Source organism: Rousettus aegyptiacus, unplaced genomic scaffold (genome assembly GCF_014176215.1).
Source record: "Rousettus aegyptiacus isolate mRouAeg1 unplaced genomic scaffold, mRouAeg1.p scaffold_m13_p_1, whole genome shotgun sequence".
NCBI lineage: Eukaryota > Metazoa > Chordata > Mammalia > Chiroptera > Pteropodidae > Rousettus > Rousettus aegyptiacus.
Genome location: NW_023416284.1, coordinates 143,541,916 through 143,773,411, shown reverse-complemented (window position 1 = coordinate 143,773,411; position 231,496 = coordinate 143,541,916). Strand labels below are relative to the sequence as shown.

The window sequence follows — 231,496 nt, the reverse complement described above, 5'->3', positions numbered from 1 at the left end:
TAACTAGCCTATAATCACACAGTTATCAATGACAGAGCTGCTGAACTCAAATTGCTGGCCATTTTATGCTGTCTGTGTTCAAGTAAAAACCTTCTCAGTAGCATCTCCACTCCTTCCTGTCCCGAAATCCCTCCTGATCACAAATAGAAGAAAATAAATCCAGAAATAAGGCAACATAACGAACGAAAGTTCAGGACAGGATGCCAGGAAAAACTAAGATGAAGGAAGATGGACTGCAGGAAAGAGAAGAGGGGAAGGGAGGGAGGAGGGGGGGGTGGTGGAGGGAGGGAGGAGGGAGGGGAGAGGGATGAGGGTAGGAGCGGGGGGGTGAGTGCTGTGTGATTGAGTTGGGTGGTTGCGTTTGGAGGGGAGGGGATGTGTTTGAGGTTGGCGTCGTGGAGGAGGGCGTGGTGTTTAGTCTTCGTGTCCTGCTCTTGGTTTTTTCTTCCTTTGCCTTCCTTCTCCTTCATTCCTCCCTCCCTTCCTTTCTCCCTCCCTCCCTCCCTTTTTTCCTTCCTTCCTACCTTTTTTTGCATTCCAAGATCCTAAAAGAAAACAGTCTCCTGGAAAAAGCCTCTGTAAAAGAAAAGTACCAAGTTCTAATTGGGCTAATTCTAGTGTGAAATTAACCAGCAGCATTACTAGTTAATTTCACATCGATGCCTGATAGGGAGAGAAATTAGGAAAAAAGGAGATTAGGTCTTGGTTCATTTCCTCCTTAACAACAGTTGTTTTAAGGTCAAGGTCAAACACTGAGAACCTTAGAAGGAGATGGCAAGAAAGGACTATTGTGCACATGGGGAGTGAGAATATGAGAAGGGCCAACCTAAAAATTAAACCAAAAAGAAAATTACAATGAAGAATTATAATCACACATACTTTCCCACATCATCTTTGAGGGCTAATCTGCAAAATGGAAAGAACATTTTTCAATCTTTCTAGTGATGAGGAAATTGTAGATCTATACTATAATGAAATTCCATTTTATATACATTTACTAGAAATTTTAAGAAGTCTGATAATATAAAGTGTTCACAGAGTCTGATCAACAGAATCTCTTGTAAATGACTGTTGGAAGTGTAAATTGGTAAAGCCACTTTGGAAAGCTATTTGACATTATTTATTAAAGTTGAATATTCATATTCCCTACAACACAGTAATTCCAGTGCTAGATATAAACTCTTGAAATGTGAATTTGGAGACCTTTGTAAATCTTTGCATGGCAACGTTGTTGTAATAGAAAAAATCTGGAAGCAATGTAAATGTCCATTGACAGGAGAATGAATAAAGTGTGGTATATTCACCCAATGGATATTATACAGCAGTCAAAGCAAATGAACTGCCAGTATACACATCGATATGTGTGATCTCAGTAAAATAATGTTGAGTAAATGGAAAAGGTTACAGAAAATTACATCTAGCATGGAGCCTCCTTTTTCTTTTTAAGTTAAAAAAATTTATAATATACCTTATAGGAATACATATATATGTATTATAATATAATACATATATTATTATAAGAATACATATATGTATTAAATACATATGTTTTTGAAAAATCACGGGAATGATATATACAAGATTTAGGATAAAGACAACCTTGAGTTGAGGAAGTAAGGAGAATGGGATGAAGGAAAGCTGTACAGACAGAAGTAAGCTATTGCCAATATTCTAGTACTTGTGTTGGTAGTGGGTTCATTGTATATATTATACAAAGATTAATAGATAATTGTATTAGTTATTTATTGCAGCATAACAAATTATACCATAACTTAGAAACTTAAAACAATAAATATTGTTATTTCACATAGTTTCTAGGGTCAGGAATCTGGGTGCACCTTAGCTGGGTGTTTTTAGCTCAGGGTCTCTCGTGAGGTTACAGTCAAGCTGAGTCAGGGCTGCAACCTCTAAAGGAGCTAGAGTATCTGCTTTCAAGATGGCTCATTCACATGGCTGTTGGCATGAGGCTTAGTTCTTTGCCACATGAGCCTCTCCATAGGACTACTCATGACATGGCTATTCTCAGTGCAAGTAATGAGAGAGAGAGCTTGAGAGGGAGGGAGGGAGGGAGGGAGGGAGAGAGAGAGAGAGAGAGAGAGAGAGAGAGAGAGAGAGAGAGAGAGAGCGCGCGAGAGCGAGCTTGAGGGTTGGGTGGCAATGGAAGCTGCAATGTCTTTTATAAAACTAATATTGTAAGTACCACACCATCACTTCTGATGGATGCTATTGACCACACAGAAGAACCCTGAGACAATGTGGGAGGGTACCACTCAGTATTTGACCATCAGAAAATGAGGGTCATTGGGCATCATCTTGGAGGTTGCCTAGTACCATAATAAAACAAAAAGAGCAATGTATGGACCAATGATGAAATGTGTCAGAAGCAACTATGTGTACCAGAGGTTTGAAAAATAAATTAGTACATTCAGTTCTGAAGCCAAGGTACAGGAGGACTGAGATGAGTTTTCTCTTTAATTCTAGCCCCATCACTTTCCAGCTTTATGACTTGGGCAAGTAATTTGACTTTCTTCCATTTATAATAAAAGAAATGAGGATATTTACTTTTTAAAAAAATTTTATTATGAAAAAAATCCAATGAAAAGATGGACAGAGGACCTGAACGAACACTTCTCCCAAGAAGACATACAAGTGGCGAACAGACATATGAAAAGATGCTCAACCTCATTAGCTATTAGGGAAATGCAAATCAAAACTGCAATGAGATACCACCTCACACCTGTAAGAATGGTTATCATTGACAAGACAAGTAATAACAAGTGTTAGAGAGGTTGTGGCAAAAAAGAAGCCCTCATACACTGCTGATTGGAATGCAAATTGATACAGCCACTATACAAAACAGTATGGAGGTTCCTTAAAAAACTAAGAATTGAATTACCATATGATCCAGCAATCTGTCTCCTAGATATTTACCCCAAAAACCTGAAAACATTTTTCCGCAAAGATATATGCACCCTGATGTTCACAGCAGCATCATTCACAGTGGCCAGGACATGGGAACAACTAGTGTCCTATGATAGATGATTGGAAAAGGTGTGGTGTGTATATATATATATATATATATATATATATATATATATATATATGTGTGTGTGTGTGTGTGTGTATATGTATATATATATATATTACATATATACACATATATTATATATTACATATATTATATATATGTAATATATATTACATATATTATATATATACATATACACACACACACAATGGAATATTACTTAGCTATGAGAAGGAATGAAATACTGCCATTTGGAACAACATGGAAGGATCTTGAGATAATCATGCTAAGTGAAATAAGCCAGAGAGAAAAAGCTGAAAACCATACGAACAAACATGACAAACAGAGACTCATGGTCAGTGGATTCATGGTTACCAGAGGGAAGTGGGGAGGGGAGATAGGTAGGGGTAAAAGGAGTCAAATAATTGGTGACAGAAGGAAATCTAACTTTGAATGGAGAACACACAATGCAATATATATACAATGTACTGTTGAATTGTACACTTGAAACTTATTTGATTTTATTAATCAATGTTACCCCAATAATTTTTAATAAAAAAAGAAACTGACATGAAGGCTATAACCCTTAAAAAGAATAACAAAGAAATAAGGTACAAGCCAGTTTTAAAAATTGTTTTATTATGAAAATATTCAAACATACAAAAAATAATATCATACACTCATTACCCAGATTCAACAACTTTCTGGATTTTAGAATACTTGCTTTATCTATTTTTTCCCTCTTGCGGTGTCTTAAAGCAAATCTCTGACATTGTATTTTATTCCTATGTACCTTAATATATATTGCTTAAAAATATGGCTATTTTCTTATATACTCACACATAAAATTAAGAATAATTCCTTTGTAATATCTAATACATCAAAACTATAATTCAAATTTCTTTAATTGTCTCAGAATTTGATTTTTACAGTTAGTTTGTTAGAATCAGTATTCAAACAAGATCTTCACATTACATTTGGGGTGTTATACCTCTCAGAAATTCTTGATCTTGAGGAGTCCTTCAACTTTTCCACCTTCCCCCCTTTCTTGTTGGAGAAATCCAGTCATCTGGTCTGTAGAATCTGACATGCTGGATTGCTCTGTTTGCTTCATGAAGCTATTTCACTTGCTCTGCTGCCTCCTTCTAGAAAATTAGAAGTTAGTCCTAAAGGCCTGATCAGATTTAGATTCAGTTATTTTGGCAAAAATATTTCATAAGTCGTGCTGTGTACTTCATAATGTACACCAGGAGGCACATTTGTGTAGATTCCCCACTCCTAGTGATGCTGAGATTCATTAGTGGTTATCAATGATGTCAACCCCAGGCCTCCATTGCAAAGTTCCTCATCAGCCTCTCATCTATTGATCATTGTTGCTTCAACCAACTATTTCATAAGGAATTACAATATGGTGATTTCCTTATTCTGTCTTTTTTCCCTCTTTTATTAGATGCAATTATTTTATAAATAAGAACTTTCCCTCATCAGCCTGGGTTGTTTGGTTACCCCATTAGAAGAGACTTGTTCCCTGTTTCACCTCCTCTCAGCTGCCTCTTACTACAACCATTGCTGAAGCAGCCTGCTTCCTGCAGGTGTAACCAAACAGCATCTCTCCTCATATTCATTACATACATCTCACATCTTGCCCCTGAGTTCCTCTGACTCCGTGAGGCTAGGATATCTGCCTAGCACTCACATGATGGCTTAGAAGTATCAGGGGGCTAAGGCCCCAAGGGGGAAATTTGGACCAAAGGGAGATTGGAGCTGGTAAATAACCGCTCCTTTTTTGCATCAAGTTAACGATTATGAAGTATATTCTACATGGCAAGTCAAAGAGTCTAGTAGGCTCAAGGCCTCACTCCCACAGCGATGACTAACTCAAGTACAACCTCGTATCTGTTTCAGTCTCCCTAGTCATTCATTGCTGTTTCCTGAGATCGCTGTCCAAAATAAACTACCTAAAAGTAAGCCCTTGTCTCAGGTTCAGCTTTCAAGGGTATAAGCCAGGCTAAAACACCACTACATGGAATTCACACAGGAAAGGCAGGATGAATGCTTAGTTCTTCATAATATTGAAAATATTCAGAGTATTGCCCTAATTATGTCTAATAATGAAATCATTATATGTCATCAATGAATTTCAATCAATTATAGTTCTTACACTTTTTGCTGCTCAGGTTGTCGCTTTTTCTGCCAGTGGGAGCTTCTTTGTGCTCATCCCTTTGTCCCTTTGAGGTGTCCCATAGACTTAAGACTTCAACAGCTTCCTTGATTTCTGGGACTACAGGGTGTTTCAGGTTCATCTTGAACATTCCTTGCCCCAGACCTGAGTGCCGCCATTCCTCCAGAGAGCCTTTTTCCTTTAAAGAAGAAATGATGTACTGAAAGTACAATATGAATGCTGAAGATTACTCCAAGATTATTATTACTCTTAGGCCTTTTTCAAGGGATACAGCAAGTATATGTTTCTCTTTTCTTTCAATAAATGGAGAAATTCTAATTTGGACATAAGAAACATTTTTTGAAAGGAAAAATCACAAGTTCATATTATTTCCAGTTAACCTTTACATGTGTTCTATTTACTTGAAAAATCATCGTTCTAATATTTTTTACCTATAATATACAAGAATGATTTGAAAGTAATAATGTCTATATTTTTACTAGCAATAAGACTACTGAATGATGTTTAAGGTTTCTTTGTCAATTCACTTATCCTGAGAGCATATACCACTGTGTATCTATTGTGAAAACACTATTTTCTAAAGTCCTTTAATTGCTTACTTAGTTTGGTTATGCCACCAACTTAAAATACAGTTAGGTCATTTGCTTGAGTTTTTTTAAATTTTAGGAGTTATATTTTTCTTTTGATTTTAAAATTATTTCGAACATGTACAATATGTACATGATTCTAAAGTCAAAATTATATAGTCAAAGTATATTCGGAATAGTCTGATTCCATGCCAGTCGCCTCTACCTATTTCCTCCCATCCCAAATACATGCACATATATTTTTGTAGTTTGCCTAGCTTATTTTAAAAAAGCATTCTGTACTGCTCTGCACCTTGGTTTTGTTTTGTTTTGAACATGTATTCTATTTTGTAGATCATTCCACATCAGTGTAGAGAGACAGCCCTCATTCTTTTTCACAGTTGCACTATATGTTTCATTGTATGGATCTACCCTTTTCAACTAATCCCCTACTTATGGTTATTTGGTTTGTTTCCAGTCTTTTGTTATTACAAATAACACTGCAATGAATAATCTTGTGCATAAGTTATTTTGTATTTTGGGGACAATACCTGGAACTAAGATTTCTGGGTCAAGGAGTAAATGTATATATGTTTTTGTTAGAGATTATTAAATCCCCTTTAATAGGTTCTGTGTATCATTTTACATTCTCACTGGCAATATGTGCACTTCCTGCTCCCCACAGCCTGCCAACCCAGTAGGTGGTCAAACTTTTGGATTTTTGCTAATCTGATTACTTGCCTCCTTTTATCATTCCGCCCCAAGATATACCATGATGCTTTCATCTGCTTTTGGGAGAACTCTCTTAGCATAAACAATAGGTGACTGTGTTGAGGTTGATAGGGGGGTGGCTGCAGTGTCCCTGTTTCCACTTGCTTAATCATGGAAATGCCAAAACCCCAAACATAAACCATCCTTGTTAAGACCTTGTGTTTCCAAAGGCTGGTTCGGGTTTCCAGCAAAAAAAAAAAAAAAAAGACATCGAATTTGACCTCCCTTCTTTCTAAGGTCAGCAGAAAGCAGAGAGGACAGTAAGTGAAGTCCACTGATACTTTACCAGTTTCAGGATCCTAAGAAAGGTAAAGGAGGAACTCTGACCATCTTTTGTCAGCTTGCTGTCTCCAGAACAACCCTAATGCCATGCAGAAGATGCCCCTGTGTATGGCTGGATGTTTCCAGATTGTGGAGTGACCACTCTTTAACTTGCTGGGCTGCCTAGATCCAGGACCCTTTCTTTTGTTGTTTTGTAGGAGTAAATGTCATGAATAGAAACAATTTTTTTCTTTTAACTTATCCCATTTCCCTGTGCCCTCATGGGTGATTCTGCCCCACCCCCCACCCACCCAGAGGACATTTGACAATATCCTGAGATAAACCTGGTTGCCACAACTTGGAAAGAGGTACTGCTGGCATCCAGTGAGTAGAGGCCAGGGGTGCTGCTAAACATCCTACCATGCACAAGACAGCTTCCCCCCACCACCCCTCAACAAGGAATTATCTGGTCCAAAATGTCACTAATGCCAAGGCTGAGAAATCTGCTGTATTCTTTCTTTATGCACACATTCACAGACATTCTCAAAATGACTATCGTCAGTGGCAGAGGAAGGGCAGAATAGCAGATATTTCTTCTCTCTGCTCCTTCAAAAGTCACCAGCAATTCAGAAATCTCTTTAGCCAGACTCTGAGGAGTTATATATTTATTTGGAAGATAGAAGAACAAATACCATTTTAACCTTCTAAAAACTGATTATCATTAGGTATAATGCAAGCTTTTAACTGTAAGTATAAAGGAAAGTGCTGATTATTTAAAATAAATGGGACCAAAAGTCCCATGAATAATCAGAAACTTGGTTAATAGAGTATGACCAGAGAATAATACACTTGGCTTCTGTGGAGAAATTAAAGTACATGCTGTGAATTGGTATTAAGGAAATTGCATGAAAAGTTAGTCTTAAGGTACCATGATTCTGGAGAAACAGCCTCAGGTGCACAATATATCATATTCAGTCTTTATCTCTCTGTTTTTTTTTTTCATGACTTCTTTCACCTTGGATAACCCAGAAGCTTAGGCCTTGGAACTTTTTGGAATGGTAAGGTATCTCACTCTCCATATTTATTTTCATCTAGAAAAGACCTGAATTTTATTGCCAGGAGTTTATCTCTTTCAAAGGAATTATTTTTGAACTTTAGCTTGCCTTATTTTGTGGGCATGGACCGTGTTTAATACTTATTTGCATAATTCACTTTATCTAAAGTGTACCCCTGAAAAGTTACGCGTAAATTGTATTTTTGGCAATAAATTCAGATTTTTAAATCACAAGGGAAATTTACCATTTAAAAGGAGTCTAAGACTAAATCTTTTGTAGAGAAACACAACTCCTTTTTTTATGCAAAGTGAATAATTACTCTTTACCTTTATTAAGTCTGATTTTTTTGTAGCTCGAGTCTAGTCCAGTAAATGCATAATGATAATTTTAAAAATATCAGTCATGAATTAGAAAGGATTTAGATAGTTGAAGAGTTTCACATGCTCTTTTTGAGAGTCTAAAACTGTATAATACATCCTTTATTATTAAACAAGGGTTTTAACTGTTCTTTTGGGTGATGAGGATACTAGACATACTTGAAAAATTATGGAAATGATAACCACACTGACAGCAATAAGAAGAGAATGACTGGTAACCTGTTACTCAGAAAGACAGTGTAATGTTGTGGTTAAAAGCATGGATTCAGAAACCAGATTGCTTGGATTTGCATCTCTGCCTAGTGCGGCCTTAGGCAATTTACACGACTTGGCTATGCCTCAGTTTCCTCATATGAAACATGGAGAATGCTATTACATACCAATGGGGTTGTTTTAAAGATTAAATGAACTAATACATGAGCTGTAAGTGGAAAGTACTAGGGTCAGTTATACAGTTTTGAATTCCGGTGAGCAGCTTCCTTCAAAATAGGAAGCCTTTTAAAGAGGAACCTCTCCACACTCTTGTGGGAGGTATGTAGGCTGTACACAGGAGGAAACCGAGGCTCAACAAGGCCAGTGTCCAGGACAAGGATCGAGGGCATACCTTGGGAAAAAGAACCCATTCCGCCTGGCCATGCCATCTTCTGTCCGGTTGTGAGGTGTGGGCACAAAAGCTCAGCCCCACGCATGTACTTTGTCCCCCGACCACAAATGAGCGGTGGCCCCACAGCTCCCGAAGCCCCACAGCCGGAGAGGCCGCCATCACGCCGGTACCACTGACAGGGGCTGGTGGCGGATGGCTACAAGCAGCTTTCCAGAGCTGGACCAGCGGACGGGCTGGGGGGCGCAAAAACAGACTTGGAGACACCGACCCTAGTTCATGACAGAAATAGTTATGCGTGCCCACTCTCCGCTGGGCGCTGAGAATGTTCTATTGAATCAGACTCGGCACCGACATCCCTACTAGCCTGGATCACCACAGGACTGGACCGCCGGGTGGGAAGAGCTGAAGATTTCACCCACCCTGGCCTACCCGTCTTCTTCCTCAGAGCCCCGCCCCCTCGGGGGCTTTTCACGGCTGTTCCGTAAAGTAGGGAAGTCTTTGCTCCAGAACAGCCCGCCTCCATTTTTACGGCAGGCCGCATTCCACATCTCAAATATGGCGTCCCCCACTTAGGCACTGTGGTTTCCATCCTAGGTGGCCGGGGGCAGTGCTGAGCTAGGGCAGTTGTCTATTTCTATTGGGCTTCAGAAAACAGTTAAAGTTCGTTTCTGGTCCCAGCTCCAGGAATCCATCCTCCTCTGAGGGTCAAGAGTCGCCTCTTCCTTCTGGTCCCTGCAAATTCCTCCTCTGTCCCTGGTTTGTTCCCCGCGCTACCTCCGGACATCCTGAAGCCCCTGACACTCCCAGACTCAAAACTATGGGCCTTTGGCAGCTGCTGATGCGCTTGCCCCGCTATCTCGGGGCCTCGGGTCCCCCGCGTCGCCCGTGGTGGTCCCCATCCTTCGGCAACATCTCTTCAGTGGGCTCCTGGCGTGGTCAACCTTCCAAGTCCCCGGCCCATTGGAACCAAGTGGTGTCAGAGGCGGAGAAGATCGTGGGCTATCCCACGTCCTTCATGAGCCTCCGCTGCCTGCTGAGCGACGAGCTCAGCAACATCGCTATGCAGGTGCGGAAGCTGGTGGGGACTCAGCACCCTCTGCTTACCACAGCCAGGTGAGCTACTCCCTCTCCGCCTGACACAGTCTCATCCACTTGAGTCCTTTTTTTCTGGCCGACGCATCCTTTCTGCTTCACTCAAACTGGCTCCCTGCTTCTCTTTCTACCCCTTCCTTTGCTCAGCCCTCCTAGACATTCGATGTTGTCTTTTCTCTAGTCCACTCACCTTAACATCCTTCCTCTATTTGCTCAGCTGAGCGGATAAGTGGTTTTCTTTTGAGAAACACATGTACGCTTTTCGCGTTTTTTCTTAATTATTGAGGGTAAAAATGCCTCAGTGATTTATGGAGAAATTGAGTAGGGATGAGGGTTTGAGTCACTTTGTAGAAATGGCCTTTTAAAAGTGGGATGGATTCACTTTCGGTACTGTTCAAGAGGTCACCTCTAGAAAGAAGCGGGGGCGGGATAGACTGAAGGTAGACAGTTCTTTTCAACCAATGTTCCAGGCTCGAGGTTGCAATTTATCCAGCCTGTAGTCATTATTGTTTTGAGATTTTTATTACTTATACTGGGACTGCTGTGAAACTTGACATGAGAATCTGAAGGACCACAACTTCTGCTTCCACTAAAAAAAAAACCCCACCTTTTTGTTCATAAATATTTTCAAGCATACTGAAAAGTTGCAAAAATAAAAATAGTACAATGAACAGAATTGTATACACATATTATTCACATGTATATGCAAAATAGATATATATATTTTTTTCTGAATTATCTGAGGGTAGATTGCTTACATCGTGATCCTTTACTCCTAAATACTTCATTGTGTATTTCTCAAGCATAGGAATATTGACACAATTGTATTATAGTAATCAACTTAGGCACATTTAATATTGGTACATACTTTTCTTTAACCTATCATGATATTCCAAATCTGCTAATTGACCCAATAATGTCCTGTATAGCATTCTTTTCTCTTTGTTTACAGGATCCAGCCTAGAATCAGGTTTTGCAGTTAGTTATCGTGTCTCTTTAGTCTCCCTCAATTGAGAACATTTCCACAGTGCTTCTTCGCTTTTATAACTAGAGCAGTGGTTCTCAGTTGGGACAGTTTTGCTATCTAGGGAACATTCGGCAGTGTATGGAGATGTCACAACTGAGACATGCTACTGGTATTGGGTGGGTAAACACTGTTAAACACCCTACAGTGCCCAGGACAGCTCCCACCAATGAAGAATTATGTGCCCCAAAATGTCACTAGTACCAAGGTAGGGAAACCCTGGACAAAAATGATCTTTTTTATGTTTCTTTTTTTTAATTAAACTTTTATTTTGAGATAATTGTAGATTCACATGCAGTTGGAAGAAATAATATAGAGTGATCCAGTGTACCCTTTAGCCATTTTCTTTCAGTGGTAACATCTTGCACAACTATAGTACAACATCACAATCAGAATATTGACATTTATGCAGTCAAGATCCATCACTACAAGGATCCCTCACATTGCCCTTTTTTAGCTACCCTCACTGCTCTTGGCCACCCCTTGTTTTAATTTTTTGAGACACCTGTAATTTCTTTGTTGCTACAGAATTTACCAAATAGCAATACTATTGTGATTTTATTTCTTGACTTCCATCCCAATTATCAGGAATGTCATGAGTGGTTAAACTTGTTCTATAGCTGCAATGTTAATTCTCCCGAGATTCTAGATGATACACACTCAGCACACAGACATATCAATTTTAAAGCTTAAAAATGGAACTAGTGAGTTTACCACCCAAATGAAGAACTATAACTTTACCAATCCTGTTGAAGCTATCTGTACTCCTCAGTCCATCTCCCTGACCCCAGCTATACTGAATTTTGCATTTGTTTTTTCTTTTTAAAATTGTATGTGCATTTCCCTAAATAATAACATGTTTAACTTTGCTTATTTTTTTGAAATTTATTAATATGATAGTTTATTTCACATAGTCTGCTATAATTTACTTTTTTAATTCATCGTTGTTTCTGAGATTCATCCATTTTGTGTTTAACTGTATTTCATTAGTTTTTCACTGGTATATACAATCCTATGGTGTGAATATGCCACAGTCTTCTTTCAATCAGCATTTGGGTTGTTTGCATTTTTGGTGTTATGAAAAATACAATTGTGCATATGCTTGTACATGTCTCCTGGTATACTTGTCTTAAGAGAATAGTTATAGGAGTATATGCACATTTTCAGCTTTAGTAGATAATACCAAATTGTTTTCCACAGTGGTTATACCAATTTACATTCTCATGAACACTGTCTGAATTGAAGTTACTCCATGTTCTCCTATCACTAAACCATGAGGTTTCTTAAGTTTTGCTAATCAAATAGTGGGTTTCTGTGTGTGTGATGGGAATGGTAGTGTTAGCTTGGGAGGATGGTAGTAGTATATTGCATTGTATATATTGTAGTCTCTGTAATAAAGCATTGAATCGAACAGAGCAGAACTAGAAAGAACCTTATTAATGTAAATTTTCTGAGAATTGCAATTCATCTACTTGGTTGCCAGCTGATCAGATGGGATCTTGGAGAAGATCCCTTCTTAGGCCACCAGAGAAATGCTAGATGAAAACCTAATGGCTTTGAAACTCCTGATTGTAGCCTACCCTACCTACCTAGTCCCAAACTACAGCAGAAGAATTGGAGAGGAACAAAATAAATAAGTTTCAGCACAATTGTTGTAATAACATCTATGAGTTGCTTTATTTTGTAAGAAGAGCTAATCTGCATGTAGTTTTATTACATTATTTTGATAGTGTATTGTAAATAACTTAAATAATTTAAACTCACAGGTAACTAATGAACAAAAAACTTGGGGCCATATATATATCTGTATACACTATATATTGTGTATATATCTGTTTTAGCAAAGGAGCAAGCATGATCTATAAGATAGGCAGATTGTGATTATTGTATATTATAACTAAAAAACATGGATTAAGCAGCTGTGTTATTTCACATGCTGTGCACCTTACTTTGTCGAAATCTTGTCAGCAAAGAATTGATCATTAAGAGGAAGATGTTATCAGAATATAAGCCAAAGGATACAAAGACGCCTTGTAGTTGATATAGTTAGAACCATAGGAAACCAGATTTGGTAAATTTTTTTACAGCTCCATTTTATATTTTGAGTTTCTATTATATACTTAAATCAATATTCTTACCCCTTGGGTCATTTTACTTTTTGGATAAATCTATGTGGTATGTTAGGGATGAATCATGTCTAATTGCCTTAAAATTTAAATGAATGGTGACATTTTTGTCAAACAGCAGGAGAAAAAAGGAAAAGCATTATAACTCATTATTCACTTCCTTCTCTTTCTTTACCTAAGCCATCTCATCAAGAAAAGGGAAGAGAGCCTAGAAGTATACTCTTTAACAGTTTAGAAGTGAGATTAAATTTAAAATCTTGAAATTTGGTGAGATAATGATCTTATTACTGGACCAATGTAGCAATTAGCTAATTTTATACCCTTATTTTTCTAGATTTTCTAAAATCGCTCTGTCATAAGCTCCAAGTAGACAAATAATCCTTAATTAATTAAATCAGAGTTTATAGAAGACTATAAAGAAGTATAAAACATGTACTATGTCCTTTGATGAATAGACATTTTATTGGATGTGAATATATTTACACATACCTAAAAGAAGTAAATAAATGACTTGTGACTAATGAGTAGTAGAAGTCTATTAGCTCTTACGTCTAGAGATACTAAAATAGCCTGGAATAGTGGAGAACCTTTCATGAAGAAATTGGGATGTCATTAGGATGGATAAATAGAAATTACATGGGTAGTATTTTAGGGTAGTCATAGTATATTACATATTTTTTCCTTTGTTATTTTTTTTCTCCTTTCTTCCCCAGGCTGTCATACCTCTACTAGGTATACAAGGACCTTAAAAGCAAGGATAAGCAGTGCAGTAAAGTCAAATGAGCAGAATGAACGGAGCTAGAATAGCTAAAACAATGTTAATGAAGAAGAAGAAACTGGAAGGAATCATTCTACCTAATTTAAGTCTTATATATAACTTCATTGAACAAGACAGTGTTGTATTAACAGAGGAATAGACAAGACAAATCGATGAAACAGAAATGAGAACCAGAAATAGATCAACCAAATTGATTTTTGACAAAGGTGCAAAAGCAGTTCAATGGAGAAAGAATAACCTTTTCAACAAATGGTGCTAGAACAATTGGACATTATATGCAAAAAAACAAACAAACCCCTTGACCTCAACCTCATACCATATTAAAAAAAAAAGTGAAGCAAAATGGATCATCGTGAAATCAGTGTAAAATAGATATAAATGTGAAATGTAAAACAATAAAATTTATAGAAGAAAACAACATTTTGGGGAACTAGAGCTAGGTAAACAGTTTTTAGACATGACACCAAAAACCTAATTCATAAGAGAAAAAAAATAATTAGACTTCATCGAAAGTGAAAAACTTCGAAAAAGACTTCATTAATGGATTGAAAAGATTAGTCACAGACTGGGAGGAAATGTTTACACATAATATCTGAAGAAGGACTTATATCTTGAATATGTAAATAACTAAACTCATCAGTAAGAAAACAATAAAATTAGAAAATGGTCAAAAAGAGTCTATGAAGATGGTAAATCTATAAAGATAAGCTGATGAAAAAAATGTTCAGCATTACTAGCCATTAAAAAATGCAAATTAAAAACAATGAGATACTGCTACATACCTATTAGAATGGCTAAAATAAAAAATATTGATATTATGAAGTCCTGGTGAAGATGCAGAGAAACTAGATTTTTCATACTTTACTGATGGGAGTGTAAATATTGTACAGCCACTCTGGAAGATAGGTTGGCAATTTCTTATAAAATTAAACATACATTTACCATACAACCCAACTGATTACTCCTGAGCATTTATCCTGGAGAAATAAAAACTGGTGTCAAAACCTATACATGAATGTTTATAGCAACCTTATTTGTAGTAGCCCCAAACTGGAGCCAACCCAAATGTCATTAGTGGTGAATGGTTGAAAAAACTGTGGTATATTTATACAAATAAATGCTACTCAACAATGAAAAGAAATGAACTATTTATTCACACAGCAACTTGGATGAATCTCAAAAGAATTATGCTAAATGGAAAAAAATTCTCATTCCTCAAAAAAATTCAAAAAAGAATTACCATATGATCCAACAGTTTCACTTCTGGATATATATCCAAAAGAATCAAAAGCAAAGTCTTGACATGATATTTGTTCACCCATATTCAAAACAGCATTATTCATAATAGCCAAAAGGTGGAAGCAACCCAGATGACCGTCAGTAGATCAATGGATAAACAAAATGTGGTATATACGTATAATGGAATGGTATTCAGCCATAAAAAAAGGAAAGTCTGGCATATATTATAACATGGGTGAATCTTGAAGACATTATGCTAAGTGAAATAACCCTGTCACAAAAAGACACATACTGTATGATTACATTTATATATGGTATTTAGAGTAGTCAAATTCAGAGAACAAAGTAAAATGGTGGTTGCCAGGAGCCAAAAGGAGGGGGAAATGGAGAGTTGTTGTTTAATAGGTATAGAGTTTCAGTTTTACAAGGTGGAAAAGTTCTGGAGAGTGGTTGTACATTATGAATATACTTAAAGCTGTACACTTAAAATTGGTTAAGATGGTAAATTTTATATGTATTTTACCACAATTAAAAATTTAATCTCAAAAGTTTGTATACTGTATGATTCCATTAATATAGCAGTCTGAAAATGACAAAACTGTAGAGATGGAGAACAGATGAGTGGTTGCTGGAGTCAGGGACAGTGTGGAACAGAGAGGAGTGTAAATACAAAGAAGTATTTTATTGTGGCGAAACAGTTTGGTAGTGTAATTGTGATAGTGGTTATATGAATTAGTACATTGGATAAAGTTGCATAGAACTGTAAACACCTGCACACACAAAGAATCCAGTTTAAAAAATGCTGAAAATGGAATAAGGTCTGTAGTTTTGTTAACACTAATGTACTTACATTAATTTTTTGATTTTGGTATTGTACTATAGCTATGTATTAGTGGAAGCTAGATGAAGGATACATAAGCCTCTTTTTATACTATTTTTGCAACTTTCTGTAACTCTGTAATTATTTCATTATTTCGAAAAGCTAAAAAAAATCACTTCTAATCAAGAGAGAAAATGAATGAATGAATGAATGAATGAACGAACGAACGAAGGAACAGTAAGCCTTGGAGACAGGAGACCTGTATGTTCTAGTTTGATCTTTTTCAATAGGTAACAGTGTGACCCTAGGCAAGTTATTCCATGTCTTTGGGCTTTAGTTTCCTAAGCAGTAAAATAAGGAGTTTGACTAAACAATTTCCAATTCTAAACTAGTGTAGAAATTACTGTTATAACAATATGTCAGGTAAGGAAGCCATCATCGCTTCTCAAGCAGGGAGTGAGCAGATTGAATGCAATATGGTGATACAAGTGTACAGTCCTTTTCCTACTATTTAAAAATCCTAAAAGCTCAGAAAACAATATTTTTTCAGACTCATAAGCCTGACCTGAACTAATGAGATTATTTATATAGTTTTTCTTTATCCCACTTAATATGAATATTCTTGCACTTTGCTTCAGAAATATTAATGCATTTGATTATAGGCTGTTGCCTCATAACTTGCTGGAGTGCTAGGGAAAAGGCACCTTCCTAAAATCAGAAAATTTTTTGATTTGGGGAAGACATTTGGTTTCAAGGACTTTGAATAAGGCATCGTGGGCCCGTCCAAACTGGACAGTGGTATGTAGGATGGAGTAGAAGACCAGGTATGTGATGTAAATTGGTAGTGTGGGAGAGGCCGAACGTAGTGACAATACATCAATCTCCCCTTCTTCCCAGTATAATTTGCACTAATGGTTCATTAGTATCTTGCTAAGTAAATGTAATTATTTACTTGTATAAAAATTATGTATTTCTAATCGCTTAAATTTGTATAAATTGGTATTTTAAAGTACTTTTAGCTTTTATAATTTATATACTGTCTACTGTCAAGAACTTAAATGTTTTTAATAATCATATGGAGAATATTTAATTGTTTTAAAGGTGATGACTAATACTTTTTTCAAATAGAAGTGATTAAATTTTTGTTGTTTCAACATAGCTGATTTTATTGAACAATGTGGCTTTATTTTAATTAATTACTCTTGATAGAGTTGACTTTTAGGATTAAATTTTTGTTTAAATATTCTCTTTTTACTTTTGCCTTCAAAATACTGGTCTCTATTTTAGATTTAGATAGGCGGGATTAATTTAGTATGCTTTTACTGGAGATAACTTATGACATTTGATGTCTCTCTTAGAGGGTATTGATTCCTTGGTAGAGACTTGTTGTTCCTGACTGAGTTCACTACAGTTACTTGGCTACCTAAAGAAACCTTATTAGTCTTTTCTGCATGGTAAAATTCTTTAGAGCTCTTTGAATTTATTATTAGAAATTTAATTTTAGTCCCTTGCATGTTTATGAAAGACCTTTTCTAGATTCAGTTCTGTAGTTACTGACGGAAAACATGTTACTTATGAAGGACTTTTTCTTGGATGACTGGGATAAAATTATAAATTTTAATTCATTCCACAAATATTTGAGGTGCTCCAGGCATGGGGTGTACAAACAAGAATAAGACATAGTTGCTGCCCTTCAGGAATTTATGAGAGACAGTATAGTAAGCATGAACTCTGGAATCAGACTGTTTAGATTTACATTCTGGCTGTACCACTACTAAGCTCTGGGATCAGGAAATATACTTAACCTCTCTGTGCCTTAGTTTCTTCATTTTTAAAATGAGGATAATAATAGTACCTATATCTTAGGGTTTTTTGAAGGTTAAATGGGAAAATATAAGTAAAGTGCTTAGCTTAGTACCTGGCACATAGAAAGTATCCAAATGTTAGCAATTATTAGAAATTCATTTTAGTGGGGAGATATACAAATAGACTACCTTGAGGTAAATGGTATCATATGTATGAACAGTATGCTCTAGAGACAGGGATATAACAAAATGGTTTTTTTGAAGACTTTCAAAGGTGAGGTGATGTAAGAGTTGGGCCATATTGGATGAGAAGAAAATGACCAACGTGGGGAAAGAAATTAAGACTCAAGGAATTCTTAAAGTATAGATAAGTCATTTTTTTGGTGTAGGCTGAACAAGGGATGGAATGAGGCAAAAAGGATAAGTTGGAAATGTCTACTTCGGCCAAGATAGAGTAACTAGTGCTAGAGTTGCCCTTCCACTGTAAACAAATAGAATACCGAATAAAACATATGAAACAACTATATGCTTCTTGAAGTACAGGCAGCACAGGATTGTGATCCCTATAGGTGGAGAAACAAATGAGCTGAGAACTATGATCACTCTGATGGTCTGCTGAGAGGTACTTTCTAAATAATAGCTCAGAAAGTGGGGACCCAGGCAGAGGATGGTGCTACTGCTGAGTTGAGACAGATCAGATTTTGGGGAGGCTGAGGCAGCTGGAAATTGTGGAGCAGAATACAGAAGAGGAGGGAGTATTCACAGAAAGGCTCCAAAAATGTAAGGTACCCATTTGAGTCTGTTACTGAAAACTAAATAGCATATGCATAGGTTGAAAGTCTGTAAGGCTGGGGAACTATAAGCTGTACAATTCTCAGAGTTCTTCCGGAACTGGGAGGCATTCAAGCTCTGACTGAACAGTGTAAAAAGAATAGCCGGGCACTCTAGAGACCCCAGAAAAGTTATGCCTTAGTAATGGGGATTAACCAGATTTAGAATACAGTGTATTCTGGAGCCTCCCTAACAAACTAAACAGCAAGTCTCAAAAAGATTAAGCTGACCCGAAAGTAATTGAACTGCCAACCATAGTGTACCAAAACTCTTTAAAGGAAGACTATAAAATCCAGACACTCCGCAACAAAATATCACAATATCTAACATCCAATAAAAAATTACAACACATTTCATGAAGCAGGAAAATATGACCCATATCCAGGAGGAAAATCAGTCAGTAGAAACAGATCCATAAGAGACAGAGATGATGGAATTTGCAGACAAGAGTTTATTATAATTATTCTCAAATATTCAAAGAAAACATGAATAATGCAAAAAGTGATGGAAAAATATGTATCAAATGTAACTTCCATAACTAAAACTTTATAATAGAAAAAAGAAAATTATCTGGACTGGCTCAACAGCAGATAAGACACTGCAAAAGAAAAGATAAGTGAACCAAAAACATAGCAATAGCCTGGTGGAGGGGATCCATGAAAAATTATTATTATTATTTTTTTACATGAGGCAATCCATAGTTGACCTCACAGATGGCAAGGACCTTCCTTGTCATCTTACAATCCCTTATTTTTTATTTATTTTATTTTTATTTTATTTTTTATTTTCTTACACCTATAGCACCTGGTCTTCCTAGGTGGTCTCCCATCCAAGTACTAACCAGGCTCAACCCTGCTTAGCTTCCAAGATCAGACAGGATTGGGCTTGTTTAGGGTAACATGGCTGTAGACCATGAAAAATTATAGCTGATATTATTGTTAATGGTGAAAGACTGGGTGCTTTCCCTCTAGGATAGGAATCAAGAGAAGGATGTTCTCCTTTACCCCTTCTGTTCAAAAATTTACCAGAAGTTCTAGCCAGTCAAGAAAAAGAAATTAAAGGTATATTGGATTAGAAAAGAAAAGCAAGTTTTTTTTTTTACCAAATAACATTATCATGTGCTAGAAAATCCTTAGGAATTTATTAAAAAGCTACTAGAATAAGTTAGTGAATAGAGCAAGGTTGAGGGATGTCAAAATAGTCACATTAATTGTATATCTATATATTATCAATGAAGAGTTGGAAAATGGATTTACAGACAATACCATTTACGGCAGTATCAAAAACATGAAATGCTGAGGGATAAATTTAACAAAGTATTCAAAATCTGTATATTATGAATTATAAAACTTTGAAGAAATAAAAAAATGACAAATATACCATGTTCATGGATTGGAAAATTTAATATGTGAAAATGTCAATTCTTCCCTAACTTATCTATAGATTTAGTATAATTTAAATCAAAATTCCTGTAATTTTTTGTTAACATTGACAAGCTAATTCTAAAATTCATCTGTGATTGCAAAGATCTGGAATAGCCAAAACACTTTTGAAAAATAACATTGTTGTAGGACTTAATGTTACATGATTTCAAGACTTCCTACAAAGCTACAATAAGCAAGACTGTATGAGATCGGTGTAAAGATAAACATACATTAATATAACCAAACAGTTTAGATATGGACCCACTTGTATATGGTCAATCAATTTGTGATAGCAAGGTAATACAATGGGCAGAGGATAGTATTTTTAACAAATGGTGCTGGGGTAGGGGGGCGGGGGGACTTTAATTCTTACCTCATACCATAAAGAACAATTACCTTAAAATGGATCTTGTACTTATATATGAAAACTAAAATACAAAAGTTCTAAAAAATAGTAAAAAATTTTGTGACTTTGTAGTAAGCAAAGATTTCTTAGGGTATAGTAATCATGAACCATAAACAAAAAAAGTTGATAGAGTTAATCGAAATTGAACTACTTACTCTTTTAAAGATGCTGTTAAGAAAATAAGGCAAGTCACAGGCCTGCAGAAAATATACATGTTGATTGACAAAGGACTTTTATCCAGAACATATAAAGAAGTCTTACAACTCAAGACAACCAATTAAAATCAGAACGGATTTGAATATTCTACAAAAGAAGTTATTTGGCCAGTAAGCACATGAAAACATGCTCAACACCATTAGTCATCTGGAAATGAAAGTAAAAGCACAGTGAGATACTACTACGTACAAAGAAGAACGGCGAAATTTAGAAAGTCAGACTGTAACAAATGTTGATAGAATGTGGAACAGCTGGAACTGTCATACATTGCTCATGAGAATGTAAAATGGTATAGCCACTTTGGAGAATTGTTTGGCCATATTTTAGAAAGTTAAGCATATCCTTATACCATATGACCCAGCAGTCCCGCTACTGGGTGTTGAAATGATAGAGAATGAAAGCCTTTGTTCATTCAGAGATTTTAACTTGATTGTTCAGAGCAGCTTTATTCAGTAGTCATACACTAGAAACAATCAAAATGTCTCTCTAAGGTGAATAGAATACCCTTCAGAAATAAAAATGAATGGATCAACGATGCATTTGATAACATGGGTGTATCTCAGAAGTATTACACTGAGTGAAAGAAGCTGGATACAGTAGAGTGCATAATGGATGATCTCGTTTACATGAAAAATCTAGAATAGGTAAAGTTAGTGACAACAAGTGTCCACTTTGGTTGATTGGGGCCATAAGAGGAACAAGAGAACTTTTAGAGTCCTGGAAATGTATTATATCTTTATCGTGGTGGTGGTCACACAGATGTATGCATTTGGCAAAACATTTAACTATGTACTTCCAATGCATACATAAATGTTTTTGAGTGTTTCATTAATCTATTCATTTTTATTGCTGAAAGATAATCCATTGCATGGTTATATGGCAATCTGTTGATCTAGTTACCTTAAACAAACATTTTGATTGTTTCTAGGGTTGGCTACTGTGAATAAAGCTGCTTTGGACTAAATAAAGTTCATTTAAAAAATGAAGGAAATGAGTGGCCAGAGTTTGAGGAGCTTCGTATGTCATGTTAAGAAGATCTAATTTTGTCCTGAGATCTGTAGAGAAGGTAAAAGTTAGGTAGTAGAGAGACCTGAATAGATATGCTTTTATTAAGGCTGACTTTTGCAGCGGTGAAGGTAATGGATTGCAGAGAAATAAAACTGGAGGCAGTAAGACTTGGCAAAAGATTGCTGTGGTCTATTCATTTCTCTCCCTTCTCTCCAAGCTTTATTGAAGTACAAGTATCAAATAAAATTATATGTATTTAAAAGTATACAGTGTGATTACCTGATACATGTACACGTTGTGAAATGATTACCTCAATCAGGCTGATTAACACATCCATTACCTCACATAGTAGGAATGCTTATGATCTGTCCTCTTAATAAATGTCAAGTATACAGTACCGTATTATGAACTGTCATCACCATGCTATACATTAGATCTCCAGGACTTACTCAACTGAAAACTGAAAGTGTGCACCCTTTGGCCAACATCTCCACGTTTCCCATATTCCCTAGCTCCTGGTAACCACCGTTTCATTCTTTGTTTCTGTGAGTTGAGTTTGACGTTTCTTTCTTTCTTTCTTTTTTTTAGTTTCTACATATATAAATAAGATCATACAGTATTTGTCTTTCTCTGTTTTGTTTATTTCACTTAGTGTAATGTCCTCTGGGTTCACCTATGCTTTTTGCAAATGGTAGGATTTCCTTTTTTCTCATGTTTGGATAATATTTTGTTGTGTGCGTTTATCACATATTCTTTGTTCATCATTAGACAGACACTTGGGTTGTTTCCATATCTTGGCTGTTGTGAATAAAGCTGAATGAACATGGGAGTGTAGCTATCACTTCAAGAGAGTGATTTTGTTTCCTTCAGATGTATACCCTGAAGTGAGGTTTCTGCATCATATGATAGTTCTATCTTTCATTGAGGAATCTCCATACTGTTTTCCATAGTGGCTGTACTAATTTATGTTTCCACCAACAGTGTACAAGTGTTCCCTTTTCTCTACATCCTCATTAATACTTACCTCTTGTCTTTTAAATAAAAGCCTATATAGAATTGTTGCCTTTCACTATATATCGTTATAGAAGCACTCTAGAGCATTTCTTGCATGCCATCCATACTCATTCTGAATTGCTCTGTATATCAGTATCCAATGCTCTCTTGGTAGCTGGTATAATCATTCTATTTAAGCCATCTTTTTGTCCTTTCTGGCATGATGATCCAGGTAGCAATCTTAGCTTTCAGTTCAGAAGCATCATTATTGTGTCTCTTGGTGGAAGCATTATTTCCTTGGGCACTAAAACTTTTAGCAGCTCCCAGGCTTAAAGACAGGAAACAAAATTTTGAGAGGTCATTAGTCGTGAAAGTCACAACCAGTATCCAGTTGGAAGACGGTTTGTTCAGTTGACAAGCTGCATTTTGTACAATAGGCTAGCCTCCTAACACGGTTAACTCCTAGCTGGACCCTTGCCTGTGTTGTCATAGGCTCTTTCACTATTGTGTGGGCCTGGCTGCTTCTGGAAGATGGGAAGGGAACAGGTTAAGATTAGGGAAGCCATTGGTCACCAGCCAATTGACTGACTTTTGCTGGGAAGTGATTTTATTCATCAGAGGCACTATCAAGTAGGCTACCATGATAGCACATAGGTAAGTTCACAGATGGTAGTGTTGGGAGCAGCATGACAGGGAAATCACATCCAGACACAGAATAAATGTATCTTTTGAAGAGGAAAAATTGCTCACCTCTCCAGGGTGAAAAGGTTGCTGGGTCAATTCCTTATGAGGTAAATGGTTTGTCTGAAGGGGTGTATCATGTAGGGACACTTAGCAGTGACAGCCATCGGATTATCCTTGGTGGGAGGGAATCCTCGTTGAGAACAGGCATTGCTGCCATTACCTGCCACTACTATTGTCTTGTCAAGTGCTGACTTGACTAGACAAGGAGAATGACTCATTTTGTCAATGAGAGTCACCCTGTGCATCTACTTGTTAAGAGCCTCTTCTCAATCATGGTAGTTTTGTTGAGAAGTCATATGGAACACAGGTATTTTCAGATACTGGTCCCATTACCAGAGATTTATCCATATAATCCTTCCCCAATCTAATCATCAAGAGGATTGGGTATTTTCCTTTCCCCAGCTTGTGATTACCTGGGTAAATGGCCAGAGGTCTATTTGGGAAAAAAAATCTTCCACAACGGATTTGGCCTCTTCATTCAAGGACTGTGGGTCTCAGATTTGGGCGAGAGGCCATGACCCTTTACTGTAGCACCTCAGATAGGTCTCTGATTACTAGACCTAGAGTTGTTTGTTTTGATTATTTAAATCAAAACAGATCTTAGTGTCATGCCCGTTGATTTGAATTCTGGTGTCTGATTCAATATAGAGGGATTTCTGCCTAGCACAACAAACCCTGAGATTACCTAATATTCCTATATTCACCTTGCTGCCTGTTAGAATCACTGTGTCCACTTTGCTTCTGGCAGTTACCTCCTACTACCTGGACCTAGCTTCCCCTGAGCTCCTCAAGTTCTTTCTGATTTCAGAAAGTCCATTTCAGTTGTAGTCTTTCCCACCGGAATCCTTAGGCCTGGAAATGAGCCACTAATGTGATTAGTCATGATTGTGGTATGCCCCTCATCGACTTATTTCTTCTGTCAAGAGCAGAGGGAGAATCTTCTGGGCCCATTGAAGGAACATGCTAAGAACAGTATGTTACATGAATAAAAATGTTATAAAGTTTGAGTAGAGAAAAGTGGTGAGAGAATGTTGAGAGAATGGCATCTTCATCATAGGCTTCCTTTAGTCCAAAGAACTACCCAGACTGCCAAAACCATTTTCATAATGGAGCCACAATTTAGTTTCAGTCCAGTACCATCATCTGTCATAGTAAATTAAAGACAATTCTAATAAGTTTTGTATTCAGTTTGTAATTTTATTTATATATAAGAACTATAACGATAAAGTGGTTATCATTCTTATAATTTTGATATACATATTTAAATAATACTTTAATAAAAATTATTTAAAACAACTGGATGACTGAATTTTTACCCTTTAAACATGTTTTACTCAAGGTTAAGAAATACCAAGTAATCTTAATTCTGAGCCCAGTTAATAAGAATAAATTGATCATATTTTTTTAAGTGCTACAATATTTAATTCTTTGTGCTTAGATCCTAGCAAATTAGGATTCAGATACATCTCTCTTATATTGTTCATTACTACTGTACTGCTAATTGTTTTTCATCAATACGATATTCTACAGTTTTCCCATCTATAGGATTTAGAATTGTGTGTGTGTGTGTGTGTGTGTGTGTGTGTGTGTGTGTTAAACACCTTATTGGCCCCTTTAGTTAATGAAAAATACTCATCTGAACTTGTGACTTGAAGAGTTTAATGAATGTTTTTCCAAAAATAGCTCCCCTAAAGTAGGTGTTCGAAATGGGTAATAGATGTTCACCATTCAGGTAGCTGTTTCTCATTTAATATTTATTTGAAGTTCTAGATACAAATCTTAGTTTATGGAGTGCAGCTGAATTTGCTTTTCTTCCTATTATTCACCGAAGGCTTTTCAAAACCTTTCATTTTTTTCTATTTTCATGTACCAAAACTTCATTTTAACAAATATTCTTAAATAGCCTTAAAAATTACCATTTTCTTGGAATCTCCTTGGAAGTTTATTTTATTTGCTTCAAAGGTTTTTTAGCAGACTGAGTTGTTTTTTTCAGAATTGTGAGGCTAGAGATAGGTCTAGCAGTACTATCCTGATTTTTTTAAACAATAATTTACATGAATATATTCTTTATTGTGTTTCATAATTATAAGGGCTTTTCAATAGGTGCTTTCTCTATCCCAAATGGTTAACATTCATCAAATAAATGGAATTTATTTTATTCTCGGAATAAAAATATCTTCATGAATCTTCTGTTTTATCAACATTTCTAAGTTTAGGCTGTTACTTTTATGTTGTTCTGTAAAGGAATACAATATTGATGAAAAACGCTGTCATATATACTATATACTATATAGTATATACAAAACATTTATTAGAAGCATCTTTATGTAGTTTGTTATTCATTTTCTCAGTTTTTATTATGTAGTACCCATGATTAAAAACAAGTATGAACATATGACAATGGAGTGTGCATGGTACAATTTTATGAGTACATTCCAAAAATGAACACCTAGAAGTTGGTCATCCTGGCCCCAGCATTTTAATCTAACTTTAAAAATACTTATGAATATACCTGGTCAACTTAGGAAGAAACTGAGGTGGAGCTTCTCCATCCTGGATGATTTTTACCGTTTAATAGGATGAGCTAAAAAAAATAATGTTTTTGATTTTGAATGTATGTTATAATAGTAGGTTCACTGGTTAAATGGTCAGGGTAATAATATCTCTTGCTCTGTAGAGGGCAATACTGTGAGCTTGATTGTTTAATTCCCCTCCCCCCCCCCCAAATTATATTGAGTTTCTGATTACGTGTCATACAGTGAAAAATCCCTTTTAAATTCCTGGTAGATGTTATCCTGCTACCTGTTTGATGCTTCTACCACTTTCATTTAGTACTGAGTTGGGGAATGCAGACTGATTTTAATTTGGAATTCCAAATTAAATTGAAATTAAGTTAAATTTCTTTTAACTTAATTACAGTGAAAGCACAATATTCTATAAACAGTACTGCAATATCGGGAGGCAGTAGTGGATAAGGTTGTAGATAAGAGCATAGACTTGTGAACTTACCAATACCTGGATTCCAACACTGCCATTTCCTAGCTTGTGAACTACAGGATTCCTTGAGCCTTGTACCTCATCTGTAAGAGAGATGAAATTATTATTATTCCCGTATCACAAGATACTAATGAGGTTTACATGAGACAACACACTGTAGAATGTTTAACTTAGGTACTCAATAAACATAGCTGCTGTTATTAGCTATTATTTGTGCTGATAATTATTTCTCTGTGACCTCAGGTCAGTCTTTTATTTATTTATGTTTTTCATTTACCTAAGTTTATTCAGAGGACAGTTTTAGGAACCCACAGAAATATTATAGCTGAAAATGATTTGAAATATATACTGTTCTGTACAAATATAAGGTAGAAGTGTAGTATTGTGACTTATTGTTAGAAATAGTAGCAGTTGAAGTTCTGTGGTATAGTGGAAAGAACATAGTTTTGGAAGCAGACTGACTCGTTCAGACCTGGTTTATGTCTTGACTAGCTGCTGTTTGGGCAAGTTAACTATTTAGAGCTTCAGGTTTTTCTTTTTCTTTTTAAATTATTAAATTTATTGAGGTGACATTGGTTGATAAAATTATATAGGTTTCAAGTGTACAATTCAATAATACACTATCTGTATATTGCATTGTATGTTCACCACCCAAAGTCAGATCTCTGTCACCATATCAGTTTTTTCATCAGTGAAAATGGGAACACTAATACCTGTCTTGTGGAATAATACCAATTTTATTGTGAAGCTTGGATGTAAGGCCTCGGTATCAACATGGTTTTCTTTCCCCCTTCCTAACCGGAGAATAGGAAATGTTTTTGGCAAGAGCAAGCATCCTTTCTGAAGCAAAATATAAATTAATTTTGGATTAGAGGTGATTATATTTTCATAAATGAATTACAAATAAAATATGATTGACTAATGGTTTTTGACATCTAATATATAGTATGAAAATATATTAGCTTTAAGACATTGTAGATTTAGACAGAATTCGAGAACAAATTCTAATCAGCAGGTGTCCAACTTCTGCAAAAAATTGTGGAATTTGTCATTCTATAATTTACTCTATCAAAAACAGCTGTCTCCAACTAATGCTTCATACTGTTGGCAAATTAAGTACAAATTCAGGAAGCAATCTGTGTTTCATATGATTGTGATTTGTAAAAATAATTTAGATGTAAGCTAGCCACAAACCATTTTTTTTAAGTAAAAATTCTTTCTAAATCCTCATATGTTGACATTACGCATGAGTGTCATAGTTTAAATTCTGAAACCTGCAAGCAGAAATATAAGAAAGGGTTCATTTAGGATGGAATGGAACACATTTCTAATTGGGAGGGTCTTCATTTTGATTTTTTGCCCTCCTGCTCTACCCCTTAACCGAAAACCAAAGCAAAACATCTGGAGTTATTTAGGCAGTATAAATATTCTTAGAAGAATGAACCCCTAATCATAAAACTTTTCTGGAACTGAAAAATACTTTTGAATAGACAGAATTCACATGATTGGTAAAAATATCTTTGAATTCATAAAGGCTTTCACAAGTCATGAGTGCAAAGTTTGGGAGTTTTGGGGACTGAAGCTGATGGAGTTGTTCATATGCCTTAGAAGAAAAGCAGTCCAGTAGTGCACAAGGGTTATTCCCTCAGCTTTTCCTTTAGAATATTTTCCAATAAGGGTAGCTTGTTTATTGTTAAATGGTGGTTATTTTACTTTGAAAGACGTCCCAAAGGTAACAGTTTTATTTTCTTTTCATGTGTTTAAACAAATTTTGCTATTTGGAGACCATGAGAAAACAGTGCTCTTCAATGCTTTGTACTTCTGTCCCTGAAAGTAAGACGATGGGTAGGGAGAAGGAATACTAGCTAAGCTTTGAATTTGGAGGGGAATCGAATGGTATAGCTTACGTTGCAATTAGTCAGGCAATATTTAGTGACCGTCTACTGTGAATTAGAGCACAAAGAGAATTGTGTTGAGGTAAAAAGTTTTCAGAGAACTAAGGGTATTCTTGAGGAAACGAGATGTAAACAAAGTTTAAATAATGATACAAGATAAATGTAATTTGATCATAATTTTAGTAATTGCCAAATGAATTTAGTTACATGTTACAGAAGATCAAGGGAGGAGTAGACTGCTCTGTGGGCTGGCTAACCCGGAAGACTTCATGGAAGAAGAAGAATTTTGAGCAGCTGCTTGAAGAATGAGTAGAATTGGATGGAAAATTATAAGTTATTTCTGCCCTTCCCTTTAACTGGAATGCCAAGTGTAGAAGTCAGGAAGAACAGAGTTAGTATGTTAATTTTGAATTAAATCAGCATTGAACCATGTGGGAGAATTTTAACTTTAATGAGCTGGAGAAAACCTCTTGATGATTTTAGCATATTATAAGTCCCGTTAACTCAGGCCTATAATACAAAAACAAAAATAAAAAAAATTTAAGTGCTGGAAAGACATAGAGAAAGTGATACCATTCCAGATATTCATTATGAAAACAGCAATATTATATTATTAAACCTGTATATTTCAAGCAGTTTAAGTGAGGGAAAGAACACACAGAGAAATCATGTGTCTCTAATAGAGAAACCTTCACTTTCAACTGTACAATAAGCCTTGGTAACTCTAGAGCATTGAATAAGCTTTCATGGATTCTGGTCCTGATACAAATTACCATTCTAAAGAGGAAAGCGTTTCTAGTATGCCTGCCTTCTTCCTTATCCTTAGAACTAAAGTAATTCTATTTTTCTCAAGATCATTTCAAAGAAATCAATTTTGTTATTATATTCTCTTACTCCTTTCTCCTGTCCATCTTTCCTTTACTATATTTATTGTAGAGTATATTTGTCAGTATGTTTTAATTATCTATTTTAAAATATACTCATTGACATTTATAATTTATATATAAATAGAGATATACAGATGATCAACTTCGTGGCGAGTGGACATACACAGTGCTTGGGTTGCATATTGTTTTTTTAAAGCAAATCTGGTCAAGTTTTGTTTGCTCTTAGACTAGAAATGAATAACACCTTTTCAGGGACCCAGAAGAATCATAAAGAAAAAGCAAATGCTGCTGTATCAGGCAGGATTATTTTATTTTTTTCTGTGAAACTAAAATATCGAGTAGGGTTTTTAGCCTTATTATTTATAAAAATCTCTAGTTGAAAAGAGCCACCTTCAGTATTATGTTATTTGATTTTTAAAAAATTCCATTTCTGTATAAAACATGTACCTGTTAGAGAATACAGAAATTTGTTTTAAAAGTACCTGTAATCTTAACCATTAATACAGAGGTAGCTAGTATTACTCTTTTAATATGTATGCTGGAAGACTATAAATGAGTTTGGCTCATGCGTATATATTTGTTTCTTGCCTTTTTCTCCTAGCAGTGTATAGCAAATTGATTTTAATATTACACATAATTTTTAACAACTACATGTCATGATAAATACATTCCAATATTTGGATATACCATAATATAATTCATTGTCTTCTTTCGTTGGACATTTTTCCCCTAAATTCTTCACTGTTGTACATAGTACTGTGATGAAGAAATTTTCATGTATATCATTACACACTTATTTATTTCCTGAGGATAAATTCACAGATGTTGAGTTTCTGAGAAAATGAGTATGCATGTTTTCTTTTGAAAATATTTTCACATTTTAATTTATATCGATAGTATATGGGAATGCCTGTTTTTCCTCAGTCTTGCTAGGCTTGGAAATTGATGTTTGCCAATTTCATAGGTGCTAGAAATATCTTTTTTATATGTTGAATGTTTTTCAATACTAGTTGGATTAAGTCTTTTTTCTTGTATTTATTGGCCAATTTTATTTCTTTTGTGAGTTGTCTATTTATAGCTTTTGCTCATTATTAATTGTATTTTTATCTCCTTATTGACATACATATGAGTACTCTCTGTGTATTAAGGGTTTTACTTTTTCTCAAATGTATTTTTTTTTCTCAGTATTAAGTTTTGTTATGACTTTTTGCTGAACAGAAGTTCTTTGGTTTTTCTTTTATCTTTTTATTTTGAAATAATTATCGATGCACAAGAGGTTACAAAAATAGTATAGCGATGTCCCTTGTCTCCATTATCCAGCTTTCTACAGTGGTAACATCTTGCATAGCTGTAGAACATCATTAAAACCAGAAAATTTACATTGGTATAATACCTTTAAGTAAACTATAGATGTTACTTGGATTTTGCTAGTTTTTACATGCATTCATTTGTGCATGTGTGTGTTCTATAAACTTATATGGCATGTATAGATTTGTGTAACTACCACAATCAAGATACAGAACTGTTCATCACCATGAAGACACTCCCTAGTGCTACCCCTTTATAGTCTCATCCTCACCTCTTTCCTAACCCTGGGAATCCATTGATCTGCTCTCTACGGTTATTATTTTGAAATGGAGTCATATAGTGTATAATCTTTTGAGATTGGATATTTTCACTCAGCATAATGTCTTTGTGATACAACTAAATCATTGTTTGTTAATACTTTATTCCCTTTTATTGCTAATTAACATTTCATTGTCTGAATGTACCATAGTTTATTAATCTATTTACCATAAAGCCCAAGTTTTGGCTATTACAAATAAAGTTGCCATAAATATTCGTATTTTTATATGAATGTAAGTTTTCCTATCTCTAAGACAAATGCTCAGGGGCGTGATTGTTAGATTGTATGGATAAATGTATGTTTTATTTTATAAGAAACTGCCAAATTGTTTTCCAGAATAGCTGTACTAGTTTATACCAGCAATGTATGAGAAATCTAGTTTTTACACATCTTTGACAGTATTTGGTATTGTCAGCATTTTTAATTTTTTAGCCATTCTAATAGGTGTGTAGTAATATCTCATCTTGGTTTTAATTTTTGTTTCCTTAAACACTAATGATGTTGAACATTTTTTTCATGTGCTAATTTGCCATCCTTACATTTTAACTCTTTGGTGATGTATCTGTTCAGGTCTTTTTTGCTCATTTTCAAATGTATTATTTTCTTACCGTTGAGCTTAGAGAGTTCTTTACACGTTCTAGATACATGTCTTTCAGACATGTGATTTGCAACTATTTTCTCCCAGTCTGTTAACAGAGTCTTGTTAACAGAGTCTTCACAAAGTAAAAGTTTTTAATTATGATAAAGTTCAATTACTGATTTTCTTTTCTATGGATCGAGTTTTTGATGTGGTGTCTAAGAACTTTTCCCTAGCCCTGGGTTTCAAAGATGTTCTCCTATGTTTTCTTATAAAAGTTTCATATTTTGCATTTAAACCCATGGTTCATTTTGCACTGGCTTTCATATATACAATGAGTTTTAAGTCAAGGTTCTTCATTTTTTTTTTTTTTTTTTTTTTTGCCTGTGGATATCCAGTTGTTTCAGCACAATCCCCTTCCTCCATTGGACTAATTCAGAACTCAGTTGGTGTATTTGTATTGATCCATTTCTGGATTCTCTGTGCCGTTGATCTATGTTTGTTCTTCTGCCAGTACCACACTGTCTTGGTAACAATGGCTACATAATAAGACTTGAAGTCAGATAAAGTGATTCCTTCTACCTTATTCTACTTTGCAAAACTGTTTTTGAAGAAGCTTGTCTGTATCTGTGATACTTCTTTTGGTGGCAGCAAAGCATAGCACTTCTCCAGCTTGCCTGCACATGGTACTGGATCTGGCTAAGGCCAGGAGAAGGTGACAGTATTCTGCTGGAGTGAGCTTCTGAATGTCCAACTGAGCACAGCGTGGGAGGGAGAACTTTTTTAGGTAATAAGAAGTCATTCTTAATATTAAACAGAGGCAAGACATCATTTAAAATTACTTTTGTTGAAAATTTTCCTTTAGTGGTATTAATATAAGACTATTATACAGTATTTAGAATGGCATTGTCCTGCTTGAAAGCAAAGGCGTGGATGGCCCTTCTGTTTTCATTTTATCCACTGTTGTCAGGGACTTGGGTTTAGGTTTCTACAGCAACCATGGTCTGGACTACATAATACCAACACTTTATGTGCATGTGGTGTTAACTCTGATACCTTATACATTACATGTGGCAGAGTTACAGTTGCTATGGAGATCAATCTTTGGACACATTGGTTGATAACAATGTCTCTCATGTGGATTTTGCTGCTGAAAGACTATGAACTGATGTTATGAGTTGACCAAGAGGTACAGAAGACTTTAATATGCATATTTTTATTTGAATGTGATCATCTTGAATATATAATTTTCTATTTTCTACTTAGTTTTCATAGCCATCATTTTAAATAGCTACATAATATTCCATCCATGATTATACATATTTTACATTGTTGGATATTATATCGTTTCAGAATGATAGATCAAGCTGTGATAAATATTTTTGTTTATTAGATAGATCCCATGATGTGGAAGTAGTTAGCCGAACGTAAACATTTATAGTATTTAATTCAAATTGCCAAATTGTATTTTTAAAGCATTCTAATCAGTTTATTATAAGACACAATCAGCAATGTATGAGAGTACTAATGTCACTTTCCCAATATTTGTCATTATCATTCTTAAAAAGACTTTTTTACTAATTAGGTGGAAAAATGATTTAAATTTAATTTACTTGAAAAAATTTTTAAAATTTCTATTTATTAGTTTCTCTTTTTGTGTTTTGTTTATTTTTCATGGTTTGAGTGGTTTCTTAATAATCTTTATGAGATCTTGATATAGTGAAATTATTATATTATATACTACAGATTTTTATTAACATGGGTTTTTAAATTTTAAATGTTTTTATGTTTTTTCCTTTGTGAGTCTTTTATTTTCTCTGTGCTTAAGTTTTTTCACCTAACAACAGTTTGCAGTAAATATTCAGTTCTGATTTCTTTTACTTCTTTCATGGTTTAGTCACTCCCCTTAGCAAATTGGTTTACGAGCTGAGAAGTTTGGGTACTTATGAGTCCAAACTTACTGTATGACTTATGTACCAAAGTAAGTACCAAATTAACTTGTTTTCATTTACGTAGTTTATCAAAAATTGGAAACAAATTTTTTAAAGGACTAGAGAAGAGACCTAGCAATTTTAGTGCATTTCTAAGGTATTTATTGTCCTTTGCTAGAAGGTTTATTCACCGTACCATCATGCTGTATGTTCATGCAGATAATTGAGAATTATAGTAAGCTGTATTAGTCTGTGATACACAGACAGAATGCACTTTAATTGCATTCTAATTTATTATCTGATGAAAGTACCTTGCTAACAAATCAACCCGGATATGACTTATTGGATAGCCTTTGCACTTAGAGGAATAATCAGTCTGTAATCATAAACAACATGAACTGTGCATCTTCTAGATTGCTATCATATTTATTACTCTAAATTCCTGCGCCGGGTTTCTTTCTTGTTTGTTTCACACTTCATGGCTCATGTGTTCCCACCTGCCTGCTGTAAGTTGGTGGAATCCTATACTTACAAATTATTTTTCTTGAAATAGGGGTTAAGCATATGCCTAAAAACAGAGTTCTGTCACTTTGCTATAGAAATAAAATGCATTTCCCCTCAATAGTAAATAGAATAAACTGTCAACGTAATATACTGATACATGATTTGTTCTCTGCTACCCTGGTAAGAACTAACACAGTTTTAATTCTATAAAGAAATAAAAACTTTTCCCCCTAATGTCCTCTATTACTTCCTGCTGGTTCCAAAAAGAAGGTATGCAAGTTAAAATGCAATAACGTCCAGCCCCTATTTTCTTTTGAGACAATTTTGCACAGAGAGTTGGTATCAGGGGGTAAATTTAGCCAAGTTATGCCATTCTCTGATGCAGTACCTTCATAGAATTCTATCACTTAAGGCTGATGGCAAAATGAGCAACCTATAGCACTAGTTCCACAGAATGATTTAAAAGTTTCTAACATTACGTTTCCTCAGTTGATCCAAATCTTTTTGAATACCACTATGTTAGGAGGGCATTGGAGTGGGACTAAAGTGTGAGGAGTACAACATCATGTAGAAAAACCCAAAGACATTCATAGTCGGCCTCTTCAATGTAGCTACAATAAAGTTAATTGCTTTCCCTATTTCGGAAACCATTCTTTCTGTCTCCTCTATCTCTACCTAATAATTTTAGCTGAATCTCCCTATCCTGCTTAGTATCTGTAGCAACCAAAGAGAATAATAATCCTTATTTGAGAGTATTCTCTTTTTATGAACACTGATCTTACATCTAGAAGAGATCTCACTCGTGCTTTTGGTATGATGCTGTCAGAATGAATGTACCTAGAATTGTGCTATGATTTTTTGTTTCCATTCCTGGCCCATATTTGTGTTAAAATGGAAGGTAAAAAGGTACGGGTCTATTTCACTTACCCATTTACATTGGAAGTTGGTTTTGGCATGCAAATCACTTTAGGTGAGCTTGGAAGTTCTGTTCTGAAGGATTTGGGCCCAGTTTGGATATATTCAAGGCATTGTTGACTTCTCTGTTTCCTGACCCCTTAGAGCTAGATCCTGTGTGCTATCCTGTCTGAATATTAGGAAAAAATTAGGGATAATTCTTACCTAACTTTCCTACTAATGCCCTTACTTTCCTATTTGGGAAGTCTATATGCTTCTGTTGGCACTAATCCAAAAGAGAAACAACATTTAGTATTTTAGGATCAGGTTGAGGGAGTGGTATCTTGACAAGATGCAGAAGGAAGTATTTCTGAGCAGCTGGGCTTGCTTTGTGCATCCTGTTTAGGCAGCCCACCTATTTTATCAGGATCTCTGCCTGTGCTTGAGAATGTTCGCAGAGGCTAACTCCAAGCCAAATCCTACTGTGAAGCTATAGCTTAGTTTGCTTTGGAGAAAATTTATTTCATGTTTGCCATCCCCTTTGCTCTATAGCTATTTCTTCCTACTCTGGTTCCTGATATTTCCTTCTATTGGCAGTATTTTCTGGATCCATGCACTCTTTGCATGAATTATTCAAGAACTCCCTTCTAAGGCTATGTTTGAACTCCATTTCAGGAATAATAACTATACAGTTATATTCTGAATTTAGTGGCATTTTTGACCTTCAGGAAGACCCTTTTAGGATCGAATTAGAGAAAAATAGGTATAGCTGGCCATAGTAGAATACAAGTCACACTTTGGCTTCCAGCCTTATAATTATCCTCAGAATAGGTCTAGGAGCACTCAAGACTTCTATATTACTAAATCTAAAGGATTTATTTTAGTCTTTGTCCTAATTGTATTGTTGACAGTTTCCTTCTTCTTGAAAAATGCTGTTTATTTGGTTTTCTTCTGACTTTCTAACCATTCTTTCCCTGCCTCTGTGGCAGGCTTATCCAGGTGATTAAATGTTATTATGCTCTTTTATGACTCTCTTCTCTCTCCAATTTACCCTTCAATATCCTTCAATTACCAGAAACAATCTGCTTTAGTCTAACCTTACCCACCTGGCCTCCTTCTAGCCTACTCCCCATATTCTTGAAGAACAGAAAAGTACATATGAACATATTAAAAAACATACCATGTTCTTGAATAGGAATTCTCAGCATTATAAAGTACCAATTCTCCCATACTTAATTTACAAATTAAAGTGATCCCAGTGAACATACTCGACAAACTAATTATAAAGTGCATATCAAACCCTGAATAATCTTGAAAAAGAAGAGTAATGAGGGGGGACTAGCCCTTCCAGGTATTAAAACATACCGTAAAGCTTCAATTAAACCAATGTAGTACTGGTGGATGCATTGACAGGCTATTAGAGTAGAAATGAACATTCAGTATAGACTAGAAAATATAGCACTTTTGGATATGGTAAAAGCATTGTCTCATCAGTGGAAGTAAGGACAGACTAATACATGGTATTGATATTACTGTGTTGCCATCTGGAAAGAGAATATTAGGCCCATACTTGACATTGTGTACTTGAATGAACTCCAGATTGGTTAGATACTTAAACATAAAACGTGAAACCACAGGAGAATTTAATTATAACCTTAGAGTTATATAGACTTTTTAAAATTGTGACTCAAAATCCTGAGCTCAAAAGATTGGTTAATTTACCATTTAAAAATCTGTGTGACCAAAACTCACCATAAGCAAAGTCAGAAGAGAAATGCAAGATTCATTACAATCTCTATCAAAATTCCAGTGATAATTTTCACAGGAATACAACAAAAATTCTAAAATTTGTATGGAACCACAAAAGACCTCAAAGAGCCTGGTAAGCTCGAGAAAGAGGAACAAAGCTGGAAGCATCACACTTCTTAATTTCAACCTATGTTACAAAGCTATGATAATCAAGATAATATGGTATTGACATAAAAAAAAACACACACACACACATCGATCATTGATACAAAATAGAAAGCCCAGAAATAAACCTATCCGTATGTGGTCAATTAATTTACAACAAAGGAGCCAAGAATATACAATGGTCAAAAGATAGTCTCTTCAATAAATGGTATTGAGAAAAATAGACAGCCACCTGTAAATGAAACTGGACTATTATCCTATACTGTGCACAAAAATCAACTTTAATTAGATTAAAGGCTAGAACATAAATTTGAAACCATAAAACTTCTAGAAGAAAACATAGGGGCTAAGCTCCTTGACATTGATCTTGGCAATGATTTTTTTTTTTTTTGTATCTGACACCAAAGTGAAGACAACAAAAGCAAAAATAAACAAATGTGTCTACACCAACTAAAAAGTTTCTGTACGACAAGAAAGGCAACTAACTGAATGAGAGAAAATATTTGCAGATCGTATATCTGATAAGAGGTTAATATATAAAATATACAAAGAATTCATACAACTCAGTAGGATACAAAAAAAATTCAAAAATTGAGCAGAAGATCTGAATAGACATTTTTCCAAAGAAGAGGTACAGATGACCGACGGGTACATGAAAAAGTGCTCAACATTTGTAACTATGTATGGTGATGGGTGTTAATTTACTGTGGTATTAAACAAACAAACAAACACATATATGTAGTAATACGATATATACATATATCAAATTATTTTGTTGTACCTCTAAAAGTAATATGTTATATGTCAATTATATCCCAATTAAAGTTTTTTTTAATTTATAAAAAATATAAGTTGAAAAAATTTTGCCACTAATATTGCAGACAAGTATATATATTAAGAGCTATAGAAACACAATAGAAAAAATAGGCAAAGGATATGAACAGATAGTTGCAGAAAAGGAAGTATAGATGGCTCTTAAACATGTGAAAGAATGCTCAACCTTACCTAAAAAAAGAGAAATGCAAATTAAAACTTTAATAAGATATGTTTCTCACCTATCATATTGGTAAAAATCCAAAACTTTAGTAACTCAATTAGTTGTCCAGGCACTTTGATACATTGCTGGTAGGTGCGCACAATTTAGCAATATCTGTCAATATTACAAATGCCTTTGCCTTTGACCCATTAATTCTACTTATAAGATTATTTGTAGTAGCAAAATCCAGTAGCAGTTGTTGGGCTTTTACTTCTCATCCACTGGGGACAAATAATGGAATGCTATGGATTCCCACCACCCCCCTCCTGGAAAAAAAAGAATATGTTAAGTAAAAAAAGTAAGGTACAGAACAGTATGTATAGCACTCTTTCGTGTAAGAAAGGAGCGACGTGTGTATGTGTATATGTGTGTGTGTGTGTGTGTACTCATATCAGGATATATGCACTATAGTACGTAAGAAAGACTAAGACTGATTACCTATAGGGATGGGGGAAATTAGGTAAATAGTGACAGGCTGGAGTGTGACAGTATACTTTTTTTATTTTATATTCTTTTGATTTGAAAAGCGCATAAAAATACCTACAATTCTAATCATCCTCTCTACCCCTTCTAACTTTAGTGGTTTTTGAGGTTGGAGACTTCTAATGTGAACAGCAGGGCCCGGGAAAGCCTATTTCTTCAGCCTTACATCACAGAATACTTCCCCTTGTCCTTTCTGCTTTGGCCATATTGGCCTTTTTTCTCTGCATCAAACTCATTGTGTTTCTTTCTGTCACAGGGCCTTTTGTCATGCTGTTCCCCCTGAGTGGAGACTTTGCCTAGTTAAAACGTGCTTATCTTTTGATGTCAGTAGTATGTTACCACAACAGAGAAGACTCCTCAGATAAGATCAGATTTGCCTTCTGCATGCATTGGTAGCACCTTGTTCATCTCCTTTTTAACTCTGGTAATAAATGGCAGTTATACATTCTTTGTTGGGATAGTTTAGTCTGTCTTCCCTATTAGAAAGTAAGCCACATGAGGGCAGAGACAATGTTTACTGTGTTCAGGGATAAAAGTATCTGTTTCATAGGGTAGTGAAGATTAAATGAGATGGTAAATGTCATGTGCTTAGCATGGTGTCTAGCACATAAGCACATCATGCTAGTTGGATTCTGCTATATCTTGTTCTATTTTTACTAAAAAGAAATGATACTGTTGTGAATAAGGTTTAAGGAAGAATTCTGACTCTCCTTGGTCAGAGGAAGGAGTACCTTTGGAGAGGAATAGCTAATCCTTTGTGAAAAGAGAAAGAAAATAGCTTTTGCTCTACTATTCTTGGCTCCTATGTCGAAGTCAAGCTGCAAGAAAGCTTTTTTAACAAAATATATTACCTTTTCCAGATGCATTTCTTTTTTCTTTTTTTAGTCAAATAGCAAGCAGTTTTTAAAATTACACAAAATAGAATTTTTCAACAGAATCTGGGAATTAATACATACAGTTGCAGATCTATATTTGTCATAGTAACCAAAGTTGCAAAAATTAGATAGAATTCAAGACAATGGGATCCAAAATAATACAACAGACATTTCGTATTGTGGCACAGAGAACAGGTTTGTTATGAATCACTGGAATCATGTTCCGCATAGTGTTATTCGTAGAGTGGCTCTGAAGAATTTTAAAAGTTATATTCCAGCTGCTTAATAGTTTCTTCCAGTGTTCTCCAGTTACCATGGCCTCATCTCAGTTCCTGACATTTTGAAAGCTGGTGGATTATTTTAAGTGCCAGGTTTTAACTTTTCACGTATTAAGTAGGTATTAAGAAATTTGCCCTTTTGGTTTACTCCTTTGGGTTCTTTGTTTTACATTTCTTGAATGTGGCCAGCTGCCCTGCTTTCAGGAAATTGGAGTCCTTAGATCCAAACTAAGATATGCATAAATAGGAAGTATTGTTTCCTGTCATTTTCCTTCATAGCTTGGAGAAAACTATGCATGAAGCAGAAAGCACAAACTGGTGGCCTGTAGGCTACTTGGAGTTCTCAGATCTCTTTTGCTCAGCCTGTAGAGTAAGTTGAAAAATCTGGATTTCCAGTTTCTTTTGAAAATTCAAAAGGCATGGCATTACCATGTGGCAGCAGTTGGCAGTGCTCTGTAGGTGTAGCAGAAGCAAGCCAGACTGCCATAGCTTTCTCTTTCTTGCCCCTTTCCCCCTAGGTTCATCCCTCTTACTTTATTAATTTACATTCCTTGCCTGGCTTCTGGCTTTACTTTAGGCATTTGAGATTGTGACCGTTGGCATAGCCAGGTAAGATACCATTAGGTTAAGAGCAAGGGAGGCTAAAATCAGTGGTCTGCTGAGCTGCTTCAGTTATACAATCTCAGAGGTCTTCCGTGGCATCTTGATCAAGGGCATCCTTGGTCTTTCTCCTGGTTAATGAGATTTTAAAAATGGCAATGGATGTCTTGTACAAATGAGTTTAGGATAATTAAATAACCATTTAATAAGAACTATAGTACTCTCCAGTCAGAGCTGGTTTGACTGCCAGGACTGTTTTCTTGAGCTTCCTCTTATTCCTCTAAGTTTGTAGAATATTTTACCTGTTGATGAAAATGTTCGAATATATTATTTCTTTTCCAGAGGAGTTTTTAAGAGGAAATAACCCATAAACTAGCAAGTTGGCAAATTAAGTGGCACAGAAAACCAAAAATACCTCACTCCTCCAAAACTTGAACTTTTTGCTGTTTTTTTATTGTGATAAAATATACATAAAATAAAATTCATGATTTTAACCATTTTTTATGTATACAACTTACTGATTCACTGACATTAAGTATATTCTCATTACTGTGCAACCGTCACCACTATTCATTTCTGGAACTTTTTTACCATCTGGTGAAACAGAGACTCTGTACACATTAAACAGTAACTCCTCATTTTGCCCTCTATTCTGTTTTCTGTCCTTATGAATTTACCTATTCTAGGTACCTCATATAAGTGAATTTACACAATGTCTGTCGTTTTTTGTCTGGCTTACCTCACTTAGCATAATGTTTTCAAGCTTCATCCATGTTGTAGCATGTATCAGAATTTCATTCTTTATCATGGCTGAATAACATTCCATAGTATCAATATACTATATTTTGTTTACTTTTTTATCTGTTGATGAATCAAACCTCTAATCCTTTAACTTCACAGCACCTTCCTTTAGTGGCTGAATAGGCAGGTAGTTTCCTTTTGGTTCTCTGTCCTTGCTGGCTTCTTGGTGTTCCTCCTCCTGTATCTCCCCCGGAGCCTTGCACATCAGCGTGACACTCAGTGATTACAGCTCAAAGCCATGGCCTCCTTTGGCCATTAGTGAAGCTGTTATATGTATGGTCCCACCTTATCCTACTCCACTTTCCAGTTTAACTCTAGGAGCATAGTGATATCTGACTTGATTCTATGTGACTTTTGGTTCTTCTCCTATGAATTAGGCCTTCTGCCTCTAACTCTCTAGATATCTGGAACATTTAGCTCTCTGGTCACAGCTGAGTCATTCACTAGCTAGTTGTGTGACTTTAAGTTACTTAATAATGACATGAAGGATTTAGTGTAGATGATATTTCCAGTTTCCTCTAACTTTTATATTTGGTTGTTCAAAACATTCTACTTGTTATCAGCATGGTGGTAAAAGTAAAAATTGATGGAAATCCATTTTGGAGTTTGTGAATAAAATAAGATTATATATCAGAAAATGCTTTGTAAAGATGGTTTTACCATGATTAAGACTATAAAAAGATTTCTGTACAAAGCTGTTGGAAACAGAGTAGCTTAATTTCTTGCTGCATAGATAAGGGGCTGTACAGTGACTGAGAAGAGAATGAGTTTACGAACAGTTAAACTGAGTTTAAAAGCAGTAAGAAAGTAGTATGTTTTTTTGAGTATTTTGAAAAAAGCCAACTGATAACACTTGGAAAGAATTTCAATATTTGTTATAACTCTTTGAAACAGACACAAAAGTTACTAATTTTTATTATTTTCATTTGGGCCTGTTTGGGCAGCATACCTGACTTGATATACCTGACTGTATTAGAGAGGAGGTGAGAGAGTCCAAGGCAGACCCTAACAAATTGATAAAGCTGTTGTAAACCTGTAGTTGGCAGATTTTTAAATTTCCTGGTTCAGTAAATTTTCAAAAAAAAGAAAACCAAATAACTTTGGGAATTATTATAGTGTTGTCAACTTTTTATCACCAAGAAAAATTATTTTTAAAAAACTTTTATCTATTATTACTGTTAAAGGTGGAAAATTTTCCAGTAAGCCAGCATTACGGATTTACTCTGATTCTGTTAACCAGGGTGTGGTAATCTGCTCAAAGATATGCTAAGGGCCAACTTTTGATTCTGTAATCTGCTTGCTTGTTAATCTTGTTTGATGTTAACCAGGGAGTGGTTGTAGGCTTTATAAACTGTCCCTTTTGGGAGCTTGGGGCTGATCTCCTCTAACCCTGTGTGGTAGGGAGTCAGTCGCTGGCAGACTAATAAAGCCTCACGGTTCATCTCAATTGGCTCCGTGGGCCTTAGATTTGATTGAAGCACAACAATCACTATTTTATAAAAGGAAAAACAGTAATGTGTAAGAATTAGCTCAGAATTAAGGACAGCTTTTAAAATTGAATAGCACATAATATTACCATTTTTCTGTGCACCATTGTACACTTGGTTGTGAATCACGTTTGGGGAATACTGGTATAGATGGAAATGTCTGTGAAATTTAGAGGAAGGGAAAATCATAACTACCTGGACTGAGCAAAGTTAGAAAAGATGGAGGAAAGACTGGCACCAGTGAAAGGGCAATGTTTAGGACAGGAAGTTTTCAGGGAGTGTAGAGGATGCATTGGTTTTAGATATGATGAGTATCCAGGTTGAAGTTCAGCAGCCAGTTAAGCAGATTAGATCTGGAGATGAAGGTTTGGACATCTTCACTCTTGTGGTGACTGTAGTAACCAAAACAATGGGCTAAGTTTCCTGAGGGGAAATGTTTGGTAGATAAGGCAAAAGATAGCTTGTTAGAGGTTTAAAGGCTTGGATTCTGAAACCAAACTGACTGGATTTGAATGCTGGCTTCACCAGTTAGTTACAAGCTATGTGACTTTGGTGATGGCACTTTATTATGTTGTCTTTGTTGTGGTGCGATCAAATTTAAGACCCACGGAGCCAATTGAGATGAATTGTGAGCCTTATTACCCCCACTAGAGAATTAGCCCCGAGCTCCCAAAAGATGCAGTTTATAAAGCCTAGAACAAGTAAGCAGATTACAGAAGCAGAAGATGACCGTTAGCAGATCTGGTTAACATCAATCAGGCAAGCAGATTACAGAAGTAGAAGTTGGCTGTTAGCATATCTTTGAGCAGATTACCACACCCTGGTTTACAGAAGCAGATTATAGAAGCAGAAGAAGTTGGCTGTTACTGTCTGGTGCAAAAATGTTGTTTCTGGGAGACTAGTGCCTGAGGATATCACTACTCCCTGTCTTGTCATAGTGACTAATTTACCGGTAAATTCTCCACCCTTAACAGTCTTGAGAATGAAATGAATTCTCAGTATTATATAAAATGCTTAGAATTTTGCTTGGCAAATAGTAAATGATATATGTGTTAGCTATTGTTATTTGGTAATGCATTAAAAGATCTCTAGGTAGTATGTAGTAAGTAATGGCAGGCCACAGCTCCTATGTGGAAAGGAAATGTATAAATTCCAAAAATCTTATTTTGAAACTTAAGAAAGCTATGGAAGCAAGAGGAGGAGATAAACTCAAATTCTAGAGAACTCAAGTTCTCATGTGAACTTAATGGCTAGTTGTTTTTTTCCTGAGAGCAGTTGCCAAGTATGGGCATGTTCCTAGGATTAGTGAGGGGTTCCTAGGGTTGGCGAGGGTCCAGGCAGAGGCAGTCCGCAGGGGAGAAGAGAAATCAGAAGAGCTTTTAACAGTTGTTTAGGCTGGTTTGACAGATGGAAATCTAGATGAGCTCAAAATACACAGCCTTTCTCTCTCTCTCTCTCTCTCTCTCTCTCTCTCTCTCTCTCTCTCTCTCTCTCTCTCTCTCTCTCTCTCTCTCTATTAGACACTTGCTAAGTGCTGGGGCAGTATGGGAAGCCGGGACCTTAGCCCGGAAAAGCCAAGTAAAATCTCTTGCACAGCTTAGGACTTGCTGTGTTTGCAACTTCTTCATATCAGAACCCCTTTTCAATCTTAAAAATTATCAAAGACACCAAAGAGATTTTGTTGCTTTGAGTTATATCTGTTGGGTTATAACAGAAATTCAGAAATTAAAATTTTAAATATTTATTAATTTTAAAATAATAGTAATAAGCTCATTACATGTTAACATTAATAAACATATTTTTGAAAAGCAATTATATTTTCCCAAACAAAAATATATTATTGCAAAGAGTGAATTGTTTTATATTTTTGCAAATCTCTGGCATACTAGCAGACAGCTGAATTTTCCTATCTGTTTCTGTCTTCAATTTGTTGCAAAGTGTTGTTTTGGCTGACTTAAATGAAGAAAATCCGGCCTTACACAGATAAGTAGTTGAAAAAAGCAGTAGTAATTTAATTGCTTTTTCAGATAATTGTGAATAATCTTTGATCTTATGCCAGAACTTGACAGGTGGTAGTTTCTTAAAGGTTAGCTGCAGTGTAGAATCTGAAACCATATCTGATGGTATTTATTACATTAAAATCCATTGTTATATCTTGTATTTTGAATGGATCTTTTACCCACTCATAATTTTATGTCATGCATTGGTCATTTGGAAATACTGATTCTCTGAGGTATATAAGTCTTCTAAATATTGACATTTCATTTTAAAATATATATAAAAATTGCATAGTTGTTAATATCACCACTAGTCTCATCAGGAAAGTTATTAGGTATTGGCAAGCTGTCAAGGTTTTGGTGGCTGATACAAGTTTTTTACAATTCTAATTTTTGCCTGAAAGTTCAAATTTTATTGTTGGAAACAAATCCTGTTATTTTTATCTCTTGAACTAAGGCTCACTTCATCATTTTGAGAAAACATCTGCTAAATATCCAAGTTAAAAGACCATAATTTGTCTATTGGTTGTTCTTTCAAGTAAAAATGGTATTTCATGAAAAAAAAAAAACAGCTAATTTGGCTGGTGACTCAAAGAATCACACAAGTGCTTTTTCTTTAGACAGCTACCATACTTTGGTATAAAGCAGAATGCTTTTTACATCCTCTTTATTTTTTAACTTGTACTATAGAAAGATGTATACTCAGGGATCAAGATTTAATAGAATTAACTATTTTTACTGTTTCATCAAAGGTATTCTTAAGTAATGTAATTATACAGTTGGTGTCACTGCCTTGATTTGTGCTAAGGATCCAGCAGTTTTAACCACTATTGCTTTTGCACTGTCAATATCAATGTCAACACAATGAGCAATGCAAATTCTATATAAATATTGTATTTTAGTTTTTATTTTATGGCCCCTCTTCCAAAAGAAAAAATCTCAGGGTTCCCTGGAGGTTCATAGACTATACTTTGAGAACCACTAATCTAAAGGAAGGGACCTGCAATGAACACCTGATAATTTTACCCTTGAGACATTTGAAAATAGGGGTGAATGGAGTCTAACTAAAACTATATTCCAGTCCCAAACCAGCTCAGTCCTTTCTGCCTAACAGAGGAAAGGCCAGTCCTCTGGGGGAAATAATATCAACTATAGTGTCTACAATTATTTTATATGTAGTGTTTGACATACAATAAAATATTATGAGAAAGGACTTTTGCTTCTCTACATAAGAGAATTGCCTTCCCTTTATAAACAACTAGAAACTGGACAAGATATTTGAAACAACTGACAACAGACAGCACACCACTGTGATTCCTAAAAGAAGGACAACGATAGAGGTGAATTCCAAGATTGCTTTGGCTTTCTTCCCAAAGGCAATTTCTATACCATGTTGCAGGGAGGGTAAACTTAAATAGAATCTTATGGTATTGCTGAGTAGCACCAGACACAGATCAGAGTTTAGAGAAGCCATGGTGGCTAGAATTTATCAGAGAGGAAGGAGTTATGCAGAGAAAGAGCTCTAGAAGTCAGTTTAGGAATCCCCTTGGGTCTTGCTTATAGGTATAGTGAAACTCCATAAGGCTAGGTACAGAACCACTTCTAGGAAAAAAGTTATTGAGGAGCTAGCTGTAAGCTGAACAATTCTCACAGCTCACATGGGACCAGAAATTGTTTGAGTTCACATCACCAAATTAAAAAGCCTTCATTGAATGTATGAGTCTGTCAGGGGATACTTTAGAAGGGTCGTACCTTTGTAGTTGGGCTAAATTAGCTCCAGAATACAGGCTATTATAGACCCACTGTAAACATAAGCCATGTAGATCAAATGGGTTCAAATGTAATTTAACTCCCCACTAGAACAAAGCCCAGTCCTTTTAAAAGGAATACAACAAAATCTAACAGTTGGGAACATAAAATAAGCAATATTTGGCATACGATAAAAAGTTGCTGGACATGTCAAGAAGAGGAAAAACATAACTCATAACCAAAACAGAAACAGACCCAGAAATGGTAAAAATGATGGAATTAGCAGATATGACTATTGAAGCAGCTATCATAGATATGCTCAATATATTCAGGTAATTAAAGGAAAACATAAATGAACATGGTAAGTAGAGAGATGAAGATATAAAGAACCAAATGGAACTTCTAGAGATGAAATATAAAGTATATTAAATGAATTTCACTTAATGGGATTACATATAGACAAGTTAGCTCCTGCAGAAGAAAAGATCAGTGATCTTGAAAAAAATAACTATCCAGAATGAACATAGAAAGATGATTGAAAAAATTCACAGAGCCTCATTAATATTTAGACCAATATCAAATGGTTTAAAATGAGTAATTAGAGCCCCAGAGGGTGGGGAGAGGAAAACTATTTAAATAAATAATTCTCAAAATTTTCAAGTGTGATAGAAAGTATAACTTCCACATCCAAGAAGTTCAATAAAGCCCAAACAAGATAATCATAAAGGAAATCACACTGGAATACCTCATAATCAAATTGATGGGGGAAAAAAGTGATAGAAAAATTAGTAAATTCAAGTTTTAAAAGGCACATTAAGTACAGAGGACAAAAGATAATAATTATCATAGGCTTCTGTCTGAAACTATAAAAGAAACAGGAGAAATAGGGGAATAAACCTGTCAAACTAGATCTGTACCCACTGAGAATATCTTTCATTAAGAAGGCGAAATATTTTTCCAGACAAATTAAAACTGAGAGAATTCATTATAAGTAGACTTGCTACAAGAAATGTTAAACAAGATTCTTCAGACTGAAAGAAAATAATACCTGATGGAAACTATGAGCTACACAAAAAAATGAAGAGCTCTAGAAATGCTAAATATGTGGGTAAATATGAGTTCTTTTTTCCTCATTTAAAAATATAAAAATGACTAAAACAAAAATAATAGCAATATATTGTGGGGTTCATAACATATGAGGAAGCAAAATGTCTGAAAAGAATAGAACAAAAGATGGAAGGGGGATAATGGAAGTATACTGTTGAAAAGTTATCATACCTAAGAGCATATAGTATTATTGAAAAGTAGACTATGATAAGTAAGAGATGCATACGGAAAATCCTAGAGCAACCACTTTAAAAAAGAGAGAGTGAACTAATAAGCTAAAGAGTGGAGATAAAATGGAATACTAGAAAAAAGAAAAAAGAAAAAAAAAAACTCCAGCTCAATTCAGAAAATGGCAGGAAATGAGTGGGAAAATGGAACAAAGAACAAATGGGACAAATAGAAAACATACAGCAAGAAGGTAGATTAAAACCCAATCTCATCAATTATTATATTAACTGTAAATGATCTAAATACTCCAGTTAAAAGGCAAAGATTTTCAGACTAAATATAAAAAGAAGAAACTCTGTTTTCTATAAGAAACTTATTTTAGAAAGAAAGACCAAAGAGTAGAAAAAGATATCCCAAACACTATTCATAAGAAAACAAGAATGGCTGTATTAATCTCAAAGTAGACTTCAGAACAAAGTCTATTTATTATAAGGGATAAAGAGGGACATTTAAAAATGATAAAGGGGTCAGTTCATCAAAAAAGATACAACTTTGTTTAATGCATATGCATGTAATAACAGAGCTTCAAAGTACATGGAGCAAAATCTGACAACTGAAATAGATAAACCCACAATTATAGTTGGCTATGGCTATTCCAACATTCCTTTCTCAGTAACTAATAGAACAAGTGTACATAAAATTCACAGAGAATGAAAGACTTAACACTATCAACTAACTAACTTGACCTAATTGACATTTATAGACCATGCCTTCCAACACTACAAAATAAACATTCAAATGCTCATGGAACATTTACCTAGATAGAGTACATGGTAGGTGATCTTTCAAAAAGTTTAAATAAATTTAAAAGTTTCTAAGTCACACAGCATGTACCTTGACCAAAACTAGAATTAAATTAGAGTTTTCTAACAGAAAGAGAACTGAAGAATTATCAAATATTTAGAAATTAAATAACAGTCTTCTAAATAACTCATGGGTAAAAGTAAGAAAACAATGTCAATTTGTGGGGTGCAGCTAAAGTAAAGCTTAGCTGAGAACTTGTTACTTTAAAACAATGGTCTACTCTTCTACCTGAATAAGCTAGAAAAGAATGAGCAATGTAAACCCAAAGGAAGTAGAAGGAATATAATAACAAGGATAAGAGCAGAAATCAGTGAAATAGAGTGGACAAAAGAAAGAAAAAGAGAAAGGACAAACAGTAGAGGAAAATTAATAAACTGAAATGCTGATTTTTTAAAAGATTGGTAGTCCCACCAATATCAGAAATGATATTGAAAAAAGTAGGTAGATATATGGGTAGTCTCCAGTTGGGCGTAAAGACAGTTTATCAGGTATGGGGCAGTAAGAGAGGAGGCAAAACATAGGCTAAGCTTCAAAAAGGGGAGTGCAAAGTTTGAGGTCTTGTTGGGTGTGCCTGCATTACTGACACTAGAGGAAGGTAGAGATTAAGAGAGGGAGGCCAGGATGGGAGTCTGAGGAACCAACAAGTCACCTATTGCTATTGATGTATCTGGGAATGAAATGAAGAGGGAGAAAATAGCCTACTACTTAAAAGAAAGTAATGTTTGTTTTTCTCTTTTGAAAAATTCTTTGACTCTCTCCACAGTAAAAATTTAGATGCACTCCTTAGATGTGGTCATTTTTTACTTTCAGGTTTAAGCTAATTAATCATGTTCAAATTGCTTTAATATTGTATTTGCTAAGAAAATGTCTGAAACTGTTTTCTTTGAGAATTGTTACGATGAATATGGAACTAAAAATCAAGAGAAATATGCTACTGCTTGTGTAGCGCCCACCCCCTTACTGCTTAAGGTGATTTTCAACAGCAAGTATTTTACTGGGGGTTTTTTTTTTTTTTTTTTTTTTTTTTTTACTGTTATTTTTTTACTGCTGCAAGTAGTAGCTGACATTTTTGGAATGGACTAAGTAGAAATAGTCAGAGAAAAGTTCAATTAGGTATATTTCAGGTGAAGGAAAATCATTGGGCTGAATTATAAGATTATTTTTAATAAGAGTCAAGGACTAATGTTGGTATAAAATTCAAACTTCATGGCTGGTTATTTTTTATTTTTTGAGAATTTTTTTTTATATGAAAAGTGGCCAAAGTGCTTTTTATAAAATACTTATTAACATACCTGGCAAAGAGAAATGTCTAGATTTTTTTCACCAAATGTTAAAATTTGGATAGTAGGTAGTAGGGTAATACCCCTCCCCCCATCATTTTTGTATTTGTTTGAATTGCTTGATTTTTAAAATAATGGACATGCATCTTTTTTTTTTTTGCAATACCTGTAGTGCAAAAGTGCCTAATATAAGAAACATAAAGTAAATATTTATTGAATAAATGAATGAATAAAATAGATTTTGTAGGAAAATTAAGGTTAATATTTATTGCATTACTGTTATGTTAGGTTTAGTTATAATAGTACTTTCATATATTGAACATACTGAAAAGTCATTGTGGCAGTAATTATAGTTTGTTACCCGCCTCCCAAATGAAATATGTGGGTTCATGCCATTTAGTCTACTAGAAATACCTGTAACTTCCTAAAACACTCTATCCTTCTCATATAGCTATTGTAGAAAGGAAATATTTGCTTCCAAATGATTTCTGTACCCGCTCTGTAATTATTTTCCTTCCTGCTCAGAATAGAAACTATTTCTGGCAGCAGGAGCTCTCTGCAAAGTTAGTCCTTACCACAGCAGACAGTGTTATACAAAGAATTAATTAAAAATATAATCTATTTGCAACCAGCCAGGGTCAAAGGTGTTTAGTCAGTTTTCAGCATCTTCCTGTACTCCCTCTTATCCTTCTTTATAAGTGGTCTTTTTTTCTTTTAAGTCTACTGATTTTTCTTATCTCTCTTCAGTTCTAGGTATAGTGTTTGGGCCTCCTAATTCACAAGTAACCTTATGAATGATGGGATTTCTTTTCTAATGGCCATATTATTATTATCTCTTCTAAAAGAATAAAATACTTAAGCTGTAAATATAAAACCCGAACTCTCTGGAAGTTCTGAGTAAAAAGTCTTTTCATCACAAATTGTCTTTTCTTCTGCATTTTCCCTCCTCATCAATTCAAAGAACCTTATTTGAAGAATTGTTTTTGTATTTCGTGCAGCTGCAAATTACAAAAGAAAGTTTTAAAAAATTTTAGCAGTGATGGAATCCAATTAGATTTTTCATTGATCACTGAGTAGCACAAACTCAATTGTTATTCTCTAGATTGTCAACAAAGTATGTTATGAAGGAAGGTAGGCTTGGATCATATATCAGATGAGCATAATGTCCTCGTTTTTCCAGCACAGTTCTGGTTTATATCTATTTTCTTGGCATAATTTTTAAATACACTTTTTATTTTAAATAATTTTAAGATTTACAGAAAAGTTGCAAAGGTATTACAGAGAGTTTCTGTATACCCTTCACCCAGTTTCTCCTGTTGTTCCCATCTTACATAATCATGGGACATTGTTAAAACTAAGAAATCAACAGTAGTATATTACTATTAACTAAACTCCACACTTTAAAGATTTACCAGCTTTTCCATGAATGTCCTTTTTCTGTTCTATGATCCAATCCAGGATACCACATTGCATTTAGATGGCATATGTCTTTACTCTGTACTGTGATAGTTTTTCAGTCTTTAATTATCTTTCATGACTTTAACAGTTTTAGGAGTATGAGTCAACTATTTTGTGGAATGCCCCTCAGTTTGGATTTGCCTGATGTTTTTCTCAGATAGACTAATCTGATGGTAGTTTTAGGAATGATACCACAGAAATGAATTGCCCTACTCACCCCATAAGATTACAGGTACAGTCTAGCAGTATGACTTATCATTGTTGATGTTAACCTTGATCTGGCCAAGGTAGTGTTTTCCAGGTTTCTCCACTGTAAAGTTATTTCTACCCCTCATACTCTGTTCTTTGCAAGTCGCTAAGTCCAGCCCACACTCAAAAGTAGGAGGTAGGCTAAGCTCTTATAGGGCATAAACATAAATTATTTTAATTTCTTCCCTAAAGAAGACCTGTCTTTTCTCCCCCACTTATTTATTTCTTCAATCACTTGTTTCTATCAGTATGAACTCATGTATATTTATTTTATACTTTGAGTTATAATCCATTACTACATTATTTTGTTGCTCAAATGGTTCCAACTTTGGTTTGGGAGCTCTTTCAAGTTGGTTCCTATGTCCTTTTGACATATCCCTATTCTTTCTTTATTTTTTTTCAACACTTCCTTACTCTCTAGTACTACGAAATGCTCTGGGCTCATCTTATATTTTTACTACCCTAGTCCTAGAATTAGCCATTTCTCTAAGGAGTCTTGGTTCCTTTTATTGAGTAATGGCATTTAGAAACCGATATCTGAACAATGAGTGTACTCATTGCTGCTTGAGTGTTACTGTTTCTAGGCCCTCTCAACAGATAGAGCAAGGAAATATATGTATGTATACATATGTACTCATGGATACACACATAATTATTTTTGTATCTTTCCATCTGTATCTATATTAAGCTAAATATGAGTTCATACTGATGATGGTGATGCAAATTCTGTACCACAGGATTCTTTCTAGCCTTCCCCCTTTTCTGTAGCTTTCCTCTCCAACTCTGAGTAACCTGACTTCCACCATCCATCAGCCATTTACTTATTTATTCAACTGTAGTATACATGTAAAGCAGTTTTCAAAAATGTTAACTCCGACTGCTGTGAGAAACAACTTACCAACTAGACAACAGTGTTTATGTACAGCTCCTTTTGCCTTTAGCCTTACTATTTTCAGTCAAAACATGGTTTTCCAAAGTTAATTTAGGTCAGCTCTTTTTTTTCCTGCACCCTCGTCAGTGAGATTATGTCGTACATTTATAATGCACTTAAATTCTTGTGACGTGGTCCGTATTCTACCCCAGGATCCCCAACCTCTTGATTGAATTTTTAGCGTACATATGTTAAAGTTCACTTTTTGTGTCGTAATGTACTTTGGGTTTTGCCAAGTGCTCGATGTCATGTATCCGCCATCCCAGTACCATATGGAATAGTTTCATGACCCATTCCTATGTATTTTCTTTGTAGTAAATCACTCTCCCCCAACCTCTGGCGATAGCTTAGCAGTTTTCTTTTGTTTTGCCTTTTTCAGAATGTCGTATGAAGGGAATCATATAATATGTAACCTTTCATATCTGACTTTTTTCATTTAGCAAATGAACTTAAGATTTATCTTGTCGTGTGAATCAGTAGCTTGTTCCTTTTTATCACTGAATAGTATTACATTGTATGGACGTCTCTTAGTTTGTTTATCCATTCTCCTGTTGAAAGACATCTTGGTTGCTTCCAGTTTTTAGTGATTATGAATAAACCTATAAAAAATTCACATACAGGTTTTTGCACAAACATAAGTTTTCAGGTCACTTGGGTATTTACCTAGGAGCATGATTGCTAGGTTGTATGGTGAGTTTATGTCTAACTTTGTAAGAAACTGCCAAACTATCTTCTGAAGTGGCCGTGAACATTTTGCAGTGAATTTCATCAGCGATGAATTTCATCAGCAATGAATGAGAGTTCCTATGCTCTGCATCCTCACCAATGTAATTTTTAATATTGCCCCCTTTCACTTTCAAGAGTGTTGCCACTGAACTCAAGGGGTTCACCACTTGAGGTGTTCTATTCAAGAATGAAACATGGCTGTCATTAGATAGATGACAGCTACGTCTATTTCTTGAATAGAACACCTCAGAAAGCAAATTCCTTGAGTTGGGTAATGATAGTATCCTGGTTTGAATGATAATCTATGCTGTATTAAGTAAACATTGACATATTCTATCTTCTTTTCTTATGCTTTGTGACTTAATTGGTGAGGAAATCGAGTCCAGGATTTTTCGAGATGTAGGATTTTCCTCATTAACATGACTTTATATCATCTAATTTTTATTTTATTTTTTTCATCTAATTTTTAATGGTGGACTAAGGAATAAATAGGTAAAAGAAATCAAATAAAGTAATTCAATCGATTGAATCATATTGACATGTAATTAGTGCCAGTCTCTGTGGGCTTACTCATTTTTATATCATTCTTGTAGTTGTCTGTTCACTTTCTTCAGTGGCACCACAAGTAATTTTGTACATTTTTTACATTTAGTCTAGCACTCAACTGTAATTTGGATGTTTCTTAATACCTCAAAAGATAGAGAAAATGAAATCATTGCAGCTTCTAATGCAGTTCTCTGTCAGACTCACAGATGGTCAGTAGGGACAGAAAGCCATCTTTGTGAAACTCCTACAAAATCACTGTGGGTACCTGTTACCTTTCACATATTTATGCGTTGGTGTTATTTTAATTTTCATATTTATTCTTTGGATTCCAGAATTAGTTATTTCAGTTTATCTTTGGCATGCTGCATATTAGCCTTGGGCAACTGCCTTTTTGCCTTATCTTGAAGCCAGACAGAGCAGATAATGCTTTTCTTTCTTTAGAAGTTTTCTTCCCTCCTATATCTGTAATGACTCTTAGTTATTCATAAAAAATAATGATGTCAGCAAAAATGAGAGTTAAAGGTTTGCTGAGAAAATTTTTGAGCAGCTCATTCATGTTATCTACCCAGGGTCTCTAGAGACAGTTTGTTTAAATGAAAACTGCTAACATTTCTAGAAATCCAGGCTGCTGCTTCACTTAGTCATGCAAGTGAGAACTCTCTTCACAGGTCAGAGGCCACAGGTGCATCTGCAGACCTGTCATCTCATCTTCAGGAACAGCCAACTAACCTTTCTGGTTTTTTTCACAGGTGGTAGGGAGAATGCAGTCTCCAGATGTCAGGGTCTAAGTAGGTCAAGTCAGACTCTTCTTGGGAATGTCTAGTCCACAATGGTCAGAATACTGAAACAGAGTGCAGTGGTTGGCAGAAAATTGACAAACCTATCATATTTATTTTAGGAGGTAGTAGCTTGTGGATTAAGTTGTTCCACTAGTGATTTTCCTTTCCTTAGATCGAATTCAGATGTAAGATTCTTGTGCATCAACTACAATGGAAGAAAGATAGCAGGGAGAACCCTAACTTGGACTTTCCTGGTTTATTTTTAAAATTTTTATTGCTTTAGATCTTAGATCTTGAAGGTTTTCTTTATTACCAAAAGTAATTGCTGGTTGATCTTCATGTCCTCTTTCGAACTCAGAAAACTCACTTTATGATAAAAGAACAAAGTTGATTAAGCCTTTTAAAGATATCTCTTCCTGGTTAAATGTGATTTGATTAGCTTTAATGTTAAAATATTATAACTAGCACTATGCTGTGCCCTAATTTTGAGATCACCAGACATTTTGGGCAAGTCAGTTAACTTCCATTGACCCTGGTTGGTTCTTATGTAAAATGAGGAAATATTGGACTAGTGAGCTCTGGGATACCTTCCAGCTCTACAGTCTGTGGTTTTGTGATATGAATTCCCATTTTGGATTTTACCTTAAAATGAATAATTACCAAATAATGTCCATGATGTAAATGTAAGCCTAGTCTACTCCTGCTGTGAGCCTTAGTAGAACACAGAACAGTGCTCACCATGTTGAAATGACATTTTAATATTGGAATAAACTTGTCAGTTTTTGTTTTGATTTTTTTTGAAATCTATATCTCCAATATAACCATAACCTTTCTGTTTATATCTAATATGCATGAAGTTACTTTTTAATATCAGTAAGTCTGAATTTTAAGTCTATCATTCCTCATTGTACAAATATCCTTTGTGAATTGTTTTGATTCCTGTGTATGGAGACCCAGAAAAGTGGATTACTGTGTTTAGTGCCAAAACCTTTTCCCTATGAATACACATAACAATTAAATAATTAATATGATCTTAATTTTTAAAAATGTATTTGAGTTGATCTTTGAGGAAAAAAAATTATAGTTGTCTTTTCAAAGATACTTTTTTAGAGGACAGGCGAGAGAATGAAGAGGAAGGAGAGAGAGGTTAACTGTAACTTCTTTATTTAATATGAAGTTCTAAGGTAGATGTTCTATTTACTTAACAGTTAATTTGTAAGTAATCTTTAAATCTTACATATGATTTTCTATAGCTTGTTACTGTACATTTCAGGAAATAATATCCCTTGTTCCACTAAGCAATCCCGTTATGTATTTTGGGCTGTGTACTTTTGCCAATGTATAGTAGTGCTTTTTAAAGGTTGAGTTGGCAGCACCTGGAAACTTACAAATTTAATGAAAGTTCCAGGTCACATAAAATTGCTACTAGGTAACTACACCTAAAGGAGCATTATACCTCTGCCTCCCTCTGCGCTTGGCCTAGTGTGGTTCGTTTCCTGGAATGGACACAGAGAAAGCCATTGAATGGCACAGTGAGATAAATGGACTTCTTTCTTTTTGGATTTTTACCATCTTTAGTTTCCTTATTTGTCTTTTTTTACATCCCACCAGGAATCAAATGTTTTCATATCTGAAGGGTTGTATGAAAATTCCTTTTTTGACCTCTCTGTTCTGTAAAGATTTCCAAATGCCAGCATTCCTTTTAGTTAAGCTTTCATTCAGCTTTTTCTTTTTTCCTTTCATGATTTAGTGGTGAATTCCTTATCATTTTCTTTCTTTTTGTTTTTTAAAAACATTTCAGTTTGCAGGCTTGAGCTAACAGTTTTCTTGGTTTCACTATCCATTAGAAAGTCCTTGTTGGTTATTTCTATATCTTTCTATAGAAATATTATTCGAATCATTTGCCCATTTTTAAATTGTTACTTGTATTTTTATTGTTAAGCTATAAGAGTTTGTTAATAATCTAGATACAAATCTCTTATCAGCTATATGATTTTCAAATATTATCTCTCATTCTGTAGATTGTTTGTTTCATTTTCTTATGTTATCCTTTGAAGCACAAAAGTTTTTAATTTTGATGACATCTAATCTTTCTTTCTTTCTTTCTTTCTTTCTTTCTTTCTTTCTTTCTTTCTTTCTTTCTTTCTTTCTTTCTTTCCTTCCTTCCTTCCTTCCTTCCTTCCTTCCTTCCTTCCTTCCTTCCTTCCTTCTTTCTCTCTCTCTCTCTCTCTCTCTCTCTCTCTCTCTCTCTCTCTCTCTCTCTCTTTTTCTTTTTGCTCATGTCATATTTAAGAAACCATTGCTTAATCCAAGGTATGAAGATATACTCCTATGTTTTCTTCTAAGAGTTTATGGTTTTAGTTTTTAAATTTTGGTCTATTATCTATTTTGAATTAATTTTTGTATATAGTTTGAGTATAGGGTCCTGCTTCATTCTTTTGTATGCGGCTACCCAGTTATTCCTGGACCATTGATGTATATTCCTCACTAAATTAACTTGGCATTCTTGTCATAAATCAATTGACCATATATGTAAGGCTTTATTTCTGGACTCTTCAAATTTATTTCATTGATCTATGTGTCTGTCTTTATGTCACCACCACACTATCTTTATTACTGTAGCTTTTTTGGTAAGTTTTGAAATCCCACAGGTGATTTTTTGCTTCTTACTATTTCGTATTACCCACATCTTTTTGGTCACCAAATTTCAATTCTCACTTTTTAATATTCTTCAAACTGGTCTATCTGTGCCCTTATTAACAATTTATTGGTTTAGGATCTTAATCGTTTGTTGTTTATGTTGTTGCCCAGTTTCTCCACCAGCCCCTCACCCACCACCAAAAGCTTCTAAACTAGTTCTTGACATTAATTCATTCAGCCATTTTTGTTTGTTTATCTGCTGCACCTGACATTATATAGGTATTAGGGGTATAATAACGAATAAGTCAGATATGATCTGTAGTCTTGTGGACTTTACATTCTAATTGCAGAAACAATTAATAAGAAGATCAGTTTGGAAAAAAATAGATATTTTAATAATTTTGAGTCTTCTAATTCAAGAACACAGTATCTCTATTTACTTAAGTCTTCACTGGTTTCTTTCATCAGTACTTTTGTATATTTAAGCTTACTAATTTTGAACATACTTTGTTAGATTTATTAATAAGTATTTCATGGGTTTTGGTGCTATTTTAAATGTTCTGTAATAATCTAGATACAGATCTAGAGTTGTATTTAAAATTTTAGATTCTAATTGTCCATTGCTGGCATATAGAAATACAATTGATTTTTGTGTTTTGCTTTGTATCATGTCAACTTGCTAAGCTTATTTGTTAGTTGTAGATTAGTGGTGATTTCTACATGGATAACCATGTCTTTTGCAAATAGAGACATCTTACAGTTTTTCATTTTCAGTCTGTATTGCTTATTTATTTTTCTTGCCTTATTGTACTAGAATATCCTGTATGATGCTGAGTAGTGGCGTTGAGAGTGGACATTTGTACTTTGTTCCAAATTTTAGGGGACATTTTAATTTTTTCACTATTAAATATGATGTTAATTGTAAGGTTTTTGTACATACCCTTTATTTGGTAGAGGTTAGGTCCTTTCTTCTTTTTTATATATTTTTGGATTTGATTTGTTAATATTTTTTGAGGATTTTTGCTTCTAAAATCATGAAGGATATTGTTTTATAATTTTCTTGTATGTCTTTGGTTTTAATATCAGAGTTCTCTTTGTCAGGTTTTAGTATTGGGGTAATGCTGGCCTCATAAAATAGGTTGGGAAGTGTTCCCTCCTCTTCTGTTTTTTGAGTTCATATGAGTTCTTCCTTAAATGTTTGGTAGAATTTACCAGTGAAAATATTTGGGTCTGGACTATTCCAGATTTTTATTTCTTGTGTATGAATTTTCATAATTTGTGCTTTTAAAAGAATTTATACATTTAATCTAATTCGTTGAATTTATGGGTATCACATTCTTTGTAATAATCCCTTCTCTTTCTGGAGTATGTGAAGTCTGTAGTGAGGTCTTCTCTTTCATTGCTGATATTTGTAATTTGTGAATTCTCTATTTCTTAGTCATTTTAGCTAGAAGTTTATCAGTTTTATTTATCTTTTTGCCTAATTTGTTTCTATTTCATTGATTTTCTCTATTGTTTTTCGGTTATATATTTAATTAATTATGCTTTTATCATTATTATTTCCTTCCTTTTGCTTGTTGTTTGGCTTTATTTTGCTCTTCATCTTCTAATTTCTTAAGATGAAAGATGAGAGCTTGATTTGAGCCTTTCTTTTCTAATAAGTATTTAGTACTATAAATTCCTCACTGCATTCTTGAATTTTTGATGTTATATTTTTATGTTCATTCAGTTCAAATATTTTCTAATTTCCTTTGTGATAGCTTCTATGTCCCATAAATTATGTGGAAATTTACCTTCATTATTCAAATATTCAGGGATATTCCAGTTATCTTTTTATTACTAACCTCTAGTTTAATTCTCTTATAGTCCTCTTATAGTCAGAAAACATTCTTTATATGGTTTCATTTCTTTTACATTAACAGAGGTTTGTCTTACGGCCCAGAATGTGGCCTGTCTTGGTGAATGTGTCATGTGCTCTTGAAAATAACGTGTGGTCTGTTGTCAGGTAGAGTGTCTTTGGATGTCTCTTAGATTGAGTTGGCTGATGGTTTCATTCAGGTCTTACTGATTTTCTGTCTGCTTCTTCTGTTGAAATTCTTAACTATAATTTTGGATTCGATATTTTTTCTTTCTAGTCCATCATTCTTGCTTCATATATATATTTGAAGCAAATTGAGATTTAAAGTACATTTAGGATTATTATATCTTCTTGATTGACTCTTTTATTATTTAAAACAGGGGTCCTCAAACCCCAGGCCATAGACTGGTTACAGTTTCACAGCCTGTTAGGAACTGGGCTGCACAGTAGGAGGTGAGCCGCGGTCCAGCAGGCAAAGCTCATCTGTATTTGCAGCCGCCCCCTAGCACTAGCGTCACCGCCTCAGCTCCACTTCAGATCATCAGGCATTAGATTTTCATAGGAGCACCAGTCCCTCATGCCAAAAAGGTTGGGGACTGCTGATTTAAAGGACATTTTAAAACACCCCTTTTTACTGGTATTAATCCATATTTGAAGTCTACTTTGTCTAATATTCATATAGACACTCTACCTTTCTTTTGATTAGTCTTTATATATGTTCCATTCTTTAATTTTAACCTATCTATCTATTTATAGATGGTTTCTTATAGACAGTAATTAGTTGGGTCCTACTTTTATATTCGCTCTGACAACCTCGATTTTTTTAGTTGGTGTTGTTAGGTCATTTTCACTTAATATAATTATCAATATAGTTAATTCACAAGTGTTATCTTACTAGTAGTTTTCTATTTAATTAATCATAGTCTACCTTTAAATAAGTTTATACTGCTTTGCATATAGTCTAAGAGCCATATAACCGTATATTCCCAATCCTTTGGTCCATCATTTGTAACATTGCTATACATTTTACTTTATGTATGTTACAAATATACAACATATTGTTGCTAACTTTTTAATTTTATACTTGTTTATCTCTTGGAACAATTATAAATTTAAAAAATGAATTTTATATTTACCTTTATGTTTATTATATACAGCAGTTAGAATTGGAGGTAGCCATAGAAACTCATTTTTAGCTAGATAGATACATATAGATATATAAATAAATGTAAGTACCATATATAGGTTTGTTTGTATATACACACATATACCAATCTATTTCCTACCTCTTTTTGCAGAGACGACTTAGAAATAGTGATATCCCAGTAGTAATGAGTACACTTCATGCCGTATTTTGGTTTCTAAATACCTTCTCTACTACAAAGGACCAGGGCACCCTGCAAAAGACCAAATGACCCTGGAACACATTTTTGTGACCAAAAGTAGGAAGTACTTAAATGATGAGGACATGCTCAAAGGACACAGGAGCCAGGTCGAATGAACTCACATTGACCAAATCTCAAACAATGTGAGCATCAAAGGAGTGAAAATAATGAATTATAATTCACTGAACCAAATAAGAATGCATGAGTTCACATAAATAAAAGCAGATAGACAAGAGAGAAGGGAAATTTATTTGAGAAAATGTAATGCCGACTATAAAAGAAGAAGGAATAATAGAGATTTTAAAAAATCTCTCTTTGCCATCTATCATAGCAATAATTGTTTTAGGCAAAAATCATTAATGGGCAAGTTTGAATGTAATAGAATATTTTGATAGTTTTAATGTATCTACCCATACATTCTTCTTAACTACAAAGGGAAAAATAACTGGAGAAAACTAACAGACACCACTTTAATAAAGTTGCAAACCCAACATCACCAGTATTGAGACAAGCGAAGTCATGAGCCTCCTGGTGTGATGTTCTGAGAGGAATGCAAAATCATCGCTATTGTGCTATTCCTGCCAAAGCATAACCTGAAATCTGATCATAAGGAAAATTAAGGAAAGCTCGAATGGGGAAAGGGCTTTCTAAAAAATAACCTGCCAATACTCTTTAATATTTTTACTGGCAAAAGAAAACACTGAAGTACAGTTCCACGTTAAAGGAGACTAAAAAGGCAAGACAACTGGCTGCACTGTGTAATCTGGGATCTTCTTTTGCTGTGAGAGACATTATTGGGACAATTGGCAAAGCTAAATGAGGTCTGCTGATTAGATAATAATATTGCATTACTGTTAATTTCCTGATGTTTATATTAGTACTGTAGTTATGTAAGAGACTGTCCTTGTTTTTAGGAAATACACAGAGAAGTATTTAGGGGTAAGAGGGCATCATGTCAGCAAAAATGAGTATGTTATATAGAGAAAATAACAGAGAAAATTGGTAAGCCGTTAACATTTGGGGAATCTGGATGAAGAGTATATGGAGATTCTTTGTAGTAGTCCTATAACTTTCCTGTAAGCTTTAAATTATGTCAAAATAAAAAAGTTTAAATTATTCAACAAAAGAGGAATTTTACTGTAAGGCACTAGAAAAATTATTGATATTTATCCTTCCTGGGGGATTTATAAATCTCTCTTCCCCTTCTTAGTCTTGTTGGCGAAGAATAAAAAGCTGCTCCCTGGGCCACCATCTGACAGAGCACAACGCTGTTAAAATGGCCTATTCTGTGTCTGACCTAGGCCACTTTTTTCTCCTTGGGCATTTGGTGCTCCTTTTGTTCTCACGGATGTTGTAGCTTTAATATCTTCCTCAGTGCATGTGTTAGAATGATATAACTTTAGTAAAGGTGTTTTTCTAACTGGAAGTTGAGTGTCTCAGAAGACAGAGACATATGGTTGCCATGGCTGTAGCTTGGATACCTGAATCCCGAGGCTTAACTTCAGTCTCTTGGGTTGCTGAGATGAGTTTATATACCAGCCACCACACTTGGCTTCCTGATGCTTTTAATGTCCATTGGATAGTTTTGGGCATGCAAATTCCTTGAACAGAAATGGAACCCAACGTGGAATAGGATCCTTCCATTTCCTATAGTTCCCCTTTGGCAAGGATGCCTAACTGCCCACTGGTCATCTTTATATCTAAAATTGAATTCCTGATATTGAACCTGTTTCTCCTGAGTTCTCATTGGTCTCATTATCCATTTGGTTGCTCAAACTACAAATGTTGGAGGTAGCCCGGATTCTTCTTTCTGATTCTCTAATTCGTATCCATTGAAATTCCTTACATTTCTGATCTCTACCTGCCTTTCAGTCACTACTATTACTATTACTGCCATAATTCAGATCTTCATCTTTGGCCTGTGTTTGTTTTTTTTCCTCTCAGAAAATACCTGTCTGATCTTTCTATTGTCAGGCCTCCTCACTCCCACCCCAACCTGAATTCATTATCTACACAATCTTTTGAAATGATCTATTAAAATATGTCTTAACACTGTTGAGTGGTTCCTCATTTCCTACAGGAAAGATTCAAGCTCCTGAGCTTGTTTTACAAAGTGCTTATAATCTAGCAACTGCTTGCCTTTCCATCTCATCTTACTCCTCATCACCTTGTATCACCTTTGCCCTGCAACAACAACAGATTTCTTAGAGTTCTGGGATGTACCAAGTTGTCGCTCAGCTCTGAGACTTTACAGATGCTATTTTCTCTATCTGGAATGTGCTCACTCACACACGTGCACGTGCACGTGCACGTGCTCTCTCTCGCTCGCTCTCTCTCTCTCTCTCTCTCTCTCTCTCTCTCTCTCCCCTTCTCCCTCTCCTTGGTTAGCTGAGGAACTTACTAATCTATGGAATCCCTCTTGCTACAAATATCCAAGGGTACCAGATGATGTATAATGAACAACAACACAGGTTAAATACATAGTTTAGCTCACAAGAAAAATAGAGAAATCTCAAGATGCCAGAAAGGAAAATGTACCTCAAAGTCACAGCAATAAGCATATTATAAATTAGTATTATGGCCTTTGGGGAAGAGGGTATGATTATTTTGGATCCTCTTGCATAGAGATGCTTGAGTTTTAATGTGCATTTAGGAACAGAAAATGAACCCTTGGACTTTTAGGATGTGGAAAGTTGCATACTCCTGCATAAAACCAAAATCTTTGAAGTGCTATGCATACAGAGAAAAGGGATCTAGGGAAACTTCCTGCTGACTCAGGAAGACTGTAAGAAATGGTATATTCTTGAAGAAAATAAGGTCACAGATTTAGAATTTAAAAAGTAAAACTTTCTATTATAAGGACTGTTTGTTACAAGAAGAAAGACAGAGCTTTGCCAGCCAGAAGCTGAGGATCACCATACTTTGGTTCCTTCATACATCAAAATAATAGGCTATTTGTTATACACAAATACAACTGAAGACACCCCTATACCCTAAGAATTTCCTCGTGGTCAGCAGGGGAGGGATGAACCTGTGATGCTCAGGGAAAGGACTTGAGACTTCGCCACATACATGTGGAAAGGGGTAACTGAAGTTTATTCTAAGTTAGCAATTTCAAAAAGGTAATTTAGCAAAGGGGCTGATAACATACATTTGAAAGAGATTATATTGTTTGTCCAGTAAAACTTTCCATTATGTATTGGCGTGCAGCACTGTTTTATTACAGTGAGATATTTCTTTAACAGTGTTTGCTTGGGACTCAGGGTGAAAAAAAATTCTCCTATGAAAAAGTGAGATTCTATTCTATTTAACAAACATATGTTATATTATCATAACGAACCACTCTAAAACTTTGTGACTTACAACAGTCATTTATTTTACTCACAAAATTTCAAATTTGACAGGGCTCAACAGAGGCTGCTCCTCTCCATGTGGCAGGAGGATTCACTTTTAAGATGCTTCACTCACATGGCTGGCATGTTGCTGCTGACTGTCAGCCGGGAGCTTGACCAGGACCTCACCTCCTCTCCACACTGGCCTCTCTATGGGCTGATTAGACATCCCGACAGCATTTGGCTTAGTTTCAAGAATGAGCATCCTAAAGGAACAAGGATGGGTATAGCATTTTTGTAACTTAGCCTTTCGAGCCACAGTGTCAATTCTACGGTATTTGTTTGTCGAGGCAGTCACAAAGGCCCATCCAATATCAAGAGGGAGAGCACATAGATCTTATCGCTTCGTGGGAGAAGTGTCAGGGTCTGGTGCAAAGAACATTTGAAATGGCAGGTGTTGTTACGGTCAAATTTGGAAAATACCGTCTTCCACCATCCCCAAACAGTGCTCGGACTACAGTGTTCACAAACACAAAACTGCTTTGGAGTAACATTTCCAGAATCCGTATAAGATTGCCGTATAAGATTACCACAAAAAAGAATAATACCTAGTGGTGAACTCGCAAACAGAAGTTATAAATTTGTGCACATTACCCACCATAAGTAAAAGAAAGCAAGAGAATTAGCATCTCAGGAAACTGAGATATAAGAAAATATGACAGGGGCTATAAAATAAGTGTTTAAAATTATTAAATTATTATTAAGATTAAATGATTAAAGAGAAAATAAGGAAGATAAATAAAAAAATAAAGAAAAACTATGAGAAAGGCTCAAGATCAGCATCATCTCTGGGAAGCGTTTCCTGTACTCTGTGATAACCTGTGAGAACCGCTGTGGTAGCACTTAACACACTTTGTTAACATTTTATGCCTAGGGCCCCTTCCCCCTCAAACCCTAAGCAGTCTAGGTCCTTGGTTTGTATTTTGAACTTGTCCCACTGTAAGCAAGTTATTAAAGTCTTCTAGACATCAGGCTTCTTATCTCTAAGTCAAAAAAATGTCTCTCTGTCAGGGTTGTTATGGAAATTGCATGAGATAATGTATATTCCTAGCATGTGCCTGCATCAGAATAGGAACTCAACGGATATTAGGTCCCTTCCCTTCCTTTTAGACACTTTGACAAATTGTTTAATTTGTAAATAGTTCCTTACGGAACTGGATCTAAAGTATCATAAACCCTGAGATGCTTTAAGACCCAGCTGAGGTTTTTGGTCCTGGAGTCATCTGTTTTTCTTCATTCTTACTAATTCTTACTAATGGATAGTTACCATTCTTATTTTCCACAGGAGGATTTTCACTCTAAAATAACCTAAATCAACATGCCAGGGAGCAGTTAACATTTACTTTGAGAAAAGAACTAGAATAATTATTTAGGAGATTATAAAGGAAACTGTCAGTTAAAATAAATAAAGATATAGGAACATGTAACCTGTAAATAATATCTTTGCCACTTCAGACAGTCTTTGAATCTTGCTATATTTAGTTTAATCTTAGAATTTTTCTTCACCTTAATGTGGGATTTAGAAAGAAAATCTAGAATATTCTATTTCCTTTTCCATTATACCTGAATTTTGGGTACCTTAATCCTTTGGTAAAAGTAAGTTGGTCCATTTATTCCAAGTTGAATAATAGTGGTTACTTATAAATAGACCTTTCTTAAGATGTTTTACAAAGAAATCTCATATTCAGAAATCTCATATGCTTTTCTTTGGCTTCTGGTAGTTGACATTTTCTTAAAGAACTTATTACATCTATATTTAAAGAGGTAAAAAGGAGGATTGCTGTGATTGTAAACTTGAAACCGGAGGCTCAGAGGTGTCCAGATTTTTTTAGCATTATAAAGAACTATCTTGTCTTCTGCCTCTTGAGAGGATGTGATAAAATACATTATTTTAGAGTTGTTATCTGTAGGACTAGAACTGATGTTTGCTAAATGAGAAAGAACAGAATTGATACTTGAATACCAGGCATTGTAACTGGAGCAGGAGAAATTAAAATTTCATTCTTTGATGTGCACTTCGTTATCTTTGAAATACACTCTAGTTATGCTAGGTGGTAGGCCTAAAATTCAACACTGTAAACCACACACTATCTGTCCTTGGAGATTCTTTAATTTTGCAGATGCTATTAAATACAAAGTTCCCAATGGAAACAACAGATCAACACTTTTGTTTTGCTGATGAAATTCAAAGTGGTAGTGTATTGAGATCTTTGTATGCTCTTGTTTTCTTGAAGTTGAGATCACTTTTGAAGGTGATCTTTTGTAAAAGAGCCAATGAAAAGGAGTTGCTCATGCTTTTACTTAAACACATCCCACTAATTACTGGTGGATATTCTCTTACTTATTCCAGACCTTGTCAGTGATTTGTACTAAAAATATCCGGAGCTCAGGACAATGATTCTGTAAAGTTTTAGCGAACCTGCCACAGCTCCAGCATAATTCAGAGTGAACTGTAACTACAGCACGTGAGGTGATGACCTTAAAGGTCTCTCTTGCTCCTTCATTACTCCACCTCCTCAGTGGCTCCACAACCTGGAAGTTCAAAGTTGTGCTTTATTTTTCACAGTTGAGAAAACTACTTCTCATTGTTAAAGGTCTTGTGAGATTCTCTCTGTACTTTAAAATTGCTTATTAGTAACACTAAGTTCTTTAAATCACTTAAGAGGAATAAATTTTAAGTAATATGTTTTCTAAAATTATGCATGCTTTTTTCTAATGGTTCCTTTTTCTTAGCCTAAAAATATCTACAAAAGCAATTGTCAGCTTTACCATGGCTCAAACAAAGAAACACATAATATGTATTTATTTCAGAACTAAATAAAATAAATTTTCCTGTAATTCCATCATGAAAATATGAGACATTTTTTTCTGAGCAGCCTTCCAATATTTTTCTTTTTCCAAATTTATTCATATTCGTACATGTTTCATATAGGTATGGCCACAGTATATATGTAGCTCTGTCCTACTTTTCATTTAGGCTAAATGTATACATTTTTCATATCACCGTAGTCTTCATATTTATTTTTTTAACGACTGTCTAACATTCTGTCTAGTTCAATCTAACCATTTCCTTTTTATTCGGCCTTTTATTTCTAGATTTTCAATTATAAATAATCTTATAGATGTTAGTCCTGTTGCCGTGCAGTTGTGTTGTGTGTGTGTATATACTCTAAATTTATCTGATGTGAAAACAAGAAATAAAGAAATACTCTCCACCAACACATTGTGGTATAGTAATAAAATACAGTACCATAAAACTTGGCTTGATTTTCTTAAAGAGAAAGTTGAACCTGAATGTCTGAATTGAATGCCTGAAGAACACGTAAAAGCTAGATCTGAAAGATATTTGATTAATTATTTTAATGTCATAAGAAGTATATATTCTTTTTATCTCAAAGAATACCATTCCCTTGGTGGAATATGTTTATTCCTGTGTATAAGAAGTCTCTGAATGGACTGGCAATGATTTACTCTGTGGCACTCTCCATTTAATGAAGTGGAAAGAACACCAATGGAGCCTGAGTTCTTGGTTAAGTTCGTTTAACTCTCTGGTTCTCAGATTCAGTGAAGACTTAGGGGAGGTTATTTCCAGACTATTTCCTAAAATCATCACAAAACCCTGTGAGTAGACTTTATCCTGATTTTACTAATAAAGATATTGAAGCCTGTAGAAGTTAGGTGATTTGTGCTGAATCATCCATGTAGTAAGTGGTTAAGCTGATGTCAAACCCAGATTGCGTGCTTAAAATCCAGTGTCCTATTTGTATTCCACCACTGCCTTTGGTATCTGAGACATAAAATGGATTAGATATATTCTAAGCTGAAGTACTTTCCTGTTTCAACATTCTGTTGTGTTTCTGGAGGAGCCATGTCATATAAATAAAGATAAGCACTAGACACTGAAAAGGAAATTTTGTTCAAGCAACAGGTAAATTGTTAAGAACAAATGTATAAAGATCTTGGTATAAGGAAACCATACAAAAGATACAGTGAAAGTTTCTAAACTTTATTAAAGACAATGTATAGGTGTATAGGTGTAAAGAGGAATAAAACATAATTTTTCCCCTTGGTTTGGTTTATAATCTAATGGAACTGACAGACTTACCCAGATGACACAAATAGGCTGTCAGATGTTGAATTGAGAGAGGAAAATTGCTAGATTGAAATGAGTTTAGAACTACTGAGCTGCCAGGTTATGACTTAACACCAGAGTGTTGAGAGTGCGGGCCATTTCTGATTGATAATTTATTTAGATCTTTTTAAATTTCTCTCACTTCTTCTGTTTATTCCTGCATATTCTTTTTGATGCTATTATGAGTGTAATTGTTTTGTAAATTTTATCTTTTTTTTATCTTATTTGTTAGCACATAGAAATACAATTGATTTTGTGTGTTAATTCTATGTCCTTAAAACCTTGCTAAACTCATATTCTAGTATTTTTATTACAGACTCCTGAGGATTTTCTATGTACATTATCATCCTCAAGTAAAAACAATTTTCTTCTTCCCTTCCAATTTTGAATACCTTTAATTTTTATTGCACCAGCTGGAAACTTCAGTACAATGTTGAATAGAAGTAGCAAGAACTGCCATTCTTACCCTTTTTTCCCAGTCTTAGGAAGAATTCGATTTTTAATCATTTTGTAACGTTAGCTGTAGGCTTTTCATAGATGTCTTTTATTATGTTGAGGATATTCTCTTTTGTTTCTTATTGGTGAGAGCTTTTATCATGAATGGGTGTTGGAATTTTTATCATAAATGCTTTTTCTGTATCTATTGAAATGATCATGTGTTGTTTGTCCTTTATTCTACTAATGTGGCATATTACATTACTCAGTTTTTGAATCTTAAACTAACTGCGTTCCTGGGATGACTCACACTTGGTAATCATCTATGAGCCTTTTTATATATTGTTGGATTTATTTATTAATATTTTGTTGAGGATTTTGTGTTTGTATTCATGAAAGATACTGATCTGTAGTTTTCTTGTGTTGTCTTTGTCTGGCTTTGTCATCAGGGTGGTAGTGGCCCCATAGAATGAGTTAGGAAGTTTCTCTTCTCTATTTTCTGAGAGACTTTGTGTAGGATTGGTATTTCTTTTTTAAATATTTTATAGATTTTGCCAACAAATCCATCTGGGCCTGAGATTTTCTTTGTGGGAAAGTTTTTAATTAATATTTCAATTTATTTACTTGTTATGGGTCTATTCAAATTTTCTATTTCTTCTTGAGTCAATTGTGGAAATTTGTTTCTAAGAACTTGTCCATTAATTCTAAGTTGTCTAATTTATTGGTATAAAGTTATTTATAATATTGTCTTTTAGCCTTTTTAATTCTTATAGGGTCAGTGGTGAGGTCTCTTCTTTTATTCCTGAATTAGGTAATTTGTTTCTTCTCTCCTGTTCTCTTGATTAGTCTAGCTAAGGGTGTGTCAGTTTTATTGATCTTTTCAAATAGCCACTTTGTGGTTTCATTGATTCTTTTCTCTATTGTTTTCCTGTTTTCTATTTCATTAATATTTAGTTTAAACTTTATTATTTACTCCTTTTCTGCCTACTTGGTGTTTAGTTTGCTCTTCCTGTCTAGTTTCTCAAGGTAGAAGCTTAGATTACTGATTTGAGACTTTTTCTGATTACAAGTTATAATTTCTCTCTAAGCTCTTCTTTAATTGTAGCCTATAAATTTTGATACACTGTGTTTTCATTTTCATTCAGTTCAAAATATGTTTTTAAATTTCTTTATGATTTTCTCTTTGACTCCTAGGTTAATTTCTAAATATATGAGTTTTTCCAGATATCTTTAGACTTAAAATCTTTAACTTAATTCTGTTGTTGTCAGAGAACGTACTTTTAATGATTTAGTCTGCTTAAGCTTTTTGAGATTTGTGTTGTGGTCTAACATATGGAGAATGTTCCACGTGTACTTAAAATGAATGTGTATACTGCATTCATTGTGTGGAGTACTCTGTAAATGTCAATTACATCATGTTAGTTGTTAAACTCTATATCCTTATTGATTTTCTATGTGGTTGCTCTATCAGTTATTGAAAGTGGAATATTGAAATCTCCAACTATTATTACTGAATTGCCTATTTCTCCTTTCTGTTTTTCTTTCATTTGAGGTCTCTATTTTTAACATGTATATATTTATAATTGCTGTATTTTTCATGATTATTCTCTTAATAATCTCTTAATAATCACTGTTTCCAGTAACATTTCTTGTCTTAAAGTCTCTTTTGTCTGATATTAACATAGCCATTCCAGCTCTCTTCTGGTTACTATTTGCATGGCATATCATTTTCTCTCATTACTTTTAACCTGTTTATGTCTTTGTGTCTAAGGTGTATCTTTTGGATACAGTGCATATTTGGGTCTTACTTTTTAATCTAATTTGGCTATCCCTGCCTTTTGAGTAGGTTATTTAGTCCACTCATATCTGATTTAATTATTATGTCAATAAGAATGGATTTAAATATGGCATTTCACTGTGTTTATCTCCTGTGGTTTTGGTCCCTCTGTTTCTCCTGTACTCCTTTCTTTTATATTAAATAAATATATCTTGGTATACCATTTTAATTTGTCTGTTGTGTTTAAGTTATTTTGTGTTATCTTCTTAGTGGTTGTTCTCAGGATTATAATATGCATCTTAATTTATGACATTTTGCTTCAGAACAATACTAACTTTGATTCTAGCAAAATATAGAAACTTGCTCCAATTTATCTCCATTTCCCCTTTGTTTGAGTTATTGTTGTTATATATAGTATATCTGTATGTATTATAAACCCCTCAGCATAGTTTATAATTTTTGTTTTATGTAATCTTATATCATTTATAAATTTAAAAGAAGAAATGAAGAAAAATATATACAGGATATTTTACATTTACCCACATATTTACCATTTCTATGCTCTTTGTTTCTTCACTTGTATTCAGATTACTGTCTGATGTCACTTCCATTCAGTCTGGAGGACTTACCTTAGTATTTTTTGTAAGGCAAGTCTGACAACAACAAATTTTCTTCATCTTTTGTTTATCTCAGAAAGTCTTTATTTCACTGTTTTTTTTAAGCAATAGTTTTATAAGATATAGAATTGTTAGTTGCCAAGCCTTTTCCCACCAGAACTTTAAAATATATATGATTCTACCGACTTCTGGCCTCCATCATTTCAGGTGTGAAATCAGCCTTTAATTGTATTGTAGTCCTCTTTTATATGATGAGTCATTTTTCTCTTACTATTTTCAATATTTTCTCTTTGTCCTTCAACATTTCAACTATGATGTGTCTAGGTATTTTGTGTTTGTCCTATCTGTGGTTTCATTAAGTAGCTTGGGCTCTATAAATGAATGTTTTTCATCAAAAATAGAAAGTTTTTGGCCAATATTTCTTCAAATATTTTTTTCTGCTCTTCCTTTTCCTTGCTTTCTGAAACTCTTACTACACATGTATTAGCACACTTGATATTGTCTTATAAGTCTCTGAGGCTCATACTGTTCCTCCATGAACTTTAATAGTTTTCATACAGTATATGCCTTTGAATTCCAGAGTGTTAAAATCTTGCTTTTGACCTTTTTTTTCCAGTTTTATAGTTACTTTTTGAAAGAGGATTTGTCAAACATCTCACTCAATTCTGATGTAGTCAAAAGTCTTTATATATCTTAAAGCCCTAGTAATTTGATTGTGTATGTGTGCCTACATTTTATGTTGATATTATTTATAAATAATATTTTATTACTTAGGGTTTTGGGAGGAGGGATTAACCTCTGTTGTGTAGAAATGTAGATGATTCGTTACTCAAGTGAAAAATAGAGCAAAGACATTTGTAGGGTCAAGTAGAAAATGTCAACCCTAAAATTTCCGTGAAGCACAAATTTGTAAATGAAATGGGTCAAAGAGCATTATTTCAGAGCTCTTTTCTCTTTAGTTTGTGGCAGCAAGTTGCCTATTATAACTAAAGATTCCTTGGGTAAATTAATTCTGTACCTGTATGAAATGTCCACAATATGTGCTTAAAATGCAGGATGCTCATTTATTTTTTTATAAATTTAGAAATTCATTAATATATATGATGTTTACCTTTGACATTTAGAATTACTCAAGAAATAGCAGAGGAATCGGAAGTTATTTGTAATAGGTTTAATATCATTTGTCAAACTCGTGTGTTTATTTTTTTAAAAAAAGTATTAAAATGTGAAGCACCATTTTGTTAAAATTCTAATTTTTTCACAGTGAGAGTTTTACAAATAGGATTTGGGTATTTATCATGTGTCATGAATATTGTAATATATGTAAATTATAGCATTAAATGCAAAATAGTTTGGCATTGCTGTTTTTTGCAACTAAAAATAAATTCTTTTATCTAAATCAGATTTTTCTGTATCTAACATTTGAAATTAAATTTTCATTTACCATAAAATGCTATTCTTTGTTAAAGGAAATACTGCCCAGTTATGTAAATTCAGATTTAGCAGATCTTGTCCAAATTTCTAATGTTAGAGACATCATTATACATAGAGTCAAACAAAACAATGTTAACAGAACTTTTCAGCCTGTAGGCAACCCTTTGCAAAAATACAGACCTCTTTCTTCTTTCACAATATTGAAGAAACAGAAGTTTGTTAAGCATGAAAAAGAGAGGCCACTTGGTAACTTTTCAAGTGAAGGCAAAACAAAATAAGCGTCTATGGTCATGCCACCCTGAACAAGCCCAATCCCATCGGATCTTGGAAGCTAAGCAGGGTCGAGCCTGGTTAGTTCTTGGATGGGAGACCACTTAGGAAGACCAGGTGTTGTAGACATAAAAAAAATAAAAAAGGAATTGTAAGCTGACAAGGACCTTGTAATCTATGAGGGCAACCAAGGGTTACCTTACCTAAAAATAATAATAATAATAAGCAACACTTTCCTCTTGATGATTATGATTTCAAATTCATTAATTGTTCAGACTTTTCTTTTAATGCACAGACTGTGGCTTCCTAGAAGCAGAGGGGGCACTAAATGGCAGGACTTTCTCATGGACTATGCCTCCAGTGGGCCTAATTATTTTAAAGTTTGATCCTGAGCCAACTCATGTTTGGTTAGTGATTCTCAAACATTCTTTTCCATCTTTCTCTCTTAGTGGTTTTCATATGCCCTGTGCCCCAGATTTTTAATGAGGTGCCACCATTACCAAACAGTTGTTCAGTTTCATACTTCTGCAGGTGAGAAGGCTAGAGAAGAGAGCAACAGAGGAAAATGCACTTGACAGAGGAAGTTAATTCTTTCTCTTCATAATTATATAGACCTAACATTTGCTTACCACCTCAATTATTTGATTCCTGGCCTAACATTTTAGAAATCTCCAGTATAATAAACCTTCAGTATTTTTGAGATCTTTGGAAGATGTGAAACTTGAGAATAGTTTTATCACAATTTTTCCCCATGAAATTAATATACAGGGAATAAAACCACATTGTTTTAGTGCTCCTAGGCCATTGGATAATGCTCCTAGGCCATTGGATAGGTTATGCAATTCTCTACTTGATTGAAATTTGTGCATTAGGAAAATGACAGGTTTTATATTTTTTAGAGTAGGAAAGAAAGTGCTAAGGGTTTCTTGGAGTGAGGAGTGGAACCATTTCTAATTTGAGAAACCTTAATGTAATGAAAGTTAGCCTATCTCTCATTAGGAATCTGGACCTATTCAGATTTCTTTGGACTTTTTGGCAGTTAGTAGCAGAAAACCATAGAATCGAACCCTAAGCCACACCTTGATATTGAATTTGTGATTTTATTCCTTTACTTAATACCTTCATGCTTGATGCCTTAAACTGAAGCTTTCTTTGAAAGAATACTAAAAGCTTTGCTCTGCTTCTAGGTGGTGTTCAGTATGTATCATTAGCTTAAAAAGCAATGTACGGTACATTAGTCTGTCTTATCTAGTGTTTCTCAACCAGGGATGACTCTGCTCCACCCAGGAGACATTTGACAATGTCTGGAGACATTTTTGATTATTACAACTGAGGGATGCTACTGGCATCTAGTGGGTAGAGGTTAGGGATCCACCAAGTAGCCTGCAATACTCAACCTCTTATAACAAGAATTATCCAGTTCAAAATGCCAACAGTGCTGAAGTTGAGAGATCCTGATCTTATCAAATTATTTTATTTTTATTTTTAATTATTTTAATTAGTTTCAAGTATAGAGTACATTGGTTCGACATCTATATAGTTGGTAAAACGGTCACCCCATTGCTCCCTCCCTCCCCTGACCCTCCACCTAGCCAACATATTCATTCTAACTGCATTCCCTATGCCGTGCTCCCCATCCCCATGTCCATCTATCACCTACTAATTTGTACTTCTTTAACCCTTCACCCCATTCTCCCAACTCCTCAAACTCCCCTCCCCTCTGTCCATCACCAAGTTGTCCACTGTATTTGTGAGTGTATTTTTGATTACATTCTTTATTCCTGTTTTTGATACATGTTTTTTTTTCTTAAAGAATTCCCTCCAACATTTCCTGTAATACTGGCTTGGTGGTGATAAATTCCTTTAGCTTATTTTTGTCTGGGAAGCTCTTTATCTGTCCTTTAACTCTGAACAATAGCTTTGCTGGATAAATTATTCTTGGTTGTAGATCCTGGGTCTTCATCCTGTCGAGTATTTTTTGTCAAGCCCTTCTGCATAGTTTCTTTTGAGAAATCAGCTGCCAGTCTTATGGTTATTCTCTTATAAATAATTAATTATTTTTCTCTTGCTGCTTTTAATATTCTTTCTTTGTATTTAACTTTTGGCATTTTAATTATGATGTGTCTTGGTGTGGGCCTCTTTGGATGCCTGATTTTTGGAATTCTCTGAGCTTCCCGCGGTTTTATGTCCATTTCCTTCACTGGGTTAGGGAAGTTTTCCATCATTATTTCTTCAAACAGCTCTTCAACATCTTGATTTTCTTCAGTTACACTGATCAGATGAATATTTGGACCCTTAATAGTGTCCGATATGCTCCTTGAATTACTTTTATAGTCTTGGCATCTTATCTCTTGCCGTTCTGATTGCATGTCCTTGGCTTTCCCATCCTCTAGATAGGGCATTTGTTCCTTTTCTTTATTCACTTTGTTTATTCCTTTGAATATACTTCTCATCTCAGACAATGTGTTCTTCACTTCAGACTGGTTTCCTTTTATAATTTCCATTTCCATTTTTACATTTTTTATCTCTTTGTTGACGTTCTCACTGAATTTAACGAAAAGTTCATTGAGCACTTTATAACCAGTGTTTTGAACTCTGCATCTGTTAGTTTACTTGACTTCAGTATATCTGAATCTCTGTTCTCTCATATGGTTTCTGTTTCTTTGTCTTTCCATTTTGGCCCCCTTTCTCTGTCTGTTTTTATGTACTAAGCAAAGCTTCTGAGTCTCCTGATCTTATTAGTGTGGATTTGTGAAGTAGGCATTTAGTGGCATAGTCCTGAGAGGGGCTCAGCTACAGGCCAAATTTAGATCAAGGCTCTGCCCCTCTGGGGCCACCTGTTAAGATTCAGCAAGCAATCCACAGATGCTGTGCTTATAGTTGCCTCAAAAGGCCACACCAGAAACCAAAGCCAGCTGCCTCCAGTGTGAGTCTAGACGCTACTCAGCAAGGAGCAACTGACTTGCCGAGGATATACCTAGATGTGGCTTGGGTGGGGCCATGAGTTGGGAAGGTGGAGTGGCAGGGAATCTTCTGGGCAGAGGGACCTCTGTTACCCAGTCTGATGATCTCACAGAAATGGCGTGCTGTGTCCGCGCACTGGAAGAGGGGAAGGCTCAACTGAGAACAATGCATACTGCCAACACTTCTATAGAGAGTGGGTCTCAATTTGGCCCTCACTCTGACAATGTCTCCTTGTAAGTCCCTGGTGCCCCCTGTGCGCACCCTAATTGACACTGGTGCTCAGAGCAAGCAGGTTGGTCACCGAGACACGGACACAGCCCCTTTAAGAGGCGTCTGCCACTGCCACAGCCTCTGTCTCACTCAGCTACTTGAGACCAGGTGGCCACGTGACCTTGCCTGGTACTACCTTCTGCCATTGCAGGGTGCTTTCTTGGATTTCTCCCTAGTTGTATGGCTTGTTCATCTAGATTCCAGGCGATTTTTCCTTGTTGCTGCTCTTTGTTTTCATCACAACTTTGATATAGTCGCCAGAGGGATGAACAGAGCCTCTAGCATCTACACTATTTTAGTTCTTTATGTCTCAGATTATTTTTATTAAAATATCACTGTATTTTCAAGAATCATGATTCTGGCTTTGGCTTCCTCATCAATCTCATTTTTCACTACTTCATTTCTGCAGTGGCTTTTACTAGGTATTTATGGATGTATATCATACTACACCATCTCTGTAGAGTGGTACAAAAAGCAATAATCACTTGATAGTTCTAGAATAAATGGAAATAGTATCAATATCAGAACATATATAAGTGAATAAACAAAATGATTTTTTTTGGAAAACTCGATGCAGATAAATATAACGGTTTGAAATAATAACAATATATTGAATTTTCACATCTTTGGATGATAGGTACTATTACGCTATAAAATCAGTACAATAGTATTTTGACAATTTATGTGGTCAAATATTGCTATTATGTTTACTAGGCAAATTACTTAGCTTCATTGTACCTTATTTTCTCATTTTGTAGAAAGCTATTGAAATAGATTATCTGTGCTGTGGTTCCAGTTCTAACATTCTAAATATTTTTAGTAAGATGTAGAGTCTTGATAAATGCGCAAATATTTAATTTACTAATCAATTTTTATAGATGAGACAGTAAATATTATCAGAAGATAACTATTGCCGCTCATGTTTTTCAAAATAAGTAGTATAAAGTGTAGTGAAATGCACTGAATTTAGAGTAGGTTGGTGTGTGTGATTCTCTCCTCCACTTTTAAAAATTTGTGTGTGCGTGTTTGTTTTATTATGTGTTTAAGTTTGAGTAAAAATGTAGTGTTTAGTAAATAAAGCTTGTTTGGTCTTGTTAGGTCAAGACAAAAGGCCATTCATCATTTTTTTATATTCGAATGAGGTTTAATATGAAGGTCTTTGTTTTGGGACTTAGGAAATATTATATATGAACTTTAGTATCCTCTGTGGTCAGGACCATAGAAAAATATTTTTGTATTAAATTAGATTCTGGAAAGCTCAGCGTTCCTTTCACATGCTAATAGAAGGAATTTAAATTTGTATTTATTTTTAATCAGTACTAAAATAAATTTGGAAAGCAGCGCTTATAATAGTTAATAGCCTGTATAAGTGGGTCCCAAGACACCTGTTCCTTTATTGTTAACGAAGCCCTATTTGGTGTGCAGGGAGACTGGAGATCCTGTTGATTCTCTGTCCTAGGACATCTTCCTGTCTCCTGTGTGCACATTTAAATAGCATTAAGAAATGTTGTTTCCTCTTGTTTTCTGTCATTTCTAGAATTCTGCCAGACACACTTATTCTCTTTAATAGGTTGTTTCTTCCCAAATGCATTAGGGTGATGTTTTTTTCCTGTTTTGTGTGTTTTGAATTCTTTTTAGGATTAAACCTCAATTATGTTATGAGGATTTGATATAAAATTATGATGAGTTAATAGCACCAGACAAACAAATAGCCAAATAAAGTTTCTCGGGGAAAGAATAAATGACTTGTGGGAATTTTAGTAGCCTGTGGAAATATAAGAAAGCAAACAAAACTGTACAAGTGAATTCCAAGGCCCACGAACCATCAAGGCTCATCTTCTGAGATTCCTCAACTGTACATTCTTCTCCCTATTCTCTTTTGCTGACGATTTGGAGAGTTCGTAATAATTTCATTTCTATTTGCTATTTTATATCAAGCAAAAAAGCATTGGTCTTCTTGCAAACGATTTGAAAGAAGAAAACCACATACATAAAAATTGTTATCACAATCTATTAGACGTTTGCATTTTTCTACATGGTAGAATTTTGCGATGAACGTGTTGCTTAAAATAACATTTGTGATCTATGGCATCCATTTCTACTCTCTTTAGAGGACAACATATTAGCAGATTTTTAAAAATTATTTTTATATGTGTGCTACAGAAGGTAAACAATGCCTTTACCTCTGCGGCTCTTCCTTCTTCAAACACCTGAATTTTCACTACTGTTGGTGATAGTATAAAGGTTGTTCATGGAAAAGAGAATATATCTGGGAAGTAATAAGTGAGAATTACCCTGCTAATCATTTAAGACAGTTCTTCAGAATATCTAGTAAGTGCATTGAGAACCCAGGAAGTATTTATTTTGGTAACCAGCTCAAACATTGAGTATCTCCCAAATAGAGTGAAAACAAATTTACTATTCACACATCTTCCTGATAATGATAATCTTTGTAAGAGATAAAATTACTATCTGGAATAGTCAACAGGGAAAGTTTTTCACACCGCAGTCTTGTATTGTGTTGATTGAACTTTTTTACAATAAAATTTACTACCAAATAATTCAGTTCACCAATGCCTTTTCATCAGTCTTATGCCTCCCTGTAATGAAAAGGAAATCTAACACTGAATTTTGTATCCTGAAAAGATGGTGATTTGAGATCTCTTTCTCATCAGGGGCAAAGATAAACATGAATCATGGACTCTCTGGTGTTTTTTTAACACTGGCTGATTATTAGAATCTCACTCCAGAAGTATTTTTTAAATACTCATGCCTGGACCCCACCCCTGGTAATCTTGCCTCGATTGGCATATCCTGGAATGTGGGTACTGCTATATTAAAGCTTTTCATGTTGTGATTCTGTTTGTCTTCAGGATTGAGAACCACTCAGAACTTAAGCTAAACTAGGGACCATCGGTTGCTAGTTTCCCACACTGCAAGTGATATAGAAGAAGACAAACTGAAAACCCTTTGAAAATGGCTTCTGGTCATGTGATCACTTGGTAGTAATCACCTGCTAGAAGTAGACATATTTTGGGGGTGGATGAGCTTGGTGCCTTATTGCAGACTCTCCAGCCTCATGTGAGAAAGGAGGTGCTTTCCTAGGTTTTCCAGATTTAAATAATTCCCCAAAATTATTTTATGGCAGCATTTTTCAGTAGACTGTGGAGTTAACTGTAGCTCATCCAAAATATATAATTTTTAAAAATCTTCCTAGTTTTTAGTCAAATGTAAATTTAGGACAGACTACCAGTCTTAAACTGTTTTAACTGAATTTTTTGTTGTTGTTTTTCAATTAAACCATGACATACTTTACATCATCCAAATTCACTCCTTTCATAAATATGCATGCCCTTTTTCTGTATTCCCATCATGGATTGTCTGTACAATGAAAAATATCACTTCCAGTGAACTTACTTTGATGTGAGCAGAATATAAAGAATTTATAAAAGATTAAAATAAGCAAAGTTAGGGATAGTTGCATGAGAGGGAGAATGTAGGAACAGGTGCCATTTACTGAATGTTGTTTTATAAGTGTAGTCAAAATGGTCATTTATATAATTAAAAATAGTAAATACTGTCCCAAGTTCTTTTTAAGGTAAGCATTCCTCACCTGGCTTGGAAAATATGTCAAAGCCTCCAAGTAGGCCTATTTGTAAGGGTTGCCAATCCCTCTGCGGAGCCACGGCCTCATAGACAGCTCCTTCTGACTGCCTTCTGAAAGCTGGGGCGCTGCCTCAAGTGTGTTGATAATACATGCAGGAACTGGCTGTTCAAACTTTTACTGCCAAACTAATTACATTTATAATTTCTTGGCTTAATTTACTTTTCTAGCAAATAGTACCTAGCAAGTCACCACAGTTATACCAGTGGAATTTAGAGCACCTGCACTTCTGAAAGCCACTACTGTGTACATGGAATGGAATCTGATTTTTAAACAACAGTTTTGCCATTTGCTTTACAACCTACTGTTTATTGTAAAGAAACTCTTTATGCTTCTTAATTGATCATTCATTCTTTAAGGAAAAATAGCCAAGGAATATATTTGCAGACATGGTTCCACTTTTATTATTTTATTCTATTATTTTCTCCTGATCAGATTCATATTTGTGGTGATATGCCCTGCATGGCAAGTGCTGAGAAAACATTTGTACAAAGTCTTGCCAAGGAAGACTGTTGACTCTATGAAGTATAGTGATTTCACTGTTCAAGATCTTCATGTGTTTATTAAAAAGAAAAAAAAAACAGAGACTACTTAATTATATATTTTAAATTACTAGATTTTGTGGTTAGCATATATAAATTTATTAAATAGTTCAAGTGTATTCCGTACAGTGTTACAGCAGTTTTATTGATATACTGGCAAAGAAACAAACATGACCACTCTTTACCATCTGTTTATAATGCTATATAAAGAAGACCATGTTGGTTGCCATGGAAACTACATTTCCAAAACCACTGAGTGTTTGCTTAAATTCTCCAACCTTTTAAAATCATAAGCTTTTTTCCTGAGAAAAAGAATAGAAAGATGCATTTAAAATTTTCCAGTGATTTTTCTAAAAGCCATTTCTCTGTAAAATTCATTTATTATTTCTAGTCTGATATTTTGCCTCAGGATTTCATGAATTAAAAAGAGGGCCTCTTAATTTGAGAATCTTTGGCATTTTCAAGAAGTTCAGAGAAAATGTTAATGGTATCCTATTGAGGGGTGCCACCTATCTTTTCATAAGTAAAGGCTTTGCCTTTTCAGGAAAACTTTTTAGTAGTGTAACAATAAAAAGTAGTATGAAGAGATAACAAATATAACAACATGGTATCTAGGGAGGAAAGGCAGTTAAAATGTAGTTTCACGTTTAATTATTGCTGTCATATTAGCTAATATGAGAAGAATTACAGCAGGGAAGTACTTGACTGTAAACAAAATGATTCTGACTAAAGAAAGTATGGCTACTAAAAAATACTTTATTGTGATAAGAGTAAAAATCAATTGATATTCCTGGGAATTCTGCCTAGGGAAGAAAGAAGTAAAATATACGTTTTACTGTTGTTTTTACTGTACATGAAAATCTAGAACTAATTTTTCCCAATCCTAAGTGGTAATATATATATATCCACATGTTTTTACATACCTGGTGTCTACATAGACACTCAAGAAGCTTTTGCTATATTCTTCAAAAACAGTCTTTCAATGTCTTAAAAGTTAATATTTACACTGGAACAGGTAAAATAGGATTACATCTGTTCCAGCTTTCACTAAAGCCAAAATCATGGACTATGCATAACAGTAGTAATACTAATAATAGTAATAACTAATGCATATTGAACACATGGTATGTGCCGGGAAGTATATTTAGCACGTTGCATGCAAAACGTTTATATTTAGGCCTCATAGTAATCCTGTAAGGTATTGTATTCAGTACATTCTCTAACTTAGGGTTTCTCAACCTTGGCACGGCTGACATGTTAGGCTGGTAGTTCTTGGTTGTGGGAGACTATTAGGTGTGTTGTAGGATGTTCAGCAGCAACCCTGGTCCCTACTCTCCACATGCCAATAGTACTGCCCCAAATTCTAACGACCGAAATTACCTCTAGGCATTAGCAGTCTGCTGGGGCCTAAAATCACCCCCAGTTGTGAACCACTGCTCTAGAGGAACCAGCAGTTTTATTTTTTTTTTCTGGTAGAAATAGTTTGTAAACCACCTCCTACTTTTCACCTGCCGTCTCCCTCTTTCCACTATCATTTTTCATACCAGGTATTCTCCAGTTTTGTCAGTTATTGGTCTGATAACATAAGCAGAACCTTCTTTATTATGTATTATGATAGTGCTCTTTATCCAGGATTTTAAAAACTGTTTTACAGCATAATGAAACAAAGGGAGATAATTAATGTAAGTTGCACTAAATTACATATTCATAAGAAAATTTTTAATAACAATTTTAGAATCGTCTACTGAGTTTCTTTATTATTACAATGTAGTCAACTATAAATGCCAAACTAAGGTTATCGTTTGTTTATTTTCCCTATTATTGACTTGTATAGGAATATTTAATGTAGTTAAGTCAGTGTGAATCTTTTCTGTGAAATAGAAAACATAGAAGATGATCAATTCTTATAAAAATGAAAGAATCTTTTAAAGATAAACTTATAATAACAATACTAACTTAATAGTTATGGTCAGCTTTCTGATTTTTTTAAAAAACATGACTGTTTTGCTATATTTTCTTATGAAAGTTTGCTTTAATACAAAATACGTTTCTTGGCAATCTTTTAAAATTGTGATATTGTGAAATGGGACTCAGCAGACCTCAGAATTGATAAAGTTAATCAGGTTTTTTTGATTCATGAGTTTCTTTACCAAAGTTTCTTTACCGCAACGTCTTAGCTTATTAGCCCATTCCCCTAAAATCTCACAAATATATGAAAATGTTTTTCTATCATCTGAAAGATTATTTCAGAAATGTATATCAATACACAGCTCTGTTAATGCTATTTGGTAGGAAATTACTGGATCTCACTATAGTTAACTAAACAACATTTTGGAAGAATGTAGATGTAGAGAATAATAGCTTTTTTGGAAAGAGTGAAAATATTCGACCTTTTAGATATACTTAAATAATTGTGCATTTTAACTATAATTTTTAATAACTGTTTTATGTAGGCAATAGCCTGCACACTAGTTATATTACATTTTGAGACTAGATTGAATGGGGACCAGAATATATTGTAAAGATCACCAGTGCTGATATATGTAATGGAGCACTTTTTAATAATATGCTCTTGAGTCCCCGTGCCTGGGTGAGATTCATGGCCCTACCATTTATTATGGCTCTCTCTCTTATTACTTAACTTCTTTGTTACTCAGTTTTCCTTCTGTAAAATTAGGATAAAAAATGGTATCTTACAACCTCGTGCGAGGTTTAAGTGAGTAAATAACATATAAAGTGTTAAGAGTAGTGCATGCAATAGATATTAGTTGTCATTGAGTTTATTACTTTTACTTTTCTGGAATAACGTGGCCCAGATTGAGTCTGTAGTGTCTTAATAAGCAATGTTTAGAACCTTGGACTATTTATTCTTTGTTTGTTGTGATATAGTAACCTTTGTACTGATGGAAACATTTCATTTTAGAAATAGAAAGTAAACATTGTGCTACAGGTCAACACATTGAAATAAATGTTAGACATTAATTTTTTTATTTGGGTTGTTGTAGAGTTTAAACACTACTAACAGTAGCTTTTATTTTGGCTTGATAATCCAGTGATTGTTTAAAGGCTCTTTAGCCTGGTACCAACAAGAAACAAAACCTAGTTTGTTTGTTTTGCTTTTAAGTTCCATCTGCCTTTTCACATTGGAGTTATATCCTTGCCTCCACATTATTGGTACCTGGGAACCAAAGAACTTCAAGAATAGCAACAACAACAACACATTCTTTATGGTAGCAGCTTTGGAATAAAACAGTCCTGGTTCTGAATTCTGACTTACCTACTTACTTTTGGACAAGAAAGTAAGTTATCTGTTAGCTTCAACTTTCTCATCTGTGAAATGGAGATAACTATAGTACCTACTTCATAGAGTTATTTAGCACATATAAAATGCATAGCCCACAGTATGTACTATAAAAATAGTAGCTTGCTCCCTACCCTCCCACTCTCATTGACCATCCTCTTTCCCCAAAAAGAGTCAGTCAAAAGGGTAGGTAAATAAATATCCATAAATTGCCTTATTTGGGGAGAGAGGAGAATCTATGTCTCTCATTATTACTTTTCTTATTTTTAATGAAATGAAAGCTATAATTTTCAGCCCATGCCGCAAAACTTTTCAAGAAGGAAAACTGTGAGGGAGAAATGGCATTCTCATGAAGCAATGCCTAATGGCTGCAGCATCTTCAGCACTTCCCAGCACTTTATAGCTATAGTACTATCCTTTACTCTCTTTTACCTTTAAGAAGTGAATTATTTTGGTATGAATTAGGACAAAATACAGCTATTAGGATGGAAACAAAGAGTTTCCAAACATAAATTTCTTGCCTCATTTTAATGTGTTCCAAGAAATAAATACATAGGATATAAATAAATTATTTTTCAATTCAGTAGACCTTCAATCAGCTATTTCCATGGAAAAATTCACATTCTGCCCAATTTCAGGGAAAGGACACGAAGTTTTCAGTAAAGAATGATGAAAAATGTGATCTCCTCCTTCCCTAAAAGTGAACTTCCCTATATATTTTGTAAATTATCTTAGAGGCTCCACCGTCACAGACCACCAGAAGGGCACAGGGCCGTACTCCACAAGCTTGGCCTATAAAGATCCTCATTGCAGTGTAAGACTCCTTGGCTGTCAGGTAGATCCTGGCTACTCCTGCAGTCTGAAGGTTTTTGTTGTTGTTTTTCAGTTGTGGTTTTTGACCTGGACCGCACTTTCACTGCAATGCAGATTTTTCTCAGCCCCTGTGTGAATAGGCTATTCAAGACTTCCCATGGCCCTGTGTTTAATGGACCACAAATCCTCTGGTTCTGTGCTGCCAGGGAGTCTTGCTGGAATTGCCTGTAAGGGGATGGCTGCAGCCAACTGCTTGTGCAGCTCGCAGTATACCAGAAGTCCCCGAGGTGCTTGGGAGAAGTGAACTTTAAAATTTTGTTTACACCTCTTACCTACAAGGTACTTTCTAAGCCCTGATTCTATGCAATCATTCCTTTTTATTCTTTGTGTTGTAATGCTACTGTGATCATTATCTAGGTTGGATGAATTATCTAGGTGGGCTTTGGAGGCAAACGCTGAATTGAACTCCATTTATTGGCTATATAATTTGGGGCAGGTTACCTTTTTATTTCATTTAGCAAGTGTTTTTTGAATATTTGTGTGTGCCAGACACTATTCTAAGTACTGGAGATACAACTGTGGACAAGTGAATATGCTGTAACATGCTCACATTCCAGTCCAGGAAGATAAATAATAACCAAAATAAACGAATGCAAATATGTAGTATATAAGTGATAATCATTGATATGGAGAAAATAAACTGTCCCTGCGATCCTCAGTATACTCATTAATAAAATAAGGAAAACTACCACCCCACAGTATGATTGTCAGGTTAGATGAGCTGGCACCCATGAAGGCTTGGGGATATACCAGGGTGGACGATTGGACGAGACAGTCAGCCTCCAGGTAGCTTGCTGGCAATTGGTAAATGAGAAATTTTTTCCCAGTCCCTTTTGACTTGCTAGAGTAGAACAAGTACTATTGTTCTCTGAAGATTAAATTGCCTAGCATAGCCTGTGTGTAATTTATTCCAAGTGTCTCTCTCTTCATTCAGTTGGTGCCATCCTATTAATACCATGGAAATGAAACTTTTAAAAAATCGAATCATGTTTTTCCATTGACACACATAATTTGAGAGAAGTCACTATCATAGTAATCTTTTCCCTTTACTACCTCTGTTAATGGCTATTTAAAATACCAATAAGGTCTTTATGTTATTTGGGTAGCGTTATTTGTGAATATGAGAGCTGGCAGATTTGAACTTAGAATCATGGGATCTTTTCTCTGGTTGAAGTTCTTTCTGTGGAAGAGTAACACAAGCAGTTTGTATTCCGCTACCTGTCACTTCTAATTCCCCTCTGCGTTAGTCTTGTGTACCCTGATCTCAGTGTTGATTTTGGAAAAATAAATGAGATTTTTCTTAAAAATTTTGATTTCTGAACCATCATTTTGCAATAACGTAGTTTTAGGTTTTGATCATTTTTCTTTTTTTTTAAACTCATTTCTCCTGCTAAAATCCATGCTGTATTTCACTTTGCTGTTCCCCCATTCCAGTTTGCCCTTGAAGTAATATCTGTTTGTCTACAAAGTATTTCATTATATTTTCCTAACTTTCCTAAATATATTTCATTATATTTTCCATCTGCATTGTGTCTTTTACATTTGGTTTTAGCCTCTTAATAATATGTTATGTAAAAGCTAATTGAACCATCTTCTACCTTTTTGTCTTTTCCAACTTGTTCTGATCCAAATACTTTAAATTTTTGCACAATTGAACCACCTTCATTAGCTAATAGGACTGATACGTGAAATAATAAATATTTATTACTACATGGAGACATTGTTTTTGATAAAAATGTGCTCAAGCACTAGCCAAGTAAAACCATAGAATTATAGAAGATTAATCTGAGAGCAGTTCTCTTGAATTTAGTGGTTGTCTATTCGAATTGTAACTGCAAGTTGTGAAAAGCACTGAGCAGTAAGGGAGCACTCATTCAAGTCTGGTTGATTTGTCTCTGCACAGAAGGACTGTGGTAGTGGGAGGTGTAATTCACAGCACTTTAGTTCTCAGCCAGTGTCCCTGCTTGAGTGGTGGTGTGAGTCTCGTGTGTCTGTGTCATGTAATGACGCCTGTATTCCAGCACTCAAATTTTCTACCCCTTTGCTTCAACACTAAATTGATTTTTTATTAATGTGAACAAAAGGGGTCTGTATGTAAAAATTATTCTGTGAGAGCGTTTTAACAGTTTTCAGTATGACCAAAATATTACTTTTTAAAATGGCTCTATTTTACTACTTTAGTATTTTAAAATAAAACTTCAGTTACCATTCAAGTGGGTAAATCTTTGTGGTTTTGTTTTGTTTTCTGGTGGTATGTTCAATTCTAAGGTGGCCAGCCGACATCCTGCTGCAGACTCAATCAATTATGACATTATTTTATACTTCTTTTTAAATTTTAAGCATATTTCATTAAACTGCTGTGTCTAGTAAACCATTGCTGAAAAGCTCCTGCTTGATTTCCTCTTGTTTAACAACCCCTATGCCCTACCCCCATTCTACTTTCTCTACTCTTCCTTCTTTTTTTTCCATCGCCTGCCTTCTGCTACATGCCCATCAAACCTAATTGCAGCTTTGGGAGGGCTTGGGGCAGGCATTTCCTCGGCCTGCTGTCCCTCAGGGATTTAATTCAGGTGGGATGTGCATGTGGCCCTCGAGCCATGTCAATGGCAGCCACAGCTCGGAGATTCTAAAGGCTGGTCACCTCAGGCCCTAAAGTTGTTTCAAGTCTAGGGTAGTTTAGTCTCAGGATAGATGTGTCAGGAATAATTCAATTTAGGTCATTTTGTCAATGGATATTAACCTCCAGTTCTTCTGCTAATTTTATATAAAAATCTGTGACATGCAGACTATTTTTAGTCTCCCTCAAATTAGAGTGCTTTAAAACAATTTCCATGAGTGTTAATTTTTGTCTTTTACAACTGAATAATATCACTGTCATTGAATTGCTAATTATATATATATATTCTTAACATCACTTTTTTGATACCATTTAAACTTTGGCCTTGTATCTAAATCTTATAGAATTAAAGGTGTAACATGAGAACCCAAAAGGCACCCAACATAAAACTCGGGTTCATTAAGTGTGGGTTAAATTTTTTCTTTAAGTGAGAAACATAACTATAATATAGTAAGTCGTCTGCCTTCTTAAAATTCTATTATTTTTATAATACAGTATTTTTTTCTGCAGACTTATGAAGAGATCTGTGTTCTTATACAGTTTAGAAAATAAATTACCTTAACCTAAAATTCTGTTGATTAACACTTGTTACCATTTGGGAGTATTTTCTTCCTATCTTGCTTCTTTTCATTTTTTAAACAAAGTATTTTAAACACACAGAAAAATACAAGAACACTTTGTATATTTAGCATCTATGTAATGAAACCCAGATTTAAAATGTTAGTGTTTTGTTGTATTTATTTCTAATTTTCGTCTTTGGCCTTGTTTATATACACGTATACATACACATGTATTGAAATATAATTGAGATAATATGGTATTAAATATAGTTTTATATTCTTCTGTCCTCTCATTTAACATTTTAAATATTTTCCCATGTTATTAAACCAATTTAATGCTTCATTGTAATATTTAAATTTGTGTATGGACAGATTTTCTATTTTTAAATAGTGATAATTCTATTCCTATATAATTAATTTTACATTATACTTCCAGTTCTTTTGACTTAATTTATCACATACTTAATGTATCACATGACTTAAAACATTGTTTTTCAAAAACTGCAGGTTGCAATTCATTAGTGGGTCACAGTTTAGCAGATTGCAGTCAACGTTAAAAAAAAGAAAAGGTCAGAATATTCCTATGGTTCTTTGAGAAAAACTGAGCACATTGTAGCCAAATATTTTGTTTCAGTTATCTGTATCTAAATTTTTAAAAATTTTAATTTGGGATTACAGTAACAGGCATTATTAGGAATCTTAAATTATCAACCCCACCTCATGTATGTTTGATTTGACATTCATCTTTTATGTTTACATTTTCTGGATCGATTTATTGGAATTGGATATATTAAAAGTGGGGCAATGAAAGAGTGAAACACCATTCTTTTAGGGGTGTTGTTATTGGAGGGGGTTCTTCCCCTCGAGAGAGTCTGGACAGTGCTTATTCATTCTCATTCAGTTTAATTTGAGGTGTTTTAACTGATTAGAGGAGAGTGTGGATCCCCTGAAAGTGGTAAATTGCTTCCTTAATATTTGATTATAAATTTACCAAAATATTGTGGTTTAGGTCACTGGCATAAGTTAGAATTCTGAACTCTTGAGCATAAATCTCAAAAGTTTCTTCTCATGCCCCACTTCTGCCATCTTACCTCAACTCTCCATCTGGAACTGCCCCTGCTTTCTGCTCAAAGTGAGGGCAGCCTTCTCTCATGAGCACTGATACAGCAGTGGATTAATCAGAAATGAAGAAATGAAACACATAAACACTCCAATTATTGAGTTTTCTCTATTTGAAACTTATGGAGTAGGTCCTTTAATCTATACAATAACTTTTCGACATAGCATTAAAATAAATCTCAGCATACTTTTTAGAACCCGTTGGAGCTTTTCTCCTGCATGGCTGTCACTTTTAAAGAATTCACTGTAATTTAGAAAAAGGGACTCAAGACTTCAGAGCTGGATGCTCAAATGTAGCAAATGGACAACAGGAGAGATAAGGAAAGTTGGGAATGGTGTGTAATAGGTTTGTTTGGGCGAGATGTATAAGATGAAGAGTGCTGCTGTGCATCTCGAAGCTATTTATTCTCTTGCCTATTATTTTTTTGGTAGATCTATTCTATATCCGTTACTCTGTTGGGTACCGGGCATCCAAAGATGATTCAGCTTCAGTGCCCTTAAGGTTCTCACAGACTTATGAGTGAATACCTGTGAACAAATAAATAGAAAAGCTGAAAGCATAGTTAGCGTGGGCTTTGGAGTTCAAATTATATCTAAATCTTGGCACTTCCATTACTACTTGACTAGTATGACTAGTAACTAACTTTTCTAAGCCTTCTCACTAATTTTCTTTATCTATAAAGAAATTTACCAATTCCCTTGCATGGGTTTTGTGAGAAATAAAGCACAGGCCTGGCACTGTAGTATGTTGTAGTTGTTGTCTGTATTGTTGTTACATTTCTTCTTATTCACTGTTTTAGGTGCCAGACTCGAGGTTTATAATAAGGACCACAAAAGCTTATGGAAGGGGCAACTACTGGCGCTAGTTTCTGTACACTGCACTGTTAAAGTTCTCTGCCTCCATTGTGCATGTATGGTCATACTTCTTTCTGGGTGTCTGTGGAGACCCCTTTTATTTGCTGCGATCATACTGTATTCCTTCATAGTTACTCATTCTTCCTCAGTCCCCTAAGTACAGGAATTCTCCAAGATTTCTTTTCTCTTTCCTTTCCTTCTTTTCTCTTTTATCTTTCCTCAAAAACTCATCCATCAATTCCTACTGTTTCAGCCATCACCTCTAATGAAGATGCTTCCCAAATCTATTCCCACAGCCATTTCCAGGTACCTGCTGGGCATCTCCATCTGGAAGTCCTTCTTGCATTCAAAGCTAACATGTCCAAAACTGAACTCATTAATTTCCCATTAACTCTCCTTCTTCTTTCCAATCCTTGCTAATGCTAGCATCATCACCTCCAGGAAACATGTTTGAATCTTAAATTCAGCCTTTACCTTTCCTTTGCTTCCTGATGCCTTCTTGGTGTCTATCTCATGCAGTCAATTGGCCAGACTGTCCTGTTCTGCCTCTGTGCTATTGCCATCATTCAGCTTTTCTTTTCCATCCCTGCTGCCACTACCCTAATTTAGGCTCTCATTATCTGCCACCTGGACTATTGAAAGAAATTCTTCCTAATGCATCTTCCTTCTCTTTTTCACAGTACCCAACACATCACTGTCAGAGTAACAGTATTGGGCCCAGAGTAACTTTTAGTCTTTAGCTCTAATCACATGACTCCCTTGCTGACAAACCATCCGTGCCTTCAGATTGCCTGCAGAATAAAGTCCTAATTATAAACTTGACTTTTAAGGCCCTTCACTCTCTGGGTTTGTTTTTCTGGGCTCATTCACCTTTACACATTGTCCAAATAGATAACCCCACAGCTCCTGAACCTGCTCCCTGTTCTTCTACTTTCTTATCACTGCACAGCCTGTCTTTCTCCTAAGATACCGTTCTTTCCATTCCAATAACCCCACCTCGCTCCTACCTCCATTCCTTGTTCAGGGAAATTCGACCATCTTGTAAGACTCAGTCTGAATGCCACCTCTACTGTGAGGGGCACCTTTAACAAGAAGCAATTGACTTTTGTCCTGTGTGTACTGATAGCCTTTTGTTATTCTACTATCTTTCCCTGTTTTCATCAATTTAACCATTTTTCGAACCTATTATTATAGCTCTTTCATTAGAGCTCTTATTTCTTTGTATACCTCTTATGCTTAATACATACGTTTAAGAACTAGAATGTGAGAGGATATATGGAAATATACTACAGCTGTGATTTGATGATTTGAAATATTTTTGGATTAAGTTAAGGAAAATAAATTAACTAATAGTTCTGGGAAGATATGATGATATAGTGAGAACTGCAGTTAGCCATAGAAACTGTAATGTGAGAAGAGTATAAAAAACTGGATCGCACAAAGTTTCACCTATTCATTCAATCCTTATTTCCATGAAATTGTATAGCTGTTAGAATATTTATGTTTACTGTTCATCTATTGTAGATCTAGAGGAGAATTTAGAGGAGCCAAGTGTTTTCTCTCTAAAATGCAATTTACAGATTTTTCAGGATGATATTATTTAAAATTAGTGATTGAGCTAGTTTTTCAGGACCACATAGTATCCAACAACTATTCAAATTGAATTGAAATATTATTTTAGATTAGTTCATCTCTACTTTGTCTGCTGAGCTACCCCATATTTCTCACTGATTACTGCAACAGCCTCCTAACTGGTCTCCTCATACCCACTTGTTTTCCTCCTCCCCCTTCCACCCAAGTTGTTTTTCCACTGACAATAGAGGATATTTTTTCTTTTTTGGTTTATTTTTTTTAAATATCTGATTATGTCACTAGCTGCTTATTAAAATATTGCAGTGATTTCTCATTGTTCTTTGGATAAAGAGTTAACCTCTTATCATGGCCCGTTTGACCTTTGCGATCCTATCTCTGTCTGCTTCTAGCCTCATTTTGTACAGTGCTCTCAGCCTTGCATATGCTCGTTCTTGTGCTGCGGATACCCTCTCCTTACCTGTTCCCTCCCCACATCCCTCTTTTATGTCTATCACTTCCTAAGGAAACCTCTGACTTTTCTGGCTAGGTTAGTTTCCTAATTATAAACTCTCACAGCATCTCTCTTTTTCTTTGTGACATTTATTGCCACTATAATTTTATTTTTATTTGTGATTCTTTCATTATTACCGGTCTCTTCCCCTAGATTGTAAGCTCCACAAGCTTTGTGCCTAGTTTTGCTCACCATTGCATTTGTACCTACCACAGTGCCTGATGTATAGGCGTGCGGTCTTTATTAGTTGAATGAATGAATGAATGAATGAGTGATAAATTTTTGTTTATATTTTTGTTAAAAAACAGTTCCGTAGAACTTTGGTGATAAATATTACAAGATACTAAATATTGCTTTACTTATGACATTTGGGTGACAATAAAGGATCATTCCAATTTTTATACCTATTATATATAATAGAATATTAGATAATTAAATGTAGTCAAGTGAGATCATAACAAATGATAGAGTCATAAAAAAAAACTCTGATATCAAATAGTCTAGGCTCTCTCTAATGTGTTGTCAGAGGCTCTGAAGCTTCTTGAACATCTCTATTAACAAGGGACTCAGCATCAACAGAGGCTACTCTGTTTTTTAGTTTCTTCATGTTGAGCCAAAATTAGCCTGCTATTTTCTCTATCCATGAGTGTCGGTCTCTAAAGTGATACCCACTGGGTCTGTCAGCTATCCATATGGACCTTTTCAAATTAATAGACAACCATTGCGGACTCCTTTAGCTTTACTTCTTCCACCTCTTCCATTCACATACTGTGTTCCTGTTGTATTAATTCTGGAAATAGCTGTGTCCTCCTCCTTCTCCTGCAAACCTTTACAAAGGCTGTGTCTTCTTTGGAACACTTTTTTGTTTTATGTCCCCTACCAGCTTCAGCTCCCCTGGCTATTTCTTCTTCATCCTTTAGAGGTCTCAGGGAGGTCTCTTTCACAGCTCCTTACTTCCAGGTATGTTAGTTACCCCTTCTCTGTGCTCTCACAGCCCTTGTTCATCTCCTAAAGTAGCTCATGCCACATTTTATTATGATTTTTAATCCAGAGTGTATTTTTCACATAAAAGGAGACCGCAGCTCACCAGGGCTCATCATCATGTCATCCTCTGTTTGGCACTGTGCCTGACACATAGTAAGCATTCACTATATTTTTGACTGAGTAAATTTGAGATCACCAACTTCACTGTTCTCCAAGCTCACATCCATTGTTCGTTTTTTTTCAGACAAGCATGTGGCAATATATGATTTCATCATTTTTTGGATATGCTCTAGCTTGTCAGTGCCTCCTTAAGAGACACTGAGAATAAGTCATAGTATTCCAGGTGAAGTGTGACCTGGAGTATATAAAACATAGTATCTCTAAATTTAGAACCCTGGGGTTTTTTATGCTCAAAGCAAAATTTCTTGTTCTCTTTTGGTTGTGAGTTAATTTTTGAACTGTGGATGTTATCAGGTTATCTTAGTACTTTTTTTAAAGGATGTTAATGGAATGAATTTAAAGAAGTAGTGTTTTGGAAATGGTTATATAATTTACTCAAGCTGTTAATCTATTCTCCATGTTGTGAACTACTGTCTTATGTGAAAATTAATGGTTAGAGGGTGTGCTTTTCTGACTGCTCTCTTGATTTCTGTTAACTAGTCCAATATAGTTTCTTTTCCTGGCATTTTCACTAATGCGTTCTGAAAGTGGCATGTTTTTTTAATGATATATGATGTTAAGGAGGGGGAGAGGAGATGAAGAATTCCTTAACTTTTGTTATTTTTGGAGGTAGACAAGTGAACAATATTTATAGGAAATTACATATGCTGGTACAGTAGGGAAGACTTTGAGACATCTAAGGAGAAACAAAGTAGATGAAAGAGAAAATAGGAGTTTAGAAATAAATAGATGACAAAAAAATAATAAGGAAAGAGAATGTAAGTTTCTGATCACTTGATCAACTACCTTTGTTCTTCCACAGTGTTATATACTTTACCTATGTTGTCTCTTTCATACGATGACTATGGAAAGTGGACATTATTAATCTCATTTTATAGAAAAGGTGACAATCTGAGGCATACAATTAGAGAGTGTTAGGATTTTCAAATCTGGTTCTAAAGCAGCATTGTTCTAGCTTGACTTCGCGAAAGTTTTGTACATGAGATAAAGCAGATGGAGAGTCAGTAGAGAATACTAGTTAACAGTGTATGTAGACTTTAGAGCCAGTTGGCTGGGTTTCAAATCCTGGCTCTATTAAGGCTCTAATGCCTACTAGCTCTGATGCCTTGCCTTGAGCAAGTTGCTTGATCTCAGTGTGCCTCATTCTCTTCATCTGTAAAACCAGGATAATTTTGATACCTTCCTCTTAGAGTTGTTTGGAATTAATTTAGTTAATATGTAGTAAAATGCTTAGAACAGTTCCTGGCATATATAAAGTACTATATAAGTGTTTCTTGCTGCTGCCACTGCTGCTGTTGTTGTTGTTGTTATTAGTATATATGTGTGTCCCTTTTGAAAGATCTCATCTCTGAGAAGTTTGAAGAAAGTGTTGTCAGAAACGTTGCCAGGGCTGTTTCATTAGCTGAACTTGGTCAGGCTTGTCTCAAGGTTATCCTCTTAGATTTCTTACTGTGTCATCATATCCTTCATCCCTAACCAAACTCAACCCCCAACACACACACACACACACACACACACACACACACACACACACACACACAGCCTCACCTTCCTCTTTTCTCTTTCTAGAATTAAGAACCTATTCGGATTTTCTCTTTAAAATTATGTTACAAGAATGAAAAAAACAAAGATTCATCTTAGGTAATAAGGTAATACATAAATAAAGATCTAACAGCCTATGTTAAAATTTGTAGTTTAAAGCAAAAAATTTAGAAAGAGCTCCCATTTTACATTTTCTTCTTTTAAAATAAAATGCTTCCCAGCCTCCCTGCAGTTCACAGGTCTATAGGATTTAAGTAGGTTGTTACATAATAATAAAAAACTTTGGACATTTCTGATGATTATTTGTTTCTACTGCAAAATAGCATTAATTACCTAATTTAACTGACTTTCCTAGGAAGTTAGAACTTCTTTTTAAAAATCATTAACCCTTATAACTTGCTGAAGATCACTTACTAGACTGAGAAGAAAATATAATTAGAGAAAGAGCTATAACTTTTACTTTGTAGAGAGCTTAAAGATCTCTCTTATTTTGAAACTAATGAAGGGGTAAGAAGGGACCCTTTTAAAAATTTCTGTTAGAGGCATGAGAAGTGAAGATTTTTTTTTTTAACTAATGGACTAACTCATTAATTTTGGATTAGTTAACTTAATTAACTTATATTGATTCTTTGTTCAAAACTCACCAAAGAAGTCTTATTAATTCAATGAAGTATTATAATACAACATTTTAATGTTTTTCACCACATTCAAGAATTATATTTGTATATTATTTATGTGTTCTGTAATATAATCTATTTGATTAGTGCTCATGAACATTGTTCTAAATATTTATTACAATATATTACCCACAATTTTCTTTCTTTTTTAAATGATGCCATTTAGTTTTTATATGACAAATATTTGCAATCTTTAAAAAAAAAAATCAATGTGTTCCTGGAAAGTATTCCTGGCCTTAGTTATTGTAAAAATTATAAAATTTCAATCCTCATAAGCAAAAAATATGACATTCTAAGTTTAAGCCTTATTGTTGTCCAGAAAGATAATGCTTTGCATAAATAATAGGAAAAGGCAAGATATTTGCTCACTATATTCATTTCCATTTTACTTCTCAAATACATTTTTAAGTCATTTGAATTAAGTTTAAACCTTTTATTCTCTCAGCTTCTTCTCTGCTTGTGAAGACAGAATTCATTTTGTATCACTCCCGCTTAACACCATCACCAAATAATCTCTTCATCGAAGCCATATGGTTTGTTTTTCAGCTGCTATCAGCTGCCAAAAGCAATTTAAAACAATGGATTCCTCTTGTTATCAGAGCAAATGGTTAATACTGCAAGGTGTAGGGTATAGACAGTGGGAAGAAAGAGAAGGAAGCTAGATCATCAAGCCTCATAATTTGAGACTGTCACTTTTAAAACTAACTTTGGTTCCTCTAGTTGTTTTCTGAATTCATTGCTTCCTCCTATTAACTCTTTCTTCCCTGAATCCTGTTTCTTTTCAACAAGTTTCTTTGTCCAATTTTGGAAAGATGGGCATATTTGCAGCAATTTGCTAACTTGATCTGACCTTATGATGGTGTATTAATCTTCTTCTTTCCTTATTTGTTGGCAGGGGGTTTGTTCAAGACACCCGGAATAACCTCCAGTTGAGGGGCTTGGTGGTGCTACTTATTTCTAAAGCAGCTGGGCCCAGCAGCGTGAATGATTCGTGTCAGAACTATGACATGGTCAGTGGGATCTATTCATGGTAAGAAGAAATTACTCTTTTGACATTGCTCTCTAAATTGTGTTTTCTTTTACCGAGCAGTGGCAGTAGAAATCACCGTTTGGTTCTTTGTCATTCTCTGATTCAAAGATGGATTAAAATATTTCGTAAGGTTTAAAAATGTGGATTTTTATTGTTCTTAACAAATCTGAGAGTCAGCTGCTCTATGCATCACTCTGGTAAATTTATCCATACATTTGTGTTAACACTTGCATGTTTAAAAATTTCTATTCATCGCTACCATTCCTCCCGCATCGCGGTATCATGGCATCTCTGTAGAGGTCTATGTCACTTAGTCCAGGATTTTTGATTTTTAGACCTACTCAAAATGATAGCTAGTTGTAAAATAACAATGCAATTACCATTTTAGCAGAAGTAATCTACTTCAGTGCCATCTTTTATTTTGCTTACTTTTATGGCGAATAGGGTTTTACTAAAGTTACTAGAGTAAGAAATTTTTACGCCTCATACATGTAGATTAAAAAATAAATTTATAAGTACGTATTAGTCATTTTTGTTGCATATGAAACAATCTTCAATTTTTCATTTTTGTTTTAAAAAATCACTGCAGATTTTTTAGTTACAACATATCAGCAATAACTTTATTTAATCTTAGTAGTACACTTGGCACTGTGTTAAGTCCTCCATAGAAATAACAATCTGCAGGTGGACTTTGGCACATAAAATTAAAACTACCCTAAAAACATGGGCAACTAGGAAATTTTCCTCACAAAAAGAGGCATTTCTAGACACTTTGATTTATAGTTAATATATATAATTGATTTATTTTAAAAATCAATCCACATTTTAGATTTTTTTTTTATTCTTAATGGCCTTATCTATAAATGTTTTTTCTTCTATAATACTTAGTGATGACTATTACTTACCAATTACGAAGTCTAGTTATCCTTCTTCATTAATAAGCAAGCAAAATTATTACTTTATGGCTACAAATGACCAGCCAGGATAATTTTTGCAGACCTTTTACCATTTATCCATACAAATATCTTCACTAGAAGATTTATCTTAAGGTCATTTTCAGTTTCCACTCACTCTGAAATAATTTATATTTGTTTCGTACTTTGTAGGTTACTGGTAATTTTTATGACAATTATTTCATTTGAGCCTTACAATAATTCTGAAGATATGATTTGTTATGAAACTCATTCTACTCTTGAGAAAATAGAGATTCAGAAATCTTGAAACTTTTTCAAAGTAGCATGACTGGCAAATGAGGAAAGTTGAGGCTCTAACTATAGTTCTCTTCCTTCCAAATTTCATGGTTTTTTTGGTTTCCATTCTGATTTTCTAGTCTGATTCAAAGAATTTATTCCACTTGTAGATTAGACTAGCCATCAAACTAATATACAAAAAAGGGCTCCTTGTAAGGATGTCTTTGAAAAACTTCTGAATTGAAAGCAACTTGGCAAATCTTTAATGCATCTACATCCTTCCCCCAACCTGTTTGAATTTGAGCTCAAAACTTTACCTTATAAATTTTGTAGAAAGTGCTTGATTGAGTTTAACTGAAATAGCTAAAGAAAACATGTAAAGATCCATAATGAAAATACCAATAACCTGTTAAGCGCTGGAAAGCAAATGGACCTCACATCACATTGTATCCCATGTAACACTTTCCTGTTAGGAACTCTCTTGGTTTTCAGTCTGCTGCTTTTGACCCTATTTTATTGGGTCATCTACTCTTGCAATTGGGTAACCATACGTACCTGTAATGAACACCAGCTATGTTTTATTATCTCTAATCTTAGAATAACCCATGCAAAGCACTCTTTGACACATAATAGATATTTAGTAAATATTTGTTGGCATAACTGAATCATCTCCATTTTACAGAAATACGAACTGATACTGAGATTAAGTCTTGTCTAAAATCCTCTAGGTAGGAAGTGATAGAGTTGGGATTAAAACCCTGGTTTTACTCTAAAGTGTGTACCCTTTCTGCTGTGCAGGTGTTCTTATCTAAAGGCACACAGTGCACTGTGATGTGCCTGGTGTTTCGAATTTCTTATCTAGCCTCTAAGACACAGCTGCATCACTTTCTGATTCTTCAAGGAACATAACACATTTGGTAGATGGTTGTCGTAAGCCAGTTGTAAAAGAACTTTGCAAAAGAGTACATTATGAATATAAAAATTTTCCAAATAATATAAATAGCCAAGTATATAGAATCCATAATTACATTTAGGAAATGAATAATCCTGGTTCCAAGCTATTTTCTATAATCAAACTTGATGCAATACGTCACTGGTGATGCTTGGGTGTTATACACGCTTGTTAATGTGAAAACGTAATTTGGCATAGTCCTATGAGAAACCATTAATTTGTTTCTCTATCCCTGAAGTCATTTGTTTGGCTCCTGCTTCCTTAATTGTTCAAGTGTAACTTTTGCTGGAGGCTTGTATCTATAATGTCACAGTGAATTATTTAACATTTGAGGAAAGTACTGACTTGGGAGCTTTTTTAATTCACCTCCAAACTACTGGGATTTACATTGTTGCTGTTTTTCTCTCATAAATTTGACTTTGATGTCAGATAATGGAACCTGAGTAAACTACCTAAGGGACCAAAAGTGTGTTAGGTGACCTCTTTTGTTTGGCCTAAGGCTATAACTGATGGGTAGAACTTGTGGATATGTCTAGTTAACTTCCATGGCCAAGAGAGGCAAAATTTAGGCTAAGATGTAATAACTACATTTTGAAAAATGGGTAAGAGAGCCACATTTATAAAAATGCACTATAAACATCTACCATAGCCTTTTGCCAAGAAGACTGTGGGGCATTAGGTTTATGCCACCAATCCTGACTTTAAAATAATTGGTTACAGAGATAATCAGTCAAAAAAATTACTAAATTTAATTTAAAAGTATCTCTAACCACTCCTGAGAAAATAGGTTTATAATTTCCTATTCTGTTAATACTATGATACTTTGATTTTGTGTACAAAAAAATAGATCATTACAATCTATAAAACATAAAATTTCAAAGTATAGACTTCTCTAATGTAACATGAGTAACATAACATTACGTTTAAAGAAATTTAGGTGAAATTTTTGACTAATAGTTCATCTTTCTGTTGTTTTAGCAAGAATTGACACAGTTCTCATCTAACTAGCAGTTATAAAACAGACCACGTATTTTCACTGCCTTCATTGCCTGAAATTTCTCAGCACCTCTTGTTAATTTTGGTAGAAGAGATTGAAACAAGTTTGCCAAACACATTTTCTTTTCTTCCTGAATATCCAGTTAGACCACTATTTCCCAGCTTTATACATCGTTATATCTCACCAGCGTCTTGGACATAGTATCCATTTAAATCTTTAGATGACTGAAACTTCTGTTAACATAAGTGTTCTAGACCAAAATAAATATTTGGATCACACGTTTTTTACAGTATGTGCCTGTTAGAATAGTTTAACATGGACTATGTCTGACAGTGACTGACCGTATCATATTATGTCTTTTGCAACCTCTAATTCAGGATATGAGCTATAATCTGATTCTACAGCACTCTTCATGGAACAGTCATAATTTTTTCACTAGTTATTATGTAAAGCAATATATAATGTGTCATTTAAAGAAGGAAAAAAGTTTTAGTGGAATATCACAATGAAACAAAAAAATAACAGCACAAATAACATTGCAGAATATCTAGTAATATTTTTTTTAAAAAACCTTACCTTTTTTTAATATTTTAACTTATTTCTTCTTTTACTACATTTTATGTACTCACCTCTGTTATCTACAGCTTCCATTCTGGTATCTATATGGCTTGAATTTTACTAATAGGTTTTAGACTCTTCTGAGTTTGAGTTGCCCTCGACTCCATTTGCAGAGGGAGGAAAGTTAGCTGCCACTGGAGGACCAGAACAGTGACAGTGTTCCTTCTGAGTGGCTGGTGAGATGATGAATAAGAATAAAATTATGAGCATTTTTCTATTTTTTTTTGTATTTATTTGTAATGCTCATAAGAGAAGACTGTGTGCTCTCTGTGCTATATTTAAACATAGTTTAGATCATCTATTTTCCCCATATTACCCTAGCATTCAGCAGGTTCCTAGCACACAGATGGCAGCCATTGACTACTTGATCATGGCATAATAATAATTAATAATAATAAATATAATTATTATTATTAAATCTTGAAGCAGGGAAGACCTTCCTAAAAGTTTCCAAAATGCTGAACCTATAAACAAGAAGATTAACATATTAGACTACATAAAAGATACTTCTTTAATGGAATAAAATTCCCATAAAGTCAAAGATAATTGCTAAAATTACAAAAATATTTGCAGCATACATGACAAAGGGCATAGTTTTAGTAAATCAATCAATTGAGGATCTTAAAAGAATATCAAGAAGAAATCAGGAAGAAGGTAATGCAAAACAAACGTGAGTGGAAGATATAAACAAGCTGTTCAATGAAGAAGACTCCTAGGCGATTAGTAAACAAAAAGGAGAAAGGCTGGATTTCATCATAAGGGGCAAATTAAAACAAAATCAGTTTTCCCCTATCAGATTAGCAAGGATTAAAAAGTTTGATACCCAGTGTTTGTGAGTGTGCAAGGAAGTAGACATTTGAATGCTTTGTTAGTAGGGATGTTAATTGGTATAGTTGCTTAGAGAGTAATTTGGTAATAGCTATAAATTTTATTTTAATCCAGCTACCCTTTGATTTAGCAATAGTGCATGCTGATGTATTAACATAAATGCTGAAAGATGTATGTATAATAATGCTCTTTGTAGCATAGTTTGACAGAACAACACCACCAAAAAAAAAAAAATTAAGAAATAATCAGAGTCCTTGACTGATCAGTGCATGTTGTTAATGATGTAAGGGAATACCAAATGTCATATAAAAGAATTAGGGAGATTTATATATGCTGATCTGGAATGATCTCAAAGAATCATTTGAAAAAAAGCAAGATACAGAAACAGTATAGTTTGATCCCATTGGGTTTGAATGGATGGGCAGTAGATTTTTATATGCATGGAAAAATGCTCCTAAGGAGACACAAAGAGCTGTTTATAGTCGTCACCTTCGGGGAGGGGCAGCTGGTGGGGGTAAATGGGATGAAAGACTTTAACTATTCATTTTATGTCCTCTTCAGTGGTCTGAATTATTTTTAACTGTATACATGTTTTACTAACTTAGACTTCTTAAAACTGGTAAAAACTTGCTGAATGTGAAGGTAGTTAGCCTAGTCCTGTTATTAGAATGAGAGCTTTAGAGTCTCTGAGCTGACCTGAACTTCTATCTTTTGCTCTCTTTGACAAGATCAAATATTTTATGAACATGTATAAACTATAGATTTTTTTTTTAAATAAAGAAAGCAGAAGTGGAGCAAAATGATATCTCTAGCTTTCTTAGGTTTACCATCCATGTTAAAATAGATACAATCAATTTCTTGGTAACTGTGCTAATTCTTTTTCAACTCAGTGTATTAATTCAATTGATTAAAGTTTAATTAGTGATATACATGCTAAGGCAATTGTTGAGCTTCAAGAACTATCACAGAAAAAGCATTATAAACATAGTTATAAGTTAAATCTAGAAAATATCTTAATAAAATTACTGATCAGAGTCAGACTTTGTATGCTATTATAGAAAAGTGGTGGTAGGATTTTTTGAAACATATACGAAATCTTAATTTAAAAAGAGAGGTGGAGAATATTAAAAGCTGTGAAAGAAGCAAGTTTGGAAGTGTTTTTTTAATCCGTAAATCTAGGGAATTGGTCTTGGTCTCAGTACAGATATTTTAGTTCATAATTTATCATTTTAATGTACTAATTAACTTCTGATGATTTCTAATTGTAGTAACAATAGGCTGTGACTATCAATTCTCACCTTCATGCTACACATTAGAATTTGTCTAGTACTTAAAAATGCCAAACAAAATTAACTGCATTTCTCTTGGGAATTGACCAACTCAAAAAGACCCTTAAGAAATGTGTCTTAAATAGAAACATGTTGATTATATTACTTACTTGGGGGTCAATTATAGTAATGTGAAACAATATTGAAATATATAGCATTAAAAGAAACTTACTTTTTTTTTTTAAATGATGACATGTAAACAAATGCTTTAGAAAAGAGTGAATGAAACTTTACCTACCTGATAATAACAGTGATTGCGGGAAGTAAGGATGGGGAATGTTTGTGAGATACAGGGGAATAGTCAGAGGGGATTTTATTTGTAATATTTCAATATTTTTAATAAAGAGAATCTACTCATATTACTTTATATAATTAAAATCAACTTGAAAATTAAAAGAAAGTTATATTTTATATTTATAAAGAAATGGAAACCTATTTAAGAAATGTATCTTATTGTACTACAAGAACCTGGAAAACGAGGAGTGCTTATAGACAGTAATTTAAAATGATTATGCTGAATAATTGAATTTAGGGTAGGCTTTTGAGGGTAAAGATATCTCAGGTCTTTTTCAGAGAGATCTCAAGAGATGGAAGTGTGTACAGTTTGATTATGTATTCTTATTGACCACATTCTACTTACAACAATAAAAATAAACTCTAGATACAAATCTAATAATATTACTAATTCATTACAATGAGTACTTATTTTCTTCATTAACTTTTTATTGTTATTTTCAACTTACACAGCATGAACAATTGCGGCAATTATATGTTGAACTAGAAAGGGGAAGACTCTTTATGTTTAACGTACTGTACATTAGAAGTCATTACTAGAGCTGTTGGAAAAACACAAAATAAGAACAACCCCTCACAAAAACAAGTATAATTAACCACAAAAAGTAGGTGGGCTCGGCTACTAATTACTCAGCTAAGAGTTAGTTCATTGTATATAAATATCTTGCTATAGATTAGCTCGCCTGACTACATCATAGCAAAAATAATAATAATCTAAGCTATATAAATTGTTTTGTTAGTGGTGAAGAAGTTTAAATCTTTTTCTTAAAGAAGGACTATATGTTGACTAGTAAGAAGCCACAGTCAAAGGTAATGTCCACTCTCTAATTCTGCATTTTAAAAGAGTGCTTAATTCTTGACAGTCATAGTAAAATATTAGTTCTATGCAGCAATAGACTTGCAGTCACTTAAAATGTTTAATGGCAAAGTTTGCTTAATAGCTTCATGACTTAGTGCTGATCCTTTGAACCCAAACTCAAGGCCCGCCCAGTGGTGAAGAATGTGGCTGGCATAATAGAGACATGGGTTAAGGGCCAGAGATCTGGGCTCTTGTCTCAAATCTGTAACTGACTGGTTATGTGACCTTAAGCAAGAGGCTTAATCACTCTGTGTAATTACTCATGTTTAAGATGGGGATAATAATGGGCTTCAAGTCAGGGAGCCTAACTAACAGGGCACATATCCAGCTAGGTTCGAGTAGTGTGTGGTCCAATATATCACATCCTAACCACCTCCCCTCTGCAAGGCACAGGGCTAAGAATTGAGGGAAATACAAATATTAATAAGAAATATTCTTCAACCTCAAGTGACAAGGTAAAGAAACAATTTATGTATCTAGTAGCCTTCTAACACTACTGATGCAATTTCATTTCTAGAACTCTGTTTTTGGAACTTAACTTCTAAGAACTAGAACCATATTCATTGTTGGGTCAATAGTCCACTCATGTCTACTGACAGCCCTTTGTTTCACTAAAGACAAATAGTCTTAAATACCTCTCACATCAGATGACAGTAGAGAACTGGCAATTAAGGGGGCTTAGTGCCTGAAGAATGCCTTCCTCACTAGTCTCATGGACTTTTCTTCTCACTCCTGGACTGTGTAGCTCAGTGGTGGTGGTAACAAAGACAAAGAGAGTATATTCTCAGGTTGGTTATTTCTAACCTTTGCATCCTTCCTCTCTGTTGTTACTGGCATCTTGAGTCATCATTTTCTATTATTAAGGTTCTCTCATTCCCTCCTCTTCTGCTCAAGTTTTAAAGTTTTTAAGTGGAGTAAAATATCCTTAATTCTTCAGTGGTGTTGTGTTCCCTACAGGATTAAATACAAATCCCTGAACACAGCAACAGACAGTTCCTAGCAGCCCTAGAGAAAGAAGGCAAGAAGATAAAAGTATGATCATGATTTTTCTTTGCTCACTAGAAAAGGCTATGTGCAAAGGAATGGTTGACTTAATATAATTGTTTAGGCTCAATTGGGAAGGAAGTGAGGCTGAGGGAGTCCAAAATTAAGGAGAAAATAGTGATTAAGGACGGGAGGTCATGATGATTCTTATTATTGGCATAGATATAGTAATGCTGTGAGAGAGCTGAGAGGTTAGGAGGTTGTAGATAGAAAGTAGGATATTCGAATTGAACATTTCAGAGGTAGAACAGTTTTGAATGCTAAGTTCCAGTTGTTCTGGAGTGTGGGGTTGAAATAGTTTAGTAGAGGTTGAATTGAGTAGATTGAGAACCTACAGGGTAGACAGCTCATGTGATTGAAGTCAGCCAGGAGAAAACAGAACTGAGCAAAATGACAAAGACTTCAGTGAGTACAGAGAGACAGAGAAGAGGAGTGATGGCAGAAGTAGAGCTGCTTCTAAGAAACAGTGGTTTTCTCAAGATGGCAAGGAAACAGTGAGAACGCTGGTTCTCACCTCTCCGATCCTGTTTGTGGTTTGTAGTTGATGAAATATATCCACTGACAAAGATGCAGGGTTTCGTACCCCAGGAAAAGCCAGGGCTCAATTAGAGCCAGAACTTAGAGGAAATATTCTGTGAATTTCTAGAACATTGAATAATTTTTTGTAATGACTGATTTATGTATATGTTTTTTCACTAGACGATACATTGTAGAGGTCAGAGCCTTTCTTTAGTCATCTTCCAACCCAGTACCTCTCCCGCCACTTAGCCTTTTATTACATTTTGTGCCTTTGAGGCACTTCTTGTCTATCTCATAGTGATTTGTATAACTCTTATCCTTCTATTTGATTTTTTCATCACTTATTAACTGATTCACTCATTCAATGAACATTTGTTGAGCACTTGCTATGTGCAAAGCTGACTGAGAAATACGGAAAAATAATCACTATAGCTAACACTTAGCAAGTTTTCTATATATCTGGAACTGTTCCATGTGCTTTATATATATCAACTCATTTAATTCTTATAACATTGGTTAACAAAAATCGCCTTTTTTGAGAAGTGGGAGTAGCAAGCATAGAGAGATTTAACAACTTAATTAAGCATGTAGTGTAGGTAAATGGCAGAGTTGAGATTTGACCATACTGTAGATTAGGGTACTCTGGATGAGGGTACCCTAAATATACTTTCTTACTCACCTTGACTTACTCAGCACTGAGCACAATCTTTATGTTTCATGGTATTGAATTGTAGAGTGAAGAGAAATCATGTTTTAGACTTTTTCTTTGACCTCCCAAACCCTAGCACTGTGGTAGGTCTGAGTGCTCCATGAATTATTGTTAATTTATTGAGACAAAATTTCCCTTAGTTTTTAGGTTAAATATGGATCATGATAGTGCTCTATATAATTAAAAACAGAAAGAAAGAAACTTTTACATTTTCAGGCTATATCTTTTCCTGCACATTTCCTTTCACAAATTTATTCTTTATCCATTGGAGAATACAGATAGCTCTATATTTCTTTGATTCAGGAACCATTTCTTTTAAATAGACTTGTACCCCAAATGTTCTGTCTAATGGGGCTTCCCCTATAAATAAAGAATAAAGTGTATTTTGTTTGTCATTAGTCCTGAAATGCTCAGTGCTACAAATTTTGGTGTTGAAAACCATTACGTTCATACTCATTGGAGACACTGTTTCAAGGAAATACTTGGATAATTATGTTCCTACAAGATTCGCTGCTGTCCATGGGTAATTCGCATCCTACGGTAGTAATATGGAGCTTCTATTACCCTACCATAATTATTTAACATATTCATTGCAAATAATAATGTAATGGATTTTTAGAGGCTGTGCAAAGGAGAACCAACAAACTGAGAAGCAAAACAAGTTTCCACCCCTTATTTCCAAAGCTGTAGTTAATCACTTGAACACTATCCAATATAGTAAAAACCTGGCAGACTTTTCTTTGCAGCAGGCTATGTAAAAATGCTTATAATTTACAGCTTATTATGCCATGCAAACGACTGTGTTCTCAGTGAAGGAGAGTGAGAAAATACGGCTGTGAAATTACTTAACTCCCCTTTGTTAGTTGTTTTCTGGCAACAGTGGAAGGATACTTTGCACTTAAAATGCATTTCTGAATTTAATTTTATATCATTCAATGCAAACTTTAAAAAATAGGAATTTACTTTTATCTCTCTTTGTAGGTAAGCCAGATCAATTTTAGTTAAACAAAAACAGATGAAAAATTCTAATTGTCAGAGAATTTAAAAGAGATAGTGCTAAATTATTAAGATTTAATTCAATTTTTGGCTTCAATTTTGCAAAACCTGTTTTTCTTTCTGATACACCTGCAGTGCTTATTAGGCAACACATTATTTTCAAAGGTAGCTTTCACAAATTTTGTTGTAGCATTTTGGGTGGAAGTTAATCTTCCTCCAGAACAATTAGAGGTGTAGGCAGTGTAACCGCAATCTGTTGCATGTATCCACCCATATTAGGTCTTTCCTTAGCATTTTAATTTTATTGGTTCCCCTTTTAGATTCATAAAGCCCCTAAAGTCAGGAACTACATAATATTTTGTAGTTTACATTCTTTCTGTGTCTGATACACTACTGCAAGGTTATACTCGATAAATATGCCCCAGACCATGACCTTTATTTTGCTGAGAAAGTAGCTCCTCTGTGAACGCTAGCTAAGGCTCTCTTTTAGGCGCTGTACCGTATAGGTGGTCCTTTAGTGAAGGAAGTTCCTAAGAGAGACAAATAAAAACACAGGAGGGCTTCTATTGAGTTTATACTTCCCTGTAAGTATTTAAAACATTCAAAACAACATGTTTAACTTTCTATTCTCCTATTTTAGAATTAATTTAGAAGCTAGGAACTTTGTAATGCTTAATCAGTTCTTATTCATCAGTACTTTTTCTCATAAACAAATAATCAATATTGAGTATATTTAAATGAGAATTATTGTATACCTGCAACTCATATATGTTTTTTGAGAAATAATGTATTATTAGAGAAAATAGGGTTGTATGTCAATATCAAGGCATTAATATTTTTACTGTCATTGTCCTCTTTAAGAAACATTTGCTATAAAAACAGATTTTACACCTACACAGGAGAATTTCTTTGTTTCTACTTCAAATCTTTTTTTCTTTTTTAAGTTAATATTGCAACAGCCTTTTTTAAGGTGTATAATGATTTATTCTCTTCTTGGCTTCTTTTGGGTAGAGACCTGAGATATACTGGAGCCCAGCCCTCTGGGTGAGAGGACGGTGGGCCTGGCACTGCTCTCCACTGACCTCTTCTGGCCTCCTGTTAGATGTGTTGTTGACAAGGACAGCAACTCCCTTGGAATGCCTCAGTTAAAGAAAGGGAGTGGCCAAGGGAGAGTGGAGGGAAATTAGCCAGTGCAGACTTTGTAATGATAACTAACCTCTCAGCTCCTTTACCACCTTGGGTTCTTTTTGCTATTCTCCCACCACCCTCCTGTGAAAAAAGGTCTGTTTACCAAACACATTTTAAATGTAAAATAAAGATTACTTGATTTTCTATTACCTTATTAGATATACTTGTAACTGACAGTCCGAGCGGCTGGTGACCATGCGATAACCATTATTACTATCACATCTTATTAATGACTACAAAACTAAAGAAAATCAACATTTTTATTAACAGATGTACCTCTATCTAGGCTTGAATGAATAGCTTTCTTTTCCTTAAACATTTTGGAAAGGGGAAAATAACTTACTTCTGTGAAGAATCCTTAAAGATCTGGCAAATCCAGACAGAGAACTGTTGATTTAGACAGTATCATCAAGCAGTAAGTGCTCAAATATTTTTGCTACAGAAATGGAAACAATTACTAATTTAGTGCCATTTTCAAAAAATAAAAGGTTATTCCTTCTGTCGTTGTTATAAATGACGACTATTTATCAGAAGCTTTTACTTTTACCCATAGAATAGGAATTGAAGATGTAACCCAAAGCACTGACATACCAACGAAACAGCTTCTAGCCCGGGTCCCTGGGATCCCCTTCTGAAGTGGGCCGCCCGTGCGCTTCCCTGTGTCTGCCCTCAGCAGTCTCACTCTTGTTTTGTTCCTTAGAACAAATTATACATGCTAATTATATATGGTAATGAAATAAATTTAAAGCAATAAATGGTCAGTATGGGGCCCCATGCCTCTTTCCTTTCTGTAGTTCAACAAGACGACTTCTTAGTGTGTTATGATCATCGGCTCAAATGCTCTATACCTTTTGTGTCTTCTGATGTTCTTTAGCTTTGGCTTTTCCTGGTAGAGAAGATTAAACCAAGCAAAATTCAAAGCCAGAAATGATGTTGCAACCATTTGCACAAAAGCTATATGTACACAACATATACACAGTTATAGTTGTAAGTTTTAAAAATCTTTGGAATCTATACTTATTTATTTAAAAAATGAAAATATTGGCAGGTCAAGTACTACTGAATTAAAACATTGTTTAGGAAAGGGAAATAGTAGTCTTATGAAAAACTAAATTAGTATAGATCTATAGGACCTACTTTAGAAATATCACGGTATTCACAAAAAGAGAAATTCTGTTGTACTCTCAAAAGAAATGAAGTTTTACTACTATCATAATGCCACAGTCCACTCAGGAATCCACTATATCGTAGATCATAGTTATATATAGTTCTGTAGTAGGACATAATGGCATTGTCATTAAGAAAAAAAAAAAAAAACTTTTGTGTAGGTATCTGGTACTAGGTAATTATTTTGGTATAGTTTATTATCTCTTGCATGTATTTTGAGAGTAGACACACATATTAGACATATTATAGCTCACACTTTCATCAGATTAAGGGAAAAGTGACAGGATCCTTATCTCATTTGCAGAGATAAAGATAAATTAGAATGACCAATGAAATTTAAAATTTGACCATGGCAAGTTATTCAGTCAGACTTATGGTTAACATTAAACAGATAATAAATTTATCCACTCTGAAATTTCATTGACCATAAAGTCTATCATTCCAACTTCAAGATGCTTTCTTCTAATTTGGATCAGATTTTAAAAGATATTCCTTAAAATTGTATATTCTGATTATCTGAGGTGAATGATTCTACTTCAGCCCCCTCGTTCTCCACCTCATTCTCAATGTATCTAGGTCCTCTTCCTCTGGGCCGCCTTGGCACCCTACATTTACTTCTATGATGGCAATTATTACCTAGGATTGTAATCTTTTGGTTTCCTATCTAAATCCTTCACTGATCTGGCCATGAGCTTCTTGAGAACAGAGCTATGGTTTTGTTTGGCTCTCCTTTTTTGATGCATTCTCAGCTATCACAGGGTTTAACATGTGGCAGCCTCTCAATAAATGTTCATTAAATGAAAGCCGAGGATCCTTGTATATTCACTACAATTGCAGTCTGTTAATAATAAAATATGGGGAAAGTATATTGAAATACCTTTATAACTTTAATGAATTTTAACATTTTATTAACAACTGATCAGGACTTTAGAAATCTCTTCAGAAGATCTCTTTGGTACAGCTATTTATGCTGTCAGTAATTCTGATGCTATTAATCAGTTATTTGATGATTTGACAAAATCCATAAGTAGTTATTATTTAGCATTATTTATTTTAATTAATTTTTCCAACTTACTCCAAGATCTGCCTTCTTGACCAGATCTTTCTAGTTATAATAGTTATAGCTAAAATTTTGATTTATTAAATATCAGTAAATGTGAGTTTGCCACAAAGATGAGAAATTAGGTTATACTTTTAATAAAATAAGTGTAGCAGTAAGTAAATTTATAACCATATTGTACAAAAATAAGTTGATGTAAACAAGGCATTTCAAAGCATAGGTTGGCACTTCATCGTTAACTTTAATTTTATGAGTTTTGGCAGTTGATGGATGTCACAACCTTAGTGTTATTTTTAAAACAGGTTTTTTTAGGGCTATTTAATTAAATAATGTAGTGTTTGCTTATTTCAAACAGCCTGTCTTTGTTCCTGTCAAAGCTGTGCTGGCAGGACATTGCTTTTCTTTTTCCCTTTTGTTAATATTCTGTGTTAGATAATGGTTTTGCAAATAATAGATTCCAAGGACCTTTGATCCACCATTACTGTAAAATAAAATGCAACTTAATTTTTTTCTAGGCATAATGGTTTTAACCTTGTGTACTAATTTGACTGTGCTTGTGGGGGCAGATCCTTAAATGAGACACAAATGAAGGAAAAATTGCTAATGCCGCCACCGTATATCTAATGAGCACTGTGTAATAAACCATAACCTCTTCGACATTTCTCTGGAAAGCGGCATGATTATTTTGGATGGCTAGCCCTTTGTGGATGGCTCATTACCGTCTGGCATAATATGTATTGATAGAGACTGTAATTGTCAACTCCTATTTGACATGCTGCCTCTAATAAATATGGCTTGCATCACTGGAACACACTAATGGTTATATGGGAAACTGTAATTAAAGAAAAAATTGTATGTATTTTAGGTTAAAAAATAGTATATATGTATATAAAATGTCTCCATAGAGGATTGCTGTTCCCCCTCCCCTTTGTAGTTTCTTGTCTTAGAATATTTGAAGCTTCCCCTGAGGATTGGTGTTTTTTTATCAGTATAGGGCCAACATGTGACAAGACCACCGTGCGTGTATGTGTGGATGTGTGTGTGTGTGTGTGTGTGTATGAGAGAGAGAGAGAGAGAGAGAGAGAGAGAGAGAGAGAGAGAGAGAAACCAAGAGAGAGATTTCCTCCATGCTAGAGAAGAGCATCTCCATTTGCAAAGAAGTGAAAATATGAAATGTAGGTAAAAAATCCATAAAACTGTAGTTTATATTTCTGGTTCGTCTCATGAAGTTAATGCTTTATAGCTAGACAATCTTATATTATTCACCGTTCCCATGGTTTTATTTAACTTTATTTTTTCCTAACTTTATTCTCATTTTGTTATATAAAATTAATGTTTTTTAGTAGGAAAAAGAATACCTAAGAAGTCAAATTACTATGAAATATGAATGACAGGATATTAAAGATCTGTAGAGTACCTTACACAATATTTAGGCTTGAAAAAATGTAAATTAAAGATTAGAATTGGGACTGACTCATGTTGTAAAACAAATGTAAGCCAGGTCAATTTACATCTGAAAACACAGAAGGAGAATCCTAAGAGAATAATATTTTTGTTACCCATTGTGTAATCGTAATATACTCTGAACTTCTGGGAAAGGAAGTGTACTCCTGGCTTATATACTGCAGTTCATGATTTTTATGAAATGAAATCTGCAGAATAGCACATGAAATTCCAACATGAACAAATGTTTATATTTCCTGGAGCAAGCTTAGAGTACTATGTGAAAAACTAGACGAATCTCAGGGTTTTTTCTTAGCAATGTAAAGTTCGATATCATAATTTTCAAGCTGAGAAAACGGAGGCTCAGTTTCACCATCCTGGTGAAAAGAAGTAGCTGTTCGGAGAGCATGGCTCTGTACTCACCCATCCATGGTTTTGAATTGTGGTTCTGTCCATTTGTCTAGGCAAATTTCTGACTTATTTGAATCCCAATGTACTTATACATAAAAATACGGACAATACCACCTACCTAGCACAGCTGCTATAAGGATCATTTGAAGAAACATGAAATAATGCAGTACTTTTGGCACCTAGTAGATACTCAATAAATATATATATTTATATATATTTTGCTCTTTATTTTTCCTTCTTCCTTCTGCCCTCCACAGATGACCACATTTTTAACTAATTCACTCTCTACTTTATCACGAATGTCTTGACCATAAAGCATAGACGTTTTAATTTTGTCAGGATATAATAGCTAATACTTATTAGCAACTAGGCCCTGTTCGAATTTTCTTACATACATTAACTCACTAAGTCCTCACAAACAACCTTAAGAGAGTTATCATCTCCATTTAACAGCGGGAAAAACTGAAGCATGCAAAGGTGAAGCAACTTTCCCGAAGTGACACAGTAATGAAGCCATGATTTGGACTGCAAAGCCCAAAATCTTAGCCACTCAGAGCTACTGTCTCTGCAGTCTACCCCGTTTCATGTCACTTAGGCAAAGGGAAAGAGCCAGTTCTGGTAGGGTTGTAGATAAGCCTAATCTACCTTTCTTTGTAGGCCTGAATTATCCTTAAAAGACAAAGCAACACAGCTCTCAGGGGTAGGGTATTTCTGGAGAGAAGAGATGGTGGTAAACCTTGTGGGGGAGAAGCAGCTCTGCTGTCAGATGCCAAGGAAAGGGGAAACTGAGTGATAACTATTCTTGCACTATACCTGCTGGCAAATACTGCACTACAAAAAAATTGCAGTGCCCTGCATACACTTTGCTATTTTCTAGGCATGGAACACCATTCCTACCTTCCTTCATCTGGCTAATTCTTACCTATTTCTTGAGACACAACTCAGCTCTCATCTCCAGGAAACCTTCCCTGACCCCAAGGCTGAGCCATTACCCCTTTTTTTCTGGGCTCCCATAACACACCTGTGAATAAGTCTATACAAGCATCAGTGGTGATCGTAGTAATAACTACTGTGTACTGAGCACAGACCATGTGCCAGGTGTTGTGTTGAAAACATTTTAAACATGTTATCTCATTCATGCCTCACAACAATCATTAAGGGCTGGTAGTGCTATCCTCTTTGTATAGATGCAGACAGTAAAGCTCGGAGGTTTTAAATAATTTAGCCAAGATCACACAACCAGTAAATAGAGGGTCTGGGATTTAAACCAGGTCTTTCTTACTCCAAACTCATGTTCTTAATAACTACAGTATATTTACCATGCTTTGTTGACATTATCTGCTTTTGTCTTTCTCATAGTCAAATTACAAACCCTTCATGGACTGCACTGTCTTATTTTTATCCCAGATACTATCGAAATTGTGCTTTAGAGAAGAAAGAAGAGAAATATTAAAATATGCTCCTTTTTTTTTTTTTGCTAAATGTAATTTAATTTTAAATGTGTTTTGTAATGAGCAGAGTTCAATGTAATTTTCTTTGGATTTAATATATTATTAAACTGTAAAAACCATATACAGAATTGCTGGTTATTCTCCTTGCTTTAGGATTGACATAAAATATTATATGAAGAAATGTTTATAATTGATCATTTAACATGAAAAATATACAACAAAGGGTAATGCCATATAATTCGAGATATGCCATTAATAATATAATTAGAATAACTAGAAGGTCCTTATAGAAATACAGAGAAATTGAACTGCCGGTGTTATCAGTGTTTCAGATGACAGCCACTACTACCTTTAGCCACCTGAGGAACAGCCCAGCATCCTTCCCTTTCCTCAGTGTAGGCAACAAGGCTCACCAGCAATCCCTTCTGTCAGCACTCCTGGCTCAGTTTTTTTCTATGGGGAAGTGTTTATAGTAGGGCTAGACCTTTACAGTGCAAGGTATTTAATTAGGAACTATTTAAATTATTACCTAAACTTGAGGCCCAGGGAGGCTGAATTATGGGTCATTTTTATTTTTTCAGGTATGCTAAAAGGGCAAGCCAGGGTATTCTCTGTATCACCTCCCCAAACAAAAGTCTTCACTGCATTCTTTTCTTTAGAATGTGAATGAAGACAAGGGGCTAAATTAGCTTATTCATTTATTTCTCTGCTCTCTTCAAACTGAGTTAACTCTGTCTGACCAGTCTGATTAATATATAGGCCTCTGTTTTAAACCACAAGCACGGCACTTGGGTGCAAATGAAAGTATGCTGGTGAAATTAAATTAGGTAGAAACTAGACAGTCTGATGATTAACTAGCAAATATTTTACTGCAGTATCTAAGACTCAACTGTTAACTTGCATTTCTTTGGTTTAGGTAAACTTACTTACAATAGAAGTAAGAAGCATGTTAATATTCTTTTGTCTTTTGGTAAAGTGGCTTTTTGGCAAATAGCAGCAATTCAATTAGTTTGTTCCCCTTAATTTATCCAAGTTATTTGGGGCTGTGGCCAGAAGACAGGGATGCTCCTGGATTTTTCTCCTCCTTTCCTGGATTTTTCTCATTTTCTTCTCAGGCCTGTCTGAGAGGAGACCCAAGCCTTTGTCCTAAACGTACGCTCCACCCATATTCCTGTTTCTGTCTACTGGCTGCAGCCATTCTGAACCATTCCGGGGCAGCTGTCCACTCTGTTCATTGTCTGGCAGCGGCAGTGAGCCCTTTTGGGACCAATAGCAGAAGCAGCAGCAGCGAGCCGACTGGAATGCCCCTACCCCACCACCCAGTGCTGCTGTGGCAGCCACGCATGGCACCCGTGACAGTGAACAGCAGCATCCTTGCTCTTATCGTTCTTAGTGCTCCTCTTTCCAAGAGAAGCCCAGCTCTCGTGTTACCTCCTCCCATTTCTCCCCCCAAATGCTTAGTGATCACAATTGTGTAACCCTACTGCAACTATAGACTGTGACATTTATTTAACACTTGTATGGTTTTCTTGTTAAAACTTTTTATGGCATTGTACTGTATCCCCAACTAAACTGTGAGCCCTCAGCACACAGACCATGCCTTAAACTACTTTAAGGGAAAGAATACATAAACACTCAGAACACTCACTTTGATACATACTCACTGATAGAACAAAAACACTTTTATACTTTATTTCTAGGGTCTGATGCATAGTAGGTATTCTATTAATAATATTATTGATGATAACGATAATCAGATAATCCATGTTAACAGTTCTCTCCATTTTCACCTGTTCTGACTCTTTCATGTTACAAACAATCAAAATATTTAGTTTTTAAAGTTTTTCCCCCCCATAAATTAACTCAAGAGTGGGCCATTTCATGTGGCCATGAAATATATATTAAGGTGAACATATTTTTAGCTCATTGTAATGGCACTATATGTAATTTGAATGGAGCGAGTGTTTATTAAATGACTCTTTCTCCTTTCTGATTACATTCTGTTGATCTTTGACTTCCAAAATGACTTGTGACCTGTTTTGTATCATCAACTGTCAGGAAGGTTCTTAACAGGAGAAGTTGGTGGCTCGTACTTAGATATTAGGTTTCTCTTATTTCTTACCAGCCTTCTTATTTTTAAAGCTTATTTATAAACAAATTCATTTGTAAAGATTTCAGTCATAAATCAATATTTTTAAAATAATTGCTGTAGGCTTAGATTCCTCTTTAAGTGATTAGCCTTGATTGGAAGAACATCTAAGAATGCAGAGTGGTAAAAGGAAGCTGGTTTCCTTTAAGGAAACCATACAGTGGACATAAGAATTGACTAGAGCAGTGCATAGGGAACACAGTAATGGTAGCAAAGTGCTGAGATGATTAAACGTGGAAATGTGTAAAATGTAAAACCCACAAGAGGTAGAAAAGATCAGATTACTTGGAAAATTACAGAGACATTGCACAGTTTGGTCAGAATAAGTACAGTAATGGAGGGAGCCACACTCTTAGCTGGTTGCTTACAAAATAAAAGTCTTATGGAGCAGCGGTGTCTTTCTGTGAGTTGCAGATACATTAGATGAGCTTAAAGTTCTCCATATAATTCTTTATATCCAGACTTTTTAAGATGCTTCCTGGTATTTCAGCTGAAAGCACAAGTAAAATATTTGCTGATTGGAACGTGTAGTTTTATTCGTTTACACAGTTAGTATATTTTCTGAGGTGAACAGGGACCATTTTCAGATGTCTCTTTCTGTTTATTATGTGGGAAAAGACATATTTCACAAATTGAATTATAAAATTCATCTCTGTAATCATCTTAGATTTTTTTGTACAATGTAATCAATGTTAATTGGTTTTTAAGACTGTCAAATACTAGTTCAATTTTTTAAAAAAATTAAAAAATATTCTGTGGAGTTACAAGGAGGAAAAAAAAATGGCATGGATGATAGAGGCTCTGTTCTTCCCTCTGGCAACCAAATCAAAGTTGAGATGGAAACAAGGAGCAGCAGCAAGGAAAAATCTCCTGGGATCCAAATCTAAGAAAGCAGCCTGCAATGGTAGAAGGAAAGATGGAGTGAGGGTGCGGAGCTACCCGATCTCCAGCGGCTGAGTGAGATGAAGGCTGCAGCAGCAGCTGCAGAAGCCGCTTAAAGGGGCCACTTACGTGAGAGGATTTTTGTGGTGACGGACCTGCTTTTACTCTGAGCACCAGTGCTCATTCAGCTGTACGCAGAGGGCACCAGAGACTTATAGGGAGACACTGTTGGAGTGAGGGCCAAGGTGAGATTTGCTCTGTACAGAAGTGCCAGCAGTTTCTATTGTTCCCTCTTGAGCCCTCTCCCCTACCAGTGTGCGAACACAGGGCTACCATAGCAGCGATGTCATCAAACTGGATAACAGAGGTCGTTCCACCCAGAGGATTCCCTGAAATCCCACCTCCCTCAACTCGCAGCTCCACCCAAGCCACATCCAGGTGTATCCTCAGTGAGTCAGGTGCTCCTTGCTGAGCAGTGCCTATACTCACACTGGAAGCAGCTGGCCTTGGTTTCTGGTGTGGCCTTTTGAGGCAACTATAAATATAGCATCTGGATTATTTGCTGAATCTTAAAAGGTGGCCCCAGAGGTGTAGAGCATGGGCTAAGTTTGGCCTGCAGTTGAACCCCTCTCAGGACTGTGCTACTGGACACCTACTTCACAAATCCACACTAATAAGACCAGGAGACTTAGGAACTTTGCTTAGTACATAGAAACAGACATGGAAAGGGAGCCAAAATGAGAAGACAAAGAAGCAGAAGCCATATGAGAGAACAGAACCGAGATCCAGATATACTGGAGTCAAGTAAACTAACAGATGCAGAGTTCAAAACACTGGTTATAAAGATGCTCAATGAACTTTTGGGAAGTGTAGATAAATTCAGTGAGAACATCAACAAAGAGATAAAAAACATAAAAATGGAAATTATAAAAGGAAACCAGTCTGAAGTGAAGAACACATTGTCTGAAATGAGAAATATATTCAAAGGAATAAACAAAGTGAATAAAGAAAAGGAACAAATGCCCTATCTGGAGGACGGGAAAGCCAAGGACATGCAATCAGAATGGCAAGAGATAAGATGCCAAGACTATAAAAGTAATTCAAGGAGCATATTGGACACTATTAAGGGTCCAAATATTCATCTGATCAGTGTAACTGAAGAAAATCAAGATGTTGAACAGCTGTTTGAAGAAATAATGATGGAAAACTTCCCTAACCTGGTGAAGGAAATGGACATAAGATCCCAGGAAGCTCAGAGAATTCCAAAAATCAGGCATCCAAAGAGGCCCACACCAAGACACATCATAATTAAAATGCCAAAAGTTAAATACAAAGAAAGAATATTAAAAGCAGCAAGAGAAAAATAATTAATTATTTATAAGAGAATAACCATAAGACTGGCAGCTGATTTCTCAAAAGAAACTATGCAGAAGGGCTTGACAAAAAATACTCGACAGGATGAAGACCCAGGATCTACAACCAAGAATAATTTATCCAGCAAAGCTATTGTTCAGAGTTAAAGGACAGATAAAGAGCTTCCCAGACAAAAATAAGCTAAAGGAATTTATCACCACCAAGCCAGTATTACAGGAAATGTTGGAGGGACTTCTTTAAGAAGAAAAAACATGTATCAAAAACAGGAGTAAAGAATGGTAATCAAAAACAGACTCACAAATATAGTGGACATTTTGGTGAAGGACAGAGGGGAGGGAGTTTGGGGAGTTGAAATATGGGGTGAAGGGTTAAAGAAGTACAAATTAGTAGTTGATAGTTGGTCATGGGACTAGGGAGCATGGCATAGGGAATGCAGTTAGCATTAAAATAATGGCTAGGTGGAGAGCCAGGGGAGGGAGGGAGCAATTGGGGGAATCATTTTATGAACTATATAGATGTCTAACCAGTGTACTGTATGCTTGAAACTAATTTAAATAAATAAGTTTTTTAAAATTGCTACTTACATTATAGTCATGAGGATGTAAACTATAGCATAGGAAATACCATCAATAATATTGTAATAACTTTGTGTGTTGCCAGGTGGGTACTAGATTTATTGGAAGGATTGCTTTGTAAATTATATCAATGTCTAACTACTATGTTGTACACTGGAAACTAATATAAAATATTAAATGTCAATTATAATTTAAAATAACAAAAAAAATGTGAAATATCTGCACACCTTATGCATATCTGAAGGACTACTAATAAGTTATAACTTCTGGAAGATATGCATTTTAGCATATCTAAGAATGATTATTCTGTGCTACTTGATTTTATTTTGTTATTAGAAATTTTTTTTTGAAACTTCTACCTAGAAAACTTACACTTAAACTGTTTGCTTCTTGGAGTAGCATAATATATAGAAAAGATTAGAAGATAAGGATTGTACTTCTGGCTAACTATATGGATAACTAACTACCTGTATGTCCTTGAACAAAGTACCTGGAAAGTACTTGGTCCTTGATGTATGCATCTGTATAACTGAAAGAGTAGGATTGGATGATAGCTATTCAAGATCCTAGTTATTCTTCTGCTCTGAGAAGAGCCCCAAATTTGTCATCTAGCTTAGGAAGGTCTAAGAATATGCCAAGCCTCTGCCCCTCTATAAGTTGCTGGAACCATGTTTTAGTCTACTCTGTATTCCCAGTGCCCTGGATAGTACCTGCCACATAACAGGTACTTAATACATTTTTCCTGAATGAATAAACAAAACTAGAAAACTAGGCCTACTTTGTAAAAAAGGGGGGGAGGGGACAAAAGAAAACATTTGTTATCTGTCTACCCCTCTGAGCAACTGGTGTAATTGGGAAAAGGCCTGCTACCCGGCAAGTAGTTGGTATTACATAAATCTTTGTTACTTGATCAATGAATGAAGTTCCTGTCCTCCTTACAAAAATCCTATGAAATACCTGTTGATTACCTCACTTTCAATAGAAAGAAAACCAAGACTTGGGGGTGGAGGGTGTATGTGAAATAACTTGTAAGGTTCTACAGATAATATGAAATGAAGCCAGGATTTAAAACCAGAGCTTCCTGATAACAAAACTCACTATTTAGATAACTTACCCTGAAGCATCTATGACTCATGGTTATTTCCAAAGGTTCTGATGTGGGGAGGCAAGGTATCTGAGGGTGGAAGATGCTCAAGTGCTGTAGGGAGACGGGGACTCAGAAATTAAGAACCACCTTTCTAGAGTCGTATCTGGTCAAACCATTGAGATTACTTTTTAAGAAGATAGGGTACTGATATGAAAAAATATATATTTTCTTAACTCCTAAAACAAACTTACTGACTCTAGAAAAAAAAAGCATTGAATTGGAGTTAGGCTGCCTGGATTTTAGTTCTAATATCTACAACCCATGGGACTTTAAGTAATTCAGTAGACCTTTCCAATGTGCCGGTTCCTAATCTGTAACATAGATGAGTCTGTCTAGATTAGTGATTTTTCACAGATTCATAGAAAAACATCGAGGGCTAGTCAATGGTTGGGGGTGGGGATAGGACTAAAGTGACAGAAAAGGATTGCCCGTCACCAAGGGAGGTATCCAGAAAGAAGCTCAGGGACTCTGTGGTCTATGCCAGACCAGGATGCCCCCATGAGAATGCCTGTGGTAGTACAATGGATAACTCCCTGTGACCACAGGTTCAGATCTTGCTTCTCTGTGGGTGACTCACTTTTGATCTGTATCAGCCAGAGAGTTGGGATGTAAAGTTTCCTCTAAAGATTTATTTAATTAGAAAGGTGAATCAATTTAAAAACAGTAATAGGAATGTCTATTGAGTACTTACTATGGGAAGTTATCATTCTAAGAACTATATACAGAGTCATTTAACCCTCACAACAGTGACATATGTGCTGTTGTTATCTGCATTTTACAGACAAAAATTGGGCACTCAGAGTGGTTGAGCGAATTATTCAGGACCACACAGCTAATAAGTGGCAAAATTGGGATGCGAATCTAGGCATCTGGCTCCAGAATCTGTACTCTTAAGTTCTTTGCTGTATAGTGTCCTTAGACAAAATCCTAAAAGAGGATTTAAAGATAAGATTTAAAGAAAAACTTGAAGTACACAAGAGTTCACATGGTATATTGCAGGAATGACAGAAGTCATAAATTAATAACTGAAGTTCAGAAGTGCTGCTTTGAAGCATTGCCTTTAGCAACTCCCAGATTACTCTGAATTTCAGATTCCCTGGAGAGAGCATCTGAGCACCCTTGATTAGCCAGGTGCTCAGCTCTGAGTCACTCAACCAGTGTGGGGGAGATCGAGGGCCACATAGAACAGATATGGCAGCTGCTACCTACCTTAGGATCTCAGCGGGGGGATGGGAAAGCAGCATTGTCAGAGAAAAGGTAGTCATTATCAGGACAATCACCTCAAGAACACCTACTGCAATAATCAATTGGCTAAGTCTAGGCTGACTTCAGGGTATAGGTTAAAATTCTTTTTCTTTACTGAATCCAGGACATGAAGCTTATGTCCTTTACATTTGAGAGACTCATGGGGAAATTATAGACTGTCAACAAACCAGATTATTTATTTTTTTTTTGTTTTGAAAGTAGAATAGCCTATTTAGCAGTATTTACCACAAGTTTAAGTGATCTGCTCTTTGACGCTGTAATTTCATTTCTGTATATGTACATATATGTATAAGGGTGTTCATTGCAGCATTGTTTATAATAATGGAAATAAAAAATGACCTAATATTTATTAATTGGATCTGGAGAACAATATGATACATTCATGCTATGGATAAATGGCATCATTAAAAAGAATTAGGCAGTCCCATATGTAGTGTCAAACTTCTTCAAACTATATTAAGTGAGTAAAGCAAGTTACAGTACATTATTCATAGCACGAACTCATTATCGGAAAATGCATAGCATTTGCTCTGTGTTTATAAATGCATTGCATTTGCTGTATGTTTATAAATATGTTAAAAACATATAGCAATGGTTTGAAAGAATATATGCTAAAATGTAAAAGAGAACTTCTGGAAAAGGAAGTAGGGTGGAGGGATGGCGAACCCGGTGGGTCTCCATAGAAATACAATTTTAAATTTGCTAGCAGCCGTACTAAAAATGTAAAAGGAAACCAGTGAGTGAAATTAATGTTAATGAATACAGCTAAACTGTTATTTCAACATGTCATCAGTGTAAAGCACTTGTTACTGAGCTACTTAAAATGTTTTTGTACTCTCTTTAACTCACATAGCATATCTGTATTCAGACCAGCGAAATTTTGAGTGCTTAATAGCTACATGTGGTTGGCGTCTACCATACTGAACAGCTTAGCTCTAGGTATTTGTATAAGGTTTTGATTTTTTTCCAGTAAGAGTATACTCTCATCTGATGTGCATGATTTATTTTTGTAAAGTAGACCTTTTAATCGTTGTGGTCTTTTTCAAAGGGTAGTTTTAATTGAACCTTTTCATTTTTCTATACCACTTTTCTAAGAAAAAGATATTTGGATGGCAGGCTGGCTTTATTTGAAATCAGTAGCCATGGCTTTTCATCTCAGTGAACACACATTAAGTCCATATTGGAATTACATAAAGAGATGCAATTTGAAAGAATGGATGGAAATAGCTTTTTATAGAATCTAAATTGTGATTCATAGACTTTTTATTACTTTGATGTGTGTATTACTTCTTTCCTCTCAAGGGTGTGAAGCCTTTTGAACATTTCTGTTGTTTCTGTGGATATAAGTAAAAAGCACACTAAAGAAATGTTAAACAAGGTTTGCCTGGGGTATGTGGTGTGGTTATAAAATACAAGGTGTGTGTGTGTGTGTGTGTCTGTTTTGGTGTGTGTGTGTGTGTGTGTGTGTGTGTGTGTGTGTGTGTGAATAAATAAGCTGTATATTTACCTTTCAAAGTAATTTGCCTAAAAGTTGTAGCTGGAAACCATTCTGCATCTGTCCTTCGAGACACTTTACAGTCAGTTTTTAAAAACAAGCAATACTTTCAGACACCTAATCTGACATCAGTATTTGACTTTGAAGAACATATATATCATATGGATATTTTACTATTCGCCACAGATTGCAATATTTTTTTCAGTAAAAGCATGTTGACATTTCCATTTTATACTGATGCTCTTTATAGTTAATTTCATTAAAATTTTTAAATACTTGAAAAATGATAATGAAAATCAAGACAAATGGCCTTAATAAGGAATGACTAAATGAGTGTAAGCTTTATTTTTGAAGGAGATGGAAATGTTCCAAAATTAGATTGTAGTGATGGTTGCACAACTCTGTAAATTCTAAAATTCATTGAGCTGTGTGCTTAAAAATGAGTGAATTTTATGACATGTAAATTATATCTCAATAAAGCTTTTTAAAGAATAGCCTTCAGTGATGCTATTAAGAATTTTTATAACCATATCTGTAGTTTGAAATAATTTAATGCATAGTAACAAGAGTATTTTGTAGAATTTGATTGTTTAAAAAAGTATTTGGATATGTCATTTGATTTTAAATCTTTCTTCCATTTAATGTTCACATTGTATGTCTTTCTTTCTCCTGGGTAATATTTCCTATAAAAGGCTCCCTGATATTTCTTTCCCCTGTGGAAATTCATTTCCTCATCAATAAAATAGGGTTAATAACTAAACATAGTGAAGATTAAATGAGATGCTGTATTTAAAAATCATAATATCTAGGTCATAGCCTACTAATTATGCATTAACCTGTATACTGAGTACCTGCCATGGCCTTTATTGTCTGTGATTCAAATGTGGTAGGGAACCACTCTACTTTTATACATGAGAAGAACTAGTGAAATATTTGGGAAAACATTTAGGATTTGTTCTCATGACTTTAGATACCTAATTTGATTAGATAGTAGTGAAAGCATTGTAATTTAAAGCATATCACTTTTTTTCATAGGAAACAGATCTTTCCCCCTTTACGCTCACATTATCTGCACATTTTTCAGCCTTAGACACATTTTGTAGTCTAAATGAAGCCTGCCAAGGTTCCCTTTTCAGTTCATCACTGCCTCCTGATATTAGAGAGGTCTTCGCAGAATGACATTTCTCTCCTGCAGTGCTTCTGTGCCCCATTTAACATACAGCCTTCACTTTTCTGCTAACCCCTACCTCCTTGCTTTCTCAATGAGAGAAAACTCAAACCTCAGCTTCTTGTGAAGCAATTCAGAACCACAGAGCCTGGCAACAGGCAGTGGGTCCAGTACTAAACTTCAGTAATGATTCAGATTCTCCTCATTTTTAAGCCACCTCCAGAATTCACAGGTACAAATCTGCTTGTCTTCTTCGTTTGCCATCATGCATCCTTCCTTTTATATCTCCTAAAACCAAAGTATCTATGCCAATTCCAATTCACCAAATATTTTTAGTTTTCTCATAATCTAATTTAGCTCAGAAGCATTTTCTGGTGTACTACCTGGGTTGTCACTGAACTTGTCATTTCTCCCAGTCTGGTTGCGCCTGAAGCAGTTTTCATAGCTAAATGATGAACCTTCGAAGAAGGAGGTATGAAATGAAAATGGAAACACTAGCATGCTCTTTGTAACCAGTTCTTTAATCTTCCACCTGCCATAACATGGAAACAGCTCATAATTATCGGAGGAGAGAACTGAACTCCCGTACTACAGCAGAAAGAATGAGCACCATGGGAGGGCGAGTGACAGAATCTATCTCCAGCCGGGAGGGGACAGATATTTTGGAAGCGTTTTGACACTGAATCGGATATATTTGTATAACCTTTTCATATAGAGCTGTGCTGTAGTCAGAGAGGGGTTTTGGCTTTCTTCATTAAAGCTTATTAAATGAAGAAATAGGACAGTCGTTTTGCTTCGGTAGATGAGGGTCAGAGAGGCGGGTCTGGTCTCCTCAGGATATTAATGTCTGCCTTCAGCCAGGGTAAATGAGCCGTCACTTGAGTTAGAGGCAGCTTTATGTGCTCATCGCTAGGGATTCCCATATGTCCAGGGAGCTGCAGCAGTAAAAAATGGCAGAGCTCAATGGTAGAGTGCAGAGGGCTCTCATTGGAATTCATGTCAGGAAGCTCAGCTCAGTCTGCCCAGAGCAAGTCTGTTTAATGTTGATCAGCTGTCCATCTGATAAACCGAATTGATATGGGCATTCCCTCCAAGGGCTGCCCTGTCAGTGACAGCCACAGCACCCAGATGTCTTGTTAGGCCTTTTTGGTAGTCTCAAGGTTTTTTTAACCCCTTCTGTGGTACCCAAACCGAAAAGTGCTTTTAGAGGTAACAATGCCTAGCTAGGCTTTTCCTTTGCTTCTCTGGCAGAAAACAGGCTAGCTTAAACTGTTTCCAGAAACCAGATACTATTAGTTAGTTACCCTCCCTCATCATAACAAGCATCTAATTGACCTACAGGATAATTATGTGTTGACAGGGTCAAGTCTGTGTCTAGTTATTTAAAATAATGTTTCTTAAAATATTCTTAAATGCAATAAGTTCCCAGGCTTGGTTATGCTTTATTAGTTTCATAGGTGTGTGAGTTGATCATTAAGTAGAACTGTATTAAGTTCATGCATAAAGAGAAAATGTATTACAAATTTCGTTTTGATTGGCTAATTTCTGGTAATAACTGTGGTGACTTCTTGCTGAGTCCCAGCATCCTCTGTTTTCTCAAGTATGACTACCACCACGAAGGCAGCCCACCTCTTTGTAGATTGGTATGGAGGGAACTAATTACAGAACACATCAATCCTGAGCTTTCTTTAAAAAAAAAAAAAAATTATGTGAGGAGATGAATATGTTAATTAACTTGACTATAGTAATCATTTCACTATGTAATGTTTATCAAAGCATCATATTACATGCCTTAAATATATACAATTTTTGTTTAAAAATCTAAAAAATACAGAGCTTTCTTTTTTGGAAATAACTGAAGAGAGATAGGTCTTTGTGTTAAGTTGAGATTATTTAAAAATTATACTTCTACAAAACTACCAATAGTTCAAAATTACAGTACTGAATATGTGAGAACTTTGTTTTAAAGGTTTTTACTGAAGTACCGTGTTAAGGATTTTGTCTCCCCAGCCCCCCACCTTCAGACCTTATTTTTCCGTAGCGTGGCAAGGTTCTAACATAGACTCTCTTTAAATGAGACCAGCCACAAACCTATTTTCTGCCTCTTTTCTATATAGTATATTCTAACTTAGAATGTCAGGCGAACTTTCCTAAAAAAGACACAGAGCCGTCAGTACTTTCAGTGATTGCTTAATGTGTGTGGTCAGAGCTAGAAGTAAGATCTGGTCATTCTTTCCAGCCCTTGAACCTGTGATGTGATCTCTTTTTTGGAGGTCGCTGTTACTACAGCCTATAGCTTTGTCATTTTGCTTTCAATGGTTGAAATTTTTGGTTTCAGTCACCTGTTTTTAAAATTAGAATTCTTGTATCCAAATGCAGGAATGAAACAAGATTAGTTTTGAATGCTGTGATCATGGCAAACCCAAAATTCAAAGTTCCATCTTCACTCAGATTATCAACATGAACAAATGGCAAAATAGGAAAATTATTACGTCTCTGTAATTATTGCAATGAATTGATGAATTTCTTGGAACTTAGGGTCTCACCTACTTATAAAAATTAATAGTTGACACTTATAATTAGTCAAAGGTTATCTCTGTAAAAGATTCTTTTATCTGGCATTAAAAGCATATACCTTTCCTTTTTATTGCCATTCATATATGTCAATATTTTTGGATTTTTGTTATTTTTGAAGTATATTTTAGGAATTCTTTTGCTCTTAACTGCTTCTTCCCCTCCCACCTCCATTTTTTTGCTTTTATGGTGCTTTCTTTCTATGGGGCTATGAGGAAAGAAACAAAACACAAAATAGCCAGTGTGTCAGGTAGCAATAATGCTGTGGAGATATTAAAAAAAAAGGCAGGAAGTGGTGATTGGGAGTGCTGGCAAGGGTGGGAAGGTTGCAGTTGTAAATGGAGTAGTCAGAGAAGGCCTTACTGATCAGGTGAACTTTGAAGGGACCTGAAGGAAGCAAGTGACTAAGCTTGGCAGCATAGATAAGGGCAGTTTGGCCCAGACAGAGGGAAGAGCAAAGGCCCTGAAGCAAGAGCAGGCTTGGAGTGTTCAAGGGACGCTAAGGAATCTAATGGAGCTGGAGAAGAATAAGCAGAGAGGGAAGAGAGTAGCAAGTGGAGTCAGAGAGCTAAGAGGGTAGAGGAGCTGGGGCAGATTGGGTTGGCCTTTGGAGTCTGTTGTAGGGAGTTTGGCTTCTACCCTGAGCAAGATGGGGAGCCACAGAAGGATTTTGAGCAGAGAAGCTAAGTAAGTGATGGACTTAGTAGTTCCTTCATCTTCCTGGTTGCCTCATTTCTGATCTTTTTCATTTTTGCAAAGCTAATGGACTAAAAATATTATCTCATTATTATTATAATACTACTTTTCCAAATTATTAGTGAGGTTAAGCATGATTTTATGTCATTTTTGGCCATTTGTGTTTCTTCTAGAATTACTTCTTCATATCCTTTCCCATTTCGCTCTTCAGCTGTTTATCTTTTTCTTGTCAATTTCTTGTCCAATTTGGACAAGCTCCACACATATTTTGAATACAATCTTCCGTCTCTTGTATGTGTTGTAAATACTTTATTTCAAGTTTATATTTGCCTTGGTCTTTTTTATGGTTTACTTATATAAACATTTTTGTATATTGTAACTACTCAAATTTATCCATTATTTTTTTATTACTTCCTTAGTGTTTTATGATGCAAAGCTTTCTCACTCCAAGGTCATAAGAATGTTTTCCTGATTTTTTTTTTAACGTTATTTTCTATCCATCAAGATGGGCCACAGAGCTTTCAAATAGGTTTTTAGTATTAAGGTTTTTTTTTTTTTCTTTTTTACCTTTTGACCTAAATTTATAGTTTTGTTTTTTCACATTTAGATCTTTAATCCATCTAAATATATTTTTATCTATGCAGTAAGGTAGGGGTCTAACTTTATTATTTTTTCTCTTAATCAATAGACAGTTGCCCCAACATCTTTTGTAAGAAGAATTCATCTTTTCCCAAACAGTGTGAAATGTTATTTTCATTACCATAAATAATTTATTTTCCAAATAGATTTGGATCTCTTTCTGGACTCTGTTCCCCTAGTCTATATGTTTGTTCTTGTGATATTATTACAATTCTTAAAATTGCAATCACCTCATAATAAGTTTTAACATCTAGAATGGCAGGCCTCTTATTTTCTTTTCCAAAATTTTCTCTGTAATTTTCAAATTTATTCTTCCCACATGAACATAAAAATCAGTTTTACAATTTAAAAAATCTTTTAAGATTAAAATAAAATGATTTTAAAAAATAATTTTTGCCTGCCATCTTAATACTTTCAGAGACACTCTGAATTTTGCACATTTTGTGTTTGGGATTCTTATTAGTTTTCTATTGATATGCAACGAGCCAGGCTTTATTTAGAATAAAGAGTACTGGGCTTGAATCCAGCTCTGCTGTTTACTAGCTATGTGAACTTGAGCAAGTTATTTAGTCTGCCAGCCCAACTCCCTTCTGTACAGTGGAAATAATAATGCCTACTTCAGAAAGCTGTTGTGAGTTTTACATTATCTTATTTATTAATCTGTTAATTGAGTTATTATGCTTACAAAATTATTTTATATAAAATTGCTCAGCATACAGTAATTCATTGACTCAAAGTAATTACTTTACTTAGTGGGAGCCATAATTGCTATTAGACATTTTTAAAGACAGGATATCTGAAGTATGTTCAAATAAAATGACGTGATATCTGGCATTTGCTTCAAAATACTCTGGAAGGAGAATGAAAGGTGTGGCTGAAACAGGATTAACGTCCACAGAGATTCTTTATGCTGTATTTCCCACTTTTATATGTTTGAAAATTCCCTCGAATAAAAAATTTTTAAATGCATCTTTAAAAACTATTAAAAATGACAAAATGTAAACATTTGTTATTTCTAAGTGGAATATTTTATATTAATTATATTATTCTCTGAACTTTTCTGTATTTTGTTAAACCCCTCAAAAAGAAGGAGAGCAAGGAGGGAAGAAGGAGGGAAAGGAAAAAACAGAATAAGAAAGAAAAAGAAAGAAGACTCCATTGTCTTTTATCTTTCTTGCCTGTGTGATGAAACACAATTGACACTCCTATTTTAACACCAACTTAAAAATGTAAAACATTTAAGAAGATTTTAAGTTAATATAAAGAACAGGTTCTCATAATTAAAACCATTCATCAGCGGACCTGGCTTCTGTGTAATTTGTTATCACTCATCCCTGGAGGAGGTTAATTGAGGTTAATTGACCTCTGGGGTCACTTCTAACTCTGATTCTATAAACCTGACTTTTTAGTTTATATCATTCCTTTGCTTTTGAAACCAAGAATGATAACAGTCCCCTCTATCTTTATAAAATAGATTGCTAAGTAAAAGTTATTCATTTAACAAATATTTATAAGCAACCCAGGGAAGTAGGTTAGTATAATTTACAGTATAGTGAAGGAGAGAGGTGGCAGGAAGATACATGGCTAAAGAAATAATTACAGTATAATAAAATAAATGATTGCACTATGGTCAGAGGCTTTCAAGCTCAGAAGGCGCTAACTCTGGGGAAGTGAAGGAAGACTTCACAGAAGTGACACATGAGCTGGTTCTTAAGAATGCTCTAAACAAATATAGATTTATCGTTCCCCCTACAACCTCAAAAGTTGCACGGCATATCCATACAATGTACCTCTGAAGAGACAGCTATTAAACAGAACAAGGAGATTCTCTATTTGTAAATAATGTGGAACTTTTCTATCTGTAAATAATGTGGCACTATCTTCAAGAGATACTATTAGGTAAATAAAACCAGAGTACAGAAATAGAAATGTAAAATGTCTTTATTATTTTTGTGGTATAATTTTTATTGCATGTATCTTTCAGGAATTTATTTGACTATGTATAACAGGACTCTAACAAACAGTAGCTTAAGGGAATGCAGTGTTTATTTATCTCAGATAGCAAAAGATCTAGAGATGGGTATATCAGAGCTGGTGTAGCTTTCATGAAGAAGTCTTCCCGGGCCCCGGGGTCGCCTTTCCTCCTGCTCACCGTTCTTGTGTTGGGAAGGGCGCCCTCTTTAGGATCCTTAGGTCTCCACTGTGCCTCCAGGCTGCTGGGTTATATTCCAGACAGGAGGAAGGGATAAGCCCAGAATGCCAAAGGTACACATCAGCTGAATCTGGCCCTTAAATCAAAAACTCGGTACAATTCTCAGGAACTTCACCTAGTGAACTTATATTTATTGGCCAGACTGTGCTACAGTATCACCTCTAGCCTCAGGGAATCCTGGAGAGGTGAGTGTTTTTGAGTACATTGTCACTCCAAATAAAATCAAGGGTGTGTTAGTAGTGAGGAAGGAAAGAGTGAATAGGTGGTAACTAGCAGTATCTGCCATCCTTTCTAAAGCTTAGAGTGCTAAAAAAAAAATTGGAGAAATGTTGGAAGAAAATGGATCAAAACAAATGAAGTTGTTTAACATATAATTGAAAGAAAGCAATTTGGTGAAAATTCTTGTGAAAACATCGATTAATCCTCTGGGTTACATCCAATGTGGTAATTACTTCCTTATTCTGATTACTTAACATAAATGGTATTCATTTGTGACTCTTTTCCAATCAAGATTTAGCATGAAAAATATCCAAGATTACTAAAATATATGTACGTAAAATGGCTTGAAGACTTTTATTTACAATAATTTTTAAAATCCAGTACACTGAAAGTTTACTAGATTGCTTTGGGTGGCTAAAATAGGAAGAAGATAATGAGAAGAAAATATTCCCAGCTTCTTTCATACTGCTTCTCTGCTGCACACTAAATTAGACTCTTGCACAGTGTGATTTGGAGTTGTTTATCTGGTGATAAAATCTTAAGAGCACAGTACTAGATAGGGGAATTGCAGGACAGATTTCAAGATGACCAATAATTTTATTTTTGTTTCCTATAGAAAAGTAGGTACCAATAATAGCAAACAACAACAACAACAATTAACTGTTAGTCCACATCATTTTTTTAAATTCTCAAATCTTAGAAGTTTAGAACTGAATATTAAATTTTAGAACTGAAATCCGTGAATCTTAGAACTGGAAGAGACCGTTTCTCCAGTTGTCCTCCTTTTAGTCATGAGAAGACCAAGGGCCTGAAAGCTTAAGCGATTTGCCCACAGCCTGACGTTACTGGTGGAAGTAGAACTGTTATCCAGGTTCCTGATGGGGCTAAATCACTTGATTTGGTTCTAACCAGATGATTTGGAAACAATTTGATTCATTTCCCCAGTTACTATGAACAAAAGAGACAAATCTGGTCATACTATACTTTCTCTTAGCAAAATTCTCTTCCTCAGCGCTTAAAACTCAAGGATGAAAATTGGACAGGTTTATTTATGGTGGGCATATACAATTGTTGGTAACATTGATAACTTTGCCTACCCCTCCCTATTTATTTACTATTCATTAGGTAAATAAACATTTTAAATTATTATTGGTCATTATAGGGTGACTCTGAGTTTCAGCCTTGTCCTTTATAAACTGAATGTTCTGATCAGATTTAACCTCTTCAGACCTACTGCAATTAGAATCATAAGTAGATAATTGAGAGTTCTTTGTAAATAGTAGGTAGTATACAAATGATGGGTTGTCACTTTCATTATTATCACTGTTTTTGTTGTTTCTGGCCATGTAGCATTTCAAGATTGCTATTTATTTAACAGATACTATTTTATGATTATAGATATCTTTATTCAAAGCTCAGAATCATTCATTTCCATCCTTAGAGTAATTCAAAACACAATTTTTTGCTTACCTGGTTATTACTTTCATAAGCTCAACTGCATGAGAGATTTAACCAATGCTTAACCTTTCTTGAGTTCTGTTCTTGCCCATAATCTCATTGTTCAATTTTTATGAAATGTAACAATATGCATTTTTATAGTGAGCGGGTTTGTAAACTATAAAACATTTGCAAGGTACTAATAAAATACATTTTTTATTCCTTTCTTTTAGGTGCTCTTTTAAAGGGTAATTTTTAATTTTAGCTCCTTTTAAAAAATATTTTTTGTTAACTGCTGAGTAGTCTTATAAGCCTCCATTCTCAATGGTTTTCTTTGGGATATAATGAGGTTTAAATCTAAACCATTTCTTGCATTTAGGATTAAACAAGATAATGTATAAAAGTGCTTAGCCTAATGTCTGGCACAAATTACATTCCCATTTATACTGGAGTTCTATTAGATACTAGAAAGGATTCTCAGAAATCCTAAAGTTACAGAGATGAGGAAGTTATACTGAGAACAAAATAAACAGAACTGTGAAGGGTAGCTGTCCACTGGCCAGCTTCTCTAGTTATCCTGGTGACTTGTTGGGTAGAGAGTGAGGAATGATACAGAGAAGGAAGGTGTCAACATCTGCTTATAGATACCATACTACTCAGTGGAGAGGCCTCTAATAAAAATTCGTGAAAGCCTTTTTGCAAAGACAGTTGATATGAAATTGCAACCAAATCAGCAGCTGGAGTTGCCGCAGTTCTGTCTTTAGCTTCACGGCGTTTTCCTCTGCCAAAATGTAGTAAGTCATTTGTAAGTTTGAAGCATTCAGCAAGGCAGAGCCATCAGAAATGTACACCTGATTTCCATGACATATGTGGCAATGCTGTATTAGCTAGTGGACCCACTATATGGACATAAACATTATTGACATTAATATATATTATGGACTCGTACATTACTCCAACACAAATTGGAATAAAATGGAACCTGTACCCTGTTGGCAGAGTCATTCCAAAGGAATGAAGAAATCAGTAACCTTAAATTCTGTTATAATACTGAATTATTTCAAAAGCAACTCATAATTGATGCCAAGTAAAAACACCATGTACCCATTAGAATATGGCATGGTTGAATAAATAAAGCACATTTCAAAACTTCAAAAACAAGCAACAGAATTCAAAATACTAAGTGAAATAAGTCAGACAGAAAAGACAAATACCATGTGATCTCATTTATATATGGAACCTAAAAATAAAACAACAAAAAACCTGGCTGTCAGAGAGGGGGGTAGGAGGTAGGTGAAATGGGTGTAGTTGGTTAAAAGGTACAAACTTGTGGTTTTAGAATAAATAAGTCATGGGAGTGTAATGTACAGTATACTGACTGTGGTTAATAATACTACATTTTATACCCAAAAGTTGCTAAGAGTATATCTTACAAGTTCTCATCACAAGGAAAAAAACTTATAACTATGTATGGTGATCAATGTGAACTAGACTTATTGGGGTGATCATTTTGGAGTATATACAAATGTTGAATCATTATGTTGTACACCTGAGACTAATATAGTTGTAAGTCATTTATATTTCAATTTAAAAACTTTATTAAAAAGAAACAACCTAAAAAAATAGACTAATGTATAAATTCTTTATGGTTGAAAACTGAAGTCTGGCATTAGTGATAAGATGGTGCTCCTGACACTCAAACAAGTCTTACCTTTATGTTTTAGTCAAAGAAGTTTGGCAGAGATCACAGAACTTATCCATACTGCTCTCCTTGTACATCGCGGGATAGTAAATTTAAATGAATTGCAATCTTCTGATGGGCCACTGAAAGACATGCATTTTGGAAATAAAATAGCTATCCTGAGTGGAGACTTTCTTCTAGCAAATGCCTGCAATGGACTAGCTCTGCTACAGAACACCAAGGTAAAACTGGGCTGGGTTTGCTTGTGTCTGGTTGGCCTTTAGGTGACTCTTGGTTGACTGCAGGAGGTAAGAGGTCTGTGTACCCTGCCGCCCCAACTCCACATCTACAGATGCTCGGTAAAATTGTGGCAATGATGATGATGATGATGATGATGGCCGTGTCAACACCAGATAGAACTAGCAAATGCTAGGAAAAAATTTAGAAATTAATTTATTTTTTTTTCTGATTATAGATAAAATTATTTGTTAATTATGGGATAGTATTAAATAGTCAATATAAAGAAGATATAAATAAATATTACCTATAATCTTACTATCCACAGATAATCACTGTTAGTTAATATTTTGTTGTATATTCTTTCAGTCTTTTTTTGCTTTTCATACTTTTATATATGTGGAGTTTTTAGCAACATAGGTGAAAATTTGCATGTATAAGGTTTTTTTAATCCTGCCTATTTTTTCCCACTTTATTTTATGATGTGGGCATTTTCACATGTTATTAATTTTTTTATAAACCTTTTAATAGCTGCACAATAGTCAATTATTTAGATGTTATATTATTTATTTAACAAATTCTTCATTTTCGGACATTTACGTTGCTTCTAATTTTTTTACTATCATAAGTAGTCCTGAAGTAAACATCTTTACACATCAGTTTTCCTCATTCCAGATTTTTCTTTATAGAAATAATACCTAGAAGTGGTTGTGACTGTAAAATAACAGTAGACAAAACAAGAATGGTGTTTATTTTTTCTCATGTAAAAGTATCTAGAAGTAGGCAGGCCAAGACTGGCATGGTGAGTCTACAAAGCCAGGAACCCAGGCTCCTTCCGTCTTACTGCTCTGCAGTCCTTATCTGATCACTTTGTGGCCCAAGATAATTGCCATTGTTTTCCCACTCCAGTCAGTAGGAGAGAGGGAGGAGGAAGGAAGGACTGAGAAGGGCAGATCTCGTTTCATTGAAGGTCATGAGAGTATACATCTGGGCTTGCTAAGGTCAATCTCAGTATAAGTCTGCTGTCACAGAATCCTATCTGACTTAGCATTTCTCTTGGATTTTTAATTTCTTAACCGAGAATGACTGCTAATAATTACATTAGAATAAGCCAGCATGGGTTTGATAGATCTCTACTCTACATTTCCAGCCTCTGCCTCAGTTTTTATCTAGTGTAGGCTAGTAGTATGTGAAACCCATGTACAGCAGAGAATTATATTAAGAAACAATGTTAAATCTGAAAGAAAACTAGCAATAATTCATCTCTTTACTTAACTCTTTCAGACACCTCCCATTCAAGGACAGAATTCGGGACAATTACTGATAGTGAATATGTAGGGCCAATTAACTAACTCCTTTATCTCTGGCGGTAAGAGAAGAATTTGACACTACTGCCTCAGCTGGCCAGTTAGTGTATCATCCAATTATTCTAAGGCCCACACATGGCCTTAAAGAGACACAAAGCCACCAGGTTCCAGTTCAAAAATTCAGTGGGAAACAAAGTTAGAGGTTCGATGTCTATGAAGTATGTGTGGGAAATGAAAGCTGTGTAGAGTGAGTAGAGAGTAGACTGAATGTGCTTGATTGTATAATGTAAAGCTTTAACTAGTTTAATATTTGACAACACTTTGTTTAGGCAATAAACCTTTGGCAACAGGAAGCTCAATAAAAGTATATATTTCATTTTTTAACTGGATTTGTTTCTCGAAGAAGTTGATAAGGAATGTGTAACTTGCAAAAGTTTGTCGACCTTTACTATCCACTGTGGAGGCCCGGGTAGCATCACTGAATATATGAGAAAGGAGAGTCAGATATGCAGAAAAAGTGTCAGGATCTACTTCCAAAGTTAGGAGTTACTCGACGGAGACTTCCTGAAAATGACGATTTATCACATGCAGCTGCAGAAGGTATATATTCATAACACTCTGCAAAGCCTAAATTTTATTTAGATAAATGACTATTATTCTAATTTCTGTCCTTTCGACTACAAGTTTTTTTTATGTACATAGAAAAAAGGAAGCAATAGCTTTATATTTTTTGGCTCCATTGGCAGAAGAACTCTGCAAATATCTAAATAATTCTAGTTTTAGTTAAGTGTCATCGGGTACTTCAAGTAATTAAATCATTTTAGTTCTATTCATTCATAGAATCAACGTACAGCCTTTAGAAATATATGCCATCAGAAGTAAGCCATTATGAGTAAGATTGGAAATTCAGTTTAAAAGTTCAGCATGGGGAGATAGAATTATTAGTTTATAGTAATAACACAAGTACAAATTTTGTGGAAGCACACACAGTGTTGTGGTAAAAACAATGTTCTTACTACATTGAGATACCTATGGAGTGGTTGGAATTGGTTGTGGTATACCCATAATTCATAATTACGTCTACCAATAAAAATAGAAGCTATTGTTATAAAATTTTACAAGTATCTCTGAAGTCAGAGTCGCTGAACTACAAGGTTTTGAGGATATAGCTGATGTTAAACACAATGATATGCTCCAGCACAGCAGTACTTGCCTTCTCTTTGTTGCCCATCATCAGTCAGATTTTAGAAATCTTTCTATCCAGTAATGGTATTGAACCTTGTTATAAATGAGTTGTTAAAATTTTGTGACATTTTGTTCAACACCAAGTGGAAATCTTCTCTCAAATTCAACGAATGGAACACCAAATTAGAGAATTACAATTAATGAAAACAAAGCCGACATTAGCTTTTTCCCTATAAATCAAGACAAGAATGGACCAAAATAAATAGTAAGAACTTAAATGCTAAACAAGTTTAAAATTTGAAATTCTTTAATTATGATTTGGAGTATACCACTGTGAAGGAAGAATCTTTTGATAGTGCCCCTATTTTGAAAAAATTATACATTGCACATGAATGAAATGAAATTGAGAAGGCCTAGATTTTACAGCATCTCATTTTGACAAAACGTTCTAAAGAGTCATAGGGATAATTACTTGACAAGTTTATCTTATAAAAATGTTTGTCAAAGAAAAGTGCTCTTAAGGAAGGAAAAAGTACCTTGGAAATATTTGAGCTGAAATAGTTACACTTTTCAGTTTGAAGAAGAATTAGAATTGAGTATATCCTCCATTTACCAAATGTGCTCTGAGCTTGTCAGGTAACTCAGAACCAGTAGAAAGAGCATTTCCTCAATTAAAAATATTATAGTCTATTAATCAGACTCAATTGAAGGTATCAATAATTTCAAATTAATTAATCATAAAATGTAACTGTGAAGAATATTGCTGGCAGTTTTATTTTAAAATACCATATTTTTAAAAACACATTCTTCAGAAAAGTGCCAATGACAAAATATTAGAGATAGATATGGTTAAGAAGCCAATTAAAATATGTGAATGTATACCAAAAATAATTATTCTACTGGTTAATTTATTCAGATCATCAATATAAAGAAGTTATTTTTTATTTGTTTTAATGTACATAAATGTTATTTTTATTTCTTTTAAAATTTTATTTTTGCAAATAGTTTTTGAATAGAACTACTCGACAAGTACATCAGTAGAATAAAATCAATTATTAGTTAATAAATACACACTAAAAAATATAAAATTTTAATTATTTTAGCACTCCTTTTTACTCTCAAGTGTCCCAATTTGAATGATAAATTATATAATGTCACCACTTTAAATACATTTCTCAGAAGTTATTCGAGATCTGTCTACTTATATCTTTTTGGCAGAATTTAGTAACATAGCCACACTTCGCCGTATGGGAGGCTAAGAAATGAAAACTTTATTGTGGTTAGCCATGTGCCCAGCCGAAACTCTGGAAATTACAGAGAATTCTGGGAGACGAGTAGCTTTCTGTCCTATCTCTCCTCATGCTTTTGTCTACTAGCATATTTTTCAAGGGACAGATCTGCTAGTTTTTAGGAAGAAAATGGTATAGTACCTTTCATATATAGTTTATAGTCACATGAAAAGGAAGCTAAACTAAGAAATGAATCAATCAGCCATATAAATGGAATAATAGATCATTTCAAACCTCCCTCCAGAGATTTATTACCTTTTAGCCATTCCTTTTATTTTTATTTACCCTCAAATTGCTCTGTTTTCTATGTGTATAGTCTACTTTAATGGGTCTCACTAAATTCTCTCTTTTATTGGAATTCACATGGTAGCAGAAAGGTGACTGATTCATTGTCCCTGGAAGCTACTTTCTGACTACAATAGTCCACCTCATCTCTTTATCATACTTGCTGTGGTCTTTGATGAAACTTGAGTCTGAGAGAAGGAGAAGGTCTCAGAAAGTGTGGTATGGTTTATTTCTGGGCTCCTTGATCTGCACATGACTAGATCTGGCCACATATACTGGCCATTCATACCTGAGAGGAAGAAATGTCTGGACATAATCACTAGGTCGACATTTTAGTAATATCCCTCAGCCTGGCCCTAATTTAAAGAAAAAACAAGGCTTATTGCCATTAGACAAATTCCTGTTTTCTCTAATCATTAATTTTAACTTACTTTAAGCTAGTCCGATAAAATATTATGTTAGGTTAAGATGTAGTATTAAGGAAATATATAACCATGTTTTAATGACACAAATAAATATTCACTTGTTTTAACCACTTCGCCCTATGGGAATAGTATTTAATGTATTTATTTTTCTTAGCTAGCTTGTATCATTCACACAATCTTTCATTCAGCATGGTTCAAGTTCAGAAAAAATAGGGGCTTTACCCCCATCAAAATCAAATCAGATTCACAGCCTGTGAAATCCACTCAGTGTTTTGCATTCAGAAGCATCACTACAAATGTTCCAGAATCTAAGACCTCCACCATCTGCTCCATTAGGTGCTGGATTTCAGTAGCACTACTTGATTTATAAAAACAAAAACAAAAACAAACAGAAAAAAAAAACTTAACACATCCAAGTGACAGTTCAGGCTGAAACTTCTCCTTTAAATAAAAATGATCAGGTATTTTCTTCTCTTTCAGTGAGCCCTGTACTTTCATGGTATCACAGGTTTACACTTTTGCATTTTATCGACCTTCTCTGGTGAGAAACTTTTTTCTTTTTTAGGTATTTTTTTAAATATTTGATAATCATGTGTTGAATTGAAAATTTATTCTGTACAACCTTCCTGTTCATCCAAAATTTGCACCTTGTTTTTCAAAGGGTTATTGAAGGCTCTGTAAGGTCAATTTCAAAAGATATTGGCTCACTTTTCGTGAAAGTCCTTGAGTCTAGGGGTCTGTAATTGATCTTCTACAAATCTAGGCTTTTAGTACCCCCCTTTTAATCATAATAGATGATTTCCAAATCATGTAAACAGTATTTTACTGAGGAGACTGTAAGGGGTAACTAAGTGCTTGAAAGTCAGGAATTATCTTTGATAAAGCAAATCTACCATATTCAGAACAAATTCCTTTTATTTAAATACTTGGCAGTATTCCCATCATAATATATTTTTAAGGAAAGTGAAGTTAGATCTCAGACGAGGACCAGTTTTATTAAATGAGTTCCCAGAAGCTTAAGTTGATTGCGTATATATAATACTGATCATTAACATGGTTGGGGGGAGTGCAGAGTTGGAGGTGGCAATAAATATTTCTTTGGGACAGTATTAAATTTTCTTAAGTTCTCTGTATATGGTCAATGTCTTGGTAAAGTTAGATTTTTACTTAATAATGTTTTAATTCTCTGTTATAAGAAAGAAAAATTGTCAGCAACAGCAATGGAAATAGAGACTGCAGCCATGAGTGAGCAGGTGGAACTTAATACAGAATTTCTGTATGTAAAGTACGTCACTGGTTTTTTTCACAGTGACAGCCTACTTTTTCTTTGAGGATGTGTATTTAACTTGGTAATTAAAGATAGCATATTTGTAGCCACTTTAATTTTTTATGACTTATTTGTTCTACTAATTTCCCATTTTCTTGTGCTACTGGATTCTTCTCTAAATTTCTATGTGTTTATCTCTGTACTTCTCCTGGGATAGACCATTAGATGAAGGGTTCTGCAGTCATATGAAATTCAGAGCTTTTTATAATTGCCAAGGGTAAAATTAGCAAAGTCAATTATTCTCCCTATCGCTTTTCCCTGAAGATATTAGGGGTCTTCAAGGTAATTGCTTTAGGTAACACTTAGATTTTTAAATATCTCTAAGTATAGAAGTTGGTATATTAATCTTCTGGTAATTGTCTTCTTACTGTTATAACTGTAGTCACATAAGTGTGAATTAACAAGATTTTGAATTCAAGAGTGAGTTTAAAAATTAATGCTTTCATTTTCATTCATTTTCAATTATGGACCTAAGGGCAGCTTTTTATTTTAGTACTTTACTGTTTAAAAACCCCGGACTAAGACACCTAAGAATGTCTCTTTTAAAGCCATAAATTCCCTGATTTCATTGAATTATTATGTTCATATAGAACATCACTGACAAGACAGGGTCATGCCAGAATCTAAATTTTAGTGTTTTAGCATCAAACTATCAGTGAGACATGCTGAATAATTGGGGGAAGTCATGAATGGAAAAGCGCTATAATTTAAAAATCTGGCTGACCATTACAGGTTCTCCCTGGTCCCTGTGTTTATCTGAATTTATATTTACTGAATTTATATTTAAGGATTAAGCCACAATGCAAATAAGACTGTATAGATTACTACTTGTAATCTTTTAAAAACAAACAAGCAAAAAACTGTGTTTTATTTTACATACATAGTGATAACCATAATATTTAAATAATTGAATTCACAATGTTTTTTTTTTAATCTTTATAGTCATTTTCATTTAATGGACTGTCACCATACACCAGATGAGAGACTATGAGTTAGCCCAAATCTTGTCTACACACCCAGAACATTATCATGATGTCACTCCTGGAGGCTGTTCTATTAAGCATTAGTGACTTATATTTCAAAATAACCAGTGGGACAGATGTATTACTTACATAACTGATGTATTTCCTTATATTAACTTTGCTTTCCTAAAGGCATAAATATGTTATTTACATGGAAGAATTTTGTTTGTATAAATATGCTCAATTTATACATATGAATCACCTCCTTTTACACTATCTATATATTTTAATAGAGAGCCTGCTATTGATTATGTTTGTCTTATCTTTCAAATTCATGCTGAAAAGTGGGACCTAAAAACATGCTATACCATATGAAATTTAAATTTTTCCCTACCATAGTCATTTAAAATAGGCATTATTGTGACTTTGTGTGTTTATAGTCTTGTACTATATTACTTGTGGAAATTATTGAATTAATACCTTTCAGCCTCTCTAGTTTGACACCCAAGATTAATGTTCTTTTCTACATATAGCCCACTCAAGTGCAGATTTTCATGACTAAAACAAATATGCATAGAAGGTAAGTAGGGTGTCATATATTGTAACAATAAAGAAAACTAGCTCCATAGCAATTAAATAAAGTCAAAATGCTATCATATAATTACAATTTCAAAATTCCCAAATTAATTTTTTCATAGTTTTTTCTTATTGTTTGCTAATATAGCCACATATTAAACAGGCAATATATTTTCTGAGACTGCTTCCTTGATCTTTAAAGTAAAAGTGATAAATGATTAGTTTTTGAGAAGCATACTAGAAATAAGCAGACACTTGGAAGCTAAGCAGGGTCAGGCCTGGTTAGTACTTGGATGGGAGACCACCTAGGAAGACCAGGTGCTGTAGGCATAAAAAAATAAGGGATTGTAAGTTGACAAGGTTCTTGCCATCTGTGAGGTCAACCAAGGGTTGCCTTGCCTAAAAAAATAAAAATAAAAATAAATAAAAATAAAAATAAATAAAAAATAAGAAGTCAAAATAGTATGTTCTTTTAAAATTTATCTCCTTAAAACCTTGAACTTTGCCCTCTTGATGTCATAAAACAATGGAATGAAGTATCTTTTTGGCATAGGAAGGTCAAATGCCGTCATGCAAAATGGACATTTTTCAGAGTGTCTATGTCAAACCAGAAACCTGATGACAAGGAAGAAGAGGAAGAAAAGTATTTCTTCTATATGTCTGGCATTTGTAGAAGCCCATTAAAAAAAAAAAAATCTGAGTTCAACAAAGTACATCTTCCAAAGAAATGGGTTGAGTTGCACCAACACCATGGTTGCCATGAGAGGTATAAATAAATCGATTATAACAATTTTATAGTACATTTAGCATCCTTGAGTTTTGTAAATCCCCCTTTCTACTCTCCCGAAATAAAATTAATTAAACCAGCTTTTATCCCTCCATTTTCTCTAACAAAAATTGCTATTTCTCCAAAGCCAGAAAGAGGGAAAAATCTATTTCCCAGCTTGAGTTATTCATTACTCTTTTTTTAATTTTTTTTTTTCCCCTTTCTAATGATTTTACTCCTGAGTTAGAAGTACTGGACAGATGAATAGCTGATTCCGTCTTCTGCATCCTCAGCTTACCTGACTTCACATCTCTTCTCCACCCATCCTTTCTTCACCTCAGTAGACTGGCACACAGTGCCACTTTCTTTGTCTCTTACTGTTCACAACTCAGTTGATTTCATGTTAGGAAATCTCCAAAGTGTATACACACATCTTAAACCCTTTTCCTCCAGCTTTTCATTCTTTCTCTTACCTATTAGTTCAGAAAAATTACCATCCATCTTTTTGCCTTATCCTTGTTCCTTTCAAGAGGAAAAATGAACCAAGAAACTTTACTTGGAGTTTAAAATCAGAGTAAAACTTGGTATACTCTGTGTTTAAAAAAAAAAAAAAAAAAAAAAAGGAAAATTATATAATTAGAAATGAAATAGGCTTAAGATAGAATGAGTGTCTCTACTTTTCATCTTATTAAACCAAATTTACCTGTAACTATCAATATTTAAAGATCATTTAAAAAACATTTCCTATTTAGTTTTATTTTTCTATTTTACTTAATTGTAGGTATTGTATAATTGTGGTTTTCTATTCTATTTTTAACTACAAATATATGCTATTTCTAACATATGGGCTAACCAAGCTTTAGTGGGCTGTCCTGGGAACCTAGCCACCTTGTATTTTGGGAAAATGTAGTATAAGCTCCAAACAATTGACTTTTAGATGAAATTTCAAAATGCAGTGCCTTCGTAATCTGGTAACTACTGCATTAGATTAATACCGAATTTGAACACCATAAGCAAAAGAAAATTTAAGAGCATCCGTAAGTGTCTGTGTGACTACTTTTTATTAGTAGCCACCTATAGCTCAGTTGGATTGCTATAATTTTGGTTTTAGCATTACCATCATTTTCTTGAATCCTCAGAGCTGTAAATTCTCAACGAAAAAAATTCCCAAAGTTGGCTTTTGGGGCCTTAACCCAGGAGCAAATATTATTTATTTAGCAATGGTGATTGGGGAAGAGCCCTTTTCTGGCAGCTAATGACCTACTGGAGGACTTACATGCCCAAGGCAAAGCTAAAGGCCATTAGCCCAATAGGTCATTAACTGACAAATGCCTGACCTTGAGGTCATTTCTGATATTGTAAACGGTGAAAACATTAAAGTGGGTTTGTTGGAGAGTTCGGTTCTGCCAAAGATGTTCTTTTTTAGTATTTTGGAAACTGCATTAAATTAATTGTTATTATTCATGTGGCTTAATTATCTTTGCTTGGGGCCATTTTCATTGTGCACAGCAAGTCAGTCAGACATTAGTAAACACCAAAACTATACTCTGTGTCCAACTTTTAGTGTTTAAAGGACAACATCCCTGTGTAGACTATCAGGTTAACTATTTCATTACCAAGCAGTTTCAGCTACACTCTTGTAGCTAGCTGACTTACGTTTTCATAATGTGTTGAGCTGTACAGCAGCACTTAGGTATTTTACACTCCTTGGAGATGACACATAAAGCTACAAAGAGAAGTGGAAAGAGCCCTAAAGTATAGAAGTCTGTAGACTTAATTCCTGTTCCTGGCTTTTTTTTTTTTTTTTTTTTTAATTAGTCATTTAACATTGGATAGCTCATTTTTACCTCTCAGAATTTCAGGTTCAGATCTTTTTTCTTCAGACTATTTATCTAATGTCTTAATTACGCAACTTTACAAATGAAATTATAAATTTTATAATGTAGAAGATTTAATCTTTATTAAAATTGCTACCAAACATTTAAAAATAATATTAACATATTTTTTAGTGTTTTCTATGTAGTAGCACTGTGGTTTAAGTGCTTTATGCATATTAACCCGTTTAATCCCTCCTAAGGTATGGAAAAGGTTAAGTCATTTCTTCGAGGTAATTCTGCTACTAAATGATAATGCTGCTGTCTAAATCCAAGTAAATTGGCTCCCAAATCCTCATGCTTAACTAAAGTACAATACTAAGAAGCCAACAAAGAACCATACCTTTTTTGCCTGCAATTTTGCAGTTACTGATACTAGAATTTATATGTTAAACAACTAGAAGTTTTTAAATATTGGAATAAATATTTCAATACAAACAGCAATAGTTTGTGAAACATTTTAGAAAAATAACTGGTAAGCAAAAGCAACTTATTTTAATTTCCTTATATGTAAAATGAAGGCAGCATAATCTTCATCCCCTGCATTCCTGTTAGTTCCAATATTCTATAATTCTGAGTGTTGTAGGAAAAAGTCTAAACTTACAACATATAACTAGATCCTGAAAATGGCATGAAATATAAAGGACTATAAGAAATCAAGAAAAACTGTTAATAAACCAAAGATGTAATAGAGAATCCGAAATCTTATATAAATATCAGAGTTCTAGAGATTTGGATGCAATTTCAGCAAGCTAAAGCAATACCCTAAATTAATGATGAACTCACCTTTATGGCAGATTTGTGATGAGAAACTTTTATGGCTTTATTTGTTCAAGACTTCGAAAGCTATAAGGTGATATGCAAATATAAATTTCTGAAAATAGTGATTAAACAGTGATTACTGCAAATTTGTTTTGAAATAGTTATGACTGAGAAAACGAGTTCACATATTAAAACAATGTTGGTAATTCAACACAAAGTTTGGTGTGCATTGTGCTAAGCATTGGAGATACCAGCTTAAAAGCTAATTGTATATCTTTATAAATAGGAAAATTTCCAACCCAAGGGTATCCAATATTTGATTCTGGGGTATAATGCGGCCAACCTCAAGTTTCTACTACCTGATTTCTTTGAAGGAGGGAAAAAAATAGATTGCCTAATTTTCTGAAATGTAGCACTGTCACCGCTGGGGCCTATCCAGCTGAGTTCAGTGTCACCCAATGGCAAGGGAGAGAGAGAATGGATGGCACAGGAATGTGGTTAGCATTTTGCCTCAGCTCTTCCCTGTTGACATAGGTGAAGAATCACAGGTCAGCGAGATTTAGAAAAGATTTATTAAAAACATATTTTAGAAAGACAAAGAATGCCTTCGAGGAAGCACATGGAGAAAGACAAAGCATGCCCCAAGGAGGCATGGTTTCAGCAATGAGAGCTGCAGCAGAGCGCTGTAAAAACAACCACAACAAGAGGGTAAAAAGGACCACAAAAAAGCCACACAAAAAGCCACAAAAGGGCAAAAAAGGCAAAAAAAAAGACCCAAAAATGGGAATGTGTGCATTATATCTGGGCCGTGATAGGTGGTTCCAGAGGCATTCCTAGGTGATGGGCAAGCAAGATCATTTTGATTGACACTGTGCTGCTATATAACTCTTTGCCTAGTGCTCATGTCCTTACCCAGAATTCAGTGTTATAATTAGATTCATGAACTTCCAAGCATAAACGCAGTATTATAATGAAGCTTAAATTGTAGGCAAATTAGGGTATTATCTTCTGCACAGGCGTCTGTAGCCCGGATTAAACCAGCTAAGATTATGGCCCTCCTGTCCTTTGTCTCTGGGGATGCAGGAGGGATTCTCTAACTACTAATATGGTGTTCTTTGGGTGGTCTCTGGGCTGGGCCACTATTCCTTTGTTCCCCTTTTCGCTTATGTCTGACTAGCTACCTAACAGTACCAGTAGGGTCAAGTTATTTTTAGAATTCCATTGAATCACAGATTTTGGAGGGCTGTGAAGGTATTTGGAAGAAATACAATTACAGTTTTAGACAAGATGCATGGATTTTAATGCATATGATTTATACTTTCATTTCTGTGGCTGCTTTTAAAGTATAAGCTTTAGGATGTCTCTAATTTATAAACATCTGCCTTTTAGGGTGGCCCAATTTAAAGAGAAATTAGTTAAGCTGAAAAGTGAACTGTGTTACCCAAAAGACATGGTATCCTTGGAATTTTCAAGATGTGTATGTGTATCCTAGAAAAGTCCTAAAATTTTTAACTCTTTGTCCAAATGTGGTCTAAGCCAATTTTTTTTTTATAAATCTTGGATCAAAGCTAAGAATCAGAATCAGTGATATAAACCAACAAGATTGATAGGTACCTCACAGAATATACTATATAGTACCCAAGAATGCTACTGTTTTATCCCACCTCCTGCCTCTTATTTTCACTCAGTTAATTTACATGTTTTGGGTATAAAATGATACAGAAATTAACACCTTTACAAAACATATTTCAGAATAACAATGTTTAAACTGTATGGGAACTTAATGTGCAATTAAGATGGTTAACCAAGGTGTGAGCTGTATATGACATTTATCAGCATGATGTAAGATAATGTTTCAAACCACAGATCACATCCTGTTTATTGGTAGTACTAACATCAATTTACCAAATCACTAGCCACACCTTTTTTTTTTAATGGAATACAGTAGAAAATAGAGGGATAATAAAACTTCCGTTTTCTGAAACTTTTTACTCATTTTTATACATATGCATGGGTGCATGTACTTCATCATGATGTAAAATACAGCCCTTACTGTGGGTTACAATTTAAAATTTTTGAAAGCCAGTATTATTAGGCAGTGTTCTAACCAGTAGTATCTATTCAGTTGAATGAAATACTGTACTACAATTATAGTGTTTTGAAGTTTCACATTGTGAACTTGTATTTCTCATGGGTAAGATTAACTTCTAGGTAAAATTACACTTGGAAAACATCACTTAACATCACTGAGAGGGTCTCAGTGAAGCAGTGAAAGAAAAGAGAAATTATCAGCTACATGGGGAAAAGTAGGCAGATCAGTGAAATGGTGGACATAATTCTCAGAGCAAGTTCAGTCAGAACAAAGTGTACCAGATTCTGACACTATCCGACAACAGTTGTCGGATAGTGTCGGAATTTGTTTTATGAATAAGCAACTATTTAAGTTTTTATAGTCATGCCAGAGACTTGACACAACCAGCTTTCTTTAACCTACTCAAAAGCATCTCCTCCTTTATTTCTTATGAAAAGTTAACCTTGATTTAAGCATTTAGATTATCTGCCACTTTTTCAGGGCCTAATCATTGGTTAAATAAGTAAATGATTATTTGTTATTGTTCAGTGACAAACAGAAGGCCAAGAACTATGTACCTTCACTCAAAAAAACAAATTTTTGGACTACTGTTTTACTGTTAGTAAAAAAAAAAAAAAAAAAAATCCATATGTTTGGCTAATTATTCCTTACAATTTTAAGAATTTTTTTTTAATGTGTACAACTGCACATTTAAGTATTTCTAATCACAGGGCTACTATTGATAAGCAAACTGAGGTCAAAAAAGTGATGTTTCTGGCCTGCGGTCCTGCAGAGCTTATTCGTGCATTATTAACCTTCTAAGTGAGAAACACAGACTAATGGCCTTTATCTTTTTAAGGCTATATCTACTTGCATTAGTACAGTACCAGGCACTAGCAGGCTATCAAAATGTTTATGGAATGAATATACTCATCAAAAATAATATTAAACTTCAAGACTTTATATTCAAGCCGTTTTCCTGAACTTGGGGTCTTTTTTTTTTTCTTCAGTTTTGAATTTATACTTTTCTTTAGTTCACTGAACTTTCCTGAATCCTCCTTGACAAATGTTACCAGTAGTTAGCGTTTATAAACCAATGTATCAGCTGTTCTAAATTAAAAATTAAGATTATCAATTTGCTTAGTTTTTGCTGCACCTGTCCTACTGGTAGGTGCCATTTCTCTCTCTGCTCATCCCCCTTAGCCAGAAAGAACTTCCAGCTCACTAGAACAGATTGCCATCCCTCCCACAAATAAGCTCGGCCTTACGCATTTGGCAGTGTTGAAAAGGCTTCCTTCAAAAAGCCAAGTTAGAGGCTTTCTCCAGAACTCCTGTGAGTTACTGGTGTGTTTATTACAACAGACCTTTCATCATTGTCTTCATTAAACCTGGTCTTTGTCTGATAGGAAGGAGTGGAGAGAACCATTCTTTCATAGAGTTCATCAATGGTTTTATTAAAGCCGCTCATTTATATTAATCAGCATTGCAGATTAGGGCTCATCTGGGTTGTTTGTGCCCAGGTGGTGGGTGAGTAGACTTACCCCTTATTTGGCCACTGCTGCTGCTCCCAGTGTTCTTCAGAGGTTGCGTCTCCATCAAGGCTGCCAGCCTGAAAGCTCTGACTGAGTACCGGGGACTGAATCCACCTGGATGGAGATAGTTTGTTGAAACCCAGTTTATAAATGATAAAGTGCTTTACAAATGTCAGATATTATTACTGGTCTCTATATGGGAGTGCACTACTCCTTAACCATTTCCTCTCTACCTTACCTTGGTAATGTCAGTCTTTCCATCTTTAAATGCATCTCTCATCTACTTTGTGCTTCATTCGTGTGAAGAGGAACTAAAGAGTGACGCTAACTGCTCTGGTTACCATTAGCAGACTATTCAGCACCTTTTATCTATAAATGTATTTTTCTGTAATTCCTTTTCACTGACTCTATAGGTTTTGTCGCTTAAAAAAAAATCTTGACACTATCCCTTCAAATACCAAAGCTCTTTTAAAAGGATATATTTATGTTAAATCCATCTTTTGTTCCTCCCAAGATGTATATGAGAAATAATTCTTCCCCAAGGGTGTTTTACTTTAGCGGCTGCTTTATGCATTGCTATTTGTACCTGGGGGTGGGGGGAGGAGTGCAATAAATTTGCGTGTAATTAATGCCATCGGCATTGCAGATGCGTGCACACACATGACTGTTTTTTTACTAGCAGCTGTTAAGAGTAGTAAAGACTGAGGGGCCATGTGTTCATTCACTTCCTAAATAGAGTGATGGATCACATGTTGTCTTGTCATTCCACACTGTAGTAAAAACCGTGATTAAAATAACCTTTTTAGGGCAAGTTTTTTTGGGGGGAAAAAAAAAGGTTATAAATCTGTAATAGCCTCCACTTTTTTATATACCAAGCAAGTATGTAGCAACTCTACTACCATATTACATCAACTCCAGCTTATGCTATCTAGAGCTTTAATTGAGCCACATTAGTTTATAAATAACATTTTTCTAAAGATTTAGTTGCATTTTACTTTTAACTTAAGTTAGGTGCTCCTGTGCTCAAACCAAAATATTCTGGTTTGCTAGTTAAGTTCTGTTGTGTCTGTTCCATCTGTCAAATGTTAACTGACAGTGCTCCTGAATCACATTTATTGAGAAAGGCATAACTTATCTACACAGAATGCTTACCACCGCTTGCTGATCTTATTTTTGCTAATCCAGGGACTAGTGATTAATATATTACATAAATCAATTTGTGGATACAGCTTAGCATGAAGCCTCCTTGACACCAAAAGCAGGGTATTTCCCCCCCCCCACACACACACACGTGGAAGTAGGTTTAGTGTTTTATCTGATTATTAATAAAAAGAGGGAGAAAATGTTATAAAACATTGTAAATTTAAGCAATTACAAATTTAAGCAATTCGTAAAATTAAAGAATTAATTTTTAAAAATCAGACTCTTACCACTTCCCTCCATATTATCATTATTATTACTATTTTGTTGTCTCTCCTTTCAGATGTGTTTCTCTGCATACTAGACACAAAATTGACCTCATTTTTGTTTTAAAAGTACCTCTCATGCTCTTCTGTTTTGTAACCAGCTTTTTTTCCCTTAAGAACATGTAACAGGCATCTTTGTATAGAAATGTAAGTGAGGGTGCTTTTGCTCATTATTGTTTTCTTACTACTCTCTACTTCTCTCAATTTCTGTTTTTTGTAATGAGAATTTTATTATAGCTCAGGGCATAATCATCACAACACCTTTTATGAGGTTATGCATCACTTTAGTTTTTTGGTTAGAAAATCATTGAATTGTAGTTACCCTTGCCAAAAGATAAAGAATGATGCAATTACATATTTCTCTGAGATTGGTGACATTTGTCTTATAAATTAACTGCTTAAGAAATTCACTCCAAAGTTCGATTATATCAGATCTGTGTGCTGAGTAAGGTGCAGGTGCACGTGGATACTGTTTCTTTTCTTTAGGGAAAGGCTGGAGATTGAAATGGGAAGGGTCAACAGTTTGCTTAAGAATAGCAGTTGGGGGTTCACTGTTCACTTACTTTCCTACCTCCCTGGTAGCCAAAAAATGAGGTGGCAAGAGAAGCCAGCTCACAGCACTAGCACTGCGAATGGTTACTGTTTCTGGCTCACTGGAATCTAAGGTGTTAGAAGATTGAAGGATAAGATATGACATTTCTTTAGAGTAAAATTTAAACACGACACAAATTGAAAAGAAACGCATTTTTGCGTTTGCATGTACAGTTAAGTAATGCTGCTATTTCCACAACCTCCAAAAATGCAAAAATTCAAGAAGAAAATGTTCTTCTTGTTTACTCTAGATAGCTGAAGTAAATTTTATAGCATGGTGATAGTCATTTAATCTGAAATTTGTTTCAGGATGCAAGAAGTCAGTGTTACAGAGATCTTTGATTTGGGTTAAAATAGACTTTTTGTGTGTTCCATTGTTCAGTTAAAACCCACTTTCTTCTAAAACTTTTGGGCATTCAACTCTCGGTTTCCATATTATGCCCTTCATCTATCCAAGACTTATATTGAATACAGAGTAATAAAATAGAAGTATAGAAGAATAATAAGTTAACACTCACTGAGACTTATTATGTTCCAGATACTCTTCTAAATGCCCAACATATTTACTCATTAGAGAGGGAAGTGATGTGGCCAACTAGTGCCATTATTTGTTTGATGCAACTTTATACTTAAACCTGACATCATTCTGAATCCTATATGTATGAATTATTCCTATGCATTAGAGCCCTTCAAGACCCGGAGTTCAGCGATGTGACCTTTAATTGACCCAAGTAAGACTTTGCCAGCTGGTGGAGCAGGCTACCAGTCATAATGATTTAAAAAATAGAAATGATTTAAATAATTTTAAAATAAAAATTGTTTGATTATCATTTTAGGTATTGGAACCAAGGGGGCTTGGGTACAAAAAGTTCACAAAGAAAGTAATCAGTCAAATTCAGACAGAGGGAAAGGTCCATGTGGAAAGAACAAATTAGCAAAAAAGCAGTTTTTAAACTTACATGCCTAATTATAAATAACAAGATTTGCAATTCTAGAAGCTCAAAATCTTAGAACTGGAAAGGACCTTTAAAATTATGTTTTGCATTAATTAAAAACAGACTCACAAATATAGTGGACAATTTGGTGATGGACAGAGGGGATGGAGGTTAGGAGGCTGGGGGAATGGGGCGAAGAGTCAAAGAAGTACAGATTAGTAGTTGATAGTTGGTCACAGTGATGGGGAGGGAGCACAGCAAAGGAGATACAGTTAGCATTCATACACTGGCTAGGTGGAGGGCCAGGGGAGAGAGGGAGCAATTGGGGGGATCGTTTTATGAACTATATAGATGTCTAACCAATGTACTATATCTTGAAACTAATTTAAATAAATAAATATTTTGAAAATTAAAAAAAAATTTTTAAATGCCGATTGTGGGGGGTGGGGAATTATGTTTTGCAACTCTCATCATTTTATAGCTTAGAGAAATTCTCACAACAAAATAAGCTATAGATCCTCTGGCTCCTAGTCCTCTGCTCTGTTTCATTGCAGTCTAATCCGCTGGGCATCTGAGAGTAGCTAACATCGAGGCTCTTTTAGCCTATCTTCTTTTCCTAGTAGGAAATGTTTGCCTGCCAACCTCCTCCACCCCCCACCTCCTAACCCATACCTGAGAAACAAAAGTCTTGAATCTTCCTCATGGTTGCTTTTGTCCACAGCACCAAGTAGTCTGGGCCTTGGGCTCTTAGCCTCAGAAGGTCTAGTATTTAGCCTTCTGGATTCTCCCTGGATTGTCCTTGCTATCCTTTTAGGTTGCTTGAACAAATTATTCCTCAGAAACCTGAAGAAGAAAAATTCATTAAGCAAGTGCTTTTTTATATTTTAGTGCAGTAGATATATAAACAAGTGAATACCTGTGGTAGTAAGCCATGTAGTGAAAAAAAGATTAGTTTTATTAAAGTACATGTGTCTGGTAGCCCTGTGGTCTTATAGAAATATTTGCAATTTTAAAGGAGGATGATACTTAAACATGTCTCTCTTTGGTATTATTTTAAAAGTAAAGTAAACATTTCAGACAATGGAAAGAGATTTATGTGTGCAGTGGGTAAGTCACCCTTGCCTGGGACACATTCAGGTCCCCTAGGCTATTTCCGCTTTTCATAATCTCTTCCTGGATTTGTTAACCCATGAGTCCAAAGCTTTTTCCTTCATGATTGTCTTTGGCTATGAAGGTGTATTTTGCTCAAGTAAGTATGGCCATTTGGAAGGATAGGTCATTTATAAATTATAGACTTGTAAGTACAGATCTGTCTATATTTGCTGATTGCATTTAAGAGAAAAGGAATGAGAGAATAAAAAGTTTTTTTGCTTCAGCCTGGTCTGGAATTTCAGGGAAATAAACACTGGGATTATCCAAAACCAGATTCATTGTTAAAAGTTCATGCCATCATTTTAACATTTAGTTCAGACTTTCTCTTTGTAAATCCCTCTTCACTTTACCAGTTCTGGTCTCAGAGCTCAAACTCTTTCAAAACCATAGCATTTCTTAGTGAGTGATTGATCTGTATTATGTATCCAGCCGTCAGGGGGATCTTGGGATGTTGCTTGTATAAACTGTAATCTGATCTGATGCTGTGCATTTAGTTACAGTCTTTCATAGACCTATTGGTGATACTCAAGCCTCCTGGATTTGGGAATAGGGCTTATCTGATACCTTCAGGGGAAAAAAATCCATTCATTTTTCTCTCTTCCCCACTTAAATAACTCAACACATCTGGTAACACTGTAGGATCATTGTCCTTCCAGTTCCTCTGCAGCTCATATTGCTACAATATTTCTTAAGTATTTGGTTACTAAAGGGCAATGTGATTTAAAAAAAAAAAAAAAAGACTTTGTATAGGTCTTACAAATTAACCCATTTGCAGAGCTAGAAAAAATGTGTTTAATCAGTAAAATTTCCATATCAGCAGCCTTGCGTGTATTATGCAGTATGAATGTAAATATAAATTTGAAGACAAATGCTCATGTGTTAAAATCTTAAAGCAAGTCTTTCTACAAATTAATGTAATTTGCCTCTAAGAAAATGTTTATTAAATCCAGGGTACCTGAAATTGAAGTATCTTGTTGTTTGGGTCTGTATCCTTTGGCTTAATAATGTCTTCAATTACAAGAATGATAAAAGCTGAAACCAAATCCTTTAATTCAATCAGAACTGAACTAAATTTTAGGAAGCAAGAAGCAGAAATCAGATATAGGACTGAATAATATTGGAAGCTAAATATACAAGATAGTAAGACTTCATAAGAAGCGGATGGGGTTGCCTTGAGGAATTCTTGTTTGAAATGGCTGCAGTGAACGTTATAATAAATAGCACTGTTTTATCCTTTTGAATTATGACGGTTTATATAAACAACTCTAAATTGTACAGTAGTTCCAGAGAGATCATTTAGTGTTTTCTGCTTGTTTTACATTCTGGAACAAGTTCAAAGCTTCCGATTCTGCTCAATTTTTTTTTAATAGCCTGAGCCTTGAAAGTAATACAGGTTTTATTAATACAATTTCAATATTGTGTTTCTGTAAAAATTTTAAGGTATGAAAATAAGGTATGTTTGACCTAGGATCCCTATACAGAATATATCCACAGTGCATTTAAAGTACAACCGAGTAAACACGTTTGAAAGGTTCACCAATCTTTTGCTTTTGCTTTTCTTTCTATATTAAGTATGATAATTAACATTGTAATGGCTCCCGGAATGGGGATATTTAAGAAGTATCCACCTGACAGAAATAAACATACAGAAAATAAATTGGGTTAAGATTTCATTAGTTATCTGAAATGTAAGCTTATGCTCAAAATGGCTATTACTGGATTTTCATGTATATTGGTTAAATGCTATGCTTGAAAGATTTTTTTTTTCTCTTTGCTTAAATTATGACTGAAAAAAATTGGATCATAGCTCTTAATATCCAGGTGGGCAATGCCATTTGCCAGAATCTTTGCATATAACCCCAATGTTTTTTTCCTATCAGACACAAATACTGCCTAGCTACTAAGCCTTCTGAGGCATTCTGAGGTAAAAATAGGGATAAATTTTTGAAATTGTTTCTTTTAATTTTTTATCTTGCTTTTTAGGTTGTGGAACTTTTAGCAAGTGCCCTTATGGACTTGGTACAAGGAGTATATCATGAAAATTCTACTTCAGCAAAGGTAAGGAATTGGTAGTCATTATAAAATGTTAGGTTAAAAACCCTCATGGCAAAACCAGGATTGACGAGCGAAAATGTCATTTTTGTTTTGTGTTTAAATTGCACATGACATTTTTTTTAGATTAGTGTTTTGGCTACAAATTCATAGCCATACGCTTAGTACATAGCAGATTTAGCCAATTAAAACAACCTCTTATCCTTTAGCTGGATTCACAGTCTGTTCAATCTGCAGCAGCCCAGTAGACACCAAGATTTTGCTGGCTGACAGGTAGTGCTGTCAGAATACAAGCGGGATGGAGGAGCAGCTCGTACTGAGATGACTGGGCCTAGCATTTTCACAGAGGAAGAGGCCCTTTCATGTCACAGAGGAGTAGACATGATTTCAAGAAGATGACTTTGAGGGTGTGAGAGAGGAATATCTGTTATAGCCAAGATCAGAATTTACTGCATTATTAAATATTCTGTGATAAGATGTAGGATGGTTGCACAGTTGGATTATTTTGATAAATTTTATAGATCTAGGCTTAAGATTTTTTGACTCATTTAGCAGGACATCTCAAGAAAGGTTTGGTTTTATTTTCTTAAAATGCAGTTACTTCATTTCAGTAGGATATTGAATGTGAAGCAATTGCTTCATTGACCACCATCGTCATTTAACATGGTATGCACTATTATAAAGGATTCCTGTCTTAGTGTTTCATTATTCTAACTTCTTTAGCTTCTATATTAGCAAAACTTCACTCACTGCAAATTAGAAAAAATATGCATTTATTGCACATCTTAAGCTTTTTGACATTTCCACTTGAAAAAAGAAAGATAAATTTTATTGGAAGTGAAGCATAGGGCATGAGTGACTTGGATAAGAAATTTAAAAGTATAACCCAAGGACTCTGAATGTTTCAGAGAGTGGTAAGTGAAATGTGAAGAACTGTACCTTGAGCTTCTGCTAATTCTTGGTTTAAGGAACTGCAGTTCCCAGCAGGCATGTCTAACTTTGCCTAAGCAGCATAGTGCTATTTGGAAACCCAGCAGGATATATGACCACAGTGGTTCCCCTCTGCTGTATTTTTTCGAAAACATACCATACATAGTTCACCACGGCTCAGCATTAACTAGCAGATTGTAAAATGAAGGACTCCAGTCTAGTTCCGCTCATAGATAGTCATCCTGTGCATAATATGAGGAAGATGGTGATAACTAAGCAAAAAACACTGTGGTAAGTATTCACCTATGTTTTTTCACTTAATCTTCACAGAAATCCTACTAGCAGATGCTACTTCTCTCTCCATTTTACATATGTGAAAACTAAGATTTAGAAAAGATTAAGTAATCTAAGGCCATGCCATTCTGAACAATCCCAATCCCGTCTGATCTCGGAAGCTAAGCAGGGTCAGGCCTGTTTAGTACTTGGATGGGAGACCACCTAGGAAGACCAGGTGCTGTAGGTGTAAAAAATAAAAAATAAGGGATTGTAAGTGACAAGGTCCTTGCAATCTGTGAGGTCAACCAAGGGTTGCCTCGCCTAAAAACAAAAAATAGAAAAAAAGAAGAGAAAAGATTAAGTAATTTGCCCGTGGTCATACAACTTGTCATTTGACATTTGAACTCCAGAGCTCAGGTTCTTAACCTCTCATTCCACTGCCTCTGCACCTTAATGAAACCTGATTTGCTAGCATCCATCTGCCACACCTGAGATCCCACCATAGATGATGATTGCAGTGACCTCTTTTAGTCGTTGAGACATTGTTTTTCCCTGGGATGTTTCCAAGGGGTTCAACTTAGTTTTATGTAAAATATTAATATTTTACAATTAAAAATATGTTCATTTTTAAGTGAAAATATTATTGGTTTTAAGGTTATTGATTGATCCATCTTTACTATTTGTCCACTATAATTAGCCCAGTTCACTAATAATGTGAACATTGGTTAAGTACTTTCTATATGTCAGGAAGACCTACTAGCAACAACAATGATAAATGCTTAGAAAGCACTTCACTGCTTGTACTTTCATTCTACAGAATAACTTATATTGGCATACTCATTTTATAGAGGTAAAGCCTAAAATTCAGAGATGACAAATGGCAGGAATCATAGTGTCTGGAAATTGTTAATGCATGCTTAACAGCGACATCATCTGAACCCATGTTTTTTGACTCCAAGTCCCATATAGTCTGTTTCTTCCTGGGAAGGAAAAAAGAAGAAGCAACAAAGTCCTTGAAGGACTAGTGATCATACATGAGTGAACCAAACAGCAGTTGCTGACTGAGACTAACAAGTTTTGCTCGAAATAATCTGTAACAATGCTTTATTCATCTGCTCTCTTTTCCCACCACTGACCCAAACATAGTCCCTTAAAGCACTAGAGACCTTTATTAAGTAGTTACATTTCTGAATATAGCCCAAATATTTAAATAGCCCTTTTTTTTTTTTTTATAACGGAAGCAAAAATATATAGTTGAACTGAAGCAGCAGGAGGGCTTCTCGATGTCTCCATTTGTGCCCCAGGTCCACTTTAGATTAACCACATTTCCCTTCCTAGCCAGAAAAATTCTGGCTTTTTTCCCCCTGCCCTCTGAGTGTACTAGCCATAGGAATGGCTGTTCAGAATTTATTTTTTCTAACTTGGTCCAGGAATCACTTCAGAGGCAAAGAGTGACTGCCCCACATGAAGTGCCTTCAAGGTTTTCATGTTCTGGCACAACTGGGAAGCCACCACAAGTGGAGGTCATGTGGGAAGTGAGTTGCACAGCCTCCCTAGCCTTGGGCCAATTCAGTACACAAAAGAATTGGTTTGTAATTTAAAATAAGCTGCAAACCATTTCATCTCTCTAGGGATAAGAGGATACAATAGTAGTCTGTTTTCTATATGGCAACTTAATGCAGTGATGGGGTAGTTCAAAAAAGCTTTCTGTGGAGTAGTATCTGTGTAATGAGGGTAAGTGCATTAAAGCAAATCGAGGGGAATTGGAACTGAATACTTTTGAAATCACCTTCTCCAGAAGAATTTGTGGAATAATTACATAATCTCTGCTTAAAACTATGAAAGTTTATGTGACATGTTAGTAATACTTAACGAATTGTAGGTAGATTGTGATCATGTAAACTTTCAAAGTAATTTAGGAAATGTATCCTTTGTTCTGTATTCTGAAAAATAACATTTTTAATTTTACATTTGGTAGTTTGTGAACCATTTCTTCCTTATAATAAAAATTAATCACTGTGCTTTCTCTAATGTTTATAATATCTCCCCTCTGCTGTTTTTTTCATTAACTAATTGAAGAAAGAAGCATATTAAATAGAAAAATTATATTTTAAATGGTCATTTGCCAGTCTAAGAATTCCCCAATCAAGCTCTGCCTTGTACTTTGTACTCATGTTCCCACTATACACATTAAATAGTTAACATTTTAGCAAAAAATGTTGAATCCACAGACTTTTATATTTAAAATCATTTTTTAGTTCAAGGCTCTAATCTTCATCTACAAATAGTGATTCTCAGATTTATATCTCTGACCCAGATCTTTGATTTCCAACCTCTTATTTGACATCCCTACTTCTATGTCTTGGATGTTTTCAAGCTTAGCAATTTTAAAGCCAATTTCATGATCACTCTCCACTGGTCTTCTTAAATAAATAAATAATCTTTTTAACATAATTATCTTATTATTATAACTTATTTACTAATTATAAAAGTAATACATGTTTGTTAAATGAAAATAAAAAGCATAGAAAAATGTCAAGAGGAAAATAAAAGTTATTTCATATAAACCATCCCCAGAAATGAATCATGATTATATTTTAGTGTATTTCCTTCTAAATTTCATTCTGCATTTCTCCCATTTTTTAGTTATTTTTAAATATTATTATTTATATAATTTTTTTCCCTTCTTTACTCCTCAAGATAATCATTTTGAGCTTCCAAAATATAATTATAATTTACTGAATCATTCCACAATTTTTGGACACTTACTTTGTTTACATTTTTTTTTTTACTATTTTAAATAATATTGTGATGAACATCTTGTGTATAAAAAATTCCGAAAGTAAGATTCTCAAATCAAAAAATAAGAATATTTTCAATATTTTTCTATGCAGACAAGGCTTTTACTATCCTTAGAAAAGACTGCTTATCAGGTTGGCCCGTGGCTGGCATCTGGGAACTTGGATTTTAGGAGTGTTTCCACCATTCTCTAACTGATAAGCAGCTCACTGTACCTAAACTGTTTCTTCAAACAATGCGATTTATGCTGAACACTTGCTTTCTAGAATTTTGGTACATGCTAGGCCGAGGATGTCCAGCAAAAAAGCTCTGAGCACCAAGCTCCAGTGAATTACCCTGGAAGACCATATTTCACATGCGTTATCACATATTTTAATTCACACATGTGAATTCTTGGAGGAATTAAACACATCCTGTGTGACTCTGTTGGAGGAAAATCAGACCCGTGAGAAACCAAGCACCACTTGGGGAGTTAGAGAACTCAGATTTATTATGCCAGCGGTCCCAGGAGAGCTAGCACTCTGAAGATCTGGGCCTTGAGCTCACGGGTAACCTTACTTTTACAGGGCTTAACAGGCAAAGGCAATACATCTGTTATGTAGACAGACAAGCAAAAGAGAGGGTGAGTCTTCAGTTGATCTCAAGGTCACCCTGCCCTTCAGCCTATATGGCAAACATGTCTGCAGAAGCTGAACAAATTGCTGATTACAAGGTTAGCCATTTGAGTAGAAAATTCCTCTTTAGTTCCTCTGGTAGAGGAAGTACTCTTGGAAACGTGTACCTGGTTTCCTCCAGACTTCATCTCATATACCTTTTCCTTTGCTGGTTTTGCTTTGTGTCCTTTTGCTGTAATAAACCAGAGATGCAAATCCAACCACATACTGAGTCCTGTTGAGTAATCCTAACAAATCATCAAACCCGGGAGTGATCTTGGGGATTCCAACATCCTCTTTTTCTGATTCTTTTTGTTTATTTCCCATCCACTCCTGTTTCCCCCTTGTGAATCTAATCAAGGAAAGTGTCTTCAACTCATGTTGACGTTGAAATGGGGAACAGCATACCTTTTCCCTATCCTCAGAGGTTCTGCTCAAGTTAGAACATGAAAGGAAAGTGAGAGGTTTTTAAAGAGAATCCAGTTTTCTTAGAAAATAACTGGTTTTAACAGAGGCACTGAAACTATAAAGATTCATTCTACTTTTTCCAAGCACACAGTACATTTTCAGTAGATTATTCTCTTATGAGGAATATTATTATGTTTTTGCGAGGCAAGATAACTTCTGTTCATCAATTTATCTTTATGCTTCTCTTTCTTTGGCTCTCAATCACCTTTCAAGTAAAATATAAAAATAAGACAATTCAGTCCTCCAGAAAGTTATATCTCTTACCTGCAAAGCTCTGTGCCATCTAAAATATTAAAAAACGAACAAGATGAGTTTTGCCCATTGAGAAACATAACAAGAGAGAAATGTGAACAGTCACATCTGCTTGGGAAAATCATAAAAGATACTAAGGAGATTATGATACTTGAGAGGGACATTTAAGGATGGGAAGGATATCCACTGATGGAGAAGGATGGCATTCCAGGCAGAGGAAATAGCATTATCAAAAGTAGGAAAGCATATTTAAGATCAGGGCTTCCTCCGTGCAAGAATAAAGGAAAAGTGAGAAGACTAGAAAGGTAGGTTTTATCACATGTGTGAAGACTTATAATGTGAGAATGTAGAGCTAATACCATATTTGGTAATTGAGATAAGAGAGAGAGTGAAGATTTTTAAACAAAGGAATTATCTAATCAAATTAACCTTTGGGAAAGTTAATTGAGCAGTCATTTACAGGAGATTGGAGGGGAAATGAGGACAGTTGGGAAGCCAATATAATAATGAAGGCCAGGGGTGCTCTCCTCCCACTTCGAAATGGTTGGCACCTTCTTGAGATTCATATCTCTACATCAATATCAACTTCTCAGAAAGAACCCTCTACCCAATCTGAAGTAGCTACCCTACTTAATTTTCTTTTTTAAAATCACAGTTGTCATATGATATTTTCCTTATTGTTTATTTTCAGCCTCCTTCTACAAGAATATGAACTACATACAAGGAGGGATTTTGTTTATCATCATATTACTAATACCAGAACAGTGCCTAGCACATGAGTAGTAACCTAAAAATATTTATTAAATTAGTGATATAGAGAGGCCTAGAATTCTTGGAGTAGATTTTTTTAGACAGCTTTATTGATGTACAACAAACTGCAGTTATTTAAAGTGCACAATTTGCTGTTTTGATACATGTGTGCCCCAATGCAACTATCATAATAATCAAGATAATAAGCATATCCAAACCCTCTGTATATCTCCAGAGATCTCTAGGCAGATCTCTTATCTCTAGTACTCTGTTCTGTGAACTTTAACCCCTAACTCTAACCCCTTTGGCCTCTCTAGACACCAAGGTCCATCTCCTCAACTCCTGGCGGCTATTATTCTCTACTGCGACCTACCATTCCTCCTGGCAATAAGTCAAAACAATTTTAAGACTCATTTATTTCACATCTCTCAGAGACCACTGCCCTTTGTTGCTAAATGTCAAATGCCTTAAAAGCTCTTGTTTCATATGTTTTGTCAAGTGTTTTGGCTGTTTCAGGTAGGAGTGTAAATCCAATCCTGTTGCTCCATCTGGCTGGAAGTGCCAGTTCTTGTGATTTTATTTTTTTGATTTGTGTTGTAACGACTTTTTTCAAAAAATAACAAATATAAAAATTTCCCCCTATAAGTTTTATGGTGCCTTTGTGTTGATGGTACCTTAAGTGCTTATTTTAATATGTCTATCGGTTACTTCAGGCATGAGAATAACAAATCAGAAATGGCACCAATGTTTTGCATCTGGCTGACCAGAAAAAAAAAAAATGATGATAGATTTGGCATAAAAGAGGGTTGTTTATAGAGAGAAGTGGATGAGTTTAGTTGACATCAGATTAATGTTGAGGTGCTGACATACTCTCCAGATAAAAAAGTCAAGAACTCCAGACAGGTAATATGGGAATAACTCTTTGTTGACTTATGGGTAAATGAATTTTGGTAGACAAATAAACAAAAAAGTTTACAAAACTAAAAATAGAATAGAGTATATGGAAAGGAAGTTGAAATGGTCATCAGTACTACCAGGATGTGCTCTAAGTGGGCTTGAATCCGACACTGTTTCTTCCCAGTTAGGACTAAAAGAGAAATATGCTGTGTTCTGATTTTCTCATTGTTGGAGGACTAATGCTACATATAATTTTCCTATAGAAATTTTTTTCTAAAATTAAACGAATAGGAATATATGTGATGAGCCCTCAAATAATGGATATTGGCGAATATAGTGAATAGTACCTTTGACATAAAATTACAAACAGCCAATTCTCCCAGCATCTACTCAGAAATCAGCGAATATGTAGTAATTCATATCTCAGTGAAGATATTTCTTTTGATGGAAAATTAAAAGAGTAAAATTCTATCTCCTGATACTTTAACATAATAAAGAGATTGAATTTAGAAAATCTAGACGAAGTGTTTCTCATCGGATTCTGGTTGAATTCTTTGTTATCATGAGTCCTACATTAGCCATAGCGCTATATTAGGCAGTTTTGATAAAGTTGTTAGGAAACTTGTATTGAAATGCGTCTATGTATACAGTAGACACACTGACAGCTACTGGAGTATTCAAAACAAAACTGCAACAAAAAACACGGACCTGTCCTCAAGGATCTGATGATATGTATAGTTCAGAGGGAAAACATGCCCATGAAACTGCTGGAAAGTGATTTACCCTAAGGTCACATGTAAAAGTATCTGGTACAGGCTAAATTTATAGGAAATAGGGCAGCATTAAGAATTAGCAGTGGTTCATGGGAAACTTCTTGAATGAGGTAATTTTCTTTTATGTTGAATCTTAGAAGGTATAGGAGAAGCAAATTAGGAAAAGCTGAGGTTTGTTGGGATCAGGAAGTTGTCTTTGAGAATTGTCTGGGAAGGCAGATTTGTTTGTTCATTCATTTAGCATGTCTTTTGAGAATCTACTGTGTGCCATACACTAGCAATACAAGTGCTCAGTGAATAAAACATCTTTGCTCTCATGGAGCTTACATTTTAGTGGAGAGACTGACTATAAACAATCAAATAAATGAACAAGAGAAATAACTGATAGTGATACTGCACAGCAAAGAACTAAATAGGGAGAAGCGATAGTGAAGGACTGAGGGATTTACTTTAGAATGAATGGATGTCCACAGAAGTCCTCTGAGGAGGTAACTTTTAAGCTGAGATCTGAATGACAGAAAGCTAGCTATGTGTAAATACAGAGGGAAAAGCATCCAAGAGGAGGCAACTCAAAGACCAAAGGGAAGAACCAGCTTAATGTACCCAAGGATGGAAAGAAAGCCTACCCAGCTAGAACACAGTGGATAAACAGAGGAGTGATTGGAAGTAAGTTCAGAGAGGCAGATAGATATTAAGAAAATATATATGACCCAAACATGAAGGTGCTTTGGACACATGTTCAACTAAAACTAAGGAAAGAAACTTAATATTTTGTTTTTGGGTTACCTAATTATTCCTCTAGGCCTGTTCAACATTCAACAAATATTATTGAGTACCTACTATGTGCTAGCAACTGTGCTAGACAAATCAAGTACGTGTGTATTGAGAGCTGAGATGGAGACAAAGTGTTCATCGGAGCTGGAGCACAGGGGCCTTGCTAGGAAAGGGTGACAATTTTAAAAAGGACCAGTGAATTAGTGGGTAGAGCTTGAACATTTGTTTTGGAGAGTTTGGATTTAAAATAGTAAACAGAAGGAAAGCCCTATAGGATCTTATACAATGAGGAGATCTTTGATAAAGATTATTGTCGAAGCTGTGAATAGAATAAATTGGAAGTCAGAGAAATTAGAAGCAGAAAGACCAGCTGGAAGAGTGTTGGAATCACAGGTGTGAAGCAACAGATAAGATTGTTGGCAGTGGAAACAAGTTGAGGGCAAGGGCCCAGAAGTTTAGCAGGTACACTGTCTCTCAACTTATTAAGTGATTTACGATTTATATTTCCTACTTTATTACTCTATCACTGTGTATTTTGTGGAATTGAGTCAACGTTCGCCATCTCTAACCTGTTCTTTACATATCACAGTCTTATTTGTTTCTAACTATGCTTTGATCAACATTTTCCCATAGAATTTATTGCATGGCGCGAGAATGTTTTTAAAAGTAGTAGACAATAATTAGAAATATAGGGTATTTGTAAGGGATCATTTCAGTCTCTTGGTTTGCAGAATATAGCATTTCTAGTCTTTCATGAGAGGCCCTAAGCTGGAATCAGCTGAGCCATTGCTAAATTCTGGCCCATGGAAATTGTGAGATATAGTAAGTGTTTATGATTGTTTTAAACCACTAAGTTTGGAGTAATTTATAGATAACTAATATACATATCCATGTCTTTTGCCATGTAACTGATGACCTGCATTGCGAGCTAAGATAGAGACCAAGTTATTGTCAGAACTGGAGCAAAGGGCCTTGCTAGGAAAGATTTTAAAAAGGACCAATGAACCAGTGAGTGGGCTAAGGTATACTTACTTACCTTCACCTGTGGGCCCAGCCATTTGACTTGCTTTGGCCAGTTGGAGATTCTCTTGGGCCTCTGCGATCACCATGAGAAAAATATGCCCTGCCTAGACTACTGGCCCAAGAAGGATGGGCCAACCCAGAGACTCTCAGTGAGAAGCAGAGCCACCAATCCAGAGTAGCAGAATCTCAGCTGACCCGCAGACGCATAAACAATAATAAATGTTGTTTGAAGCCACTGAACTTAGGTTGAACTGGAGTCAGGTGGAGTCAGAAAACCTGTGGGGACCTGGAGATGCAGACCAAGCTTGTCATTAGGATTCTGATTTGAGGAGCTGACTGAGGGCTTCTAGCCTGAGGTCCAAAGCCCTGCCTTTCAGGGCTGTGAACCACAAAGTAACTGGAAAGCCAACCCTACCCAGGCTAGAGAGAGCAAAGGTTTGTTACTTGGAGTTTCAGGAAAGCCATATCAGAGCTGTTCATGAAGCATCTACAGTGGTTTTTATTGGGATTTTCTTAAAATTTTTATAGTTTGCCAATCCTCTTATGAAAAATCTGCAAATCACTGCAGGTAAAGTGGCCGTAGAATCTGCTCCTTCTTATTGCCAGCACCAGCCTTGGGCTTTGAAGTGCCCCTGACTTTCTTCACTCTGTTCTTGTGTTTCTTTCACTATTTTTTTTTTTTTTTTTTTTTTGGTGACATCGGTCCACTATTTTCTTGAGGTCTTTTTCTTTTCACGCAAGCCATGTGTTGCAAGTCCGTGTTTGGGTTCATGAATCGTAATTCATGCCGAAGCCAGTTGTGTTGCCACCAACACAATGAGTTTTGAATCCAAATTCAAAGATGACATCCAGTGTGATCTTGTACATTTTAGTGAGTTTTTCTTAAATTTCTGTCTTAGGTAGTCTTGCCTTCCCAGGATGAAGGAAATCAGTGATCATTTGTTTTCAGCGAAGTAGTTAGTTGATCATGAACTTCCTGGTTGGGATAGTTACCATGATCTTCATATGGCAGTTGATCCTCAGGCAGCCAGAGAAAACCAAAGTGTTTTACATGGGGACGTTATAGTGCGGTATGCAAACAGAAGCACAGAATGATGGAAAATCTAGGGCTTGCAGTCTATTCCCATAAAAATGGATGAAAGTAGCCAGGGGAGGGTGACTAGATAGAAGGAATCAGTGAGTTTGAGTTCAAAGAAGCTAATTAACCTATCAAAGTAGAAGGGAGTTCATATTGAAAGTTTTCATTTGTAGATTAGAAATAGAAAAACTTTATTTTCCTTTCTTTGAAGTGAAAAATATCTCTGATATACATATACACGTAAAAACTGTCTTAAAAAGAAACCTATATTTCAAGAGGTTTAAAACAGTGAATATTGTATAAAAGCATTAAGATACTCTGGGGTGTATTTCACTGGTACATTTACTCATAACCTATCCCCCACACTATACCCAAGGCATGTATTAACAAGCTAATAAAACATGCCGTGTCATGTTTTATTGTTTGCTGGGCATCTGTTCAAACTTATATCACTCACATATCCAAGACTTTAAAGATGCTGGTAGTTGTGATTATAAATACCTATAATTTTACTAACAACCTTTTTTTTATAAAGTAGACACTATCTTAGATCATTCATTGCTAATAAAAATGTTGAATTTATTCAGATTTAAACGCTATTGAGTGTAAATTTTTTTTTGAAATGCATCAAGCATATAAAAGAGGGTTTATGTGACAGATATATATAGTTTAAATAATAATAACATAAAACACCTAGGTGCCCACCAACACTTTTAAGAAATGATATTTTTATGTGTTTTTTAATCCACAAAATGTTTTATTTAAAGGGGAAAGCAGCAAATGTATTGTGAAGTAAACACATTAGAAATCAAATATAGGAGTATTAGGCTACATATGCAAAGGTGGTAAAAAATGAAGGTTGATACAGATATTGAGAAAGCAGGAAAGTTATTGATGACTGAAAGCGCTTAGTACATATAATGGCCCTTTCGATTAAGTAGACCCTCAAGTGTAGAGTGGGCCTGGTTGGTGAATGCTTTTATTTGTTAAATGTTAAATTGAATTTATATGTTATTTAAAGGTTCTCTAGGCCACTCACTGACAGCTATTACAGCAAAAGATCTTAAAAGGCAGTTCATTTGCCTGAGAGATGAAACATCTGATCGCAGGACAAGGATAGACCATGCAGAAAACGAAGCCCAAACTTTCAACTATCTATCTATATACCAGTAAGTCCCAATTTATAGCTCCATCCCAGATCACAACTGAGCTGTAGAGTTAAATATTTTGCTGCTTACTCAATATGTCTACTCAGAGGTCTCATAAGCATCTCGGCCTTAGTACATATTAAGACCAGATATATGATCTTTTCCTCCAAACTCATTCCATTGTTCTCTGTCTTCACAAAGAGCACCACCATTCATCTAGATTCTCAAGTCAAAAACTTAAGGGTCGTCCTTAATACCTCTGCTGCTGACCAGGCTTACCCCCATAGCTGCCTTACTCCATGTCCTGTATCACTACATCAGCCAGAGCATAACTGGGAGGAAGCGGAGAAAGTTGCTCTCCGAAGTACTCTCCACAATGAGTCCCACCTTCTAGTATTCTTTTTGTAATCCCCTCCTACACTGCGCACAGCTGGTCTGTGTGATCTATAGCATACGGCAGAAATGACGATGTGTCACTTCCAAGACCAGGTCATGAATGATTCTGAAACTTCATTTTTGGGTATGCTTTCACTCTCTATCACTCTGCTGGATCACTTGTTCTGGGGACGACAGCTACCATGTCATGTGTACAGCTCTATGGATTGAGTTTGGGAGCGGGTCCTCCAGACCCTTAGATGACAGTAGCCCCAGCCAACAGCTTAATTATAACCTTAGGAGAAGCCCTGAGCCAGAACCAACCAGCTAAGCCATTCCTGGATTACAGACCCTCAGAAACTGTGAGATAATAAATGTTTGTTGTTTTAAGATACTAAGTTTTGGGGTAATTTTTTTATGTGGTAATGGATAATTAATACAGTATTCTAAGGAAATTCTTCTTAAAATATTTTAGTTGTTCATGTTGGCCTGTGTAAACTTTATACATAAACATTTTTCATCTTAAGGAGTGAATTTATTGAAATGCTTTCAACTGCATAAAATGAAAATCCAATCAAATAGATATCAGTAAGGAAATACATTTTACCCTCACTGAATGTGCAGAGGTAGTCAGGCATCAGGGACAGTTAACATGACAAGTCCCTGATATCAAGGTTTTCTCTGTCTCTCTGCTCTGCCTCCTAGTGTCCCATTTATTATCAGGCTGGTGGCAGTTTGTCTACCGTAGTCCTGGATGCATCTCACCAAGACAGAGCAACATCCAAAAGAAGCGGTTGCCACTTCTACCTGGGTCTCCTTCTAGTGGACTTTCCTCATGTCTCGGTGCCTAGAATTGGACCAATGCTTATTGCTAAATTAATCATTGGCAGGAGTAGTGACTACCTGAACATAGTTAATAAGGAGGGAGAGGGGAGTGCCTCCTGGGTGAGTGGCTCATGTCCACAGTAGGAAGCTATCTTATTTCACTTTTTGAGCAGCTAATATTTTTCTTGCTTCTTAGTCCCCACTAGCCACCATTTTACCTCAGCCCTGCTCACCTAGAATATAGCATTTCACCCCTTAATGGATCTTCTGGTTGTTGTACCTCCAGTCCAAATTGCCTCTGGAGCAACCCATATAAATTACACATGTAATCATATCATTTCCTGCTGAAAACAGTTTCCTAGCACCTAAGTAAAAATCTCCAAATCTCTGGGCTTCTTACCTACCTGACTAGTCTCATCTTTCTTCACCTACCTCTCCCACTGTATGCTTCAACAATAGGAAACTAATATTGATGCACTAAAGTCATCCCTTACCTTTTCTTCCTGGCTAACTCCAGTTTATTATTCAGAACCAGACTCAGCTAACAATCCTCTCCACCGAAGCCTCCCTTAACCCTTCCTTTATAGAAAGAACTATTCATTCCCTTGTCTGTACTGTAAGCATAGCTCTCTTTTCACACACCAAACTACTATTTACTGTTTCCCTCCTGCTGAACTTCTCCTAAAGTTCTTTGTAATCACTCTTTGTAATTAGGCATTACTCCTTGACGTACCCACAGTATCTGCCATATAGTAAACACACACACACACACACACACACACACACACACACACACACACACACACATCAATTGAACCACATCTACTTTTACATGGCGTGGCAAGCACCAGCATATACCACCAGCATTTCAGAACAACCCAAGTTTTCCTTTGGTGTTATCCAGTTTGTTTATCTTAAAGAACTAGTTAGTATTCCCTACTGCTCCTACCATGCAACCCAGCTAAAGACTCTCTGCTGCCTTCTAGCTGTTCGAAGCTTCCCCCATCCCAAGGATACCCCCTGCTGAAGGCTTTGTTGCTACAAAATAGTCTTCTCATCTCCATCCTGACCCCTCTTCAGCATTGTCATTCCCATATATCTCACCAAGAACTGACAAGTGGGGAGGGCAAGAAGGGGCTGGCTGGTCCTAAACCAAAGAATTCCTGATTTTTAAAATCCCTGGCAACTCTTCTAATTTGTGAGTAAAATTTTAATAATTTTATTTGTTCTATAGAAGTACTTTTAGAAACTGACCTTAGTATATACATTTATCAAGTCTTATCAGTTTCTCTCCCATGATTTACATAGACAAAAAGTTTCCATATACCTAGTTTACTATCTTCCCTGTGGCTGGACTGTAAATCAAAGCAAATTATTTCATTCTGTTAGATGATGCTATTAAAATAGTATTCTTTTTTTTCTCTTCCTTGGGATTCCTAAAAAAAAAAAAGTGCTTATGATATCCACTGTGTCTCATCGTGTTATTTATATACTCCAGACTCTTGGAGATCTCTTTAGTGGATATCATTAATGTCTCAATTTACAAGTTTAAAATGCTATTTTGATTCATAGATGCAACATGTCATTTACTCTTAAATACAACGTACTTTTTAAACTATGAAAGACATTTTGCATATATTTCTATTGTGTGTTAAGCCAAGTAGAATCCAGTTGCTATACATTTGAGATTCATCTCTGCCACTTACTAATGTCTGATCTTGGTCAAAATATAGTCTTCAAATCTCCTTACCTATTAAATAGGAATAATGATAAATGAAAATTTTAAAAGCTAATATAATAGTGAATGTGCAACTATCATTACATAGTTAGTTTCCAGGAAATATTAGATTCTGTTCTCCCTTTGCTTCCTTCTTATCACTAAATACAGAGGGTCTTTATTGAAAATTTCCTGAACCTGATTTTTTTTTTTTTTAATAAGGCTAGTAAACTGTTTTGGCTCTTGCTTAGCTGCTCAGAAGAGCCGAAAAGGGCAGTTCAAAGCAAACATTTTAAATGGCGAAATGTGGCATTAAAGAGATCTGGTCCCTTGTCAAACTCAATTTTATGCTGCATTTGTAAAGTTAGCAGCTCAGAAGTATGAATCTGAAGTAGGAAGTATGAGAACAGGAAATATTCACATACTTTCTTTAAAATGCTTTTAATTCAACGGGTAGTCAGTTCCTTAGTTTCCCAAACTCTTCCGTAATGTGAAACGTAGAAGTTTGGCTTGGCAGGTTCTAGTTGAGATTTTGACATCTTCCTGGGTCAGTTAGTTTGCCTTTTTTTCTGTGGCCATGGACCTGACCTTCAATCCCAAGCAGCCACTTTACAAATGCACTTTGGTGTCATGTGAATAGGTATGTGCAAATGTATTACTCCTATTAGAAAAACTCAAAGTACACATCTTCCAGACAACTCAGTAGCAGAATAACGTATTATATTTAAGCAAAACCACTGATGCCACTGTCTCAGGCAAACATTGTGTTGCAAGCTTCAGTTTTATTCCTGTGTGTGTGTGTATGTGTGTGTGTGTGTGTGTGTGGTGTGTGTGTGTGTTTGTGTGTTTTGAACTGGCTTTAATTGAGCAAAAAGGTCATGTGGCAGTGAATAAGAGAACTGCATTTTTAAAATTAATATACTTCTGTCTGACAGGTATTAAGTAGATATGTTGGCATACATTATTACCTTTTGGAGAAAAAATCCCATCAAAAATAAATATCCACTGACTGTATCTTCCTTTTATATAATAATCTCAAGTAAAAACTACATATATGTAAGTATATCTAACTCTCATTTACCCTAACTGTAGTCATTTATTTCACACCAATTCTATATACCTGCTGTCTGAAGATACTGATTTGGATGTGGTTATCAAACCAGTTTCTTGGTATTTTACAATTGTACATTAACTTTTCCATTGTAATAGTGCACGCTCTCTTAATACACACATGGCAAGCTGATAGAAATAAATGGAGGGACTGTCTCATTTGTAACCAAGTTCACAACATGTAATAATTTAATGTTCAGGGAATAAAATTTCTGATTAACTTAGAACCAGAATTATTAATTGTGGCTTGATTGATTTATGGTAGTCAATTTCAAGGGACTATAAATTAATTGTTTCTTGGTTGTCTGAATTTTCTAATTTTTTTTAGTGATCATGTATTGCATAATTGAAAATGTAGAAATGATGAATAATAAAATGTCTTAATCACAACAAAGAAAATACAATGAACAAAACTGATCTTTGATCATTGGAGATCTTTCAAAAATTATTCTTAAATAGAACTATATTGATTTATCTACATATTTATATCCACATATAAAGACATATATAGATGTAGATATACGTATACATATACATATATATGTGGATACATATATGTATCTATGTGTGTGCGTGTGTGTACACACACACATATGACATTTCTGGACTGTTAGCTTCTTGAAGACAGACTATTTATTAATCTTCATATCTATATTGTTTTGCAGGGAACCTGACCCATACAGAATCTAAATAAATGTTACATGAATAAATAAGATAGTATACAAACCACAAAAGTTAATTGAAAGTCATATAAAATTTTTTAATATTAATCCAAGCATTTGAGATAAGAAATGAAAAATTTTATACTCATAACCTTTTTTAACAACTTTATTGAGATGTATTTTACTTCATAAAATTAATACCATTTCAAGTATACAATTTAATGATTTTTGGTAACTTTATCGAGTGATATAATCATCACCATAAATCAATTTTAGAACATTTTCTTTCACACATGCCTGCATAAGGTCCTTCACTCCCAACCCAGGCAGCAACTAACCTACATTTCAGATAAATGGAATCATGCACTATCTGGTCTCCTGTGGCTGATTCCTTTTACCTGGCTTATTGTTTTTGAGGTTCACTCATGGCATAGCATGTGTCAGCAGTTCCTTCCTTTTTATTGCTGAATAACATTTCATTATATGGATATACCTACTTATTAGCTTTTAGAGTTTTTTAAATAACACACAACTACTTAATAAATGCAACAGATAAACATGGTTCTACTCATTTAACAAATGTTTGTTGAAAATTAAATGCGGCGTTAGTGATTAAACAATATAAAGGTGACTTGAGACGCATATCTAGTCCTCAAGGAAACAGACAAACAAGCAATCATATAAATCATAGAGAAATTAAGTTCTGTGTTGAAATATAAATATAGTAATGTTAGTGTGAAAAGGAAAGTGTTTGTGGAAGTTTTTGATAACGCTTCTCAAAGAACAGATATTTGAACAGGATACATTCATTTTACTAGTCAGAGAATGGGAGAAGATGATAATCTCTTTGAAAAGGATAATATTTTTAAATTAATGCAAATGGTAAAATAGATGTTTATTCATGAAACAGCAAATTGTCTTGTGTTGCTGAAATGCAGGCCTCAAGGGGGCTGTTTTGGGTAGGAGATGGAGTGAGAAGTATTGCTTGGTACCGAAAAAGAGGGCCTTGAATGCCATGCTGTACAGTTCATCTTGATTCTGTGGATGGTAGGAAGGCATTCAAAGAGAATTATTTCAATTCTTTATTATGTCCAATTTAGGAAGGATAAAGGAAGGGGGAAGAGAAAGAGAAAGATATGAAAAGAAAGATAAGGATTCAACAAGTATTTATTGCATGCCTAATGCACTCTTTTGGGTGCTGATAATTCAGCAGAGGGCAAAACAAAGTCCTTGCTTTAATGGAGCTGACATTCTAGTGAAGGGGACAAGCAATAACCCATTAAACAAATAACTATATCAGGAGTCTAGTAGTATCAAGAAAAGAAAATATTTAAAGTAGAGTAAACAAACAGGAAATGATGAGAGAGGGATGTAGAATTGCAATTTGAATTCACACCCAAAAGCAATGAAGAATCAAGCCATGCAAACATCTGGGGAGAGTGTGTGATAGAGAATAGCAAGTGCCCGGAGTGTTTGCGAAACAACAGGGAGGCCAGTGTGGTTCTGTCTGGCTTACGTTTTAAAATGATCACCCTGGCAACTGAGTGAACTATAGACTGTAACCTTGTATGTATTCCATGTGTTTGGGCTTATGTAGGATTAATTCTGGAAGTAGGATTGCTGGGTCACAGGGTAAATATATTTGTAATTTTTATAGATATTGTGAAATTTCTATCCAGTCTCATAGCCACCAGCCAAGTTTGAGAGACCTGTTTCTTTACAGCCTCACCAACACTAATAGTGAAGCTTTGGGAAGGTGGAAATTTTTTTTCACTGTTTAGAAGCCCCCAGATCAAGATGTTGCCAAGGTTGCATACCTGCTGGAGGCTCTAGGAGAGCATACATATCCTTACCCTTTCTAATTTCCACTCATTCCCTGGCTTGTGGCCCCATCTCCCATCTTTAAATCCAGCAGTATAGCATCTTTCAGCCTCTCTCGGGTGTCATAACCCTTTCTAACTCAGACCCTGCTGCCTCCCTCTTATGCGAATCCTTTTGATTATATTAGCCCACCTAGTTAATCTGGGTTAATCATACCTAAAAAGTTCCTTTTGCCACATAAGGTAACATTCACAGGTTCCAGGAAATTAGGATGTGGACATCTTGGGGGGAAGGGAGGGCGGGGCGGCGCACTACTGTTAGCCTACCACAGGGAGATTTACCATTTGTCTGTGATAGGAAATGAAAATTATTTTCCTTGCTTTCCTTTGTCTTCTAACAGTGTCTGTGTTTTTTGTTGTTAATTGTTTTGTTTTTGTTTTAGCCATTTGGGTTTATCCTGGTAAATGGTGTAAAATGCAGATCAGTCTGTATTTTTTTTTTTTCAGATAGCTATTCAGTTGTACCAGCATGATTTACTGAAAAGTCCGACTCTTCCCTAAAATATAAGAAAATTCCTGTATCTAAATTCAATTGATTTCTGGACTTTCTGTTTTGTTCCATTGTCTGTCTAAAATGTATACAGTTAAAAAAACTTTTTAAAAATTTTTTATAGCATGTTATGATATCTGGTAGGGCTAGACATCATTCACTGTCCCTGTCCACACTGCCCACTCCAAACTGTTTTTTATTTTCATGGTTTTTCTGTCTATTCTTGTTTTTTTTTTTCCCCCTTGCGAACTTTATAATCAGCTTGCATGGTTTGAGGGGTGGCAGTAGTTTTATTGGAGTAACTTTATGAGGTTGGCTCTTACTGTGTTTAAACAAAAAATGTCTTTACATTAATTCAAGTTACTTTTGTACTTTCAATAGTATTTTAACATCTTCTTCATATCAATTTTGTACATTTCTAAGTTTATCACCAGCTTTTTAATCTTTCTTTTCATAGCTATAATGGAAGAAAAAACCTGTTCATACTATTTTCTGTTTAGTTTTTATGCATGAAAGTTGTGATTAATACATTTATTACATTAATTATAAATTATATTAATTTTATATGCTACTACCTTACTGATTTATCATCTTGTTTGTAGTAATGTTTTAGTTGAATCTCGTTTTTTCTCAATATACAATTATATTGACTTCAAATATTAATCGTTAAACTCTTTCTAATTTTTATGTATCTGTCCTTTTCTTGCCTCTTCTATTACATTGTTAAACAGAGGTGGTGTTGTATGCATCTCTGTCTTATTCCTGATTTTAGGAAGAAGGTCTTATGTGATTCTCGAAAGTGTTTGCTAGCTTTTTGGCATGTATGTGCACATATGTGTGCACATGCACATGCACACACACACCTGTCATGTTAAAGAAATGCACATCTGTTCCTATTGTATTCAATGTTTTTCTTTCCCATCAAGAATAGGAGTTGAATTTTGTCAAATGCCATGTTAGTATATGTGGAGAAATGATAAGGTTTTTATTTTAGACTTATTAACACATTAACTTTTCACATTTTAAAATATATTCTCAAATTTCTAAAATTAAATATTTTTATTTATGCCTAATATTTTATAAGGCAGGTCTTAATTTTCTACACTTTTTCTCCCCTATGTAGCATTTTTGATTATTACATAATACTATGTTGCATATTTGCAGCTGTTGTCATAAGTAGAACTCTGCTTTTGTTTAAAGGTTTAATAAAATTAGGCTGAGAATTTGATTTGACCAATGGGCTGAAGATTCCCTTCAGCATGGTGAAAGAGGTGGTGCTAAATCTAAATCCGAGCTGACCTTTTAATGGTCCCATTTTAAGTTTTTTTTTGTTTTTTTTTTTTGTCCTCACATAATGATGGAAGAAGAATTAGGATATGGGCAATAGGAAGTAAAGTATTTGGGTTAATTCATCTTTCATGATGGGTTCTAGTTAGTTTGAGGTTTTAAAGAAACACCATAAAATGAACATTTATATATTTGCTTCATCATTCTTGTTCTCAGGAAGCTCATTGCCTAGAGCAGAGCTGTATAATAGGGTAGCCACTAGTTCCTGTACCTATTGAGTTCTTGAAATGTGGCCAGTGATGTACTTGTCAGTGTAAAATACACATTGATTTTGAAAACTTTATATAGAAAATGTAAAATATCTCATTAATAATTTTATATTAATTGTATGTTGAAATAATTTTTTGGATATATTGGGATAGATAAAATATAGCATTGAGATTAATTTCACCTTTTTTTCACTTTTTAAATGTAGCTATTAGCAAATTTTAAATTGTATACATGGCTTACATTGAATTTTTATTGGGCATTACTCACTGATCTAGAGACAGTAGGTATGGCTATACATAACAATGATTTTCACAATTTAAAAGAATGAAATTAAATAAACTACAGTTATATCCTCCCTTATCTCCTTGTTTCATCTTATGAAAATAAAGTTTGATGGATAATGTAATCTAATTGTATTCCATTGTAATGTTGTCTCCTCTGATTTTTCTATTTAACTATGTATAAGAGAATGCAGTTCCTTTATTATGCCCTTAACATTTTTATATAAGTTGAAGGCAATAGGATTTTTGCCTTTTAGCATATTAGCACTTCAGAACTGATGTGAATATAGAAGGGAGTTAGTTTAGAGGTCCAAGTTTCTGATTTTGCTTTATTCTATAAATATATTTTAATAGAAGTTCTCTAGCTGAGTATAAAATTTGCTTCAGCATTTTCCCCCCCATTTTTTCTTCATTCCCTGAAAAAGCAGTTCCCTCTTCCTTAGTTCTCTTTGGGTACAGTTGAGGTTCAGCCTCATCTTTTAGGTATGTCTTATCGCAATAGCCTGAATGTCTTGAATAGTTTATATCTTAACTCTTATTCTTCAAAAATCAAAAAATTAAATTATTCTTAATGCTTTTTTTTTAATCTTGGCTTTCGTTGCATATTTTAGGAAAATGATATCACAAATGACATTGGAATATCAGCTTGGAAAGAGCGGGCTTTTCTCTCCCACGGTGCCTTATTAGCAAAGAGCTGCCAAGCTGCAATGGAATTAGCAAACCATGATGCTGAGGTTCAGGATATGGCGTTTCAGTATGGGAAGCACATGGCCATGAGTCATAAGGTATTTGCACACCCTTTCTCTTTTGCAGTACTTAAATAGCTAAAATGATATACAAAAAATCTTTCGCCAATTAATAAGCTGTTTTTATATCTCAAAAAATGTTTATTATGTGCTTAAAATCCATCAATCATAGATGATGATTGTTATATAAACTGTATGATTGATGAGTACTATGTATTTTGATGGAAGGCTACAGCTTACTTTAATCATATTTGTGATGTTTATCTTTTCTTACTACCTGAAAGGGTTCTTGAAAGAACTCTTGCAGTTATTAAATAACTTGTAATGTTATCATTCACAGAAAAAAGAATATTTGCATTTTTGTTACAGTTTCCTTATAGTTCCTTATGTAAAACAAATTGTAGAAAGTTAATGAAATTTAGAAATATACTGAGTAAAATTGAAAGCTTTAATTCTAAAAACTGACTCTTTTAAACGAGCATAATTAAATATAAAATGTTCCAAGATAAGCTGTTATCTTGGTGCCTCTGTGTATACGTAATTTTAGAACTACATTTAGTATGTATTTCTTAGGTGTTACTTAAATAGCTCAAAAGAGGGGGGAAATATATAATTATATATTTTTTTAAACATGTTTTATTAAATCTTAGATTAGTTTACTAAGCAATTATATTAAGTAAATCTCTTCCTAAATTTTTAACTTGAACTTAAAATAAAATATAGGCTGCTGCCAAATAAGAAAAAGGAATATGTATGGGAAAAAAACATTTAAAAAATTTTTAAAGATTGTCATTAATCATATGAACTATTCTTTGGCTTATTAAAGTACATCTAAAAACTGCATTCCTTAAGCTGCTTTTTTTCATTATATTGCTCGATGCTTTCTGTGTGTTACTAAAACATACTGATGTATATGCATTTTACTGATTTAACTCTTTTGACTACTTCTAGATAAATTCTGATCTTCAGCCTTTTATCAAAGAAAAGACCAATGACTCCATGAGTTTTAATCTAAACTCAGCTCCAGTAGTCTTACATCAGGAGTTTCTTGGAAGAGATTTGTGGATTAAGCAGATCGGAGAGGTAAAATGAAATTACTCCTATTTTAGATACCAGTGGTATTAGTTGATTTGAGGAAAAAATTCATATTTTATGTTGACCTAAGACATCGGCCATATAGATCAGCCATATAAGAGCTTATTCATATAACAGGTAAAATTCTTACTTTATAATCTACATTTTTAAGACGTAAAATGTTAGCTAAAAGTTAGAAACTGCAATACTGTTTTCTTATTATCTGAGTTCGTAGAATACTGCATCACAAAACTAGTGCCTGTGGTGAATGCTAATTAACTCAGATGATTTTTTTTTTCCCTAAAGGCTTTCAAAAATTGGGCTATGGTAATAGCACCACCCTTTAACTGACGGCAATTTCCCATCTGTAGACTCTAGCACAAGCTGCAGAATTCCAGGAGCTCCGTCTGTTAGCTCATTGGGTTATTTTAAAACAAACTTGGACTCAGAATCCTCAAGTTCTGAAGCATTATCAAAGGAAAAAACCATAGTTAAGTGGGAGGGGTAAAGGGGCTTAAATTGGGTTCATTTGCCAGTTTCCTGTGGGGAGAGAAGTTGTAGAAGACAAGAGGGAATTTTTTTGGTTTCTTTTAATCCAGAAATTCTGGTACAAAAATTCTTGCCCTTTTACACAAAGCTTCATGGAATTTGTTTAGCTTCATGCTTCTAATAGATTGGGTGAATGTGAGACTCAACATGGGGAAATGGGCACAGCTGAGGGTGGAGGTAGAGCCACCACACTCAGAGCAGAGAGAACCTAAGTGATGTCTACATTAAGAAAGATAAAATTTCCCTCTTCGACCCCTCCTCTCAAAATGTTGACGGTCAGCTTAAAATCTCTCGTATTCACCAGGTAGAAAATACAAGGATTCTTTTCTGGGGAAACTGTCAACCCCAGGTGAGACAACCTGCAGATGCGGCTGTTTGAGGCTCTCATAGTAAACATGCCATGTCTTTGACCAGCCCTTCTAAAATGAGGTTTATCAGTTGACAAGCCTCAGAGTGTCTAAGTGTACAGAATATCCAACTGAAGTAGATTAGGTCATAGAGGATTACTGGCCATTTGAGAAAAGCCTATGCCATAAAAGAATGAGTCAAAAGCAAACAATAAGAGGGAACTTAGAGGAAATAGAGATAGTGCAAGAAAAGATATTTTCAAAAGCACTCTAATCCGTATATTCAGTGAGTTAAGATATTAAATTCATAAAATAAGAGCAAATGATATATAAAAAGGGACAATCTAAGAATAAGAAATCAGCTTTATAAAATATGAAAGTATGAAAGAGGATTTTTTAAATGAAAAGAATGAGAAAATCTCCCAGAAATCTGAATGAAAAGACAATTGAAAATAGAAGAGAAAGAATAAGAAAATTAGAGGACCAATGCAAAAGATCCTATATTTATTATGAATTCCAGAAAGAGAAAACTGAAAATGAAAGTAAGAAAATTAACAATGAATTTTTTAAAAGAAAAACTCTAATTGAAGTACCTCAGTCTCCAAATTGAAATGCTACTCTAAACAATTAATTTAAAAAGACCTACATCAAATCACATCATTATCAAATTTTGAAACAGTGAGGATAAAGAAAAGATCCTAATATTTTTAGAAAGAAAAGGAAAACCCTACCTGCAAAAGATCAAGAATCCTTTCTTGGCCTTAGTAGTGACACTGAAAGCTTCCAGACAATAGAGTTTACTTCAACATTCGAAATTGTTTCCCACTTAGAATTTTATGCCAGTCATATTATCAAGCGTGATGTTAAATAAAGGCAATTTAAAAGAGATAAATACATTCTCAAAAAACCTACCTTCCAAGTATCTTCTTTCAGGGAACATTTGATGTATTCTGTCAAGGCAGGAGAATAACTAAGAAAGAGAAAGGGATAGAATTTAGGAACTAGGAATTCCTAAGAAAATATGAAGGGAAGAATAATAAATAACAATAAGAGCACTTACTATGTGCCAAGCAACTAAAAAGAGGGACAGGATAGACAGGGTAGGTTGTTTTGTTAGAAGTCTTATATTATTTGACTTTTCAAATACTATACATATATTTGGTTTTATTGTAAAACATTTAGTTTAAAAAGTTATATATTTTTTATGGAAATTACTTTTTTATAGTAATTTCAGTTCTAATGATCTATTCCAAGAAAAATATCAGAAATGATTTCCATATTAAAATATGTAGTAAAATATTAATTCTAAAAGGAAGAAAATGAAAATTGATCCATTTAAACATAGAAAAAGATTAAATGAAATATCATACAATGAAATATCACACAACTACTGAATATTGTATTACTAGGGAGTATTTGTGTGTTTTTCGACAGCTGAACTGAAAATATATATACAGATGGTGTTAGTAACTCTAATTGGGTTACATTAGAATACATTGCAGATTTACATTTTGGTCGAAAAGATCCAACTAAATATGTTCAATGAAAGCTACCAACTCTCCCTTGGCTATTCACATATATACGTATACATATAAGAGTATCAGAGATAAGAGTTTTAAAGAAGTTTCACCAAAAATGGGCCTATTTAACTCTTAATTTCTTTGCAAGCATACAAAGTTCTAAATGTAGACAACATAAGAGTCCAAGATTTCCTAAACAGCTGGTGAAATATTCCCAAATCATTATCCCCAACTTGATTTAGATTCGAAGGGACATCCAAATAGCCTCTGCTTGGCCACTGACTTGAGGCCCTTCTCATCTACATGTCTGCGCCATGAACAGGGTCACTGGTGAAGGGAAGATGAACTTCTCTGAAGCAAATAAGAAATGTTAGTTTCCACCATGCAGGGGGAAGCATTCTTCAGGTTAAAGACTCCTAACTTGAGTTTATTTTAATCTTCTATATTGTAATAGTTATGTTTATATAAGGCTCTGTAAGATAATTATCTTGCTCTGTGAATGAGTTAGAGGACACAATTTGCATAACACTCTAGAGGGACAGTCTATTCTAAATCTCAAAGAGGTCGCTTGTTAATCCTAAAAGTAGTTCTTTCTAGTGCTTTTTCCAATTTTTTGTAATGTTTACCTCCTCTGCATTATTGCAGTTCTTTCCTCCCCCAAGTTTTGAATTTCATCACAGGATCCTTAAGGATAATAGTGAGTCCACCTTTGAACTACCCATAATACCTGGCATAGTGACTTACTTGGAGTAGTTACCCGATTAATATTTGTCAGAAAGTATGTATGGTGTCGTCTACACAGGGTGAGCTATTTGGCGGCAGCCCTATTTTGTTAAATAGAAAGAGGCGAGTCAGTATAGTAGAAATGGCCAAGAGAGAACCAAGGTTTGGAAAACCTGGATTCTAGTTTGGGCTCTGCTAGCATCTGTATAACATTGATCACGTTCTTTCACGTCCTTTTTATTATTTCCTGTAAAGTGATGCCATTTCAACTAGATCATTTCTAAGGTCCCATTCAGCTCTCAAATAAATCTAAGAAATAGGTCTCTTAGGCAAAAGATGCATCACAAGAAAAATATATATCTCTATTAGAAGCTTAATACTAGTTTTGACATTGAGAAATAGAAAAGTCTTGCTCTCAATGATAGAAGTCACCTATGATTTCTTATTATCGCATGTGAAATTACTTCTCTGCTCTGCCCAGAAAGGTTTGTGTCCCATCTACCCTTGTGATTTCCTGTCTGGGGAAAGTGAGAATTAATGACTAGAGAAGGAAGGGAGAAGAAGCCAATGCACACTTAGTGCTCATTCAACAACCTTATAAAGCCAGGAAGAAGAGCACTTCTGGAATTTTTCATATCAGGCCCTTCTACTGCCTTCACAACTCCCCTTTTCCCCCTAAAATCTTAAGGTTAGATAGTCCTCTTCCATCACACCCATAAGCACACATGCGTGTGTGCACACACACACAGCACATACCCTTTCACAAGAGGCAGTTTAGAGCAGCAGGCCAGACCTGAAACAGCTGAAAAATATTTGTTGAGCAATGTCTCCATGCTGAGTTCTGCAGATTCCTCCCTACCTTAATTTTAAATTTAAATTTGTACCTGGTGAAACATAATAATCAGGTAAGAACATGGATAGTGAATGGGTAATTCGCCCTAGAGAGGTGAAGTCGTTACTCAGTTATCATTTTGATTCCTAATAAAAGGAAGTAGAATCTTTCAGAGAACCACAGAGCCCTGACTCTCTCAGGGAGTCCAGGGACTACTACAGGTCTTCAGTTTTAATGATCCTAAGTCACCTGAAGAAATAAGAATTATGATTATATTTTCTTGGTTATTCCTGAAAGTACTGAAATGTCACTTAGGTTTGTGACATTCTGACACTGTCATAACCAGCCATAAAATACCTTAAGTGAACTGCACATTACCAATGCTAAGCTATAATTCTCCTGTTCCTAGATACCCTGCTATTCTTATTCAAAAAGTGAAATAAAGATTGTTAGGCATCCCTGGTGCACATGAACATAACACTTGTATATTTGTAAACAGAAGAGGAAATGCACGTTCAGAGAGTCTTCATAAGTGCCACATTATATTCTAATTACTTAAGATATTTTGAGTCGTTTCAGAAGGAGTAATATTGACAATATCCTCTACCACAGTGTGGGCATTTGAAAGGACTGTGTGTGAAACCACAAAGCCTATGAAGTGGTTCTAGATATCACCTAAATTAAAATTGTTTTTAAGCTTAGTTTTCTCTTTCCCTTAAGGAAATAAAGTACTTCACTACAGGAGATATGGCAAATTGCCTACAGGTTGTCTGTGGCCTCATAAAGAGGGACTAAGAGAAGTGCACTAATATAAGGGATACTGTAATTGAGGCCACTTGAGGAGCTCAGAGGAAAGAGTTCATATTCAGTTGGGAAAGTGAAGAAAGGGTTTGTGAAGTAGGTACTGAGATAGTCCTTGAAGAAGAAGATCTTGACAGTGAAGATGGAAATGAAGGGCTTCCTAAGCAATGGAAGCCACGAAGGGATGCAGACGCGCAAGTGTCTAGTACATTCAAGGGGAAAAAGTGTTATCATTTGGATGGAATATGAAAAACACGGGACAGTATAGGGACAGACAAAGAATTGATCTGAAATAGTATATAATGACTATATGTAAAGACTTCGGCCCAAACAAAAACATGTACATGAACGTTCACATCAGCAATAGTTATGATAGTAAAAAAATGGAAACAACCCAATGTCCATTCAAATGATAAGTTGATAAACAAAATAGTGTATATCCATACAATTATATATTATTTGGCCATAGAAAGGAATGAAGTACTGATACATGCTGCAAGATGACAAAAATGTTCTGGAACTAAATAATGGTGATGGTTGCTCAACATTGTGAATGTACTAAATGCCACTGAATTATACTTTTAAAATGGTTAAAATGATTAATTTTACTGCATGAGCTTTACCTCAATTTTTTAAAAAGCCTTCGGGATGTTTGCATGTGGAAAACGAACTTGATTCAGAAGTCCTGGCTCAGACATCGAAAGTTTTTGAGCCAAGTAATGTCAAAGTCTGAAATATGGCTTAAGGAGGTGTATCTGGCTACCTTACATAGGATGAAAGGTACAAGGAGATACTAGAGAGATCAGTAAGAGGTTTGGGGGAACTTGTTGGTAAGTGCAGGAGAAAAGTTCCAGTCACGGTGTTGGCAATAAGAATGGGAGGGTAAGGAGGTTTGGTGTTAGACTAATTGCAGAGGGAAATTGTATAAGACTTAAAGACTGATACGATAGGGAGAAGCTGGCAGAGATGCATTGGGGAGAGGCCATCAGAAGCCAAAACCAGGATTTTGAACTTGGATGACAGGAAGAATTGTACCATTAATAGAAATAAGGTAAGAAAAAAAATGGAGTAGATGATAGAGTCTCTGTTCATCCCTCTGGGAACCAAATCAAAGTTGTGACAGAAACAAGGAGCAGCAGCAAGGAAAAATTGCCTGAGATGAACAAGCCGTACAACTAGGGAGAAATCCAAAAAATCACCCTGCACCAGCAGAAGGCAGGACAGGGCGAGGATGCATGGCTGCCCAGTCTAGAGCGGCTAAATGAGATGGAGGCAGTGACAGTGGCCACGTCCACAAGCTGATTTTCGCGGTGACGGACCTGCTCACTCAGAGCACCAGTGCTGATTCAACTGTGCATAGGGGGCACCAGGGACTTACAAGGAGACACTGTCAGAATGAGGACTGATGTGAGACTCACACTGAACAGAAGTATCAGCGGTATCCACTGTTCCCTGTTTAGCCCTCCCTACTACCAGTGTGTGGACACAGCGCTGCCATTGCCGTGAGGTCATCAGACTGGATAACAGGTCACTCAGCCAGAGGATTTCTTGAAACCCCACCTCGCCCAACTCAGGCCCCACCCAAGCCACATCCAGGTGTAACCTCAGTGAGTCAGATGCTCCTTGCTGAGACTCACTAGAGGAGGCAGCTGGCCTCAGTTTCTGGTGTGGCCTTTTGAGGACTGCATGCTGAATCTTAACAGGTGGCTCCAGAGGGGTAGAGACTTGGGCTAAATTTGGCCTGCTGCTGAACTACTCTCAGGATTGTGCCATTGGACAGACACCTGCTTCACAAATCCACACTAATAAGACCAGGAGACTTAGGAGCTTTGCTTAGTACATAGAAACAGACACGGAAAGGCAGCCAAAATGAGAAGACAAAGAAGAAGAAACCATATGAGAGAACAAAACAGAGATCCAGATATAATGGAATCAAGCAATCTAACAGATGCAGAGTTCAAAACACTAGTTATAAAGATGCTCAATGAACTTTTGGGAAGTGTAGAAAACTCCAACAAAGAGATAAAAAACATAAAAATGGAAATGGAAATTATAAAAGGAAACCAGTCTGAAAACAGACTGGAGAACACAGCTGAGATGAGAAGTATATTAAATGGAATGAACAAAGGAATAAAAAAGTGAGTAAAGAAAAGGATCAAATACTTTATCTAAAGGACCGGAAAGCCAAGGACATGCAATCAGAACGGCAAGAGATAAGATGCCAAGACTATAAAAATAATTTAAGGAGCATATGGGACACTATTAAGGGTCCAAATATTCATCTGATCGGTGTAACAGAAGAAAATCAAGATGTTGAACAGCTTGTTAAAGAAATAATGATGGAAAACATCCCTAACCTGGTGAAGGAAATGGACATAAGATCCTAGAAAACTCAGAGAATTCCAAAAATCAGGGATCCAAAGAGGCCCACACCAAGACACATCATAATTAAAATGCCAAAGGTTAAATACAAAGAAAGAATATTAAAAGCAGCAAGAGAAAAACAGTTAATTACTTATAAGAGAACACCCATAAGACTGGCAGCTAATTTCTCAAAAGAAATTTTGCAGGACAGAAGGGCTTGGCAAAAAAAAAAAATATATTTGAGAGGATGAAGACCCAAGATTTATAACCAAGGGTACTTTATCCAGCAAAGCTATGATTTAGAGTTGAAGGACAGATGAAGAGCTTCCCAGACAAAAATAAGCTAAAGGAATTTATCACCACCAAGCAGTATTACAGGAAATGTTGGAGGGACTTCTTTAAGAAAAAAAACATGTATCAGAAACAAGAATAAAGAATGTTAACAACTACATTCATATCAATGAGTACCTTAAGTAGAAAAGAATTGAGTGCTTCAATCAAAAGACAGAGTGGCCGAAAGGATAAGAAAACAAGACCCCTACATATGAAAAGGAAGGGGATGGAAAAAGATATTGCTTTCATGGACCTAGAAGGTATTTAAGTCAGATAGAGAAAGATAAACACTATATGATTTCACTTATATGAGAAATCTAAGGAATAAAAAGAACAAACTAATTAAAAACAGGCTCACAAATATAGTGGACAATTTGGTGATGGACAGAGGGCCTAGGAGAATGGGGTGAAGGTTTAAAGAAGTACAAATTAGTAGCTGAAGGATGGTCACAGGGATGGGGAGCATGGCATAGGGAATGCAGTTAGCATTAATACGTTGGCTAGGCAGAGGCTCAGGGGAGGGAGGGAGCAACTAGGGGGGGGGACGTGTCATTTTACAAACCATATAGATATCTTGAAACTAATTAAATTTTTTTTTTAAATAGAAATAGGAAAGTGAAGTGGAAAAACGTGTAATTTCAGTTTGGGGAGCTCGAGGTACACCATCAAGGTTGGTGGCCATCACTTTGGGACCTGGCCAGTGGAGGAAACAACTCAGTTCCATTATCAGCCTGATTTTCTTGCTCATGGCTTTTCTATGATCTGGGTAGAATTTTTTTCTTGGTCAAACTGTGCAATTTTAAACTTCATGCCTCTTCCAGATTTAAGAGAACATAGCAAGAAAAATGGTTTGCAAAGGGATAACAATACTTTAGAACAGAGATTTACCATGTAAATAATACAAGCCCCTCCTCTTGTTTCAATTCGGCATCACAGCCTTCTGCACCTGTCTGTTGCTTCCTCTTTTCACAGTGAACCAAAGGAAAGGAATACGAGGAAGTTAATTCCATGGATAGTCCATTTGCCTCCAAAGATTAGCTTTCCCAGATGATAGAGATGGCAAAATCAGGTACCCGAGCAGTCCAGCTCTGAATGGTGTTGACTTTCTTGGAGATGCCTTTTCTGCCTTCTTATTAGCAGGCAAGAATGGTGAAAATAGCAAAGAAGAGACTTGCCTTCATATTCTGATACGTTTCCAGCTCTATTACTAGGGAACCTGGCAATATAAGGCTGCTTATTCTATCAAACCAAAACTCAACTGGCTGATTCAATTGCTGAGCTAGCAGATATAGTAGATTTCTGATTTGTGACCTTTTTAAACCCACATGCATTATACAGAAACCATTGTGGGATGAGGATGGAGGTATCATTCCTTCCTCTGTCCCCCAACAAACCTCTTCTTTACATGTAAACTCCACCTCTTATTACCAATGCAAACTCTACCTCTTATTACCAGTACAGAGAGTTTATTTTCGGTAAGACCTGTTTTTTTCTAAAGGAACTAATAATTTTTCTGCCAATGCTGAACTACCTTTAAAATGTCATTGTTACAGCTACCAATGTAATCTTTTATTCAAACAAGGATCATTAATGGATAATTGGTTAAGCCAATTGCATGAATGGTTAATAGGAACCAAATATTCACATGGACTCAAATACCTTACTTATTAAATACAGTGAACAAACTTAGTTTCACCAATAATGAGACAAACTGGTATTGTGTGACTCCTGATGTAATAGGAAAGTATACGGTATCATCTGTATAGCTGTCTTGCCAAATGTTTTAATTTAAATCTAATGTAGAAACAATCAGACATCCAGAATTGGGGACATTCTGCAGAGCAACTGCCCTGGACTCTTAAAAAATGCCAGTATTATGAAAGAGAAAAAGTGGTAGTAATCTTGTAGATTAGTAGAGATTAGAAAGCCATGACATCTCATAGGAATGTATGATTTTTAATTTGATCTTGAAATGAAAAGGACACTATTGGTTGAACTTAGAAAATTTGAATGTGGATTTTATCTTAAATATTATAGTAAATATTGCACTTGTTGGATGTGATCATGGGTTTGTGGTTATGTAGGAGAACACCATTTTGTTCTTTGGAGATAAATGTTCAAAGGATGAAGAATCATGATGTCTACAATTTACTCTCAGATAGTCAGCCAATGATCAAGTAAAGAGAATGCAACATATTAGCAATTGGTTAATCTAGGCAGAGGATAAATGGATGTTTATTATATTCTTTCAACTAAACAGTTTGAGGGAAAAGGTAGTTTTCCTTGAAGGTTTAAGAAAAGAATGTTTTTTTAAATGACTGTTATTCCAAAATATAGCTGATAGCATTTGGGAAGAATAACATGATAAGTAGAGATGATCAGTTTCTGACAATTTCTGGACTCCTTGCTGTAGAATATTAGTTTTCTGCTTTTAGCAAAAGGGTTCCTCATACCCAGCTTTCAAGTTCAGATAACAGTAGTTGGAAATTGGAAACAGTTCATTTATGTCATCCAATCCTTCTTTGTTACCTGACTTATAAAAAAGCATTTGTTTCTTAAAGTAAAAGACCACATTGTACATCCATTACTTACCAACAGGGACTCTATCTGCCTTTGGTCTGCAGAGACTGGCATATAAACCTTTGGAATTAATCTCTCTGTGCATCCTCTGAGAGTGCTGGCTTTTTTTGTGTGTGCGTGTGTGTGTGTGTGTGTGGAATATTGTTTTACAGTACTCACTACTGCTGTCTGAGGAGGCCTCCAATGTCATGAGCACTGGCACACTATCTTGTCTACTTCACTTTTTTTTAAGATGAAACAAGGTTCAAACCACACATTCTCTGTGAACTGCTAAAGACTGAGAAGAATTACTTTCTTTTCTCTTGACCTGGATTGACAAGAAGTACACCTACAGGAGGAGGGAAAAAGATGAGTGAATCCCTTTTAAAGACCCCAGTAATGAAGCCCTCAGGGAACTGCAGAATTTACAGTGGCTTCTGGAGATGAACAGTGTGGCAGGAAGAGGTTCAGGAGTGCTGGCTGTTGAAATACACTCTGCATTTATTTTATATAGGCCTATTTTGGGCCCCAGTGAGAAAGTTATTTTAATAAAAGCTTGCTCTGCCAGAAATATACATAAGTGGCAGATGTCATAAAAAGGGGGGAAAGTTACAGCACTCCATTCTCCTTGAGACTTAAAGAGTTTATAGAGTTGTTCTCTTTTAGCCTTTGAAATAAACACTGATGCATACAGAAGCACAAATCGAAAAGGACACTAGGCATAAGCTAGATCAGTGATCCTCAAAGGAATCGGACTCTCAGGGATAGGGTACAGAGGACCTGTGTTTTTAACAAGCTGCCCAAATGATTCTGATACAGCCAGCCCAACATTTGGGAACACCTGGTCTGGCCTAGCACTCCTATTTTACAGATGAGAGAGTGAAGGCCCACATAAAAAATTTTTAAATTTAAAATATATGCGATTTTAACCTATCACAGAATAGCAACCATATTTTCTTTTTCCCAGCACATCTATTTTCCCAGGAAGTCACAGTGCCTCTTGGAGTAGTTGCAGTTAAGATCTTAGCCACTTGCTTTCCTCCATAGACGAGGGCTGTTTAACACCTGAGGCTTTGAGGTGTGCATCTTGAAATCTTTTGAGGTCTCCTGACTTCTATTCTGGGCTCTCTGCCCTTCAACATACTGCTTTCAAGGCTGAGGCACTTAATTACACTAAACTGCTACATCTGTGAGAAGGCTGCTAGATCATTCTTCTCTGTTCTATCCTTTTGTTGTTTGATTTTCGTGAATTCTTTGAATTTATTTTCTATAGATTACTTTCCTTTGTCTACTTATCAATAAAATCTGGGTGATAAAGTACAAATATAGTATTGTTCAATATGGGTAAAAATTATTTTTAAGGCACCAGCTAATGGCTCCACATTTACTGCATACTGACCTAAACACAGCTTTCCTAGAACCAGGAGAGAATAAAGTAAACTTTGCTTTGTAAGTTTCCTGGATAGACAGTATATAACCAACACATATAAAGAAGAAGCATTCATTTATCTATTAATGCAGATATTCTTGACCAATTTTCTATATACTAGTGCTTATCTAGACATGGAATATAGTTGTGAGCCGGAAAAAATTTCCCTGCTTTCATGGAGCTTAAGTTATAGAGGGAGATTGTATGAAGCCTATCTAAAACAAGACTATGTGACCCCTAGAATATAAACTCCATGAAGACAGAGTTTTATCTGTTCTGTTCATGGCTGTGTCTCCAGTGCCTAAACAGTGCCTGACACACAGTAACTGCACAGTGGATAATTATTTAGTGAACGGGCAACCATCAAGTACATAGAAACTGTGGCCCCTCCCAAATTAACTATTTTACAAAACTAAATAGAATAGGTAATGTTTAATGAGAAATATTATTTATGTATGAGATTAAATTGTTTGCATCTATTTCTAATTTGCTACATTTTTATAAGCTCTAAAAGCTTTTTGTGAAAAAAATTATATCAGAGTGTATAATTTAGGTGTGTGGTGTGACATATGTCGATATTAACCAAAATAGCAGCTGTAAATATATATGTATTATACAGTATACCTGTAAAGACTTAAATATTTATATTTGTTTTATAAAATAAATGATACTTTTATTTACAAGCTAAAGCAGTCAAGGATGAAATGGTCTCACAGAATTAAAATGTTTTTCATGATAAAATAAAAAGGACATTCAGGCAAGCTATATATCAGTAGTTATAGTCTGTTCAGGTTATGACGGCTGTAGTAATCATGCTGTCATTTTATGCAGGCTTTTCATCTCTCAGCTTTCAAAATATTTAAGAGCTGATGTTGAACAGATATGGATTACATAAATGGTGTTTCTCTGTCATCCTCCCCAGCAAAGTATATCTCAACTGGGTGAAAGGGTGGTGGCCAAGCTAGGAAAACAAAAAATGAGAGAGTTTGAAATAGCTCGTGATTAATTAAGCACAAGTACTTAAAAATATTAGAAGTCTCTAAGATGATTAGTTTATAAGCAAACTATGTGAAGGGAAAAATCGTTTTATAAAAATTTGTAATAGGACTACTCTATATTTCCTTATCTCTAAACAGCATTACATTCTCTCTTACTACCTGAAAACAAATTGCTATTGAATTTTTTTATGAGACAATCCATCCAAAAACAAAAAAAAGTACACCCTAAGTCATTGTAAATTATATCGTTTCTCCACACTTTACCTTGCAATCTTAAGATATAAAAGCTCCTTAACTTCCTAACTTAACAACAAATACCACTTTCAACACTTTTAACATGTCCTTTGTGTTGAACACTGAAAGACGAAGACCTAGAATGAAGAGGAGCTATTAGAACAGAAACAAAATTAAAGGTAGGGAGGAGATGGCAGATGTTTAGAGGAATGAGTTCTTTGAAAATAGGAACAATTCTGTAGAGCCTCCAGTTTATGCATCACTTGAAAATTACTGTGCCTGGGAAATCCATAATAATCAGCAGGAGACCAGGAAAAGGATGAACAATTGAAAAAGTGGAAAACTTGTCACCACAGCATCAGCTTCAATGTCAAATATCTCTTAACTTTAAATGAACTCAGGAGACAGCTAGGAGTTTGAGAACTTAAAAATTAAGCATATCGTGAAATGTCGCTGCTGAAATTTTGGTCACAAGCTATGGATTATTCATAGGATCAAGGCCAGTTCACATTTGCACAATATCCAAGTGAGTAGCTAGGTAATAATTGCCCTATACAGACATGCTCAAAGCTCTCTATCCCTCCTGCCGAAGTTACGGTGGGGGAGAGGGACTGTCATTATAGACAAAACTGATTTATTTTGGGAAAAGATGTCCATAGGGAAACAGACAAACAAGTTAACAAAATATCTGAACAAAGAGAAGAATACTCTTGGTTTTAAATTTCCTGTAGGAACTGACTCATGTTTCTGTTGGTATAACACTTCTCAAAACTAAGTTCAAACTCTTCTTAGTTCACTGAAAATATTGCAAAAAATCTTCGATGAGCCGATTGAGAACCCAAAATTCTATTTTATAGTATGTTGATTGCCAAGGCCTTTGTTTCATTGTCAATGTCTGAGTCACAATTTTAACTTAGAGTTGTTTGCAATGGTGTCAACAGCTGTATAGGAGCAGAGTCTTATTATGATACTTACGAGTTGTTTAGTATGAAAATGAGAAAAACAAAATTCAGAGATATTTGGATAAATTTTTTAAAGATTGCAAACAAGTAATAAGAGTCAGAACCACTGTTATAAACCTCTTCTTTTCTCTCATGAAAGTAATCTACTCGTGTTTATTATCTGTATAGTGTCATTTTAGACTCGGGAACAAAATGGTCTCAAGACCACACCTATACATAAGTTGAAGGGCTCTTGTTCTCTGAAGTGGCCAGAGAAGTTTTATTCTGAAGTCCACAAAAAACAAACTGACCTACTAGCAAAGATTAGTACATCAGTTGTTTCTATTATATTAAAATTTGATATATAACACTTCTGAGTATATGTGTTGAATTTAAATTGTTTTTTAATAACTAAATATTTTCTAAAATGAAATCTGGCTTCATACAGGATGTCTCCTTTATCTTTTCCTTCTATCCTCATTCCTGCGGATGTGGGGGTCTTTTTTGACATAATACAAAATAAAAATTATGCCAAGCAAAGTAAAAAAATTGACCCCCTAGATTGCTTACTAATTGTACAGGAGGAAATATATCTCTATAGTAGAACCTTCTGATAGTTACAACCCTAACCAAGTGATCAAATTTATAACATTACTAAGAGCAGTACAACCTGACATTTTGTGCCTCCTGCAATTGATGCAATGTGAAGTACGTGATATTCCTTATCAAGGTTCTTGCCAAAAATGTTTAACCTAAACCTAAGCATGTTTCTTCAGACCCAACTCTCAGTTTGCAAGCAAGACAGGGACAAGTTAAATGACACAATGAAGAAATAATATGACAAATCCCAAGAGAGAAACATTTTATAAGACAGCTTCCCTGGTCTCTTGAAAAAGTCAATGATTTTTTATGAAAAAAGTTATGGTTTTTATTTTCATTTCATGAAAAATGAGGGGCTGGTCTAGATTTCAGAGACATAAAAACAAAATGCAATGTGTGACCCTTGATTAATTCTGGTTTGGGGAAAAAGGATATAAAGTATATTCTTGAGACAATTGGAGAAATTTGAGTACACATTGTATATTAGATGATATGGCATTCTTGTTAGTTTTTTAATTTATTAGTGGTCATGTGGTTACGTATGAGATGCTCTAGGCTTATAAGATGCCTGCTAAAGCATGGAGAGTTGAAGAGTCCTGATGTCTTCTAGTGTCCAATCTAGATAGAGTGTATTTGTGTACTCATCGTACTGTTCTTTCAACTTTTCAATATTTGAAAGTTTTATATGTGTACTATATGATAAAGTATATATTTATATACTGTATATCTCTTTAGTTCACTATAGATATATATGAGAGAAGAGAGGAGAAAAGAGTTAACTTTTATTCTTTGAGAAACAAAAGTTACAGAATCACTAAATAATTTTTAAAGAACTAACAAATTAATTTTTCTTATTTTCTATTTTAGGCTCAAGAGAAAGGAAGATTGGACTATGCTAAGGTAGGCAGATTTTATCCATACTAGACAGGATTATACATTTCAATATGGTGTTTGATTTTTGTTTTTATTTGAAAGATCAAAAGAGAACCATCCCTTTCAAAGCTGAGGAACTTCCCCTGTTAAATAACAGGCATTAGCAGATAGAATAAGATTCATTCAATGATCAGTTTATTTATTGAGTTCCTCCTTCATTCCAGACATCGTGGTAGGTGTTTGGAATACAACAGTGAACCAGACCCAGTCTTTCCTTTCAGGACATTTACAATCTAGTGAGAAAGATGGATCACTAATAAACAACTAAATGGATACATAATATAATGTCAGGTGGTGGTAAGTGCCATGAAGCAAAATAGCAAAATAAACAGGGTAAGATCACTAAGCATTATTGGAAAGATGCCTTTGGCCAATAGATGGAAGACAGCTTTTAGTGCCATCAGACCAGACCTGGCAAGCACTATATGGGACAGGCTCAGGTTCCAAAAGGCAGTAATTCTCACATCATCTGTGGAGCTTTTGAAAACACACATGCCTAGGTCTCCACTGCATCAAACTCTCTTTCCCCAAGATCAAAGTTTCCTGGTGGGAAGAGCAGGGCAGGCACAGAATGGAAGGGTTTTAAAAAAGGTGCCACGATAATTCGACACACAAGCCTTGGTTAAAAACTGCTTCAGTGGTTCAAAATCAGTACACCAGTGAAGCCTGTGAACCTACTTCAGTCACATTCTGTTTTCCCCTCAGGAACAAATGGAACATTTTAGCAGACGTGGGATGCATACAGCTGGTTAGCTAAAGGAACATGTTGACCATCTGGTTCATGCAACAGTCAGGAATATCCAGGGTGTGAGTACACCTGCACTCCAAAGATAGGGAAGAAGAAAGATGACCCATAAGGGTTCTGCTTGCAGGAGAACAACTAAAACACAATGATTCCTCCGGGCTGACCCAGCACCCCGTGCTCTCCTGGCAGCCCGAGGTGCCCACCTATGGCTCTCTTTTCCTTGCTAGAAGTACAGTCCCTCTTTTTCGCTGTTTCACAAACTTCTGCCTCATTCAAGGAAATTTAGATAACAAGAGCACCTTTAAACTGAGAACTTCCATATCTGTCACTTTTGTCCTAGAAGTCTACTTGAGCCTTATCAAATATCCAGATGTTGGCTATGGACATATCCTCTTGCATTTCCCACAAAGAAGCTCCATGCCTCTTAAACTGAACTCAGCATCTTCCCCACATCTCTGGTCTTATTTCCTTTTAGTAGACTTAATTTTTTAGAGAAGGTTTAGGCTCACAGCAAAATTAAGCGAAAGGTATTGAGTTCCCACCCGACCCCACATATGCGCTGCCTCCCCTACTATCAATATCCTGCACCAGAATGGTACATTTGTTACAATCAATGAACTTACACTGACACATCATTATCAACCAAAGTCCATAGTGTACATTAGGGTCCACTTCTAGTGTTGCATCTCTGGTCCTAGTTACATGTTCGCTCTCCTATTGTTAGCACTGCCATCCTACCAGTCAACCATGTGAGAAAGTTAGAAGTCACCCTTGAGTGTGCCTGTTCTCTCACCCCTATCATCCATGACCAAGTCATGCCAGTTTTATATCCTAAATTTTCTTGCATCCATCTCTTCTTAATCTCTCTTTCATTGCTTGTATTAAATTTCTTCATGTGAACCACTGGAAAACATGTTGACTGGTCTCCCTGCCTGTCTTTTGTCCCTACAAATCCATTACCACTCAGAACATCAGTCTAAGCCACAAATCTGATGGTTTCATAGTGCAGGTTAAAACCCTTCATTAGCTCCAGGTTGTCTGTGTATAAGGCAGTTTCAAAGCTTGCTAGATTAGCATATAAAATACTGTGCGATCTTGCTCCCTAGAGGAACTCTTCACCTTCTCTTTCTACCCTGTGTTCTAGCAGCACCAAATTACAGGAAACATACTGTTTCTGTTTTCCATGCATTGACTCAGGCTAGCCCCTCTGTTTGGAATAATCTTTCCCCTTTATGTGGCTCTGCTGCCCCTCCTGTAAGGCTTAATTAAGGATCATCATCTATTGGAAGTCCTCCCTGGCTCCCCAGGCGGGATCTGGTGCTTTCCTCCATTCTTTAATATACTGTGGACCTTTCAGTCTTTGCACTTGCTGTTACGATGGTCCAGTTTTGAGACAGATCATAGACTGTGAGCCCTTTGAGGGCAGGGTCAGTGTCTTATATGTCTTTGTATACTTGGTGCTTAACACAGTGCTTGGCACTTGGCAGATGGTGTGTGAGTACATGAGCAAATGAACAAATGAGTGAGTGAGTGAGGCTGTGAATAAGAAAACAGAAGACACATGAAAGCTGCAAGAAAAAATCTGGTGTGGGGTTTTCGATCTGAATCACAGAGGGAAAGAAAGCTTTTGACACATGTTGTAGGTATCAGCAGGATTGAGAAGGTTGCTAAGGAAAGTTGTGATAAACCAGCTTGGAAATAAAGGTGGAGATTTCACTGTGACAATAAAAGAAAGGTGACTTATAAACTAAAAAGTAAGGGAAAAGACAACGATTTTGCAATAGAGTGAGTGTTTATCATTGATGCTTATTTATGACTCCAGAAACTCCTTTAGGGTTTCTTATTGCAGAAGCACATGACAATAGAAGAGGTTTGAAAAAAAGAAAAAATATGGTGCTAGCTTTACCATCAACTCATTGCAAAATCTAATGTCAGTCACGTAACTCTTTGGTCTTCCCTCCATTTCTTTAGTATAAAACGACCAGTTTAGACTAGCGCTGTTCTACAATTTAAGCCCATTCTAAATTTGAGAGGAGACATTCTTTGGTGGGGATAGGGGCTGCAGTTTTATCTCGTATACTGTGGAGGTCCAGATTCATTCCTTTATCGACTCAACCATATGTATTTGATATTTAATATGTGTGAGCTGGTGTGCTGGTGCTGACTCCCGCCATGAACAAGACTGAGGCAGGCCCTGCCATCGCACACCTCCTTGACTCAGACCTCCCTATCTAAAGTAGCCTTTGCTCTATTTTTTTCTTCTTAGCATTTATCATAATCAAAAATCATTTTTATTTAGTAGTTTGTTTGCTTCTTCTTCCACTAGAATGTAAGAGCCCTAAAAACAGAGCCCGTAATGGCCATGTTTATGGTTGCGTCGTCTGTAGCCAGCGCTTGATAAATACGTGTGGACGATTGCATTAGTGTTGTGCTGGGAGAAGTGCAGACTGCGAGATATCCAGAATCGAGAATTGTAGACTCAGATTTGCCTTTTTAAGAGTAGGTAGACTATACAAGACAGTCCCAATATTCAGTAGCTCTAACTTTGCCTTCACAAGTGCCCAGTGACAATATTTCTCATGCCAGTAAACATAAACCCACTACCCTGGAATACGTGGTGATATTCTGATTTTTAAGGGCATAACTTGATCTAGGTGATTAACCCAGACCTATCATCCTTACACAGACCTAAACCCAAGTAACATGCAGAAGAAAGATTATATTCACCTGCACCGAGTATCAAGGCGATGTCTGCAAGGTGCAGTATTATCTCTTATGCAGTGTATCACAAGCCCTTAGTAGCATATATCACAGCCTCCTCATCTCTTGTTTTGTATGGTCATAGTGCTCATGTTGACTAATGCGGGCATCATGCTTAGTGGCTTAGGACTTCCCTGGTGGCTTTATCTGTAAAACTACATTTGAAAAACTTAGCGGCCATTTCTGGAGACCATCATGAAATTTGTTAATGGAAATTTCTCTGTTTCCAAATGGTGAATATTTACTCAAAAACCAAATTTTACCTGAAAAATTAGATTTCAAGAACAATAGAAAATTATTTTTGCCTTGTGCTCTGTGGCTTTATATGCCATCTCTCAGAGTTTGTCAGTCTCAGGATGACAAGGAAATAAGGGAAGAGGGCAGAAGAGGTGATCATTTCAGAATCAGCCTCAGCTGGATCTCGAGGGTGTCTGCCACATTCAGCAAAACAGTGGTCTGTGCTCAAACACTCAGATAAGAAATTGAATTACTTTTTAATTGAGTTCCTGTTGTGATGGAGCCTGGATATGAATGCTTTATACTGCCGCAATGCCTTTCATCTTCAGATATCAAACTACTTGACAACTATTAATTCATTAAATCTCTTCCCCCTCTGTTAAGCTGGTTAACACAAGCCCAGGAGCATTCTACCCACTGCTGAATCTCATCCACCTAGGGGCTGGGCAAGGAAGGAAGCTGTTTAACTGTAAGGCAATTCTACCCAGTAGCTTCTAAAATGGAAAAGCAAGGAACATCTTACTTACCTCGTTAAAACTGCAAGAGAAGTTTTATTAGACAGAATGTAATTACTAAAAGCGAATCGTGACCACAAAGCTGGTGCTAACAGTTTTGCTCCCTATACACAGTGCTTTGGGGTCTCAATTACAGAGATTGGTCTGCAGCCCTGGGTGTGTCTCTTAGATTATTTATTCCATGTTCCCTAGGCTCCAAGGTTAAGCACAACTGATTCAGTTCAGTGCTAGAGGAAAGAGTGCCACCTATTGAATTGTAGGAATTTGTGGGAATGTGTTGTGACTGGTGGAGAAGCTTCTCGGACCACGTTCACACTTGGTTTGCTATGGTAACTAATATATATATATATCTGAAAGAAAACGAATATGTTGACTACTCTCGCTTAGGAAAACATCTACACACGTCTGTGTATTTTCCCCAGCTGGAGCGGAGCGTATGCCTGTAGTTTAGCCTACTGCTACTCGAAATAAGCATGCTGCTAAAAGACTGAGGCAGATGGTATTTTTACCACTTCAGGCAAAACACGGCACCTATGGTTCGGCTTTCTACAATTTTAATTTTTTAACACATTCAAAATGGCTTGCTTAAATTTTTTCCATCACAGAGATACAGGCTTTTCCCTAATTTCTTTTTAATAATTGCTTCAGATACACAGGTATGAAGAAATATCACTCGATTGAAACCAGACCCTTTCGGCACTGTAAGTGGGCCTCCTGCTCATTCTTTCACAAGTGCCTAAGACTGGGCCTTAAATGGGCTTTGACACAAAGACTCTAAATGATTAACAGAAGCTGTCTATATATTCATCTCCAGTCTTTCTTATGCAGTTCATATAGTTTTAGCCATGACTCTGAACAGAAAGGAGAGTTATTCTTTCTGATGTCTTCTTATTGAAGTTTACTCTAAGCACAGAGAATTGCCCAAGATTTAAGCACTCGGTAAAGAAAGATCTTCCAGGTGTTCATTCATTAGGCATCCAGTTTTAGTTAAACGTAAAAGATATATTTTTAAAGGAGTGGGATTTTGACGTGCCCTCTCTCAGAATTTGTTCAGGGTCCCAGAGTGGCACATTCTTCTGGCTCCATCCTCCTGTGCCTCTCAGGCACAGTGTCTAGAGCCACTGTTCCCCTCTTCCCTCCGCCCTCCGAAGGCCTTGCACATTTTGCTTTGTTATAAAATGCATTTGCATAGAGTACACATTGAAATTCTCTTCCCACCAGCAAACAGTGCTGTCCACAGACATTTGCATTTGTATGATCACATATCATCACTTCTCTTTAAGAATAAAATGGAGTCTTTCCTCTCTTGCCATGGTTCTGCTTTCCAAGTGTTGCCCTTTTAGCCAGGTTTTCCCTTTTATTATACATAGATTGCATCAAACATTTTGCTGCATACAGAGTCCAAAATTCTACTTTTTTGAACCTCAATATAGAAAATTTTCTGTAAATATTATTGTCCTTTCTTTACTGACAAAGCCAGGCTCTTTTTTTTTTTTTTTTTGTCCTTTTTTTTTGGCAGACAGTTTTTGCTTGCTCGTTCTTTCCCATAACCCTAGCTAACTGGCTCTGAGAATTTTTCACATTGGCACATTTAGAGACCAGATGTTGCTGTGTTTTCTCCTCCCTGTACCCCTTCCTTGGGTAGATGCTGCCTCTCCTACCCCGAGATTTTATGTTAGCTCCCTTGATAAAATATCCCATACGGCATCACTCGATTCACGAAATTTCTTGTCTCCTCTAACTTCTTGAAGTTGTCTTAACATTTAGGGTTTCTGTTTTAGTGATAATTATAGAAACTATGGAGAAGCACTGATACTCCCTTCTCCCATCTTTTTCCCAAAGGACTTGTGGTCCAATTAGAGGAGATGTTTATAATAGATTTTGAAGAAAAAAATCCAAATCCAAATACCATCACGAATATGGGTTCAACTATGTAAAATTTTATATGCGTGATAAAGACCAGAGGATAACGTGTAAAAATGTAAATAAGGACATTAAGCTGACAACATTTAAGCATGTTTAAAATAAGAAATACATTGTGTGTGTGTGTTTTTAATTTTATCTTTTAAAAGTGTACTCTGGTTTGAATTAGAATCTTTTCAGATTATGGACCTGAGCTACTGAGACTTGAAAAACGCATTTTTAGCAACATAATCAGAATTTAATTCTAGGCTTCTAAAGAATTGCTTTCTTCTATGACAATAGGCAGAAATGCACAGTTGGAAAATGTAAATTTTCTTATACTGTGATTTTTTGTGCGAGGCCTCAAAGAGTGGTTGAGGCACTCGAGGACAATTGAGGAAGAGGGAAACCACGTGCTGTGCAGGCATTTCAGGTGTCGATCTGATGATTTAACCACAGCACAGTGATGGGTGCTAGGAGATACTGTCAGAACTGCCATCTGAAAGTTTCAAACACCTCACTCCTTGTTTCCTTAAAAATCAGATAAAACCAGTTATTTTTCTTTTGCCAATTATATTTCAGACAAGTGTTTTTCCTTGCAGCAATAACAAATAGATTTTTGTTTAATCTGTTTTCCAAAACAATTCATTTACTAAAATTGGTTTGTGCAACTACAGCTTTGATTCCAAATCTCCTTCAAAATATAATTATTAATAATAGAAAAATAATTGTGGATCAATTTCTGTCCCTAATAAAGCATAGAAGCTTTTGTACCATGTGAAATTTTTAAACAAAAATAAGTTTTAATCACATGTGCAATCGTTAGTATCTTGAACCAGAGTTGTACATTATCATGAGCTCACAAGTCTTTGCAAAACAGTTGCCTTCTGGACCTTTATTCATTCTCCATCATCAAGCCAGTTTTTTTCCCTCATCTCTAAGCATATTATTTTGCATCTGTCCCCAGTGACTATCATCTTGCTTTAATGATCTATTCTTATAATTCCTTAATGTTATTTTAAAATTAGATTCTCGTTCTCTGAGGTGTTAGCAATCCCACATACCTCAATGGTGTCAACAATTTAATGATCGTAATCGCTATTCCCTTATGAATTGTGAATAAAATTATTAAATGATATCAATAATAAACTCCTTTATGACATCATAAAACATGCCACCCTCTCAGTTGTTAGCTCAAATACTATTGATACTATTTTAATTCAATCCTCTAAACAATTGTCTTTTTTTTATTTTTCCTCAAATCATATATTCCTAGCTTGTTGATCTTAGGTTTCTAATTTTATATATAAAATGTTAAATTACTTAGTTCAAAATAATAATATTTAGTGAGGCAATCTCTCCCATTCTTAAATTTACCATTTTGAGTTACCGGCCTCTAAATAAATTATATATTTACATAAGAACTAACATTTATCAGGAAGCTAAGGCAGACTTAGATTGTTGAAGTCCAGTTCTTGATTATAAGCCTGGAATCCTGTCTGGGTTTGCTCACCATCATACCCTGAGGGCCTAACACAGTGCCTGGCACATACTAGGTACTCAGTAAATATTTTTTGAATTACTGTTGAATGAGTAAACAAATGAATGACCTAAAATATGACAAATGTTTGTGCCTATATTCTGTACTTGTAATTCATAAGATATATTTGATTCCACCTTTGTTCCTCTTATTCCCACACTCCCCAAGGATACTTTTAATCAAATTGTTACATCCTCAAGGCCTTGCACTCCTTGGGTTGAAATATTCAATTGGAGTAACCTTTTGAATCTTAGTCTAGAAAGCTAAGAATGCCCTGCAGGCTGGTTCTGCGGGTGAATGCTCTGCACTGTGGGGTAGCTGGATTCAATTATTGCTCCCAGTTTGTGGTATCAGGAGCCACCTGTGCACAGGGAGTGCCTATATGCCTTTATATAGAGGATAGAGCCTTCTATCCCTATGGAGGAGCCCGTTTAGTCCACTGAAACAGTTTTAAGTAGAACTGAAGGGTATACTGTCTCTTTCCTTGTCGAAAAAATAAATAAATAAACCCACAGTGGAGAAGCATGGGTTTTCCAAAATTATATATTTTGAGAGAAAAAAGAAAGAGAGGCACCTCTGTGTAGATGCTGAATGTGGTTTTAATAAGTTAGAAGCCTTCGTCTTTACCTAGATTGATATTTCTAAATGCATACGCATATCCTACAACCTGATTTTGTACAGCATGAAGGATTTTTGTAATTTCAAGATTCTTGATCTATCAGAAACCTGTAATTTGTTTAGTTGGTACATGTTAAGCCATTCCCCCCATGTTTCCCATGCAGTGTCTACAAGTACTACTCAGCCTCCCCTCTCATGGGTGAGAGGATCCTGTTTCTTTCTCCCAAGTCTTTGACTTTCTAGCTTGATGAAAGATCATAACTATCAGGTATCGTAACTATCAAGCCAAAGATGAATCTCTGAAGATTAATGCCTGCATAGCGCAATGGTGCCCCCTGTAGAAGGTCTCCCTGTTCTCCATCTAAGGAAATCATGCTGACCGTTATCTATTATCCATTCCTGACGAGATTTGTGTGTACCAGTTGGGAAAGGTGGTAGGCCTTTCTCAGTGCTATGATCTCTTTAAGGCCCACACCTTCGTTTGCATGTTTTCCCTGCGAACGCTGTTCCAGACACGCACTAAGCACTTTAATCAAATGTTTCTATCAAATTCTATATCTGAATCTCTTTGTTTTTTGAAGAAGAGATCAAATAACCTAACAGTGTTCACACAGTTACTATCTTACAGAGTCACGAAAGTCTGCTGACTCTTCAGGGTATATTCTTTACCACCATACTGCCTCCCAAGTTACTTTAGACACACTGCAAAAAAAAAAAAAAAAAAAAACCAAGGGAGAATTTGTATGCAGGCTTTGGTCTTACAAGTATCCAGAAAATTGTATGTGTTGCTCTATAATCTGACATAGTTCTGGTCTCAGAAATAGTGGTTGTCTAGTAAACGACTCTCTTAGGATTTATTTTGCTGAACCAGTGCAATAATTATTATGATTTTTTAAAAACCGGTAAACATTCTTTACTCTTCCAAGAAAGGTTTATCGCTAAAACCATTTAAAACAAGTTCTCATCTTATTCTTTTGTGGGAGACAGGGATCTGTATTTACAAATGTGCCTTCCATAACACTATAACGTAGAGACTCCCTAAGTGTGGAAGAGGCATTAATCCTGCAGATATGATTACATGACACACCCCATACATTGATTCCTGTATTTGCTCCAAATCTGAGGCAACCTGCCCAGAAGACATGGCCAAGGTATACATTTATTTCATTGTCATTATTCTCACTAAATGTAGTTTTTCTGTTGTTTGACATACTTCCTAGTGATGGAAGTCATTAATGTGTTTTAAGCTCATTTTGTATCAGGGCGCACTTTAGAATGAATGTTAGGACTCTAGGGTCACATGGATGATGGTGGTAGACAAAGTAGTTTAGAGGGAAGCGATATCCAAGTACCAGCACTCGAATACTAAAGCAGATGAAAACTAGGACATAAGGAGAATTTAAGAAGCATATAAATAAGATATGGACTCAAGTAAAATAATAGAAATCTTATATTTAATAGAAACCAAGATACAATAAAAAGTTTCTCTTACATAGTTTATGTATTCCTCATAACCCCCAGGATTATTTGATACCTACATGACGTGAGTGCTCCTGTTCCATAGTGTTCTCTTTAATTAAATAACCAGCATAGTATTTGTCATGAGATTACAGAGCTTACTATTTATTGATTCATTCCTAAAAGAGCTACAGGCAAAAGTGGCTCCTTGCTGCAGTCAACAACCTATGATATGTTTTGCTTGTTAAATTTCTATTACAGAGTTTGCTAAAAAGCTTCGTAGTCACAGTTTTGCTTTTTGAATTTCAATATGTGGTGGAATTAATTTCCTCTCTGGAATAGTATACCAAAATTAAAAATTAGTTTTGAATTAGAATATGGATAAAACTGTGATTTATAAATCTTTACATTTTCCTTAAGAATACATGAAACACTGATTGTTTTTCCTAAGGAATAAAGCCTCAATTTAATATAATTCCATATTACTGACTTCAAATGCCCAACCTGTCAAGTGCTGATGATAAACTAAGAAGAAAATTGTACTTTTTGATCTATCTAATTACATTTCAAAATTAGGCATATCTGCTCATACCCTGAGCTACCAGTTGACCTCTGTTTCTTTCAGTAGCAAGCACTACTTTTCCCAAATTCTCTGCCATGGAGTCAACAATTAAGGTCAATTTTGAATATGCCAGTAAAATGTTTTTAACTACATGAAAATATTTCTAAACTATATATGTATATATATAGTTTATGGGTATTTATATGTTATATATATTTATATATATATATTTATGTTATATATATGAATATGTATATATATTCAGACATGACAATTTGTATGAAATGAGTTATTTGGCTATGTTCAGCTGTTTGTGGATCCTAGTTCTCAGCATGGACTCATAAATGTACTTAGGTGAAAGATTAAGCCTTAAAATCAGTTCTGAAATCTCACTCTCAACAGAAGGCCAGACACCATCCAGAACTGAGCCTAATAGACATATGTGGAAGAGAAGGCAAGAAAAATTGAAAAGAAAAAGAAAATATCAACTCTGTCATTTTTATGTTTTTTTTTCTTTTAAGGAAAATAGATTAAATTTTAAATGGTCAAGATGATTTGGAAATTCATTTCTTAAAAAACAAGCATGTTTCCAATGAGATTTAAAATATTGAAAACACCTCCATGAATCTATATAAAATAGTGTGTGACTGTTTATAAAGCCAGGTGCATGTTACAGTGAACCCTGTGTTTTGCAATGAACCCCATGCTCTCTTCCTCTTCAAACCTTACATTCGTATAGAATTTTATTGATGTCAGAGTTACTTCACACATATTATCTTATTTATTCATAGTAATTCTATGTGGTTTAAATATTATCTTTCCAATTTTACAAGTGAAGTGAGCTTCGGGAAGTTGCTTTGCTCAAGGTCACATATGTCCAGGTCCCTTCCTACTAAAGTTTATTCACTGCCTCTTTACAATTATTTTTCATATTGATGTGAAACACAGAAATGAGTTAATCAGTCTTCAGAAGAGAACATGTCATTCCATTATAAGATTTTTTTTTTTAAGTTTCCTGTCGGGCTTCATCTGGGGTATTCTGCTCAAATGTGCTTGAGAGGCTACTCCGTCTGGAAATAGTGACATTTCATCCCTCCTAGAGCCCATCTCTCCTCTTACCCACCATCTCCACAGACTTCAGGTCTCAGGACTTTGCAAGGGAAAAGGAGAGCAGTGTAACCAATGTCATTTATGTCATGCACTCTAACCCAGTGATGCAGAATGATTTAACTCTGCAAAAGAATAAGCAGAACTTGATAAAAAGTGAATATCTTAAAGCTCAATACAAATTTGTATTACAGGAATTTTACAGGCTATTTTACAAAAGGAAAATATTCACTTTTTATTAGATAACAGTAAAAATGTTAAAGCATGGGTTAAATTATATTTGTCATTTTGAACTAATCCTTTATTTAGTCCCTGGTATCTAATATCTTAAATATAGTATAGCTCTGAGATTGGTTTTAAAAAAAACATACTGAAAATGACATAAGTGTGAAATTCCAAGTACTTCTACTACAGTAAAAATCTTTGGTTGAGATTTTTAGTAAAAATAAGTTTTTATTATTAAGAATTTAAGTAAAAACATATCAGTTTTGTTTTGTGACTCAGTAGTGGCTGTGATGACAGCTGAGTCCTGTCCAGTGCCTTAAAAAAAAAAGTATGATCAGAAGAATATGCTTAATCAAGTGAGATATTTATGGCCTTTTTCTTAGCAGGAAATGTGGAAATTTTCTGCATCCAATTCCTATTGACATTTTTTCTGCAACTACATGGCACTTTTACTTATGATAGAAAAAAAATGTATGTGTTGTAATAGAGGTACATAATTAATCTAATGATGGCTTCAGTTTTCCATCATCTCTGAAAATATCCAAAAGTTTTTGATTGACGTATTCTTTTTTTAATCTGCGATATGTATTTTAAAATTTTGCCCTTGTGCACAGGCATGCAAAGGACATTATTGACAAAAGTATGTATTCTCTTAAATGAAATTGCACTGCTTTCCAGTTCACGTAGAAGAAAAAGACAGGACATTATGGCATGGTGGTTAAGAGTAAGAACTCTTCGAATCTTGACTCCAGCACTACCTTCTTCAGTGTTACCTTAGGCAGCTTACTCTTCCACAACTTTCTGTAAAACGAAAATAATAATAGTGCCAACTTCATAGGGCTGTACTGAGAATTGCATGTATGTATCCTCTGTTCTAAGGTGATAGATAGGTAGATAGATAGATAGATAGATAGATAGATAATAGATAGATGATAGATAATCTTAGAACATATATATATACGCATCTCTTCAATATGTACAACAGCCCTATGAGGTGGATACTATTATATATATCTTATTATAGATATATGTGTTATAGATATATCTTAGAACTGTGCTGGGCATACATAAGTACTATATATGGGATTATCTTTTTGTCATTGCTGTTACTTTTATTATTACTATTTTAATACTGAGAAGCACTACCGTTCTTACTGTGTTTTTGCATATGAATTCCTATGATTGAGAATATAACAAAATTTTTTTTTATTTCTGTCTCCTAACTTTGCCTAAGTAAGATATTCAGTTAAGATCGGTAGATTTTTTTTTCCTATAGATTCTTGCAAATAATTTGTTACCCTAAGTAAAAAAAAGAATGCTTTTAATGCTGTTCGCCATACATTTCACATTTTTTTATATTAGAGAAATGTTTTAATTGTAGCTTTTCCTTTCTACCAAGTCTTGCCATTCAGAAGCTGACAAGACCTTTCAGTTGAAGCACTGTCAGCTAGAAATCTTAGAACTGGATGGGACTGTGGAAGCAGCTTTGTTCCAGCTCCCACACCAGCTAAGTTTCATTCATACTTTCTCTGACATGGTCATCCAGTTGCCAAGGACTTCCGTTAATAGGGAGTTCACAACTTGTCAAAAATGATTCTTCTGTTGTTAGACAACTCTTTCTTATTTGTAATTGAAATCTACTCCCCAGAACTTCCCCTTGTTGCTCTTTGTTCTGTCCCCTGAAGCGTATAGAACAGGACTGTTCCTTCTTCCATTTAATGACTTTAGACATTTAAAGATAGCTTTCATACCCTCCTTTAATCCTTTGCTCCAGGTTAAACATTGCTTAGATGACATGTTGCCAAATACTTTTTCATCCTAATTCTGGACCCAATCTATCTTGAATGCCCCTCTTACACATGGCACTGTCTCCCAGAACTGAACATAGTTTTCTAAACATGAGTTGACATCAACGAGTGCAATGTGACCGTTCCCACCTGTGTTTTGCAGAGGTACATTTGTTGATGCTGCCAAAGTTTGCATTTGCTTTTTTTTTTTTTTTGTACCTACATTGCAGTCTTGGATTATGTAAAGAATGCAGTTATCAGAGATTCTCCGCATTTTTTAATGAGTCACTGCCAAACTGGGCTTATACAATTAATTTTGAAACTTAAATTCAAGACTATACAACTATCCCTGTTATATATCATCTGACTACTATCAATCTATTGTTCAACATGTCAAAACCATTAAAATCTTGATGCTATCCATGTGTTAGCGTGGCTATGTGACATCTGAAAAATTTAAATTTAATATGCATTTCTTCTCTGTCTTCATTCAAGCAATGCATAAAACTGTGAAAGAAACCAAGTACTGAGTCCTGTAGCACAACACTAGACATCACTTTTCTGCTCAATATACATCCACTACTGAACATTGTCAAGGAGTACTTGTTTATATATTCAAATCCATATTACTATACTCTAATCCAAGCCCCATTTCTCTGTATTATCCATGAAGAGAATAAAGTTTCCAAAATGCAAATATACTCTATCTTTACTTTTTCCGAAGCTAACAGCTAAGTGGTCATATGAAAAGAAAAATGGGAATGTTTTGGGATGACTTGTCTATTGTGACCTATCCTGGAACTGTGATCACCATTGCCTTTTTTCTAGAACTCACAAACTTGTCTATTTAACAACCTTTTCTGGAATTTTCCATAATTCTTCATAAATTCACTAGTCTGTATTCCAGAATGTACCTTCATCCTTATCTTTTCCTTTTGTTCTACATTTAAGTACATTAGTCATTTGAAATCTCTCATTTCTGAGATTTCTCACGGTCTTTGGGTTAGCTGGGAAGGGCATTTATATTCATTCTAAACACGCAAGAGCAGACGGTGATGGGCGGATGCCTTTGCAAAGGTGTCTTAGACTGGACACCGGCTATCCAGAATGAGGAGGAAGACGGAGGGCAGTGCCAGAATATGAAAGCCTGACAGGAACATCAGACAAAATGAGTGAGAAAGTTGCTGATGGGTGGCGACTCTCAGTTACTTGTCCTTCTTAGAAGATATTATGTTTGCAGTGGGAGGGTAGGTGGTCTTGGATACCTGAAGGCAGAAGAAAGGCAGTATGACAACTCTAAGGCCTCCCTCACAACCTGTAATGGGCTATTTGAGTGCATTTTTCATCCTTAAAGTTCTCTCTTTGTGGAATTTATTTTAGCCATTACAATTTTTAACTCATTCTTTAGTTATTCTATTGCCCCTTTGTCTTCTCTTCATAATACGCCTTTTGCAAGGATTTGGGCTTACTTGTTCTTATTTGACACACAGCCTTTACATTTTCAAGCCACTTATTTTTCCTTTTACTCTTGTCAGTCTTAGCAGATTCTAACAAGATTGTTTGTTTCTGAACATTTTTCTATAAGGAATGGAACTTCAGAAACATTTTGACAAGTATCCTGGTGATAATACAGAGTTTTGAGTGGATTCCCACTCATAATTTTTACAGCTTTGTACCTTTCCTTTGTCAGCTCCTTCAAATCAGGGATAGCGTCCTGTCTCCACAGTGCTGCTTTGTGCTAATCAGGTGCTCACCTGGGCTCAGCAATGGAAGGGATGATATGCTCCTGATTTTGCTCCTGGACCTTTTCAAGTCTGAGCCCTGAGAGAACTTATTCTGTAGCCATTTATTTTGGTTTTGTTCATAATTAATTATGACTAATGTTGGAATTTAGTTTTTTAGAGGCTCCCATCACTCTTGAGATGTATTTCCACTTATAATTTCTTGGAATCAAGATCATCTTTTCACTAATTGTTGCAATGCACCTTCCTGATGTATAGTCTGGGTATCCAAAACCATGCCTGCTGGTCCTTTTCTTTCCCTGATTCTAATACCAAGAGGGCATTACTTTTTTTGTCAGATTCCTATTACTTCTACATCCAATTAAGGTGATATAATTAAGCAAGAGGTGCTGCTTCTGTCTTCTGATACATAAGATTATCAGTCAGCTCACCAAAAATTTGTCAACTATGGAATGTGAGCTTTAGCAGATGTCAAAGACTGGACTCCCTTAGTATTCCTGCATCTTACCTTTCTGCCAACTTCATAAACTCCATTAGGGAAGCGTGGTCCCTTCTACCACTTGATTAGGAGCTATGTGGACTCTCTCCATTTCAGCATGACTTCCATTTGTTTCATTTTATGCTTATCCAGGTGTTTTCAACCATAAGAAAAAAATAATGTATCCTTTTATACTTTTTTCTTTCTATTATAGTTTCTTCAGAACAAGATCTAGTTTGTGTTCCAGACAAGTTTTAGCATCCCCATTTTCTCTAAGCACTCTGTCTAGTTGGGTAAAAAAACTTGGGGTTATTTTCAAATCTTTCCCAGTGCTGTAGAGTGAAAGACCTCAGGGTGTCCAGAAGTGAAAACCAAGCTATTTCACAAATTGCCTGTGCAGTCTTGTCCACATCACTTAGCCTCTCTCATCCCAAGATCTTCTCCTGCAGAATGAAGTGAGAAGATAAGATTGTGCTTGGGGTTTCTTCTAGGTCTTTAAGTCTTTCTCCGGTTTCATTTGAGAACAGTGACATCTGCCTCCACTTCTCCGAAAGCTACTTGGACCGCATGGCAAGGGCTGGTAATATTTGAAGAAAATTTTTGAACCAAAATAGATTTCAGAGACATACAATGATTTTCTCAAAAGGGTCTCACAAAGCAACATTTATCACTGGAAAGTTGTTTAGTAACATCTTTTAACAAATGTTAAATAATAGTGCACTTAACTTTAAGTACTTTGCATCCTCTTCTCTCTGTGTTAATATGTTTAATTGGATCCTCTAGCAAGGAATTTGGACTTAATTTATTTCAGGTGATGCCACACTTAGACAATTATTCCGTTGACTTAATTAGAGATTTAATTATATTAGTGCCCTAAAGTGCTTTATCAAGGAAAAAGAACAGAGACTAATAATTCACCTTTTTATATTTCTTGTGTTATTTATTCTACAGCTAAATTGTTGTGGTTACACTATCACTTCTAGCCACATTCTAAAATAGAAAGTTCTATCTATGCCTTATTTAGTCTTTACCTAGTCAAAATGTAGGTGAACACAAAAGTGGAAGAAATTGGTTTAATTGTGGCCTTTTCTCTTGTAGCTCTTAGAAACCAAGTCATAGGTCCAATCCCCCTGTGTTCTATTTAACCCTTTCTGGTTTTATAGCCCTGTAACAGCCCCTCTTACAGGTGGTCTTGGGAGGCAATGTTCCTCTCTGTATCTCCAATCCCTGCTGTATACCTAGGCAATATAGGTGCCCAACAAATGCTTGTCGAATTGAATTATGGCATGGCAAAGATGGCCGGTTGGACGTGTGGCTGAAACAATATAAACCCAACACAACTATTTTAATAAAGTAAATCAAAATACCAGTGAGGTACTCCCATATCCCGCTAATCATTAGAATGACCTAAGAAGCTTTTCTTTTTCTTTTCTTTTTTTTTTTTTTAGAACTTACTGAGTCTATCTTCAGGAATGGGGCCTAGGTAGCTACATTTTTAAATTCACTAGATGAAGCTTATGGTCAGCCAGGTTTGGGATCCCCAGCTTAATGTGTTTTTGTTCTATTTATTTACAAAGGACAAAATTGTGTTGTCAGGATAGACCCATTGCCCATTCTAATTTATAGTACAAAATTATCTCATTTAAGGTCTATTAATTATATCTAAAGGGTTTTCTTTAAGCCAATAGTTTGTGTAGTTGGTGGAAGTGTTCACAGATCTCTTCAAGGAACAAGACCTTTCATGAAGGATTAGATTACTTGTGAGTCATGAAGTGAACATTTTACACATGGAAGCTATCAGGTCCCTTGATATGCAAAGCACTGTGAGCCCACCTCTGTGGAGGGAGCAGATTTAAGTATTAACTGGAAGTAAAATAGTCATTGGGTGAGAGAAATTACCGCTTTTAGGACTTGAATAACTTTCAGTAACGTCCTCCTGGTGCTTTCTTGCCCTGCTCTGAATTACCCTTCATTGTAGGGCTATATACCATGAAGTCACCATCAATTATTCAGTTGAGCCTAGCTGAATAAAGTTGATAGAGTAACAAACTAAATGAAACAATCAGAGAAACGCAGAATGTAAAACATTGTACAGCACCGCCTAGTCCTTTTAAAATAGCAATGTCATAGAGGAGAAGAAAGATTAAAGTGTCATGGCAAATGAATGCAATGTGTAAACCAGGATTGATCATGGTTTGGAATTTAAAAAGCTAATAAAGACACTTCGGAGCCAGTTGGGGAAATTTGCACATGGACTAGACATTAGACAACATTAGAGAATTATTATGAACTTTTCTAGCTGCGATAATAGTATTCTGGTTATGTAGGGGGGTGTTCTTATCATAGGAGATGCATGTCAAAACAAGGGTGAAACATACGGCATCCATAGTATGTCCAAGTCAAGTCCTACCAGCTCAGAGCCTGTTGTTAAATATTCAAGAATTTTGTGATCCCACAATCCTTGGTAGATTGAAACCCAATGATAGGAATATTCATACCACAAAATCTGCAAATGTTACAAATAGAGCTTTTTTTCCCTCCCCTGGAGAGCTAATTTACCAGCACACAACTGCTGCCAGCTTATTTTCCAATGCTTTAGAAAACACACACACACACACACACACACACTCTCTCTCTCTCTCTCTCTCTCTCTCTCTCTCTCTCTCTCTCTCTCTCTCTCTCTCAGGTAGATAGAGTAAAAATGGCAAAATATTAACAATTGTTGAACCTAGGTAGAGGACATTCATTGTTCTAGTATAAGAGTCAGCAGACTTGTCTCATAAAGGCCAAAGTGTAAATACTTGAGGCTTTGCAGGCCATAGAGTCTCTGTGGCAGCTGCTCAACTCTGCAGCTCTGCCGTTATAGCACAAAAGCAGCCATAGACAGTACTTCACTGAATGAGCATGGTTGTGTTCCAGCAAAACTTTATACAAACGGCCATAGTTTGGCCACTTCTGTTCTAGTCTTTTAACGTTTCTGTACTTTTTAAATATTTGATAATTCTACCTTTGTCCACTGTCTCTGTCAACCAAAAGTCTGTAGGCTTAAAGAGAAAGGTCCAGGTGGATGGACAAAACTAAAAAATAATAGTAAAATACTTGATAATAAAAAAGTTTTTTCATAAAGTTCAGATTCCGTACCTGGCTTTCGGTGCCCTCGTTGATACCCTAACACCTGCTCTTGCAGGCTGTGTCACACCAACCTATTTTCATTCCCTGGAAACTGCATTCTGGTCTCCTCTGTGTCATTGCTTTTCGTGTCAAAAGCCATTCTTTTTTCCTATAATTCCCTTGCTACCCCAAACCTCATAATGACTATCAACATACTCCAGACATACCTCAAATCCTACTTACTTGGTCAGGCCTTCTTGAATCTCTTCTAATGACAGTTGATCTCTTATTTCTCTGATCATCTATAGTCCTACATTTGTACCTTGGTTTTGCTGCTTTTCACAGTATACTCTTAATTAGTTCCTGATCCATAAACTAGAGAAAGATCATTGTACTCTTTACATATAATAGGTGCTCAATTGATATTTGCAAACTGAAATCCAGTCATGCATATATTCATATGCCTGTAAAGAAAATGAAAATGTGGGGCATGTTTTTCTTTTCTTTTTTCTTTTTCAATCTTTAAGGCTGGTCTGATCCAAGTTCAGCTACTTTGAGGTCGTTGTACATTAAGTTAAAATAGATGTGATCTTAGTAGATGGGGTGGCTATCTTGGCAGGGGCTAACTAAGGGCTTTAAGAGGAAGAACTAAGTCATCCTGAACATCTGTACTGCCTTAGCACTGTCAAGCTGTCTCATGTAGTTCCCCCAACAGTTCTACAAGGGGCTGATATTATCTCCATTTAGAACTCAAAACAGTTACATGGCTTCCCTACGATTACAAAGCTAGAAGGAGAGTTTGAATCTGGCTGCCTCTGAAACCCAGCACCATTTTTAGTGTCTTTCTCCATTCACTGATCGGCAAGAAGCCAGAGACCCTAGGCTGAAAGAGTCCCAAAGTTCATATGCAATGTGGAAATTTCTGCGGAATGCTGGGAGTCTGGTGTAGTATAGTATTAAGCGTTGCTGGGCTGGGTGTTAGAAAAAACTGTCTTCTGGTCTCTGCCACAATTCATCTACAGTCTTGGGTGAGCCACCTAGTGTCTCTGGACATCCGTTCTGTCATCTCTGTAACTGGAGGAATAAAACAGATTATTTCTTTTATTCCTTTATGTTTCATGCATTATGCAGTAGCTTAACGTCTAATGAAGAAATAGATAAGTAAATGAAAAATTAAAATACAACACTATAGTAGTGCTGTACTCCAGATATGCAGAGGGTACTCCAGGAGCACCGAAGAGTAGCACCTGGCCCTTTGGGGCTGTCATTCTAACTGAGCACATTCCACCCAAAGGGAATTTGGGGAACTTGGTGGCAGGGATGAAGACCGTCTCAGGGGAGATGAGAGCTGTAAGTAGTTTCCCTAAATACATGATGAAAAAAGGAAACCAGTGGAGTCCAGGGGCACAGAACTGGTGGTGGGAAGACTCTTTAGGAGGTGACTGTAAAAAATAATCCAGATGAAAGATGAAGATCGTCCGAACTAACGTAGTGGCAACGGAAATAAAGAGCCTAGGATAAATTCGAGAGCCCTAAAGGAGATAGAATGGCTGGGACTTAGTGACTGCATCAGTCAAGATGGCTACAGACAACTTCTCAATCTCTGTGGCTTCAAACAACAAAGATGTGTTTCTAGCACACTTGTCAGGTGCAGGTTGGAAAGGAACTGTGGTGGCTCGGCGTGGTCACTCTAGGGTCCAGGCTAAGGAGCTCCTCCACTGTGGCTGGTTGATGTGCCAGAGAAGCTCTGGAGGGACTCCACAGACAGCTTGCTGCAGCTCAGAGCGACATGTGTCATTTACAACTCGTGGACTAGAACTTATCACTTGGCCCCCACGGTCTCCAGGGGTCAGAAAGTTCAGTCATGGATAAGCAACACTGGCTCTGCCATGGTGCCTGACCAGATAAAGGATGAGGGAGGGATCCCAGGTTTCCGATTTGGGGAGTTAGGCAGACATCCGAGGTATTCACTGAGAAAGAGAAGATGAAATCGGGGCAAGGGCGAGGTGGACAGACTAAATCATTATAAATCTTTTTCAGCTCTAAAGTCTAACCATTTTATTGGTTCTTGGTTCTTTCGTGTCCTCAAAGAGAGGGATTGGAAATCAACTCCCTTTGTTGTGAGAGCTTACTTTATTCTTTACAAAGAGTGTTGTAGTTCATTCTTCCCAGTCAAATAAAGACTTTTAGTTTACAAAATATATTATCTTGAATTTTCTTATAGACTATTGTATCAACATACTGTGTAAAAAAAACAACAACAACAACAGTTATTAACTAGGATGCTAATGAAGCCTTCCTCGCATAAGAATATCGGGCTGGCAAATTCAAAATGCCAGAGATGTAAATGCCCTCTGCCATCCCCCAGTAGGGCACATTTCAAGATGTGAAGGGGTGGGATTCAGGGAGGAGGCGTAATTAGGCTGATTGGAGCCTATTGTGCTCCTCCGGAGCACACTCACGGAGCAGCCTTAGGGGATGTTGGTGCCTCTAGAGCATCGGGGAACGATGTCCTCCTTACCTCAAAAGACTGTAGCAGAAACGAGAGATCTGTACCGTTTCTCCCCTTCTTTGTGTTTCACCTCCCCTCCCCAATTTAATTGCGGTACCTTAAAAACTGACTTTTATCGTGCATTTGTTTCTTAACAGTTGCGAGAAACAATCAAAGCTGGCAAAGGTGTGACTTCAGCTATTGACCTGTGTCGTTACCATGGAAACAAGGCACTGGAGGCCCTGGAGAGCTTTCCTCCCTCGGAGGCCAGATCTGCTTTAGAAAACATTGTGTTTGCTGTGACCAGATTTTCGTGACACCAAATTAAAAAGACACCGTTGTTCATTAGGTGGAAAAATTGAGGAATGAGGTGATCAGGAAAGCTTTCATAATGAAATATCTAAATTTGTTAATGACTTTAAAAACCTACACATTTTTTTCTTCCTTTTATCACATCGTTAAATGAATACTGCCTTCTTTTCGGAACTGTTAACAAACAAAATTAGAAAGAAAAAAGGTCAAGCAGTTTTTACTTGTCACGCCAGAAGCACACTTGAGGCCGCAGTAGCAGAAATAATTAATGAGATTCACTCCTGTGACCTCAGCAAATGGACAGGAAATAGGTCCTTATTGATTGGACGGGCAGGGACGGCGCCAGGGCGGTGGCCTGCGGTTTTCCTTCCAGAGAGGACCGAGCAAGCTGGAAGCTGCAGGTGTCAAGGGGAACACTGTCATGCCTGCCAGGGGGGACTGTCAAAGCAAAAGCTAGTGATTCAGAAAAAAAAATGTGCTTTATATTCTTGCAATTGTGTCTCTGTATTTATAGATATAGTATGAATATACTTTGTGTTTCATATTTTTGTAAGATTTGGGGAGAGGGAGTATCTGGGGGGAAAATGCCAAATATTTGAAGTAGGAAATTAAAATGTTATCAAATGTTAACTTGGTTGTAGTAGAATTTGCCTGTTTTTCTTTCTTGAAGACCAAGTGTTTATTCAAATACATTCAAAGGCCCAAACTTGAACATTTTTTTCAAGTAAAATGTATTTATTTGTAATACTTTGGTATAGAAAATACTTTTAATTTTTAAGAGCTTCAGACATATGATTGTACTGGGGAGTTCATTGGCAATACTTTTTTTAAACCTCAGAATGTCAAATTTTGGTCTTGAACCACAGACATCCAGTTGCAGAAATATAAGCAATCTCACAGGCCTGCAATCGGACACTGTCTCTATGTGGTTCATAGGAGATGATTTTGCGGTTTGCATGCATGCAATATGAGAGCACCATCGACAAGAAGGCTGAGTTTACATAAACGATCTAGATTTAGACTTAGCTACCTTTCTTCCTTATGTGGTGTAATTACAGCCTTATCTGGAGACAGCGAACACAGCAAACAGATTTTATTACCTTGTTCACTCAAACACCAAGTGAAGTTGTTTTAGTTAAATTCGTCCCCCCAAAAGTTACAAAACCATGTTATCATGGCCCAGCATGAGGCATGCAATGAAAAGAAAATACAAAGCTACAGAGGTTGAAGTATTGTATTATGAAATATTTATAAGTAGACTTAAAATATTATAATTGTACGGTTTATGCTACTACAATTTGAAGGCCTATAGATTTAGCTTAAAAGAACACTCGTCTTTTTGAAATGCCTTTTCTCAAGAAATTGGCTTAATTAGTAACTGTGGTTAGATGCTTTCGATCAGACAAGGTTTTAATCATTAACTTCCACAAAGGAGAAGTCATGCTTGGTGTTCTCTGGATGTGCAGTAACTTAAGTAGGCTGCAGTTTTTATTAAGCAGATGGCCAGGTACTGCAGGGCGCAAGCTGAGGTCCTAGGGTCATCTGATTCTGGTTCAGCAGCTGGTTTGCTGTGCTGCCTTAAGCAAGTCACTTCCCTCTGATCCTCAATTCCCTCAGATGACAGAGAGTATGAAGTCTCTTTGTTGTGGTGCGTACCCAAAAACCTGAATACTTGAACCAGAAACCTGGATACCTGAAGTCAAGTCTAATGTCTCGGACCTTGACCAAACTAAGGAAGTATTGTTGCATCCAGCCTTCCACTAGTTTTCTTTAGGGCCCACTGACAGACAGATCCAAGCGCAGTCTTACTCACCAGTGAAGCTGCTCCAGATGGCTCATGCCCAGTGGTTACAGAATTGAACCTTTTGTCCACCTGCCCTCCTTGGTGAGTCTGCCTGGCGTCTGGGGCTGAGGAACGTCTCTCAGTGGCCGTCCCCTGGACGGGGCAGGTCCTCACCCAAGGTGGCCGGGATCGCGGGTCTTAGGAGATCTCCTGCTCTAGAGAGATCTTGATGGGGCCTCCAAATGTTGTGGTGCGATCAAATCTAAGACCCATGGAGCCAATTGAGATGAATTGTGAGCCTTTATTAGCTGCCCAGCGACTGGCTCTCTATCACGACTGACTCTCTACCATGCAGGGTTAGAGGAGATCAGCCCTGAGCTCCCAAAAGAGGCAGTTTATAAAGCCTAGAACTACACCCTGAAACAAGCAAGCAGACTACAGAAGCAGAAGTTGGCTCACTTGAAAATTTTCCACCCTTCACACCTTCCAGCTTTGTCTTATGTTCTAAATGTTTGCCATTGCTGACTGTCTAGATCAGTGGTCCCCAACCTTTCTGGCACCAGGGACCAGTGCTCCTATGAGAATCTAATTCCTGATGATCCGAGGCGGAGCTGGGGCAGTGAGGCTAGTGCTGGGGAGCTGCTGCAAATGCAGGTGAGGCTTTGCTCGCCCACTGCTCATCTCCTGCTGTGCCGCCCGGTTCCAGTACTGGTCTGCAGCCTGGGGGTTGGGGACCCCTGCTCTAGATAACAAAGATGCTACATGAGATTCAAGGAAAAGGAAAGGTGAAACCCAAAGAGAGGAATGCAGAAAACTTAATGACAGACTTCTTGTTAAGCTGCCTCACAGGTGAGCTAAAGTATTCCCAGCTCTCCTCTGTATGACATGTAATCTTGGACTCCTGTTTCAATACCCACTTTTCTAGTTTTGCAGGGGCCTGTCCTACACTCTCACTGTTGAGTGACAGAGCTCTGCCCTGCCCGCAGGGCACCTTGCCTCTCTCTTCAGGTCTTTCTTAGCAGAGTTCACACTTCCTCAGCTTCTTGACATACTTTTGTTAAACCTAAATTGGTTAATTCCCTCTAAAGTATTAATAGTCTTCTCTATGCACCTTCATCAGGGATATTTATGTATTAACTCCTATCGAGTTCTTATAATTTCAGACAATCTCTGAGGAGAAATTCCGAGCACCAAGGCATGCTTAATCACACTTCTCAAGGTCTGCCGCCTGGGTACAGCCACTGAATGTACCAATGAGGCAAAGTTGTTGGTCTTAGAATGTCTCCTGTTTCACCCCCTCTGTCATTGCCCCCCACCCCCAGTTTCTTGCTACAGGGGAGAATTTACTCATTAGCCATTGCTCTGCATCCCCCACCTGGTTGCCCCAGACTTGCAAGTTGGCCCCTCCAAACCTCACCCACTTCAGGCTCCTGAACCCACCTGCACTCTCCGCCCTATCCAGTGGTTAATTTGTTAAGTGTAATAAAGACTGCATGAGTGAGGGCTCCATGTCGAGGGCCTTCACTCTTCTGTCTTGTTCAAATCCCATAACCACTTTCTTAGAGTAAACATCACCACCCCCATTTACAGAGAGGTCTACCTCCGACTGGCTTGCCCTCGCACACCACCTCCCACCTGACAGTCTTTCCAAATAGTACCTCTTTCTCTCTTCCTTTGTTTCTTTTTCCAAATAATACTCTTTACTCCTTTCCAAAAATCTCACGCCTATAGTCTCTGCTCTCCTTCATGTCCCTATTCTTGAATCTCTTCTGCTGGCTGTGAATGTGCCCGGTTCTCTCAGTCCCTAAAATAAAATCCCTCCTTTAACCAGGGCATCTTTCCATCTCCACTTTTTCCCTCACAACTTTACCAACACACCTTACAGTCCGCTGACTCTTTAGCCCTTGCAACTGGTCATTCACTCCCAGCGACCACCATCTAGACCAGTCAGTGCCAGCACTGTAGACACTCCAGGAATCCTGTTGAACAAATCTCTCGCTGCGCGCCTCCATGTGATGGCCTTCGTACAGTCCCCACTCAGATGATGGCCTTACTGTGAAAGTGGCGAGCCGTACCCCTGCCTGCAGTCCCCCACAGCGTTTCATGTTGCGAACCAAAACTTGCCCATCGGCGCCTGCCACCCATCTCTGTTCCGATTCTTGCCCTCTTCTCTGAGTACCCCCTTGTGTGTCAGATACATCTCCTTCTGAGTCTGATCCCTAGAGACGTTCTCTTCTAAACATTTAAATTCTGTTGCCCCAGCTTTCCTCCTCATTTAACCCTCTTAAATTCCCCAACTTAGAAAAACTGTTCTGTGGCATAAAATACGATATCAATTATTATTGATTAGATAGGTACTTGCCATTCATGATTGATTATTATAACTATCATTAAACTTTGTTATGTTTTGCCCAATGATAACACTAAATCCTCTTCATGTTTTCTTGCTCATATAATGTCGTTATTTAGTCACACATAAAAAAAAATTATCTGACTCGTCTGCCTGGTCATTCTCCAATGTTTGAGACTTTAATCTCTTCTATGGCAATGATATTGCTGTGGCCCAAGATGCGATGACACTTGGGGTAAAAGACATACATGAGTATATACAACATATTGAACTCAGGTGACCAGAAAATAATATGAATAATCCACAATGATATGCTCTCCTTTCAAAACCTGACAAGTTGCCATATCATAGATCTCCTTGGGCAAGCAGGTTTGGGAAATTGGGTTTAATCAACAAAATTGCAGCTAAAGGATACTTCTTTTTTTAAAAAAAAAAAAAAAAAAAAAAGACTCCAGCTAATCAGTAGGTTCCTCGCTGATAAGAAAAACCTTGCTTTTCAGAAAATCCTTTTTAATCTCCTTCCTAGAGTTCTTAGTTTCAGAAAGATCCTTTTCTGCCTCTTCTTTTGTCTTCCACTGAAATCCTATTGTTAAGATCACCTTTCTGACCAATAGAAGCTCTAGGATTTATCTTTAGAATCTGTAATGCCACAAAAAGCCCAAAAAGGATTGGGTTGGTTTTGTTTAATCCATTTAACTATGAGGACACAATTGTCATTTCATTACTAGTAGTACTTTTCATTATTGTTAATCATGTTTTAGTAATAATAAGATTATTTGTACTTTCTTTTAAAAGCACAAAGGAATATAACAAGATAATTATTTACCTCATTCTCTTTTTCTTCCTTCAGTCCTGATCCCTTCTTAAATGAACGGTTTTATTGTTTCAGAATGGGTCCTGCCTTTCCATGAAGGAGATAACATACTTCTAAAGGTGACCGTAAAAGAGGTGTCCCCTGAGGAGGGTTAGGAGGGACCATAAACTGAAGCTGGGACCCACTCCTCCCTCGGGAGCTCTGATATGCTAGGTTTCAGGCCTCTATTGGTGAAGCAGTATTTTTCCTAAATAATACATTTCTTTCTCTTCCATAGAAACAAAGTTTTTCAGGCTTGTATTATCTTTCTCTGTGGAGATGCTGACTCCATCTTCAGCTATCAGCTATCTTTCGTCTTGATCTGCTTACTTCTAAGACTAATAGTTTACCCATCACTGTTCATCCTGTGTGCAAATGAGTGGACTCGCCACTGTGAAAACTGTTGGAATTGCTTAAATTTCACTTTTTAAACATGTTTTAAGTCAATAATCACTTTAAAGAAATTTTGGAAAATGGGAAACAGTCATTCATGATCTCACCATGTTAACATAATATCACCATTTCACTTGTAATTCTAGCCTTTTCTGCCATCCATATCATTTTTTACACAGCTGTAATTATAATATAAATTCAACTTTGGGTCCTGCTGTTTTCACATAACACGTTATAAACATTTTTTCCACGGTGCCGTAGTCTTCATAACCATTATTAATCTCAACATAAGAAAAATACAAACATACAGAAAATTGTTGTAAGAGTTTATTTGAGCTAAACTGACAACGTATACTGGGGAGCAAGATCTCAAATGCTCCAGAGAATGGAGAATAACAATTTTGCAGCTTTTTCTGTGAATTTGAAATTAAGGGAATGTCAGGAAAATTACATAGAGATGGGAGAAAGCAAGGAGGGTATTGGATTACAGGATAGTTAACAAGATTATGTGCTTTGTTGAGGGTGGTTCCAGTTTATTTCAAAGGTATGTTAATCTAGGTGCACAGAAAACAAGCACAGGGCTTGCTTAAGGCAAAGATAAAGCTTTTACTAAAGAAGTTATAGGCCTAGAGTGTGACTATCCACCATGACCTGCCCAGTTGGGAATTTGTAATCAGATCACCCTGTGAGGTTACTTTCCATAGAACTCCTTTTTCGATCCACATTAATAACTAGTTTAAATTCTAAGCAAGGGATCTGAATTTCTGGTTGGTTTCTCTAATGTACATGGGTAGTTGGTAAATTCTTCACAAGTCAACCTTCCAATCTGCTACTAAGAAAGTCTTTAACTTGGAAAAATAGTGCCCTTGAAGGTTCTCCACAGTAGCAGGTTAAAACTTTGGAACAAATTCCCTTAAAATTTTTCAGCTTGAAAGACTGATCTTGGTCAAAGGTTCCCATTCCTGCAAGATGATGCTCAAGATGAACTCACACTTCTGCGTACTTTCCTCTTGCTTCCCTGTAAGCTCTCAGCCAGCCACGGCTCAAAATGATGACTTCTTCCCATTAGAGTTCACAGTCTCCTCCTGGGGCTTCAGTCAATTGTCATAGCTCCCGCTTTCGGCCAGGACCACAGGGAAACCATTTTATAAGAGAAGAGAAGAGAAGCCATCTTTGCTTCTTCAAAGCCTTGGGAAAAGGAAACTCCTAAGGCTCGTTTGAAGGAAAACAAATAATCTTTTACTCAAATCTTTCATGCTATAACCATATGAGCTCATTTTGTTATTTTCTTGTTTTATTTGGGTCTCTCTCTTTTTTTTTTTTAAGCCTTCAAATAAACTAGAAAAGAAGATCATCTTAAAGAATTAAGCTATACTTACAGCCTTTCCTTCCTAAATTAATCACTATAACTTTACTATTTGTATTACTGCTCACTTTTTAGGTATTTTAATGATGCCACCCTGTCTGCCCTTCCCTTTGCATCATGAGTTGCCCAGAAACTTAAACCTACTTCTACATAGAGTATGATTAATTTATTTTGAGCTTCCTAATTGCTGCCTATTTATGCAGTTCTATACCTTGCTTCTCTCTCCTTTTATCCATCTTTCCTTCCTTTTTTCTTGAAAATTAGAATTGTTTAAATCGTGTTCTTTTTTAAAAGCAGCTTTATTGACGCATAATTTACATACCATAAAATTCACCTAGTTTAAGTGTAAAGTTCAAGTGAAAGATTTTTAGTAAATTTACAAAGTTGTGCAAGCACGACCACAATGCAGTTTTAAAGACTGCTTGTGCCCATTTGCAGTCAACCCCTTTTCCACCCTCAATCCTAGGCAGCCACTAATCTACTCTCTGCCTCTACAGATTTGCCTTCTCTGCACATTTTATATAAATGGAATTATACAATATTTAGTCTTTTGCCTTGGTATCCCTCACTTAGCATAATGTTTTTGAGGTTTATCCAAGCTGTAGCATTAATCATTATTTTATTCCTTTTTATTGCTAAGTAGTATTTCGATGTAGGGATATAACACATTTATTTATCCATATACCAGTTGATTGGCATTTGGGTAGTTTTTATTTTTTACTTATTATGAATATTCAATTACAGGTCTTTGTGTGGACATATGTTTTCATTTCTCTTGAGCACATCCCCAGGAGTAAAATTGCTGGGTTACATGGTAAATTTATGTTTAACTTTTTAGAAATTGCCAAACTGTTTTCCAAAATAGCTGTATCGATTTACATTTCCACCAGCAACACATGTGGATTACAATTTCTTCATATCTTTGCCAACACTTCGTATTCTCTTTTTAATTATAGCTATTCTAGAAAGAATGAGATAGCTCACTGTAATTTTTATTTGCATTTCCGTAATGACTAATGATATTAAGGATCTTCTCATGAGCATATTAGCCACTTATATATCTTCTTGGTGAAATGTCTGCTGAAATCTTTTGCCTATTTCTTGATTGGGTTGTTTGTCTTATTATTGTATTACAAGCATTCTTTATGTATTCTGGATACAAGTCCTTTATCAGACACATGGTTTGCAAATATTTCCTCCCAGTCTGTGGCTTAATTCCATTTTTATACTGGCATCTTTTGAAATGCAGAAGTCTTTGATTTTGATGAAGTCTGATTTATCAGTTTTTTCTTTTATAGATGACAGTTTTTATGTCATATATAAGGAACTTTTGCCTAACTAAAATCACAAAAACTTTCCTCAATGTGCTTTTCTACAAATTTATAGTTTTAGCTCTTACATTTAGGTCTACGATCCATTTTGAGGGTTTTTTTTGTGTGTGTACAATGTGAGGTAACAGTTTAAACAGAGTTTTAATCCTCAGTGCTATTGCCATGTTAGGCTAAATCATTCTTTTCTGTGGGGTCCGCCCTGTGCATCGCCTGATGTTTAGCAGCATCTGTGGCCTCTACCCACTAAATGTGAGTAGCACCCCTGACCCCAATTGCAGCAACCAAATTTGTCACCAAACATTGATTGCCACATGTTCCCTGGGAGGCCAGAATCACCTTCATTGAAAACTACTGGACTAAATTAATCTTTTTTTATATGTGGATATCCAATTGTTCTAGAACCATTTGTTGAAAAGACTATTCTTTCCCCCTTTGAAGTGGCTTGGCAACTTTGTAAGAAATCAATTGATCACAAATATAAAAGTTTGTTTCTCTACTTCAACTCTGTTCCATTGATGTCTATGACTATCCTTCTGCTAGAACCACACTGTCTTGATTACTATACCTTTATATTAAGTTTTAAAACCAGAAAGTGCGAGTCCTCAGACTTAATTCTTTTTTTCTTCATTAAACTTTTTATTTTGAGATAATTGTAGATTCACAAGTAGTTGTAATAAATAATACACAGGGATCCTATATACACTTTACAGTTTCCCCCAGTGGTAATATCTTATAAAACTATAATACAATATCATAACCAGGATATTGACATTGATACAATTCATCCATCTCATTCAGATTTCCCTATTTATACTCATAGTTCTTTTTCAACATTGTTTTAAAAAATTGCTTTGAGCACTTTAGACCCTTTGCATTTCTATAAAAACTTTTGGATCGGCTTGTCAATTTCTGCAAAAAAAATTTGTTGGGATTTTGGTAGGGATTGCATTGAGTATATAGATCAAGTTTTGGATAATTGCCGTCTCAACAATATTAAACTTCCAATCATGAATCATATTTTTTTATTATGTCAATATGTATATAGCATAACATATGCCATTTTAGTCACTTGTAATTCAGTGACATTAATTATATTCACACTGTTTTGCAACCGTCTTCACTATTTCCACAACTTTTCCATCGCTCCAAAGAAAAACTTTGCTTTTCTTTTTTAACAGCAATACTGAAATGGTCAACTTCCTGCTAACTGTATGGTCTTCTGTGGCCCCAAAAGTCTTTTTTCAGGTCAGTAATTTAGTTCTAACTCCTGAATTCCAGGGAATGCTGGCACTTGTCTTCAGAGAAATATACAGCAGTTAGTCCCCCCCTTAAATATGGGAGGATAAGTCCCATAACTCCCCATGGATGCCTGAAATCGCAGATAGTATCGAACCCTATATATACTGTTTTTTCCTATACATGTATGCCTCTTCGCTTAAAGGAAGCACTTAACGGCTTCTCTTTAGCATATCCTAATTGCCAGCATTGCTATTCTTATACTTTGTGGACACTATTAAGTAAAATAAGGGTTACTTGATAACAAGCACTGGGATACCATGACAGTCTTCCTGATAACCGAGAGGGCTACTAAGTGACCAACGGGCAGGGAGCGTATACAGCATGGATACGCTGGACAAAGGGATGATCCAAGATCTCATCGCACTACTCGGAATGGCATGCAATTTAAAACATAAATTGTATATTTCTAGAATTTTTCATGTAATATTTTTGACCTCAGGTAATTGAAACCACTGCAAGCAAAACCATAGATATGGGGTACTGCTGTAGACAGTCTTAAGAAACTGGGCTTTGGCATCTTTAAATCTCAGCTGTACCACTGACAAGCAGGTAACTCTCAACTTCTCAGAAACTTCTATTGTGCACAAATTTAAACACTTTTATTTCTATCAATCCTCTAGGTGTGGGCTTCACTAAATGGAGTCCAGAGACTCTCAAGGGTACTCGGCGGCCTGCCCAGTGCTGTGGGAAGCCACAGAATGAACATGCATCTTGACCGAGAACATTTTTCCCCCCATAAAGTTAGGTAATTTAACTATAAATGATATTTTAGATTTTTATGGCATAGTATGAAATTAAATCTAAGATTTACATTTATTTTAATATAAAACGTAAGACTTGAAATAAATTTAGTGCTTGCACTTAAGTGCTTTGGTCTAAACCTTCTTGCCTTCCATACCCTCCCATTCCACCGAAGTGTTTTTCCCTCCAGTCTCCCTCTCAGCCCTAATGGACATTCACTCATCATCCTTTTTCCTACAGAACCTCAGAGTCCTCCTCAGCACAGCACTGCAGGCAGCCGCTAATAATAAATATATCAGAGCTATCATACAAGTCAAAGTCTGTTTGTTATTTCTGTTCATCTAGCTTACAACTATTTGCTTTAACCTTTATTTTATTGTTTTAGAGTTTTTGAGATAAAATTAATAGCTCTGAAAATCAAGGTGATTTTATTTACTCCTGGCTTCCCAAACGTTATGCTCTTCCTTTCAGATTATTTTACTTTATCTGTTTAACATATAAATTATCATGATAAAGATAGTGAAAGGCATCATACGTTATTTTGACTTTAAAAATGTCAGTATCCAGCATATCATCCAAGTCTGCCAGTCCAAAGGGTAGTAATATTTTATGTAACTTCGTCCTCCTAGTATCTGTCAACAGAAATCAAACATCTATTCGTACGAAGGAATGCTTTAGAAATGTCTTCGCAAAACACTTTTCATGCATCACTGTGATCATTTGTTCCTATTTAAGAAAGGTTTAAATTTTGTTTTATCTCATCAATTATAACACTTTTTTTAAGATCTTCATCTCTTTATAAAGATTAGATATAGATATATAGATACGTAGATACAGATATAGACATAGATATAGCTACATAAAGAAAATGAAGGGATAGACAAAGGCTAGTGGTAGGAGAGGAGCAAGTCTCTTTGTGATTAAACCATTAAACATCTATATTTTTCTTTCCAGTGTCCCACCTACCAACTTTTTATGATTAGAGGCTGGCATGACAGATTACCTTAATTTGTATCTAGCTGTTGCTAAGCTATCACCATGGTATCAAGGCACTAGGGCAAACTAGATGCCTAAAAACAACGTGGAGGCAGGAAATTTTGTCCCTAGCCTCCTCACCTCTACTGTCATCTGGATGACTAGTTTAGCATTAAAATTCTGTGTCATCGTTATTTTACAGCCATAACAACAACACTAAAACCCCTTTGAAAACCAAATTATTACAGTTCATGAAAATATAACGATGTGTGCAAACGTTATAGTTGTCATTTACAAAAGTCATCACTAGTCTTTGTACCTACACCTTGTAATAACTGAAACAGATCGTACAATAACATTTATTGAATTTTCACCCTCTACCAATATAAAACATCAGCAAAAATAATGCCCTGTTAATAATTTTTATGGTCGTACAATCAAAATGAATAGCATTTCTTTGCTCTGTCTCAATAGTTAAAGTTTTTCAAATAGTTTTTCAATTTAAATTTTCAAATTCTAGTACATGATATCAGCAAAATGACCTAGTGTGAGCTTTACCTTCAAAAGTAAATATGAACCACACTCTCTGATTTTGTGTCTTAGTCCTCTTACTTCTTTGCCTCTCCGCATATGTACAGTAAGAGATTATTTAATCCAAAGGGAACAGCTCAATTTTCTTAAAAGCGCCCATCAACACTTTCAAATATGTTTACAGACTGGCTGTATCTTTTGTTTACCTAAATAGTAGCATAAATAGCTGTTTTTAGAAAGCTTTACCATAAGTCTTTCTATATGATTGGATTCTTAAGCAAGACTATGATTAGGAAATAAACCACTTTCCCCCTTGGCTAGTTCTAATGAAAGCTTTCCAACTTAAACATTGTGTTTGAACACTTCTTCCATTCATAGCATGTGCCCATCAAAAAGCGCTTTCTGTTTGCAGTGTGTCCCCTGTACTATTTATAACCTAGTTAACAATGCCAACTAGAGGCAGTAGAAGGTGTGTATTTCATATGCAAATTCCCAGCAATAATTTCTACAATTACATATAGTTTCTTGCTCTGTTTTGTTCAACAACAGCATTATAAAACTGAATACAGGAAAGTGAAAATAGTACCAATATTACATTATTGTATTATTTAAAGACTTTTATTGAATTAATTAGAAAAGTAAACTAAAGAGAGCAAGATGAAAGTAGCCCTTGCTTATAATGGACACTTTAACATAATGGGACTTTGATGACTTGCTACAGTAGCTGTTTAGAGGATAGGCTCTTTCTATTTTGTCTTCAGATTTGTGTTGCTCCAAACAGTCCTCTTTGCTTCTTTGTTTTACCAGATTGTAATTCCCCTTGACTTTAAAACCAGGAGTAGAGAAAGAAATTTAAAAAGTAAATAAAAATAAAAAACAGGATAAATTCATGCTTTCTTTTCACTGAAATTCATTAAATGTTGCTACGTGCAAAGCACTGTTTTCAATATGAAGATGACCATAAACCAAGATTATGTGTGTCTTCCCCACTATAGTGTGGGCTTTAGGATCATATTCTTTTTGAAATTAGACAGATCTGGGTTTAAATCCTAGCTTCTCTATTGAACGTAATATAAGGCAAAGTCCCCAAGTTTCTTCTTGCTTTCTTGTAGAAATAGAGACAGTCATGCCTCCTAGTAAAGTGACTGCTGAGTGCCTGAAAGCACCTATCACTGAGGTTGACATTCAGTAAATGTTAAAGGAAATGTTTTCTATAATGATGAATCAAACAAGTAAAATAGAGTAGTAGTAAAAGAATAATGGATTACAAAATCTAATTAGAAGAATATAGATTATAAAAGTAGGTCTAGAGACGTCTAACTTATAGAATGCATTTTTACAAGGCAAAGGATGAATGTAAAGCTTACCATTTGGAAAGTTACGGGGTTGGATGGCAACAGTATTTGCACAGTGTAGTCTGTGAACCACCTGCATCAAAATCAAGGGTTCGCATTAGAATAAAGGCTTTTTCCAGACCTGCTAAGCCAGAATCTCTGACAGTGAAGTCCAAGAATCAACATTTGTCATAAACTTCCAAGGGATTCTCACATATTCTCTAGTTTTAGATCTATTTGGGTAAATGACAAATTTCTAGGGTTCTATTGACATCTAATCTTGGTGTAATACAAAAGACGGAACATGAACTTTGAAGTAACAGATTCCAGATAAATAGGAATGCTTAACATTTACATTGGCAAACAAACAAACAAACAAAAAATTATCCAATAGAAAGAAGAAAGAAGAAAAGAAGCATGCGTAATAAATGAAAATATAGAATTAAATGACAGAAATAAGTACACACATAATTAATTGTAATAAATATAAATTAAAGTTGCAGATTAAAAAACATTCTCAAATTGAGTTAAAAAGCAAGATTCAATAGTAAATTGTCTAAAAGAGACACTTAAATCAAAAAGACATAGAAAGATTGAAAATAAAAGATTGAAAAAATATGAACCAAAAGAAAAATAGGAAGAATCTTAATATCTGATAGTATAGATTAAAAGACAAAAAAAAAAAATGGGGGGAGTGGACAAAGAAAGGTGTTATATGCTGATAAAAGGAACAGTAGAGCAGGAAGATATAGCCATCAGAAACATATATGCACCTAACAATACAGCCTCAAAATATACAAAGGAAAAACTGAAAAAAAATTGCAGAGAAAAATGAATAAATTAAGTTTAAAGCTATTAACCACATCTTTCAGAAATTGATAGATCAAGCACACATAAAATACACATGTTGAAATTTTTAATAAAATAGTAAGTTCATGCTATGAGGTATATATAGAACTTAGCATCCAAGGAACCATTTAGCATCCATAGTTAACCATTTTTAACCTATAATAATGGTAGTTTTATATTATTTAACCTATACCTCACAGGTTGTTGAAGGGGTTAATAAGCTAATATATATAAACGAATAGCAGAATGTATAATTTAGTCTCCTTTGATCTTTAGTCGACTAAGAGAGCACTTGCCTCAATTATTGTTTTTTTATAAATTAATACAGTAAAACTCTACTATAATTGGATAAGAATTCAGTGATGTAAAATGTAAAGTCACAATTTTTTATAAGGTTAACAACAAAATGAGCCGTGAGGGGCTGTGGAGCTGAGGAATTCTGGGAGTCCAGCTACCCTAGCTAAATTCATGCAAACTCAGCTATGATTTGGTGCCACCTGGTGGAGGTAGTTGGCTCCAACTTAAATATTTTTGGGGCCAATTGTGAGTCCAGAGGCAGCAGGATTACCTACCACCAGGGTTTACAGAAACCTTTCCCATAGTTAGACAAATTCAGAGATTCAGCTGGGAGACTGTCAAGAATCAGAGATTCACCTTTCACCTCTTCACTTTCTAAAATGAGTTTGCATACCTCTCCCTCGTCTTCATGACCTTGGCCTCCACTCCATGACCTTGGCCTCCACTCCAAGACCCCCATCCCCACCCCTAGCATAGAATTTTAAGCCCCACTCCAACCCCTATTCTGCTCTGTTCTCAAATAGAAACTAGGCAGGGAATGGGAGCCAGTTACCAATTCTTCATTATATCTAAAATTATATTTTTGATAAGTGCATTATTATGGAGTTTTACTGCGCTTATCAAGGATCCTGTGAAAGCTTACAACATTATACAGTAGCACTATATTTTTTATTTTAGAGAATTTGCTTACTGTAAGTGTTTCTGATTGGCTATAAGAAGCCTTTATTAGGTTGTGTCTAATTGAAATTCAAGCAGGCAAAAAAAAAAGGAAGACATGCAAAGGTGGAAAATCCCATCTAGAGAATATTAACCTTATTGCATGAATGCCATGAAATTTTAAATTTACAGTTGCCTTTGCAGATGACCTCTTGTAATCTGGCAGGCTCAGAAATTCTTAGTTTGGTTATTTCTTTGTTAAATTTCTTGGTTTTAGGGGGTAGCTTTTCCTTGTATAAACATGTGACCCAGCTGTAATATTCTGAAGCATGCCCCCTAAACACACAAATTAGGCTCTTTGGACGTTGCATGAAGGTGTAAGACTGTGGAGGGGTCAGTGGTCAGTTATTGGTTGGGTTTCTGTTTCTGTCCCCATTGCTCTACCTGGCATCTTCCCAAATCTGAGTTAAGACTGGGTCACTAACACGGAATCACAGAGAGGCAGTCTGAGAGACCAGAACTGCTGAGAGCAGCAGAGAACGCTCTGGGATCAAGGTCTTAGCTTGCGGCTGCTGGAGGTCACATTTGTTTTCGACGGCATTGTCAAGAGCCAAGCTCAGTGTTTTGGAAGATTCGTGGTGCAGACCGGAGGAAGACCTTAGTCTGTCCGCTGCCTGTTACTCTGACCTTACCTGGTACTTCTGCCTGCCCTCCGACTTCAGGGCCCTCTGTTTTCCACTCGAAAGGACTATTTATAGTTTTCCAAATATGGCCTGCAGTTTCCTGCCTCAGCTGCTGCCTCTGGTGTTCCCTGATCAGAATGCCCCTCACCCGGCCTTCTGTCAGAATTCTGCTCCACCTTCCTGCCAGCTCCCACGACAGCCCCCTTCTCCATGGAACCTTCCTGATGTCATCAGGCTCCTCAAATACCCCCACTCCAGTGCTGCCTTCTGCTTCATATTACAGTTTTCAGGGTTCATGATTGATTCTTAGGGTAGATGAAAGTTCTATGAGGACAGGGACCTACCTTCCTAATCCATTCCTTCATTCCTCAAAGACTCAAAGCTTTACAGTCAGAGGTATTCAAAAAATAATTGTTTATTTTTGAAAGCTTGTCACATTAAAGCTGGTCAGGCCATCTTCCAAAGATGTCTGGTTGCTCATCCCTCTGTTGAGGTACTGAATGGTATCCCCCACCTTCCTCTATACTTGATAGGAGCAAAATTCTGTCATTGCAAAAATTCTCTGGAAATGTAGCATTGGGAAACACATTCACTCACTTCAGCCTAGACTACAGATCCCTTTGGTACTGAAATAATTAACTTACTAATGTCAAGGCTGAATAAAAGCAGTTTCCACAAGTACAAAGTTTACTTATTGAACACTAGGATTGCAACAAGCATCTCAGGAAGAATTTGCATGGCTTGAGAAGCAATACCTTTGATGTGTCTTAATTTCTTAATATTTAAATGCTGTGAAATCATTGGCTATCAACTTGGATATATGTTATATATGTATATGGTATATATTATTGTATATATTATTATATTAATATTATCCAATATTATATATGTTGAATGTATGGTATATATAGTTACATATGCCATTTGAAAATGTCAAGTATCTCCAGAAAGAGAATTCAGGAAACACCAACTGTTTGAATGTTGGAGACTCACAACATTAGTACCAAGTCTGTCCTAAAACCTGTTATGAGTCTCGCTGACACCATACACGTGCCACTTATTTCTGCTGAAGCTAATACTTTCCTTTTTAAAAATGTTTTAAATTTTATTGGAGGAAAGTAACCCCAAACTACTCTAATTTCTAACATAAAATATGCAGAGGAAAGAAGTGGGTAATATGGATTGTTGGATTCCTCTGGTCCCTTTTCCCTCAAACTCACACGCTCGGGTTCCAACAGGCAATTATTCCTCTTTGCTCCATGCTGATTATATAGGTCAGAGGGGTAAAAAGGTCATTTTTTTGAAAGATTATCATCTGGTGTATTTCTAATATTTCTAATATTCTTGCCCCACTCCTGACCACTCAAATCAGCATCATGGTTAAACCAGCATTTCTCTCCCACTACCAAAGAAAATGATGAAACAAAGGTAATTTGAGTCTGAACTTTCTGCTCCCAAATTTATCGTCTCCCCAAAGTACAAAGATTATATTGCTTCACTCGTTTAAACCAGTAATGGCTCAGTAATAATGTTAGCCTTTAAACCAAAGGCAGCTCAGTAATAACTAGAATGTGTTTACTATTAACTCAGTGGGTAAACCTTCAAGATATTACATATTTTTTCAAAAACCTTATTGAATTCAGAAATTGCTCATGGTAGAACCAAGAAAACAAGATACTATACTAATAAAAGTAAATGTTACCTCATAATCCATTATTATGAAAATGCTGAATTCGATACACATATCCTACCGTGAAAAATGGACTAATTGGCCGAATTGGGATTGCCTTCAGAACACAATTGGGATTGCCTCCACAGCACAAAGAAATTCCGAAACCGTTTTATAGATAACCTCCCTGCCAAAAAAAATATATATATGTGTTCAGTAAATATATGTGGCAAGGTAAAATTTTTTGAAATATTAATCTATATTATTTTCTTCTGGTATTTTCCCCTTTCTCTTCCCTACCTCCAAACAGATATTCCCATCTGGGTTTATTGTCTTGATGAAAGGGGTAAGATGGAGCAGAAAGCTGATATTGCCCTCAAGCTTTTGCATCTAAAAGCTTGAGCCCCAGCAGGGAGAAGATTTGAACTGTGGGCAAAATGTCTTGGGCAGAAGCAGAAGGACCCTGGACAGAGCAGTGGGGACGAGCAGGGCTGCCGCATCGGCTCTCCAGCAGCCTGGCTGTGAAGGAGGCCTGTCTCCAGAGATGTGGCTCTGGGCTATGCCCACAAACTAGAGGCCTTGTGAGCTCTATCTGACTTCAACCATGTGAATTTCAGTCATTCAGTATTAAAAATCTAGGCAATGTTACATAAAAATCTGGGTTTGAGCTTCTCTTGAATAATTGGCAAACTTGGTCATGCTGGGTTCTGTCCGTCATGGCACCAAATGGATAAGGAATGAACACCCTAGTTAGCCAGAGTCCCTACCAGTCCATCCCTTATCTCTCTCTATGCTTAGGCCAAGGATTAGTTGCCACTCATCATGACACTTGTACTGCTGTATTACAGACAATCGATGTTTTCTTTTTACGCAAGATTTTTCCATAAATGTGGAAACAAAATATAGACTGAAGATGGCTCACACTGAAAGAAATGAAAGCTAGTGCTTTTCTTTGTAGAAGTGAAGAACGTTTTCATGTGTTTATAATAGGCACACCACCTGCTTCACTCATGAACTCTCCTTGCCTGCTCCCTGTAGGCATTTGCTTCACGTACCTTGTTCTAGGCAACGTTGCAAAGAGATGACCATGTCCCCAGTTGGACATGACAGAGCTGCTGCCCGCAGGGCATGGTGAGTGGAACAACGGACGGCACAGCAAGAACCCATGTGGGCAGATGCCTGGAGGGCGGAGGCCCCTGGAAGCCTGGTGGGGAGGACTCCACAAGGTTGGGGCTCAAAATAGAAAGCAAATTATACAAATAGTTATTTCGTACTCACAGATGTACGAACTGAGATTTGCATGCACTGCCTATGGTTTCTCACGGGCTGGGTTATTTAGCTCAGGGCTCTGCTGGCACCAATGTGCACATGTGACAGAGGCTACCAGAATCTGTCCTGGAGAAGGAGAGCAGGACTCATTGTTCCTTTCCTTATGGGTGGAGTAAGGAAAAGGAATACTAGAATTGTGGTTTCAGGACCTTCACATGTTTTAAATTAAAAGAAAATTATCTTTTTTCCTTTCTGGGTGCAGTTTGAATTTTAAAGTGGTGTTCTATGGGTGTCTTCCAGGCAGTATTCAAGCTGGTCATATGAACCTTTGTGCTTTTGCTGCCAAACTATAAATGTATTTTTCAAAATCCTAATTGTTATGTGCCTGGGCTACTTATTCCGACAGTTTACTCAGTTCATTTATAACCAATAAAAAATAACAGCTATCCTTTATTGAACTAATCTTATGCCAGCCACTCTACCAGTGCTACTACACATAACTGCCTCATTTATAACCAGCCTGTAGGGTGCAGTTGCCTCATGCTGTGAACAAGGAAATGGAAGCTAAAAGCTTACAGCTTCCTAAAACCTCACACTTAGTACATACTAGAACCTGGCTTCAAACCCAAGGCTGTCTGACTTCATAAGGCCTGCACTCGACAGCTAGCAAGTGCAATAGCATTTATCGTCACCTGCTATGTGCAGGACAATGATGACAAGGCAGGAGGAATGGAAATATGAATGCAAATTGCCAAGTTCCCAAAGAGCAACAAAATTAAGTTAGGCACATTCTGTAGAAGTAAAGGGTATGGCAGATACCCGCAGTGACAGAGGTTTTTATGCTGTAGCACAAGAAGCCACCTTGTCATCAGGACATCACTCTGGGCCTCAGTGCTTCCAGGATGTTAGGACTGAGTTCAAAGGAGCACGCTACTCTTTTCCCCACCTATTATGAGTTGAATGGTGTCCCTCAAACCATGTTGAAGCCCTCATCCACAGTATCTGTGAATGTGACATTTGGAAATAGATTCCTCGCAGATGGTCAAGTTAAGCTGAGGTCATTAGAGTGGGTCCTAATCCAACATGACTGGTGTCCTTATAAAAAGGAGACATTTGGACATAGAGACAGACATGTACAGAGGAAAGACAATGTAAAGACACAAGGAGGCCACCATCTACAAGCCAAAGAATGTCTGAGGCCACCAGGAGTCCAGAGAGAGGCCTGGAATGGATAGTCCCTCACAGCCCACAAGGGAACCAACCCAGCCGATA

At 35.6% G+C, this 231,496-nt stretch overlaps 1 protein-coding gene and 3 pseudogenes across 4 annotated transcripts; 3 read left to right on the top strand and 1 right to left on the bottom strand.

The window, feature by feature from the left end:
• The first annotated feature begins 9,397 nt into the window (after window positions 1-9,397).
• Window positions 9,398-222,372, top strand: PDSS2 (decaprenyl diphosphate synthase subunit 2). 4 transcript variants are annotated; one of them, XR_001598218.2, is made up of 9 exons: window positions 9,398-9,957; window positions 95,057-95,191; window positions 131,803-132,001; window positions 152,485-152,559; window positions 173,883-174,056; window positions 174,969-175,100; window positions 190,189-190,221; window positions 221,099-221,165; window positions 221,659-222,286. XR_001598218.2 is itself a non-coding variant. In XM_016155738.2 (8 exons), exons 1-8 carry the CDS (start codon window positions 9,662-9,664, stop codon window positions 221,105-221,107), a joined length of 1,053 nt encoding a protein of 350 aa, XP_016011224.1. In that variant the 5' UTR covers window positions 9,398-9,661; the 3' UTR covers window positions 221,108-222,372. The 4 variants fall into 4 exon arrangements, 2 of the variants coding, with proteins under 2 accessions (XP_016011224.1, XP_016011223.1); XR_001598219.2 differs by having other exon boundaries at window positions 221,840-222,281; XM_016155738.2 differs by having other exon boundaries at window positions 221,099-222,372.
• LOC118606663 lies at window positions 19,352-19,470 on the bottom strand (annotated as a pseudogene).
• On the top strand, window positions 71,941-72,059 carry LOC118605772 (annotated as a pseudogene).
• LOC118606891 lies at window positions 153,888-154,006 on the top strand (annotated as a pseudogene).
• Window positions 222,373-231,496: the final 9,124 nt, after the last annotated feature.

Bases quoted from the DNA above. Each gene is read 5' to 3' on its own strand.
- PDSS2 (XM_016155737.2), top strand. From the start codon at position 9,662: ATGGGCCTTTGGCAGCTGCTGATGCGCTTGCCCCGCTATCTCGGGGCC. The intron at 175,101-190,188 runs GTAAAATGAAAT...TTTCTATTTTAG, and splicing joins GGATTAAGCAGATCGGAGAG to GCTCAAGAGAAAGGAAGATT. The intron at 190,222-211,690 runs GTAGGCAGATTT...GTTTCTTAACAG, and splicing joins GAAGATTGGACTATGCTAAG to TTGCGAGAAACAATCAAAGC.